Raw genomic sequence first — 268,259 nt, forward strand, 5'->3', positions numbered from 1 at the left:
TTTCCTCCAGCATCTTCACAAGGTATTTTGCTGTTGTTCTGGGATTGATTTACACTTTTCGCACCAAAGTACATTAATCTCGAGGAAACAGAACGTGTCTCCTTCCTAAGCGGTATGACGGCTGCGTGGTCCCATGGTGTTTATACTTGCGTACTATTGTTTGTACTGGTGTCTGGTGAATGGAAAGAGTGGACAGATCGAGAGCGTGGATCTGCCGAACATCAGTAGTCACTCACAGAACCGCAGAATTTATTCATTTCTAAACTTAATTAGAATACCAGGTAAGTTCACTGTTATTGGTTAATTTTGTGTGCAAATTACAACTGTTGAGAAACATTACAGCTAGCTAGCATTGTAGTGTAGGCTTACTGTTACTGCACGATTTGCATAGTCAGATGCTAATGTGAGCATCTAGCTAGAGCTAATTAGCTAGCTAGCTACAGTAACATTAAGTTATACCACTTTTAGTGGTTTATGGACAGTATGTACGCCCAGTGGATCGGTGCATCACCTGCTGTACATTTTCAACAGAGCGTTATTAGCTATTATCAGTAGCTAGCGGACTTCACTGACTACTGCCAGCGGGTTAGTCAGTGCAACATGTGTTTTACTCTGAAATGCTGTTAGCAGACAGTTAGCGGCAGTTGGTCTGTGCTACATGTGTGTTTCACTCAAGTTTAGAGCTATTAGACCGTTTTTAGCTGTTGTTTGGTCGGTAAGACAGGTGCGTTTTACTGTGAAAAGAGAGCTGTTGGTAGACAGTACTTAGCGGCAGGCAGGTCGATGCAACACGTGTTTTACTCTAAACAGAGTACTGCTCTCTTGTAATTTGTGCATAACGTTATTTGTGTTAATGCAATTTAAATTAACTTTTTCTTGTCATCAAGGATGCAGGCTGTACGCAACTGACCTTCAATTCCTTTTTGGATTGTGGTGAGTGAAAAGTTTCACATTTCACACAATATCCTATGGAACAACACACTTATACTGACACACTTTAAATATACTTACTTTATATTTACTGTCAAATTGATTGCAGATTTCCTTGCTGGTAATGAATAGAAAACGAACTTGTGCCTCCCCAGATCACAGATCAGTCAAAGATTGGTTTATGTTTTGGGAGTTGTCTGATTATGCTCATTGTCTTTGCCGGTCATGAAGGGTTTTAAAGAATAAGTGACACTAACATTTGTAAGCAGCTACAATCTCAGTGTTGATAGTTATCTGTGGTGTATTGCTATAATACTCAGACTGCTGTTATAATAATTCAGTGCGTGGCAGTAGAAGACAGGTTGTAGACTGCATATAATTGGAATTGATGTGGAAAGAAGTACTAAGTCAGTTTTGGGGATATGATGTTCACGTAAAGATGACCTCTTGATTTCTGTCATCTATTCTGGTTTTTCTCTCAAAAAAACAAAAACATATTTGATGAATAAGGTTGTGCAATCTTATTTTGTGTACACAGTTGCCAATACATTTGACATTCCAACAAGACCTTGGTGTGCTGGAGATTTGTTTACCCCAAGACCCAAATCCTGATGGTGAGTTGCTTATTAGCTTAGAGCTTCACATTCATCCATACAGTCCTGGCTAGCCTAACACATGTTCTGAAATGTAAGACAAGCAGATATATCTGCTGATTTCTTTTCTCATTTTGACATTTTTAAAATGGTCTTTGTTTCTGTGCTCACCTCTCCCACCCCTTTTATAACAGTAGTGGGTCTAATCAATTCCAAATGTTACATTTTTGCATTCCGCTTGTCATTAGCAAAAGTCCTCTAATTATAATAATGGATGTTTCCACCTAAATTGTTATAATTACAGTGTTATTCACACCAGTTAAATGTTAACATGATTGCTAGATTCGTTGAGTTCCTCTGCAAGCAGCTCCTGTTCCTTTTTTAAATTACTCTGACTTAGATGATTGAAGACATTCTGAAGAACAAACCTTGAGGAGAGAGGATCATGAATGAGTATGCTTGGACAAAAAGCCTAACAGATAGCAGAAGATGCGATATGGTCAAGATATTGGTTGCACAAATGACAAGTGAACATGGGATTATGTCATATCCTCATTACAGTGGGGCAAAAAGTATTTAGTCAGCCACCAATTGTGCAAGTTCTCCCACTTAAAAAGATGAGAGGCCTGTAATTTTCATCATAGGTACACTTCAACTATGACAGACAAACTGAGAAAAAAATCCAGAAAATCACATTGTAGGATTTTTAATGAATTTATTTGCAAATTGTGGTGGAAAATAAGTATATATTTTTTTGCCCCACTATAAATTTACTGTGTACTGAGTTCCAAACTGCCTCTGGAAGCAACAACAACGTCAGCACAATAACTGTTCGTCAGGAGCTTCATGAAAGGGGTTTCCATGGCCGAGCAGTCACACATAAGCCTAAGATCACCAGGCGCAATAGGAAACGTCGTCTGGAGTGTTGTAAAGCTCACCGCCATTGGATTCTGGAGCAGTGGAAACGCGTTCTCTGGAGTGGTCATGCTTCACCATCTGGCAGTCTGATGGATAAATCTGAGTTTGGCGGATGCCCCGAGAACGCTACCTGCCCTAATGCATAGTGCCAACTGCAACGTTTGGTGGAGGAGCAATAATGTTCTGGGGCTGTTTTTCATGGTTCGGGCTAGGCCACTTAGTTCCATTCTAGACGATTCTGTGGTTCCAACTTTGTGGCAACAGTTTGAGGAAGGCCCTTTCCTGTTTCAGCATGACAATTCCCCCGTGCACAATGCGAGGTCCATACAGACATGGTTTGTCGTTCGGTGTGGAAGAACTTGACTGGCCTGTAGCAGTATTATCATTTATTACACAACCTAACAACTTCACAAGACTTGAGCAACGCACCAGTTTTAATTGGGTATGTTGAGTGTCATATCAGCAAGGTTTGTGTTACATCATTTATTCCCAAACTTTATTCCTAAAAAATTGTGCAGACCCCCAGGGGTACGTGCAATGCCGTCGGGGTACGTCAAATAAAAATGTGATTCACATTTTCAAACAGTCCATTTATATTTTCCAACGGGGCTATACATTTGTGTGATGTTTTTTTCTTGCCTGAGTAGCCTCGTTTCAAGCCAAAAATAAAATTAAACCATCTCGTGTTCAGTGAAATAACAATACAATGTCAAATAATTAACATCCAATGACATTAACCGTTACTCTCTTGTGGGAATTCCACTAACGGTCCAAACAGTGGCAAGAAAAAGTATGTGAACCCTTTGGAATTACCTGGATTTCTGCATAAATTGGTCATCAAATTTGATTTCATCTTCATCTAAGTCACAACAATAGACAAACAGTGGTTCAACTAATAACACACAAGTTATAGTATTTGTCTTGTCTATATTGAATACATCATTTAAACATTCACAGTGTAGGTTGAAAAAAGTATATGAACCCCTAGGCTAATGATTTCTCCAAAAGCTAATTGGAGTCAGGAGATGGCCTGGAGTCCAATCAATGAGACGAGATTTGAGATGTTCATTAGAGCTGCCCTGCCCTATAAAAAAACACTCACAAAAAGGGAGTTTGCTATTCACAAGAATCATTGCCTGATGTGAACCATGCCTCGAACAAAAAGAGATCTCAAAAGAATTGTTGACTTGCGCAAAGCTGGAAAGGGTTGCAAAAGTATTTCTAAAAGCCTTGATGTTCATCAGTCCATGGTTAGACAAATTGTCTGTAAATGAAGAAATTTCAGCACTGTTGCTACTCTCCCTAGGAGTGGCCGTCCTGCAAAGATGACTGCAAGAGCACAGCGCAGAATGCTCAATGAGGTTAAGAAGAATCCTAGATTGTCAACTAAAGACTACCAGAAATCTTTGGAACATGCTAACATCTCTGTTGGTGAGTCTATGATACGTAAAACACTAAACAAGAATGGTGTTCATGGGAGGACACCACAGAAGAAGCCACTGCTGTCCAAAAAATACATTGCTGCAAGTCTGAGATTCGCAAAAGAGCACCTGGATGTTTCACAGCGCTACTGGCAAAATATTCTGGCGACAGATTAAACTAAAGCTGAGTTGTTTGGAAGGAACACACAACACTATATGTGGAGAAAAAAAGGCACATCACACCAACATCAAAACCTCATCCCAGCTGTAAAGTATGGTGGAGGGAGCATCATGGTTTGGGGCTGCTTTGCTAACTCAGGGCCTGGACAGCTTGCTATCATCTACGGAAAAATGAATTCCCAAGTTTATCAAGGCATTTTGCAGGAGAATGTAAGGCTCTCTGTCCACCAATTTAAGCTCAACAGAAGTTGGGTGATGCAACAGGACAACGACCCAAATCACAGAAGTAAATCAAGAAAAGAATGGTTTCAACAGAAGAAAATACGCCTTCTGGAGTGACCCAGTTAGTGTCCTGACCTAAACCTGATTTGAGATGCTGTGGCATGACCTTGAGAGCAGTTCACATCAGACATCCCAAGAAAAGTGCTGAACTGAAACAGTTTTGTAAAGAGGAATTGTCCAAAATTCCACCTGACCGTTGTGCAGCTCTGATCCGCAACTACAGAAGATATTTGGTTGAGGTTATTGCTGCCAAAAGGAGGGTCAACCAGTTAGAAATCCAAGGGTTCACATACTTTTCCCAGCCCGCACTGTGGATGTTTGCACAGTGAGTTCATTAAAGACATGAAAACGTGTAATTGTTTGTGCGTTTATTAGTTTAAGCACACTGTGTTTATCTATTGTTGTGAATTAGATGAAGATGAGATGAAATGTTATGACCAATTTATGCAGAAATCCAGGTAATTGCAAAAGGTTCACATACCTTTTCTTGCCACTGTATGTAGCCAAACGTAGCTGCTGCTCGTTCTGTTTGCTCGAAAATGGATAAATGGTAAAAAAAATTAAGGCCTGCGTCCTGAGAGACACATACCATCTCTAATGGACAAAAGGAGAGGATATTTTTAAGTACTGGACAGCTTTGTGACATCAAATGGACTTTGGTGGTCATGATATGTTGGTATCTGTACTGATGGCGCAAAAGCCATGACGGAGACATAGTGGAGTGGTAACGCGCTTGCAAGCAGTTGCTCCCAATGCCACTTGGGTACACTGCAGCATCCACTGAGAGGCTCTTGCAGCCAAGGGAATGCCTGACAGCTTGAAAAACCTTTTAGAAACTACAGTGAAAATGGTTAACTTTGTTAAAGCAAGGCCCATGAGCTCTTGTGTATTTTCTGCATTGTGTAATGATTTGGGCAGTTACCATGTAACGCTTTTACAACATACAGAAGTGTGCTAGTTGTCAAGGGGCAAAGTATTGACATGTTTTTTTTAAATTGAGAGACAAGCTTAAAGTTTTCTTTACTGACCATCATTTTCACTTGTCTTCCATGATGATGAGTTTCTCACATGACTGGCCTATCTGGGTGATGTTTTTTCTCGCCTGAATGATCTGAATCTAAGATTACAGGGACTCTCCGCAACTATATTCAATGTGCGGGACATCATTGAGGCTTTGATTAAGAAGTCGGTGCTCTTCTCTGTCTGCTTTAACAAGGACAACACACAGGTCTTTCCATCATTGTATGGACAATGTCAAATGTGATATAGCAAAGCACCTTAGTGAGCTGGGTGCGGAATTACACAGGCACTTTCCTGAAACGGACGACGCAAAAGAGATTCGTTATCCCTTTCATGCCCAGCCTCCAGTCCACTTACCGATAACTGAACAAGAGAGCCTCATCGAAATTGTAACAAGCTGTTCTGTGAAAATTTAATTTAATCAGAAGCCACTGCAAGATTTCTAGATAGGGCTGCGCTCAGAATATCCTGCCTTGGCAAATCGTGCTGTTAAGACACTGATGCTCTTTGCAACCACTTACCTATGTGAGAGGGGATTCTCGGCCCTCACTAGCATGAAAATTAAATACAGGCACAGACTGTGTGTGGAAAATGATTTAACACTGAGACTCTCCAATACAACCCAACATTGCAGAGTTGTGTGCTTCCTTTCAAGCACAACCTTCTCATTAACCTGTGGTGAGTTATTCAACATTTTTTTATGAAGAAATAAGGTTTTATTTGTAAGATGGCTAAATAAAGAGCAAAATGATTTATTATTATAATTTGTGCCCTGAGCAAAATGATTTATTATTATATTATAATTTGTGCTCTTTGTCACTTCCCACGAGCCGGGTTGTGACAAACTCACACTCATTCTTATGTTTAATAAATGTATTGGATAGTGTGTGTGTGACAGGCTTACAATGATGGCAAAAAAAAAAATTTGAGAGTGCGCTGAACCTGGTGCTAGAGGGGTATGCAGCTGAAGGTTGAATGTTTGAAGGGGTACGGGACTATAAAAAGCTTGGGAACCACTGTGTTGGATAAAAACAGCTGCTGCTTCATTATGAGATAATAAGACACATCTGGCAGCCTATGTACATTTCAATCCAACACTGTTTATTCAGACAGACTGTGTGTCTGTAACTAGGCCACTACAGCTTTGAGTGTACGGTGTGTGCTGAATCCTGCCTGTCCTGCCTGGCCCTTTCTCTGTAGGTGAACACAGAGCGCTTTGAGTCAGAGACCAGGGTGATAAACCATGTGGAGGGAGGCTGGCCCAAGGACGTCAACCCCCAGGAGATGGAGCAGACTGTCCGCTTCAGGAAGAAAGTGGAGAAAGACTAGCATTATTTCAGCACCATCATGCAGCTGGGCAGTGCGTGACAGACATCAGCCAGTCAAGTAGCCACGATATGACCCGGGTCATAAAGATTTTTCAATATCATTTTATTGAATTAATCACTAGTGTATGACATTATGCCATATCTAAATAATACGTCCTATAGCAGCATACCACCCTGCATCTCACTGATGTCTTTCCTCTGAAGCTACAGTAAGCAGGGTTGGTCCTGGTCGGTCCCTAGATGGGAGACCAGATGCTGCTGGATGTGGTGTTGGAGGGCCAGTAGGAGGCACTCTTTTCTCTGATAACATTTTTTGGGGGGGACATTGCCCTGTGTAAGTTGCTGTCTTTTGGATGGAACATAAAATGGGTGTCCTGACTCTCTGGTCAGTAAGAATCCCGTGGCACTTATCGTAAGAGTATGGGTGTTAACTGGGCCTGAATCTTGGTCGTCCCTGTAAATAAGAATTTGGTTTTAACTGACTTGCCTAGTTAAATAAAGGTTAAATAAAAAATATAAAAACGTAATCTACATTGCCCCAAAGCCATTTCTTAGTTGCTGCGGTAGTGTGATAGATAGAGAAAATGACCAGTTCTGAAAGGGAGAGAGCAAGAAGAGTGTTCCTCTCTATCTCTGATCACAGCCCTCCTCTGTTCCTCCCGTGTGAACACAGAACATGGAGCACAGCATCAAGCAGAACAATGCCATCAACATCTACCAGGAGTACTTTGAAGGTGAGGAGGAGGATGTGTTGGAGTCAAAACCATCAATGTTTTTAAGTGCTTCCATGACCTCTATTAACCTATCGTTCAACATAGAATCCACAAATTATGTATATTACCAGTGTATTGTGTCCGTCTGAGTGGTTTTTGATCTTACAGAGACCCGAACAAGATATAACACACTGCCACCAGTCTGTCCTGGCATCCCGATGGCAGCCGCAAGCTGGCTGTGGCCTACTCCTCATTGGAGTTCCTGAAAGTCTCTAAAGACAACTCTGATATATGGAACATTGGTAGGTGTATGACTCAAACATCTCTTTCATTTATATTTTCCTTTCTAACAGAGGGATTATCATTGCAATAGCTGTGGCAGTGAGATTTACTAATTTGCCATCTTAATTGATAGTTCAGAAAGTTAAAGTGGACTACTAGTATTAATTAATTGAATCCCCTGTGTTGCCTCTTCAGAGAATCGCAATAAGCCAGAGATGACCCTGAAACCTGTCTCTCCACTGGTCTGTCTGAAATACAAACCCCCAAAGACTCACATCCTGGTCGGAGGTAGCTACAATGGCCAGATCGGTGGGTCCTTCAACAGCTGTATCATGCTTCCTGTCAGCTCAGGAACAATGTCCTTAGGAGATTACTGTGCAGTGTAAAGAACTTTGGAGCTATAGTCAAGTCATCCAACTCCAGACTGCAGCTATTTGTAAATGTCATAAAGGTTCCAGTTATGTAATGTCTGGATTTGTCCAGATGCTCTTTTGAGCATTTAAGTACATTGCCTCTAGATATTTGTTTAGGCTCTGACAGTTAATAGTTGTGTTGTGTGTTCTTGTCATTTGTGTGTTTTGTGCATGCATGCATGTATGTGTGTTTGTGAAAGTACACAAAGTAAAATGTCTGAGCAGCTTATTGGGACACTCGCAAGGGCAGCTAGCCAGTGGAAATGTCCACACTAGAGCAGAGCCACAGAGACCCTGTCTACAAAGTCATCTGGTTGCAGTCAAAGACTGGAACCGATACCTTCTCTGCGTCTAAGGACGGCCAGGTGAACCAAGCCTCCAATAGAAGCAATAAAAGCCTTTGTCACCTTATCCCTTTCTCAAGCCAAGCAGGAACAATAGGCCAGGGTGGCACTAAACGCTCAGGACTCATGGGCAGTGAAGTCTGATACTCTTGGTTCGGGACAGGTGCACTTTCTCTGACCTTCAATTGCCATTTGGCCATAGCCAGAAGTTATGTAATAATGCATCTATTGAAGGCAAGGAGACTGTGACTGATCGGCCCTGAGTTGACCACTGGTCTCTGTCTATAAGGTGCTAGGGTGGGACATTCGTAAGATGAGCGAGCCCACAGAGAGGCTGGTACTAGACCCTAAAAAGAAGTGCAATCTGGACAATGCCCTAGGGGTGATCTCACTGGAGTTTGAGACCACTATGGTGCTGAGGCTCTCTAGACTGGACTATCCTTCTGTTGTTTCACTGTTGATGAATTAAGAGTGTGGATTCGCCTAACGTCTTTTTGTATGAACTGGTCCAAGTGGGAGATCTAGTATGTCATCTATTTGTGTTTGTACATAAGGAAGACCTCAAATTTAACCTGATGTTTTTTCTTTTTCTTATCCAGACCACAACGTTTATGGTGGGAACAGAGCAAGGGCTGTTGGTCTCATGTAACCAAAAGGCCAAGAGCCCACCTGAGAAGATAGTGTGCACGTACAGCGGTCCTCACGGCCCAATCTACGCCCTGCAAAAGAACCCGTTCTTCCTCAAGAACTTCCTGACTGTAGCCGATTGGAAAGCCCATATCTGGTCCGAAGACATCATGTGGACAAAGTAAAGGGTCCCTCTGAAACAACATAATACAGACCAATGATATAGCTACTTCACAGATGGATAAATTACACTCTTTTTTAGGTTCTAATACATATAACCAGTGATTTGGCCCCTCCTGTAATATTGACCTAATGTAAAATGACCTCTTGGTTGCCGGAGATCGCATACAGTCTATCTGTCAGAAGGCTGATGGAGTCCAGTACGACCCTCTATTCTTCGCCATCAGAATGGAACGAATACGCGACATTTGGGACTTCCTCTTCAAACAGAACGACCCCACACTCAGTCTGCAAGTATTATTCTACACCTCATCCAGCCTTTACTCAGCACCTGCCAGGCCTAAGTGACCATGTGAATCCCCTTTCTGTTGTGTTCTTATCATTGGTAGAATTCTTGCATGATGCTGCCAAAGAAAAATCCTCGGATGGACATCAGTTATATTCTATTGTTTTCTAGGTGTGTGATGAGGCTCTGTACAGCCAGAAGGTGAAGGATAATGGGTGCTTCCTGGCCTGTGGACACCAAGGACGAGGACACCAAGGAGGGCTACGGAGAGGAGAGCGCCGAGGAGCAAGTAATGCACACTTGAAAAAGAGAAGTGAAAGAAAAAAAGGTTTGAAGGGATTGAGTGAACAAAACAAACGTTTTCAAAATTCCTTGACACTAATTATTTTTTTAACAGATCCAGTCAGTTTTTCACACTGATCCAATGTCATCATAATGATTTCTGTTGTTGAAATGATGTGTAAACATGTGTAAAATGTTGATTCAACCAGTTTGTGCCCAGTGGGTTATTATTAATACTTTATACTCTGTGGTATGACTGAATTAGTTGGCTATTTCATTAGGATAACAAGCAACACCACCCTTCAATAGCATTCATCTGGCAATACATTCACATCAGGTGGCCTATATACAGTAACAGCATGAACTCCAAAATGGTGTTCTGTGCACCACAGCTGCACTGATTTTATTTCATTTAGGATCCCCATTAGTCTTACTGGGTGTCCGACACAACGACAAATACATTACAGACAAAAGACTTCATCATGTCATCATGTTGATCATGTCTAGATGAGGTATCATATTGTCCATTCATGCTGTGAATAGTAATTATACTGTATCTAAAGAGCAGGTTTTCTTTTTCTGCAGAAACACCTTTGGACAATAGATGGAGAGACACTCACAGCGCCATTACAGGAGTTAAAGTTACTGTGTAAATATAGGTTGTCAAGGGTTCATAAAATGAGGGGGGGCTGGTGAGGGGGTGTGAATTTGGTTTAAACTAACCCTGTGACACACTGACCACTTAAGTAAAATCAAAATGAATTGTTTTGGTTTTGACTGAAGTTGTTGCTGTACTCTGCCAACCTGTATGACATCACCACTGATAGTTACCTGTCAAACATAGCTGCACCTCTTTGTCCAATGGTAACACATTAACCCTTGTTTTGGTCCACTGGCCCATTAAGATTGGGGCCTGGGGTCTATATATAAACTCAGCAAAAAAAGAAACTTCCTCTCACTGTCAACTGTGTTTATTTTCAGCAAACTTAACATGTGCAAATATTTGTATGAACATACTGTAACAAAATTCAACAACTGAGACATAAACTGAACAAGTTCCACAGACATGTGACCAACAGAAATGGAATAATGTGTCCCTAAACAAAGAGGGGGTCAAAATCTAAAGTAACAGTATTTTATTGTTTTATTTCACCTTTATTTAACCAGGTAGGCCAGTTGAGAACAAGTTCTCATTTACAACTGGTACCTGGCCAAGATAAAGGAAAGCAGTGTGACTTAAACAACAACACAGAGTTACACATGGGATAAACAAATGTAGAGTCAATAACAATAGAAAAATCTATACAGTGTGTGCAAATGAAGTAAGGAGGTAAAGGCACTAAATAGGCCAATAGTAGCAAAGTAATTACAATTTAGCAATTTACACTGGAGTGATATATGTGCAGATGAGGTGCAAGTAGAAATACTGGTGTGCAAAAGAGCAGAAAAACAAAATCAAATATGGGAATGAGGTAGGTAGTTGGTTGGATGGGCTATTTACAGATGGGCTGTGTACAGCTGCAGCGATCGATAAGCTGCTCTGACAGCTGACGCTTAAAGTTAGTAAGGGAGATATAAGTCTCCAGCTTCAGTGATTTTTGCAATTCGATCCAGTCACAGCAGAGAACTGGAAGGAAAGGTGACCAGAGTAGGTGTTGGCTTTGGGGATGACCAGTGAAATATACCTACTGGAGCGGGTGCTATGGGTGGATGTTGCTATGGTGACCAGAGAGCTGAGATAAGGTGGAGCTTTACCTAGCAAAGACTTATAGATGACCTGGAGCCAGTGGGTTTGGTGACTAATATGTAGCGAGGTCCAGCCAACGGGAGCATACAGGTCACAGTGGAGTGCAGTATATGGGACTTTGGTGACAAAACGGATGGCACTGTGATAGACTGCACCCAATTTGCTGAGTAGACTGTTGGAGGCTATTTTGTAAATGACATCGCCGAAGTCGAGAATCGGTAGGATAGTCAGTATGTTTGGCAGCATGAGTGAAGGAGGCTTATTTAATTTTGGATTGGAGATGCTTAATGAGTCTGGAAGGAGAGTTTACAGTCTAGCCAGACAGCTCAGTATTTGTCATTGTCCACATATTCTAAGTCAGAACTGTCCAGAGTAGTGATGCTAGTCAGGCGGGTGGGTGTGGGCAGCGATCGGTTGAAGAGCATGCATTTCGTTTTATTAGCATTGAAGAGCAGTTGGAGGCCACGGAAGGAGTGTTAAGGTTTGGAGGTTTGTTAACAGTGTCCGAAAGAAGGATCAGATGTAAACAGAATGGTGTCTTCTGCGTAGAGGTGGATCAGAGAATCACCCGCAGCAAGAGAAAAGAGTCAGCCCGAGAATTAAACCCTGTGGCACCCCCATAGAAACTGCCAGAGTTCCGGACAATAGGCCCTCTGATTTGACACACTGAACTCTATCTGAGAAGTAGTTAGTGAACCAGACAAGGCAGTCATTAGAGAAACCAAGGCTGTTGAGTCTGCCAATAAAAATATGATGATTGACAGAGTCAAAAGCCTTAGCCATGTCGATGAAGACGGCTGCACAGTACTGTCTTTTATCGATGGCGTTTATAATATTGTTTAGTACCTTGAGCGTGGCTGAGATGCATCCGTGACCAGCTCAGAAATCAGATTGCAAGGGGAGAAGGTATGGTGCGATTCTAAATGGTTGTGATCTGTTTGTTCACTTGGCTTTCGAAGACTAGAAAGGCAGGGCAGGATGGATTTAGGTCTGTAACAGTTTGGATCTTGAGTGTCTCCCCCTTTGAAGAGGGGGATGAGCGCGGCCGCTTTCCAATCTTTAGGAATCTCAGATGTTACCAAAGAGAGGTTGAACAGACTAGTAATAGGGGTTGTAACAATGGCGGCGGATAATTTTAGGAAGAGAGGTTCCACATTGTCTAGCCCAGTTAATTTGTAGGGATCCAGATTTTGAAGCTCTTTCAGAACATCAGCTGTCTGGATTTGGGTGAAGAAGAAGCGGGGGGGGGGGCTCGGTCTAGTTGCTGCGGGGGGGTGCAGAGCTGTTGGCCGAGGTTGGGGTATCAGGGTGGAAAGCATGGCCAGCCGTAGAGAAATGCTTATTGAATTTCCCGATTATCGTGGATTTATCGGTGGTGACAGTGTTTCCTCAGTGCAGTGGGCAGCTGGGAGGAGGTGCTCTTATTCTCCATGAACTTTAGAGTGTCCCAAAACTTTTTGGAATTAGTGCTACAGGATGCAAATTTCTGTTTGAAAAAGCTAGAACTTTGCTTTTGTTTAATTTATTGCCCTGGCCACATCTGCAGTCCTCATGCCTCCTTGCAGCGTGCCTAAGGCACGTTCACGCAGATGAGCAGGGACCCTGGGCATCTTTCTTTTGGTGTTTTTCAGAGTCAGTAGAAAGGCCTCTTTAGTGTCCTCTAAGTTTTCATAACTGTGACCATACTTGCCTACCGTCTGTAAGCTGTTAGTGTCTTAACGAACATTCTACATGTGCATGTTCATTAATTGTTTATGGTTCATTCAACAATCATGGGAAACAGTGTTTAAACCCTTTACGATGAAGATCTGTGAAGTTATTTGGATTTTTAGGAATTGTCTTTGAAAGACAGGGTCCTGAAAAAGGGACGTTTCTTTTTTTGCTGAGTTTAGCTACTGTATGTAAGCTCGTCTAGAGAATACCAAATGTGTAACCTGTAAATCTGACTAAATAGAATTTTTCTCAAATATTAATCTGTGCTGTGGTGGTGCTCTTGAAATGTGTTTATCCCCATAATAACAGAAAATCTTCCATGACAAAAACATTTTATAATTAGAAAATAGGAGTGAATGGAATGAATTGTTGGTAATTTTGAATTTTCAGTGATGTCGAAAAGCAATGTTTACTTCTTATTTAGTTGTCAAATACTTACAGGTATATACAGTACATTCTGTGCTCACAAACCAATGATGTAATATGATTATGAGGAAGGTGTCTGTGAAGGGAAAGAAGTCAGAGGCGGAACACCGTAACAACATGATGTTCCACATGTCATCTGTATTGTCATCTTGAATCAATCAAATAAAGACAGCAAGGCATTTTCTATAATAGAGACATTCTTAATGAGTCATGTGGAACTCAATAATTCTATTGAGTTGTTATTCATGTTTAATTATTTGATATACAGTATATACTGTATATACAGTTCCAGTCAAACGTTTGGACACAGCTACTCATTCCAGGTGTTTTCTTTATTTTTACTATTTTCTATATTGTAGAATAATAATGAAAACATCAAAACTATGAAATAACACAAATGAAATCATGTAGTAACCCAAAATTTGTTTAACAAGTTTAAACATCTGGCCCATGTGAATACTGTACATGTGGATTTAAAAAAATGATACATTAACAATGTTGGCAAACAAAATAAGCACTTTTCGGTGTTAAGAAATCATTTGGCACAGATGCCTTTCTTAAACGTGTTTTATAATTGATTATGTTATTCTAGAAACCGCAGTCAAATATTTAAATCTGGCGGAAAAGCAAGGGCATCAACGTAATTTGGTGAGCCATTTGCGCAATTTTGTGCACCAAGGATTTGTCCACCAGATGTCGTCATTAGTCTGCGGCAAATCGAAGAAGTAACCGTGTTTTACGCGCCTCTGTGCTACTGTGCATCTGATCTCGGGTATCCAGGAAGACAACTCACGAGTCGTCAGAGGAGAAAAGAAAAGGCGAGAGTGAAGGAGAATAAAAGGACAGTTCTTGTAGACAGGTCGACACCTGCCTTTCTCCGTCCGCATTCTCGTCGGTATCCTTGTCTGTTTTCAAAGACATGGGTGAATAAACAACCTAATTATTTCTTTAAACAGAATATATTAAACAGAATGTACTCGTTTTACGCGGTTATATCAGGCTTGAAAGAGCGCACATTTGGCGAGTGGAGTGGCGTTTATTTAACCGTAAAATAATGATCCCAACTATTTTGACGCGGAAAGGTAGAGGTTTGTTTGTAGGCTACATTGACAAGTAGTACAGGTGGTTTTGAGGGGTCGTGCAAATATTGTGCAGGATGTCTGACCGATGTCCAGTTTAGTAGCCTGTATAGACGGCCACTATTTTCTAACAAGTCGAGGACACTCCAACTACAAGTGGCCATGAAGGACACTGGCGAATCAAAGGACCACCAACTAACAGTAAGTACAATACCGTAGCCTACCTATACATCATCATATCTGTTTACTATTACTGCAAGAACAGCAGTAATGTTGTATAGCCTACCGGCGTGGGATCATTTAAGTGTAATATATAACATGGAAGTCGTGACTTTAGATAATTGTGTAGACTAGATTGTAGTCTATATGCCCGTTGGTTCTGGGTTGCTGAGATGAATGCCACTCAATCTGGTATTTTATTCAGATAGCCTACATTAAAAAGTAGAATAAAATACAATAGAAGTTTATTATAGCCTAAATTACATTACTAAGCAAATGATGCATTTTATTAAAGTACCTCTTGCCTCAGTCACATATGGAGACATTTGTTTACCTTGTCATAAGTTAATAGTTGGCCATCTCCACACAGACTGTATTCTTTCCCAGTGGTTCCAGCCTGTGTAATATACCATATCTGAATTATTAACATGGCTCATTTCAGTTCCCCTGTCTCTCGTCTTCTCCACTATGTCATACACTGACTAGCTCCACAGCACTGGTGATGGAAAATATCAATATCAATCCCCATTGTCTGTGGAATGACTGAATTGTCCTGTAAAGGTTGAATTCATATGGTTCAATGTCAAGAGCTGGATGTATGGCCTGTATCATTCCATATCTACCCACTAAACATGTTGTCTTGACTCTGCCACATCTGCCTCATCCCTCTATCTAATAACCAAACATTAGTTACGTATTTCACTAACAAACAACATTACCGCCCTACTATTTCATTCTGCAATACATTCACACCAGGTGGCCGATTCAGTCCGATGGTATCAACTCAGAGACTGTTTTCTATGCACCGCTGCAGCCCTGATTATCTAATAGTTTTATAACGTGTGGATGGGTTATCAGTCTATACATTGGTCTGTCTTGGTCTAAGTATCATAATGTCCACCCCCCCCCCCCCCTCCCCTGAATAGTGTTTTGACAGAGAGAGAGAGAGCTTCAGGACACTAGATGGAGAGAGGCTCATGTCATAGTGACATTACCCAAGTTAAATTACTCTGTTAAAAACAGAGGGTAACCATGATCATTTACTTTAGCCTTTGCTCTTGTTGACTTGTGAATGACATCAAGATTCAAGACTATTGCTGTGGTGTGAATGAAGAATCTCCTTGATGCTGTTCTGTTGTTGTTTTTTTAAGCTGTGAAAGCTCTAACCTTTTCAAAGCACTGCAAGTTCTAACTGTGAAAGCTCTAACCTTGCACTGTTCTCTCTGTGAAATATCTAACCCTGTGTTGTTTTTGTGTGTTTCTCTGTGAAAGGTCTAAACCTGTGTTAGTGTAGTTGTGTGTTGCTCTAATTGTGAAAGCTCTAAGCCTGTGTTTTTCAACCTGTGTGTCTCCCAGGTGGCCCTGAGGATCAGACCCCTCAGCGATTCTGAGCGGGAAGAGGCAGCCACCATAGTGGCCCACAGAGTGGACAACCAGGTCAGATGACCCGCCGTATGTGTGTGTTTGCGTGTGTGTTCATGCGTGCTTATTCTTGCGTTTGTGTGTGTGTGTCTGTGCAAGCTCGCAAGTTGTTCCAGGCCTCTCTCGCATCCAGTCACAAGGCCTGCTTCACATATATAATGTATCTGCAGGTGCATGCACTTTTCACAACAGCGCAGCACAGTATAGCTGGTCTAAACCAAGTGAGATCGATCACTGTGTGTGTGTGTGTGTGCATCAACGCTCAAATGTCCACTGCAGTGAATCAGTCGGGGGATCAAGTAAGGTCCATTTCATGAGTGTTGAAGACGTGTGTGTGTGTGTGTGTGTGTGTGTGTGTGTGTGTGTGTGTGTGTGTGTGTGTGTGTGTGTGTGTGTGTGTGTGTGTGTGTGTGTGTGTGTGTGTGTGTGTGTGTGTGTGTGTGTGTGTGTGTGTGTGTGTGCGTGCGTGCGTGCGTGCGTGTGTGTGTGTGTGTGAGAGAGAGAGACGCGTGTGGATGGCTCTGTATTGTGATTCAGTGGATTGTTATAGTTTAGAGAGTGACCTCTCTCATAGAGGATGGAAATTGGATTAATTCTGATGAAAGAAGACATGTCTGGACTGTAGCAAAGGAGGACATGTGTGTGAAACAGCTTTGTGCCGTTATTGAATGCTCCTATCCTTGATGGAACTGCTATTTGAGACCCACCATTTATCATTCTGCCACTATTATGAACATAGAGAATATTATTATGAGCTTATTTGGCGGTCGTTCTATTTACATTCAGTCCATGTATTTAACTGAAATACCAATTCCAATTTTACTCATTGCAAAGCATGACCCCATCCACGATATACAGCACAGGGAAAGGCAGGGCTCCTATAGGGTCCTTGGGGAGCATATTTACCTGCAGCCAATTAGAAGCCTCCAGGTGTGTCCCTCATGGAGACAACTTGGATACCACGTAGTAATTCTTCTGATGTGATGATGATAAGAAGGAGGGTGAGAATGATGATGATGATAATCAGCAGTATTATGACTGCGATATGGATGAGGTGTTAATACCACTGAGAATAAACTGGTTTTGGTCTTAGTGGGTGATCTGCTGTAGGGACTAGATGTTGTTGGACTTATGTTTGGAATGACAATTCCATGAGGAGTTAGAAGGAGAGCAGAAACACTCCAGGGTAAGATAACATTGGTTTTGCTGGTGAAAGATTTGACACGGTTCACATAATAATAAGTCTGTCATCACTAATTTGTTGTTCATTTCAGTCAAAGTCTTTGACTGCATGGAAGTGGTGCCACAGTTAAACTGGAAATAATCAGCATTAATTGTGAGTGAGGGACTGGAGGGACTGAGACCTGGTGTACTCTCTGTCTGTGGCTCTCAAAAGCAATTCAATTAACCTACAACCAGACTTATTAACCCAGCCAGCAACTCTCCCTCTTCTCTGCCTTGATGACACCAGCAGGAGTAAGCTAAGTGTGATAGGCCCATTGTGATGGTGTATTGTTGCTGACACAGCCCTGCTTTTTACAGTGAACAACAGTTCTTCTGTTAGCTCCTCAATCCATGCACCTTGGTTGGAGAGCAAGGTAGCAGCAATGTTATTTTCCCTTTACAACATTATTGTCAACATTATTGGTGAAACATTTTCATTTTCACAGTAGAATTAAATAAAATGTAACCTCTACGTACACTGTTGATGTTATGCTAATGAAAAACAAAGGCAAGGTGATAGAATGGAAACATTTTGTGAATGGTTCATCTGTGTAGAGTAACAGCCTAGCAGGTTATCTTAGGTCTCTGTGTGTTTGCAGCCAAGGGCTTATAGTCACTACAATACAAACAGGTTGTGGAGACAGTGTGCAGGGTATTGTGTGTGTGTGTGTACTGCGTAGTGTTTACCTCTTACCTGATAAAGGGCTTATAAGACTATGTGTTCCTGTGGAGGGAGAGAGGGAGGGAGTTGTGTTACTAGCTCCTAACAGTGCAGTAACAAAAAAGTCAAACAAATTTATAATAAAAACTAGAAGCAACAAATCATGAATGTCAGGAGGATTCCAGTTAACATCCCAAATAGCACTGTATCAGTAATCCAAATCACAATCTCTACGTATACAGTGCCTTCGGAAAGTATTCAGATCCCTTGACTTTTTTCCATTTGTTATGTTACAGTCTTATTCTAAAATTGATTAAATTGTTTTTTTCCTCATCTATCTTCACACAATACCCCATATTGACAAAGCAAAAACAGGTTTTTATTTAATTTTGCTAATTTATTTAAAATAAAAAACTTATATTACATTTACATAACTATTCATACCCTTTACTCAGTACTTTGTTGAAGTAACTTGTCCCCGAAGCCACTCCTGCATTGTCTTGGCTGTGTGCTTAAGGTCGTTGTCCTGTTAGAAGGTGAACATTTGCCTCAGTCTGAGGTCCTGAGCGCTCTGGAGCAGGTTTTCATCAACGATCTCTCTGTAAATTGCTCCATTCATCTTTACCTCGATCCTGACTAGTCTCCCAGTCCCTGCCGCTGAAAAACATCCCCACCACTGTGCTTCACCGTAAGGACGGTGCCAGCTTTCCTCCAGATGTGACGCTTGGCATTCAGGCCAAAGTATAAGGGCACAAGGCGAGACCCAGATGCACACACGGGAGGCAGATGGTTAGAGTCCAAGATGTTTATTAACAATGCAAAAGAGGTAGGCAAGAGAATGGACAGGCAAAAGGTCAAATCCAGTTCAGAGTTCCAGAGGTTTAGAATGGCAGGCAGGCTCGGGGTCAGGGCAGGCAGAATGGTCAGGTAGGCGGGAATGGAGTCCAGAAAACAGGCAAAGGTCAAAACCGGGAGGATTAGTAGAAGAGAATAGAAAAGCAGACGCACGGGAAAAAACACGCTGGTTGACTTGAACATACAAGATGAACTGGCACAGAGAGGGGAAAATAAGCAACACCTGGAGGGGGTGGAGACAATCACAAGGGCAGGTGAAACAGATCAGCGTGTGACACTAAGAGTTCAATCTTGGTTTCATCAGACCAGAGAATCTTGTTTCTCAAGGTCTGAGAGTCCTTTAGGTGCCTTTTGGCAAATTCCAAGCGGGTGGTCGTGTGCCTTTTACTGAGGAGTGCCTTCCGTCTGGCCACTCTACCATAAAGGCCTGATTGGTGGAGTGCTGCAGAGATGGTTGTCCTAGATGTTCTCACATCTCCACAGAGGAACTCTGGAGCTCTGTCAAAGTGACCATCGGATTCTTGGTCACCAAAGCCCTTCTCCCCGATTGCTGAGTTTGAACGGGTGGCCAGCTCTAGGAAGAGTCTTATTTAGGAATAATGGAAGCCACTGTGTTCTTGGGGAACTTCAATGCTGCAGAAATATTTTAGTACCCTTGTCCAGATCTGTGCCTCGACACAATCCTGTCTCGGAGCTCTATGGTCAATTCCTTCAATCTCAATCGCTTGGTTTTTGTTCTGACATGCACTGTCAACTGTGGGACCTTATATAGACAGGTGTGTGTGCGACTTTCCAAGTCATGTCCAATCAATTGAATTTACCAGAGGTTGTCATGACTTTACTTTCATTAATCTTTCATTGACTGTTTTTTATCTAATCAACTATGTTTAATTGTTACCCGATGAAATGTATCATGTAAAAATTAAACATTAGGATTTGGGGCACCATGAGAGCGGTTGTTTAAAGAGTTACCATCTCCCCAATTAAACTCTAAAGGTCTTTACCTATCACATCCACAAAGCAGTCAACATATTAATCATAACCTCTTATCATATGATTCTGAACAGTTGTAACCTCCTTGCATCTGCAAAAACCTCAGCCTTACTTATGAGTCAGTACTACACATACTGGTTTAATTTATTTATTTACTAGCTAACTAAATGATAACACAGGATAACGTCCCTAGCGGACTGACACAATATGGTGTCCTTTTACATAAGGAGATGAGAAGAAAGGAGAGAACGAGAGAGAGAAAAACACTTATCGTTGATACATTTTAGAAACTATTCTCACAGTAATCATATACCTTGCACACGAACCGCCATCGGTTTGGAGTAAGAAATCATGAATGTATTTATGTGTCATTGCCTTGGTTTGCTGTTGGGCCTTTTCGCGTCACGCTTGTAAGACACCGATTGTCCAAAAGCGGTCGTTCACCCGTCCTACTGTTGCTCTCCTCTGCCCGTTGACTTGTCATGAACAGAACTACAGAGTTTATTCTACCTTCCATTCCCTCCTTAAGCTTATTTGCTGATAGGCTAGCCAGCCATGTAGATGGTTCTCAGTGGTGATGAGAGTAGTAGAATGGTCCCACTTAAGTTCACTTTTCTAGATACTTTTGTTAGGACAGCTAATCAACCGTACCAGTGATGGTCCGAGAGGGTAGTTTTCTTCTCCACCTCGTGTTGGTATTCAGGGTTCAAACTATGGATGCACGATATATCGGTGAAGAATTCGGAATCGGACGAATATTAGCTAAAAATGCAAACATCGACATCGGCCCGATGTCTAGTTTAACATCTGTGTAAAACCGATGTCAACGCTGATATAACGTAGGTACATGATGTAATGATGCCACATAAAATTTAGAGCTACACGTGCAACACAGCATTCCTAACCTAGCCCACAATGTCTGCTGTGTATGTGGATCGAGCTGTCAACAAGTCGAACAGTCATGTTCTTACTTTTTCAAATATCAGCGAGACAACTCAAAGGCAAAATCCAATAATGCCAAGATAATGGAATTCATTGCCCTTGACAATCAACCATTCTCTGTCGTGGGTGATGTAGGCTTTCGCCGACTGGTCGAGCACCGGTACACACTACCAAGTGCACAATTTTTAAAATATTGCCCTACCTGAGTTACACAGTAATAGCGTCACTGCTATTAGCTTCACGACTGACATTTGGACCACCTATATCAGCCCCGTGAGCATGCTGAGTCTGACAGCACAGTGGGTAGTTGAGGATTTTGTACTGGGTAAAGTCGTATTTCATGCTCATGAATGTGTCTTATCGCTGCTGTCATTTCAATGGCATTTGAGAACATGTTTGAAACTTGGAAACATGAATTCACTAGCTAGCTCCATTCGAACAACTGACTCGAGAAATAAGCTCATCAACTGCGCCTGCAGCAGATGTGATACCCTCTGTCATGGCATTGAAATGCCTGCTCAACAAAACTACCAAGGCTGTGAACAAGCGATTCGGTGGCATTCTCTCTTTACTGTTTCTCCACCATGCTCAATGCTATGCACAAGGATGACTACTTGACACAGATAAGAAACAGGGTTTACGTGAAATGAAATTACATACACAGCTGAACAAGATGGAAACGGACACAAGCACACTGTGCACCAAGGAAGAGTGGCCACAGAGAGACAGAGCTGAAACTTCACTGCTTGACATGTATGATGAAATCCTGGTTGAGAATGAATAGACTGAACAAATTAACAATAAAACAGCACAGCAATTAAGTGAAAGAAATAGGTTTTGATTATGTTTTACTGGTAATGGGGACATATGTACTGTAAATGCCAGCAAAATAACTGTCACGTTCGTCGTAGTGAGGAGACCAAAGCGCAGCGTGATGTGAATACATCTTTTTAATGAAAGATGAAAAAACATTAAGTACACTAAACAAACAAACAAACAAACAAACAAACAAACAAACAAACAAACAAACAAACAAACAAACAAACAAACAAACAAACAAACAAACAAACAAACAAACAAACAAACAGTGACCGCTATCACTGCAACATCACATAGACAATAACCCACGAAATACCCAAAGAAGATGGCTGCCTAAATATGGTTCCCAATCAGAGACAACGATAAACAGCTGCCTCTAATTGAGAACCAATCTAGGCAACCATAGACATACATAAACACCTAGATGGTAAACAACACCATAAACCTACAAAAAACCCTAGACAGTAGAAAAACACATACATCACCCATGTCACACCCTGACCTCACCAAAATATATAAGGAAAACAAAGAATACTCAGGTCAGGGTGTGACAATAACTTTTTGGTCAGTGTGGTGTATGTGTAACTTTTATTTAACCTGGCAAGTCAGTTAAGAACAAATTATTATTTACAATGACGGTCTACCCTGGCCAAACCCGGACGACGCTGGGCCAATTGTGCGCCGCCCTATGGGACTCCCAATCACGGCTGGATGTGATACAGCCTGGATTCGAACAAGGGACTGTAGTGATGTCTCTTGCACTGAGATGCAGTGTCTTAGACCGCTGCATCCATGTGTGTGTATTAACTATTTAACTGTATTTTAATTTTAAATATTGGGTATCTGTATCAAGTTTTTTTGTCAAGGAAAATATTGGATATTGGTATCGGCCAAAAATGTCATATCGATGCATCACTAGTTAAAATCAAAATAAAATCACATTTATTTATAAAGCCCTTCTTACATCAGCTGATGTCACAATGTGCTGTACAGAAACCCAGCCTAAAACCCCAAACAGCAAGCAATGCAGATGTAGAAGCTGGAAAGTGGTCATTATTAAAGTGGCTAGTGATCCATTTCTAAAAGTCGCCAGTGATTCCTAATCTATGTCTATAGGCAGCCGCCTCTGATGTGCTAGTGATGGCTCTTTAGCAGTCTGATGGCCTTAAGATAGAAGCTGTTTTTCAGTCTCTCGGTCCCAGCTTCGATGCAACTGTACTTGTCTTGCAGCGAACATAGAAGTAATGTAGCTCGTCTGGTGGGCTCGTGTCACTGGGCACTTCGCGGTTGTGCTTCCCTTTGTAGTCTTTAATAGTTTGCAAGCCCTGCCACTTTGGAGCCAGTGTAGTACGATTCAATCTTAGTGCTGTGTTGACACTTTGCCTGTTTGATGGTTCGTCGGATGGCAAAGCAGGATTTATTTTTAGCTTCTGGGTTAGAGTTCCGCTCCTTGAAAGCGGCAGCTACAATGGGTCAAAAAAGTATTTAGTCAGCCACCAATTGTGCAAGTTCTCCCACTTAAAAATATGAGAGAGGCCTGTAATTTTCATCATAGGTACACTTGAACTATGACAGACAAAATGAGGGGGAAAAATCCAGAAAATCACATTGTAGGATTTTTAATGAATTTATTTGCAAATTATGGTGGAAAATAAGTATTTGGTCAATAACAAAAGTTTTTCTACCATGTGTTGGCAATGACAGAGGTCAAACGTTTTCTGTAAGTCTTCACAAGGTTTTCACACACTGTTGCTGGTGTTTTGCGATCATTGTCATGCTGAAAGACCCAGCCACGTTTCATCTTCAATGCCCTTGCTGATGGAAGGAGTTTTTCACTCAAAATCTCACGATACATGGCCCCATTCATTCTTTCCTTTACACGGATCAGTCGTCCTGGTCCCTTTGCAGAAAAACAGCTCCAAAGCATGATGTTTCCACCCCCATGCTTCGCAGTAGGTATGGTGTTCTTTGGATGCAACTCAGCATTCTTTGTCCCTCAAACATGACGAGTTGAGTTTTTTTCAAAAAGTTATATTTTGATTTCATCTGACCATATGACATTCTCCCAATATTCTTTTGGATCATCCAAATGCTCTCTAGCAAACTTCAGACGGGCCTGGACATGTACTGGCTTAAGCAGGGGGACACGTCTGGCACTGCAGGATTTGAGTCCCTGGCGGCGTAGTGTGTTACTGATGGTAGGCTTTGTTACTTTTGTCCCAGCTCTCTGCGGGTCATTCACTAGGCTCCCCCATGTGTTTCTGGGATTTTTGCTCACCGTTCTTGTGATCATTTTGACCCCTCAGGGTGAGATCTTGCGTGGAGCCCCAGACCGAGGTAGATGATCGGTGGTCTTGTATGTCTTCCATTTCCTAATAATTGCTCCCACAGTTGATTTCTTCAAACCAAGCTGCTTACCTATTGCAGATGAAAATTACAGGCCTCTCTCATCTTTTTAAGTGGGAGAACTTGCACAATTGGTGGCTGACTAAATACCTTTTTGCCCCACTGTATACCCTTTAGCTCAGTGCGGATGTTTCCTATAATATATAGCTTCTGGTAGGGGTATGTACGTACACACTGTGGAGACGAAGTCATCGATGCACTTATTGATGAAGCCAGTGACTGATGTGGTGTACTCCTCAATGCCATCTGAAGAATCCCGGAACATATTCCAGTCTGTGATAGCAAAACAGTCCTGTAGCTTAGCACCTGCTTCATCTGACCACTTTCTTATTGATCGAGTCACTGGTGCTTCCTGCTTTAGTTTTTGCTTGTAAGCAAATATTCTGGAATGAGATATTTGACAAGAAAGCGTCCACATAGTTTTGGTCATGTAGTGAATGCTAAGAATAATATGTACCAAACATTAGGAACCCCCCCCCCCCCTCCCCCCCTTTTGCACTCAGAACACCCTGAATTCGTCGGAGCATGGACAGATGTGTCGAAAGCGCTCCACGGGGATGCTGGCCCATGTTGACTCCAACGCTTCCCACAGTTGTCAAGTTGGCTGGATGTCCTTTGGCTGGTGGACCATTCTTTATACACATGGGAAACTGTTGAGCGTGAAAAACCCAGCAGTGTTGCAGTTCTTGACACGAACCGATGTGCCTGGCACCTACTACCATACCCCCGTTTAAAGGCACTTAAATATTTTGTCTTGCCCATTCACCCTCTGAAAGGCACACATACACACACAATCCATGTCTCAATTGTCTCAAGGCTTAAAAATCCTTCTTTACCCTTTCTAGCACGGAACCCCTCGACAACATTCCGCTGAAAAGGCAGCACGCGAAATTCAAAAATATTTTTGGGAAATATGTAACTTTCACACATTAACAAGTCCAATACAGCAAATGAAAGATAAACATCTTGTTAATCTACGCATCGTGTCCAATTTCAAAAATGCTTTACAGCGATAGCACAACATAAGTCTATGTTAGGTCAAAGCCATGTCGAAAAAACACAGCCATTTTTCCAGCCAAAGATAGGAGTCACAAAAAGCAGAAATATAGATGAAATGAATCACTAACCTTTGATGATCTTCATCAGATGACACTCATAGGACATCATGTTACACATTACATGTATGTTTTGTTCGATAATGTGCATATTTATATCCAAAACTCTCAGTTTACATTGACGCCTTACGTGCAGTAATTCCAAATATTCTGGTGATTTTGCAGAAATACTCAGTAAACATTGATAAAAGATACAAGTGTTATTCACAGAATTAAAGATAGACTTCTCCTTAATGCAACCGTTGTGTCAGATTTCAAAAGAACTTTACGGAAAAAGCGTAATCTGAGAACGGCGCTCAGACCACTGACTCAAAGGTCTTATGAGTCCCTCCTTTATAGTAGAATCCTCATTCAAGTTTCTAAAGACGGTTGACATCTAGTGAAAGCCGTAGGAAGTGCAACTTTATCCATATCTCAATGTGTATTCAGTTGGTTTTGAAAAACTACAAACCTCAGATGTCCCACTTCCTGGTTGGATTTTTCTCAGGTTTTCGCCTGCCATATAAGTTCTGTTATATTCACAGACATCATTCAAACAGTTTTAGAAACTTCAGAGTGTTTTCTATCCAATGCTAATAATAATATGCATATATTAGCATCTGGGACAGAGTAGGAGGCAGTTCACGCTATTCATCCAAAGGGAAAATGCTGCCCCCTATCCCAAAAAGGTTAACCTGTCTCCCTTTCATCTACATTGATTGAAATGGATTTAGTGACATCAATAAGGGATCATAGCTTTCACCTGGATTCACCTGATCAGTCTATGTCATGGAAAGAGCAGGAGTTCTTAATGTTTTGGACACTCAAGAATCCAGTATATAAATATGCTGTGTGTATCAACAGTGTAACACACATGCAATGTAGCCTACCTCACCATGGGGTTATGAGATTACCATGCACAGGAGTTTACACACACACACACGCACACACACTGAATCGCTGACGAACAAAGAATAAAGTACCCTCCTCCTGAATGTGTTTGTGCAACAGGCACCTTATGGCACCCTCTGCTCTCTCCCTCCAGGTAAGTAAGGCTGAGACAGATTAGCTGATGGCTGGCTAGTGGAGGCTACGCTCTGTCTCTCTCTGTCCCACCCACCCTCTCTCTCTCTCTCTCTCTCTCTCTCTGTGTCCCTCTCTCTCTCTCTCTCTCTCTCTCTCTCTCTCTCTCAGACGATTCAGTGGCGAGCGTCTAAGCCTGAGGTGGATGAGATGAGCTCACTTAGGGGCATTAGAGGGAAGCTCAGCTAAGCTTGCTGGCTGCCACCTGCTCTTTGGAGCTTCTTTGGAGCTTCCCAGCCACAACCCTACCCAGTCCACCTCCAGCCACCTGTTGCGAGGATAACCAGCAGAGCCATGTCTGGAGGTGAATCAGGTTCCTCCACTCCTTGAAAGACAAGGGAAAGTCAGAGGTAGCTCAGAATTGGAGTGTATTATGAAAGACATCATTGGGAATAGTGGTTAACTTGACATTTGGGCGTTGCAAATGAGTGCTGGTGATATGTGAGCTTCTACAGTTGCTTTACTGTATGTGTGTATCCTCCAGCTTGTGTGACCCTCCTTGGCTAGCAGGCTTGCTTTTGGCACGTTGGCTAGTTTTGGTTGGGTCGTTATCCAGATAGGGTGGCAGGTAGTCCCAGGGTTAGAGCGTTTGGCCAGTAACCAAAAGCTAGCGCTGCTTTTAATACTTGAGCCGAGCCAGCAAGGTGAAAAATTGGTTGTTGTGCATGGCACTTAACCCCAATTTCTCCAGGGACACCAGCAAAATCGTGTAACCCTTGCTGTGACTCCACTCCTCGCGGGTGTCTGAGGGGGAGTTGGGATATGCAAAAAAAACAAAAAAAAACAGTTTTCAATTCACTCAAGTACACTTGTACAAAGTGTGAAATAGGATAAATTGAAGCACCTACTAAATTATATTATTATGATGTGAGAGGATAGCTAAGTGCTAGTGGTTATTATGTTAATTAAAACAGAACCCTACAGTGTGGAGGGAGGGACCATCTGGACATGGGAGACAAAGACTTACATAACCATGTTATGATCTACTGCTATGGCTCCACTATACCAAGACAGCAGTTCTGTCTTACTGTTCAGTCACTACTCACTGGTGTAGCAGATTTTATTTAGATGTATACTCACTTTTTAGTTTTTAGTTTAGTTTATTAATTTGACCATTAAAAAAAACAAAAAAACAAGCACAAATAAAACTTGAAAACGCCATACATGCACATGAATAAAATCAATGACACACAATAAAGTCTGGGACAATTTCCATTGTGGTCCTCTTGAGACAAGATGGATAGACAAGATCCAACACAGTATGGCAGTGAAATAATAAAACAAAAGCAGAGAAGAAGAACATCTATCTCATCATTCCAGTTACATCATAGGGGTTTGACACACGTAGCCTATGCAACATATGGGTTATGACTTACAGACACGCGTTTTCCCCACTTCAATACAGTTGACCTTCTCTTCCTATCTTCTCTTCCTCTGGCCACTGAGTGTGTATTCAGCCGACATGGTAGCAATGAGTAAATGGAGAGACAAACAGGCGCTACTGTCGACCCTAACCATTGATTAACGCTGTCTATATTTACACCATAGGATAAACGCATCCCCCATGATTTAGTCACCTGTAGGGACAGAACAGGAAGTCCCATATAGATGAGCTCAGTCTCACTGGATTCACTGAGCTTATATTTGTGCGAGCTTCAACGTGGGCTATAAGCAGAGCCAGTAAGTCATTCATCTACTGTAACTGTATGGCTCAGGCTATATAGGCACACACCAGCAGCCCTTTTAAATAAGACTTGAGAAAGGGTAGCCGACTTATAGAGGAGGGAACATACTAATCTGTTCCCAGCAGTTTTCAAACTTGATATGTAGGCCACTAATCTTTAAAGAATATAACTTGACACAGTATTGACAAAAGGCAATAATATGGCATACATTTCCAGACATTTTTATGATATAAGCTTCCCATGCTAAATTGCTTAATCCACAATTATGGAAATGTATGGAGTGCCAAAAGAGTGAAGTGTTAGTCCTATTATCACTGTGCCAGGTTATCTTGTGCGGGGTGGGGTGGTATTGTGTGCCATGCAGGATGTCTCCTGTAGCTTTAGGGCCAGTTAACAGGCAGGGCAGGGCTGTCACCCACACACACAGGAGAATGGTTTATAGGGAGGCCTTGCCCGTCACCATGGAGACCCCCAGACAAGGTCAGGGCTATTGTTTGTATTTTTCACTGCCATAAGAGGGAGGATCTATCCGCTCTGCGTTAGAGGAGAGAGGGAGAGAGGTAGCAGGGTCGGACGGCTCCTATTGGCTACACTAACCATGAAAAAGATTTTCTTCACATGTAATGGAGACTAAGTGAAGTGACTGTCTATTTTGCTGCTGTTTTGGAAGCTTTGAAGACTTGGAGTCTGTGTGGGATTGTGTGACAGGGAGTGGTACACCACTCAAAGTAATGACGTTAGAAAGGAAGAAAGGTTTCTCTGCGCTGTCTTTCCTTCTTTCCTAAAGTACAACAAAGAGCGGTATTCACCCTATCCCCAGAAGAATTCTAGTCATCTACCTGTTAACACATGGCCATGAATCGACAAATTCCCTTCTTTGTGGACGACAAAGCATCCTGCCTGGGCATTCTGTATTCTGTTTCTTCTGCTTTTATGCCCAGAAGTCTCACTGAAAGGCGATTCAAATTGCTCTCACCTCAGGGGCTGTAGAATAACCAAGCTGATTCCGCTAGAATAGCACATAGCACCCCCTGGGTAAGGTAGAAAGCATGTTATGAGGAAGATTGAGGAAGTAGTTGGCAGGATGATCCTGCTCATTTAAAATGGATGAAAGAAAGAAAGACACGCTCATTTCCAGGATCATATTCATCAATCATTTTCACCATTTAAATTTCATTTGTATCATTTTTATCACGATACAACTCCTGTTTTACTTTCTTACTGTTCATCTCAGTAGCCCAAGATGATCTTGACACAGTTACAGTTTGTTGGATTTTCTAAAATAGAACAGCCACAAAATAGCCTTGTTAGTGTGTCCGAGGGATAGACTCTGAGGACTTTGTCCAAACAGTGTCAGAGTCTTTTACGAGGTGTCGTGTTTGAATAAGTTCCTGGACAGGAGAGCAGGGAAAGGAAATACAAACAAACCCCAGCAGCCTCTTTCTTTAGCCGCGGCCGAAGATTTAACCTCAGTCAGTTCCTCCACAGAGGTAGAGCCAGGAATGAGAATAAAGTGGCAGTAAATGGCGACGCCACTCCTGGCTGGCACTGACTGTGGAGGGAAGTGGTGATGAACAAGTCCTAATGGGGGGAGGGAAGGAGGGAGCCACAGCAGGTTGGAGTTGCATCACAACAAAGGGGCCTATTTTCTGTGCAGCCAGGTTAACATGACAACACTAATAGACAGTCTGACCCTGAACACTGTGTTGCAGTGTGGGTGGTGACACAGGACTGCTTTAAGTGCTTTATGCAACCCTAAATGACATTCAGGGTTTTAATCACCTGCTGTAATTTTTTTCACAGTACAGATTCATAAAACGCCCTACATCTCTATACCGTATAGGCCTATTTTCTAGTAAAATAAATTTTATGAATAATACATTAGAGACTGTTGAGCAAGGCATACAAAAAATATGTATTACTGATCAAAAAAATAAACGCAACATGCAAAGGTTTAGACCCCTGTTTCATGAGCTGAAATAAAAAATCCCAGACATTTTCCATACGCACAAAAAGCTTATTTTTCTCAAATTTTGTGTGCAAATTCATTTACATCCCTGTTAGTGAGCATTTCTCTTTTGCCAAGATAATCAATCCACCTGACAGGTGTGACATATCAAGAAGCTGATTAAACAGCATAATCATTACACAGGTACACCTTCTGCTGGGGACAATTAAAGGCCTCCCTAAAATATGCAGTTTTGTCACACAGCACAATGCAACAGCGTGCAATTGGCATGCTGACTGCAGGAATGTCCACCAGAGCTGTTGCCAGAGAATTTGATGTTCATTTCTCCACCATAAACTGCCTCCAACTTCGTTTTAGAGAATTCGGCAGTATGTCCAACCGGCCTCACAACCGAAGACCACGTGTAACCATGCCAGCCCAGGACCTCCACATCCGGCTTCACTTGTAGGATCGTCTGAGACCAGCCATCCAGACAGCTGATGAAACTGTCTGTAATAAATCCCTTTTGTGGGGGAAAACTAATTCTGATTGGCTGGGCCTGGCTCCCAAATGGGTGGGCCTATGCCCTCTCAGGCCCACCCATGGCTATGTCCCTGTCCAGTCATGTGAAATTTATAGATTAGGGCCTAATTTATTTATTTATTTATTTTATTTTTGACTGATTTCCTTATATGAACCATAACTTGTAAAATTGTTGAAATTGTTGCATGTTGCATTTATATTTTTGTTCAGTATATATGAGTTTATTACAGTCACTTATGACTCTACAGAAAGTGCCATATTGTGGATGTAAGTGTAACTTTGATTGTGTCTGTGTGTGTGTTTTTTTGTAGTGTGTGTGGTCTTTTGGCCACCCGGCCCTCTGGCCAGTGCTGTTACTGTTAAACATCATCAGCGTGGAGCAGTGTGTTCCTTTGAGCTCAACTCCTGGCCACTTAATACCTGTTACACAACCAGGAGGCAGGTCAGCCACAGGGTCAGCACTGCACTCTCATCATTGGCCCACGGGTCAGCCCTGCACTCTTCTTATTTTCCAGCCCTCTGCTCTGTGCTTTCAATCCACCCCCCCCCCCCCCCCCCCACACACACACACACACACACACAGGAGCCGTGCACAGAACTTTCAGGGGGCATGTGCTCAAAACAATATATTTTTTAACTTTCATAATTCATAACATACTAAATGCCTCTATAGCATAGTGCGATTTATTTCTGCAACAACGCACTCACTCATCATCACAAATTGTAAGCAAGCTAGTTACAAGGCCTCCTAAAGACATGACTGACATCAGGAAGAGAGGGTGGGCTATCAGCTGATCATTAATGTTGATGATTGATGTGAATCTGCTCGTTAGCGCAACCGGTGGACAGGGTGGCGAACTGGATCACGACTTATGGGCAGTGGGTTCTGAACAACAATGACATAAAACAAAGGGTCATTATATCACCACCCAAAAGGGAATTTTGGAGACTGGAAAGGGAAAGGGGCCTCTGCTCTACATAGGTAGAGCCCTATCTGTGTACGTGCTTGCACACACACCCACACACGATATGATTTTGTTGTTGTTCGTCATTTGACACACAGTAGCCACCGTGACAGTGACCTTAGGGCCTCTTTGAAGAACTTAAAAACATTTTTGTTTGCGTGTTCTGTACTTTTCCTGTGTTTTCCTCCTCTCACCTCTGATGGATTTGTACTGGACAGAAAATGGACATGGCCTCACAGTGATGCCATCCCTGCCTTGTTAAAGGGTGTGTGTGTGCATGCGTGTGTGCATCATTTCTTTAAGGTAAGTGTTGACCTGAAGCCGTGCTAAATTAGTTCCTCTCTACTACAGTATAGTATTTTTGGACGATATTATAGCGATATTTGACGCCAAGTATAGATTTGTAAAAAAATAAAATCAATAATTTGTAGATAGCTTTAGTTGGCTGTACCTGCGCCAAAACTCCGGTATTGTTTTTACTTATAGCTTGTTCTCCATCTTCCTTTTAAATAGTGAGCCAACATGTTTTCGTCGCTTTTATTTCCATGACTCATCAAAACTTGTTTACTCTATAGTGAGAAATATGTTTGCAACATCATCATAAAAACACAGTATCGAATTGCAATACAAATGGAATCGTAAGAATCACAATGCATTATTATCGTATTGCCACCTACGTATCGTAATAATATCGTATCGTGAGGTCCCTGGCAATCCCCAACCCTACTACAGTACATGCAGTGATTACGGTGCATTTGGAAATTATTTAGACACCTTGACTTTTTTCACATTTTGTTACCTTACAGCCTTATTCTAAAATGGACTAAATTGTTTTTCTCCCTCATTAATCTCCACACACTACCCCATAATGATGACACAAACACAGGTTTTTAGAAATATTTGCAAATCTATTAAAAAAACATTTTCAGACCCTTTACTCAGTACTTTGTTGAAGCACCTTTGGCAGCGATTACAGCCTTCAGTCTTCTTGGGTGTGACGCTACAAGCGTGGCACTCCTGTATTTGGGGAGATTCTCCCATTCTTCTCTGCAGATCCTCTGAAGCTCTGTCAGGTTGGATGGGGAGCGTCGCTGCATAGCTATTGTCAGGTCTCTCCAGATATGTTCGATCGGGTTCAAGTCCGGGCTCTGTTTGGGCCTCTCAAGGACATTCAGAAGCTTGTCCTGAAGCCACTCCTGCGTTGTCTTGGATGTGTGCTTCGAGTCATTGTCCTATTGGAAGGTGAACCTTTGCCCCTGAGGTCCTGAGTGCTCTGGAGCAGGTTTTCATCAAGGATCTCTCTGTACTTTGCTCCGTTCATCTTTTCCTTGATCCTGACTAGTCTCGCAGTCCCTGCCACGGGAAAACATCCCCACAGCATGATGTTGCTACCACCATGCTTCACTGTAGGGATGATGGCAGGTTTCCTCCAGACGTGATGCTTGGCATTCCAGCAAAATAGTTAAATCATGGTTTCATCAGACCAGAGAATCTTGTTTCTCATGGTATGTGAGTCCTTTAGGTGCCTTTTGGCAAACCCCAAGCGGGCTGTCATGTGCCTTTTACTGAGGAGTGGCTTCCGTCTGGCCATTCTACCATAAAGGCCTGATTGGTGGAGTGCTGCATAGATGGTTGTCCTTAAAGGTTCTGCCATCTCCACAGAGGAACTCTGCAGCTCTGTCAGAGTGATGATGGGTTCTCGGTCACCTCCCTGACCAAGGCCCTGCTTCCCCAATTGCTCAGTTTGGCCGGGCGGCCAGCTATAGGAAGAGTCTTGATGGTTCCAAACTACTTCCGTTTAAGAATGATAGAGACCACTGTGTTCTTGGGGACCTTCAATGCTGTAGAAATGTTTGGTACCCTTCCCCAGGTCTGTGCCTCGACACAATCCTGTCTCGGAGCTCTACGGACAATTCCTTCGACCTCATGACTTGGTTTTTCCTCTGACATACACTGTCACCTATGGGACCTTATATAGACAGGTGTGTGCCTTTCCAAACTATGTCAAATCAATTGATTTTACCACAGGTAGAGAAACATGTCAAGGATGACCAATGGAAACAGGATGCACCTGAGCTCAATTTCAAGTCTCATAGCAAAGGGTCTGAATACTTATATAAGGTATTTCATTTCTTATTTTATTTTTTTGTAAAACATTTCAACCCAAAAAAATGTTTTTCACTTTGTCATTATGGGGTGATGTGTGTAGATTGGTGAGGAAACAATGTATTGATTTAATTTTAGAATGAGGTTGTAACGTAACAAAATGTGGAAAAAGTCAGACTTTCCGAATGCACTGTATGTGGACCTTTTCAAAGACTCTGTTGATAGAGGGCCATTACATTGAATATCCAGTTCAGCTTTCACTGCAGGTTTTAATACTGGCTAGTGAGGGGTAATCTAGTTGTGCTATATTATAATAGTCTGGTAAATTATGGTCGCATAGGTGTGCCAGGTTAGGGTGACATGGAGCTAGGGAGTGGGGTAATTTGATTGGCTCCCACTGAGTTCTGGTAATAGCATGGGAACAGCGAGTCGACGAACTGAATCAGAGGCCATCTAAAGCAGCAGAGACTGGCTAAAGATAAGGTCTTGAAACAAATTCCTTATTTTCTTATTCTAAGGCTTCTTTTGTGAGCCAAATTAAACATACAACGGTGACATTTACTCTTGAGGATTTTGCACTGTACATTTTCACTGTGTTCATTTTTTATAGTGGTCACATCATGTCTGCTTTGCAGACCTATATTTTGGTAGCTAGAGAGTATTTTCCCTGGCCTGACCAGACCTGCTGCTGACCAGAGCTCTGACTGCCTGACCAGCCCTGCTGCTGACCAGAGCTCTGACTGCCTGACCAGCCCTGCTGCTGACCAGAGCTCTGACTGTCTGACCAGCCCTGCTGCTGACCAGAGCTCTGACTGTCTGACCAAACCAGACCTGCTGCTGACCAGAGCTCTGACTGTCTGACCAGTCCTGCTGCTGACCAGAGCTCTGACTGCCTGACCAGTCCTGCTGCTGACCAGAGCTCTGACCGCCTGACCAGCCCAGACCTGCTGCTGACCAGAGATCTGACTGCCTGACCAGCCCTGCTGCTGACCAGAGCTCTGACTGTCTGACCAGCCCTGCTGCTGACCAGAGCTCTGACTGCCTGACCAGCCGTGCTACTGACCAGAGCTCTGACTGTCTGACCAGCTCTGCTGCTGACCAGAGCTCTGACTGACCAGCCGTGCTCTGACCAGAGCTCTGACTGCTGACCAGCCTGCTGACCAGAGCTCTGACTGTCTGACCAGACCTGCTGCTGACCAGAGCTCTGACTGTCTGACCAGACCTGCTGCTGACCAGAGCTCTGACTGTCTGACCAGCCCTGCTGCTGACCAGAGCTCTGACTGTCTGACCAGACCTGCTGCTGACCAGAGCTCTGACTGTCTGACCAGCCCTGCTGCTGACCAGAGCTCTGACTGTCTGGGCAGACCTGCTGCTGACCAGAGCTCTGACTGTCTGACCAGACCTGCTGCTGACCAGAGCTCTGACTGTCTGACCAGCAGTAGTAGCTTGGTGATGAGGGTGGTGGTGTGTTTAGGTTATAGCTGTTTACCCTGCTCCCAGTAACCGAGCCCAACCTCTCTGTTGTCCTGTTTGTTTGTTGCTGTCTCTGTCCCTGAAATCAGCAGCTGTCCTAATTTGTTGCGCCATGCCCTGCGCTTCTGACTTCTTGGTCATGACCTCCGGTTTACCTCTGACCTCTGACACTTGGCCAATAGGCTTCTGGCCTGTCAACTGCCACAAATATTATATCTGCTTGCCTCTATGGCCTGTCTTGAGGAGTTGTGTGCTTTGAGATATTTGTGTATGTTTGGTGGTAGCCAGGTGCTTGGTAGTTACTACTACAATCAAGTATTCTGATATTCATCAAACACAAAGTAGATTTATTGTTTACCGACAGGCTTTACAGTTGATTAAGTTGGTTAGATAAAGCTGATTGGCGTGGGTTGATACATCATCTCTGTCTTTCATGTTGATGTTTTTAATACCCCAGCCAATCTCGGGGCATGTTAGGGCCTGTTAGGTTCACCTCCTCCAGACAACATACTGATACATAACAGCAATACAGTCCACTAGCATGAAGGTGGCATAAAGAGATCACAGTTCTGTTCTAAACGGTTATCTGTAGAATAACAACTTTTATTTTATTCCACATTATCAACTGTAAAGCGACAACCCTTTTACTTTGTTGCAAAGTAACTTTGGAGGACTCCTTTGTTCAGCTTATTGGACCTCTTTTACTATCCAATAATGTATAGCTGTATGTAGTATGCAGTAGCCTATAGACACAAGGGATCAATGCACAGGTAATGAGAGCACACTGACCCACACTTCACCAGCAGCTCTTGATCTCTGTCCTGCTGTTGTGTAAGTGGTCAGTCAGTGATCCTATTGTCAGTGATCCTATTGTCAGTGATCCTATTGCAGATCTGTGATGGCTACACACACACACACTGATCCTGTTGCAGGTCTGTGATCCAGCACGACCCTCAGCCCTGAGCTATGCTATGGTGATCTCCCAGACGGCTACACACACACACACACACACACAGACACACACGCATAGAGCAGACAGGTTACATAAACACAGAGGGCAGGGGGCAACAGACTGAGCTACAGTACAGTTGAAGAGCTGCAACTAAGCACCCTGTATCAGGTGCAGACTGGTACACGCCAGCTGCCACTGATGTAGAGCCCCTGAAATGGGATACACCATTGTTGGAGGGCAGGGGGGGACGAGATGAGGACAATTGAAGGAGGGGGTTCTTGCTTGATGATTGTCCCCAAAGTCTTGATTGAGTTCTGAAAGGGCAACCTGGTAAAGGTCCTGGCTGGTCAGACTTGATTGTTTGTTTTTTTGCTTTGTCTTTTGTTCTTGATCGTCTTTAGATTGGTGGCACACAGAAGACATTGTTCAGGGTGCCTATTGTTATGCCATCGTTTCACGGGGGGCATAGTGGTTTGGTGGTGATTCATCAAGACTGCACGTGATCCCAAATAGCACCCTATTCCCTACAAAGGGCACTACTTTTGACCAGACCACTATGACATTTGGAAAGCTGGTCTAACTTCTAGAAGGAAGGAAAGGTGATATGGACAGACAGACAGACAGACACACTTTTTTCATTTCACTATGAGAGCTGTGCAATGAGACGGGTCATAATGCTGCACAGGGAACATAGATATCAACATCTTCAACAGCAGATTGTTCCAGACTCTATGTGGGGCATAGTGACGGACTCTTTGTGCCCTGCTCCCACAGGCTCTGCTGTACCAGTAAATGGTATGAGTACCGATTTTGATTGATTGATTAGATTTTTTAATATATTTTATTATTATAGTATCGTGCATCTTCAGGATACCTAGTCCGCATGGGCTTATAAGACACTGTATTTGCTGTAGCAAAATACAAGAATTATGTCTATATGCACACACTCACACATACACTACATTACCAAAATATCTCATTCCAAAATCATGGAGTTGGTCCCCCCTTTGCTGCTATAACAGCCTCCACTCTTCTGAGAAGGCTTTCCACTAGATGTTGGCACATTGCTGCTGGGACTTGCTTCAGCCACGAGCATTAGTGAGGTCGGGTACTGATGTTGGGTGATTAGGCCTCGTCCTAAAGGTGTTCGATGGGATTGAGGTCAGGGCTCTGTGCAGGCCAGTCAAGTTCTTCCACACCAATCTCGACAAACCATTTCTGTATTGACCTCGATTTGTGCATGGGGGCATTGTCTTGCTGAAACAGGAAAGGGCCTTCCCCAAGCTGTTGGCTCAAAGTTGGAATCACAGAATTGTCTAGAATATCATTGTATGCTGTAGTGTTAAGATTGCCCTTCACTGGAACTAAGGGGCGGCAGGATAGCCTAGTGGTTAGAGCGTTGGACTAGTAACCGGAAGGTTGCAAGTTCAAACCCCCGAGCTGACAAGGTACAAATCTGTTGTTCTGCCCCTGAACAGGCAGTTAACCCACTGTTCCCAGGCCGTTATTGAAAATAAGAAATTGTTCTTAACTGACTTGCCTAGTAAAATAAAAAAAATAAGAGGCCTGGCCCAAACCATGAAAAACAGCCCCAGGCAATTATTCCTACGCTTTACAGTTGGCCTCCATCAAATCAAATTTATTTTATAAAGCCCTTCTTACATCAGCTGATATCTCAAAGTGCTGTACAGAAACCCAGCCTAAAACCCCAAATAGAAAGCAATGCAGGTGTAGAAGCACGGTGGCTAGGAAAAACTCCCTAGAAAGGGCAAAACCTAGGAAGAAACCTAGAGAGGAACCAGGCTATGAGGGGTGACCAGTCCTCTTCTTGCTGTGCCGGGTGGAGATTATAACAGAACATGGCCAAGATGTTCAAATGTTCATAGATGACCAGTAGGGTGATATAATAATAATCACAGTAGTTGTTAAGGGTGCAACAGATCAACACCTCAGGAGTAAATGTTGGTTGTCTTTTCATAGCCAATCATTCAGAGTATCTCTACCGCTCCTGCTGTCTCTAGAGAGTTGAAAACAGCAGGTCTGGGACAAGTAGCACGTCCGGTGAACAGGTCAAGGTTCCATAGCCGCAGGCAGAACAGTTGAAACTGGAGCAGCAGCACGGCCAGGTGGACTGGGGACAGCAAGGAGTCATCAGGCCAGGTAGTCCTGAGGTATGGTCCTAGGGCTCAGGTCCTCCGAAAGAGAGAAAGAAAGAAAGAAAGAAAGAAAGAAAGAAAGAAAGAAAGAAAGAAAGAAAGAAAAAGAGAAAATGAGGGAGAGAATTAGAGAGAGCATACTTAAATTCACACCGGACACCGGATAAGACAGGAGAAATACTCCAGATATAACAGACCTACCCTAGCCCCCCGACACATAAACTACTGTACCATATATACTGGAGGCTAGGACAGGAGGGGTCGGGAGACACTGTGACCCCATCCGACAATACCCCTGGACAGGGCCAAACAGGCAGGATATAACCACACCCACTTTGCCAAAGCACAGCCCCCACACCACTAGAGGGATATCTTCAACCACCATCCTGAGACAAGGCCGAGTGTAGCCCACAAAGATCTCCGTCAAGGCACAACCCAAGGGTGGGGGGGGGGGCAACCCAGACAGGAAGATCACGTCAGTGACTCACCCACTCGCCATCTGGACTATGTGCTTCAGAACTCGGCGGTCCCGTTCTGTGAGCTTGTGTGGCCTACCACTTTGCGGCTGAGCTGTTGTTGCTCCTAGACTTTTCCACTTCACAATAACAGCACTTACATTTGACCGGGGCAGCTCTAGCAGGGCAGAACTTTGACGAACTGACTTGTTGGAAAGATGGCATCCTATGTCAGTGCCAAGTTGAAAGTCACTGAGCTCTTCAGTAAGGCCGTTCTACTGCCAATGTTTGTCTACGGAGATTGCATGGCTGTGTGCTCGATTTTATACACCTGTCAGCAATGGGTGTGGCTGAAATACCCAAATCCACTAATTTGAAGGGGTGTCCACATACTTTTGTATATATAGTGTATATATAAACATGCGTTTATATGGCAGGTAAAACAATTGAGAAAGCAAAACAAAAAACTTTCAAGTATACAACTTATCTTGTCGCATCTTCCAAGCTTAGGAGATACAATTTGCAACTAGGAATACTTCTTTCCTAAATAGCCATTCAAGTTTGGTGTGGATTAGGGCATAATCCAAAGTGATTCCTAATTACTTTGCAACATTTTCCAGTATAGCTCTCAAATCATCAGATGAAGTACAATCAAATAAAACGTGCAGTTCATTCTCTACCTCCCCTAAATCCCAGACTGTAGATTATTCATCTATGGCATTGAACTATCTACTTCAATTGCCAGAGGCAATATCCCGGTTCTCAACAGGGCACACACGGTTAGGTGGGAGGTGACATAAGGTTCTGGATCGTAGCTGTTTTTGATCTGGTTGTAAGTGCAGAGTTTTGGTTTTAGCCATCTGTCAGTTGCTCATTTTTCTTTGTAGCTTAGGGTCAACTTGTGTTTGATCATATTGACATTGCATCATAAGTTGTGTCTAAATAAATGTGGTAGGTCAGCTTCTTTAAATATGGTGTTAGGTTCAAAGGTTCTGGTATAAATTCCAGTCGGACTCTGAAGAATGCTCTAGCTAGAGTTATTCAACCGCACTGGGTCATACAGCTGCAAAGACGAAGTATGATTATACACGCACATATATTTATAACCTCAGTTTGTACCCTCTTCCCTGACAAGTCCTCCTCCTCCTGAGTCTAGGACGTACAGTGAATCTCTGTGGTTTGGCAGGTGGGGTTATTGTCCCAGCCTGAGTCTGGAACCTTCAGGACTCCTCCACGCAAGTCCCCGTCTTCTTATCAGTCAGGAGAAGCTTTGAGACTAGGGAGTATACAATCTTGCAGCCTGCCTCACTCCATCGTTAATTATCCGGAATGATACACAAAGAGCTATTTGAGAATAAGCGACCCATTCGTACTCAAATGAATATAATGATGCAAAACATATTGAGAGAATATAGAGATATATAACAGTGAAGCTATAACATATTGAGAGAATATAATTATATACAAATGTTGAAGCTATAAGATAGGGCAGTAGCTTACAATCTAGCTCTAACACATGCCTCCCATCTCACCGTTATGGAAACAGAGACAGGCCCCCTTTGTTATGTGATTAGAAACATACAAAAACAAGCTCAAGTCAATTAGTCAGTTTACAACAATGACATTGTGTTCCTTTGTCCGGGTGTAATTGTGTGTTTTATCCCAGTTGAAAACCTTTTGTTATTCAGTCCTCAGGCATATTGATAAGACGGTTCCATAACCTACCGGTGATGGTGGGTGTGCTTTAGCTCTGAAGAGGGTGTGTTGGGGCTTTGTGTTTCTCACAGCTTTGTACACTGCTTCAGACATCTGCTGTGCCTGAGATCTTCTGTGTGATGTGAGTTACATCTCCCCGTCCCAGACCCCTCTTTCCAGGGGGCCCCCAGGCTTGCAAGTAGTACAGATGGCCCCTAGGAGCAGGCCATCCCATCCCACCCCACTCCAGCACAGCCCACCCCACCGGCCCCTATTAGCTTAATAGCAACAGGTGTGTGTAGGGCGTGCCTATGAGGGGTAGACAGGCTCGTCGCCCTGCTGCCATGGCAACCGCACTGTCGCCAAAGGACATGGTTTAAAAGGGACGGTGTATCTAGGGAAAACATAAGCACAGGCAGGTACAGACACACTTAGACACACGCGCGCACACACACGCTTAGACACACACACTTACACGCTCAGACACACGCAGGCACACACACTAAAGCAAGTAAACAACCTTTATCTCTTCATTCATTCACAGCCCTGACCTATAGGCACACAAACAAGCACTAAACCATACATACGTACATCAGAAAACTTAAACTCACACAATTCCAGACCACATATAACATATATACAACACATGAACTGGGACAATCACTCGTGATACATGTATAGACATGGTGTTGTCACGGTATTGCATCTCTGGCTCAATCTCTATGACCAGTGACCCTTTGTCTTCTATAAATCTTCTATAAAACATTTCTACCAGTATTCTATCCCTTGCCATGTGGATGGCTTCTACCACAGATGATGCATCTGAATACATATTATCATCAATATAATATGAAGCTCTGTCTTGGCAGGTGGTAAATATATTGTCCTCTATATTAAAATATTTAACTTCTACATATCTCTCTCGTTCTCTTTCCCGCTCGCTCTCTGTCTCTCTATGTGCCTCTCTTTCGCTCTGTCGCTCTCTCTCTCTCCCTCGCTCTCTTTCCCTTTCTGTCTCTCTCGCTCTGTCTCTCTCTTTCTCTATGTCTATCTTTCTCTCTCACTCTCTCTCTCTCTCTCTCTCTCTCTGTTAATGATGGTTGTGTTTCCTGTCTAGTGGTGTTGGGCTCAGAGGACCGTACAAATAAGTCTGATTGTGTCCTTTGCTCCCTGCCTCTGTGCCTGGGGGATAATCCTCTTGATAGTGTGGAACTGGTCCGGAGGTGAGTCTGATCATGGTATACTGGTAATCGTGGCCCGTGCCTGGCTGCCTGCACAACTCCTGCACCACACACCTCTCCATCAAGCTTCTTACTACTAACTCATCTGTCCCAGGACACAATGGGTTCAGGAACATCCCCAAACTCATCTTTTAAAGCACGCTCCTCTGTCAGTTTAAGAATAGCCCTAAAGGGAAGGGATGAGATCCTAACTAATCTGTCCCAGTCACAATGTTGTCAGGAACTATTTTTGGCCAATGTCACGCTATTCTAATTTTCTGACGCCTGTAATGTTAGAGTTTTATTGACAAATCACCTTTTAATTCTATTCTATTGTAGTTGGATTAGGGCATAAAATAGTCAGCAGCTGTCTCAGTGACTCGTTGACTTTTGGTGCTGGTTACGCACATCTTGGCACGGTGTGTGCCTGGAACCCGATAGTGGAGCGAGGGAGACAGAGCGAGAGAGCAATATAGAGAGTGTAGGAGAGAGAGAGAGAAAGGGGAGAGGGAGAAATATCCACATGAAAAAATACTAAGTATACTATGGTATAAATACTACAGCATTTACTGTAGTGTTTTTGCGGACTTTACTGTAGTATCTACTGTAGTGTTTACTGTAGTATACTGTAGTATTTACAGTTAATTATAGTATAAATACTGTAGTAAAATAACTAGTATATACTATAGTAATTAATATAGTGTTTTTGCAGATTGTATTATACTGTAGTATTTACTGTAGTGTTTTGTGGACTGTAGTATAATGTAGTATTTACTGTAGCATTCCAGGCACTACTGTAGTATTTACTTTAGTGTTTATGTTTTAATATCTTTGACATAGAGGTGGAGGCGTTCTCCTTATGGAAACCTACTGGATAGATACTAAAATAGGAAATGTTCCATAACCTGTAGGACTGGGTTCTGAATGGATAGTTCAGCGCTTTTGTTATTTTCTATAACCATGAGGGAACATAATATGGTCTATACTTGGCATGTAGGTTTCTCACTTATGGGTGGCACAAATTGCGATATGGGAGAACGTAATGGCAGGGTATATGCAATTTAAATACTGTGGTATTTGTGTTTTTGCAGACTCTAGTGTTTTTGCAGACATTAGTGTAGTATTTACTAGTGATTTTTTTGAGGATAGTAATGTAGTAATTACCACACCTGATCGAGGGATAATACTGTAAAAGCTAGAAGTTAAGTATAACTATAAGAAATCTAAGATGTGTCAAATAAATGATATGTATTTGGTTTGCTAACTTGCTCGCTAAGTGTCTCGATGTCAAGATCAGGTTTCTTGGTTACAGCAGAGACATTTAATCCCCTCCTGGATCCAGATCCCTGATGCCAAATGTTTTCATTTTTTATTTTTATAGTGCCCCTTGTGTGCACTTCTGGTAATACCGTATAAACCCAACCCTATATTCTATAGTAAACTATATTAATGTTTCATGTGGGTAAGGAGAAAGAGAGAGAGAGTCGGTGGGAGAGAGAGAGAAGTAGAGAGGCAGGTGAAACCTCACCACACCCAGGCGTTAAATTATGAATCTGCATCACGGTGGCGGTTGTAGCAGAGCAGTGTGGGCAACACGGCAAGCAGCGCTCCAATCAGCTAGATGACCAACCGAACAGAAGTCTGCTGCTGCTCCCCTTAAAGACTTTAGACCAGTGAGCCCTGTTGATTAGAAACCCTATCAGGCTTAGAGGACTTGGATGAGATGCTCAAGCCAACATGGCTTTTTATAGCATTTAAATAACACCATCCAACTAATTGGTTTCATGTCGCCGCATAAGCAGGCTGTCGTTTTGACTTTGGAACGGATGATAGTTGAGGACAGGGGCATGAATATTTAAAAGATTTAGTGTAGCCGCTGGCTCTATATTTGTAGATCCCCAGTGTCTGAATTCACTCTCTGGACGTTTGTTTTGTCATCATTCGTGTTGACTCTCTAGGCTGCATCCAGTGTGAAGTGGTTTTACCATGTGATGTCCATTGAGGTGCTGGAAAAACACCATGATTAAAACAGATGATGAAGAAAATTCCGTCCGCGTCCCAAATGACACCCTATTTCCCATTTAGGGCCCATAGTACTCTGGTCAAAAGTAGTTCACTGCATAGGGAAATGGGTGCCATTTGGGATGCAGTCGCCATGTTTACCAGAACCATCGAGCAGGAAATTGCTTTTGGTTTCCCAGGCCTCTGCGGTCGGCCAGTGTTTCGATCCATCAGTCTCAGGTCTCGTGCCCAGCATGTGTCCAGGCTCAGTTCACTCATTTGGACCCATGAATTAGTCAGAAGAAGGGAAAACAACTGCCCCAAGCCACAATGTCAAATGGACGTTCTTGGTTCCATGTAAAATCAGACCCTGCCATCTTCTCTCTTTGCCCTCAACCCATACTGGACTGCAAGCACGGATGGGCAAACAGGACAAAATACAATTACAAAATAGAATGACAAAATACCATTAAGATCAATGTATCAAAATAAACTACAAAATAATTGTATTTGAAAATGTATTTAATTAAAACACATATTTGGTATTTTAAAATACAGAAATGCATTTGCAAGTAGCCAGCCCGAACAGCAACAATGTAGTCAGTAACCATTACAGGAACCTTTTACTTGCTATGACTGTGATATGTTGTTGTTTTACTACCTTAGTTCTGGATAAGCAGGTCTGCTAATTGACCAAAATGTATATGTGAAAATGAACATGCATATTGTGTTTAGATAGGTGAGAAAAATAATCTATTTAATCCATTTTGAATTCAGGCTGTAACACAACAAAATGTGGAATAAGTCAAGGGGTATGAATACTTTCTGAAGGCCCTGTACTGTCTATCCCCTGTCCCTTTGTTTTTACACGGCTCCTGCTCGCTGTTTATTATCTGTGCATAGTCACTGTACACTTTATGTACAAATTACCTTGACTAACTGGTACCCTCGTACATTGACTCGGTACCGGTACCCCCTTTATATAGCCTCGTTATTGTTATTTATTGTGTTACTTTTAAAGAATGTATCTTTTTTTACTTTAGTTTATTTAGTAAATATTTTCTTAACTCTATTGTTGGTTAAGGGCTTGTAAGTAAGCATTTCACGGTAAGGTCTACACCTGTTGTATTCGGCGCATGTGACAAATAAATTGTTCCTGGACCGAGCCTGGACTATCATTAAATGTGATGACTGTTATTTTATCACATCATAGTTGTCGGGCCTGGACTATCATTAAATGTGATGACTGTTATTTTATCACATCATAGTTGTCGGGCCTGGACTATCATTAAATGTGATGACTGTTATTTTATCACATCATAGTTGTCGGGCCTGGACTATCATTAAATGTGATGGACTATCATTAAATGTGATGACTGTTATTTTATCACATCATAGTTGTTGGACTATCATTAAATGTGATGACTGTTATTTTATCACATCCTGGACTATCATTAAATGTGATGACTGTTATTTTATCACATCATAGTTGTCGGGCCTGGACTATCATTAAATGTGATGACTGTTATTTTATCACATCATAGTTGTCGGGCCTGGACTATCATTAAATGTGATGACTGTTATTTTATCACATCATAGTTGTCGGGCCTGGACTATCATTAAATGTGATGACTGTTATTTTATCACATCATAGTTGTCGGGCCTGGACTATCATTAAATGTGATGACTGTATATTTTGATCTGTTATTTTATCACATCATAGTTGTCGGGCCTGGACTATCATTAAATGTGATGACTGTTATTTTATCACATCATAGTTATCGGGCCTGGACTATCAATTATTATTACGTGATTAAACTAATCATGTGAACTTTAATTAACTAGGAAGTCGGGGCACCATGGGAAAATGTTTATAGAGTCTCTATTTCCCGAATCGACTGTTCAGATATTTTTATATCTTATCGATTAGTCTTCTATTAATATATCATTATTACCTCATCAGTTCTCATTACTGAACGTCGCAACCCCTTGGATATCTGCACAAACCCTGTTCCCATAATGAATCAGCAAAATACATGTAACGGATTTCCTCCTCTTCATCTGAGGAGGAGTAAGGATCGGACCAAAGCGCAGCGTGGTAAGTGTTCATGATGATTTTAATTAAAGAAAGCACTGAACACAGAATCAAAACAATAAACGATGACGTGAATTTACAAATACCGAAACAGTACCGTGTGGCCCAAACACTCACACGGAAACAAACACCCACAAACCAACAGTGAAACCCAGGCTACCTAAGTATGATTCTCAATCAGAGACAACTAACGTCACCTGCCTCTTGATTGAGAACCATACTAGGCCGAACACAAAAACCAACATAGAAAAAAAACATAGACTGCCCACCCCAACTCACGCCCTGATCATACTAAAACAAAGAATAAAATAACAACTATGGTCAGAACGTGGCAATACAATTTGGCTTAATTATTTATTTACTAACTAACTAAGCAAATCACAGAAATACATAAACAAACAATATTGTTATTGGTTACTAACACAACGCATTGATAAGTCCCTAGTGGGCTAAACCGGTATGACTGCTTGGTAGATAATGGTAAGGGGTGGACACGGATAAAAAGAGGGAAAGACTAAATGGTTTCACTACACACAGTTGATAATTATATCCATTGACATGCTAATCCTTTGCACATGAAAGGCCGCTCATTCGAAAATAATTGCAATGTATATATTTACGCCCTTATGTCGTTGTTGTCTTGTCTGTTGGAATCGCCGGTCCGTCTGCTGGAGAATCAGTTCATCAGAGAGTCTGGTTAACTTCCCCAGAAGTCACAATGTCTTTTGTAGTTGTCACTTTCTCAGCGGCTCTGGATAGTGTCTGTTGTAATGGATACGTCAGGCGTACAGATGGCGATGTTGATGGCCGCGGTTGTTGTAATTCTTCGTCTATGATTTGCTCTTATTCTGTAGTGATCGATAGTCTCAGAGTTGAACCATTTCCAGCCGTGTAGCCAACACTACACACTGTCTGGTCTCCTGGGCCTATAGAGTTGTTGTTCTCAACCATTTCACCATGTAGCGTCAGCTCCATTTTTTCTGGTCTAATGTAAATTTAGTCAGGAGTGGGTTTTCTACACTTCTGAGAAAAGGGCGGTCCATGATGTCGACGTAACGTCTATGCTCACATGGCCACTGATTTGGTTAACTTTATATGAAAACACATATTTTCTCATTTAGAAGGTTAACATCACATTACGTATTTTCACAAATTGTGTCATGTTTAATCACATAAGTTTCACAATATTTAGACGTAAACCAAATAATTAAGAAGTGTACACACCCAGAGACACAGTCATAAGTGTTTCCTGTCCCTCATGAGATCACCAAATGAAACTCACTCGTCATGACTGTTCTTTAAGTGTCCACGGACCACTCCCACATTCTCAAAAATATAAATATTGTTTAATTATTCAAACTTTTGATGTCCAACTGTGTTCCACAGTTTACATTCCCCGCTCAAACACTACAGAGCATAGAGACAGAATATTTTATGACTGCTATAAACAGGCCGACTTCCCGCTCTGCCCCTCTACGAGAGAGATCACACTGTAGAGCGGACCCACTGTAACCTGATCCTTCAGATCGTCACAGGAGAGTTATGACATAGTGCTATCAGACTTCTGATTCCAACTCAGTCTTGAAAAGGGGGCCACAAACTGAACTCAGACCTGTGTTCTTTATAAGAGCCTGTTATTGTTAATATGACAGTAATGGAACATGGATCGTGAGCAGAGCAACAACACCCTCATTGTTCTTTTAAATCAACACTGCTGGTCGTTCCCAGGTAATGCAGTGAGTCACCTTGTGAACCTTGTTGGAGGTGGACTGAGGTCCATGACTCCATTTGAGGAGTTAGAGCTGCTTTTGTCTTATATTCTGGCATCCAGTTATGTGTGTCAGATTGCATTCAACATACTACTTAGAATGCACACTACTTAGAAAGCATGCCCAATGTACTGCTTAATTCTAAGTAGCGTGCAAGTACTGACGTTGGAACAAGTGCATGCCTAGTTTCACAGCCATCTGGGCCCACTGGCACCATACTGCAGGGCTCCTTATCAGCTGCCTTAACAACAGTCACCCTACAGAAGATGCCATGCCCTGCCAGCAGCTGTCATGCATTACCAGGCGAGGTGGGGTAACAGGGTACCCAGGTAACCTAAGGAACAAAGGCAACAGATGCGAGAGGTGTGCAATCATCCCGATTGGCCTTAAAGAGGGTGTTCCTTAGCATAGACACACACACATGCTACTGTACTAAACACACTCTGGTCTAAGAACATCCTTGAATGCACACCAGAACCTCTCTTGAACAAAAGACATGATACCTTATATGCTCGCTGATGCCAACTGAAACACCCACATGGACACGCACACAGCCTTGGCTGCCAGGTACAGTAGGGGGTGCTGCCAGCCCGTCTGACCAAAGTAGAGCAGAGCAGAGCTCTCAGACAGGTAGGTTGAAGTACGTCAAGGCCAGAGCCATCTCTCTTCTGTCCTATGTCATCTCCACCCCACGCACGCACGCGTGTACACACACAACGCATCAGTTCTGTCACGTTGTTGGTGAAGACACCAGACCGATGCGGTTCTTTAGGTTACTGAGTGTCTCTGACCCTGGCTAGAGAGAAGAGAAGAAGAGCTCCTGGTTTACAATACAATACTATGTTTCCTGAGAAACGTGATTCTCCCTCCCCTCCTCTCTTCCCTCCCCATCTCTTCCCTCCCCATCTCTTCCCTCCCCATCTCTTACCTCTCTCCTCTCTTCTGTTTGCTGATTACGTCTCTGTGCGTGTGTTTTGTTCCCTCTTTCTCTGTGTAATTGTACGCTTTTAAAAGTCAGATTTCTCCTCTTGAATTTCAATCAAGAGGCTTCAAAGTGAGCGGCTCCATGACTGAGGGGTCATTAAACAGGGCTATGCTGTGCTGGGGATACTAGACCAGACCCAGGCCATTCAGACAACACACACTCACACACACACAGGGAGACAGACACACAAACACTGTCCTGAAACTAAAGGCCCTCTCTCCAGCCATTCAGAGCTGGACATGAACAGAACAGACTATTTAAACCCTGTACGAACCACAACATCCAGTAGTCCTGAAGTCTACTCAAAAACATCAGTGATATCAAGAATGTTTTAATATTCACCACAGTGTCCAACTGACTCCTCAGCTTTGACCCGACTCCTCTGCTGACGAACAGAGCTCTGGGGAGATAGCTAAGTCTCCCAGACCACCACTTAGTGAAGTGATTAATGTTTGCTGTAGTATATAGGTCTTTCCCCTGAGTTGTCATTATTATTACAGTTATTACATTTTGACACTGTGCCACTGTGCGGTGCCCCTGTGGATGGACTCTGAATAGAACCCGCAGGTAGAGCCAGGCGAACTCTGAATAGAGCCGGCAGGTAGAGCCAGGCGAACTCTGAATAGAGCCGGCAGGTAGAGCCAGGCGAACTCTGAATAGAACCGGCAGGTAGAGCCAGGCGAACTCTGAATAGATCCGGCAGGTAGAGCCAGGCGAACTCTGAATAGAGCCGGCAGGTAGAGCCAGGCGAACTCTGAATAGAACCGGCAGGTAGAAGCAGGCGAACTCTGAATAGAAACGGCAGGTAGAGCCAGGCGAACTCTGAATAGAGCCGGCAGGTAGAGCCAGGCGAACTCTGAATAGAACCGGCAGGTAGAGCCAGGCAAACTCTGAATAGAGCCAGCGGGTAGAGCCAGGCGAACTCTGAATAGAGCCGGCGGGTAGAGCCAGGCGAACTCTGAATAGAGCCAGCGGGTAGAGCCAGGCGAACTCTGAATAGAGCCGGCGGGTAGAGCCAGGCGAACTCTGAATAGAGCCGGCAGGTAGAGCCAGGCGAACTCTGAATAGAGCCGGCAGGTAGAGCCAGGCGAACTCTGAATAGACCTGAGTATGGCTTGCCGGTGAGTAAAGATAGTGGACGATGGTGCCTGATGTTGATCACCTTTCAGAAATGACATGGATGGCACAATGGCTCACATCAATCACCAGACAATCTGGTTGAGTCCCAAATGCCATCCTGTACCATATACAGTGCATTCGGAAAGTATTCAGAACCCTTGACTTTTTCCACATTTTATGACGTTACAGTCTTATTCTAAAATTGATTAAATCATTTTTTTCCCTCATCAATCTACACACAATACCCCATAATGACAAAGCAAAAACAGTTGGTTAAAAAAAAAAAAAAAAAAACATTTTTGCAAATGTATTAAAACAAAAAAACAGTAATATCATGTTTACATAAGTACTCAGTACTTTGTTGAAACACCTTTGGCAGAGATTACAGCCTCAAGTATTTTGGGTGTGACGCTACAAGCTTGGCACCTGTATTTGGGGATTTTCTCCAATTCATCTCTGCAGATCCTCTGAGGCTCTGTCAAGTTGGATGGGGAGCGTCGCTGCACAGCTATTTTCAGGTCTCTCCAGAGATGTTCAATTGGGTTCAAGTCCGGGCTCTGGCTCGGCCACTCAAGGGCATTCAGAGACTTGTCCCGAAGCCACTCCTGCGTTGTCTTGGCTGTGAGCTCTGGAGCAGGTTTTCATCAAGGATCTCTCTCTGTACTTTGCTCCGTTCATCTTGCCGTCGATCCTGACTGGTCTCCCAGTCCCAGCCGCTGAAAAACATCCCCACAGCATGATGCTGCCACCACCATGCTTCACCATAGGGATGGTGCCAGGTTTCCTCCAGACGTGACGCTTGGCATTCAGGCCAAATAGTTCAATCTTGGTTTCATCAGAACAGAAAATCTTGTTTCTCATGGTCTGAGAGTCCTTTAGGTGCATTTTGGCAAAATCTTCAAGCGGGCTGTCATGTGCCTTTTACTGAGGAGTGGCTTCCATCAGGCTACGCTACCATAAAGGCCTGCTTGGTGGAGTGCTGCAGAGATGTTTGTCCTTCTGGAAGGTTGTCCCATCTTCTGAGAGGAACTCTGGAGCTCTGTGAGTGTGACTATCAGGTTCTTCGTCTCCTCCCTGACCAAGGCCCTTCTCCCTCTGTTGATTAGTTTGGCCGGTTGGCCAGCTCTAGGAAGAGTCTTCATGGTTCCAAACTTCTTACATTTAAGAATGAGGCCACTGTGTTCTTGGGGATCTTCAATGCTGCAGAAATGTTTTGGTACCCTTCCCCATATCTGTGCCTCGACACAATGCTGTCTCGGAGCTCTACAGACAATTCCTTCAACCTCATGGCATGGTTTTTCCTCTGACATGCACTGTCAACTGTGGGACCTTATATAGACATGTGTGTGTGCCTTTCCAAATCATGTCCAATAAATTTCATTTACCACAGTTAGACTCCAATCAAGTTGTAGAAACATCTCAGGGATGATCAATGGAAACAGGATGTACCTGTGCTCAATTTTGAGTCTCATAGCAAAGGGTCTGAATACTTATGTAAGTAAGGTATTTCGCTTTGTTGTTATAGGATATTCAGTGTCGATTGATGAGGATTTTTTTAAACATTTAATACATTTGACAATAAGGCTGAAATGTGTCAAGGGGTACTTTTGACCAGGGTCCTATGTGTGCACTAGGGAATAGGGGGAATTGGGATGTAGACTGCGTGGGTGTGGAGGGGCACGGTGGCACTCAGGGCTCTATCTACCCCACAGTAGGCCCTTTGTATCTCCAGCTGCAGATGGATAAAAGGCCCTGTTTAAACCATCAGAACCCGGATCTAACTGCTGCTGCGCCCGTCGGTTTCTCTTCACCACTTTAATTACCTGCACAGGAGAGGCAGCCGGTGGCACCTCAATTGGGGAGAACGGGCTCATAGTAATGCCGGGAACTGAATAAATGGAATGGAATGGAACACATCAAACACATGGTTTCCATTCCATTTACTCCATTCCAGCCATTATTATGAGCCGCCCTCCCCTCAGCAGCCTCCTGTGCTGCACTGAGCTGGGTAACTGTCAGCCATTACGGTGCTCACAGTCATACCAGGGCAGATGGCAGCAGAAGTGAGAGAGGAGTAAGCAACCCAGTGCTGTGTAAATAGTGGGCTGAACTACACTCCAATGTATTTTGTTACAAGATATTTTCGAAAGACTTTATTTGTATTTTGAAAATACAACATATTTTTCTATACCATTACTTTAAAATAGTTTGCCATTTTATGGCCCTCTTTCACCCTACATTGATATCTAAAGTATGACGGCACTATGGTGTGATACGAGCGTCTGCTGAATGAACTCAAGATCAATGACAATTCCCAGTGTGCTTTGCAGTTGTTAATTTTTACATATACATTTACATTTTGGTTATTTAGCAGACACACTTATCGCAACATAGTGCCATGAGATTTGTGATACCATTGTAGGGTGAAAGAGGGCCACAAAATTGTGAACCGCTATAAAGAAATGGTACAGAAAAGTATTTTGTATTTATAATATATAAATCACAGCTGTCGAAATGATCTTGTTACAAAATATTTTGGAGTATTGTTCAGCCCGTGGAATGCAAATGAGAAAATATTAAAATACGTATTTCAAATACATGTAACAGAAATACTGCCCTCCTCTGAACGTAGCAATAATCCAGCTTCAACAACCCAACTTGGCTTCGGCAACGGCTTGTCATGTGGCCCAACTGCAGGGTCAAAATAACCAAACGTGTTCTGTCCAATATTTACCCAAATTGAGTTTTTAGTGCATTTGCATATATTGGTGTGTTGTCACAAGCCCTGCCTCAGGGATAATTGCAGTCATTCTCTACGTACAGATTCATAAAACAAAAAGTATTATTATATGTTATGCAATGATGTTTCTGTGGTATGATGACTAATCATTCAAATATCCCTTTTCTCACTTTCCATCTCTCCTCCCTTCCTCTCTGCTGTAGATGGTGGTACTGATGGACCCCATGGAGGATCCAGATGATATCCTGCGTGCCAACCGTTCCCGGGAGAAGACCTATATGTTCGACGTTGCGTTTGACTACTCAGCCAACCAGGAGGAGGTGTACAGAGCCACGACCAAGGGCCTAATCGAAGGTCTCATATCTGGCTACAACGCCACCGTTTTCGCCTACGGACCCACAGGTTTGTCATAGCTGCCATATCCTCTATTCCAGTGGTTCCCAAACTTTTTATAGTCCCGTACCCCTTCAGACATTCAACCTTCAGCAGTGTACCCCCTCTAGCACCTGGTTCAGCGCAGTCTTAAATGTGTTCTTTTTTACCATCATTGTACGATACATTTATTAAACAGAAGAATGAGTGTGAGGTTTTGTCACAACCCGGCTCGTGGGAAGTGACTAAGAGCTCTTATAGGACCAGGGCATAAATAATAATATAATAATAATCAATCATTTTGCTCTTTATTTAAACATCTTACATATAAATCCTTATTGTTCATTGAAAATTGTGAATAACTCACCACAGGTTAATGAGAAGGGTGTGCTTGAAAGGATTCACAAAGCTCTGCAATGTTGGGTTGTATTGGAGTCTCAGTCTTAAATCATTCTCCACACAGTCTGTGCCTGTATTTAGTTGTCATGCTAGTGAGGGCTGAGAATCCACTCTCACATAGTTACGTGATTTCAAAGGGCATCAGTGTCTTAACAACGCGATTTTCCAAGGCAGGATACTCTGACCGCAACCCAATCCAGAAATCTGGCAGTGGCTTCTGATTAAATTACATTTTCACAGAACTGCTTGTTGCAATTTCGATGAGGCTCTCTTGTTCAGATATCGGTAAATGGACTGGAGGCAGGGAATGAAAGGGATAACGAATCCAGTTGTTTGTGCCATCTGTTTCGGGAAAGTACCTGTGTAATTCCGCACCCAACTCACTCAGGTGCTTCGCTATATCACATTTGACATTGTCCGTAATCTTGAGTTCATTTGCACACAAAAAAAATCATACAATGATGGAAAGACCTGTGTGTTGTCCTTGTTAATGCAGACAGAGAAGAGCGCCAACTTCTTAATCATAGCCTAAATTTTCTCCCGCACATTGAATATAGTTGCGGAGAGTCCCTGTAATCCTAGATTCAGATCAAGCGAGGAAAAACATCACCCAGATAGGCCAGTTGTGTGAGAAACCCGTCAACATGCAAACGGTCAGACGTGAAAATTATGGTCAGTAAAGAAAACTTTAAGCTCGTCTCTCAATTTTAAAAAAAACGTGTCAATACTTTGTCCCTTGATAACCGGTGGACTTCTGTATGTTGTAAAAGCGTTACATGGTCACTGCTGTCACGTCTTTGGCTATGCCGGATTAAGTGATATGACATGCTATTCTATAAAATAATTTCTCCATAATTAATATCACCTGATTGAGCTAATCATGTAAATGTAATTAACTAGAGAGTCGGGCACCACAAAATAATATTTATAGAGCTGTTATCTTCCGAATAAACTCTTAAAGACCTCGTAATATTTTACATCAATAGCAGTCAATATCAATCGTCGTCTTAATTCAGTCTCATGTGAAAGTTGTACATTCTTGGTTATCTGCACAAACCCTGGCTAACAATTTGAATTAGCAATACAAAATTGGGTTTAATTATTTATTTACTAAATAACTAACTAATCACACAGAATTACACATACACATAATTAAATCATAACTTGATTACAAGTTACGTTATAAAGGAAAACGTCCCTAGCGGGCGGAACAGATATGATAGCTTGTTACACAAAGGAAAAGGGCTGGGTTTGAATGAAAGAGAGGAAAGACTGAGGGACATAGGGAGAAGCTGTACTATTGTAAATACAGTATCTTATGCATTCTAAATTACCGCCCATTTGGAAAAGGAAAATGCAATAAATATTTACTCTGAGCTGCGCTTCGGTAGGTTGGTGGTAGATGGAAGGCCGTGTTGCCCAACCGAGTCCTTTGAAGAATGTCTGGTTGTCAATTGGATACGTTGTAGTAAAGTTGTTGGGTGATAGACGGAATACTCTGTCTGTGCCTTCCTAACCCTCGTTGCATCTGCTGTTGCTAACTGAACGGCTAGGAGGTATCACTTTTGTAGTGAATAAGAGTTCAAAGTTTACGCTCACGCTGATGTTGGCTTCGTTTTGAGTTAATCAGAGTTATCGGATTCACATGGAATTGTTGTTCAATTTAAATGTTTGAATATGAAATTATTCGTGATGGGATGAAATGGGATTTTAATGTGAGATTTGGGTCTTCATAAGTTATGGCTCTGCTCAATCAGTGGCCCGCCCCTGTGAAGGGACATGGGCAATAAAACTTTTCAAACACGCCCTCCTCTCCCTTCCTATATAAGCCCTTGACGACAATATATCTTCCTGTTCCGAGGATGTAGGACGACGGTGTAATGAACACGAGGGGAGAGAGAGAGAGCTGGTTTAAAGCGCAGGGCGCAGCAGTTGTTTATTGCAAAGGACCACGGGAAGAGGCAGGTAGCTGGGTCCAGGGGCAGGCAGATGGTCATACACAGGGGGTCCAAAAGGGCAACAGTACAGGCAGGGAAAAGTCTAGTAACGTAGTCCGGGAGATCAGGCAATAGGTAGATAACAGGAAATCCGATAGGCTAAAGTACAGGCAGGAAATAGGCAAAAAGGCATCATTAGTGAGGCAGGCCAAAACTATAATACACGGGAGGCTTAAATCACGGGAAAACCAGAGCGCTGAAAGACGTGTGTCACAAAACAAACAATACCTCAGTGATGGGGTGCAAAGAACTGAACTAAATAGTGTGTGATAATGACATACCGGTGTGTGAACAGGTGATTAGAATTCAAGTGATTGGGATCTGGAGAGTGAGCTGCGTTCGGGGGATCTACGTGTTTGAGGGTGTGAGCTGGAAGCAGACGTTACAAAGACATTGTCTGTATAGTTTTTTGGGGGCCCTTTCCCACCAGCATTGTCCCAAACATATCCGCGGCAGCAGGATGAATGAAGTCCTCCACAATAGTATGCTTGCCTATCTTAGCCACTCGGTAGCGCATCATATAAGACTCTTCTAGCCCCTTCTTATTAATGGAATCTGTTGCTTACTACTCGAAAGTCGTCTTAATTCTCGCTCAACAAACTCCCGGGGATTATTTTTCACTTTGGCATGTTTTGTTTCTAAATGTCTGCGCAAGTGTTACAAGATAGTACTTTTGCACATCTAACACACTGTGGCTGAGGAAAGGCACTACTCCCAATATAAGTGAACCCCCAATCAACGTAGTTCTCATCATATTTGTGCCTCTTCGATGGTCCAACATCCCTATCTGTCATATTTGTGCCTCTTCGATGGTCCAACATCCCTGACTTTCCCTGGTAAGGGGGCAGCAGCTCTTTCTTTGGCTGCATCAGACGTTGGATGTGCTCGTGGAAGCAGAGCAACTTTTGTCATTGACAGGTGTAGTACTGCTGGTAGTAGCAGTACTGCCAGTAGAGCTGCTATGTGTATCTTTAACCATTTATCCATTTTCGAGCAAACGGAATGAGCAGCAGCTACATTTGGCTACCTATAGACCATTAGTGGAATTTGCGCGAGAGAGTAACAGTTAATGTGATTGGTTAATGTGATTGGGTGTTAATTATTTGATTAGGCTATCTGTATTTGACATTGTGTTGTTATTTCACTGAACACTAGATGGTTTAATTAGATTTTTGGCTGTGACACAAGGCTACTCAGGCGAGAAAAAAATCCTGTGTAGCCCCATTGGAAAATATAAATATACATTTGAAAATGTGAAGGATTTTTTTTTCTTCGATTTTTAAAATATATTTTTAAAATGTGAATCACATTTATATTTGGTGTACCCCCACAGCATTGCGCGTACTTGGGGATACCTGCTCTATTTTAATTGCATGCATGTGTGTGAATGCATGTGTGCATGTGTCCTCTGTTCCTGTGTGTGTTGTCCTCACCTACCACCCACTGGGCACCAGGGGAGAACATTACATAGGAAATAATCAGCCTGGGGGTTAATGATTCTGACTGCATGTATTTTTATCCAAGTTATTTCTTATTATTTTGCTCATTGCAGCCATATAATCAATGTCATATATTGCTATCTTCCTTTTCCACTTGATTAATCTGGTGGTTCGAGATTTGAATTAGTCTGATTTGTCTCCATATGGACTGGGGAGGGGTATTGTGTGTCATCTCCGATTCTGCTTTTAATAGGAACAGGAAATTGTGTCATAGGGAGCACCTGACTGCCAAGAAGCAGGGCTCAGACAGACAGTCATTACCTAGAAAGACAAATACAACTGACCCAAAAGTAACTTCCTCTCCATCTCTTCCTCCCTCCCTCCCTCCCTCCCTCCCTCCCTCCCTCCCTCCCTCCCTCCCTCCCTCCCTCCCTCCTGCTGTCTGTCTCTCCCTGTAGACTCACCGCTCTTAATCTCTGCTCATCTCAAATTAAACTAATTAAACTCCATGTGTCACAGTCTTGTTGTCCAAAACAGAATGAAGATCTGGTGACTAGCCTGTCCTTCTCGACCTAAACAGGCATGGTTTCTAGAAATAGAGCTTGACTGGGGTTAAGCTTTCAACAAGAAGGCTTTTTAATATTGAATTTAAACATAGTGTACAGCTACTGAATGTGAGGCAAATTCCTGTAAAAGGCCAAATAAATGAACTGACTTTAAAGAAGTTTTCTTTTTTACAACCATATCTCTCTTTTTGAGGTACTGTAAATGGAATGTTATTTGAAGGGTCCAGATAATTGTTTTGTGATTTCACTTGTTTTTCAGAAACTTATCCCAAACAACAAAACATTTCCTCATCATTAGGAAGTAATTTCCTGTTTAGGGTAAGGTTCTCAAAAACAAGTGAAATCACAAATAAAATGTGTCTGGACCCTTCCATAACATCTCAGCTAGTACATAACATTCTGAGAACCAAATGTTTCTTACAGCTAGATGAGAGCCCAGGTTGTCTTATGGTTATTTTACATACAACTTTCTGGTAATGGTGCAGGATACCGAGCTAGCACATAACGTTCTGAGAAACATATGTTTCTTAGGTGGGAATTTCTCATGGTTCTGTTTAAAGTCATGTTCTCAAATTGTTCAGAGAACGTTAAGAAACAACGTTGTTCTGTGGGAATTTCAGTACTTCAGCATAACGTTTTCTGAAGGTTTCCTCATAGTTCTATTTAAAGTCATATTCTCAGAACATTAAAAAAAACTTTCCATAAAAAAACACAAGAATACATTAGTAACATTCAAAGAATGTTCTAAGATTTTTATTTAAAAACACATACGTTCCGTTCTTAGTCAACAAAACTCTCTATCAAGTGTGTGTTCAAGTGTGCCTTCTAATTGGTCACACCTGATCTTAATTAGTGCTCGTTTCCTTTGAAATAGGGTCTGTTTGAATAGACTAAAATGAACATCTTGGTATGAGTTTAGAAAAAATGGCATGCTAGCTCCATCCTGGTGGCGTGGTGGACAAATTCCATGGGTAGAGAACAGAAGATCATAGGTTTGAATCTCACTGACGCCATGCCACAATAAAAGAAATAAATGTGTTTGCATGATTAATGCCAAAGGAAATTAAATTCCAACTGTCATGCCTGTGTTCAAAACAGTTAACCTAAGCTAGCAGAAAATTATTTAATTAACTTCAAAATACCTATAATTTCCGTTCTCAGAACATTTAATAAAACTTCCCAGGAAAACCATAGTAAAATGTTCTCAGATCCTCCATGCAACCAAGACATTTACATTCCCAGATCAGGTGTGATATTCACTTCCGTTCTCAGAAAGTTTAAAAATGTTCAGTTTTACCAATCAGGAAACTTATGGCTTAGTTCCCAGAACCAATGGGAAACCAAAAATGTACGTTCCTACAACTTCCAAAGAACCAAATGTGCTTGCTGGGAACAGATATACCTTTTTTTTGGGGGGGGGGTGTAAAAAAAGAAAACTTCTCCTTTAAGTGAATGAAAAGGGGTACAAAAAATATAGTAATGACCCTGAAATAGACACTATTCAATGATCAAGTTGTTTGGTATTAACGATTTTATTCCCTTCAATTCAAACTGCAAACTGTGATTGTGAATATTTTCCTTCTTTGTGTGTCGTGTGTGTCTGTGCTCAGGTTGTGGGAAGACGTACACTATGTTGGGTACGGACAGGGAACCGGGGATCTACGTACGGACTCTAAATGACCTGTTCAAAGCCATCGAGGAGACCAGCGATGACATGCAGTACAACATCTCCATGTCATACCTGGAGGTGAGAATGCATACTATGTCTATGTCTGCTTACCAAATGGCATCCAATTCCCTATATAGTGCAATACATTTCAAAGGTAGTACACTATATGGGGAATAGGGTGCTATTTTGGGACGCATCCTGTGGGACGCAACATATTTTGGGACGCAACATTGTTTCTCTTAGGAATACCCTAACAACATGTCTAGTAACATACATCCAACACAGCCGTCAGCAGCCTACTTGTGCTATAACAAACTGCCCTATCACCTGACCCACAAGGATTTCAGTTCAGGTCAGGTCATCAACAGTGATGTAGTCAACATTTTCTTTATTTTTTAATTTTTTAACTGGACAAGTCAGTTAAGAACAAATTCTTATTTACAATGACGGCCTACCAGAAGGCAAAAGGCCTCCTGCGGGGAAAGGGGCTGGAATTAAAAATATATACAAATATAGGATAAAACACACATCACAACAAGAGAGACAACATAACACTACATAAAGAGAGACCTAAGACAACAACATGGCATGGCAGCAACACATGAAAAACAGCATGGTAGCAACACAAAATAACAACAACATGGTAGCAACACAACATGGCAGCAGCACAACATGGTAGCATCACAAAACATGGTACAAACATTATTGGGCACAGACAACAGCACAAAGGGCAAGAAGGTAGAGACAACAATACATCACGTGAAGCAGCCACAGCTGTCAGTAAGAGTGTCCATGATTGAGTCTTTGAAAGAAGAGATGAAGATAAAACTGTCCAGTTTGAGTGTTTGTTGCAGCTCGTTCCAGTCGCTAGCTGCAGCAAACTGAAAAGAGGAGCAGCCCATGGATGTGTGTGCTTTGGGGAACTTTAACAGAATGTCAAATCAAATCCAATTTCATCAGTCATATGCGCCAAATACAACAGGTATAGATAGACCTAACAGTGAAATGCTTACTTACAATCACCTAACCAACAATGCACTTTCAAAAAATATGGGTAAGAATAAGAAATAAAACGAAGAAGTAATTAAAAAGCAGCAGTAAAATAACAATAGCGAGACTATATACAGGGGGGGGGGGGGTACCGGTACAGCGCAAATGTGTGGGGGCAGGTAATATGTTGATAGTGTCATCGTTCAGCCACGTCTCTGTGAAGCATAAGATATTACAGTTTTAAATGTCCCGTTGGTAGTCTAATCTTCCGCTATTTTTTTGTCCAAAGTCTGCGCATTTGCTAGCAGAATGGAAGGAAGTGGGGGTTTATTTGATCGCCTACGAATTCTCAGAAGGCAGCCTGCCCTCCAGACCCTTTTTCTCCGGACCCTTTTTCTCCGACTCCTCTTCACGCAAATCACGGGGATCTGGGCCTGTTCCCGAGAAAGCAGTATATTGTTCGTGTTGGCCTTGTCAGACCTATTCTGTGACTGGAAGAACAGTGTTGTATGTGGAGGATGAGGGCTGCAGTAGGTATTTCAGATAGGGAGGAGTGAGGCCTAAGAGGGTTTTTATAAATAAGCATCAACCAGTGGGTCTTGGTATACAAGATGTCCAGTTTACAGAGGATAATAGAGTGCAGTGATGTTTCTACAAGGAGCATTGGTGGCAAATCTGATGGCCGAATGGTAAAGAACATCTAGCTGTTAGAGAGCACCCTTACCTGACGATCTATAAATTACGTCTCTGTAATCTAGCATGGGTAGGATAGTCATCTAAATCAGGGTTAGTTTGGAAGCTGTGGTGAAAGAGGAGCAATTACGATAGAGGAATCTAAGTCTAGATTTAACCTTAGCGTGCAGGTTTGATATGTGCTGAGAGAAGGACAGTGTACCGTCTAACCATACTCCCAAGTACTTGTATGAAGTGACTACCTCAAACTCTAAACTCTCTGAGGTAGTATTCACACCGGTGGGGAGAGGGGCATTCTTCTTATCAAACCATGTTACCTTTGTTTTGGAAGTGTTCAGAACAAGGTTAAGGGCAGAAAAACCTTGTTGGACACTAAGAAAGCTTTGTTGTAGAGCATTTAACTTCTTGCGTCGAGCAATCCCGGATCCGGGATCCTATTTATAGCCTCAAGCTCATTAGCATAACGCAACGTTAACTATTCATGAAAATCGCAAATGAAATGAAATAAATATATTTGCTCTCAAGCTTAGACTTTTGTTAACAACACTGTCATCTCAGATTTTCAAAATATGCTTTTCAACCATAGCTAAACAAGCATTTGTGTAAGAGTATTGATAGCTAGCATAGCTATAAGCCTAGAATTCAGCCAGCAATATTTTCACAAAAACAAGAAAATCATTCAAATAAAATCATTTACCTTTGAAGAACTTCAGATGTTTTCAATGAGGAGAGTCTCAGTTAGATAGCAAATGTTCAGTTTTTCAAAAAATATTATTTGTGTAGGACAAATCGCTCCGTTTTGTTCACGTTTGGCTATGAAAAAAACCTGTATCCAGTTATAGCCTCAAGCTCATTAGCATAACGTAACGTTAACTATTTATGAAAATCGCAAATGAAATGAAATGAATGTGCTAGCTCTCAAGCTTAGCCTTTTCTTAACAACACTGTCATCTCAGATTTTCAAAATATGCTTTTGAACCATAGCAAAACAAGCCTTTGTGTAAGAGTATTGATAGCTAGCGTAGCATTTAGCGTAGCATTTAGCGGGCAACATTTGCACAAAATGTTTTCAATGAGGAGGCTCTCAGTTACATAGCAAATGATTCTTTGTGTAGGAGATGAGATGAGGAAACGCTGAACGGGCAAGGAGGCATGGCAGAGTCAAATAGGAATCCTGACTTAATGAGGTGGTGACTAAAGAGCTCAGCCATGTGTTCCTTGTCAGTAACAACCACATCATCAACATTAAGAGACATGGGCAGCTGTGAGGAGGAGGATTTATCTCCAGGTCTGTTTTCCAGAACTTCTTGCGGTTATACCCACAGAAAGAGAACTGCTCCTTAAAGTAGCTAACTTTGGCCTTCCGGATACCCTGAGTGCATGTATTTCTAATTTGCCTGAACGAGATCCAGTCAGCCTGAGTATGCATGTGTTCAGCGATTTGCCAAATGGAATTCTTGACGTGAAGTAACTCTGCCAGATCACAGTCGAACCAGGGACTGAACCTGTTTTTAACTCTCATTTTCTTTACGGGCACATATTTGTTAACGATAACACTGAAAATATAAAAAAAAAAAGGTTCAAGCGTCTTCGACAGAGGGGACCGAGCTGATTATATACCAATTTACAGAGGCCAGATCATGAAGGAAGGCTTGCTCATTAAAGTTTTTTAGCAAGCGTCTATGACAAGTCAGGACAGGTTGTTTGACTGCAAACAGGTTTTTTGATTGCAAACTTTGCCCATTATTCTTTTCAAAATTCTTCATGCTCTGTTGATCCTTGCTAGACAACCATTTTCTGGTCTTACCATAGATTTTCAAGTAGATTTAAGTCAAAACTGTAACTCCTACACTCAGGAACATTCAACGTCTTCTTGGTAAGCAACTCTAGTGTATATTTCACCTTGTATTTTAGGTAATTGTCCTTCTAAAAAGTGAATTAATCTCCCAGTGTCTGGTGGTAAGCAGACTAAACCTGTGCTTAGCTTCATTCCCTTTTTTTATCATGAAAAACTCCCCAGTCCTTAACGATATGGATGGTGGTACTCAGTAATGTGTTGTATTGGATTTGCCCCAACATAACACTTTGTATTCAGGATGTTTTGTTGTTGTTACTGTATTACATTAGTGCCTTGTTGCAAACAGGATGCATGTTTTGGATTTTTTTTTATTCAGTACAGGCTTCCTTCTTTTCACTCTGTCAATTAGGTTAATATTGTGGAGTAAATACAATTTTGTTGATCCATCCTCAGTTGTCTCATATCACAGTTATTAAACTCTGTAACTGTTTTAAAGTCACCATTGGCCTCATGGTGAATCCCTGCACGATTTCCTTCCTCTCCGGCAACTGAGTTAGGAAGGATGCCTGTATCTTTGTTGTGACTGAGTATATTGATACACCATCCAAAGTGTAATTAATAAGTTCATCGTGCTCAATGGGATATTCAATCTTTACATTTTTTACCCATCTACCAATAGGTGCCCTTCTTTGCGAGTTAATGGAAACCTCCCTGGTCTTTGTGGTTGAATCTGTGTTTGAATTTCACTGCTCGACTGAGGGACCTTACAGATAATTGTACATGTGGGGTACAAATATGAGGTACAGAGGCAGGATCTTAATTTGAGCCTACAGCAGGAAAGTAATCCTGCAACAAACGGAAACGTGTTATTATGTGGATTATATCTTTTGTTAGGGCACCGAGAGAGTCCATGCAACTTATTATGTGACTTGTTAGGCACATTTTGCTCATGAACTTATTTAGGTTTGCCATAACAAAGGGGTTGAATACTTATTGACTACTTTGTCAGTATTTGAAAGTGGTTCCTTTTGTCTGCAAGCATAGTTTACCATTGTGCTTTTTTTATACAATTAATTCCCAATTTCTTTCCAGGATCAATCACCATAATGAAAAGAAGCCTTGACAAGGAGTGATGTAGCAACCTTCTCATGAATATGTCTTCCTTCTAGGCAAACAGTGACACACGCAGAGATTCAGTTGTTCATCCTGTCTTCGTCTAGGCACAAAGAGGAAGAAAGTGACAGATGATAGGCAGCTTTTTATTAAAATAACAACAATGGAAAGAATGCTTAAACAGCCAAAGACGTACACCAGAAAAATATTTCTAGAGTTGAATCCGCGACAGTCAGTGTCCTTGTGTTTGGAAGAAATGAGCCTTGGAGACATACAAAGGCCACGAAGCCATTGGTTTGAAGTTTGACACTCGCTAATTTGTACTTCTACTTCAAGCTATTCTACAAGCTATTATTTTACAAAATATTCTGCAATAAATGGGTGGGTGCAGTAGTAGAGAGTAGCAACACATGTTTAAGAAAGTTGAAGGTAACACTGGATGCCTATAGCATACGTTTCATACTGTAGTCCTGTCCAGCTCTGTGATGGCTGTACTGTGACATAGTGCGTGTTGGTCTTGTTGGCCTCTAGGGAGCAACCTGCTGATCTGCTGCTGCCCACTCTCAGCCCTCCTATCACTACACAGAAAGGTTCAGTGTTGTTTTATGGCCCTGCTAAAACCATACTCACACCTGCTTCCTCTGCTCCCTTGCTCTTTCAAATCAGCCTCCTGTTTCACCTGTTATTACACAGACATAAACTAAATGCAAGTATGCACACAACTACACATGCATACGCATACATAGTCTTTTAACACCCATGCACTTAGTTCAGCTTCTATTCTATGAGAAGTTCCTATGTTTTTACCCTCTGTTCATACGGTATGTTACGACCCTAATGAGAGGAGGTGTGTTTCTTCCCCCTTCGCCTGAAATGAAAGTGTTTAGATGGTAAGAATAACTGGATAAACACTCTCCTGTCTGTCTCAATCATTATTTCCCCCTTGAGTGAGTTTAGAGTGGTCCTGTGGTTCTGGGGTTGGTTATGAACAGGGATAGCCTACTCTGCAGGACAGTTCTTTTTAGTTTGCTTTACTGGCACACCATGTTCTACCCTCCCCAGCCACCATACATACCAGCCTATCCCCATCTGTCTGTCTCCCAGTGGTCTCTCTCTCTCTCTCTCTCTCTCTCTCTCTCTCTCTCTCTCTCTCTCTCTCTCTGTGTCTCTCTCGCCCTCTATTTCTCTCCCTATTCCTGGTTGTCACTTTGTTGATGTGGGGATAAGAGCTCTCCACGTGAAATCACAGTCAACACACAATGATCAGCCTGTATGAAAGAAACTTGATCTGCTGACGACAGACTGTCACAGAACAAGTTGGGCTAGCTAAATTAGGAATTGGTAAAACAACAAAAGAGTTTATGTACAGTACTAGTTTTAGACCTTTCAAGTGTGTCCACTTTGCAAGAGGTATTTTCCATGTACATGTCCCAAAACCATTGTGTCAACAACTCCAAAAGAAAAACTCTCCAATGGAAAGTTAACTAATGTTTCTCCCGACTGTCACTATAACAATTCCTTGGCTCTAACAATTCCTTCAATTTGGAGCTTTTGAGATGTGATTTGGAAGCTGAGGAGAAACCTCCTGACTCTCCTGACCATTCCCTGTGTTATGTTCCCAGATCTACAACGAGATGATCCGGGACCTTCTCAACCCGTCCTCTGGGTTCCTGGACCTGAGAGAGGACTCTAAAGGAGAGATCCAGGTGGCTGGCATCACAGAGGTCTCCACTATCAACGCCCGAGAGGTGAGAGGTCACACCTAGGAACACTGCTTTACAAGGTCACACACTATACAGTACATCAAATCCATACACAATCCTTACATTATCCTAAATCGGTATATTGTATATTATGAAGCCTAAACTCGAATAAAAATGCTGGGTTAAAAAACAACTCAATTTGGATAAATATTGGACAGAACAGACATTGGGTCATTTTCACCCAGCAAGTTGGGTCACTTAGTTGGGTTGTTGGGTTATTGAGCTATGACCCAGCAGGTCAGATCAGAAGACTAGGGGCATGGCTTAGTAGGGGTGTGGCTTTCAAATAGTTATTTTTGTCCACCTGTGAGAGTACACTACATGACCAAAAGTATGCGAACACCTACTCGTCGAACATCTCATTCATTAACATGGAGTTGGTCCCCTTTTGCTGCTATAACAGCCTCCATGGTTCTGGTAAGTCTTTCCACAAGATGTTGGAAGATTGCTACGTGGGACTTGCTTCCATTCAGCCACAAGAACATTAGTGAAGTCGGGCGCTGCTTAGGTATGGCTCGCAGTTGGCGTTCCAATTCCTCCCAAAGGTGTTCGATGGGGTTGAGGTCAGGGCTGTGCAGGCCAAAAATAACCATATGAGGCCTCCCGAGTGGCACAGCGATCTAAGGCACTGTGTCACAGCCGGCCGCGACCTGGAGACCCAGCGTCGTGCAGGTTAGGGGAGTGTTTGGCCGGACGGGCTTTCCTTGTCCCATTGAGCTCTAGCGACTCCTGGTGGCGGCCCTTGCGCCGGCAAGCTGCCACGGTCGCCAGCTGGACAGTGTTTTCTCCGACCCATTGGTGCTGCTGGCTGCCAGATTAAGCGGGCAGTGTGTCAAGAAGCAGTGCAGCTTGGCATGGTCGTGTTTTGGAGGATGCATGGCTCTCGACCTTCGCCTTTTCTGAGTCCGTAGGGACATTGAAGCGATGGGACAAGACTGTAACTACCAGTTGGAAATCACGAAATTGGGGAGAAAAACGGGTAAAAGTACCAAAAAATATATATATAAAAAATACTATATGAAAGCCTGAATAGGCCACGCCTCCTAAAAATGACCAGATTAACCAAACATTGGTTTATTTACTCATCATTTGGGTTTTTATTCACTTTTATGCTGGGTCGACCCAGCAGCTGGATCTTTTTTAATGTAATCCATGGGTTATTTTCAGAAGGTGTGGTCTAGTTGGGGCATGTCTTTCCAATAGTTATTTTTGGGCACCCGTGAGAGTAAATGTCAATCCTGTTCATCATGTTAAGTTTGAACAATGCCAATAAATGTTTTTGCACATTACATATTTTTGTATACATTTTGTAATGTTATTATTTAAATATTATGCCAAAGTGGAAACTATCCCAACATTGGAAGTTGAGGAACTACTCATGTAAGCCTCAATAACACAACAAAAGTGACAAAAGCTACACAAAATTCAGTGTTCAACCTTAACATGTGATGACAATACAACAGAACAGATTCAGGGGAATGACATTTGCTCTTAAGGGTGGCAAACAATAACTCTCTGAAAGCCATGCCACTACTAAGCCACGCCTCCAGGCATCAAAGAAAACAACCATATAGTTGACTCTACTGGTTCTCAAAATAGCCCAGCATGTGTTCTGTCCATTATTTACCCAGCGCTGAGTTGTTTTTAACCCAGCCTTTTTTTCAGTGTACATAACACATCTACGAGCACGTCATAAAAATGACATTAGATCTACATAGAGCTACATAAACTTTAATGACTGTGTTCCTGCCAGATCATGGAGCTGCTGATGAAGGGTAATAAGCAGCGTACTCAAGAGCCCACGGCAGCCAACCAGACATCGTCCCGGTCCCACGCCGTGTTGCAGGTGGCTGTCCGGCAGACGAGCCGCTGTCGAGACCTTCTACAGGAGGTCCGCTTCGCACGCCTCTTCATGATCGACCTTGCTGGATCCGAACGAGCCTCACAGGTACAAAAGTGTGTGTGTGTGTGTGTGTGTGTGTGTGTGTGTGTGTGTGTGTGTGTGTGTGTGTGTGTGTGTGTGTGTGTGTGTGTGTGTGTGTGTGTGTGTGTGTGCGTGCGTGCGTGCGTGCGTGCGCGCGTGCGTGCGTGCGTGTGCGTGCATTTGTCTGCAAACATGCCTGTTTCTGTGTCCTTTTTTCACCTCTTGTTATGGTCTGTTACTTGTGGGAGGGAAGGGGTCGGTTGAGTTGGTCTTCTCTTTCTGTTTGTCTCCTCTGGTCGTTTGACAGCCATGTTTTACGACAGTACATAGGAACACTGTTTTTGTCACTTTATCAACCCCCTCCCCGCTATTAATCTCTCCTAGAGCGAACTGGAGAACCTATAAACCTTCAAGTCAGCGTCCCAAATGGCTCTCTGATCCCTATATTTGCTCTAACACCCATAGGGCCCTGATCAAAAAGTAGTGCACTATGTAGGGATTAGGGGGCCATTTGTATGCTGCCCTGAAGTTTATAGGACACTTTAATAAAGGCCCTTCACAGTGTAAAGCACCATACATTTACATTCTAGACCATGATTTGCCCACCAATGAGGGAAAGAAGGGGTTAATGTCCCTATAGTTGGCACCGCTTATGTAATTCTTACTGTCTATCAATGTCTCCCTTATGTCAGGGTTATAAATGATTACAAAATGGCTGATATAGTTGATATGGTGCTGTGACTTTACCATGACTTTTATAGCACCGTTTTATGGTGCTAGTTACTTTTGTTGAACAGATTGCAATTGGAGTAAAACCAATACTGCTAACAGTGTCTGCATCCCAAATGGCACCCTAACCCTATTACCTATAGTGCACTACTTTTGACCTATGGGCCCTGGTCAAAGAGTAGTGCACTATATAGGAAATAGGATGCCATTTAGGACGTGGTCAATCTTCTGTGAACTAGTTGGGAACGTTTGACACAGTAGATGACACAGATGTATTAACTATTAACCTTTTTCACATTTACTTACTTTCATAATCCTCTTCATTCCTGGAGGAACATAGGGCATGTACTAAAGTTTTCAAATGATAGCCGGCCTTTTCACATTTGTTATGCTTGTCATTTTTCCCGTGAACACTGAAGGCTTCCTATTGGCCGTTTGCTTCTCCAGTTAGTTGCTGCAGCTTCCTGTAGACATCCTGATTAAGGCGCAGCGCTTAACCAACACAGACATTGACATGTCATTCATGATGAATGTTGTTTGATTAGCATCCATATTAAACCAGCTCCTATACACCATGCGTCCCAAATGGCACCCTATTCCCTGTATTGTGTGCATTACTTTTGACCAGGGCCCGTAGGGCTCTGATCAAAAGTAGTGTACTATAACCATGAGAAAAACATGCAATCATGCCTGAACGGAGTGAACACTTATTTACCATGGAAACCTTTAGAAAGGTTAACCAGCTAGGCTCTTCTATGGATGTATACCATAGCCTAAAGGCCACCAGTCTTTTTAGATATACTGTAGGAGAATAGAGGGGGGAACTACCTCTTTTGAAGGCATGTTTTCTCTTGAGTTAGAGAGTAAAAATGTACTGATAATGACAAAAATAAAGGAAACACCAACATAAAGTGTTTTAATAGGGCATTAGGCCACCATGAGCTACCAGATTAGATTCAATGTGATTTGGCATAATTGTTAGATTAGATTACTCGTTGGTTATTACTGCATTGTCGGAACTAGAAGAGCAAGCAATTCGCTACACTCGCATTAACATCTGCTAACCATGTGTATGTGACAAATAACATTTGATTTGATTAGATTATACAAGTGTCTGGAACTCTATTGGAGGGATGCAACACCATTCTAAGAAATTACATCATTTGGTGTTTTATTGATGGTGGTGAAAAACACGGTCTCAGGCACCACTCAAGAATCTCCCATAAGTGTTTAATTGGGTTGTGATCAGGTGACACACACACACACACTTTAAATCCCCTATGCTCTTTTGAGACACCTCTTTCAAAGTCACTGAGATCTCGTCTTCTAGCCATGGTAGCCAAAATAATGGGCAACAGGGCATTTGTATACATGACCTTAAGCATGATGGGATGTTAATTGCTTAATTAACTCAGGAAAAACAACTGTCTGGAAACACCTGCTTTCAATATACTTTGTATCTCTCATTTACTTAAGTGTTTTCTTTATTTTGGCAGTTGCCTATAAGTAGAAAGACTGGTACCACTTTCTATATAGCACATACACTACCGTTCAAAAGTTTGGGGTCACTTAGAAATGTCCTTGTTTTTGAAAGAAAAGCAATTATTTTGTCCATTAAAATAACATTAAATTGATCAGAAATACAGTGTAGACATTGTTAATGTTGTAAATGACTATAGTAGCTGGAAACGCCAGATTTTGTTATGGAATATCTACATAGGTGTACAGAGGCCCATTATCAGCAACCATCACTCCTGTGTTCCAATGGCACGTTGTGTTAGCTAATCCAAGTTTATCATTATAAAAGGCTAATTGATCTTTAGAAAACCCTTTTGCAATTTTGTTAGCACAGCTGAAAACTGTTGTTCTGATTAAAGAAGCAATAAAAGTGGCCTTCTTTTAACTAGTTGAGTATCTGGAGCATCAGCATTTGTGGGTTCGATTACAGGTTCAAAATGGCCAGAAACAAATAACTTTCTTCTGAAACTTGTCAGTCTATTCTTGTTCTGAGAAATTGAGGCTGTTCCATGCGAGAAATTGCAAAGAAACTGAAGATCTTGTACAACGCTGTGTACTACTCCCTTCACAGAACAGAGCAAACTGTCTCTAACCAGAATAGAAAGAGGAGTGGGAGGCCCTCGGTGCCAACTGAGCAAGATGACAAGTACATTAGTGTCTAGTTTGAGAAACAGACGCCTCACAAGTCCTCAACTGGCAGCTTCATTAAATAGTACCCGCAAAACACCAGTCTCAACCTCAACAGTGAAGAGGCGACTCCAGGATGCTGGCCTTCTTGACAGAGTTCCTCTGTCCAGTGTCTGTGTTAATTTGCCCATCTTAATCTTTTCTTTTTATTGGCCAGTCTGAGATGTCTTTTTCTTTGCAACTCTGCCTAGAAGGCCAGCATCCCGGAGTTGCCTCTTCACTGTTGACGTTGAGACTGGTGTTTTGCGAGTACTATTTAATGAAGCTACAGGTTGAGGACTTGTGAGGCATCTGTTTCTCAAGTTCTTTGTTTCTGGCCATTTTGAACCTGTAATCAAACCCACAAACGCCCAGATGCTCCAGATACTCAACTAGTCTAAAGAAGGCCAGTTTTATTGCTGTGCTAACATAATTTCAAAAGGGTTTTCTAATAATCAATTAGCCTTTTAAAATGATCAACTTGTATTAGCTAACACAACGTGCCATTGTAACACAGGAGTGATGGTTGCTGATAATGGGCCTCTGTATGCCTATGTAGATATTCCATAAAGAAATCTGCCGTTTCCAGCTACAATTGTCATTTACAACATTAACAATCTCTACACTGTATTTGTGATCAATTTTATGTTATTTTTAATGCATACCTTTTTTTGCTTTTCTTTCAAAAACAATGACATTTCTAAGTGACCCCAAACTTTTGGACAGTAGTGTATATAATAACATCCTTTATAATGCATTATAATACACTTATATTGTATTATGACACTGACAGTGTCCATCGGAACTCATAAGCGGTTATAAAACATAAAAACATTTTTTTATATACTGGAGACTTCCAATGTCACAGCAGGCAGAGAGAAAAATAAGGTTAGACCGCCCTCTGCTGGTTAACTGTGACAGTATACGTCTTGGCCTGCAACTCAGAGACAATGGCCGCATGTTCAAGATCGACTACATTGCTGTCAATGACTGCAGTGCAGACAGACTGACTGATTTACGTACAAATCACCTTGCACCTGAAATAAACACTCTTTTTATTATTTGTAGATCAGTCAATTTGATCAGCAAAATTGATCCTCTGTAACATGAGGCCAGATATTAAACCTGCTCCCTCTCTCCCAGACGCAGAACAGAGGTCAGGGGTTAAACCTGCTTCCTCTCTCCCAGACACAGAACAGAGGTCAGAGGTTAAACCTGCTCCCTCTCTCTCTCCCAGACACAGAACAGAGGTCAGTGATTAAACCTGCTCCATCTCTCTCTCCCAGACACAAAACAGAGGTCAGAGGTTAAAAGAAGGGGCCCACATCAACCGCTCCCTCCTGGCTCTGGGTAACTGCATCAACGCCCTGAGTGAGAAACACGGCAACAAATACATTAACTACAGGGACAGCAAGCTGACACGCCTGCTCAAGGTACAGTACGGCAACCTGTCTAAGACAAACTGACCTGACTTGCCACGTGCTTTATGAATACACTACACTACGATGCCATACCATATGAAACAATACAATACAAAACAGTACAGTACAATGCAACTTTTTGCTGTATTGTTTTCATCATTCAGATTATTCTGCATTCCACTTGCACTCATTCACTTCCTGTTCTTATGTGTTTGATTTACAGGATTCGTTGGGCGGCAACAGTCGCACGGTGATGATAGCCCACATTAGCCCCGCCTCCCTGGCCTTCGAGGAGTCTCGCAACACACTTAGCTATGCCGACCGTGCCAAAAGTATCCGCACACGGGTGACTTAATACACAACACAATGCACGTCAAACATTTTCTGCCTTCCCTCCATCACTGAGGTGTGGGACAACTGAAGTTTTTCTCCTATCTTTCAATTTTCAAATCAATCAACCAACACAGTCATCATAATATAATTAAACACAGTTATCACAAAGTGATTTAGAGTAAACCAGCATATACCCCCCCCCCCCCCCAAGAGCAAGTTAAAGATGCCGTTAGGTCTGCAGTATAACACAGTTATAACAAAGCACCAAACCAGTCAATATTAGGCTTCATAGTTAATCAATAGGTTCCTCCTTGCTGAACGTGTGCTACTAAATCATCAGTACGCCATGTTATTACACAGTTGTAACACAGTTATTACACAGTTATAACACAGTTATTACACTGTTATAACACAGTTCTCGCTCCAGGTAAAGAGGAACCTGCTGAATGTGTCCTACCACATCGCTCAGTACACCAACATCATCTCTGACCTGCGCAGCGAGATCCAGCGGCTCAAGAAGAAGATCGCTGATCAGGCTGGACGTCAGCTCAACCTTGACCGAGCTGACATCCGCCATGTCCAGGGTAATGACCTCACCTTGACCTCTCATTGTTCCCTCGCCTCCCCACTGTGTGTGTGTGTGTGTGTTGGTTGGTTCTTCTATCTTTGTGGGGACCTAAAATCCCCAAAGTCCCCACAAGGATAATAAGACAAGGAAAATTCTCCCTCATTTGGGATATTTCCCACGCCCCCATGAGGACAAAGGCTATTTTAACCTTAGCGGTTAGGTTTAGGGTTAGAGCTAGTGTAAGGGGTTAGGGTTAGGATTTAGGGTTTGGGTTAAGGTTAGGTATGGGGAAAATAGGATTTTGAATGGAAATACATTTTAAGTCCCCACTATGGAGATTAATTTTAGGTCCCCAATAAGGAGATTCATTTTAGGTCCGCACTATGAAGATACATTTTAGGTCCCCACTAAGGAGATTAATTTTAGGTCCCCACTATGGAGATTAATTTTAGGTCCCCACTATGGAGATTAATTTTAGGTCCCCACTATGGAAATTAATTTTAGGTCCCCACTAAGGAGATTAATTTTAGGTCCCCACTATGGAGATTAATTTTAAGTCCCAACTAAGGAGATTCATTTTAGGTCCCCACTAAGGAGATTCATTTTAGGTCCCCACTAAGGAGATTCATTTTAGGTCCCCACTAAGGAGATTAATTTTAGGTCCCCACTAAGGAGATTCATTTTAGGTCCCCACTAAGGAGATTCATTTTAGGTCCCCACTAAGGAGATTCATTTTAGGTCCCCACCATGGAGATTAATTTTAGGTCCCCACTATGGAAATTAGTTTTAGGTCCCCACTAAGGAGATTAATTGTAGGTCCCCACAAGGATAGAAGAACAAAATGTGTGTGTGTGCCTCCAACAGGCAATAACACTTCTCTCCTCCACTGCCACCAACACAGCGGAGGTGCAGGCCCACAGCACGCAGGCGAGCCGGGCAGAGATGGACCAGCTGAGGGAACAGCTCCTAGAGGCCTTCAGGAGCCAGATGGAGATCAGGAGAAGCCTGATGGAGCTGGACAACAGCAACATGGAGATCCAGATGGACACCTCCAAACACCTGCTCACCATCGCAGAGTATGTGTCTTAGGATGCGTCTCAAATGGCACTCTATTCCCTATATAGTGCACTACTTATGACCAGCCCTCATAGGGCTCTATATAGGGAATAGGGTACCATTTGTGACCTACAATAATCTCATACCAATGCCTCTATACCTGTAGCCTTTACCTGTATCAGTTAAATGACTGTGATATATAACATAAGAGTGTCTCAACCCCTGTTGTTTGTGCCCTCCTGTAGTTGGGAGCAGGAGCGGAGTCGTCGTCGCAGGAAGTGGCGCGCGGAGAGGAGGAAGGAGAGCTTCAGTAAGGAGGAGAGTGAGAAGGACTCTGACTGCCCTGAGTCTCCCCCAGACAGCACTGAGACCCAGGAAGTAGCCATGGCCAGAGAGAATCTGGTCACTCTCATGGCTGAACAAAAGAAGATACGCAAACAGAAGGTAGGTTACTGTAGTCCCCCGTTCTCACCTCTAGAGGGAACTACAGAATCACACACACACAGCTTCGGCCAGAGTTTTCCAAACTTGGTCCAGGGGTTCCCTGTGGGTGCAGGTTTGGGGGTTTTGCCTTAACATTACACAGCTGGTTCAAATAATCATAGTTTGATGATGAGTTGGTTATTTTAATCAGCTGTGTAGTGCTGGGGCAAAAAAACTAAAAGTGAACCCACGGGGGCCACAGGATGGAGTTTGGGAAACCCTGTCTTAGGCTACCCAGCTTCAAATCAAATCTGGTTGCGTACACATGTTTTGCAGATGTTATCGTAGGTACAGCGAAATGCTTATGTTTCTAGCTCCAACAGTGCAGTAATACCTAACAATACAAAACATTACACTCAAATCCTAAAAATAAAGGAATATAGAAATATAGAGCAAAGTTAGTCTAGAATATAAATAGATATATCATGGTGTGTATAAACATTATATGAATAGAACATTTTTTTTACCTTTATTTAACTAGGCAAGTGTCAGAATCTCCCTATGAGAGGTGGGTGTGGAGTCAGGCGCAGGAGAGCAAGAATATCCCAGAAGGGCGTTTATTTACTGTCCACAAACACAACAGGTACAGGCCCACAAACGTAGCCACAAGAACACAGGAACACAGTCTAGTAACCCAAACGGAGGAAACAATCCTCTGCTAAACTAACGTGCGGGCGAAACAGTCCCGTGAAAATACACCTGCTTAACAGTAAAAACAAAACGCAACCCAAACCAACGACAGTAATATAAACAAAAATGTATTTCTCTAAGATTAATGAAAAATAGTATTATAACACAAATATTACAGCTGCGAGTCTTCTTTGGTGAGTTTCATAAGAAGCTTTGCACTCCGGTATTGTGCAATATTGTTTTTTTCTAAATTCTTCAAGCTCTATCAAGGTTTTGGAAATCATAGCTAGACAGGAATTTTCAAGTCTCTCCACAGATTCTCAATCAGATTTAAGTCAAAACTCAGGAACAGTTACTGTCTTCTTGGTAAACAACTCCAGTGCAGATTTGGCTTTGAGTTGTAGGTTATTGTCCTGCTGAAAGGTGAATTCCCCTCCCAGTGTCTGGTGGAAAGCAGACTGAAGGTCCCCACTAAAACAACAACAACTCTAGACCACCTTTACTCCACACACAGACTCATTCAAAGCTCTCCCTCGCCCTCCATTTGGAAAATCTGACCATAAACCATAAGCAGGTTTTCCTCTAGGATTTTGCCTGTGCTTTGCTCCATCCCATTTCTTTTCATCCTGAAAAACTCCCCAGGCTTTGCTGATGTCAAGCATACCCATACCATGATGCAGCCACCAACATACCATACATGAAAATAAGGAGGCAGTTACTCAGTGATGTGTGCTGTTGGATTTGCCCCAAACATAAGGCATTGCATTTAGGCCAAAATAGTGTATTTCTTTGGTATATTTGTATTCTTCTTTTCACTCTGTCATTTAGGTCATTATTTTGGAGTCAAATCAAAAATCAAATCAAAATCAAATCAAAATCAAATCAAATTTATTTATATATCCCTTCGTACATCAGCTGATATCTCAAAGTGCTGTACAGAAACCCAGCCTAAAACCCCAAACAGCAAGCAATGCAGGTGTAGAAGCACGGTGGCTAGGAAAAACTCCCTAGAAAGGCCAAAACCTAGGAAGAAACCTAGAGAGGAACCAGGCTATGAGGGGTGGCCAGTCCTCTTCTGGCTGTGCCGGGTGGAGATTATAACAGAACATGGCCAAGATGTTCAAATGTTCATAAATGACCAGCATGGTTGAATAATAATAAAACAGAACAGTTGAAACTGGAGCAGCAGCACGGTCAGGTGGACTGGGGACAGGAAGGAGTCAAAATGTCAGGTAGTCCTGGGGCATGGTCCTAGGGCTCAGGTCCTCCGAGAGAGAGAAAGAAAGAGAGAATTAGAGAGAGCATATGTGGGGTGGCCAGTCCTCTTCTGGCTGTGCTGGGTGGAGATTATAGCAGAACATGGCCAAGATGTTCAAATGTTCATAAATGACCAGAATGGTCGAATAATAATAAGGCAGAACAGTTGAAACTGGAGCAGCAGCACGGTCAGGTGGACTGGGGACAGCAAGGAGTCATCATGTCAGGTAGTCCTGGGGCATGGTCCTAGGGCTCAGGTCCTCCGAGAGAGAGAAAGAAAGAGAGAAGGAGAGAATTAGAGAACGCACACTTAGATTCACACAGGACAGGAAAGTACTCCAGATATAACAAACTGACCCTAGCCCCCCGACACATAAACTACTGCAGCATAAATACTGGAGGCTGAGACAGGAGGGGTCAGGAGAAGTTGTTGATCCATCCACAGGAGGAGTCACTACAATGTTGTTGATCCATCCTCAGTTTTCTCACATCACAGCCATTGAACTCTGTAGCTGTTTTAAAATCACCAATGACCTCATGACATCCCTGAGCAGTTTCCTTCCTGTCCTGCAGCTCCGTTCAGAAGGACGTCTGCATCTTTGATGTGTCTGGGTAGTTTAATACATCGTCCAGAACATAATTATTAACTTGACCATGCTTAAAGATACAGAATATTCAATGTCTGATTTGTTATTGTTACTCATCTACCAATCACTGCCCTTCTTTATGAGGCTTTCGAAAAGCTCCGTGGTCTTTGTAGTTGAATCTGTTCTTGAAATTCAATACTTAACTGAGGGACCTTATAGATGTTGTATGTATGGGGGACAGAGGAAGGTGTAGTCATTAAAAAGTAATGCCAATCCCTACTATTTCACACAGAGTGAGTCCATATATCTTATGTGATTTGTTGGGCAATATTTGACTTCTGAACTCATTTAGGTTTGCCTAAACAAAGGGTGAATACTTATGCAATGACAATATTTTCATTTTAAAATGTTTATTCATTTGTAAAAGATTTGTTTAATTATCTTTTCAATTCAATATATTTCAATCCCACTTTGTAACGCAACAAAATGTGAAAAAGGTTCAAAAGGGTGTAGACTTTCTATAGGGAAAGGGGAAACCTAGACAGCTGCACAGCTCTGAATGCATTCAAGCAAAATGTGTCTACCGCATTTAACCCAATCCCTCTGAATCAGAGAGGCTGCCTTAATTGAAATCATTGGCACCCGGGAGCAATTGTTGGGGGTTAACTTGGGCAGAATGACTGATTTTTCCACCTTGCCGGCTCAGGGAATCAAACTAGTGACCTTTCGGTTACTGGCCCAATGCTCTTAACCGCTATGCTACCTGCCACCCACAGGCACTGTAGGATCAGTCAGTTAATGTGACCTTTATGAATTATGAAGCCTTTATTCGCTTTATGTGCTTGTTTTTCTTACATAAATGCTTCAATATAGCTGAACAATACAGATAAGATCTCCTATAAACCTGTGTTTATCATATACTTTATTTTTGGTGTTTATCCAAAAAATCCATACATTTCCCCATAGGCTTTGACCAACGATCCATGGCGGAGTTAGCATCCGTTAGTGCTTACTAAAAGCAGCCATTACTATTGCTCTCTATTGTACAGTGCAGAGGTGGCCGGTGGTAGGAGATATTGGAGGACGGACTCATTGTCATGGCTGGATTGTAATGAATAGAATGGTATTAAGCACATGGTTTACAATGGTTTAATCAATTTAATCTACTCCCACCAGCCTCCCCTTGTACAGTAGACCCACGTGTACCATGATGAGAACATACTATGGTGAGGATTCCATTAAGTCCTGCCTGCTGTTTGTCCTCGTGTCCTGTAGGCGTCGCTAGAGAGCCACTTTGTGGAGCTGCGTGAGCGGGCCAGGCGCCTGGAGGAGCTGCTCCCTCGCAGGGTGAGCTGCGAGGAGCAGAGGGAGGTGCTGGGCCTCCTCTGTAAGGTCCACGAGCTGGAGATCGAGAACGCTAAGATGCAGTCCCACGCCCTGCTCAAAGACAACGTGATCCGACAGAAGAACTTTGTGGTGCAGCGTTTCGAGCAGCACCGCCACCTCTGTGACGAGATCATCCAGCAGCAGAGACAGTTTATTAACGGTGTGTCCAAACAACACCGTAAACAAACACTACTTCATGTCTTACTACAATAGCTATAGACTTCAGACTTCGGTATTTCTGAAGAGGAGATCTAGAAGTCACTATCCAGGGTCTACATTTTAGTGATCTTGCAAACGCAGTGAGATTGATTGAATGTGTAACATTTAAATGTTGTGTATGTAAGTGTTGTGTAAGGAAGAGTATTAGTACTAAGTAAAGAGAAAAAATAAATAAACAGCTACGGGATGGTACTTCAAAAAATATTTTGAGAATAAAGTCTAAATACAATTTTGTGAATAAAGTGGCAATATTTATACAATAAAGTGGCAATATTTCGACAATAAACTTGAAATTAAATTTAGAGAATAAAGTCGAAGTTATATTTCCAGATTAAAGTAGGGGTTTGATTAACTGCTTGTTTCCCTGGCTCACTGTTGCTGTGCACATCACCGTGGAATGCCTGCAGTTAGATGACCTGATAAAACCATACTTTAGAATTGGCTTTGGTAAAAAGGAAATCCTTTCTCTTTTAGGACATAATAACCATATTATTATAAGTAGGCCTATTAGGACCTGGAAGAGGTGGTGCCACAGATTCTTTTCAGAAGGATGAACCACACGGGCTCTGATGAGGTATTTTATCTTTCTGTGTGATTACATAGGTAGAGACAGGTGTGTGTGGCAGGAGCATCTAAAACACTCGTTCAAACAGGCGTCACACACACACAGTGTCCCCAAAGCAATACCATTCTCACGGCCATGGAGCGTGGTCAGACCCTGATGCACGCAACGCTACAATGTTATCTTCAAACCCCTGCGTCTGCCAACATTGTGCATAGTATATTTTAGGGAGTAACAGCTAGGCCAGCAGCCTATATGTCGAAAGGTTAACTTACAAATGTGTGTGTAATCGATGGTGTTGTATGTATGCTACACTTCCAATGAAGTATCCTCATAGGCCTATGCCAGCCAGTTTATTATCTTGTGAAAGTAGGTCACGGATTGCATGAACTAGGATTGCGCGTCCCTGTCAGGCTCAAAGGCTGCCCCCAAACTCCAGTTCTCTTCGCATTCAGTGACTGTGGCAAGAACTTATTTTGTTTGTTAGTGCTTTCACCATTGCCGTTATAAGAGTGTATGCCTTTAGTCTGAAATTGTGTGTGTGTGTGTGTGAGTTATTAGATCATTAGATTGATGGCCATTTGTTTGTTTTGCCACCACTTTGTACCGCCCAAACACACACACACCTTTCTTTTTTTTTTCTTAATTTTACCTTTATTTAACCTTTATTTAACCAGGCAAGTCAGTTAAGATCAAATTCTTATTTTCAATGACGGCCTGGGAACAGTGGGTTAACTGCCTGTTCAATGGCAGAACGACAGATTTGTACCTTGTCAGCTCGGGGGTTTGAACTCGCAACCTTCCGGTTACTAGTCCAACGCTCTAACCACTAGGCTACCCTGCCGCCCCTCACCTGCATACACACACAACCCGCCCCTCTCTACCTATGTCTGTAACCACAGTTCATCCTTCTGAAAATAATCTGTGGCACAACCATATCCAGGTCCTAATACTTATAATAACATGGTTACTACATTGTATGTACTAAGTGCAAGGATTTCCTTCTTACTAAAGCCAAAGCTAAAGTATAGTTTCACCATGTCATCTAACTCAGACATTTCAACAGTGGAGTGCACATCAACAGGGAGCCAGTGAGACATGTACTTAACCAAATCTCCTACATTAATCTTGAAATATAACTGTGACTTTATTCAAAAAATGTTGGCTTTATTCTCATGATTACATTTCAAGTTTATTCTCAAAATATTGCCACTTTAAATACTATTGTGCAAAAAAATAATAATCCAACTCCCACCACCTGTCGCTGTTTATTTCTGTTTTCTTTTTACTTGGCTGTAATACTCTTCCGTAGTTGTATGTTTAGTGTTGTAGTATGACTACTCTAACATGGTTGATGTTGTGTTGTAGTGTGACTAGTATTCTAACCTGTGTTGTGTTGCTGCAGACCACAGCCTTCTGGTGCCCCCCCACCTTCAGGAGCTGTATGGGATGTACATGAGAGAGCTGGACGAGAGGAACCTGGACAGAGCCATGGCCCTGGACAAGGTCACTGGATGCACACTCAAGGTAGGCAACAGATACACACACACACCACACACATGCACACACACACATGAACAGCCCTGGACAAGATCACTGGACTCAGATAGAGAACGGGATTAAGATTGAAATCGAGATCACACACAATTATAATATGTAAACTTATCCTTCCTCCTCTACCATTTGCTGTCTCCAGGAGGCTTCCCTGCCCAAGATCAGCCTACCCAGCCGAGGTCGTGGCCTGCTGCAGGACGTGGACTCAGACCAGGAGAGCGTTCGCACCATGGGCTCAGAGACCAGGCATGGCAGGGCCAAGGCCCGCAGACACACCCTGCCACCTATCCTACCTGAGGCTGAAGGGTAAGAGGACAGAGGGATTGGGAGGGCGGGAGAGATGGTGGTGGTTGGTTTAGGAAGAAGAAACACTTTAGTCTGTATCTCCACCTTCTATAGAAGGACATTTGTCTAACTGACTTTTTCTCTCTCTGTCGTTCTTTCTCTCGCTCTCTATCTATATTTCTCCTTCCCCTTACCTCCTTCCTGCTCCCTCTCACAGAGACAACAACCGGGTGTTTAAGAGCATTCCCCATGCCAGACAGATGAAACATTCTGCTGTGATGACCCCTCCTCCCATCCACATCAACGGCCAGGGGAACAGAGAGGTGAGAACCCCGTACCATCCACACGTGGACTGGGACATGTTTCGTATTGCGTCAGATAACAACATTGACGAATACGCTGATTCGGTGTGCGAGTTCATTAGAACGTGCGTTGAAGATGTCGTTCCCATAGCAACGATTAAAACATTCCCTAACCAGAAACCGTGGATTGATGGCAGCATTGGCGTGAAACTGAAAGCGCGAACCACTGCTTTTAATCAGGGCAAGGTGTCTGGTAACATGACCGAGTACAAACAGTGCAGCTATTCCCTCCACAAGGCTATCAAACAAGCTAAGCGTCAGTACAGAGACAAAGTAGAATCTCAATTCAACGGCTCAGACACAAGAGGCATGTGGCAGGGTCTACAGTCAATCACAGACTACAGGAAGAAATCCAGCCCAGTCACGGACCAGGATGTCTTGCTCCCAGGCAGACTAAATCACTTTTTTGCCCGCTTTGAGGACAATACAGTGCCACTGACACGGCCTGCAACGGAAACATGCGGTCTCTCTTTCACTGCAGCCAAGGTGAGTAAAACATTTAAATGTGTTAACCCTCGCAAGGCTGCAGGCCCAGACGGCATCCCCAGCCGCGCCCTCAGAGCATGCGCAGACCAGCTGGCTGGTGTGTTTACGGACATATTCAATCAATCCCTATACCAGTCTGCTGTTCCCACATGCTTCAAGAGGGCCACCATTGTTCCTGTTCCCAAGAAAGCTAAGGTAACTGAGCTAAACGACTACCGCCCCGTAGCACTCACTTCCGTCATCATGAAGTGCTTTGAGAGACTAGTCAAGGACCATATCACCTCCACCCTACCTGACACCCTAGACCCACTCCAATTTGCTTACTGCCCAAATAGGTCCACAGACGATGCAATCTCAACCACACTGCACACTGCCCTAACCCATCTGGACAAGAGGAATACCTATGTGAGAATGCTGTTCATCGACTACAGCTCGGCATTCAACACCATAGTACCCTCCAAGCTCGTCATCAAGCTCGAGACCCTGGGTCTCGACCCCGCCCTGTGCAACTGGGTACTGGACTTCCTGACGGGCCGCCCCCAGGTGGTGAGGGTAGGTAACAACATCTCCTCCCCGCTGATCCTCAACACTGGGGCCCCACAAGGGTGCGTTCTGAGCCCTCTCCTGTACTCCCTGTTCACCCACGACTGCGTGGCCACGCACGCCTCCAACTCAATCATCAAGTTTGCGGACGACACAACAGTGGTAGGCTTGATTACCAACAACGACGAGACGGCCTACAGGGAGGAGGTGAGGGCCTCGGAGTGTGGTGTCAGGAAAATAACCTCACACTCAACGTCAACAAAACTAAGGAGATGATTGTGGACTTCAGGAAACAGCAGAGGGAAAACCCCCCTATCCACATCGATGGAACAGTAGTGGAGAGAGTAGCAAGTTTTAAGTTCCTCGGCATACACATCACAGACAAACTGAATTGGTCCACTCACACAGACAGCATCGTGAAGAAGGCGCAGCAGCGCCTCTTCAAACTCAGGAGGCTGAAGAAATTTGGCTTGTCACCAAAAGCACTCACAAACTTCTACAGATGCACAATCGAGAGCATCCTGGCGGGCTGTATCACCGCCTGGTACGGCAACTGCTCTGCCCTCAACCGTAAGGCTCTCCAGAGGGTAGTGAGGTCTGCACAACGCATTACCGGGGGCAAACTACCTGCCCTCCAGGACACTTACACCACCCGATGTTACAAGAAGGCTATAAAGATCATCAAGGACATCAACCACCCGAGCCACTGCCTGTTCACCCCGCTATCATCCAGAAGGCGAGGTCAGTACAGGTGCATCAAAGCTGGGACCGAGAGACTGAAAAACAGCTTCTATCTCAAGGCCATCAGACTGTTAAACAGCCACCACTAACATTGAGTGGCTGCTGCCAACACACTGACACTGACTCAACTCCAGCCACTTTAATAATGGGAATTGATGGGAAATGATGTAAATATATCACTAGCCACTTTAAACAATGCTACCTTATATAATGTTACTTACCCCACATTATTCATCTCATATGCATACGTATATACTGTACTCTATATCATCGACTGCATCCTTATGTAATACATGTATCACTAGCCACTTTAACTATGCCACTTTGTTTACATACTCATCTCATATGTATATACTGTACTCGATACCATCTACTGTATCTTGCCTATGCTGCTCTGTACCATCACTCATTCATATATCCTTATGTACATATTCATTATCCCCTTACACTGTGTATAAGACAGTAGTTTAGGAATTGTTAGTTAGATTACTTGTTGGTTATTACTGCATTGTCGGAACTAGAAGCACAAGCATTTCGCTACACTCGCATTAACATCTGCTAACCATGTGTATGTGACAAATTAAATTTGATTTGATTTGATACTAGCTGTTGCCATTACACCTGAAGTGTGGAGACTCCATAGTAATGGAGGCTACAACCATATCAGGGCAACATTTCTACCAGGTTTCATATGTACATACTCCCCTATGAGAGTGTGAGTATAATGCCACATGTCCCCTCTCCTCTGTCCTCTACAGCTGCAGCCATTGGCTCCAGAGACCACTCTGAGCTACTGCCACCTCAGCCACAGTGTCAGCAGTCACCTGGACTCCTCCCCTGAGAGCAGTGAGACGGGCCAGGATATCCCACTCACACGCAAGGGTAAGCGACCCCCAATGGCTACAGCAGACAGGAGTGTTACGGAATAGGGAGTACTTTGGGTACAGATGTAGGATCTTAATTTGAGCCAGTTTGCTACAGCGGTCAGTTTGCTACAACAGGTCATATGAATTATTATGTGACTATAATTAATGGACATTTTTGTAGAGATTGATACATTTGTCGTTAAAGGAAAATCAAGTCTGGAATTTCAAAGTGGAAATTACAAACTTTAGAAGCCTTTTTAAGTTTGACATTTTCTGCATCGCAGGAAAATACTCCTGCAACAGTGTGATCAAATTAAGATCCTACAGAACACAAACTGATCGAATACAGAATATAGCCGTTATATAATCTCAGGATGATTGGGGAAAATAACGTTTATATTTTAATATCTTCAGGATGCTGGTGTACTAGATGCGTTCGTAGTAGAACCTCTGTCTCAATTTCCTACGAATCAAATGTCTCCCTTGATTCAACAGAGAGGCAGCAGATCCTCAAAGGGATCCACAACATCGCAGTGAAGGCTGCTTGCCGCCGCTCCAAAGCCCTGGAAGTGGACGCCCTGAGGCTGCCCCCTCCTCCCTCCCCCCTGGACCCCAAGAAGCACAAGAGCAGCCTGTCTCTGAGTGAGGCGCCCGCTAGGGGCCTGGCCCTGCTTCGCGGCCGGCAGCCCAGCCCCGAGCTCCGCCACGCCACCTCAGATGAGAACCTATCCAGCAGCACAGGGGAGGGGCCTGGCTCCCAGGGCACCTGGACACGCCCACGCAACCGCCAGCCCGCCCCCAAGAACCCAAACCCCACCCTGCGTGAGCAGGACTTCGAGGCTCGCCGCCGGAAGAGACGCTCCCGCTCATTCGAGGTCACAGGTCAAGCAGTAAGTAGCGTGTTCATTATCTAGCTCCCTGAGAAGGATTTGATTATTCAGTAATGTATGTTAGTAGAGTCATCAGTAGCTGTGATTGATTGATTGATTGATTGATTGATTGATTGATTGATTGACATATAAAGTCTATATAGACATATAAATATATAAAGAGAGGAAAGTATAAAGTCTACATAGACATATAAATATAAATATATAAAGAGAGGAAAGTATAATGTCTCGTCATATAAAGGGGCTCCAACCGCAGACAATGTTACAGTACATAGCCTACATGATATCAGCCCTAACACACTTCTCAATCCCTCCCCCTGCTCAGCTGTCTCAGTCTAAGACCATGGCAGCCCAACGTGTCCGCCCACTGGACAGCACTTCAGACCCCCACCTCCACATCAACGGCCAACCCCAGGCCCCCCTGCAACGCCCACAGCACAGGGGGGTCCCTCCTCTCACCAAGGTCCGGCTGCCCCACAACAACCACCAAACAGGTCAGCCTTTCCTTTTCCTACACCTCTAGATTAAAAAATACAAAATATTGCTGCAAACATCCATGGCGGGGTTCAAGGCCTATGGCACCCACAGCACCACCATCAGGACAAATTGGATGAATTGCCCTTGGATATTGGCTTATCTCCTTACTGTGTAGCTAATGAAATATATCGACATACTGTAGTGTTCGTAAACAGGGCTCTAATGCTTTTTACAGGCCCCATCACAGAGTCCTCCCCAGTCCATCTGAACAACCTGAAGCGTGCGTCCCAGCTGCGCCAGCCCCAGCCCCTACTCTACGTCACCACCACGGGCACCGGAGGCCAGCGCACCCGCAGGCACTGAGGGCCTACTAGCCTGCCACTCTAGGGTCATGTTCATTAGGGCATGGAATGGAAAACATTTAGCAATGTTTGTTGCCTAATGGACACGACCCAGGGTTTTCTTACACAGGACCCCCCAGCACCAGCACTACCCTGACCAGCTGACCCTGAGAATGTGGACTGGACTAGACTAGACTGGACTGGACTGTACAAAACTGGACTCTCCAGTCTCCACCTTCATGCTCCTGATTGGCCCACAGCCCAGTCTAACCCTTTAGCCTTGAGCCCCCCAATGAGAGGGGGCTTACACAGGACCCCCACCTCCACACTGGCTGTATGTTGAACCCAGAGACCTAGCTTTTCCTTGTGCTGATTACAGAGAGAGACACTAATAGGATGGATGATGCCCCTAGACAAGAGGATTGAATACCTCACCATCACAGTCTCCAAAGATGACTCTTCTGTCTGTGAGTGAGTCCAAAATGGCACCCAAGTGGCCCTGGTCAAAAGTAGTGCACTATATGGGGAATAGGTTGCCATTTCAGACACACTGTGACTGTTTTTCCTTGCTCCTCTTGTTTCCCTCGTTTCCACTGCTCAAGTGTTCCTGTGAGTGACCGTCCCGTGGCCACCACTGACCGCTACTCTGGCTCTGTACACGCTCGGGTTGTACAAATGATTTGGCACAAGAATTTTACTCCGTAAAAATAATTACACAAGTGTTGTGGACTCTCACCGCACAATAGTTGTGTACACATTTTTTGTGCAGACAAACTATGTTGTATCACAAAAATATCAGTTGTATCACAACCAGTGTGTCATATGCGTCAGTTGTAGAACCTGAGTGGTAAGGGCCTATGCTGTAAAGCAGACAGTACTAATTGTTGCGCAACAATAGACTAGCAGACTACATCATACTGCTTTGATGACACTAAATGCTTATTATCATGATAATGTGCTGATGAAGCCTCAATGTTACATCAAGCTAATGAATGAATTGATTTTTAAGAAATGTTAACTAATGTAATCTAATTTATAGACAGTCAGGCAGCTGTTTTTGGGTCAATCCCAACCTTGTTGCTTTGAAGTTAAATTACAAATAAGTCCTGGACATTATTTAGAGGATGAAGAAAACAGCTAGCCTGGTCCCAGATCTATGCTCTTGCCATCTTAATCACTGTCATTGTGGTGCAAAATGTTTGGCATCACAATGAGTGACAGAGAGTTGGCATGATAACACAAACAGACTGGCACTCAGGATAGAAAACAGGACCCAGTACATCAACATTCTCTGAGTGTAGATTTGACATATGAACAACAATAATATTATTATTATCATTCACTACTACATAGATCTGTAATCCAGGTATAATCTCAATCTCAGTTATCAAAAGCACATAATGAGATTAGAGAAACGTGACCTTCTGGATGATTACTGTGCACTTTTGTATTCAGCTTGATGTACAGTCTATACATTCACATTGTGTGCTTCCCAAATGGCACCGTATTCCATATATGGTCATTTGTCAAAAATGGTGCACTAAATAGGGAATAGGGTGCTATTTTGGACAGTCATTTTCTTATCACCTACCCAGACATGATTTGATCCTGTGTTAGATATGCTTAATATCCCCCCCCCCCTCCCCCATGTGGCACTTCAAAACGCATTCCCAACTGTGGATGGTTGTTGTTTTTTATTCACATTTTACGGCTGCCTTTTCTTGTTATTATCCAAATTACAGTCCTTGTCATTGTTTTCATATTTACATTTTTTTCTATTTGTTTTGTAAAAAAAAAAATGTTTTATAACTAAATAAATTCCAGTAAAAACCTAAAGATGTTTGTGATGTGATTAATGTCACTGTATGTAAGTGTTCTGGGGAAGTCTACCCTAGGTACAGATCTAGGATCAGCTTCCCTTTCCCCAATCACAACCTGAATCATTAGTAGGGAACACTGATCCAATATCAGTGTCTAGGGCAACTTCACCCTACACCGTATGTAAGCGCTGCAGTTCACTTCCTCAACAGTAGATAGAGTAACGGAATGAAACAGGGTGATCAAAACGTCTGCAGTACTACCAAACGACCACTATATGCTCCTCCTGTCCTTTCATCTCCTATGACAACTTCAGTACACAATGTTCCAACAAAGGTCTTTGTGCTGATGTGTGACCAAAACAACTCTTTCCCCAATTGTATACTGAACAAAAATATAAATGCAACGTGCAATAATTTTATGATTATACTGAGTTACAGTTCATATGAAAATCAGTCAATTGAAATAAATTCATTAGGCCATAATCTATGGATTTCACATGACTGTGCATGGGCTCAGCCATGGGGGAGCCCACAGGGGAGCCAGGCACAGCCAATCAGAATGAGTTTTTCCCCACAAAAGGGCTTCATTACTGACAGAAATACTCCTCAGTTTCATCAGCTGTCCGAGTGGATGGTCTCAGACAGTCCCGCAGGTGAAGAAGCCAGATGTGGAGGTCCTGGGCTGGCGTGGTTATACTTAATTTGCGGTTGTGAGGTCAATAAGACAAACTGACAAATTCTCTAAAACGACGGAGGTGGCTTATGGTAGAGAAATTAACATTCAATTATCTGGCAACAGCTCTGGTGGGCGTTGCTGCGGTCAGCATGCCAATTACACGCTCCCTCAAAACGTGAGACATCTGTGGCATTGTGTTGTGTGACAAAACTGCACATTGTAGAGTGGCCTTTAAATTGTACCCAGCACAGCTTCTTGATATGCCACACTTGACAGGTGGATGGATTATCTTGGCAAAGAAGAAATGTGCACGAAAAGGGATGTAAACAAATTTGTGCACAGAATTTGAGAGAAATACGTTTTTGTCTGCCTATGGAATATTTCGTGATCACTTACTTCAGCACATAAAAAATGGGACCAACACTTTACATGTTGTGTTTATATTTTTGTTCAGTATAAGTGATACCAAATTTAGACTTTGATAATTACAGTGTCTTTGGAAAGTATTCAGACCCCTTGACTTTTTCCATGTTTTGTTAGGTTACCATCGGGTTTTTGGTCACTTCCTTGACCAAGGTCCTCCCCCGATTGCTCAGTTTGGCTGAGCAGCCAGCTCTAAGTCTTGGTGTTTCCAAACTTCTTCCATTTAAGAATGAGCTAATACTCTATAAGAGGAACAGGATCTCAAGCAGTAGAAAACGAGAGGTGCTGACCAATTCACGCATTGGTAGACAGGAAACACTCCACAAAGTGTTTTTCTGAAGTTGTGTTTTGAAAGGTTAACACGTTATTCAACAGTACCTGGTGTGATCCACAACAGGTGTCTAGACATGAGTGTGGGCCTATGTCCCAGAATCATTCAGTTGTCATAAATATAGATTACATGGCAGCCTATTGTTTTCATGAGGGGAAGTGCTGAAAGTACCTGCTATGATTGGATTAGTTTACCTCACATTGGCAGGCAAGCAGCAGGCTAAATACTTAGCCTGCTGCATTCCAACACGTGCAGCAGTGGTGTGTTTATTTGTGCATACACTCGCTAATTGTCAGGGGCTTATAGTATCGTTGTCCTGAGTCTTGGGTCAATGAGAAAACCTTTCCACATAAGACCACATCACAAACATGCATTACTCTGTAGGCTATTAGCTGTTTGTTTGATGAGGTTACTCAAAGAAAGAATGAAAAACAATTGGTTTGGCTGTGTATGCAATGAAACTATTTAGGCTACAGAAAGAAATCATTTCATTAAACGTTACATCAGATTTGGCTAAATACCTAGAAACATCTTAATACTGATTAAATCTATCATGCAATTTTCGGTTATGAAATTCTTTCTACAGCTACACACTGTCTTTTTTTCTCTCTGTTCTTTCTCTTTCCCTCCTTCTGCTCCGCGCATTGTCAAACACGTGCAGCGCACGTTACACAATCCAAACAACAACAGTGCTGCCATGTGAGTGGCCCAAACTATAGAAATTGTGCCTGAACAGCTTCAGGGATTGGTCCATATGTGACCAATCACAAAAATCACAAGCGCTCTTCAGATTAGTAGGCGTTGCCTCCAGGACTTTGACAGCTGTCATGAGTGAAAACTTGTCTGTCTGTGCCTGAGCAATACAAACATCATGTTGACAATGAATCCTATTTCCATAATTTTCAATGTATGTTTTTGACATTCTTAGAAAGTTTTGAAATACAATTGACATTTACATTGTGAGATTTATATTTTACTCAGTTGTTGTTCAGTATGCAATATACAGTTGGAAAGTATTCAAACCCCATGACTTTTCCCACAGTTTTTTTACGTTACAGCCTTATTCTAAAATTGATTAAATTGTTTTTTCCCCCTCATCAATCTACACACAATACCCCATAATGACAAAGGAAAAACAGTTTTTTAGAAATGTTTGTAAATTTGTATAAAAAAACTGAAATAACACATTTACGTAAGTATTCAGACCCTTTGCTCAGTACTTTGTGGAAGCACCTTTGGCAGTGATTACAGCATAGAGTATTCTTGGATATGCTATTAGCTTGGCACACCTGTATTTGGGAAATTTTTCCCATTCTTCTTTGCAGATCCTCTCAAGCTCTGTCAGGTTGGATGGGGAGTGTTGCTGCAACACTATTTACAGGTCTCACCAGAGATATATAGATCTTCGATCGGACTTTGGCTGGGCCACTCAAGTACATTCAGAGACTTGTACCGATGCCACTCCTGAGCTGTCTTGGAACCTCAAATCAAATACACATGGTTAGCAGATGTTATTGCGAGTGTAGCGAAATTCTTGTGCTTCTAGTTGTGCAGCAATATCTAACTAGTAATCTAACAATTCTACAACACCTAGCTAATACACACAAATCTAAATAAAGGAATGGGATTATTAAAGTGCCATTATTAAAGTGACTAGTGATCTATTTATAAAAGTGGCCAATGATTTCAAGTTTGTATGTACGCAGCAGCCTCTCTGTTAGTGATGGCTGTTCAACAGTCTGATGGCCTTGAGATGGAAGCTATTTTTCAGTCTCTCGGTCCCAGCTTTGATGCACCTGTACTGATGCTTCGCCCCAGTCTGAGGTCCTGAGTGCTCTGGAGCAGGTTTTCATCAAGAATCTCTCTATACTTTGCTCCGTTCATCTTTCCCTCAATCCTGACTACTCCCTGACATTTTGTGGTACCCTTTCCCAGATCTGTGCTTTGACACAATCTTGTCTCAGACTTCTACGGACAATTCATTCAACCTCATGGCTTGGTTTTTGCTCTGACATGCACTGTCAACTGTGGGATATATAGACCCATGTGTGCCTTTCCAAATCATGTCCAACCAATTGAATTTACCACAGATGGACTCCAATCAAGTTGTAGAAACATCTCAAGGATGATCAGTGGAAACAGGATGCACCTGAGCTCAATTCCGAGTCTCATTGCGAAGGGTCTGAATACTTACGTAAATAAGGTATTTCTCTTTTCGCTTTGTTGTTATGTAGATTGCTGAGGATTTATTTTTATTTCATCCATTTTAGAATAAGGCTGTAACGTAACAAAATATGGAAAAAGTAAAGGGACCTGAATCCTTTCTGAAGGCACTGTGTGTACTGTACAATGAAGCCTATTGAAGTTTTTAGGATGGGTTTCCTGTGCCTGAGACAAGGCAAATGTATACACACACACACACACACACACAAATGTATACACACGCACACACACACACACACACACAAATGTATACACACACACACACACACACACAAATGTATACACACACACACACACACACAAATGTATACACACGCACACACACAAATGTATACACACACGCACACACACACACACACACACAAATGTATACACACGCACACACACACACACACACACAAAAATGTATACACACGCACACACACAAATGTATACACACACGCACACACACACACAAATGTATACACACGCACACACACAAATGTATACACACACGCACACACACACACAAATGTATACACACGCACACACACAAATGTATACACACGCACACACACAAATGTATACACACACGCACACGCACACACACACACAAATGTATACACACGCACACACACAAATGTATACACACACGCACACACACACACAAATGTATACACACGCACACACACAAATGTATACACACAAGCACACACAAATGTATTCACATGCACGACACAACCATACCTCAGCATCCCACTAATTTCATTGAAATAATGTGGAAACAATGTTGATTCAACCAGTGTGTGCCCAGTGGGATGTCTTGATCTCAATGACCTGACTTGCTTAGGCATCTTGAACAAGAGTCCAGAAATCAAAATAAATGCTATTGAAGTAGGAAAATGGGAAAACATGACTAATGTGAATAAATGAACAACTAAATGTTTCTATTTTGAACAAAACACCATATGAGCCATCCCAATATGAGCAGTAGACCGAGTATGAATAGCAGCCTGTGGTCGTTTGCTTCTCCTGACCCTGCACAGAGCTGTGGGCATGGGCCAGTGATTTGTGTCTATCCTACATGCATCCCTTCAGATAGTATGTCCCAAGGAAAAGTTTGCCGCTGACCCAGTTCCCTACTTAGCAGAAATAACTGCAGTCTTCAGTGATGTTGCCGCAAGAGAGAGAGTGAGCTTATCAAACTACTTCCACCTCTCTCATGCTCCATCCACAGCAGGAAGGATATGTTTTCTTTTATGCATACAGGCTTCATCATCAGTTTTTTACTGCAGTTTGAATATTTAATTCTGAGTAGAACAAGAACGGATACTGTTCGAATTCTGAACGGCAAAGTAATGGATGTGTCCACCAACTATTACAACCTGCAAGCTCCCCCAGCACAATAGCCAACAAACAACTAGGTCATGCAAGGTTTATGGATTCATTTGGCCTTTTTCCTGCTCCCTTACTAAATAATCCTGTATATTTAGGGTATTTTGGTCTATTCAGCCCCAGACGAGTGGCTGTGTCACAGGATTACTGAGACTGAGCAAGACAGGACTTATCCCTGATATAACTTGTCTATCTCTATCTGTTTGTTTTTGTGTGTGTGTGTGTGTGTGTGTGTGTGTGTGTGTGTGTGTGTGTGTGTGTGTGTGTGTGTTTTCATGCGTACATACGTTGGTACGCATGTGCTTGCTTACCTGTGTTTGCTTTCTGTTGTTGTCCTCTCTGTTGATTTGGCCTCAAATTCAGGTCACAGTACATCCCTGCCTTAGCCACTGTGACATCACGCCAGTGGGACCCAAAAATCCTAACCTAATTAGGAGGAACCACATAACACCTTACATCAGTTTCTACATCCCAAATGGCCCCCTACTCCCCAGTTGACTACTTTTGACCATGACCCATAGGTCTCTGGTCAAGAGTAGTACACAAAATAAGGAATATTGTGCCATTTGGGACACTTAATGGCCTTAGTTGGGGCAACTTCAACATACTGTTTGACCAGACTCTCACTTTTTTCAGTTTCACCATCATTGCCCATATTGATTTTTATAATGAAAAGACTGTAGAAGTCCTGTTTATAAACATGTTAGTATGTCTTTAGTATTCTTGGGTTGATTGTTTTATTCAGTGTATCAATCTAGTCTTTCTTGATACAATGTAGGTCTAAACACTAGAATAATTTATAATTTCCAAAGACCAATGTCCCTTTTTATGTGATCTGCGCAGGGTTGCTAGGACAAGTGATGTCACAGGCGAGTAACAGCCAGTCCACAACGGAGGACAATCCTACAGTGGGGAAGAAGCTTCCATCAAAATCCGTCTCCATCCTGCTTCATTTCGGGAAAGAGTACATTTTAAAAAGCAAGAACATAGTCTACACGTTCTGAGCTTTTGGCAATAGCAATATCGTTGTGTTCTGAAAAAGACATAGGTATAAAAGGGATGGTGAACGTTGGATTGTTACAGAAGGAATTTAATCATCTTCTATTATTCAGGGGAGGGGGGCGTCTGAATAAAGGAGTTTGTATACCAGCAAAGTAAGGTGATATTTGGGGTGGTTAGGTAACCAAAGAGAGCAAAAACACCCGGGTGGATTCTTCAAAACAACACATTCTGAAGATTGCTTCGTAAGAATAGCATTGAACCATGGAATTAAGAGTGGGAAACCGATACAGGCTGGGAAGGAAAATTGGAAGTGGATCCTTTGGAGACATCTATTTAGGTGAGTAACGTTAGTTAGCTAAATTCTCAAAAATATTAGCTACACAATAACGTTACCGTATGCTAGTTAGTTAGCTAGCTAGGTACTGTCAATTGAACATTTAATCTAGCTAACGTTAGCTACTGTACTAGCTACCAAACACCGTCACTAACCTGATAAACTAGTTTACCATCGCAACATTACGTTGTACTTTAACCATGTTGCTTGGATTGTGAATAACATAAAACAAGCTGTCAATTCTCAGCACCTCTTGTCCCTTGGGCAAACCAGTAACGTTAACTAGCTATATACAGTCAGTATGAGGAAATAACGTTAGAATAGCCACTAACCAGCTAACGTTATCTAGCTAAGTTAGCTTGTCAAATTGAGATGCCTCTATCCAAGCAAAGCCCATGACAGTTTCACAAAACAACAGGACAGCTAAAGCCAAGCAGGTAGGCCTAATTGTCATTATTAATACAGAGATGACTACCTCGCTAGTCAATGTAATCTGGAAACTGCTTGATTGTTAGTCATGTCTACTAAAGGTTTGCTTTTCAAACAGCAATAGGCATGATCATGGATGGATAGAGGCATTTTTTTTAAAAGTAGAGTTCACTTGACAGACATACTGAAGAACAAGTCACCCACCCCAACTGAGTTTACCAGTATACATCCCATCTGTCAAATTTCAAGGGATGAAGGGCAGTTCGCTAGCTGCAGTAGAGCTAGCCAAATACCCTGTTCTCTGCTCTGCCCTCCAGGCAGTGGCACTTGCCCACATTTTTAGGATGAAGCATAGTGAAGTTCTGTACTAGTTACCCATTTTATAGTCACAGTACAAGTGTACTTACTCTCCTGTAGCTTCCATTTGTTTGCTGCTGTGGCTGTCTTAGAATTTAGGCAAGCTACTATCAATGACATTATTTCTGTCTAGTTTAAGGTAACATTGCTGAAATGCATTGTTGTGGCTAGTTTCAACCATTTGTCACTCAGTCTTGGCAGGGGTCAACTCCCCTTTAGCAGTTGTGTTGACTGTTGCTTGTGTGGTGCGTTTTAGTTTGTGTTTAGAGACTGGGCCCTGGGCCCTGTTTTTTGCAGTGGTCCATAATCATCAGTCAGTGGTCAACTGAAATTACATTCTGATATGTTATCATCACCTCCAGGGCTTAGCTTACATATACATTTGTCATAAAGGTCACTGAACACTTCTTGTTTTTGTATGAGTGAGTTTGAATCTTGTCATGCCATAACTGTAACTGTTGTCATAATGCTGGTATGCTTCGTGGAGTCATGTTTTCCTATGCGTAATAGGGAGGAGTATTCCTATGTTAAATGCTAAATGGGTTTTTACAGGGCCTCATAGAGTTTCTGAATTTGGTGTATGTCCTATCCTCATTGTATGCATTTTCAGTTGACTGTAGGAATTCCTCTGGTTGAGTTGAAGCAGGAGCACATCTCATCCAGCTACAGGGTTCGACACAATTGTCCAGCTTCCTGGCACTACTGTAGCACATGGCAGTTAGTGTATACAGCAGAAAGGGCTTATTGTTGATGGGGATGACATCTGGAAAGTTTCTAACAGCCATGTCGTTGTTTCACAAACCGTCTGTGTGTAACATAATATGGGAAAGTCAGATGTTTAACGCCTACTACTGCCCTACTATGTCCTGTCTGTCTGTACTAGCCTGTCACGAGTCACAGCTCCAAACCCCATCCCGCCACCTCTTCCCCTTTTCTAAACAAATAGTTCTAAACCCCATGTAAGGCCAAAAGGCTGCTTGACTTGCTTCTCAGTTGCTTGTTGTTGGATGTTTTGTTTTGAAAGGGTTGGGTCATTTGGATACTGACTGGAAACATTTTGTGGCAAATGTTATTCCCATCTTTGAGTTGTTAAATGCACTGTTTGTTCATTTTCGGTTTCAGAGACACTGACTGGGAAAAGTAGATGATTTCTATGTTCTTACATGGCTTCAGTTATGGTCGATATATGAATTATGTTGCACATGTATAAGTCATTAAACTTCTATAGTGCTTTTCATAGAATCTCAAAGCGCTTTAAGAACAACAAACAAGCAACATATGATGACGGGTCAACCAATCGAGGCCATGTCAAGTATGCAGATGAGAAACCGCATGTCCAACTCCATTGAAGTTCAATGTTCCAACTCAACAGACATGAATCGTGTAGGGCTGAGGAGATGTTTTTAGAGGAGTAAACCTCTAAAAAGGTAATCCAGCCCACCCCACACACCACTGCTCCAAACCACTAAGGATATGGTGTGGTTGTTTCCTTTTGACACCCTAGCTGGATTGTATAACCAGGCCTAGGCTGCCTGCCTCTTCATTAAGCCTCTAGAAAATATTGAAACATTAAAACAATTCTGACACCAATAGAACTATGTTGAGTTCATATAGTTTGAAGTACACATGAAGTACAATTTGTTCAAATGTGTTTAATTGCTAGAGCATACAGACTTGACTGCCAATTATGTAGATTTTCTCAATGCACATGAAGTAATCCATGTTTTGGAAGGCTAAACCGTTATGAATGATGTCAGCCCTAAGTGCCCATTGTAATAGGCTTTGTAATGGGACAGACAATATAATGTCAGCGAGGGGTGGATTTGCCCCCATCCTAGGTCACCTGTGTGTTCCTGCGTACTCCTCCGGTGTCAGGTTGGGGGGGGGCACACGCAGGTGTGTGGTGAACCGTCCTACGCACACAGAGGGGAAGCTCCAGTCAGCTGTATTTCCCTCTCTGCTCTGCTTTCCAGTGTGGACTAATGCATTCCCCTTTATGTAACCACATGTATGATTCATTCGACATGTTATTGTGTGTGCGTGCATGGAGGTGTTAAGTAAAGTGCTTTTCAGGAGATGGTCTGAGTCATACATGGACTGTAAGCCTACTTTTGAAATGAAATGTCAGATATGAAAAGCTCCCCTGTTTCCCACTACTAACATACAGTGCAGCAAATGTGCACATCTTCAATGCATTTAAAAAAAATCTCATATTGCCCTTTTTTCCCACTTTGTATGAAAAGGGCCATTTGCAAGCAGCGCAAAAAGAAGTAGGCCCAGTACTAAAGTAACAGGCTAGGTGTGTTTTACATTGTAACTCTTCAAGCTGAGTCTTATGTAACACCTTGGACCATTTTTCACATATTAAACAGAATTTCATGTTCCTGGGTAATGCTCTGCTGGCCCTCTATAGCTGGTCAAGTCACTCTGAATATATGTTTTCACTGCTGCTGGGCAGGGTCAACACAAATGACCACAGCCACAAAGTCATAATAATGGCTATTTCTACAATGTATCTTCTTAATCTGATTTTAACCTTAACCACACTGTTGACCTCATGCCTAACTTTTTAAATTAAGACCAGAAAGCTAATTTCTGTTTATATTAATTTGTATAATATTTCCCATTTGTATTTTTTGTCTCTGGTAACTAGTGACAACCACTGTGCAGGGAGGGATGGGCCCCGACTCACTCTCTACTCCCCTTCCCTGTTCTGTTGTCCCTTGTCTGTGCTCTTGTAGAATACTGGTTGAGGGGTGGAGATGATGCAGTTAATTATTCCTTGCCCACGGACATTCGACCACCCATCAGAGATGATTGCAATACAGTCTGCTTTCTCTATGATTTGCTTGAACTCGGTTGAACTTTGCATCCAGCAAGTTAGTAGATAAAGCCTGTCTGGTTGGAGGGGTGTATGCTGGGTGGAGAATATTCAGACATCTCTTCCAATCTTGCCTGTGAGCATCAGAGCTGACCCAGTTGCATACACAGTTTGAGCAAGACATTCATCAGCATTTCTCTGACTATGTTCCTCCATTGAGTCAAAAAAACTTCTGATTCCAGGAGGACCATGAGCTGTTGCTATCGATAAGGTGTCTGATTCATCATTTTCACCTCGAATAGAAGTAGAGGGACTTGTCAGAGGTTGTGAGTGCTGAGGGAACTTGGCCAGCTGATTCTGCATCTTTGTTGCATTCTTCACATAGGATTATGCACAGTATTTGCAAATGTACACAGCTTTTCCTTCTACATTAGCTGTAGTGAAATGTCTCCACACATTAGATAGTGCTCGTGGCATTTTCATGTAAAGATTGGGAAGAAAATAGCAACAAAAAAACCCAAATACAATTCCATTTACAGATAAATAGTTAAGCAGTTAGATTAAACAACTTCTTTGTAAGATTTATTTTTATTTTTAAATGAAATATGTATGGAAACAGGTGAATTAACACTCCTCAGTTAGCAGGCTCAAGCAAGCTAAAACCCACATGGTAGCAAGAACTAACTAGCAGAATTTAACAAGTTAGAAATGATTTAAACACACTTTGCTGTAGGCTACTATTTACTAGTTAACAAAAAATCATGTATGTCATATAAAATATGTTCACCCCACCCAGTATTGTAATCAAAACCTACCAGAAAGCATGTTGTCCTTGGCTCAGACACTGTAGTAGTGTGGGCTCAATAGCATTTCATTAGTGTGCAAGATCTTAAGAATCAGCTGTACATGTGTTGGAAGAATGAACTGTGCATGCAGAGGGTTGCAATTCCATTGAATTGGGGATAGTTTAACCAAACTTCTTCAATGAATTTAAGCAAAATTCCCGGGCTTAACTTCCCATGGAAAATGTCTGGAAAATCTTTGGAAATTTACTGGAAAATTTCTGACCCTTTGCAACCCTAGTCTGAATACTTTTTGAATGCACTGTGTATCCCCCGTCTATGCTGCAATGCTCAGTCAGCAGGGACATGCACATCACAAGGGACCAGAGTTTCCCCTCCCTTCGTGGTCAGGGAAAAAAACATCCAGGCCATAAACATTTCTAAGCATAAATCATGCTCTGTGAACCAAAATCAGTAATTAACTGCTCTCTATTCATCTCCATACATTTTTATCGATATTCCTTCTCTTTGTCCCACAGGCACAGACATCTCAGTGGGAGAGGAGGTGGCCATCAAGCTGGAATGTGTGAAGACCAAGCACCCACAGCTCCACATCGAGAGCAAGATCTACAAGATGATGCAGGGAGGAGGTGAGCCCTGGGTCTAAACCATTACATTTACATTTACATTTAAGTCATTTAGCAGACGCTCTTATCCAGAGCGACTTACAAATTGTACATGGGCCTTGCTGTGGGCTATCAGTGCTGGTCTATCTCTCCCCACTCCTCTTTCTCTCCTATCTACCCCCTCCATTGCTCTCGTGCTCCCCCCACCCCACCTTCCCCCATGTTAATGTGGTTTTCACATCGCTGGACAAGCAGGCAGTCATCCACATGAGTCAGTCAGTCCAGTCATGCCAGCCAGCAGCCTGAGAGAGTGGACTCAGTGGAACCTGTCATCCGATCACAGAGCCAGAGAAACACCACACAGGAAATCACATTAAACCCAATAGAGAATGTCATTTAAGTGAACTAGAGATGGGTTTAGAAACAGATTAACTAACCATGATTAAGTTGAAGTCATCAATTTGCTTTCCCACTTCTAACCTCCCATGTGTGTTTCTTCCATAACAGTGGGCATCCCTACAATAAAGTGGTGTGGAGCAGAGGGAGACTACAACGTGATGGTGATGGAGCTGCTTGGCCCCAGTCTGGAGGACCTGTTCAACTTCTGCTCCCGCAAGTTCAGCCTCAAGACTGTCCTGCTGCTGGCTGACCAGATGGTGAGACACAACTGACGGAGTGGGTGTTCACCAACAGCATTAAATATTCCGCTCTTATGCTGACTATCAGGGCCACTTGTATCTTCTGAAGTTATGACCACTATATTCTATGAAATTTGCTTGCATGTTCGCTAGCTATTATTTGTTAGCAGATTAGAAGCGCAAAGTAAACCTCTCCAGGAGGAGTAGTGTCCACTCCTGCTCTTATGTATGTGGAAAAAAAACTATTTTTCAGATCAGCCGGATTGAGTACATCCACTCTAAGAACTTCATCCACAGAGATGTGAAGCCTGACAACTTCCTGATGGGCCTGGGCAAGAAGGGCAACCTGGTGTACATCATTGACTTTGGCCTGGCCAAGAAGTACCGCGACGCCCGCACACACCAGCACATCCCCTACCGCGAGAACAAGAACCTGACCGGCACGGCACGCTACGCATCCATCAACACACACCTGGGGATAGGTAGGTTGCATACACACACCTGGACATTGATCTCACACACACACTATTCAAACAGGGCCAGTGTGTGACTTTCTCCTTCCCTCCCTCTCTCTACAGAGCAGTCTCGTCGTGATGACCTGGAGTCTCTGGGTTACGTCCTGATGTACTTCAACCTGGGCTCTCTGCCCTGGCAGGGCCTCAAGGCCGCCACCAAGAGGCAGAAGTACGAACGCATCAGTGAGAAGAAGATGTCCACCCCTATCGAGGTGCTCTGCAAGGGATACCCATGTAAGTAGTCTGATTTATCATTCCTGGTTTTAGCATAGTTGATTTGTACAAACACACTCCTACTCTGTGCTTAGGTATGGATATCTATGACAGTGCAGGATTGTCTTTGTCCATTTGATTGTCTGTAATGTTTCTGTACCTCTTCAGAGGCCATGCTGTGACCCTGTAAAATAAAAGATGAAGGAATTTCCCTACAGGATGATAATAAAGGATTCTAACACTTCTCCCTCCTCACAGCTGAGTTCTCCACCTACCTGAACTTCTGTCGCTCTCTGCGGTTCGATGACAAGCCGGACTACTCGTACCTGAGACAGCTGTTCAGAAACCTGTTCCACAGACAAGGCTTCTCCTACGACTACGTCTTTGACTGGAACATGCTCAAGTTTGTGAGTACTGCCTCTATTCATTGTTAATTAACAATCTATTAAACATATACTGTTTTTATTGCACATCTTAATAATCCCGTTAACAGTTAGCCAATGGTACCTCAGTGGCAGTTTTCTGATCTGGTCTCCATTTCTACCCCTCTGACTGCCCCTAATTCCAAGGGGGCCAACCGTGCAGCGGAGGAGGCGGAGCGGGAGCGGAGGGACAGAGAGGATAGGCTGAGACACGGCAGAAACCCTGGGGCCAGGGGACTCCCGGCCGCCTCAGGACGACCCCGAGGAACACAGGATCCGGCGCCACCTACACCCCTCACACCCACCTCACACACAGGTTAGTGTCTCTCTCTCTCTCTCTCACACTTTGATATATGGTTTACATAATAATGTTATTGTCTCTTGTCATGGTCAGGAAGTACAGTAGGGCAAAAAAGTATATAAACCACAGCCATCATGTTTCCAGCATGCTCAATGCAGGTGATTTAAAAAATATATTTTTTTTTGTGGGGGGAGGTTTTGTACATTGATTAATGTTGTGCTACTCAAATATAAATTCCATACATTTTTCTAAACTAATCCAATGTGTTACTTGGATGTATTGCACACATTACTGAAATGGTTGTCAATTTTAAATGCATTCGATACTCTCATGTTTTAGTCTTCCCAACCCTGGCAGTCATTCTGAATAAAAGTTGAGTGAATACAAATTCCTAATGTTGATGTTACCACTCTGGCTGAATTCCAATTGGAATTACACATTACTTTGCAAGCCATCATAAATGTGAATTTCAGGCCTGATGTGGCCTGTAAACCATGTGTTTCTGGCCACTGTATTGGGGTAAAACTAGTCCCTCAACATAAGGCCTTATGAAGTATGTACAGTGGGGCAAAAAATTATTTAATCAGCCACCAATTGTGCAAGTTCTCCCACTTAAAAAGATGAGAGGCCTGTAATATTCATCATAGGTACACTTCAACTACAACAGACAAAATGAGGGAAAAAAATCCAGAAAATCACATTGTAGGATTTTTAATGAATTTATTTGCAAATGATGGTGGAAAATAAGTATTTGGTCAATAACAAAAGTTTCTCAATACATTGTTATATACCATTTGTTGGCAATGACAGAGGTCAAACATTTTCTGTAAGTCTTCACAAGGTTTTCACACACTGTTGCTGGTATTTTGTCCCATTCCTCCATGCAGATCTCCTCTAGAGCAGGGCTGTTGCTTGGCAACACGGACTTTCAACTCCCTCCAAAGATTTTCTATGGGGTCGAGATCTGGAGACTGGCCAGGCCACTCCAGGACCTTGAAATGCTTCTTACGAAGCCACTCCTTCGTTGCCCGGGCGGTGTGTTTGGGATCATTGTCATGCTGAAAGACCCAGCCACGTTTCATCTTCAATGCCCTTGCTGATGGAAGGAGGTTTTCACTCAATCTCACGATACATGGCCCCATTCATTCTTTCCTTTACACGGATCAGTCGTCCTGGTCCCTTTGCATAAAAACATCCCCAAAGCATAATGTTTCCACCCCCATGCTTCACAGTAGGTATGGTGTTCTTTGGATGCAACTCAGCATTATTTGCCCTCCAAACACGACGAGTTGAGTTTTTACCAAAAAGTTATATTTTGGGTTCATCTGACCATATGACATTCTCCCAATCTTCTTCTGGATCATCCAAATGCTCTCTAGCAAACTTCAGACGGGCCTGGACATGTACTGGCTTAAGCAGGGGGACATGTCTGGCACTGCAGGATTTGAGTCCCTGGCGGCGTAGTGTGTTACTGATGGTAGGCTTTGTTACTTTGGTCCCAACTCTCTGCAGGTCATTCTCTAGGCCCCCCCATGTGGTTCTGGGATTTTTGTTCACCATTCTTGTGATAATTTTGACCCCAAGGGGTGAGATCTTGCGTGGAGCCCCAGATCGAGGGAGATTATCAGTGGTCTTGTATGTCTTCCATTTCCTAATAATTGCTCCCACAGTTGATTTCTTCAAACCAAGCTGCTTACCTATTGCAGATTCAGTCTTCCCAGCCTGGTGCAGGTCTACAATTGTGTTTCTGGTGTCCTTTGACAGCTCTTTGGTCTTGGCCATAGTGGAGTTTGGAGCGTGACTGTTTAAGGTTGTGGACAGGTGTCTTTTATACTGATAACAAGTTCAAACAGGACAGAGGAGCCTCTTATAGAAGAAGTTACAGGTCTGTGAGAGCCAGAAATCTTGCTTGTTTGTAGGTGACCAAATACTTATTTTTCACCATAATTTGCAAATAAATTCATAAAAAATCCTACAATGTGATTTTCTGGATTTTTTTTCTCATTTTGTCTGTCATTGTTGAAGTGTACCTATGATTAAAATTACAGGCCTCTCTCATCTTTTTAAGTGGGAGAACTTGCACAATTGGTGGCTGACTAAATACCTTTTTGCCCCACTGTATTTGTTTCTCCTGTCTCTTTATCTCTCCTCTAGCCAACATGTCTCCACGACCGGCGTCCGGTATGGAACGAGAGAGAAAAGTGAGCATGCGGCTTCACCGGGGAGCTCCCGTTAACGTCTCCTCGTCCGACCTGGCGGGACACCAGGACACCTCTCGCATGTCCACCTCACAGGTACAAGCTCGTCCCAACCCCAGATGCACCCCCTCGGCCCTCACCAGAACACCCCTGACCTCATACGACCACCGCCCATCATGACCCACCCCTCCAGAGGAATATGGAGAACAGAACCAACAAAGTTGTCTATAGTCAAAACCTAAACAGGAATGTCTCTTGACTTTGGATCTCAATAAGGAGTAGCTAGCTGTAAGTCTAGGAGTGCATCAGTAAGGCCTGGCTTGCATCAACATGATTCAAGACATGAATAAACATGAAGATGTTTATTGGAGAGAGGCACTTCAACTAGCTAAGTAAAGGGCCCTGGCTTTAGTCTGCCAAACAAGACTAAAGGAAAAGATGCACGGAAGGAAATTCACCCCAGGATTGAGGGTACTGAAGAGGACACTATAATGAAATATCCCCACTCTCCTTAGGCAACATCGCCCTATTCTCCTTGGCGATCTCTTTACGTTTCCACCAGGTGATCATGAGAGTTGTAGTTTTTATCTCCCACACATTGGTGTGTTATAGTAAGCATGCCATACTACAGACCCAGATCCAGTTGTCTGACTTGACCTATGGCCTTCTCTCTCCCTCCCCTAACCTCAGAATAGCATTCCCTTCGACAATCACGCCAACTAGATGCTCGCCATATCCTTGTGTGATGGCCCGATGGCCACACTGGGTGAGTCCCGCTGAGGCTGGCGCTGGGTTCTAAAGTACCAGGGATGCACGCCTCCAGTCCTAATGGGAAGTACTGTCTGTCTGCAGGCTCTCGTTCCTCTCTGATATACGCTATGAAAGGGAGCTGAGACAAGTAGCTTCAATGTTAACAGCTTATGACAAAAGGAACTTTTTGTTAGTCAGCTGGCCAGCCTATTCCCTTTCATAGCGTATTGATCATTCAATGAGCCAGACTTGCCAGGTCCTATTGGACCAGATGCCTCAGTTATTCTGATGCATCTGACACTGTCTCCCTTGAGAACTGGAGCGGTGCATTCCAACCTTGTGATAACAAACCAACGTGTGGAGCCAGTGTTTCTGCTATTTCTGGTTGTTACCCTACCTCGCTCTGTGACCTATCCTCAGCACAGTGCTTGTGACTTGTTGCAGTGGTTGGACTGTGGTGATGCCTGTCTGACATTCTCCAGCATGTGACTGCATTGGTTCCTATCCTGCTCCTAACTCCCCAGTCTTACCTATAGAGGGGTGGGTGTGTGTCCTTCAAACCCTTGTCTCCCTTGGCTTATACCACTGCTCAATGCTGCATGGTTTTTCATAGGTCTCTGGAAATTATCACCAAGCTAAAGTTTAGATTTGCTATGTCTGAAAGCATATACTGCATTTTGTTTTCTTGTTCTGATGAGTGAATGACACACCAGACTGAGGCCATGTGGCCCATCGCTGCTTGCCTTCATCTCTCACACTATGTATCACCCTCAGCATATCTTCTGCACTACATGGAAATACTGCTGTTTCTGCTGAGCAATGTGACAATATTAATCTATTGTCAGGCCTTCATGCATGATATGGTTTTGAAACTTCTGATGTTTCAAGTCTGGTATTTTTATTTCAACTAAAGTGCAGTGTTGTGTAGATGAAATTGAGTAATAATGTAAGTATAGTTCAGTCTACTTAATGATAAGATGGAGATTGCATGCAGAGAAGCGAGAGTAGAGATCCCCGCCTGCTGTAAATGTATGAGAGTATAAAAGTTGACCCCTCCCCTCTCTCTTCTCCCCTCAGTTGGTGTCTGGCATGATTCCTGGTGGCCTCCACTCTGCAGTGCCTCGATGAGACAAGACCCACAATGCCACTGGCACAGCAGAGGGCTGCACCAAGCCTGGCTCAACCAATCGGCAGCCAGCTCGCTAACTACTACAGAAAACATCGGAAGACCACCTCTCTCCTGACCTGGCAGTGTCTGGTTGTTCCTTTCTTTCACACTAGTTATCTTGTTCCTTGCCCACTCAGTCTCTCTCTCGCTCCCTCTATGCTCTCTTTCTAGCTTTCTCTGTACTCTCTCCTGAACACTTACAATTGTTTCGATAAAAAAAACTTGGAAATAAGTACCACATCTGCGACCTCTTTTCCCAGAGACATTTTCCATGCCTGTGCAGAAACTGGTCTTCGCTGTGATGGCGATCTAACCGAGTTCTTTTAAGACTGAAACGACAAACAGAACAACAACAACTGCCACCGTTATTGCCGTGGTTACTACTCCTCATCCATGGCACTTTGTCAATAAAGACATTAATTTCTACTCCCACTGTACATTACTACATAATAAATCTGATATGAAAAGAGCTGATCCAAGATTGAGGCTCTGTTTTAAATGGGTCGTTTTGGGTGTACTGCTTTTCATTTGTACTTATTTACAGATCTGTTTTCTCTGACCACCAGCTGGTTTTCTATTGTTTTCACAGCTCTGGTCTGTAACTCTAAAGCCATTTGTAATACATACTATTTGCATGTTTTAACACTCGGCCTCCCTTTGAACTGCTGATATGTAGGGTTTTAACTCTAAATCACATCTGAAATTCTCATCTGTATTTCTAGATGGGGTTTTATGGTCAAAGTTGCTCAAGTTGTATATGTATAGGAGGGCCCCGTAAAGGTTTCCTTTTCTCCCCAACCAAGACAGTCTCTCATGGACTACTGTACAGATCTACATGCTCATTTCCTGTTATTTGTAATATTTCTAAGCTGTGAAATACATGTAATATAGATGTTTACTTTTTGAGGTGAATTTGGGTTGGGTTTCTTAAATTGGGTCTGCTCAAAAGTGTGACATCACTGTCCTATAATCGGTCTGGTTCGGTCCAGTTTTGGGCTGTCATAATCATTGTCCGTGCCCAGGCTTGTTCTGCGTCTGTCCAAAAAGATGAAGTGCAGGATTGTTTTAGTTTGAGAGCACTCACACAAAGACTTACCAGTGTCAGTTTAAAATGGCAGCCATTTAACAATGATTTTGTTTTATTGATTGTGAACTGACATTTTTATATTTCCTTATTGTCTCCATGATGTGAACACTGGTGTTATTTTTACATGTTTTGAGAAATAAAATGGTGCTGCACTGATGTGGCTACAAGCAGAGGCACGTGCACTTAACTAAACATCTGTGTTTACTTTGTATCTCCTGATAAATTAACCGATTGACACTTCTCCTGGGTGGGCTATGGTCTTTGACGTTCAAGTCAATGGTCGCGTTACCCTGTTCAGACGTTGCATGCATCAACCAATGATTGCGTGCCACATCGACTGCTGTCGGGCACGAGATCGCTATAACATCTGGTTAGCTGATACGTTAAATACCTATCCATGCTTTGTAAGATCTGACATGCGTCAGCAACACCTGGACAGAGTAACGCGCCAAATCTCTACTGATCTTCAGCAAAGAGTGTGGAGCAAGAGTTTGGGATATTCAACTCAACCTCAGTCAGCAAAATTTGTATTTTTAGGGTCTGCACAGCTGAATCGTTACCATGGTTTACCCCTATAGAACAATTTTAATGCAGGCCTGATTCCTGACTAGTCATTTTATCCTATGGTTTAACCCATGGGCAGTTTGGTCAATCACTGACTCACCCTTCTATGTGTAACTAACAAAGCTACCAGCTCTGAAATAATATTACTTTATCTCTCATTTGTACTTGCCACTGTATTTGTGTACTTTAAAAACTGTAAATAAATTAAGTACTTGTACTCTGTGTGCTTTCATTTTCAAACGTGGAAAGAAAAGGTATATATAGTTAATATATTTGATGTCTTAACCTGTGTGCATACTACCACTAGACGTGCACACTGCAATTGCCCTACGCTGGACACCTGAGGGGAAGACCTAACCCGGGGAACCCTAACCAAAAAAGGCCACAGACCGGAAGCAGTGGGGCTCTCTTGTGGATGCCTCAAGACAAAAAGAGGATTTAATAAATTAGTAAATGTCACCCTATATTGGAGATTATCTCCTAGATCAGGGGTATTGCTCTGTTTTACCAGACACCTTTTGTCTTAGGTCTAAATGAGTCCTTGATTAGAGGGGAAGAATGAGAAAAAATATTTTTCATTATCATACTAAAATACAAACCATGCCTGTGTTGGCCACAAGAGTGTGAGAAAGGGTTGTGTTACGCCCAAAGACCCTTAGAGGGCGTTATTAGACAGCCTTGAACGCTCTCAAGGGGTATACTACAATGCACAATCAATGCCTTAGCCAGCTAACTTTGATAAACAACCAGAAATAAACACTTGATTTTCCTGCTTCGTTAAGAAAGTGTTCGGTTGTTGAGTCAATTAGACCGTGCCCATTTCAAGTTTATCGTTCAAAAAATTAAAAAGTTATTTCAGAATATTCAGGCAAGTTAACTGGCTAACTCCTTGGTCTTGTTTTGTAGTACACCCCTCAGATGCTGTACCTCATGGAGAGAAAAAACATGATTCAGTCAACTGAGATACACTACCAATTGTGTTAATAAATGCTTCTTAGTCCCATTTGAAGTGATTAAGGGCCGTTGTTGATTTGGCATAGCGCTGCCACCAATACACTACCCCCAGCTAGGGTTCTGTACAACACAAATCTTGCCTAAGATGATTGGAGAGATGGCCTAACATGTATGTGTGTTTTATTACATACCCATTAGAGCATTTGAAGAGTCAAATACCATTCAAGCACTTTCTCCAAAGAATATATTTATTAGGTTGGCATAGCAACACGTCAGGAAGCCAACTCCACGGTATCTCAGAAAGATAGGTATTGAATAAATCTGCAAGTTTTACAATCAACAAATACCCAGCAGAGGGTGCTCATGGACATGATTGTGTATTTGAGGTTTTGTGCCTGAAAATCGAGAATTCATAAATACAAAGATCTCAGACAGGCAGAACAAGATACAATCAAAGGATAGGACAATACTGACTACACACAGGTTTACAAGTGCAAAGCGAACCTTTGTAGAGCAGAGCAATGTGTGTTTGGCTGAGATAAGTGGTAAACTTGTCATCAAGTGACTTCATTGTAATAGAGAATTCAACAGTTGACAAAAATATCAAAATACTAAACTCCCTTTTTCAGGACCCTGTCTTTCAAAGATAATTCGTAAAAATCGAAATAACTTCACAGATCTTCATTGTAAAGGGTTTAAACACTGTTTCCCATTGCTTGTTCAATGAACCATAAACAATTAATGAACATGCACCTGTGGAACGGTCGTTAAGACACTAACATGCTGACCAGACCGGACACGTCGCGTGCGTCGCACTGCTCGTGCGCGCCAACGAGCGTCTGCGTTGCCAAAGGCTAAAATAGAAGTCATTCCTATTTCTGACGCAGAACCAGCTGAAAGTCCTGCCTCTCCCATTTCCTAATTGGTTTATAGAAGCAGGTACCCACTGCCATTTCCTCATTGGTTATACCCAAGTGGGTGATTGAAAGACGAAATGTTTTGCTGGTTGTCTGGTAAAAGTGTAGATGCCAATCACCATATAAGTTCAAAAGATGAAAAAGCCAAGACGGAGGAGAGATGACTAGAAATGATTCGGTTGGCCGTTTTATGTGTGGATTAATTGTCAGAGTAGAAGACCTTGTGCATTTAAGGTAAAATAACAACTCAATGTTTATATACCAGGACAAATTAGCTAGCAACAGCAAGCTAGCTAAATAGGACAAATTATCTAGCAAGTGCTAGCTAACTAGCTAAATTGCCATACATGTTTAATGCTTTTCAAGCTGTCCCCAAATTAATGTAATTGGTTCAGAGTTTGTTTTGATATTTTAACCTGCGTGTCGTGATCACGTTTGGTGTAGGGGGACAAAATAAATGTATGCACAATAGCGCACGCGCAGCCGGTTTGGATTCTGTGTAACAGCTTACACATGGTAGGCAATTAAGGTCATAGTTATGAAAACTTAGGACACTAAAAAGCCTCTGAAAAACACCAAAAGAAAGATGCCCAGGATCCCTGCTCATGTGTGTGAACGTGCCTTAGGCATGCTGCAAGGAGGTATGAGGACTGCAGATGTGGCCAGGGCAATAAATGGCAATGTCCGTACTGTGGGACACCTAAGACAGCGCTACAGGGAGACAGAACAGACAGCTGATCGTCCTGGCAGTGGCAGACCATGTGTAACAACACCTGCACAGGATCGGTACACCCGAACATCACACCTGGGGGACAGGTACAGGATGGCAACAACAACTGCCCAAGTTACACCAGGAACGCACAATCCCCCCATCAGTGCTCAGACTGTCTGCAATAGGCTGAGAGAGGCTGGACTGAGGGCTTGTAGGCCTGTTGTAAGGCAGGTCCTCACCAGACATCACCGGCAACAATGTCACCTATGGGCACAAACCCACTGTCGCTGGACCAGACGGGACTGGCAAAAAGTGCTCCACACTGACGAGTCACGGTTTTGTCTCACCAAGGGTGATGGTCGGATTCACATTTATTGTCAAAGGAATGAGCGTTACACTGAGGCCTGTACTCTGGAGCGGGATCGATTTGGAGGTGGAGGGTCCATCATGGTCTGGGGCGGTGTGTCACAGCATCATCGGACTGAGCTTGTTGTTATTGCAAGCAATCTCAAAGCTGTGCGTTACAGGGAAGACATCCTCCTCCCTCATGTGGTACCCTTCCTGCAGGCTCATCCTGACATGACCCTCCAGCATGACAAAACCACCAGCCATACTGCTCGTTCTGTGCGTGATTTCCTGCAAGACAGGAATATCAGTGTTCTGCCATGGCCAGCGAAGAGCCCGGATCTCAATCCCATTGAGCACGTCTGGGATCGGATCGGAGGGTGAGGGCTAGGAGCAATCCCCCCAGAAATGTCTGGGAACTTGGTGGAAGAGTGGGGTAACATTTCACAGCAAGAACTGGCAAATCTGGTGCAGTCCATGAGATGCACTGCAGTACTTAATGCAGCTGGTGACAACACCAGATACTGACTGTTACTTTTGATTTTGACCCCCCTTTCTTCCGGGACACATTATTTAATTTCTGTTGGTCACATGTCTGTGGAACTTGTTCAGTTCATGCCTCAGTTGTTGAATCTTATGTTCATACAAATATTTACACATGTTAAGTTTGCTGAAAATAAACACAGTTGACAGTGAGGACGTTTTTTTTTTTGCTGAGTTTATTCTATTATTGGGCCATCAGCTCTTTATATGGCCATATTCAATTTCACAGCATCTTCAGATGCCAATGTGTCAGGTTTAATAAAGAACTACTATACACTGAGTATACCAAACAAAGAACCTTCCAAATATTGAGTTGCACCCCCCCCCTTTTTTGCCCAAAGGAACAGCCTCAATTCATTGGGGCATGGACTCTGCATGGTGTCAAAAGCGTTCCACAGGCATATGTCAAGTTGGCTGGATGTCCTTTGACCGGTGGACTATTCCAACGCTGTAGTTCTTGACACACTCAAACCGGTGCCCCTGGCACCTACTAAAACTCTGTTCAAAGGCACTTCAATCTTTTGTCTTGCCCATTCACCCTCTGAATAGCACACATACACAATCCATGTCTCAATTGTCTCAAGGCTTAAAAATCCTGATTGAAGTGGATTTAATAGGTAACATCAATAAGGAATTATAGCATTCACCTGGATTCACCTGGTTAGTCTGTCATGGAAAGAGCAGGTGTTCTTAATATTTTGTATACTTCGTGTATAAAATAGGTTGTCCTCCATATTACAAATCTGTGGGTTGGACTGGGCTGGGGTTTAGCTATGATGCTTAGCTATAATGTCACATCCTGTCACATGTTAAGGGATCCCCTTTTCAGATTTAAAAAGATCCTGACAGTTGTGACCAAACAAAACCCTGCACGTTTAGATACGCCAACAATACAAAACAGTATCTTTGTAGACTCCCATCTGTAGACTGCCAATATTCTTACTCCACTTCTCAGCATAAACAGACAGATGCTTCAATTTTTTTTCAAAACAATTGGTCTTTGAAACAAACAGCATTCTAGCAGCCACGTGGCACGTTGATATCCTCCGTATTAGAACTGTCCATCTCAACGTGGTTTACCAGACAAACACAGCTGTAACAAAGTCCTTACAGTTGAAGACAGAGAAATACATGTAAAATGAGGCTTAATTAACTTGTATAGATCTGTGTAACTCACTCAGCATTTCATGGAGTAAAATATATTTGTATTAGAAACGAAGATGCATGTTAGGTTACTGGCTGAAGATGTGTTGTTCATTGAAAGAAACAAGTGATATTTATCTCAACATCGAGATGTTCTCATAACATTTCATCAAGCACTTAGACCTTACTGTAACACGTCAAATGTACTCGGTAATATTTTACCCATACAAGTTAAAGGCCCAGTGCAGTCAAAAATGTGATACCTGTGTTTTTATATATCCATCTCCACATTAAGAGGTTGGAGTAATACTGTGAAAATTATGATAATGCCCTTTTTAAATGTAAGAGTGGTTTGAAAAGACCACCTGAAATTGCAGCCTGTAGTTTGGGTCTGCCTTGGTGACATCACGAGGCAGTAAATTAGTTCGACCAATAAGAGTTCCAAACCTCTACAACATCTAGTTTTCCCCTCCGACAGTCCTAGCACAATTCTTGCTTGAGAATTTTTTCTTTGCTTAAAGAAGCTAATTTTTTATTTTCAATTAAGAATTTGAGCATGCTTCTCAGTCCAATGCTAAGCTTATTCTGGGTTTGGAAAACCAGCTCGATGTCTTCCTGCCTACCCTGGGCCAATCACAGCCGGTTGTGATAAAGCCTGAAATCAAACCAGGCTCTGTAGTGACGCCTCTAGCACTGAGATGCAGTGCCTTAGACTGCTGCGCCTACAGAGATGTTTCTTGTCTTTGAAGAGAAGTCACTTCAAGATTAGGCAGTGACAAGTATTGGTTAGTGTGTACGCTATTAGGTGCCTGGGGTGCATGTACTGTGGTCACAGCAGTATGTGTTTGCGGCAGTGCAATTCGAGATAACATTTAATAGTGTTCCTCCTGCTGAGCCTGCTGGTCTGTATACAGCAAATGCTCCAGTTTTAAATCAACAGTGTTAAATTGAACACAGTTTCAGTGTCTATATGGGTCCACAGTTTCAATGGTAAATTAACAGTGTAAAGCCTTATTAGCTTCCTTCGCAGGATGCCTTGCCTTTCGAGTGAATTGTAGAGTCACCACCCTGTTTTTGTTAGTGACAGACATGGTTGTTGCATTCATTCATTTTTCAGTCCTGTGGCCTTCACCAAATGAGATCCCAAGTGAATATTATCATTCAACGGTAATTCTTCATAACAATACAGTGGGGCAAAAAAGTATTTAGTCAGCCACCAAAAGTTCACCAAAAGTTCTCCCACTGTAAAAGATGAGAGGCCTGTAATTTTCATCATGGGTACACTTCACCTATGACAGACCAAATGAGGGGAAAAAAATCCAGAAAATCACATTGTAGGATTTTTAATGAATTTATTTGCAAATTATGGTGGAAAATAAGTATTTGGTCACCTACAAACAAGCAAGATTTCTGGCTCTCACAGACCTGTCACTTCTTCAATAGGCTCCTCTGTCCTCCATTTGTTACCTGCATTAATGGCACCTGTTTGAACTTGTTATCAGTATAACATACACCTGTCCACAACCTCAAACAGTCACACTCCAAACTCCACTGTGGCCAAGACCAAAGAGCTGTCAAAGGACACCAGAAACAAAATTGTAGGCCTGCACCAGGCTGGGAAGACAATCTGCAATAGGTAAGCAGCTTGGTTTGGGTTGTGCCATGGCGGAGATCTTTGTGGGCTATACTCGGCCTTGTCTCAGGATGGTAAGTTGGTGGTTGAAGATATCCCTCTACCGGTGTGGGGGCTGTGCTTTGGCAAAGTGGGTGGGGTTATATCCTTCCTGTTTGGCCCTGTCCGGGGGTGTCCTCCGATGGGGCCACAGTGTCTCCTGACCCCTGCTGTCTCAGCCTCCAGTATTTATGCTGCAGTAGTTTGTGTCGGGGGGGCTATGGTCAGTTATATCTGGAGTACTTCTCCGGTCCAACCTGGTGTCCTGTGAGAATTTAAGTATGCACTCTATAATTCCCTCTTTCGGAGGACCTGAGCCCTGGGACCATGCCTCAGGACTACCTGACATCATGACTCATTGCTGTCCCCAGTCCACCTGGGCGTGCTGCTTCTCCAGTTTCAACTGTTCTGACTGTGATTATTATTTGACCATGCTGGTCATTTATGAACATTTGAACATCTTGGCCATGTTCTGTTATAATCTCCACCCGGCACAGCCAGAAAAGGACTGGCCACCCCACATAGCCTGGTTCCTCTAGGTTTCTTCCTAGGTTTTGGCATTTCTAGGGAGTTTTACCTAGCCACCGTGCTTCTACACCTGCATTGCTTGCTGTTTGGGGTTTTAGGCTGGGTTTCTGTACAGCACTTTGAGATATCAGCTGATGTACGAAGGGCTATATAAATACATTTGATTTGGTTTGAAGAAATCAACTGTGGGAGCAATTAGGAAATGGAAGACATACAAGACCACTGATAATCTCCCTCGGTCTGGGGCTCCACGCAAGATCTCACCCTGTGGGGTCAAAATGATCACAAGAACGGTGAGCAAAAATCCCAGAACCACACGGGGGGACCTAGTGAATGATCTGCAGAGAGCTGGGACCAAAGTAACAAAGCCTACCATCAGCAAGGGCATTGAAGATGAAACGTGGCTGGGTCTTTCAGCATGACAATGATCCCAAACACACCGCCCGGGCAATGAAGGAGTGGCTTTGTAAGAAGGTCCTGGAGTGGCCTTGCCAGTCTCCAGATCTCAACCCCATAGAAAATCTTTTGGAGGGAGTTGAAAGTCCGTGTTGCCCAGTAACAGCCCTGCTCTAGAGGAGATCTGCATGGAGGAATGGGCCAAAATTCCAGCAACAGTGTGTGAAAACCTTGTCAAACGTTTTCTGTAAGCCTTCACCTCTGTCATTGCCAAAAGGGTATATAACAAAGTATTGAGATAAGTATTTGGTCAATAACAAAAGTTTATTTTCCACCATAATTTGCAAATAAATTCATTAAAAATCCCACAATGTGATTTCCTGGATTTTTTTCCCCTAATTTTGTCTGTCGTAGTTGAAGTGTACCTATGATGAAAATTACAGGCCTCTCATCTTAAGTGGGAGAACGTGCACAATTGGTTGCTGACTAAATACTTTTTTGCCCCACTGTACATACTTCATAAGGCCTTATGTTGAGGGACTAGTTTTACCCCAATACAGTGTCCAGAAACACATTGTTTACAGGCCACATCAGGCCTGAAATTCACATTTATGATGGCTTGCAAAGTAATGTGTAATTCCAATTGGAATTCAGCCAGAGTGGGAACATCAACATTAGGAATTTGTATTCACTCAACTTTTATTCAGAATGACTGCCAGGGTTGGGAAGACTAAAACATGAGAGTATCGAATGCATTTAAACTGGACAACCATTTCAGTAATGTGTGCAATACATCAAGTAACACATTGGATTAGTTTAGAAAAATGTATGGAATTTATATTTGAGTAGCACAACATTAATCAATGTACAACCCCTCCCACCCCACAAAATCTATATTTTTAAATCGCCTGCATTGAGCATGCTGGGAAACATGGTCATGGTTTTGGATCACAACATCGGTTACTAACAGACACTGGGGTTCTATTACACCACTCAGTGTCAATTTAACCCTTAGAGTTAATTTTACTCCAGAATCAAAACAAAAATGTTACCCTGAAAAGACACAAGGTAACACTGGCCAATTTGCTGTGTATATTAAAGCATACAACACAATGCAATCCATCCTTCTCTTCATCCCTCCCTCCGCCAGCGTGTGTATTCTTATGTTCATCCCAATTGGTAGTGTTTAATAAAAGCTTGTCAGTCTCTTTAAAAATCAATTAACAAATCTCCCTTCATCACAGAGCTGTCTCTGGGTTTCCCACCCCTCCATTCTTTTCCACTCCCTATTTTGCCTCTGCGGCACCACCCCTAACCCCCGCCGGCTGTGCCCTCTCATGTTCTCCTCCCTCTGCCTCCAACAGGCTGTTGAGCTTCATCTCTATGGGGGCTCCATTCTCTACATGGGCCTCAGGCTCATCTGGCTTCTTCTTGATGCACAGGAAGTTGCCCATGCAGATGACGATGGAGGCCAGAATGACCTCACAGCCAGCCAGCAGGAACACGTACATGTAGTTATGTGTGGCGTCCAGCAGACGACCTACGGGAGAGGAGAGGTATTATACATTCAAGGGATACTCAGTTTATCACCAGCTAAAACGTCTATACTGGCTTTGATTGTTTGAAGACTTCGTTCAAAACCCTAATGTCATGTCCACACCCCGGCTCAACCCTAACATTACAAAAGAATGCAGTTTCGAAACTGCAGTCGACTGCACTCTAACTGCAGTTACACTGCTAAATTAATGCAGTAAAAACAACACAAAGGGGAAGTTATTTGTAGCATACTGCAGTTATACTGCACTCTGACCAATCTTTTTTTGGAAGAGTATCCATAACTCCCAAGTCCACATGGATTTTTGGAGGCAAAAAAAAATAGAGCAAGCTAGCCTTTTTAGCTTCCCACATCTTCATGTGAAATTAAATCAGATTTATAATTTACAATTATGCCCTGACAAATATTCTTATGTTTGCTGGTCAAACCTAAAACAGTATCCCAGTTTGAAATGCTGCTTGTGTATTCCAGTCCCATAATCAGCTGAAAATAGAAAGTCATGTTTTGGTCAGGCAGACAAAAGCACATGGCTAGCTAGTTGGCTACAGCAGGTTCTACAATTTCACAATAGTGTGTAATCACTATTTATTACTTCTAAAACAAAAACACCTTTTTGGGTGGATTCTTGTTGTTTGGTTTACTGTTTGAACAGTCGCTGAGATGATTTTGTTATCAATGCAAAATAGGCAACTGATGAATAGCCAATAAATAAGATCAAGGAAGCAAGTGACAACACTGCCCCATGGCTGCAGAAGAAAGAATACGGCATGTCTCAATTTTCAGGTAGTAAAAAAAAAAAAAAGTGTCAAATGCCAGAGTGTATTACAAGGCCTTTTAGAAAAAACAACATTGACACTCCAAATCTTACGTGTGTGTAGATCTTGTAGTAAGCGTAAGCATAACCTTAACCCCAACTTCACATCCACACCCCGGCTCAACCCCAACCCTAGCGTCACATCCACATTATGGCTCAACCCCAACCCTAGCGTCACATCCACATTATGGCTCAACCCCAACCCTAGCGTCACATCCACATTATGGCTCAACCCCAACCCTAGCGTCACATCCACATTATGGCTCAACCCCAACCCTAGCGTCACATCCACATTATGGCTCAACCCCAACCCTAGCGTCACATCCACATTATGGCTCAACCCCAACGTCACATCCACATTATGGCTCAACCCCAACTTCACGTCCACAGCCTGATTGAACCCCAACTTCACGTCCACAGCCTGGTTGAACTCCAACCCTAGCCATAACCCTAATCCTAACACTAACCCAATCCTTCTCCCTGTGTACTGACCTGCTCCAGGTGGTCCCACCAGCACAGCAATAGCCTCCATGAGCAACACCAGCCCTAAAGCGCTGGAGAACTTCTTTGTGCCCACGATGGCCATGAGAACCTCGAACTGCAGCGCCCCCACCATCCCGTAAGAGAGCCCGAAGAAGATACAGAACACCACCAGACCAGGGTAGTCTGTCGCCTGCCAAAAGAGAAGAAACACCCTTGGTTATATAATTCACAACAACATAATATGACCAGAGAAATTACTGATGACAAACCATGACTGATTAATCATTCAAATTCTATGGATACAATAGCTCCGGGTCTCGAAGGCTGCAGAGTCCACAATAATACACTATTTATACACAAAATTATGTGGACACCCCTTCAAAATTAGTGGATTCGGCCATTTCAGCCACACTCGTTGCTAACAAGTGTATAAAATCGAGCACACAGCCATGCAATCTCCATAGACAAACATTGGCAGTAGAATTGCCTTACTGAAGAGCAGTGATTTTCAACATGGCACCGTCATAAGATGCCACCTTTCCAGTTTGTCTAATTTCTGCCCTGCTAGAGCTTTCCTGGTCAACTGTAAGTGCTGTTATTGTGAAGTGGAAACGTCTAAAAGCAACAAAGTCTTAGCCGCGAAGTGGTAGGCCACACAAGCTCACAGAACAGGGTCACAGAGTATTGAAGCTTGTAAAAATCATCTGTCCTCAGTTGCAACACTCACTACCGAGTTCCAAACTGCCTCTGGAAGCAACGTCAGCACAAGAACTGTTCGTTGGAAGCTTCATGAAATGGGTTTCCATGGCCGAGCAGCTGCACATAAGCCTAAGATCATATGCAATGCCAAGTGTCAGCTGGAGTGGTGTAAAACTCGCCACCACTGGACTTTGGAGCAGTGGAAACATGTTTGAATAATGAATCACACTTCACCATCTGACAGTCCGACAGTCAAATCTGGATTTGGCGGATGCCAGAAGAATGCTATCTGCCCCAATGCAATGCCAACTGCAAAGCTTGGTGGAGAAGGAATAATGGTCTGGAGCTGTTTTTCATCGTTTGGGCCAGGCCCCTTAGTTCTATTGAAGGGAAAGCTTAACCCTACAGCATACAATGACATTCTAGATGATTCTGTGCTTCCAACTTCGTGGCAACAGTTTGGGGAAGGACCTTTCCTGTTTCAGTATTACAATACCGCCGTGCACAAAGCGAGATCCATACAGAAATGGTTTTTCGAGATCGGTGTGGAAGAATTTGACTGATCTGCATAGAGCCCTGACCTTCAACCCATTGAAAACCTTTGGGATGAATTGGAACGCCGACAGCAAGCCAGGCCTAATCGCCCAACATCAGTGCACGACCTTACTAATGCTCATGGCAACAATGTTCCAAAATCTAGTGGAACGCCTTTCCAGAAGAGTGGAAGCTCTTATTGCAGCAAAGGGGGGACCAAATACATATTAATACTCATGATTGTGGAATAATATGTTCGACAAGCAGGTTTCCACATACACTATGTGTCAATACAGGAATGTAATAACGATACAACACAGATTAAATCCTGTTTATGTATCATTTACATCCCATAGAAATACATCCATCCATACAAATAATATCAATAAAAACTAGTTCCAGACTTACCTGTGAGCTGATCACATCGGTAATGCCATTAAAGAGTATGGCGAAGCTGAAGAGATACACACATCTTGGCCGGACCCACTTCATCCCCGCAATCAGCCCACATGTGGGGCGGGCGAAGATATCAATGAACCCTAGGATGGTGAGGAGGAGGGCAGACTTGGTGTCTTCATTCCCCATCTCCTTGGCATAGCTCACCACAAACACGGGCGGCACAAAAAGGCCCAGTACCATGATGGACGCAGCTATGGCATAGATGAGGAAACCTCTGTCTTTAAATACACTAAAATCCAGGAGCTTTTTCTTAGGCTTGAGCTTTCTTTCTGCGTCGCCCACAGCCTGCAACTCCTGGTCCTGGGGCTTCTTGGGGCCCACCAGGGGCCTCATCAGGGCCCCACAGGCGCAGCAGTTAAGCAGCAGGCCCCCCAGGATAAGGAAGCCACCTCTCCAGCCATAGTGGTACTGCAGCACCTTTGGGGAGAAATATGAAGAAAAACATTAATGAGCCGTAACTCTGATATGCCGCCAACACAGCATACAACTTCCACTTTGTGTCGTTAATCCTTCAGAGTAGCACACGTCGCTCATTGTGTTCATATGCTTCTCCCTAAATCATAATACTGATCTACAACTGCAGATAGGGAAACTGAAGAGGTCTAGTACCTGTCCCAGAGGAGAGAGGCAGCAGAGGGCCACAGGGCTCCCAGCAGCAGATAGTCCATTAGCTAGAGGCCTCTTCTCACTAAAGTAACGATTCAGCATGATCAGAGACGGCTGGAAGTTCAGCGCCAGGCCAAGACCTGGTAGACAGGGGGAAAACTTTTTAAAGTGTGTATATGTGTGCCCACCAGTAAAGGTAGATGTGTGTATTTATTCACTAACCTGTTATAACTCCAGTACAGATGTAGATGTGTATGATACTGGTGGCCAAGGAGGCCAGGACCATTCCCAAGGAGGCAAAGAGCCCTCCCACCATCATCACTGGCCGACACCCAAACTTGTTCACCAGCACACTGCACAGTGGACCTACACACACACAGACACACACACAGAGTATTGTACAGCTAACCTTGTGGGGATAGACAATTCAGTCCCATTCAAAATCCTATTTTCCCTAACCCTAGCCTGTTGGGGTGGCAGGGTAGCCTAGTGGTTAGAGAGTTGGACTAGTAACCGGAAGGTTGCAAGTTCAAACCCCCGCTGACAAGGTACAAATCTGTCGTTCTGCCCCTGAACAGGCAGTTAACCCACTGTTCCTAGGCCATCATTGAAAATAAGAATTTGTTCTTAACTGACTTGCCTAGTTAAATAAAGGTAAAATAAAAATAAAACCCTAGCACCCAACTAACATAATTATAACCCTAACACTAATTCTAACCTTCACCCTAAACCCCCTATAAATAGCATTTGACCTCATAGGGACTACAAATGTCCCCAGTTGGTCCAATTGTTTGTTTGTGTGCTATTTCTGTTAAACACAGTCAGAACTGTGCATAAGGCCAGAACAAGCAGGTTTAAAAAAATGTTTAAAATAGTTCTGACCCTTCCAATTGGAACGAGCTACAACAGGACATGAAATTACAGGAGCACGACTCTTTGAATGATTTTAAAGATAAAAAACTATGGTGGAAAAGGAAGTAGGGGCAGTGGCGTAGTGCAGTTTCACAGGTCCAAGCAAGGTCCACACACCAGGATTTCAGATAATTTTTTGTGCCATGGTGCAGAGAGACAAATGTGCCGTTTTATAGCTCAGGGATGCCAGAAAGACTAACTGGGTTTCTCTCAACTCATACCATAAAAAAGGCATTTCATTTTTACAATTATTGCCCAAAGTATTTAAAAAAAGGCATTGATTGTTCAATTCTACACTTAAAAAAAAACAACCCAGCGCTGAGTAAATAGTGGACAGAACACACATTGGGTTGAAGAGGTAGGGTTTCAGATGTTTTTGAAAGATGGGCAGTTCCACCACTGTGGTACCAGGACAGAGAAGAGATTTCACTGGGCTGAGTGGGAGCTGCCCTTCCATAAGGGTGGGATTGTCAAGAGCCCAGAGGTGTCAGAGTATTCGGGTTGGGGTGTAGTGTTTGAGCATAGACTGAAAGTAGGTAGGGGCAGTACCTCTTGCTGCTCCGTAGGAGGACATGGGAGAACTTGGGAAAGTTGAACACCAAGCAGCTTGCTGCATTCTGGATAAGTTGCAGGGGTATGATGGCACAACAGGGAGCCCAGCCAACAGAGAGATGCAGTAGTCCAGATTGGAGATCACAAGTGCCTGGATTAGGACGTCGCTACTTCCTGTGTCAGATAAGGTCCAAGTCTACAGATGTTGTAGAGCATGAACCTGCAGGAGAGTCACTGCGTTGATGTTTGCAGAGAACGACAAGTATGTTGTCCAGGGTCACAACAAGGTTCTTTGCACTCTGGGAGGGGGACACCGGTAGTTGTCAATCGTGATGGAGGTCATGGAGCAGGCAGGCCTTCCCTGGGAGGAAGAGCAGCTCTGTTTTGTCGAGGATGAGCTTCAGGTGGTGGGCCGACATCCAAGCTGATATGTCGGCCCAACACCTGCCAGGCACGCAGAGATGTGTGTTGCCAACTGGGTGTCAGAAGAGGGGAAGGAGAAAAGGGTGTCATGAGCATAGCAACTATAGGAGAGACCATGTGAAGCTATGAGAGACGAGTGATTTGGTGTATGGAGAGAAGTGGAGATGTCCCCCAAGGCTCGGTTTTAGACGACCACTAGTGAGAGTACGTGGAACAGAGAGAGTCAGCTTTGGCAGTGCAGAGAGCCTCCGTGACAGAGGAGAGCAGTCTTGGTTGAGTGATCCATCTTGAAGCCTGACTGGTTAGGATACATGAGACAGTTCAATACAATCATTTGAAAATCCCCAATAAAAACAATTCTCAGATCTTTCAGCACTCTGACGGAGTTGACGTTAGACACAAATGACACTTCAAGTGGTGTACACAATAGCAATTTTGTTTTTCCCTCAGTTGCTTAATGATTCTTAAACATAATTAAATGTAACATATTTGAACTTACTCTATCAGGAATATAAATTGACAGTTTATGGTTGAGACCATGGTGATTCCAATATTGTTTGTTTAAATCTTTTAAAATATAGATAACTTTACAGGTAATTGTTGCACTACATGACATGAAGGGGTCCTTACGGTATAGCTGACCCTACTCATTCCTGATTGATGCTGATAAAAAATGTTTTTTTTAAAGCAAATCTCAAAGCTCATTTCCTGTACATACATTTAAAAAAAATCAAATGGCGTATGATGTGTTCAAATTTCTAATTTTGACAATTACTTTCCCATTGTTCCTCAAATGCAGTGTATGATATAACATGTGTAGCTCTATTTCAACTTTTGCTACATAAGACCAAACCCAGATGGTGAGTCACATATGCTATCTGGGGGCTGCGGGGGTGTTTGCGAGGTCAGTTAGTGGGGGGCTATCAATGGTTTGGCCCCTAGATGCACCTAACCTCCTGCTTAATGTGATAATTGTGTGCTTTATGTTGTAAATATATAATCTTAAACTTTGTGTGCTGCTATTTTGGCCAGGTCTCCCTTGTAAAATATATTTTTAATCTCAATGAGACTTACCTGGTAAAATAAAGATACAATTATTAATAAAAAGGTCCTGCCTAAATTGTGTAGACTCCGGGGGCAGTAACACCCAGATCTGACACTTTCTCTAATCTCCTGCACTTTTTCCTTGTACTGGCTCATCGAGAAAACACTTCTGTTGGATATACTTGCAAATTCCTGTGTGATATACATGTGTGTGATATACATGTGTGTGATATATATATATATATATATACACACACATATACACACCTGTGCCGTAGAGCATGGCCAACAGTATAGAAGAAATCCATGCACAGTCGCTGTATCCCACTCCGAACTCCCTGATCAACTCCTTGAAGAACACACTGACGGCCTTGGGGAAGGCGTAGGAGAACCCAGTGATGACGAACCCCCCGGCGAGCACTGCCCAGCCCCACCCTCCATCTGGTGCCTTGACATCACTAGGCTCATCATCTACCACGGCTCCTCCCATGATCCTCTCTGCTAGGAGATTCCCTCAACCGTCTGTTCCGTCAACTTGGGTCAGAACTGAGAGAGAAAAAGAAACAAGGGAGGAATGATTTGTAAAAGAATGGCGGTGGAATTTATTGCGGCCAATTCTGCCATTTTGTGTGTTTTTTGACACCGATCTTAACATTTTTAGTACATAATGTATCCGCCATCGTTTCCTTTGACCGAAAAGAGCTTCTGGACAGTGATCACTAACCTTGATCTGGATGAAGATTTCTACTGCAATGAGTCTGCGGTATAGGACATACTGCTCACCCCGGACCAGGTCCCAATACTACACACTCAGAAAGGAAAGAGACAGAGGCCGACATCCAGGTACCCCGGTGAAACTACGGTGGCGAGTAAATAATCCGCCTCTACCCGCTCTTCTACTGATGAATGTAGAATCACTGGAGAACAAACTGTACGAGCTCTGTTGGAGACTATTCTATCAACGGGACCTGAAGACCTGTAATATCCTATGTTTCTCGTAAACTTGGCTGAACAAGGACAATATTCTAGCGTTTTTTTTCTTCTATGCATCGGCAGGACAGAACTGCACCGTCAGGTAAGCTCAAAGTGGGTAGTGTGTGTAGCTTAACAGCTGGTGCGCAATCTCTAATATTATGAAAGTCTTGAGGTTCTGCTCGCCCGAGTTAGAATACCTCATGATAAGCTGTAGACCATACAAATTTTTATATTTTTTGTAGCTGTCCATTTACCACCACAAACCGATGCTGGCAGTAAGTGGCACTAAGACTGCACTCAACAAGCTGTATTGGGCCATAAGCATAAATAAAATGATCATCAAGAGGCAGCGCTCCTGTTTTACCAGTGATTAATGCAGGAAAACTGAAATCTGTTTTAACTCATTTCTATAAGCATGTCACCTTCGCAACTAAAGTTAAAAATCTTTTTAAAATCACCACCACCTTGACTCCACACACACAGCTCTCCCTCACCCTCCATTTGGCAAATCCCTGACCCAGTCTGTAATATCTACATTTCAAGTAGACCACCAAAGTCCCAGTACCCAAGAACAATGCCAAGATATGTCTAAATGACCGTAGCACTCATCTGTAGCCATGAAATGCTTTGAAAGGCTGGTCATGGCTCACGTCAACACCCTAGACCCACTCCAATTTGTATACCGCCCCAACAGATTACACAATCTCAATCGCACTCCACACTGCTCTTTCCCATCTGGACAAAAAGGAACACCTACAGTACGTGAGAATGCTGTTCATTGACTACAGCTCAGCGTTCAACACCATAGTGCCCTCCAAGCTAAGAACTTTGGGACTGAACACCTCCCTCTACAACTGGATCCTGAACTTCCTGATGGGACGCCCCCCAGTTGTTGAGTTTACGCAACACATCCACTACGCTGAACTTCAACACAGGGGGCCCTCAGGGGTGCGTGCCTAGTCCCCTCCTGTAGTCCGAATCACCCACGACTTCGTGGCCACGCATGACTTCAAAACCATCATTAAGTTTGCAGTACCAGAATATGAGTCATAATACCCTAAACCCGAAGCGGTCAAAACAGGGGAATGGTTCCAATCATTTTTCTAGCATAATTGTGTCCCCGCCAAAGGTGATTTTAGAAACACTTAAAATAAGGGCTGCGTTTCGTGTAGGCTTACCTTGGCGTGACGTTTTGATAGATATATTTGCCTGTATTTACCCCCCAAAAATGAAATGCAATGAGCTGCTAATGTGGCTATATCATACAGAACTACAAATGCCATGTTGCTCTGGATGAGACTGCCGAATCAAGGCAAAGGTAAGAATCTCTGGATTAAACGTATGTGTTTACTAAATGTAGTTATGAATACATTGGCTACATTTAATTAAATTGACAAATCTGTGAAATGTCTTGGGTAAGTTTTTAAAAAATGTACACAAAACCTTTTAGCAATGGTGTCAGCTAAAGAGGACGTGCAGGGATTTGTAGTCCTGCATAATGTCTACTTGGATGCTGATTAGCATTTGAAATTAGAGTAAATAGAGCCGTATCTATTGATTAAAGTCACCTTGTCCGAGAGAGACTTACACGATTATCAATACGTCATGCGTCAGGGTAAGCCTACACAAAAACACAGCCCTTATTTTAAGTTGTTCTAAAATCCCCTATGGGGAAAATGCATGGTGGAAAAAAACAATTGGAAACATTTTCCTGTTTGACCGCTAGGTTTTATGGGTATTAAGACACCTCCACTGTGGGGCTCGATTCACATCGACAGGGCTGTAGTGGAGCAGGTTGAAAGTTAAGTTCCTCGGTGTCCACATCAGTAAGGATCTATCATGGTCTAACACCAACACAGTCGTGAAGAAGGCACGACAACGCCCCTTTCCCATCAGGAGGCTGATGAGATTTGGCTTGGACCCCTCAGATCTTCAAAAAGTTTACAGCTGCACCATTGAGAGCATATTGACTGGCTGCATCACCACTTGGTATGGCATCTGCTTTGCATCCAACCGCATGAAATACAGAAATCTAATTTACATAAGTATTCACACCTTTGCAGGTGATTACAGCTTTGAGCCGTCTGCATCAACTTTGCACATCTGGATTTTATTCCATTCTTCCTTGCAGATTTCCTCAAACTCTTGAGTGAGACGCAATCTTCAAATCTTTCCACGGATTTTCAATGGGATTCAAATTTGGGCTTTGGCAACTTAACCTCTCTGGTACAAGTGGGACAGTAGTGTCCCACCTCGAAAATAGCCAGTGAAATGGCAGGGCGCCAAAATCAAAAACAGAAATCCCATAATTAAAATTCCTCAAACATACAAGTATTATACACCATTTTAAAGATAAACTTCTTGTAAATCCAACCACAGTGTCCGATTTCAAAAAGGCTTTACTGCGAAAGCACACCATGCGATTTTGTTAGGTCAGCGCCTAGTCACCGAAAACCATACAGCCATTTTCCAGCCAAGGAGAGGGCTCACAAAAGTCAGAAATAGCAATTCAATTAATCACTAACCTTCGATGATCTTCATCAGATGGCACTCATAGGACTTAATGTTACACAATACATGCATGTTCTGTTCGATAAATTTCATATTTATATCCAAAAATCTGTTTACATTGGCACGTTGTTCAGAAATGCATCGTCTCAAACAAACATCCGGTGAAAGTGCAGAGAGCCACATCAAATTACAGAAATACTCATCATAAACACTTGTATATATCAATGTTTAACATTCTTTTAAAAGAAACTTCTCCTTAATGCAACCGATGTGTCAGATTTCAAAAAGACTATGGCGAAAGCACACTGCGATTATGTTAGGTTAGCGCCTAGCCACAGAAAACCATACAGCCATTTTCCTGACAGAGGTGTCTCAAAAGTCAGAAATAGCAATTCAATTAATCACTTACCTTTACTGATCTTCATCTGATGGCACTCCCAGGTCTCCATGTTAGACAACAAATGTTCGTTTTGCTCGATAAAGTCCATAATTTATGCCCAAATACCTCTTTTGTTCGTGTGTTTAGTCCAGTAAAAAAAAAAATGCACAAGCCGCGAGCAAAGTCTAGACGAAAAGTCAAAGTTCTATTACAGTTATCATAAATCTTCAATAATATTCCAACCGGACAATTCCTTTGTCTTTAGAAATGAAAAGGAACGGAGCTTGCGCTCACAGCCGCACACGTGACAAAACTAATGGCTTTCAGCCAGACCCCTGATTCAAACAGCTCATATTCGCTCCCCATTCACAGTAAAAGTCTGAAACAAAGTTCTAACGACTGAGCTTCCACTATATGTCAACAATCTGACACCATAGACACAGTATATTGGCTAGGCAATCACTTGAAAAACTACACACTTCAGATTTCCCACTTCCTGGTTGGATTCTTCCCAGGTTTTCACCTGCCATATGAGTTCTGTTATACGCACAGACATCATTCAAACAGTTTTAGAAAATTCAAACTTTACTAATAATATGCATATTTAGCCTCTGGGCATGCTTTTCATCCAAAATTCCAAATGCTGCCCCCTACCCTAGTGAAGTTAAAGACTTTCACATTCTTGTTCTGAAGCCATTCTAGCATTGCTTAAGCTGTATGCTGCTTGAGGTCATTGTCCTGTTGGAACATAAGTCTCTGCCCCAGTCTAAGATTGTTTGCACTCTGAAGCAGGATCTCATATTTGCCTCCATTCATTGTGCCATCTATCCTTACCAGACTCCCAGTCCCTGCCTCCGAAAAGCACTTCCATAGCCTGATGCTGCAACCACCATGCTTCACAGTAGGGATAGTGTTAGACAGGTGATTAGTTGTGCCTTGTTATAGCCAGCCATAGTGCTTTGCATTCAGGCCAAATAGTTACATTTTTGGCTCATCAGACCACAGAATCTTCTGCCTTATGATTGGTCTTTCTGCATACTCCAGGCGTGCGGTCATGTGCTTTTTCTCAGGAGTGGCTTCTTCTGGGCCGTCTACCGTAAAGCCCAGATTGTTGAAGCGCTGTAGAGACTTGTCCTTCTTGCAGGTTCTCCTATCTCAGCCAAGAAACTCTGTAGTTCTGTCAGAGTGGTCATATGGTTCTTGGTCACCTCCCTGACCAAGGTCCTTCTTGCCCGGTTGCTCAATTTGGTCAGACTGACAGCTCTAGGCAGAGCCTGTGTTCCATATTTTTTCAATTTCCCAATGATGGACACCACTGTTCTCGGAAACTTTCAACCCTTCAAATAGTTTTATACCCTTTCCCAGATATATGCCTCATCACAATTCCATCTGAGATATACAGACAGTTCCTTGGAATTCATGGTATAGTTTGTGCTGACATGCACTGTCAACTGTGGGACCTTATATAGACAGGTGTCTTTCTAAATCATGTCCAAACAATTGAATTGATCACAGGTGGATTCCAATCCAGTTGTAGTGACATCAAGGATGATCAACCAAAATTGGATGCACCTAAGCTCACGGGTGAGTATTGAGATCTGTATTTCATTTTCAATCAAAAAAAATTAAAACATGTTGTTTTCACTGTCATTGCATGTGCGCAGATGGGTGAGATTTTTTTTTAATACACTGCTCAAAAAAATAAAGGGAACACTAAAATAACATCCTAGATCTGAATGAATGAAATATTCTTATTAAATACTTTTTTCTTTACATAGTTGAATGTGCTGACAACAAAATCACACAAATTATCAATTGAAATCAAATATATCAACCCACAGAGGTCTGGATTTGGAGTCACACAAAATTAAAGTGGAAAACCACACTACAGGCTGATCCAACTGATGTAAAGTCCTTAAAACAAGTCAAAATGAGGCTCAGTAGTGTGTGTGTGGCCTCCAAGTGCCTGTATGACCTCCCTACCATGCCTAGGCATGCTCCTGATGAGGTGGCGGATGGTCTCCTGAGGGATCTCCTCCCAGACCTGGACTAAAGCATCCGCCAACTCTTAGACAGTCTGTGGTGCAATGTGGCGTTGGTGGATGGAGCAAGACATGATGTCCCAGATGTGCTCAATTAGATTCAGGTCTGGGGAACGGGCGGGCCAGTCCATAGCATCAATGCCTTCCTCTTGCAGGAACTGCTGACACTCCAGCCACATGAGGTCTAGCATTGTCTTACATTATGAGAAACCCAGGAGGAACCCAGGGCCAACCGCACCAGCATATGGTCTCACAAGGGGTCTGAGGAACTCATCTCGGTACCTAATGGCAGTCAGGCTACCTCTGGCAAGCACATGGAGGGCTGTACGGCCCCCCAAAGAAATGCCACCCCACACCATGACTGACCCACCGCCAAACCAGTCATGCTGGAGGATGTTGCAGGCAGCAGAACGTTCTCCACAGCGTCTCCAGACTCTGTCACATGCTCAGTGTGAACCTGCTTTTGTCTGTGAAGAGCACAGGGTGCCAGTGGCGAATTTGCCAATCTTGGTGTTCTCTGGCAAATGCCAAACGTCCTGCATGGTGTTGGGCTGTAAGCACAACCCTCACCTGTGGACGTCGGGCCCTCATACCACCCTTAGGGAGTCTGTTTCTGACCGTTTGAGCAGACACATGCACATTTGTGGCCTGCTGGAAGTCATTTTGCAGGGCTCTGGCAGTGCTCCTCCTGCTCCTCCTTGCACAAAGGCGGAGGTAGCGGTCCTGCTGCTGGGTTGTTGCCCTCCTACGGCCTCCATGTCTCCTGATGTACTGGCCTGTCTCCTGGTAGCGCCTCCATGCTCTGGACACTACGCTGACAGACACAGCAAACCTTCTTGCCACAGCTCGCATTGATGTGCCATCCTGGATGAGCTGCACTACCTGAGCCACTTGTGTGGGTTGTCAACTCCGTCTCATGCTACCACTAGAGTGAAAGCACCGCCAGCATTCAAAAGTGACCAAAACATCAGCCAGGAAGCATAGGAACTGAGAAGTGGTCTGTGGTCCCCACCTGCAGAACCACTCCTTTATTGGGTGTCTTGCTAATTGCCTATAATTTCCACCTGTTGTCTATTCAATTTACACAACAGCATGGGAAATGTATTGTCAGTGTTGCTTCCTAAGTGGACAGTTTGATTTCACTGAAGTGTGATTGACGTGGAGTTACATTGTGTTGTTTAAGTGTTCCCTTTATTTTTGAGCAGTGTATATAAAAGGCTGAATTCTAACATAATGTAGAATGAGGGGTGTGAATACTTTCTAAAGGCACTGTACCTCAATTACCTCTTACTCCTTCACAACTACCTGGTACCCCTTGTATTTAGCCAAGTTACTGTTAATAATTGAATATCTATTATTACATGTTTTACTTTTCGATTCTCTCTATTTTCATTCTCTGCATTGTTGGGAAGGGCCCGTAAGTAAGCGTTTCACTATTAGTTTGATGTGATGTGTACTTAAGTCAGCAATAATAGAGAAGAGAGGATCACATCAGGGTTAGACACTCAGGGTATGCAAATAAATTAACCTAACTTGTGCTCATCTAAGGATTACTCCTCTAGATGATGCATCATGGGTGAATAAAACCATTTACAAACTGGAACTTGAAAGTGTTTTGGTAATGAGACACGTCCACAGACTTTAAACTATAATATTTATTATTTACAATGTAAACTTCAACTAGTATACCACTTATGAACAATCTTTTAATCAAATAAATTAGGTTGGAGTGAAAAAAAAATACAATTGCGTAAAATGACCTGAATTTAATCTGGACGAATTTCAGTAATGAGAATTTGGGATGTACAAAATTTCAGGCAACAACGTAAAAAGTATTTTAATTGAACTTTCCCAAAAACTAGACATCTTAGTCCTCAGAATGATAGTTGATTTTTGCAGATGCATCATGGTTTTGTAACTCAATTTGCTAAAGACTAAAAAATAAAAAACTTTAATAAGGTTATGAGAATCACCCAATTACACAATCATTAACTTGTTAGGCTAGATATCAGAAATATTATCTGGCCCCATGTCATTTAGGTAAGATCATTTAAGATTTTCTGTAAGGTTCAATGTCTTATTGTAGCAGTCTGGTCCCATGCATTCATTTGGGGTAACAATTTTGTGTAGCAACTATGACAACCTCTGGTAAATAGTTACGTACTGTATAGGTTCCTATTTTTATAGGACACTAATAAAAAGGCCGCAGATATTGGCTAAGTGCATGGCTCCATATTTGCCCAGAGTTTAATGTCCTTGAGAAGGTCTGCCGAGTTAGTGCTTACTGAGTGCGTCTCCTCTGCTCTCTTCTCTCACACAGCATGATATAGGAGAGTTTGCTTTTGCGCGTGTATGTGGATAAGGTGATGCTCTCTGAGAGAGGGGACAGCTTGTCTGCACCAAGGAGTCAACAGTAAATCAACACAAGAAGAAATCCTGTCCAGTGCGCTCACCCTGCAGAAAAGACCCCCCCACATAAATATTAGCAGCAGCTTCCTCAACAAAAAAAGGGCACCTCACTTTATACCGAGGTGAGATGAGAATGTGATGCACAAGTCAGACTTTCACCTCAATCATTCACTGATGTCAATGGGACATTGCTGTGAAAATTCAGATCTCAAGTTAGAATAATAAAAAAAGCCATATAGTCCATCTGAGGTTAGCTACAAACAACAAGTGTCAATCCAAATAATGAAAAGGCACCCACAAGAGAATATTCAAGGACTTAGTTGCATGTCATTTGCAGCGTGCATGCTCACAAGCAAAGTCCTTGTGGCTTATCATTTCACTTCCTTTGAGAAAACCATGAGCATGGGCTGTACCGCATTTTGCCGGCAGCTGTTATCGAAAAGGTGGCACTGTGTCCATTACAAAATACCCTGAACAAAAATGCAACATGCAATGTGTTGGTTCCATGTTTCATGAGGAGAAATAAAAAGATCCCAAAAATGTTCCATACACACACAAAAAAGCTTATTTCTCTCAAATTGTGTGCACACATTTGTTTACATCCCTGTTAGTGAGCATTCCTCTTTGCCAATACAATCCATCCACCTGACAGGTGTTGCATATCAAGAAACTAATTAAAACAGCATGATCATTACTCAGGTGCACCTTGTGCTGGGGAGAATAAAAGGACACTAACATTTGCAGTTTGGTCACACAACACAATGTCATTTGCATGCTGACTACAGAAATGTCCACCAGAGTTTCCGCCAGAGAATTTAATGTTAATTTCTCTACCATAAGTCGCCTCCAACATCATTTTAGAGTCTTTGGCAGTGTTCTACTGCAGACCATGTGTAACCACACCAGCCCAGGACCTCCAAATCTGGCTTCTTCACCTGCGGGATCGTCTGAGACCAACAACACGGACAGCTGATGAAACTGGATTTGTACAACTGCACAGACTGTCAGAAACCGCCTCAGGGAAGCTCATCTACGTGCTCGTTGTCCTCAACAGGGACTTGACCTAACCACAGTTTGGCTTCGTAACCGACTTCAGTTGGCAAATGCTCACCTTCGATGGTCACTGGCACACTGGAGAAGTGTTCACTTCACAGATGAATCCTGGTTTCAACTGTACTGGGCAGATGGCAGACAGTGTGTATGGCTTCATGTGGGCGAGCGGTTTGCTGATGTTAACGTTGTGAACAGAGTACCCCATGGTGACGGTGGGGTTATGGTATGGGAAGGCATAAGCTACAGACAATGAACAACTCCATTTTAAATCGATGGTCATTTAAATGCACAGAGATGCCGTGACGAGATTCTGAGACACATTGTTGTCCCATTCATCCACGACCACCAGCAGGCAAAGTTAATCTCCCTCGGGAAGGTAATAACCTGAAATATTCAAGAGATTAGCCAGCTGGTCCTTTTGCTGGTTCTGGATTTGTCATATGCATTGATTTAGGGAAAACTTCACCACTGATGGAACCATCCTTGACTTCGCCATCTATTGTTAATCTTTTGAATATGTCATATTGTTACCTGCCGAGGGGGATAAAACTTGAGGAACTTTGTCTGAGATCTGAAGACTCCATACTTGTTGTCACCGTCTTTCAGGGAAGGGTCCTGGTCGCTAACAACTTAGCCGCTTCAATGCTCTGGCACAGGCTGATGGTGTTGGACACCCACAGTCTCGTCAAGCCACTGCAGAGGTTTCAGGCAGATGTATTTTGGTCAACACTGGACATGCGCAGCAGTGTTAGACCTCCCTTTGCATGAGGGGGGCCAAGGGCTGGCAGTCACAGAGTCCAGAGTGGAAGCTTTCTGTATACAAGCTGCACAGAGTTCTGTACCAGCAGTGGGGTGTGCTGGAGACACTGTTTGGGCTGTTCTGAGGAGAGCAGTACGACAGGCACTTGCTCTTGTTGGATGCTGAGCAGGTCGATGTCAGCCATTACTTTGTTCTATTGTGCGTGTGTGTGTGTGTGGGGGGGGGGGGGGCTGTTCAGAGATGTTTCACAGGCAGGAGCATGGATAAATGGAGAAGCCACTCCTTCACAACCAACTCACCCAGAACAGTGTGCTGACCTCTGTTGCTTGTGGGCCAGGCTTGTGAGTGGGGTTCATTAAGTAGGGTGACCTGCAAGAAGTGGCTGGGTGTAAATCTGTACGCAATGGCTGAAGGTGGCTCAGAAAGACCATCTGCATGGGCTGAGGGCAATGGGACAGATGGGACCTGGCTTTTCTCTGAGAGGATGTTGGTGCTCTGTGTATAAACCTCCCATAGAGAAGAGTATTGCTGATCTATCTATAGCGGGATTATTCACAGTAGAGTTCAACCGATTAATCGGAATGGCCGATTAATTAGGGCCGATTTCAAGTTTTCATAACAATCAGAAATCGGTAATTTTGGGCGCAGATTTCCATTTTTTTTTTTTTTAAGTGGCAGCACACGGTGAAGGCTCCATGCAGATTTCGCCACAAGTGAAGCATCTTTTTTTGTTGTTCCAGGCTGTAAGGGTTGTTTTCTGTCCTTGGTGGATGTTGTACAGGCTTAGGGTTGGGGCTGACTCTGGACCTATATGTTGGAGGCCCTAGGTAAAGCTTAGCCAACAGGTGAAGGGACTGCCTAGTAAATTGACATTTTTGCCTGCCCCAACAGGTAATGTGGAAGACCAGGAAACAGATGCAGGGGCGGAGTGTACAGGCCCCAGAGCTGTGCTGCTGGGGAGCGCTCTGCTGGTTTGTGGATTTTCTATTGGTGTGAGGGGTTGGGGACGTCTCTTGTCTGGGCCATCTCCCTCTGGCCCAGCCAATATTTCCTGGGTCAATTTCAACATGTGAGTGTGGAAAAACAAAATACAGCACACAGGTATCCTTGTACTCCCCACAATATTTTAGTGGTGTGGTGAACAGAGCTGTCAGAGACGTTGTCAGAGTGATCATAGTGCACTCATGACCAGCACTCATAAATGTGCATGTCACATCTGAATGAGTGGGTACTTCCTCACTGAAGATACAAAATACTGATAGATGCTTTTCAGAATGGACTTTATCGTGCATTTACATCAGAAAGGGTTGTCATATGAATAAATTTGCATCTATAACAGCTGAGGTCAGATTGAGATCCAGTGCAGAACAGTTGTCAGATAACTGGCAGTAAGAACTCTTTAATATCTACAACCTATGACTAGATCTGGCAAAAATCTAGACAAATTATATTTTGCCACCAACACATTCAGCAAGCCTTTTTTGTGCCAGCAACACTGCATAATTCGTAAAAAGATTAAAGACTAATCAAAAGTAGTCATCACATTTCAAAGCATTGCATCTGTAGCCAAGTGCCTGTAACTCTGAATTGGGACGGGAGGTGTGCACGCATGCATGTCTACCGTATGAACTACTCCTGTGTCACGTGTAGTCGCCTGGCTCCCAACCAACAGGCAAACACACATACTTCTCCACTTGCCTCACCCCTCTATAGCAGTGTGCCCCGACCCCACACGCACAATGCAGCATTCCACAAGCCCCGACTATCAGCTCTCCTAAAATAAGACCCGGACATTTTCCATCCCAGGACAGACACACAGCAAAAAGTGGTGATAAAGCTGCAATGGGTATATTGTTGAAAGACTCAGACAATACCTTGACACTTATCTTTTAGCATTGAATGCAATGTATTGACTTAACTTCTGACTTCAACTCTAACATTCACCTTAGCCTAATACATTTAAACTCAGTTTCACAATTCTTGACATTTAATGCTAGTAAAAATTCCCTGTCTTAGGTCAATTAAAATAAAGTGGTAATCCTAAGGATGTGACATGTCAGACTAATAGTAGTGACTTATTTCAGTGTTTATTTCGTTCATCACATTCCCAGTGAGTCAGAAGTTCACATACACAAAATTAGTATTTGGTAGCATTGCCATTGAATTGTTTAACTTGGGTCAAACATTTCAGGTAGCTTCCCACAATAAGTTGGGTGAATTTTGGGCCATTCCTCCTGACAGAGCTGGTGTAACCGAGTCAGGTTTGTAGGCCTCCTAGCTCGCACACGCTTTTTTAGTTCTGCCCACAAATTTTCTATGGGATTGAGGTCAGGACTTTGTGATGGCCACTCCTTTTGCCACAACTTTGTATGTTTGAGGTCATTGTCCATTTGGAAGACCCATTCGCCTACCATATCAGTATTGTTATACTCACAGACATTATTGTAACAGTTGGAAACTTTTGTATTTTCTATCCAAATCTACCAATTATATGCATATCTTAGCTTCTGGGCCTGAGAAACAGGAAGTTTACTTTGGGCACGCTTTTCATCCGGAGGTGAAAATAGTGCCCCCTACCCTAGTGAGGTTAACTTCCTGACTGATGTCTTGAGGTGTTGTTTCAATATATCCACATCATTCTGCTCCCTCATGATGCCATCTATTTTGTAAAGTGCACCAGTCCCTCCTGTAGCAAAGCACCCCCACAACATGACACTGCCACCGCCGTGCTTCACGGTTGGGATGGTGTTCTTTGGCTTGCAAGCCTCCCCCTTTTCCTCCAAAACATAACAATGGTCTTTATGGCCAAACAGTTCTATTTTTGTTTCATCAGACCAGAGGTCATTCCTCCAAAAAGTACAATCTTTGTTCCCATGTGCAGTTGCAACCCGTAGTCTGGCTTTTTTATGCCGGTTTTGGAGCAGTGGCTTCTTCCTTGATGAGCGGCCTTTCAGGTTATGTCGATATAGGACTTGTTTTACTGTGGATATAGATACTTTTGAACCCGTTTCCTCCAGCATCTTCACAAGGTCCTTTGCTGTTGTTCTGGGATTGATTTACACTTTTTGCACCAAAGTACGTTCATCTCTAGGAGACAGAACACGTCTCCTTCCTGAGCGGTATGACGGCTGAGTGGTCCCATGATGTTTATACTTGCGTACTTTTGTTTGTACAGATTAACATGGTACCTTCAGGCGTTTGGATATTGCTCCCAATGATGAACCAGACTTGGAGGTCTATGCTTTTTTTCTGAGGTCTTGGCTGATTTCTTTTGATATTCCCATGATGTCAAGCAAAAAGGCACTGAGTTTGATGGTAGGCCTTGAAATCATTCACAGGTACACCTCCAATTGACTCAAATTTGGTCAATTAACCCAACAGAAGCTTCTAAAGCCATGACATCATTTTCTAGAATTTTCCAAGCTGTCTGAAGGCGGTCAACTTAACGCATGTAAAGTTCTGACCCACTGGAGTGATTAGTGAATTATAAGTGAAATAATCTGTCTGTAAACAAATTGTTGGAAAAATTGCTTCCGTCATGCACAAAGTAGATGTCCTAACAGACTTGCCAAAACTAGTTTGTTAGAAAGAAAACCAGCCCCGTCGCGGACCACAATGTCCTGCTCCCAGACAAACTAAACTCTGCTCGCTTTGTGGACAATACAGCGCCAACGACACAATCCACTACCAAAATCTGCAGGCTCTCCCTTCACCGCAGCCAACGTGAGTAAAGCATTTAAACGTGTTAACCCTCGCAAGGCTGCCTCCAGAGGCCGCGTCCTCAGAGCATGAGCAGACCAGCTGGCTGCTAGTCTGCCGTTCCCACATGCTTCAAGAGGGCCACCATTGTTCCTGTTCTCAAGAAAGCGAAGGTAACTGAGCTAAATGACTACCGCCCCATAGCACTCACCTCCGTCATCATGAAGTGTGTTGAGAGACTAGTCAAGGATCATATCACCTCCACCCTACCTGACAACCCAGACCCACTCCAATTTGCTTACCGCCCCAATAGGTCCACAGACAACGCAATCACACTGCCCTAACCCATCTGGACAAGAGGAATACCCGTGTAAGAATGCTGTTCAACTACAGCTCAGCATTTAACCATAGTACCCTCCAAACTCGTCATCAAGCCCGAGACCCTGGGTCTCAACCCCGCCCTGTGCAACTGTCCTAGACTTCCTGGCGGGCCTTCCTTAGGTGATGAGGGTAGGAAACAACATCTCCACCCCACTGATCCTCAACACTGGGGCCCCAAAGGGGTGCATTCTCAGCCCTCTCCTGTACTCCCTGTTCACCCATGCAAGCCTCCAACTCAATCATCAAGTTTGCAGACAACACTAGTGGTAGGCCTGATTACCAACAGCGACCAGATGGCCTACAGGGAGGTGAGGAGGGCCCTCAGAGTGAGGTGTCAGGAAAATAACCGAACACTCAACGTCAACAAAACAAAACGAGGTGATTGTGGACTTCAGGAAACAGCAGAGGGAGCACCCCACTATCCACATCGACGGGACAGCAGTGGAGAAGGTGGAAAGTTTTACATTTATCGGTGTAAACGTCACGGACAAACTGAAATGGTCCACCCACACAGACAGCGTGGTGAAGGCTCAACAGCAGATGTTAATGCGAGTAACGAAATGCTTGTGCTTCTAGTTCCGACCCTGCAGTAATATCTAACAATTTCACAACAACTACCTTATACACACACACACACACACACGTGTAAAGGAATAAATAAGAATATGTACATAATATATATGGATGAGTGATGGCCGAACGGCATAGGCAAGATGCAGTAGATTGTATAGAGTACAGTATATACAGATGAGTAGTGTAGGGTATGTAAACATTATATAAAGTGGCATAGTTTAAAATGACTTGTGATACATTTATTACATCCAATTTTTTATTATTAAACTGGCTAGAGATCGAGCCAGTGTGTATTTTGGCAGCAGCCACTCAATATTAGTGATGGCTATTTAACAGTCTGATGGCCTTGAGAGAGAAGCTGTTTTTCAGTCTCCTGGTCCCAGCTTTGATGCACCGCTACTGACCTCGCCTTCTGGATGATAGCAGGATGAACAGGCAGTGGCTCAGGTGGTTGATGCCCTTGAATATCTTTTTGGCCTTCCTGTGACATTGGGTGCTGTAGGTATCCTGGAGGGCGGGAAGTTTGCCCCCGGTAATGCGTTGGGCAGACTACACTCCCCTCTGGAGAACCTTGCGGTTGCAGGCAGTACAGACCGACAGGATGCTTTCAATTGTGCATCTGTAAAAATTTGTGAGGGTTTTAGGTGACAAGCCAAATTTCTTTAGCCTTCTGAGTTTGAAGAGGCTCTGATGCGCATACTTCACCATACTGTATGGGTGGTCCATTTCAGTTTGTCAGTGATGTGTACACCAAGGAACTTGAAGCTTACCACCTACTCCACTGCAGTCCCATCAATGAAGATAAGGGGGATGCACCCTCTGCTATTTCCTGAAGTCCACAATCATCTCCTTTAATGACATTGAGTGAGAGGTTGTTTCCAAGCACCACACTCACAGAGCCCCTCACCTCCTCCCTGTAGGCTGTCTCGTCATCATTGGTAATTAAGCCTACTACTGTTGTATCGTCTGCAAACTTGATGATTGAGTTGGAGGCGTGCTTGGCCACGCAGTCATGGGTGAACAGAGTACAGGATGGGTCTGAGCAAGCACCCTTGTGGTGTCCAAGTGTTGAGGATCAGCAGAGTGGAAGTGATGTTTCCTATCTTCACCACCTGGGGGTGGCCCATCAGGAAGTCCAGGAACCAGTTGCACAGGGCGGGGTTCAGACCCAGGACCTTGAGCTTAATAATGAGCTTGGAGGGTACTATGGTGTTGAATACTGAGCTATAGTCAATAAACAGCATTCTTACATAGGTATTCATCTTCCTCTTATTCCTTATGCTTCCAAACCCTTACTGTAAGCAGGGTTCAGATTTTAGCATCAGGGCTCTTAACAAACCCCCCTTTTACAGAAGACACCTTCTTCCAATAACTTGTGTAGTGTAATGAAACCACGAGTATTGAAGCAAGGGGTATGCTGTTCCCAGCTATTTTGCCACCCTACTCAAAATCCAAATACACAAAAATGGCCTAAGAAATAGGTTAAAATACCAGAGATTCTCACGTGACACATTATATTAAGCAGTATTATTGAGCTATATCAGCCAATAGGGTTGACTAAGTTTGAAAGCACAGTTAGGGGATAATGTAATTTTAGGAGCAGGCCAATTTGTAAGCAGAGGAAAAATACATGTGTTATCAATATTCCTTTACATAGCCTATCATATAGGAAGTTAAAGACAACTGCGCCATGCTTCTCCGCCATATAATCTATGCTATTTAATTGAGACCACACGTAAGCACACTTGATCTCGCATTCCCAACAAAATAGAAGGTAGGCTACAGAACATACATCAGCAAGTATTAGGCTATTAGCGTTTGTGAATATTGCGACAATAGTCTACAAAACAGTCTCGAAATAGTCTTTCATAACTTTGAAAGGGGACAATTTGCAGGCAGACACAAATACATGTTATTAATATTTATTTCCAGTCAGTGTCGTAACCTAAACTATAGCCTATCATATTTAGGAAGCTAATTTCCATGGAAACACAACTCGGTGTGCTTCTCTGCCCTTGAGTATAGCCGACAGGCTATTTAATTGAAACCACGCAAAGGCACATTTGATCTCAGGCTAGTGTACAAGCAGCATTATCCCATGGGAGTTTGTGAATAATAAAGCAACAAAGAGGTGCTTAAATTACAGCTGTCTAACAAAATTATCAACGGGTATGACACTTTAATCATGCCAATGTTTATTTTTTTTTTACCTGTTGTTCTTACCTGACGAAGCTTTGTCTGTAACGTCTTCTGGTCTGGACCATGCGTTCACGCCTCCTCATGTGAGTATTTATTTCTGCACGGCTGCGATTTTCTGGAAACCCATTTGCGGTGACTAATTGCCACGTTCAAAACAACTGGGAACACGGACATATATACAAGGTCAAATAATGACGCCATGAGCTCTAGAAAGAGGCCCGAATTCCGAGTTGGATGACCGTTAAAACACATTTTTCCCAGTCGGAACTAGTTTTTTCCGAGTTCCCTGTTTTTTTGAACGCACTGAGGTCGGAAATGTCTAATTCCGAGTCCCCAGTTGTTTTGAACGCTGCATATTGCAGCGTTCAAGTGCTAGTCGGAAAAAGATTTCTGCGCATGCAATTAAAAAAAGAAACTATTATTATTATATTTGTTTTATGTAGCTACTGCCCACTTTGCTGCCTACGTAGCTGCTGCTCATGCCTCGATCAGTCCGACAGCATCATTGCATCACAACGGCACAATAAATTCTGCAGTCAAACTAAATTATGTAATCCACCATTTTAAATAAAATCAAAGTTTATTGGCTGTGTACACAGATTTGCCGATGTTCTCGCAGGTGCAACAAAAATGCTTGTTTCGAGCTCTTCCACAAAATCCCACAAAAAATGTTTATGAAGAAATAGCAGAATGAGCAATGAAAAAAAACGGAATATATATGTATATTCATATATACTGAACAAAAATATAAATACAGCATAAACTGAAATAAAATATCCCAGAAATGTACCATAGGCACAAAAAGCTTAATTCACTGAAATATTGTGCACAAATTTGTTTACATCCCTGTTAGTGAGCATTTATCATTTTCCAAGATAATCCATCCACCTGACAGGTGTTGCATATCAAGAACCTGATTATTACACATGTGCAACTTTTGCTGTGGATAATACAAGGCAACTCTAAAATGTGCAGTTTTGTCACACAACACAATGCCACAGATGTCTCAAGTTGACGGAGTGTGCTATTGGCATGCTGACTGTAGGAATGTCGACCAGAGTTGCCAGAGCATTGAATGTTAATTTCTCTACCATAAGCCGCCTCCAACATCGTTTTTTGAGAATCTGGCAGTACGTCTAACCGACCACGTGTAACCACACCAGCCCAGGACCTCCACATCGGGCTTCTTCACCTGTGGAATAGTCTGAGACCAGCCATGAAACAATGTATGGGGTATTGCAGTTTGGCATCATATCTGACTACAGTGGGCAAATGCTCACCTTCGATGGCCACTGGCACACTGGAGAAGTGTGCTCTTCAAGGATGAATCCCGGTTTCAACTGTATTGGGCAGATGGCAGACAAGCGTGTATGGTGTTGTGAAGGCGAGCGGTTTGCTAAAGTCAACGTTGTGAGTACCCCATGTTGGTGGGGTGTTATGGTATGGGCAGGCATAAGCCAAGGACAATGAACACAATTGCATTTTATCAATGGCAATTTGAATGCACAGAGAAACTGTGACGAGGCCCATTCTCGTGGCATTCATCCACCACCATCGCCTCATGTTTCAGTATGATAATGCACCGCCCCATGTCGCAAGGATCTGTACACAGTTCTTCCATGGCCTGCATACTCACCAGACATGTCACTAATTGAGCATGTTTGGGATGCTCTGGATCAACGTGTACGACACCATGTTCCTGTTCCCGCCAATATCCAGCAACTTTGCACAGCATTTGAAGAGGAGTGGGACAACATCCCACAGGCCACAGTCAACAGCCTGATCTACTCTATGTGAAGATGATGTGTCATACTGCAGGAGGCAAATGTTGGTCACAACAGATACTGACTGGTTTTCTGATCCACGTCCCTACCTTTTTTTAAGGTATCTGTGACCAACAGATGCTTACTGCTAACCTACAAAGTATTACATGGACTTGCTCCTACCCATTTCTCGAATTTGGTCCTGCGGTACACAACTACACGTATGCTACGGTCACAAGACGCAGCCCTCCTTACTGTCCCTAGAATTTCTAAGCAAACAGCTGGAGGCAGGGATTTCTCCTATAGAGCTACATTTTTATGGAATGGTCTGCCTATCCATGTGAGAGACGCAAACTCGGTCTCGACCTTTAAGTCTTTACTGAAGACTCATCTCTTCAGTAGGTCCTATAATTGAGTGTAGTCTGGCCCATGGGTGCAAAGGTGAACGGCAAGGCACTGGAATGATGAACCTCCCTTCCTGTCTCTGCGTGGCCGGCTCCCTTCTCTCCACTGGGATTCTCTGCCTCTGACCCTTTTATGGGGGCTGAGTCACTGGCTTACTAGTGCTCTTCCATGCCGTCCCTAGGAATGGTGCGTTACTTGAGTGGACTGAATCACTGACGTGATCTTCCTGTCCGTTTTGCGCCCCCTCGTGTAGTGGAGATTTCCGTTGGCTATACTCAGCTTTATCTCAGGGTAGTAAGTTGGTGGTCTGTTGATATCCCTCTAGCGGTGTATGGGCTGTGCTTTGGCAAAGTGGGTGAGGTTATATCCTGCCTGGTTGGCCCTGTCCAGGGTTATTGTCTGACAGGGTGTTACGGATCCCTTTTGGCCTGACAGTCTAGGGGGGATGGTAATGAGACCCGTAACATAACTCATGCAAATTATAATTGTGACAAAGTAAAAGTGAGAACGAAATAACCAGGACAACTGAAATCTACCGTCAAACTCAAGGTTTATTTGAAAACACACAGTAATGGGGGGAGCAGGAAAAGGGGCTGAGCTGGACCCAAAGAAAGAAACAATAAGTATTAAAAAAAACCTAAGCTAGACTAGCCTACTTTAACAACAGCTAACTAATTAACCAAAAATACAGTGGGTGGTCCGCCCAGTTCTAACTAGTGTATTTAACAAAGTCTACCTACGGGTAGTGTATGCCCATGGGCTACTTGTCTTGGTTTCCCCTTTTCCCACCAGCAATCAAACACAAACACCATAACCAAAACAATACTCACAGGTGATGACAAAGTGCTACGGAGGTGCTCAAACAAAAGGGAGGTTAATACACTGTGGCAAAGAAGGGGGTCGAGTGATAAATGGCAGATATGTGAGAGCAGAACTAATAAACGGGCTCTGCCCGATCACTAAAATGGCCACCCCTGTCAGAACTACAGATCAAAATGGCCAACCACCAAAAAGTCCCAGAAGCAAGGGGAACCCTCAGAAGGTGGAGCCAACCCACAGATAAAGGGTCAAGAAAAACCAGGAAGAGAAGAGAGTGCTGGAAGGATCTATGAACAATAGAGAAAGAGACAATAGAGATTGGCTGGATTTACCGTGTATGAGCTGGACTGTTTTGGACTTAACTGTTGGCGTTTGGACCTGGACCTACCGAGAACCTGATTCGTGTACCGAACCCTGCTATCCTTGACCTCGCCTACGGCCTGGGTGGACCAGGACGGAGAAACAAATACACATTTACATTACATTTAAGTCATTTGGCAGACGCTCTTATCCAGAGCGACTTACAAATTGATGAATTCACCTTATGACATCCAGTGGAACAGCCACTTTACAATAGTGCATCTAAATCATTTAAGGGGGGGTGAGAAGGATTACTTTATCCTATCCTAGGTATTCCTTAAAGAGGTGGGGTTTCAGGTGTCTCCGGAAGGTGGTGATTGACTCCGCTGTCCTGGCGTCGTGAGGGAGTTTGTTCCACCATTGGGGGGCCAGAGCAGCGAACAGTTTTGACTGGGCTGAGCGGGAACTGTACTTCCTCAGAGGTAGGGAGGCGAGCAGGCCAGAGGTGGATGAACGCAGTGCCCTTGTTTGGGTGTAGGGCCTGATCAGAGCCTGGAGGTACTGCGGTGCCGTTCCCCTCACAGCTCCGTAGGCAAGCACCATGGTCTTGTAGCGGATGCGAGCTTCAACTGGAAGCCAGTGGAGAGAGCGGAGGAGCGGGGTGACGTGAGAGAACTTGGGAAGGTTGAACACCAGACGGGCTGCGGCGTTCTGGATGAGTTGTAGGGGTTTAATGGCACAGGCAGGGAGCCCAGCCAACAGCGAGTTGCAGTAATCCAGACGGGAGATGACAAGTGCCTGGATTAGGACCTGCGCCGCTTCCTGTGTGAGGCAGGGTCGTACTCTGCGGATGTTGTAGAGCATGAACCTACAGGAACGGGCCACCGCCTTGATGCTAGTTGAGAACGACAGGGTGTTGTCCAGGATCACGCCAAGGTTCTTAGCGCTCTGGGAGGAGGACACAATGGAGTTGTCAACCGTGATGGCGAGATCATGGAACGGGCAGTCCTTCCCCGGGAGGAAGAGCAGCTCCGTCTTGCCGAGGTTCAGCTTGAGGTGGTGATCCGTCATCCACACTGATATGTCTGCCAGACATGCAGAGATGCGATTCGCCACCTGGTCATCAGAAGGGGGAAAGGAGAAGATTAATTGTGTCGTCTGCATAGCAATGATAGGAGAGACCATGTGAGGTTATGACAGAGCCAAGTGACTTGGTGTATAGCGAGAATAGGAGAGGGCCTAGAACAGGGCCCTGGGGGACACCAGTGGTGAGAGCGCGTGGTGAGGAGACAGATTCTCACCACGCCACCTGGTAGGAGCGACCTGTCAGGTAGGACGCAATCCAAGCGTGGGCCGCGCCGGAGATGCCCAACTCGGAGATGGTGGAGAGGAGGATCTGATGGTTCACAGTATCAAAGGCAGCCGATAGGTCTAGAAGGATGAGAGCAGAGGAGAGAGAGTTAGCTTTAGCAGTGCGGAGCGCCTCCGTGATACAGAGAAGAGCAGTCTCAGTTGAATGACTAGTCTTGAAACCTGACTGATTTGGATCAAGAAGGTCATTCTGAGAGAGATAGCGGGAGAGCTGGCCAAGGACGGCACGTTCAAGAGTTTTGGAGAGAAAAGAAAGAAGGGATACTGGTCTGTAGTTGTTGACATCGGAGGGATCGAGTGTAGGTTTTTTCAGAAGGGGTGCAACTCTCGCTCTCTTGAAGACGGAAGGGACGTAGCCAGCGGTCAGGGATGAGATTGATGAGCGAGGTGAGGTAAGGGAGAAGGTCTCCGGAAATGGTCTGGAGAAGAGAGGAGGGGATAGGGTCAAGCGGGCAGGTTGTAGGGCGGCCGGCCGTCACAAGAAGCGAGATTTCATCTGGAGAGAGAGGGGAGAAAGAGGTCAGAGCACAGGGTAGCAGAACCAGCGGTGTCGTTTGACTTAGCAAACGAGGATCGGATGTCGTCGACCTTCTTTTCAAAATGGTTGACGAAGTCATCTACAGAGAGAGGGAGGGGGGGGGAGGGGGAGGAGGATTCAGGAGGGAGGAGAAGGTGGCAAAGAGCTTCCTAGGGTTAGAGGCAGATGCTTGGAATTTAGAGTGGTAGAAAGTGGCTTTAGCAGCAGAGGCAGAGGAGGAAAATGTAGAGAGGAGGGAGTGAAAGGATGCCAGGTCCGCAGGGAGGCGAGTTTTCCTCCATTTCCGCTCGGCTGCCCGGAGCCCTGTTCTGTGAGCTCGCAATGAGTCGTCGAGCCACGGAGCGGGAGGGAGGACCGAGCCGGCCTGGAGGATAGGGGACATAGAGAGTCAAAGGATGCAGAAAGGGAAGAGAGGAGGGTTGAGGAGGCAGAATCAGGAGATAGGTTGGAGAAGGTTTGAGCAGAGGGAAGAGATGATAGGATGGAAGAGGAGAGAGTATGGGGGGAGAGAGCGAAGGTTGGGACGGCGCGATACCATCCGAGTAGGGGCAGTGTGGAAAGTGTTGGATGAGAGGGAAAGGGATACAAGGTAGTGGTCGGAGACTTGGAGGGGAGTTGCAATGAGGTTAGTGGAAGAACAGCATCTAGTAAAGATGAGGTCGAGCGTATTGCCTGCCTTGTGAGTAGGGGGGAAGGTGAGAGGGTGAGGTCAAAAGAGGAGAGGAGTGGAAAGAAGGAGGCAGAGAGGAATGAGTCAAAGGTAGACGTGGGGAGGTTAAAGTCGCCCAGGACTGTGAGAGGTGAGCCGTCCTCAGGAAAGGAGCTTATCAAGGCATCAAGCTCATTGATGAACTCTCCGAGGAACCTGGAGGGCGATAAATGATAAGGATGTTAAGCTTGAAAGGGCTGGTAACTGTGACAGCATGGAATTCAAAGGAGGCGATAGACAGATGGGTAAGGGGAGAAAGAGAGAATGACCACTTGGGAGAGATGAGGATCCCGGTGCCACCACCCCGCTGACCAGAAGCTCTCGGGGTGTGCGAGAACACGTGGGCGGACGAAGAGAGAGCAGTAGGAGTAGCAGTGTTATCTGTGGTGATCCATGTTTCCGTCAGTGCCAAGAAGTCGAGGGACTGGAGGGAGGCATAGGCTGAGATGAACTCTGCCTTGTTGGCCGCAGATCGGCAGTTCCAGAGGCTACCGGAGACCTGGAACTCCACGTGGGTTGTGCGCTGGGACCACCAGATTAGGGTGGCCGCGGCCACGCGGTGTGGAGCGTTTGTATGGTCTGTGCAGAGAGGAGAGAACAGGGATAGATAGACACATAGTTGACAGGCTACAGAAGAGGCTACGCTAATGCAAAGGAGATTGGAATGACAAGTGGACTACACGTCTCGAATGTTCAGAAAGTTAAGCTTACGTAGCAAGACTCTTATTGACTAAAATGATTGAAATGATACAGTACTGCTGGAGTAGGCTAGCTGGCAGTGGCTGCGTTGTTGACTTTGTAGGCTAGCTGGCAGTGGCTGCGTTGTTGACACTACACTAATCAAGTCGTTCCGTTGAGTGTAATAGTTTCTACAGTGCTGCTATTCGGGGCTAGCTGGCTAGCTAGCAGTGTTGATTACGTTACGTTACGTTAAAAGAACGACAATAGCTGGCTAGCTAACCTAGAAAATCGCTCTAGACTACACAATTGTCTTAGATACAAAGACGGCTATGTAGCTAGCTAGCTACGATCAAACAAATCAAACCGTTGTACTGTAATGAAGTGAAATGAAAATGTGATACTACCTGTGGAGTGAAGCGGAATGTTGACCGGGTTGTTGAAGTTCTATTCGGTAGACGTTGGCTAGCTGTTGGCTAGCTAGCTAGCAGTATCTCCTGCGGACCGAAGTGTAGATGCGACCGCTCGCTCCAACCCGGAAGTAACCGGGTACACAGGTACTGTCCTGTTCGAAAGAACTCTCATTCTTGGGTGATTTGGTGACAGTTTACCACTTAGTTTGTGACAAACGCTCCTAACCTTGAAGAGGTTTGCCACACGTGGTGGAGGATGCGGGCATGGACTAACCATACCACTGGTTAGGTAGAAGAAAAATACATATGTTCAGTTAGCACTCCAAAGGGGAGTCAGGTTTTTTTTTGTGGCTTTGTTTGGTTAGGACAGTTTCAGGAAAATGAGTATGGAGGGAGCCATACAGGCCCTGTTACAAGCGGCGGCCACCCAACAAGGGGCAACTAGAGCTCAACAAATAGCTCATCAGGATGCAATGCGAATGTATCAGGATACGTTACACGTCCAGCACCACACCAATCAGCTGCTCAGAGAAGAGCAAGAGAGAAACACCCGGGAGTTAAGAGAAGGCCTAAAGGGGCTAGCGGACCAAATTGGGTCTCAATTACCAGCTGCAAATACCCAGAGGAGGGCCAATCATTTTCTTCAAAAAATGACAGCGCAGGATGATGTGGAAGCATATCTTACCACCTTCGAAAGGATGGCAGAGAGGGAGAAGTGGCCGAAAGAAGAATGGGCAGGGCTTCTAGCACCATACCTGGCAGGGGACGCTCAAAAAGCATATTTCGACCTGGAGTTGAAAGATGCACAGGATTACCATTAACTAAAGGGAGAGATCCTGATTAGACTGGGAGTGACCAATACCGTGAGGGCACACCGCCTCCACCAGTGGTCCTACCGACCGGGACAACCCCCACGAACACAGATGTTCGACTTGATTCACCTGGCACGGAAATGGTTGCGACCAGAGACCCGGTCATCCGCCGAGATTGTCGAGACCATCGTACTCAACCAGTTTCAGCGAGGTCTACCCCAAGAAGTGAGACGATGGGGTGGCCAGAACGAGGTTCTTTCCGCCGACCATCTCGTGGGCCTGGTTGAACGGTATTGTATGGCAGGAACAGCTGAGCAGGCACAGGAGGAAAGATTCCCGTTCCCCAGGCATGGGCAAACCAGTGGACAGGGTAAGGCTGTCCCAGCATATAGAGGGGGAAGAGAGCAGCGTGGGGCCATGAGGAAAGAATCAGAATCAGGCCGAGACACTAAGGGAAAAAACGGAAACCGGGACTGGGTGTCGAGGGGTTCTCCCCCCCCGAACCCCTATTATCTGTTACAATTGTAATCAACCAGGACATATTGCAGCCTACTGCCCTATTAAAGAAGAGCCAATGCAATGTAACCTCTGTGAAAATGAAGATGATATACGGTATGCATGTCCTATTGTAACCACTGTACTTGAAAAATCAAGAAACAAACATATGTGCAGGGTGAAGGTTGAAGGGAAAGAGGTTGAAGCACTGCTGGATTCCGGCAGTATGCTAACCCTGGTCGTTGCAAGCCTAGTGCCGAATCATAAACTATATACAAGACAGGATATCAGTGTTACATGCATTCATGGGGATACCAGTCTGTACCCCACGGCCTTAGTGAGCATACAAACAGAGGACGGTCTGCTGGATTATGAGGTCGGCGTGGTCCCAAAGATGCCATATGATGTAATATTGGGTAGAGACCTTCCTAACTTTGCGAAGTTAGGCCACAAGAATGGCATATTTGAGAAGCCAACAACCCTTACCAAGCAGGAAGAAGCATGGGGCCTTCAACCAAAGCCAGGAAAAGAGGTCTCCCAGGGGACAACATCACAGGTGCTAGTAGGGGAGGAGGAGGATGAAGTGGCAAACCTCGCTGATAACGAACAGCCCGGTACTAGTGGGGCTGGGGTCGATCTGAATCCAGAGGACGACGATCTAGAACCCGCAGACCTGACAGGGTCCTTGACTAATTTTGGGACGGCCCAAAACCAGGATCCAACCCTGCAGCAAGCCAGAGCAGATGTGCAGGTCGTAGATGGTACTCCCATAAATGTTGGTATGATGCCTAATAGTTTTCCCCACTTCATCATGAAAAAGGGTTTGGTGTACAGAGTCTCGAAAATAGGGGTTGATGTGGTGGAACAGTTGTTGGTTCCCACTCGGTACCGGAGGACAGTACTGGATCTAGCTCATGGGCACATTCTGGGTGGACACCTTGGTATCGATAAAACCCGAGACCGGATTGTAAGGAGGTTTTACTGGCCAGGAATTCAAGCTGAAGTGGCCCGGCATTGTGGAGAGTGCCCGGAGTGCCAGTTAACAGCTCCCCGACCAGCTGTTAGAAGCCCGTTAGTGCCACTCCCCATAATCGAAACACCATTTGAGAGGATAGCGATGGATTTAGTGGGCCCACGACCCAAATCCGCCATTGGGCACCAATACATTCTGGTCATTTTAGATTATGCCACTCGCTACCCAGAAGCCATTCCCCTTCGGACGATGGCTTCCAAGAATATCGCAAAGGAATTAATGCTCTTGTTCACCAGGGTAGGGGTTCCAAAGGAGATCCTTACCGACCAGGGGACCCCCTTTATGTCCCGACTTATGGCGGACCTTTGTAAACTGTGGCAGGTGAAACAGTTGAGGACATCGGTTTACCATCCTCAGACGGACGGGCTGGTCGAGAGATTCAACCGGACCCTGAAGTCAATGCTCAGGAAGGTAATCAATAAGGATGGGAAGAACTGGGATTGCATGTTGCCATATCTGATGTTTGCCATTAGAGAGGTTCCTCAAGCCTCGCTGGGGTTTTCTCCCTTTGAGCTGGTATATGGGAGGCATCCCCGGGGAATCTTAGACATCGCCCGGGAAACCTGGGAGCCCCAATTCAACACGTATACTAGTGTCATAGAGCACGTCACGGCAATGCAAGACAGGATAGCTACAGTCATGCCCATCGTCAGAGAGCACATGAGCACAGGAGCACCAGCGGCACACTTATAACCGGCAGGCTACCCTGATGGAATTTCAACCGGGAGATAAGGTGTTAGTGCTGATCCCCACGGTAGAGTGTAAACTACTGGCCACATGGAAAGGACCATATGAAGTACTGGAGAGAATAGGAGAAGTCAATTATCGGATCCGACAGCCAGGTCGACGGCCCCAGGAACAAATTTATCACATAAACCTGTTAAAATCATGGAGAGAGAGAGAAACACTAATGGTCACATACCCCACACACACTCAGGAGACAGCCGAAGTAAATATTTCACCCACTCTGACCCCAGCACAAATACAGGAAATAAAGACCCTGATCCAGAAAAACAGAGATGTGTTTTCAGAGGTACGTGGCCGAACTGAGGTTACGGCTCATGATATCGTTTCCCTACCAGGGAGAAAAGTGAGTATGAGGCCATATCGGGTACCCGAGGCTCGACGGGCCGCGATTAGAGCAGAGGTCGGAGAAAATGTTGACAGCTGGAGTGATCGAAGAGTCACATAGTGAGTGGTCTAGTGATGGTGATGGTCTCCAAGCCCGATGGGTCTTTGCGGTTCTGTAACGACTTTCGGAAGGTAAATGAAATCTCCAAGTTTGATGCCTACCCCATGCCCCGAGTAGATGAACTACTGGAGAAAATTGGTAATGCTCGGTACATTACGACTCTTGATCTGACAAAAGGGTACTGGCAAATTCCTCTGACCCCCAGGGCCAAAGAAAAGACAGCCTTTGCAACACCTGACGGTTTGTTTCAATACACCGTCATGCCATTCGGCTTACACGGGGCCCCAGCAACCTTTCAACGGCTCATGGACAAAGTCCTAAAACCGCACAAAGCATACGCCGCTCCTTATTTAGATGTAGTGGGGATCTACAGCCCAGATTGGGAATCCCACTTACCCCGGGTACAGGCAGTGTTAGACGCCCTTAGAAAGGCAGGGCTCACGGCAAACCCTGCCAAGTGTTATGTGGGGTTAGAGGAAACAGAGTATCTGGGATACACTGTGGGAAGAGGGTTAATCAAACCCCAACATAAGAAGGTGAAGGCAATTAGAGAATGGCCGAAACCAGTAACTAAGAAGCAGGTTCGAGCCTTCCTAGGGCTGACCGGTTACTACCGGAAGTTCATCCCAAGTTATGCCACAGTGGCCGCCCCACTTACCGACATGACTAGAGCCAGAGGGCCAAACATGGTCAAATGGGATGAAAGGGCCACCAAAGCATTTAGGACATTACAGGAGGCTCTCTGCTGTAATCCAGTGCTGGTGGTACCAGACTTTGAGAGAGAGTTTATGGTTCAGAAGGATGCCTCAGAGGTCGGCTTGGGAGCAGTGCTATCCCAAGAGGTAGAAGGGGTGGAACACCCCATCCTGTTTTTAAGCAGGAAGCTGGAACCACGGGAAACCAACTACTCAGTCGTTGAGAAAGAGGCGCTGGCAGTAAAGTGGGCTCTAGAAAGCCTGAAATACTACCTGCTGGGGCGCCACTTCACACTCATCAGTGACCATGCCCCACTCACCTGGATGCATAGGGCTAAAGAGAAGAACGCTCGGGTGATGCGGTGGTTTTTGAGTCTCCAACCGTTTCATTTTGACTTGAAACACAGAGCAGGGAAGGAAATGGGAAACGTGGATGGGTTATCCCGCATGCACGCATATTTTGCTGCGGTAGCCCGACCTAGGGGGTCGGATCTAGGGGGAGAGATGTGTGGCAAAGAAGGGGGTCGAGTGATAAATGGCAGATATGTGAGAGCAGAACTAATAAACGGGCTCTGCCTGATCACTAAAATGGCCACCCCTGTCAGAAATACAGATCACAAAATGGCCGACCACCAAAACTACAAGTCCCAGAAGCAAGGGGAACCCTCAGAAGGTGGAGCCAACCCACAGATAAAGGGTCAAGAAAAACCAGGAAGAGAAGAGAGTGCTGGAAGGATCTATGAACAATAGAGAAAGAGACAATAGAGATTGGCTGGATTTACCGTGTATGAGCTGGACTGTTTTGGACTTACCTGTTGGCATTTGAACCTGGACCTACCGAGAACCTGATTCGTGTACCGAACCCTGCTATCCTTGACCTCGCCTACGGCCTGGGTGGACCAGGACGGAGAAACAAACACACAGGTACTGTCCTGTTCGAAAGAACTCTCATTCTTGGGTGATTTGGTGACAGTTTACCACTTAGTTTGTGACAAACGCTCCTAACCTTGAAGAGGTTTGCCACAACACAAAGAGAGAGTGAAACACAGAGACCTACAGACATGGCATTTACAGAGAGAGATTGAGCTCAAGAGCAAACAACTGACAGGGTTTTTAAACCAAGGGAAAGGAACTGTGATAGGGTAGGAAAACAGGAGGTGTGTCTTCTGATTGATGATTGATTGGTGACTGATTGGGGAGTGATGATTTTCACCTGTGAGGGGAGAAGGAGAGCAAACACAGGATACATACACACACACACACACACACACACACACACACACACACACACACACACACACACACACACACACACACACACACACACACACACACACAGGATACCTGTATCTGTAACACTCCCACCCTTAAAAGAGCAACCCTAGGGATTGTGACCACAGTATTACAATGAATACTCACAACAATAACAAAGCAACAACCTTGTAAAACATACAACAATCATTACACACGAGACAAAGCATCCGCAAACACATTATCAGAACCCTTTTTGTGGCGGATCTCCAAATTATAATTCTGTACAATCAGCGCCCAACGCATAAGGCGCTGGTTCTGGTTGTACATTCGGTGGAGAAAAACTAAGGGGTTATGGTCAGTATATACAATCACTGGTAGGGCACTGGAACCAATATATACTTCAAAGTATTGCAGAGCCAACAACAAAGCAAGAGCTTCTTGTTCTATTGTCGCATAGTTGGTTTGACATTTATTAAATTTACGGGAAAAATAACAAACGGGATGATCTACTCCAATCTTGTCCTGCTGCAGTAGAACAGCACCAGCACCTCTGGCACTACCATCTACCTCAAGTTTGAACGGTTGTTCAAAATCCGGAGCAGCAAGTACAGGGGTACTACATAAGAGTGCTTTCGCAGATTCAAAAGCTCTCTTACAATCAGGGGACCACACAAATGATCTAGCCGGACTAAGCAAATCGGTCAATGGAGCAACTACCGCAGAGAAATTTTTACAGAAGCTACGGTAGTAGCCAACCATCCCTAAAAAGCGGCGTAGCTCTCGACTGGTGGTAGGTGCAGGGAATGCAGTTATAGCCAAGACCTTGGCATCAACAGGGCGCACCTGTCCATGGCCAACCGCTTTACCGAGATAGGTAACAGTAGCCTTCCCAAACTCGCACTTTGCCAAGTTCAGGGTTAGAGAAGCAGCTGCCAACCGTTCACATGCTACCCTTAGAGAGTAAGCATGATCTGACCACTCAGACGTATAAATCACTAGGTCATCAAGGTATGCACTACAATTAGGAACGCCAGCTAATACGGAGTTAACCAGTCGTTGGAAAGTGGCTGGTGCATTTCGCATCCCAAAAGCCATGACTGAGTACTGTAGGAAGTTATCTGGGATCACAAAGGCAGAAATCTCAGAAGCACATGAAGTTAACGGAACCTGCCAGTAACCTTTTAAGAGGTCCAATTTAGTTACATACTTAGCAGCACCAATAGTGTCGATACAGTCGTCCAGTCTGGGTAACGGGTACGAATCTGGCATTGTGACAGAATTTACCTTGCGATAATCCGTAAATAATCTGGAAGTACCATCAGGTTTAGGAATCAGAATGCAAGGAGAACTCCAAGGGCTGGAACTTGGCTTAGCCAGGTCATTCTCCAACAAATATTTCACCTCATCCCTCATTATCTTCCTCTTGGAAGCATTGATACGATATGGGTGTTGCTTGATAGGTGTAGCATTTCCAACATTAATGTCATGTTCCAACACGTTTGTTCGAGTAGGAACGTCATTAAAGAGACATGGAAAACTGTGTAGTAGCCTCACAATATCATTGGCCTGTCCATCCGTTAAATGAACCAGACCTAACTGGATAGACAGCAGCATTTCTGAGTTGGGCAATCTAACACACTGCTGCTGAGTATTGCGCAACTCCAATCCATCAACATCATCACTATGACAGTCCACTATCATCGCAGTAGTAGCAGAGGAGACAGCAGTACCTTCCTCTGTTTTTGAACTCTCTAACTGTGTGATGGGTCGGGTGTGGTAAGCTTTCAACATGTTAATGTGACACACACGAGATTGGCGTTGTCTATCAGGAGTTTGAAGCACATAGTCAGTTTCACTTATTTTCGTTTCAATTAAATAAGGACCAGAGAAACGAGCTGACAGTGAAGATCCTGGAACAGGTAATAACACCAGTACTTGGTCACCTGGCTGTAGTGGACGAGAAACAGCCTCTTTATCATAGTGTCTTTTCATGCTCCTCTGTGAGAAAGACAGAGCTTCCTTTGCGAGAGCACAAGCTTGGTGTAGGCGCTCACGAAAGCGACTAACGTAGTCCAACACATTCTCGTCTCCTGTACACAACTCTTGGGACAAGAACTGTTCTTTAAGGACTTTCATTGGTCCTCTCACTGTGTGACCAAACACTAGTTCAGCCGGGCTGAAACCTAGGGACTCCTGCGCAGTTTCACGAGCAGCAAACAAAACTAGAGGAACTCCCTCATCCCAATCTTTCTCAGATTCCAAACAATATTTACGTAGCATAGACTTCAGTGTCTGATGCCATCTTTCAAGCGCACCCTGAGACTCTGGGTGATAGGCGCTTGACACACGGCGCGTAATTGACAAGGATTTTAACACCTGCTTGAAGAGCTTGGATAGGAAATTGGTACCTTGATCGCTTTGTACCACCTTAGGTAACCCGAATGTCGTGAAGAATTTTATTAAGGCTTTACTCACTACCGGGGCTGTAATCCTTCGCAGAGGAATGGCCTCGGGGTATCTTGTAGCCATACACATTATCGTTAACAAAAACTGGTTACCCGATTTTGTCTTCGGTAACGGTCCGACACAATCAACCTATGACAGGTATGGGACAAAGAGGAGCGGGAGGAATAACCTGATTTGGTTTTCCTGTTATCTGACAGAACTGAGCCACATCTTGTTTTAAACCCGGCCAAAAGAAATGTCGAAGGATCCGATCATAAGTCTTTGTAATTCCTAAATGACCAGACCACTGGTGATCATGAGCAAGGGATAATACAGTTTGTCGAAAGGCTGTAGGAATCACTATTTGGTAAACAGCATTCCAATCTCCACACGCGTCAACATGGGATTTCCATTTACGCATGAGGAGATTAACATCAATGAAGTAAGCCACGTTCTTCTTCTTCACATCTTCCAAAGAGACAACACTAGAAAAACATTTAGCAAGCTTGTTGTCAACCTTTTGGTTAGCAATCAGCTGCTCACGAGTGACTGGTAACTGTATTGCATCAGCAATAAGTTCAACGTTCTTTGATTCTTTCCTGGGCTGTTTGTCAGAGGTGATCAGCTTCTCAGAGGTATCACACAATCCATCCTCTTGATCAACCTCTTTGAACAGAACAGTGTTCAACAAATCTATCACGTCACCCTCTTGTAGTGCCTGAGCACGAGTGACAGCACAAGCGGGGAACACATGTGGATAACTCTGTGCCAGCTCATTCGAGAGAGAGTGGTCACTTTTATCCAATACTTCCAATACGGTAACTACCTTTCCTCCGACAATATCGTTACCCATTATAATGGTCACACCTTTCACTGGCAACATAGGACGTACCCCCACTCTGAATATTCCACTGATTAACTCAGAGTGTACTTTCACAAAGTGCAATGGCACTGGGACAAAACCCATTTCAATACCCTGCACTAACACACTGGAACCACAGTATGTATCGTCAGATAAGGGCAACACATCAGACAATATAAACGACTGCGCCGTGCCAGTATCTCTAAGGATTTTAACCGGACGCTGAGACGCTTCGTCATTCGTTTGGGACACAAACCCCTCGGAAATGAATGTACAGTTACCCTGAGGCACCTGTTTTGTTGCAGACCTCACAACCGTACGAATTAGAGCAACGCCTGTTGGTGGCTTGGCACGAAGAGGCATCCCTTGTTTGCGTTTTAGCAGGAAACAATCATTAATCATATGTCCCACTTTATGACAATAGAAACAGGGACGCTCATTCTTCTGGCATGCTTGATATACTACTGCTGGCCGACTGGGGCTAAAAGTAGGCAACTCTGTGGATCTACTCTCAGTATGAGCCGAAAACACACTCTTGTGCGTCAACACAATCTTGTCTGCCAACACAGACGCTTCTGCCAGGGAGGATACTTTCTGTTCGTTTAGGTAAACTACAATGCGTTCGGGTAAGCAATTTTTAAACTCTTCCAACAAGATTAACTCCCGGAGAGAGTTGAAATCAGTTACCTTACTAGCAGCATGCCATTTATCAAACAGATTTCCCTTGTCTCTAGCAAATTCCACATAAGTCTTACTAGAAGACTTTCTATGAGACCTAAATCTCTGTCAGTATGCCTCAGGCACAAGCTCATAGGCACGAAGAACAGTAGCTTTGACCACTTCATAATTCAAACTGTCCTCCAGAGGTAGCGCTGACAAAACCTCTTGGGCTTTACCAGTTAATGTACACTGAAGTAATAGACACCATACCTCTTCAGGCCATTTCAATGCTACGGCTATACGCTCAAATACACAAAAATAGGAGTCAACCTCAGACTCTCTGAACAAAGGTACTAAGGCAATCTGCCTACTAATGTCAAACGTGTTTGAGGACACAGCTGGTGAGGATGGCTCACAAACAGGCACAGTAGGAACAAAGGCTAGCCTTTGTTAGAATATATATATTCTAATCAATCTACACACAATACCCCATAATGACAAAGGAAAAACAGTTTTTTTTAGATATTTTGCAAATTTATTTAAAAAAACTGAAATGTGACATTTCCTTAAGTATTCAGACCCTTATCTCAGTGTTTTGTTGAAGCACCTTTAGCAGCGATTACAGCCTTGAGTCTTCTAGAGTATGACGCTACAAGCTTGGCACACCTGTATTTGGGGAGTTTCTCCCATTCTTCTCTGCAGATCCTCTCAAGCTCTGTCAGATTGGATGGGGAGCGTTGCTGTACAGCTATTTTCAGGTCTGTCCAGAGATGTTCGATCAGGTTCAAGTCCGGGCTCTAGCTGGGCTACTCAACGATATTCAGAGACTTGTCCCAAAGCCACTCCTGTGTTGTCTTGGGTGTGTGCTTAGGGTTGTGACAAGAGATAAAAAGAATCTGCCCACTCCATCAAACAATGGGTACAACAACACAGGGCATTCACGGGACCTCATGGAACCACGGACCACACCTGCAGAAACTGGACAACAGGGAGAAGCAGAGGAGATACCTATCATAGACTTCTCCCAGCTGACGCTTGACATACCACCTACGCCACCTCCAGTGGTAGAAACAACCAGCTGGTATGATTGAGTGGAATCAGCCAACAGTAACACGGAAGCAGCAATGTGAGAGTCAGTAGTGCATGACCTTGAACGGTAATAATAGGAAGCTTCCGTTTAACACACAGGCCTAAGGTTACGTAGGTCTACAGCCCCAGTGGGAACTTCCCCTTTAAAAAGGTATATAAAGAGAACAGAGATCATAAGACAGCATGATCCTCACTAACATATGAAACAGACTTCATATGGAGGATCATCATAGGTAAATTTACTATTGCACTATACGCTTTTGATAGAGTAAAACAATATTTTGGGAACCGGATAATTGTGCTTAAGTACTTATTGGGTCATACTCTGAAGAAGCTGGTTGAATCTTGTGAACCTGACTGAGTCTCCGAAAAACAGAGGTCTAAACCACCTCTTGATCACATAGACAAAGCGGGCGTTCGCATTTTTGACACCAGAAACCAGAGGTGATTAGCAATTCAAGGAAAAACAGCCAAGTACCAGTTACAATATATTGAGTCCATACACAGAGTTGGAAGTGTATAGAGATACTGGAATTTGGAATCTAGCGTCATAGCTGCGAGAATACCGATTACGGGAAAGTGACCAAGGGGCTGAGCATTTAAGGTAATTGAACTATTTTTGCTATTTAGTCAATATTGTTAGAAGTGTTAACGCATTTAAAGTTTTGCAATATTATCTGGCATAGCTTAAAGCATTAAGGATTGATTGAGCATTATTGTTGTATTGAGAAACTGTATAACCATTGAATTGTAATGATGTGTATAAGACAAAAAACAGAGTGACTTAATAAAAGCTTGAAACTTTGACAACTAGGCCAGAGTAACGATCTGGAGAGCAAACGCCTTTGACACTCTCACTGAACAGAAAGTGACCCTGGTTATAGGTTAAAGTGATTGCACTAAAGAATATTTCATTGTGTGGACAATAATATATTTTTAAGAAAGTCAAAACATATACCAATACTAGTTTCCGAGTGACTACTAGCTGACGAGCATAATAACTACTAGGAGTTGTTATTAGGTATTGATATATACATAGGTAAAGATAACTTGAGGGTAAGGAAATATAGGAGGAATCCATAACGCTTAAGAATATTTAAATAGGAGTATATCTATCCAAGGCCTCATACTAGACCGGAAAATAAGGGAAAACTAGGTGGTTTTGGCAGATATTTGGAATTTTCTATTTATCTATTAATGAATTTACCGCCTAGTGATGCCACCAGGCAGGGCAAAACTCAATCAAGCTAATCCAGGCTTAACTTCTAGGAGGCCTTTTCAAACAGCTCTTACACTAAACGGGAATTATCATAATTTTTTAAATGTCACAGTATTATTCCAACCTACATACAGTACCAGTGAAAAGTTTGGACATCTACTCATTCAAGGGTTTTTATTTATTTCTACTATTTTCCACGTTGTAAAATAATAGTGAAGACATCAACACTATGAAATAACACATATGGAATCATGTGGTAACCAGAAAAGTGTTAAACAAATCAAAATATATTTTAGATTCTTCAAAGTAGCCACCCTTTTCCTTGACAGCGTTGCACACTCTTGGCGTTCTCTCATGCAGGTTCATGAGGTAGTCACGTGGAATGCATTTCAAATAACAGGTGTGCCATGTTAAATGTTCATTTGTGGAATTTCTTTCCTTAATGCGTTGGAGCCAATCTGTTGTGTTACAAGTTATGGGTGGTATACAGATGATAGCCCTATTTGGTAAAATACCAAGTCCATAAAAAAAGCTAAAATAAGCAAAGAGAAGCGACAGTCCATCATTACTTTAATTATGACATGAACGTCAGTCAATCTGGAAAATGTCAAGAACTTTGATGGTTTCTTCAAGTGCAGTCGCAAAATCCATCAAGCGCTATGAAAGAACTGCCTCTCATGAGGACCGCCACAGGAAAGTAAGACCCAGAGTCACCTCTGCTGCAGAGGATACGTTCATTAGAGTTAACTGCAACTCAGATTGCAGCCCAAATAAATGCTTCACAGTAACAGACACATCTCAACATCAACTGTTCAGAGGAGACTGCGTGAATTAGGCCTTCATGGTCAAATTGCTGCAAAGAAACCACTACTAAAGGACACCAATAAGAAGAATAGACTTGCTTTGGCCAAGAATCACGACCCTTGGACATTAGACCGGTGGAAGGCTGTCCTTTGGTCTGATGAGTCCAAATGTGATATTTTTGGTTCCAACAGCCGTGTCTTTGTGAGATGCAGAGTAGGTGAATGGACGATCTCCGCATTTGTGATTCCCACCGTGAAGCATGGACGAGGAGGTGTGGGGTGCTTTGCTGTTGACACTGTCAGTGATTTATTTAGAATTCAAGGCACACTTAACCAGCATGGCTACCACAGCATTCTGCAGCGATACGCCATCCCATCTGGTTTGGGCTTAGTGGGACTATAATTTATTTCTCAACAGGACAATGACCCAACCCACACCTCCAGGCTGTGTAAGGGCTATTTGACCAAGGAGAGTGGAGTGCTGCATCAGATGACCTGGCCTCCACAATCACCTGACCTCAACCCAATTGAGAAGGTTTGGGATGAGTTGGACTGGAGAGTGAAGGAAAAGCAGCCAACAAGTGCTCAGCATATGTGGGAACTGCTTCAAGACTGTTGTTAAAGCATTCCTTGTGAAGCTGTATGAGAGAATGACAAGTGTGCAAAGCTGTCATCAAGGAAAAGGGTGGCTACTTTGAAAAATCTAAAATATATTTTTATTTGTTGAACACCTTTTTGGTTACTACATGATTCCATGTGTCATTTCATAGTTTTGATGTCTTCACTACTATTATGGGGCGGCAGGGTAGCCTAGTGACCGGAAGGTTGCGAGTTCAAACCCCCGAACTGACAAGGTACAAATCTGTCGTTCTGCCCCTGAACAGGCAGTTAACCCACTGTTCCCAGGCCGTCATTGAAAATAAGAATTTGTTCTTAACTGACTTGCCTGGTTAAATAAAGGTAAAATAAAAAAAAATAAAAAATCTACAATGTAGAAAATAGTAAAAATAAAGGAAAACCCTGAAATGAGCAGATATGTCCAAACCTTTGACTGGTACTGTATATTTTGTTTGGGAATATATAAACCACATAAATACTACACTTTATGATATAATAATACAATACTTACTATATAATTTTGTATTAAACTGTAGAATATTATAGTACTGCAGTATCCCTTGATCATGTGTAGTACTTAGTATAGCATTTGGTAGTATACTGTAGAATACTATTGTAAATACTACAGCATTATACAAAAAAAAACACTGTAGTAAATACTACAGAAATGTTCGCAAAACACTACAGTCTACAAAAACACAATTTTATGGAACTATAGTAAATACTACAGTATTTAATTTGTCTACACCCTGCCATTCTCTTCCCCTATATACAAATTTGTGCCACCTGTAAGTGAGAAACCTACATAATATGTTCCCTATACTTACAGAAAAGAGCAGAAGCTCTGAACTCTCCATTCAGAACCCAGTCCTACCTACTTACAGGTTATGAAAATGTGCTCTATCAGTATTTCTCCAGTAGGTTTCCTCAAGGAGAAAGCCCCCCACTTCTATATCAAAGATAACAACAAAAAACACTTCAGTAAATACTACAGTATACTATACTACAGTCCTCAAAATCACTACACTAATTACTAAAGTATACTACAGACCGCAAAAACACTACAGTAAATACTACAGTATACTACAATCAGCAAAAACACTACAGTAATTACTATAGTATTTACACTGAGTGTAGAAAACATTATGAAGACCTTCCTAATATTGAGTTGGACACTCTTTTTCCCTCAGAACAGCCTCAATTCCTCAGGGCATGGACTGTACAAGATGTCAAATGCATTCACAGGGACGCTGGCCCATGTTGACTCCAATGCTTCCCACAGTTGTGTAAAGTTGTCTGGATGTCCTTTGGTTAGTGGACCATTCGTGACACACAAAGAAAACTGTTGAGCGTGAAAAAATGGTTGCAGCTCTTGACACACTCAAACCGGTGCGCCTGGCACCTACTACTGTACCCCGTTCAAAACTTTTGTTTCTCTCATTCACCCTCTGAGTGGCATATCCATGTCTCAATTGTCTCAAGGCTTGAAAATTCTTCTTTAACCTGTCTCCTCCCCTTCATCTACACTGATTGAAGTGGATCTAACAACTGACATAAATAAGGGATCATAGCTTTCACCTGGATTCCCCTGGTCAGTCTATGTCATGGAAAGAGCAGGTGTTCCTAATGTTTTGTGCACTCAGTGTACTACTCTTTTTTTAACTACAATATGTATACTATAGTAAACAGTAAATACTACAATGAATACTTCAGTAAAGTCCGCAAAAACACTACAGTCACATTTTTGATTGCACTGGGACTTTACATACTCATCACATTTGGGAGAAGACCATTTCCTTGCCCCAAGTACTTTAAACAATCTATTAACAAAGTTTTGCAGTATGAAGGACTTGTTTTATCACTGATATACTATATAATCATGGATCATGAAAACATAGGTGTAGACATAATCTTTGGCTCCCTAGCTGAAAATGTTCAGGGCCCCAAACTGTACAAGTGTACCAAGTTTCATGCTTTTATGAAAAGTTAAAAAGTGCACCTAAATTGTGCAGATATCTCCTGGACCACATTTAATCTTGCTTGGTAGTATGCCAGAAGAGATGAGCAGTGAGTGATGTTTTTGTACTTTTTGAAGAAAACATATTGTTTAGTATGATTGCATGCATGTGATTTCAGCTTTAGTACATGTAACCAGTTTTATAAAATTAAAACGTTTCCAGTGATATGTTTCTCTTGAATTCTGATTTCTGTCAGAAGACATGTTTCCACAGGTGAGGCACACCCACCAAAAGACTGAGCAGATGGGTAAGTGTGTGTGTGAGAGAGCCCACTGTTTCTTACTTTAAGTCAGCACTTTCTAGTATTATGTGTGAGTGAGTGAGGGAGAGAGAAAAGAGATAGCTGATGAGAGTGACCTCTGTTTGGAGGTAGAGGTGTAGTCCTGATGACGCATGTGACCACAGGCAGGTAGAGTAGGTCAGGTGAGTCCGGTGAGTTCCAGGCAGGTGTATTGGTTTCCTCTGTCATCAGCTTCCTTTGTCTCTCTGCATGGCAGCAGCACATAACTTCTCTGGCTGGCTGTCAATGAGGAACCTCGTTTAATCAGTCTCAATCTCTATCCAAGTATGGTGAATGCTTTGCGTACATTTGCTATAACAATACATTACATTACACAGCAATGAACATAATGTTTTCTCACGTGCCTGCATAGAAGAGAGCCATAGCAGCTATTTGATAAAGTCATCTGAACCCATTAAGGACCTAAACAAGTTTGTACATAAACATTTTTATTATAACATTTTGTCGTAGCGGTAGTTTTCGTTCTTGACAAACACATTTTCTACACGGACGAATTACACAGACGGACAACGCTGGGGTTTCCATAGAAACAGCGGGAGAACTCAAATTAGCATTTTAGCAAAGTGTTGACTGCAAACGATAATACATCTATAGCTAAACAACTCGTTATAAGAGCGACATTAGTTAGTTGCATGCTGTCGAGGTACGTTAGCGTTAGAAAACCAGCTGCTAGCTTAGCCCTCCTAACGGCAATGTAACGTTAGATAACGCGTTACTTAGCGAGCAACGTCTGCTTTCATTTCGGAAATTGTGTGTGTGTAATGTGTTTTCACGATGCAGTGTGTCCATTGACCCTCTAGACTTTGATGTGTGTGTGTCTTCTCTAGCCATGCAGGCTAATGATGGAGCTGACCTGGACACCCAGTTGGCATGTAAGGAGAAAGAGTGGAAGGAGCTCCAGACCCTACGGGTCCAGCAGCAGGATATGTCCCTCCGTGATGCCCAGGAACAGCTCTCTCTCCTCAGGCAACGCTTCCAGCAGCTCAAGGAGGACTTCTGCTTTAACCTGGCCGTGCTGGAGGAGAGAGACAGAGAGCTGGAGAGATATGACGCCATGGCTGCCCGCGCACAGGCCACAGAGACTGCCAGGTCAATAATTCAATCAAATGTATTTTATAAACCCCTTTTAACATTGTGTGTGTGAGAGAGAGAGAGAGAGTAATGTTGTATTATTTGTTATGTATCCCATGACCCCCAGGAATACATTGACTATTGTCACTGAGAGGACTATTCCAGCTTTAACATGAGACTTTCCTTATTGAAGGCAGGAGGAGTTGAGTCAGTTACGTATCCAGATAGCCAAGCTGCAGGAGGAGAGGGAGAGCGAGGCAAGAGAGGTGAGACACAGCCAGCAGAGAGCTGCCGAACACAGGCTGCAGCTCGAGAGGCTCCAGAGGTGAGTGGGATGGGGTTAAGGGCAGGGGAGTGGGGTACAGGTGGGATGGTTGCCCCAATTTTATTCCAATTCAAAAGACACAAACAAAGCTCTTTTGGGGCCTTCTTTTCCCTCACTGTTTCCCAGTAATTGTCACTGACTGACTGTAGTTAGAGGACAGCCTAACGATCATGCTGAGAGAAGAATGCCGGCCTCTGGCCTCAAACAAAGATGTCTATTAAAGCTGATGACTACCCTAGATTGTTGTACACATTACATGATGCCCCACATTTATGCCCACGGTGACTCACCAGGCCCATCTGTATGGGTTATATTTAGACAGGTAGGACCCAGTAAGTGTCCATTTACAGTGCCTTCAGAAAGTATTCATACCCCTTGATTTATTCCACATTCAAATTTTGTTGTTACAGCCTGAATTCAATTTGGATTAAAGTGTTTTTTTTCCTACCCATCTACACACAATACCCCATAATGACAAAGCAAAACATGCTTTTAGAAAATTTGGCAAATTTATTGACATTTAAATACAGAAATATCACATTTACATAAGTATTCACAACCCTGAGACAATACATGTTAGAATCACATTTGGCAGTGATTACAGCTGTGAGTCTTGCTGGGTAAGTCTCCAAGTGCTTTGCACACCTTTAAGCTCTGTTATGTTGTGAGTTGATCATTGCTAGACAGCCATTTTCAAGTCTTGCCATAGATGTTCAAGCAGATTTAAGTCAAAACTGTAACTTGGCCACTAAGGAACATTCAATGTCGTCTTGGTATATTTGGCCTTGTGTTTTAGATTATTATTTTGCTGAAAGGTGAATTTGTCTCCCAGTGTCTGTTGGAAAGCCGAGTCGACCAGATTTTCCTCTGTGATTTTGCAGAGGAATGGCTCTATTCCATTTATTTTTATTATAAAAAACTCCCTATTCCTTGCCAATGACAAGCATACCAATAACATGATGCATCCACCACCATTCTTGAAAATATGAAGAGTGGAACCCTAACCCTAATCCCAAACATAACACTTTGTATTCAGGAAAGTATTACTTTTGTGCCTTATTGCAAACAGGGTGCATGTTTTGGAATATTTATACTTTTTACCCCTTTTTGATGATATCCAATTGGTAGTTACAGTCTTGACCCATCGCTGCAACTCCCATACGGACTCGGGAGAGGTAAAGGTCGAGAGCCATGCGTCCTCTGAAACACGACCCCGCCAAGCCGCACTGCTTCTTGACACACTGCTCACTTACCCCTGAAGCCATCCACACCAATGTATCGGGGGAAACACACAGTACAACTGGCAACCGAAGTCAGCATGCATAGACCTCATAGACGTCATCCTGACCAACTGGCCCTCCAAATACACCTCCGCTGTCTTCAATCAGGATCTCAGCGACCACTGCCTCATTGCCTGTATCCGCTACGGTGCCGCAGTCAAACGACCACCCCTCATCACTGTCAAACGCTCCCTAAAACACTTCTGTGAGCAGGCCTTTCTAATCGACCTGGCCCGGGTACCCTGGAAGGACATTGACCTCATCCCGTCAGTCGAGGATGCCTGGTCATTCTTTAAGAGTAACTTCCTCACCATTTTAGATAAGCATGCTCCGTTCAAAAAATGCAGAACTAAGAACAGATACAGCCCTTGGTTCACTCCAGACCTGACTGCCCTCGACCAGCACAAAAACATCCTGTGGCGGACTGCAATAGCATCGAACAGTCCCGCGATATGCAACTGTTCAGGGAAGTCAGGAACCAATACACGCAGTCAGTCAGGAAAGCTAAGGCCAGCTTCTTCAGGCAGAAGTTTGCATCCTGTAGCTCCAACTCCAAAAAGTTCTGGGACACTGTGAAGTCCATGGAGAACAAGAGCACCTCCTCCCAGCTGCCCACTGCACTGAGGCTAGGGAACACGGTCACCACCGACAAATCCATGATTATTGAAAACTTCAACAAGCATTTCTCAACGGCTGGCCATGCCTTCCGCCTGGCTACTACAACCTTGACCAACAGCTCCGGCCCCCCCGCAGCTCCTCGCCCAAGCCTCTCCAGGTTCTCCTTTACCCAAATCCAGTTAGCAGATGTTCTGAAAGAGCTGCAAAACCTGGACCCGTATAAATCAGCTGGGCTTGACAATCTGGACCCTCTATTTCTGAAACTATCCGCCGCCATTGTCGCAACCCCTATTACCAGCCTGTTCAACTTCTCTTTCATATCGTCTGAGATCCCCAAGGATTGGAAAGCTGCTGCAGTCATCCCCCTCTTCAAAGGGGGAGACACCCTGGACCCAAACTGTTACAGACCTATATCCATTCTGCCTTGCCTATCTAAGGTCTTCGAAAGCCAAGTCAACAAACAGGTCACTGACCATCTCGAATCCCACCGTACCTTCTCCGCTATGCAATCTGGTTTCCGAGCCGGTCACGGGTGCACCTCAGCCACACTCAAGGTACTAAACGACATCATAACCGCCATCGATAAAAGACAGTACTGTGCAGCCGTCTTCATCGACCTTGCCAAGGCTTTCGACTCTGTCAATCACCATATTCTTATCGGCAGACTCAGTAGCCTCGGTTTTTCGGATGACTGCCTTGCCTGGTTCACCAATTACTTTGCAGACAGAGTTCAGTGTGTCAAATCGGAGGGCATGCTGTCCGGTCCTCTGGCAGTCTCTATGGGGGTGCCACAGGGTTCAATTCTCGGGCCGACTCTTTTCTCTGTATATATCAATGATGTTGCTCTTGCTGCGGGCGATTCCCTGATCCACCTCTACGCAGACGACACCATTCTATATACTTTCGGCCCGTCATTGGACACTGTGCTATCTAACCTCCAAACGAGCTTCAATGCCATACAACACTCCTTCCGTGGCCTCCAACTGCTCTTAAACGCTAGTAAAACCAAATGCATGCTTTTCAACCGATCGCTGCCTGCACCCGCATGCCCGACTAGCATCACCACACTGGATGGTTCCGACCTTGAATATGTGGACACCTATAAGTACCTAGGTGTCTGGCTAGACTGCAAACTCTCCTTCCAGACCCATATCAAACATCTCCAATCGAAAGTCAAATCAAGAGTCGGCTTTCTATTCCGTAACAAAGCCTCCTTCACTCACGCTGCCAAGCTTACCCTAGTAAAACTGACTATCCTACCGATCCTCGACTTCGGCGATGTCATCTACAAAATTGCTTCCAACACTCTTCTCAGCAAACTGGATGCAGTTTATCACAGTGCCATCCGTTTTGTCACTAAAGCACCTTATACTACCCACCACTGCGACTTGTATGCTCTAGTCGGCTGGCCCTCGCTACATATTCGTCGCAAGACCCACTGGCTCCAGGTCGTCTACAAGGCCATGCTAGGTAAAGCTCCGCCTTATCTCAGTTCACTGGTCACGATGGCAACACCCATCCGTAGCACGCGCTCCAGCAGGTGTATCTCACTGATCATCCCTAAAGCCAACACCTCATTCGGCCGCCTTTCGTTCCAGTACTCTGCTGCCTGTGACTGGAACGAATTGCAAAAATCGCTGAAGTTGGAGACCTTTATCTCCCTCACCAACTTCAAACATCAGCTATCTGAGCAGCTAACCGATCGCTGCAGCTGTACATAATCTATTGGTAAATAGCCCACCCATTTTCACCTACCCTCATCCCCACAGTTTTTATTTATTTACTTTTCTGCTCTTTTGCACACCAATATCTCTACCTGTACATGATCATTTATCAATCCAGTGTTAATCTGCAATATTGTAATTATTCGCCTACCTCCTCATGCCTTTTGCACACATTGTATATAGACTCCCCTTTTTTTCTACTGTGTTATTGACTTGTTAATTGTTTACTCCATGTGTAACTCTGTGTTGTCTGTTCACACTGCTATGCTTTATCTTGGCCAGGTCGCAGTTGTAAATGAGAACTTGTTCTCAACTAGCCTACCTGGTTAAATAAAGGTGAAATAAAAATTAAAAATTAAAAATGCATGCGCCAGGCCCGCCACACGGAGTCGCTAGAGCGCAATGGGACAAGGACATCCTGGCCGGCCAAACCCTCCCCTAACCTGGGCGACGCTGGGCCAATTGCGCACCACCTCATGGGTCTCCCGGTCATGACACAGGCTGGGATTGAACCCGGGTCTGTAGTGACACCATAGACCGCTGCGCCACTCGGGAGGCTGGAATATATATATTTTCTGTACAGGTTTCCTTCTTTTCACTCTGTCAATTAAGTTAGTATTATGAAGTGTCTACAATGCCTTTGTAGATCCATCCTCAGTTTTCTCATATTACAACCATTAAACTCAGTAACTGTTTTAAAGTCACCATTGACCTCATGGTAAAATCCATGAAGGGTTTCCTTCCTCTCCGGCAACCGAGTTAGGAAGGACGCCTGTATCTTTGTAGTGAATGGTTGTATTGATACACCATCCAAAGTGTAATTAATAGCTTCACCATGCTCAAAGGGATATTCAATGTCGGGTTTATTTTTTGACATTTATTTTCTTCATGTACCAATAGGTGCCCTTCTTTGCGAGGCATTGGAAAATCGCCTTGGTCTTTGTGGTTGAATCTGGGTTTGAAATTCACTGCTCAACTGAGGGACCTTACATTTATCTGTATGTGTGGGGTACAGAGTAGAGGTCGACCGATTAATCTGAATGGCCAATTTAATTAGGGCCGATTTCAAGTTTTCAGAACAATCGGAAATCGGTATTTTTGGGCGCCGATTTGCCGATTTGAAATATATTTTTTTTATACCTTTATTTAACTAGGCAAGTCAGTGAAGAACCAATTCTTATTTTCAGTGACTCCATTGATCCAAACTTGCAACCTTACAGTTAACTAGTCCAACGCAATAACGACCTGCCCCTCTCTCGTTGCACTCCACAAGGAGACTGCCTGTTACGCGAATGCTGTAAGCCAAGGTAAGTTGCTAGCTAGCATTAAACTTCTTTTATAAAAAAAAAAAAAAAAAAAACACATGGTTGATGATATTACTAGATATTATCTAGTGTGTCCTGCGTTGCATATAATCTGACGAAGCATACAAGTATCTAAGTATCTGACTGAGCGATGTTAGGCAGAAGCAGGTGCGTAAACATTAATTCAAACAGCACTTTCGTGCGTTTTGCCAGCAGCTCTTCGTTGTGCGTCAAGCATTGCGCTGTTTATGACTTCAAGCCTATCAACTCCCGAGATGAGGCAGGTGTAACCGAAGTGAAATGGCTAGCTAGTTAGTGCGCGCTAATAGCGTTTCAAACGTCACTCGCTCTGAGCCTTCTAGTAGTTCTTCCCTTGCTCTGCATGGGTAATGCTGCTTCGAGGGTGGCTGTTGTCGTTGTGTTGCTGGTTTGAGCCCAGGGAGGAGCGAGGAGAGGGACAGAAACTATACTGTTACACTGGCAATACTAAAGTGCCTATAAGAACATCTAATAGTCAAAGGTTAATGAAATATAAATGGTATAGAGGGAAATAGTCCTATAATTACTATAATAGCTATAACCTAAAACTAGGAATATTGGGAATATTGAAGACTCATGTTAAAAGGAACCATCAGCTTTCATATGTTCTCATGTTCTGAGCAAGGAACTGAAACGTCAGCTTTCTTACATAGCACATATTGCACTTTTACTTCTCCAGCACTTTGTTTTTGCATTATTTAAACCAAATTGAACATGTTTCATTATTTGCTTGAGGCTAAATATATTTTATTGATGTATTATATTAAGTTAAAATAAGTGTTCATTCATTATTGTTGTAATTGTCATTATTACAGCAACAAAAAAATAACAAAAAAATTGGTTGATTAATCGGTATCGGCTTTTTTGGTCCTCCAATAATCGGTATCGGTGTTGAAAAATCATAATCTGTCGACCTCTAGTACAGAGATGAGGTAGTCATTAAAAAATAATGTTAAACACTATTATTGCACACAGAGTGATTCCATGCAACTTATTATGTGACTTGTTAAGCACATTTTTACTCCTGAACTTATTTAGGCTTGCCATAACAAAGGTGTTGATGCTTATGGACTCAAGACATTTCAGCTTTTCATTTGTAAAAAATAAATAAATGAAAATACATAATTCCACTTTGACATTTGTGGTTATTGTGTGTAGGCCAGAGACCAAAAATCTCAATTTAATAAATTTTAAATCCAGGCTGTAACACACTAAAATGAGGAAAAAGTAAATGGGTGTGAATACTTTCTGAAGTCACTGTATATGGCATTTAGTGCATGGTTTATATTGTAGGCTGTAATTAAATTTTAAATTATTATTAAGCTTTCACTATTATTTCACTACAGTATGGGGCTCTGTTGTATACTCGGTTCCAGTGTAACTCAGTTGGTAGAGCGTGGCGCTTGCAACATTTTGTGGGTTCGATTCCCACAGAGGACCAGTAAGAAATAAGTATTAAAATGTATGCAATCACTGCTCTGGATAAGAGTATCTGCTGAATGACTAAAATGTAAGTGATTTGAACTGTGTAACTCTTTTAGCCTCATAGCAGGCAAAACACTTAGCCTGAAATATGTGCAAGCCCTCTCCATGGTTCCTCCGCGTTCTCAACTTTGAGAGGTAATCTAGTGTCGTGGTGGTTTCAGTGTCTGGTGTCTGTGTATTTCCTGATGCCATGATGGCTTTTGCATCCGGTGTGTGTATTTGCCAATGTCATGATGGCTTCAGGGTATGGTGTGTGTGTGTGTGTCATCTTTCTGTCACTCAGCGGTCAGGCTGGGGACCTTCAGAAGCAGAGAGCGGAGTACGACGGGATGAAACGAGAACTCCAACGCAGAGTCCAGGAGGTGGAGGGACAGCTGGCTCTACAGAAGCAGGTACACACACACTTGGCAAGGGGCTTTTTTATGGTGCTCCTGAGTGGCGCAGCGGTCTAAGGCACTGCATCTCAGTGCTAGAGACGTCACTACGGCCTGGAATCTAACCAGGGTCTGTATCACAACTGGCTGTGATTGTGAGTCCCATAGGGCGGGGCACAGTTGGCCCAGCGTCGTTAGGGTTTGGCCGGGGTAGGCTGTCATTGTAAATAAGAATTTGTTCTTAACTGACTTGCCTAGTTAAATAAAGGTTAAATAAAGGTTAAATACAATAAAAAATATAAGGGAAGTGGGAGGGTGCAGTGGTAGGCCGCTCTTCTCAAATTTTAACAGAAGAGTCGCCTTTCCCTATGGAAACCACATGCAGACAAGACATTTAAACCAGATCAGCCAGATGGGCGATATCTTTACAATTACAGTCTGGACGAAAAAGCAGTTAATCTACCCGGATTAAAATAGTAAATCAGATTGTGGGAGCTGTATTGCTAGACTTGATATTATCGATCATAATCTGTTGCTGAAAAAATGTATCTGTTATGGCTTTACATCCTCTGCCATATTGTGGATTGAGAGCTACCTATCTAATAGAACACAGTCAGTGTTTTCTTTAATGAAAGCCTCTAACATAAACCAGATATTGTGGTGTTCCTCAAGGCAGCCGTCTCGGCCCTCAACTGTTCTACATTTTTTTACTATTGACCTATTAGCGTTGAATAAGCCTGTGTGTATCTATGTACGCAGATGACTAAACATTATACACGTCAGCTAGCTGTAGTCAGTTTTATAATGTGGCGATTTACAATGTTGACAAAACTAAACTGCTTGGTGTAACCCTAGATTGTAAGCTGACATTGTCAAATGCTGCAATGAAGTATATAGGCAAATTGCAGTTGGCTCAGAACAGAGCAACGTCAGAGCAATGTACAAGGATGGCTAATTTATACAGCATGCATATCAATCTCTCCTGGCTCAAAGTAGAGGAGAAATTGACTGCATCGCTACTGGTCTCTTTGATAGGTATTGACGTGTTAAAAATACCTAACCGTCTGTTCAATCGGTTAACACACAGCTCAGTCACTCATACATACCCCACGAGACATGCCACCAGAGGTCTCTTCACAGTCCCTAAGTACAAAACAGAGGCTAGGAAATGCACAGGACTATATAGAGCATGACTACATGGAACTCTTTAACCTCAAGCTAGCAGTAAAAATGTTTTAGATCAAACGACACCTCACGGCACAACGCGGACTGTGAAGAGACACGCACACTCCACACTCACTCACACATGATTATTATGTAATAATGGAGCAATGTAAATTTGTATAATGCACAATGTTTTGTTTGATGTGCTGTTTAATCTCTGTTTGGACCCCAGGAAGAGTATCTGCTGCCTTGGGGATCCTAATAATATACTAATACTATACCAACTGCCTGCTACACCTCTGTGTGTGTTTTTATGTATATGTGTTTGTGTTTGAGCATACTTGTGTCAGTGTGGTATTTCAGTCTAAACTCCATGGCATGCAGCGTGTCCTGCTGCTGTCTGTTGTCCTGGCTCTTTGCTGTGTCACTCGATCTCTAGAGAGAATACCCCCCTTTGAGCAGCACTGTATGTGTGTGTTAGTCTGACTGTGTGTGTGTGCGAATGTGTGTGTTTACCCCCACAGCCCCACCCAAATCTGTAACGTAAGGAGAGAAGGTGCTAACACCTGCTGTGATGAATGAGGCTGGCTTGTCTGCTAGTTTTGGCTCTGTGTATGGCGTCTGGAATAGGTCAGCTGGAAATATACCTTTCAGGGATGTCTGTCTGGGATATTTGGAAGCTTCATCAGGAATTCATCATCCTCTCTATCCCTCACATGTTCAGGAGATGATGACAGACTTTGATAATGAGATGAGGCAGAGAGAGCATGAGTTCAACCTGAGGATGGATGAGATGAGAACCGTGGTCCTGTCTCACGAACTCAGGGTAAGGAGCAGGTGTGTGTGTGTGTGTGTGTGTGTTTACCTACCTCCAGGTAAAACTGCTGAGTAAGATGGGAAGATATGTGCTGATACTTTATGTGCATGTGTGCGTGCCTCTCCCCAGGTGAAGCTGCTCTCTAAGGAAACAGAGGTCCACTCCCAGGCCCAGGCTCAGGCTGTGGAGGCCCTGAAGGCCTCAGAGGATCTCTGTCAGCACACACACACACAGCTACAGCACAGACACTGGGAGATAAAGGACATCACTGCCGTCAAGGACGCACGGTGTGTGTGTGTGTCCTACCACGTTGACTTAGTGTTATTCATGCCAACGTTATTTCCCATCGTTTCCCATGTCTTAGATAAAATGTGATTGTCATTTCTCAGGATAAAGGAGCTAGTGGACAAACTAAAAGCTCTACAGACCAAGAGGAAGAGAGAGGAGGAAGTCTACAACAAGAAGTGCGTCCTGCTATACAAATTCAACATAAGACCGCAAAAATGGATAAGAGCGTCTGCCAAATGACTTAAATGTAAAAATACAAACTACCAGCATATCAGCAGTAGTCCTAGACTAATGGTAGTCTAATGGTGAGTCTTTTGATGTTCCTATCTATAGGCATGAGCAATTGGACCGGGGAGTGCGTGAGAGAGAGGCTCAGCTGGATGCGTTAAAGGATGCTCACAGAGAACAGCTACGACAGGCGGAGACACATACCGGTCAGCTACAGTCAAAACTGGAAGCCATGGCAACACACACACATAGGACCCAGAGAGACCACGAGGACACACTGCGAGAGAGAGATCAACAGATAGACAGGTGAAACACAGTGTGTGTGTGTGTTTGCACGTTCTGCATAAGCTGTCTGTTTTTTCTGGGTGAGTGTGTATGTGCTTTATTTAAGCGTGTGTCTCTGGTCCAAAGCCCTGGATGATCACAGTGTTTGCACATGCTCAGTGAGTGAGAGGGAGTGTGTGAGACAGTGTGTGGGCATACATTACTCTGAAGCTGTCTGTCAGGAAGCAGTGATTATGTAACAATGTGTGAAAGGAAAAGAGCCTCCAAGGCCCGCTCTTAAGGGGATGAAACACGCAGAACATTTAGCAATCATCACACTTTGATCATAAATGACTCTTTACAATATACAGTGAAAATATACAGGTGTAGGATCTTAATTAGATCACCCTGTTGCAGGAGAACTTTCCTGTTGCAGGAAATTCTAAACTTGTAGTGTATTTGAGGTTTAAAAAAGCTTCTGAAGTCTGTAATTTCCACTTTGAAATCAACCCTTACAAAATGTACATTCATTATAATCCACGTAATAATTCACCTTTCCTTTTGCTGCAAAACACAGCTACCATTTTGTAACACAACACTGAACAGATTCATGGCTCTCCTCCAGGATGTTCAAGGTATTCTTAATAAAAGGAGGTGAACACTACTGTTTCGGTACGACAACTTCAACCTGTGTGTTATTGTGTTGTGAAGGCTTCGTATGGAGCTGGAGACGACTCGTAGTGGCTGGGACACGTACATCACTCAGATCTCTAAGGAGACGGTTTTTAAGGACACAGAACTGCTAGCCCTGCAGGAGATAGAAAGCAAATTACGGACCGAACTTGATCGGAGCAGGGGGGAGACGGAAAGGTTGGTTTGTGTGTCTTTTTTGCAGGTAAAAGCGTTATTTGTATATGTGTGTATGTCTCAGATGTTAACTGTGTGTGTGTGTGTGTGTGTGTGTGTGCGCGTGTGAGAGCGTGCTTGCTTGCTTGCTTGCATATATGTGTATCCCAGGTACAAGCAGCAGCTGTTTGTGGGTGTGGAGCGAGAGAAGGCTCTAGAGCAGAGAAGAATCCAGGTGGAGCTGGAGTGGCAGAGACGCTGCGAAGACAACAAGACTGAACACTACTTGCACAGTGAAGAGTTAATACAGGGCCTGACGCAGGCCAGAGACCAGGTGAGACTTTCCATTCCTCATACAGGTGTACTCACATACAGGTACAGTTGAAGTCGGAAGTTTACATACACCTTAGCCAAATACATTTCAACTCAGTTTTCACAATTCTGACATTTAATCCTAGTAAAAATGCCCTGTCTTAGGTCAGTTAGGATCACCACTTTATTTTAAGAATGTGAAATGTCAGAATAAAAGTAGAGAGAATGATTTATTTCAGCTTTAATTTATTTCATCACATTCCCAGTGGGTCAGAAGTTTACATATTTGGTAGCATTGCCTTTAAATTGTTTAACTTGGGTCAAATATTTAAGGTAGCCTTCCACAACCTTCCCACAATAAGTTGGGTGAATTCTGGCCCATTGCCTCCTGACAGAGCTGGTGTAACTGAGTCAGGTTTGTAAGGCCTCCTTGCTTGCACATGCTTTTTCAGTTCTGCCCACAAATTTTCTATAGGATTGTGGTCAGCGCTTTGTGATGGCCAGTCTAATACCTTGACTTTGTTGTCCTTGAGCCATTTTCCCACAACTTTTGAAGTATGCTTGGGGTCATTGTCCATTTGGAAGACACATTTGCGACCAAGCTTTAACTTCCTGACTGATGTCTTGAGATGTTGCTTATATATATCCACGTAATTTTCCTCTCTCATGATCCCATCTATTTTGTGAAGTGCACCAGTCCCTCCTGCAGCAAAGCACCCCCACAACAGGATGCTGCCACCCCCGTGCTTCACGGTTGGGATGGTGTTCTTCGGCTTGCAAGCCTCCCCCTTTTTCCTTCAAACATAATGATGGTCATTATGGCCAAACAGTTCTATTTTTGTTTCATCAGACCAGAGGACACTTCTCCAAAAGTACGATATTTGTCCCCATGTGCAGCTGCAACCCGTAGTCTGACTTTTGTATGGCGGTTTTGGAGCAGTGGCTTCTTCCTTGCTGAGCGGCCTTTTAGGTTATGTCGATATAGAACTTGTTTTTACTGTGAATATAGATACTTTTGTATCTTTTTCCTCCAGCATCTTCACAAGGTCCTTTGCTGTTGTTCGGGGAATGATTTGCACTTTTCACACCAACGTACGTTCATCTCTAGGAGACAGAACGCGTCTCCTTCCTGAGCTGTATGACGGCTGCGTGGTCCCATGGTGTTTATACTTGCATACTATTGTTTGTACAGATGAACGTGCTACCTTCAGGCGTTTGGAAATTGCTCCCAAGGATGAACCAGACTTGTGGAGGTCTACAAATAAAAGAAATCTGAGGTCTTGGCTGATTTCTTTTGATTTTCCAATGTTGTCAAGCAAAGAGGCACTGAGTTTGAAGGTAGGCCTCAGAAGCTTCTAAAGCCATGACATCATTTTCTGGAATTTTCCAAGCTGTTTAAAGGCACAGTCAACTTAATGTATGTACACTTCTGACCCACTGGAATTGTGATACAGTGAATTATAAGTGAAATAATCTGTCCATAAACAATTGTTGGAAAATTACTTGTGTCATGCACAAAGTAGATGTTCTAGCCAACTTGCCAAAACTATAGTTTGTTAACAAGACATTTATGGAGTGGTTGAAAAACAAGTTTTAATGACTCCAACCTGAGTGTATGTAAACTTCTGATTTCACCTGTATATAGTACCAATGGTGGAAAAAGTACCCAAATGTCATACTTGAGTAAAAGTCTATAAGGTATTTGCTTTTAAATATAGTTAAGTATTAAAAGTAAATGTAATTGCTAATATATAAGTATTAAAAGTATAAATAATTTAAAATTCCTTATATTTAGCAAACCAGACGGCACAATGTTCTTGTTTTTTATATATTTACGGTTAGCCAGGGGCACACTCCAACACTCAGACATAATTTGCAAATGAAGCATTTGTGTTTAGTGAGTCCGTCAGATCAGAGGCAATAGGGATGACCAGGGATGTTCTCTTAAGTGCTTGAATTTGAGCATTATTCTGTCCTGCTAGCCATTCAAAATGTAACGAGTACTCCGACACATTGGTATGTCTGGCTTCTGGGTTAGATGCGCGCTGTGTTAAGAAGCAGTGTGGCTTGGTTGGGTTGTGTTTCGGAGGACGCATGACTTTCAACCTTCGTCTCTCCCGAGCCCGTACGGGAGTTGTAGCAATGAGACAAGATAGTAGCTACTAAAAACATTTGGATACCACGAAATTGGGGAGAAAAAAAAGGAATGTAGTAAAGTAAAAGTTGTCAAAAATATAAATAGTAAAGTACAGATACTCAAAAAAACTACTTAAGTAGTACTTTAATGTATTTTTACTTAAGTACTTTTCACCATTGTATAATACTAGTGAGCCCATATACCAGTGCAAGTCGAGGTAGAAAGATATGGTCAAGATCGGTAGAGGCCTCTCATCATCAGTTCATTTTGATTCTGTATTTCCTGTTGACCTCAGGCTAGTGCGGAGCTGAGAGAGAAAGAGAGAGAACTACAGGACATGGCGGTACTACTGCACACTGTTACCAAGGAGAGAGACCAGGCCCTGGGTCTGCCAATCAGAGAACAGGTGAGACCAACTAAAACACAGGGGAGGGATGTCATCCAATCATGTTGGAGCTGTAACTACTTGCCACAGAGTTAAAGGTGAGATTGATGGGTTACAGTAACAGGACTGGCCTGTTACGAGAGAGAGACAGAGAGAGACAGAAAGAGATAATAATACCTAGATGTCCTACTGCAGATCTATTTCTGTGTGCAAAAGAGAAATGTTCTGTATTACTAACCCCTTCACCCCACAAACAGTGTTGTTACAACAGCTATTCTAAAAACAGCACTTGAGTCCCACTTGAGCTGGAGTCGGGTGTTAGACTACAGTACAGTGGGGGGTAAGAAGGGGAGGGAACTGACTTTACCCAAGAAACCCTAGCCCTTGAGTGATGTTACCACAGCTATTCTGAAGAACAGCAGGAGCCCCACATGTGTCCTGGATAGTGAGAGAAAGGGAGTAGGGCGATAGGCGGAAGCATGGGGAGGAGTGGAGTTTGGGTGTGAGAGATGGATTTTGGGGGGGGGGCATGACTGATACGGCATTCCCTCACCCCTGTCTTCAGGCTGGTGGTTAATCTTTGGCATGTAAAGGTCTTTAAATAGTGCAGCCTTCTGACAGAATGGCTGCACCCTCTCTCTCACATTCTGACAGCCCTTATACCACTCCAACAGACTACAGCCAGCCTTACGCTTTCACATTCTGACCAAGCTAACAGACAACAGCCAAACCACTGATCATAAGGGCAGACTGCTGGGAGTGGGGGGAGAGTGATAGAATATGGGAGACAGACACAGAGAAATAGAGACCGAGAAAATAAGCTGTTACCAGGCCAGAAGTGGTAGCCTTTCAACAGCACTCGGCTCCTGTCAACACCACCTCTATTACCATTTGATTAATTGCCAGTTATACGGCTTATCTGGTTTATACCCTCCTCTTCCTCCTCCTGGCCTGGTGCTACTGAGCTTCCTGGTCTGAACTTAATCGCATACTGGACCTTCTTTTCCTTTATTTGTCCTACTCTTCCTCTTCTTCAGATGGGCCCTTTTTCAGGGTGTACTCCAGAAATAGTACCCTAACTTTGACCTCAGAAAACATTGATTTCTTTCATTCATTATTTTCTGTATTCTATCAGTCAATACTTTCTCTGTTCTCCATTCAATAGTTTATTGTTCCTTCATTCAAAGGTTCTACTGTTCTGTTTTCCATTCTTCAGTGGAGTTACTTGGCTTTCTTCAATGCCCAGATTCCTCTCTTATCTAAAGCAACTTCTTCCATTCTATCATATGGACTCTTGCTCACAACAACACACACACAAACACACACACACACTTGAGTGTTATCTCTACCCTTATGATGACCCTCTATTCCTAGAGGGGGGCTCTGGTCCTGTCCACAGCCTTTTTTAGGAGGTGCCCTTTCCTTGAGCAGCCCAAGTGGTCTGATGCCAAGAAACTGAAGATCTTGTACAGCTCTGTGTACTACTCCCTTCACAGAACAGTGCAGAATGTCTCTAACCAGAATAGAAAGAGGAGTGGGAGGCCCCGGTGCACAACTGAGCAAGAGGACAAGTACATAAGAGTGTCAAGTTTGAAAAACAGATGCCTCACACGTCCTCAACTGGCAGCTTCATTAAATAGTACCTGCATAACACCAGTCTCAACGTCAACAGTGAAGAGGCGACTCCGGGATGCTGGCCTTCTAGGCAGAGTTGCAAAGAAAAAGCAATATCTCAGACTGGCCAATAAAAATAAAAGACTAAGATGGGTAAAAGAACACAGACACTCGACCGCGGAATTCTGCCTAGAAGGCCAGCATCCCGGAGTCGCCTCTTCACTGTTGACGTTGAGCTTGGTGTTTTACGGATACTATTTTATGACGCTGCCAGTTGAGGACTTGTGAAGCATCTGTTGGTATGGTCACAGGTTTTGAGTTAATAGTGCGTGCGTTAAAGTATGTTTTGAAGATAAAAAACTATGATTGATATATATGATGGTTTAAATGTTTGCCCGCCATCAACCAACTACAATCAGAACCTTACCTCCATCTAGTGGTCATTGGTTGAAACTGCTCACAGCCAGATATTATTGTGTATGCATCTGTGTTTATTTATGTGAGTGAGTGTGTGTGTGTATGTGCATATATGAGTGTTTGTGTGCGCGCATGCGTGCGTTCATGTCTCTGTGTGTGTGCGCGTGTATTTATTTCTCTGTCTGTCTAGCTATCTGCACTGCAGGGCCACAGACCTGGTGGTGGTGTCTCTGTTGGAGAGCTGCCGTCCGACGAGATCCATCGGCTGCAGCAGCAGAACAGCAGTCTGAGGGCTGTCATAGCCCAGATGAGGAGGGACATGGAGGATCTCAGCCAGCCTTCTCATCCTCCAGGACCCCCTGACACCTCCACCCAGATCCCTAAAGGACCTCTACCCCAGCTTCCAACACAGAACTCAGCCAAGCCAACTGACAGCGCTGCACAGCCCAGCCTGGCAGGTATAAACACACAACCCTAGACGGCCCAGACAGTCCTGGATCCACCCACACCTCAACCCCAACCTGTTGACAACTCGCTAAAGCACCAGGCCAACAACTGTCAGCACCAGCATGTCCCACTGCTTACTCTGTGTTGGCTCACACCGACACCCCTTCCCACCTGCACCACAAACAAATCTACTATGCGTGCATCCCTAACCCCATACATCCCTAGCCCCCCATCCATTCACCTCCCACCACAAAAAACACCCGCACCCTACCAGAGCCTTAAAAAGCACCCTATCACCATCACTACCCCCATCATCCTGCTGGCCCCTAACTAGCTCAAAACCCAGACCAACAGCTGTCAACACTAATCCATCACACAGCCGAGTGCAGACCTGTAAGGAGTATATTAATGTCTACATAAAGTTAAAGTGTAATATGAGTTTTTATGGTTACAGCTAGTTAGTAATGGACTGGCTGTGGAGGCATAACCCTCGACCTTTAGGAAATAGAGAAGGGTAGTAATATAATCATAACTCAGTCACACACTGAGAAATCTGTGAGTGTGTGTGTGTGTTGTTTGTTTGTTTATCAGTGGTAGGTACCCCAGAGTATACCCAGGTTCTAGAAGAGGAGGTAGCAGAACTGAAGGCCAGGTGTAGGCGCTTAGAGGACCAGCTAGAGGGCTCCACCAGACCCCAGAACACCGCCACGGTTACCCCGGCAACCACACTCGTCCCCATCGCCCCCGACAACGCATACCTCCAGAACCACATCCGCTCCCTCAACGAGACCATTGGTAGGACGACATTTCAATAATATACAATATAATGGTACTAGGACAGAGATAATGGTATCACTTGTCGCACCTTATAAAGTTCTGACCAGAGATCTGAGAGTGGTGGTTACTTGTGTTTCAGTCTACTGCTATGCTGAGAATTAAAATGAGCAAAATAAGTTTTATTTTCCATTCAACAATGATTATAGGAATTTGACTTGGTGTTGAAATATAAAAAGCGAGAACAACATAAAACTCATAGCCATTGTCTATGTAATGTTTACTGCAGGTGGCCAGCGAGTAGAGAAGGTGGCCAACACAGCAGCTCTGAGGAAACAGGAGGTCAGGGTAGCTCACCTGGAGGCTGCCCTGGCCTCGCTCACCAAACAGGTAATGACTCTCTTCATCCCAAATCAGCCCTTCTGTCATTTAAACTGCAGGCACTGTTGTATTCAGGCAACGGTTGGTGGATTTCAAAACAGTATTAGTAGTTATTGTCCACCCGCAAGCCCCCTCTTTCTCACTCTCTCTCACGCTCTCTCCCCACAGTGTCACACCAAACAGATGGAGGGGGAGGAGCTGCGTCTGGAGCTAGCCAATCAGAAGAGGAGCTGGTCGTCTGAGGAGAGAGGACTACGTCAGCGTTTGGTTGTCGTGGAGATGGAGCTGGAGGAAGTGAGGCGGGAGAAAGAGGAGTACCAGAAAGGAAGCATCCTCAACAACCTGGAAACTGTTGCCCTGGGCAACCAGGTAATGCCGAGTGACAGCTTGCCTCAAACCTAAGACTTTTAATCAACCCTAAACAAACAAAGACAGGAGACAATGAATGTAAATGGCAAAAAAATGTTTTTGGTGTTTTAGTTCAACTTTACTGGAATCCTCTTGTCAGATAGCCCACAAAACACTTTCGTAACAATGACATTTGAGGTCAGGGTATTTGTCAGCTTATTATAACAGATTTTACACTGCCATTACACAAACTTTTGTTGTGACCAGGTGTCTGCACTGAAGATTGACATCGCCAGCAGAAGGGATCCCATCGTCTGTGAAGAGGTAAACCGTCTCAGAATGAATGACAAGACATAGAGCAGTGGTTCCCAAACTAGGGGTTATGACCCCATGTGGCGTTGCCTGATGTGAAAATGTCGTCGCGGGATAATTTTTTAAAATCCTGAAGAAAAATATGTGTATAATTTTGTATAGAACAAAATGTATAATCGTATCGTTTTTGTGTCTCGAAATCATCAATTTGTAAGTCGCTCTGGATAAGAGCGTCTGCCAAATGACTTAAATGTAAAAGTAATTATGTAATTAACCTTAAAAATCTAAATGAAACTTATTCAAATGTAAAAGATACAATTCAACCAGAGAGCACCCTTTGCTCATGGGAAAGGGATGCACTTGTATTTTTTATTTTATTTAACTTGACCATTGCAGTGAGTCTATGTTCCATGGTTTTGATGTGTCTGTTGTGTCCACTTGTCCATATTAATGTTGGAAACAAGCAGCCCTATGTTTTCACCCAGAATCACATTTGTTTATTTTTCAAACTATAGCACACAATATTTCACATAAAGCAGGTTTTTAAAGGACTAAAGAGTTTAGTGTGCTTCATGTTTTTCTTTTTGCCTTGGAAAATCTGGTGCTGTATATTATCGTGATAATGGTATCATGCCAACCCTGGTCCATATACACCTCCCTCCCTCCAGAGTGAAATGGTGAGGCAGCTCCAGGAGGAAAACCTGTGTTTGAGGCAACAGCAGCTGTCCCTGGGCCTGAGGTCCGGTGGGGCAGGCGGGTACGGGCCAGGGCGTGGGGGGGTACAGGCGGGTAAGCTCAGTGCCCCTCTCAGTGCCCATCTCCTTCAGTCCAAACTGAAGCAAGCAGTGCAGTGTATCGCCCGTCTGACCAGGGACAAACAGCAACTGATTGAGATGGGCAACAGGCTCCGGGCACAACTGACCGACGCTGGACTGGAGGGTAGGACTGACGCACAGGAGGCTGCTGAGGGGAGGACGACTCATAGTAATAGCCGGAACAGAGCTAATGGATTGGAATCAAACACATGGAAACCATGTGTTTGATGTATTTGATACTATTCCACTAATTCCACTCCAGCCATTACCACACACCCGTCCTCTCCAATTAAAGTGCCACCAACCTACTCTGGACTGATGCTACTGTAGAAACACATACTAACAGCATTGCCATTCACAATACCATACCAGAGAATTAAAAGATACGACACTTTAGTTTACTCCAATTAGGGTAAGTATAGTAGGGTAGGATGGTTAGAGTAGGGAGAGAGGGAGGGTAGGGATGGTTAGGGTAGGGGTGGTTAGAGTAGGGAGAGAGGGAGGGTAGGGATGGTTAGGTTAGGGAGGGTATCGATGGTTAGAGTAGGGATGGTTATGGTAGGTAGGGTAGGGATGGTTAGGGTAGGTAGGGTAGGGATGTTAGGGTTGGGATGGTTATGGTAGGGGTAGGGATGGTTAGGGTAGGGATGGTAGGGTAGGGATGGTTATGGTAGGTAGGGTAGGGATGGTTATGGTAGGGATGGTTAGGGTAGGTAGGGTAGGGATGGTTAGGGTAGGGATTACTTAGGGTAGGGATTACTTAGGGTAGGGATGGTTAGGGTAGGGATGGTTATGGTAGGTAAGGTAGGGATGGTTAGGGTAGGGAGGGGAGGGATGGTTAGGGTAGGGTGATAGGGATGGGTAGGGAGGGGATGGTAGGGATGGTTGGGTAGAATAGGGATGTTAGGGTAGGGATGGTTATGGATGGTTATGGTAGGTAGGGTAGGGATGGTTAGGGTAGGTAGGGATGGTTAGGGTAGGGATGGTTATGGTAGGTAGGGTAGGGATGGTTATGGTAGGGATGGTTGGGTAGGGATGGTTAGGGTAGGGATGGTTGGGTAGGGATGGTAGGGTAGGGATGGTTGGGTAGGGATGGTTATGGTAGGGATGGTTGGGTAGGGATGGTTATGGTAGGGATGGTTGGGTAGGGATGGTTATGGTAGGGATGGTTGGGTAGGGATGGTTGGGTAGGGATGGTTAGGGTAGGGATGGTTGGGTAGGGATGGTTGGGTAGGGATGGTTATGGTAGGGATGGTTGGGTAGGGATGGTTAGGGTAGGGATGGTTGGGTAGGGATGGTTGGGTAGGGATGGTTGGGTAGGGATGGTTAGGTTCGGGAGGGTTGGGTAGGGGGGATAGTATATAGGGAAAAAAGTATAATAAGGGGGATTAGAAATTATGCGAACAATTAAATTGATAGACTAGGTTCTGTCTGCAATATTAAAGCCAATCATATTGCAAATGGCTGCTAGGCTATATAGACCAGATATCACATAACCAATACTGCATGATGACAGCTTAATCCCCCAGACTATGAATCTATTTTTAATTAGTCCGTGATAACAGTCTAATGTACACTCATTTGATTGGCCATGTTATGATAACAGTATAATGTAAACTCATTCGAATTGGCTTTGCAGGGAGTGTAAACAGGAAGTCCAGCTGTGTTGTGATTGGTCCGGCTGTGTTGTGATTGGTCCGGTGGTGTGGTAGTGTTGACAGGGACAGGAAGTATTCTCTGCCGTGTTGCTCTTCCACCCCGCCGGTCACCCTGATCCCTGCTGCCCCGCGGGATTATGGGTGATTCAGCAGAGATCACACGCAGCCCCAGGGGCCGGAGGAATAACACAAACACCCTGGACACCTCTGCTCTCCCTCACACACACACACACCAATGGAGGCTGCTGATGGGAGGACGGCTCATAATAATGGCTGGAATGGAGTGAATGGAATGGTAGCAAACACATTCACACCATTTCAGCCATTACACTCATTATTATGATCCATTCTCCCCCCTGCAGCCTCCACTGACACACACATACGTATACAGATTTCTCTCCTTGCTATTTTCTCACACTTATAACTCTGTTATTTCTCTCTCTTTCAGTTCTCCAGTCTGCTCCCAAAACCTCTCTAGACCCAGTGTCTATGGAGGCAGAGAGAGACCCATCTAGAGACACCCAGCACCAGCAGGGTCGGCTTTCTGCCCTAGAACAACTGCAGTACCAGCTCACCACACAGGTCTGATCACTCCTTGGTGTCAATGAGACAGTAGTGTGAAAGCTACATTGTCATATCTCAGGTTAGGACTGCAATGTAGATCCTCCAACTGCTCTTAAATTCAAGCAAAACTAAATGCATGCTCTTCAAGCGATCGCTGCTCGTACCCGCCCGCCTGTCTAGAATCACTACTCAGGATGGTTTTGACTTAGAGGATGTGGACAACTACAAATACCTAGGTGTCTAGAAACTATTACACTCGACGGAACGACTTGATTAGTGTAGTGTCAACATCGCAGCCACTGCCAGCTAGCCTACAAAGTCAACAACGCAGCCACTGCCAGCTAGCCTACTCCAGCAGTACTGTATCATTTCAATCATTTTAGTCAATAAGTTTCTTGCTACGTAAGCTTAACTTTCTGAACATTCGAGACGTGTAGTCCACTTGTCATTCCAATCTCCTTTGCATTAGCGTAGCCTCTTCTGTAGCCTGTCAACTATGTGTCTATCTATCCCTGTTCTCTCCTCTCTGCACAGACCATACAAACACTCCACACCGCGTGGCCGCGGCCACCCTAATCTGGTGGTCCCAGCGCGCACGACCCACGTGGAGTTCCAGGTCTCCGGTAGCCTCTGGAACTGCCGATCTGCGGCCAACAAGGCAGAGTTCACCTCAGCCTATGCCTCCCTCCAGTCCCTCGACTTCTTGGCACTGACGGAAACATGGATCACCACAGATAACACTGCTACTCCTACTGCTCTCTCTTCGTCCGCCCACGTGTTCTCGCACACCCGAGAGCTTCTGGTCAGCGGGGTGGTGGCACCGGGATCCTCATCTCTCCCAAGTGGTCATTCTCTCTTTCTCCCCTTACCCATCTGTCTATCGCCTCCTTTGAATTCCATGCTGTAACAGTTACCAGCCCTTTCAAGCTTAACATCCTTATCATTTATCGCCCTCCAGGTTCCCTCGGAGAGTTCATCAATGAGCTTGATGCCTTGATAAGCTCCTTTCCTGAGGACGGCTCACCTCTCACAGTCCTGGGCGACTTTAACCTCCCCACGTCTACCTTTGACTCATTCCTCTCTGCCTCCTTCTTTCCACTCCTCTCCTCTTTTGACCTCACCCTCTCACCTTCCCCCCTACTCACAAGGCAGGCAATACGCTCGACCTCATCTTTACTAGATGCTGTTCTTCCACTAACCTCATTGCAACTCCCCTCCAAGTCTCCGACCACTACCTTGTATCCTTTTCCCTCTCGCTCTCATCCAACACTTCCCACACTGCCCCTACTCGGATGGTATCGCGCCGTCCCAACCTTCGCTCTCTCTCCCCCGCTACTCTCTCCTCTTCCATCCTATCATCTCTTCCCTCTGCTCATACCTTCTCCAACCTATCTCCTGATTCTGCCTCCTCAACCCTCCTCTCTTCCCTTTCTGCATCCTTTGACTCTCTATGTCCCCTATCCTCCAGGCCGGCTCGGTCCTCCCCTCCCGCTCCGTGGCTCGACGACTCATTGCGAGCTCACAGAACAGAGCTCCGGGCAGCCGAGCGGAAATGGAGGAAAACTCGCCTCCCTGCGGACCTGGCATCCTTTCACTCCCTCCTCTCTACATTTTCCTCCTCTGTCTCTGCTGCTAAAGCCACTTTCTACCACTCTAAATTCCAAGCATCTGCCTCTAACCCTAGGAAGCTCTTTGCCACCTTCTCCTCCCTCCTGAATCCTCCTCCCCCTCCCCCCTCCCTCTCTGCAGATGACTTCGTCAACCATTTTGAAAAGAAGGTCGACGACATCCGATCCTCGTTTGCTAAGTCAAACGACACCGCTGGTTCTGCTCACACTGCCCTACCCTGTGCTCTGACCTCTTTCTCCCCTCTCTCTCCAGATGAAATCTCGCTTCTTGTGACGGCCGGCCGCCCAACAACCTGCCCGCTTGACCCTATCCCCTCCTCTCTTCTCCAGACCATTTCCGGAGACCTTCTCCCTTACCTCGCTCATCAACTCATCCCTGACCGCTGGCTACGTCCCTTCCGTCTTCAAGAGAGCGAGAGTTGCACCCCTTCTGAAAAAACCTACACTCGATCCCTCCGATGTCAACAACTACAGACCAGTATCCCTTCTTTCTTTTCTCTCCAAAACTCTTGAACGTGCCATCCTTGGCCAGCTCTCCCGCTATCTCTCTCAGAATGACCTTCTTGATCCAAATCAGTCAGGTTTCAAGACTAGTCATTCAACTGAGACTGCTCTTCTCTGTATCACGGAGGCGCTCCGCACTGCTAAAGCTAACTCTCTCTCCTCTGCTCTCATCCTTCTCGACCTATCGGCTGCCTTCGATACTGTGAACCATCAGATCCTCCTCTCCACCCTCTCCGAGTTGGGCATCTCCGGCGCGGCCCACGCTTGGATTGCGTCCTACCTGACAGGTCGCTCCTACCAGGTGGCGTGGCGAGAATCTGTCTCCTCGCCACGCGCTCTCACCCCTGGTGTCCCCAGGGCTCTGTTCTAGGCCCTCTCCTATTCTCGCTATACACCAAGTCACTTGGCTCTGTCATAACCTCACATGGTCTCTCCTATCATTGCTATGCAGACGACACACAATTAATCTTCTCCTTTCCCCTTCTGATGACCAGGTGGCGAATCGCATCTCTGCATGTCTGGCAGACATATCAGTGTGGATGACGGATCACCACCTCAAGCTGAACCTCGGCAAGACGGAGCTGCTCTTCCTCCCGGGGAAGGACTGCCCGTTCCATGATCTTGCCATCACGGTTGACAACTCCATTGTGTCCTCCTCCCAGAGCGCTAAGAACCTTGGCGTGATCCTGGACAACACCCTGTCGTTCTCAACCAACATCATGGCGGTGGCCCGTTCCTGTAGGTTCATGCTCTACAACATCCGCAGAGTACGACCCTGCCTCACACAGTAAGCGGCGCAGGTCCTAATCCAGGCACTTGTCATCTCCCGTCTGGATTACTGCAACTCGCTGTTGGCTGGGCTCCCTGCCTGTGCCATTAAACCCCTACAACTCATCCAGAACGCCGCAGCCCGTCTGGTGTTCAACCTTCCCAAGTTCTCTCATGTCACCCCGCTCCTCCGCTCTCTCCACTGGCTTCCAGTTGAAGCTCGCATCCGCTACAAGACCATGGTGCTTGCCTACGGAGCTGTGAGGGGAACGGCACCGCAGTACCTCCAGGCTCTGATCAGGCCCTACACCCAAACAAGGGCACTGCATTCATCCACCTCTGGCCTGCTCGCCTCCCTACCACTGAGGAAGTACAGTTCCCGCTCAGCCCAGTCAAAACTGTTCGCTGCTCTGGCCCCCCAATGGTGGAACAAACTCCCTCACGACGCCAGGACAGCAGAGTCAATCACCACCTTCCGGAGACACCTGAAACCCCACCTCTTCAAGGAATACCTAGGATAGGATAAGTAATCCTTCTCACCCCCCTTAAATGATTTAGATGCACTATTGTAAAGTGGCTGTTCCACTGGATGTCAGAAGGTGAATTCACCAATTTGTAAGTCGCTCTGGATAAGAGCGTCTGCTAAATGACTTAAATGTAAATGTTAAATGTCTAGTTAGACTGTAAACTCTCCTTCCAGACTCACATTAAGCACCCACCAGTCATATATCTAAGTATTTCCTTGGTAAAGCCCCTCATTATCTCAGCTCACTGGTCACCATAGCAGCATACACCCGTAGCACGTGCTCCAGCAGGTATACAGTGGGGCAAAAAAGTATTTAGTCAGCCACCAATTGTGCTAGTTCTCCCACTTAAAAAGATGAGGCCTGTAATTTTCATCATAGGTACACTTTAACTATGACAGACAAAATGAGAAAAAAAATCCAGAAAATCACATTGTAGGATTTTTAATTAATTTATTTGCAAATTATGATGGAAAATCAGTATTTGGTCAATAACAAAAGTTTATCTCAATACTTGTTATATACCCTTTGTTGGCAATGACAGAGGTCAAACGTTTTCTGTCAGTCTTCACAAGGTTTTCACATACTGTTGCTGGTATTTTGGCCCATTCCTCCATGCAGATCTCCTCTAGAGCAGTGATGTTTTGGGGCTGTTGCTGGGCAACACGGACTTTCAACTCCCTCCAAAGATGTTCTAAGGGGTTGAGCTCTGGAGACTGGCTAGGCCACTCCAGGACCTTGAAATGCTTCTTACGAAGCCACTCCTACGTTGCCCGGGCGGTGTGTTTGGGATCATTGTCATGCTGAAAAACCCAGCCACATTTCATCTTTAATGCCCTTGCTGATGGAAGGAGGTTTTCACTCAAAATCTCACGATACATGGCCCCATTCATTCTTTCCCTTACACGGATCAGTCGTCCTGGTCCCTTTGCAGAAAACCAGCCCCAAAGCATGATGTTTCCACCCCCATGCTTCACAGTAGGTATGGTGTTCTTTGGATGCAACTCAGCATTCTTTGCCCTCCAAACACGACGAGTTCTAGTTGTTTCATCTGACCATATGACATTGTCCCAATCTTCTTCTGGATCATCCAAATGCTCTCTAGCAAACTTCAGACGGGCCTGGACATGTCCTGGCTTAAGCAGGGGGACACGTCTGGCACTGCAGGATTTGAGTCCCTTACGGGGTAGTGTGTTACTGATGGTAGGCTTTGTTACTTTGGTCCCAGCTCTCTGCAGGTCATTCACTAGGTCCCCCGTGTGGTTCTGGGATTTTTGCTCACCGTTCTTGTGATCATTTTGACCCCACAGGGTGAGATCTTGCGTGGAGCCCCAGATCGAGGGAGATTATCAGTGGTCTTGTATGTCTTCCATTTCCTAATAATTGCTCCCACAGTTGATTTCTTCAAACCAAGCTGCTTACCTATTGCAGATTCAGTCTTCCCAGCCTGGTGCAGGTCTACAATTTTGTTTCTGGTGTCCTTTGACAGCTCTTTGGTCTTGGCCATAGTGGAGTTTGAAGTGTGACTGTTTAAGGTTGTGGACAGGTGTCTTTTATACTAATAACAAGTTCAAACAGGTGCCATTAATATAGGTAACGAGTGGAGGACAGAGGAGCCTCTTATAGAAGAAGTTACAGGTCTGTGAGAGCCAGAAATCTTGCTTGTTTGTAGGTGACCAAATACTTATTTTCCACCATAATTTGCAAATAAAAAAATTAAAAATCCTACAATGTGATTTTCTGGTTTTTCTTTTCTAATTTTGTCTGTCATAGTTGAAGTGTACTTATGATGAAAATTACAGGCCTCTCATCTTTTTAAGTGGGAGAACTTGCACAATTGGTGGCTGACTAAATACTTTTTTGCTCCACTGTATTTCACTGGTCACCCCCAAAGCCAATTGCTCCTTTGGCCGCCTTTCCTTCCAGTTCTTTGCTGCCAATGACTGGAATGAATTACAAAAGTCACTGAAGCTGGAGAACCATATCTCCCTCACGAGCTTTAAGCATCAGCTGTCAGAGCAGCTTTCCGATCATTGCACCTGTACATAGTCCATCTGTACATATCCCACCCAACTACCTCATCCCCATATTATTATTATTTTTGCTCCTTTGCACCTCAGTATCTCTACTTGCACATTCATCTTCTGCACATCTATCACTCTCATGTTTAATTGCTAAATTGTCATTATTTTGCCACTATGGCCTATTTATTGCTTTACCTCCCTAATCTTACTACAAATGCAAACACTGTATATAGATTTTTTTCTATTGTGTTATTGACTGTACGTTTGTTTATCCCATGTGTAATTCTGTGTTGTTTGTGTCGCATTGCTTTGCTTTATCTTGGCCAGGTCGCAGTTGTAAATGAGAACTTGTTCTCAACTGGCCTACCTGGTTAAATAAAGGTGAAAAATAAAATAGAAAAGGATCAGTACTCTGTGTGACCATCAGAGGGAGCACCAGAGTAAACCATGATTCTCTTCAGGAGCTGCAGTATGCCCAGAGGGAGCAGAGGAAGGGGGCTCCTATCATGGTGAGGCCTCTCCTCTCAGAGAGCAAGAGTGGAGACAGAGACAGGGTCATCAACCCCTGGGGCCAGGGGCACAAGGACACAGACAGACATGAGGTAATAACAGTAATGTCTGTCTACAGTGTCAGATACCACCTGACCTGAGGACCAATACTGCAAGAGCTTGGCTTCTCAACTCACTTCAATAGACAGAGTTGATGTCTTGCCATTTATCCCTCTGCCATTTTCTGGTTGCTAAAATTCTAATAGTTCACCTAATTTCAGTTTATGTGACTAAAAAGCAAGTATAGTGTAGAGAATCATTGTACTATCTAAACTGCTGTGAAATATATTTTCAATAACCAACAATGTTGTATTTTCAGCTGCTTGATAATAAAAGATGCAAAAATAAAACTTAAGAACGGGACGCATAGAAATAATCACATAGAACATATCTGCTGCTTCTTAGACTTGCTTTCAATGAGAGTGACAGATCTATAACATATGTCTATGTGAATTTGGTCCGTCCCCAAAAAGTTACATATTGCATTATTAACTATAGCAACAGAGAAAACATAGCACTGGTATCATACTCAGTTTAACATTATGTGCAAAATGTAATATTACTTATTTACACCTGAGTAAGAAGTTGTTAAGTAAAACAAAGACAGTGTCTTCACTTCATCTTCTCTCCTCTTCCTCAGCGTCCTAGGACTAAAGAGAACACCCCACCTATCAGCCAATCCCAGAGCTCCCTGCAGCTGGACCTCGGGTCAGGAACCGCTTCCAGCCCGTCAGGTCCTCTACTGCTGTCGTCGGTGGCGACGGAGGGTTCACTGAGGGAGGTGTGGCAGATACTAGACAGAGGTCTCAGCCCCTCCATACTCACACCCCGGGAGAGCTGTTCTGAGAGAGGTGAGAGTTTACCTGGAGACATTGAGGTACCATTGAAGGTATTTGTCTAATTACTTGTCAGCGCTCTCCTTTCTCTCTTTCTTTCTCCCCCCCTGTGAGTCACACCATTATAAACCCACTGGTGTGTCTGCATTCCTATGGCCATTTAGCACTTAGCGGAGTATCTGGTACAGGAAGTCCAGTATCACTCTTTCATGACACACACACACTAATAACTAGGCCTCAGACCGAAAGGCTATTTGTATGAGATGATGATAATAGTGTTTATCATTTCACCTAGCTGAGGTTAAAGTAAAGACAGAGTTGCAGTCTGGCCACAGAGGAGGAGGGAGGTTGCCCAACTGGTGGCCTTGTATATGTCCCAAATAGCACCCTTTTCCCTAGTGCACTACTTTTGACCAGAGCCCTATGGGCCCTGGACAAAATGAGTGCACTACATGGGGAATATGGTGCCATTTGGGACGCACCCTTGAGTCTGGGGCCAGATCACAGCGGTGACAGGGTGAAGGCTCTGACCAGGGACTCTGTTCTGCACTGGGAACAGTTTCTCAATCAGTGGACAGGGGAGCCACTCATGGGTTAGGTCTGGCTCTGTTGACACTGGTGTTGTTTGCAGAGCCCACGGCACTGGCCAGGCCTGGCTGACACCAACACAGCCACCGCCTGCTAGAAGAAATGCTGACTGATAGCCTGGATCTATTGCTGCGTGTTCGTATGTGTCTTGCCTCAGCAGCAGCCGCTGCAACAGGTCACAGACAGTAGTGAAGGTCATCCAACACAGTGTCCATCTTTCAGATTGGATTTAGAACAGAGGCATTGCATCACAGTTGGCCCAGCAGTAGACTGCCAAGGGTTTCCACATTATGCTGAGTAAACGTAGAGAAGAACACACAGGGCTCTCACGTGTGAGGAGAATGGGGCTGGGGGGGGCATGCAACAAGTGTATTCCATCAGAGACTTCAACAAAGAGGATTGTGGTATATACCAATATCATAATTGCTGGGTAAATGAGAGGAAAGCAATCTTTAGACGCGTTGGTATAGATAGGCAATCTTTAGACGCGTTGGTATAGTTAGGCAATCTTTAGACGCGTTGGTATAGTTAGGCAATCTTTAGACGCGTTGGTATAGTTAGGCAATCTTTAGACGCGTTGGTATAGATAGGCAATCTTTAGACGCGTTGGTATAGATAGGCAATCTTTAGACGCGTTGGTATCGTTAGGCAATCTTTAGACGCGTTGGTATCGTTAGGCAATCTTTAGACACGTTGGTATCGTTAGGCAATCTTTAGACGCGTTGGTATCGTTAGGCAATCTTTAGACGCGTTGGTATAGATAGTCAATCTTTAGACGCGTTGGTATAGTTAGGCAATCTTTAGACGCGTTGGTATAGATAGGCAATCTTTAGACGCGTTGGTGAGGATAAGGAACGTCCATAAAGGTGTCCATGTTGAATTGTGTTGTTACGAACACATACTTACTTAGTATTCAGTACTCTGTCAGGAGAGGGGATAATGGTAACCATGGTGTTGTACAGTAGTAAAGATAATGGAGATGTTGGTGCAATAAGCCTCTGCCTCTCTGTGTCTCTGTGCGGTGGAGAGAGATTCAGATAAGCACAATGTGAGCTCTGTCTCTAGGCAGCCATGCAGGCGCTCTGCACCGCAGTCACTTTCGGTGGCAGTCCCTTAGGCCTCATCCTCGCAGATGCTTTCAGTGCTGCCCGTTACATTGTATTCAACCTCAAATACCTTGCAGGGGGTTGGATTTCACAGCCAGCAGACTTTTCATTGCTAACATTTTGAAAGGCGTCTCAGGTTGGAAATAATGTCCTTGATCAGGCAGCACTGAGTGAGTGTGTCTGTGTTTCTCTGTGGGAATAAGCCCTCATTCACTGTCTGTTTGGAACTGAGGGAGACAGGCACTGTACTGAAACACACAGTCTCACTCAATGTCTCATTCTGCCCATGAAACATCCTTTTTCAAGGCTGGAATTGAATTTCTACACATCTGCACCCAGGTGATGGTGAGCTGAATGAACCTAGCCCTGGGGACCAGGCAGTGGGGGTGAAGGGGTGCAGAGCACCTGTCCTGGAGAGGATGACACCAGCCAGGCCATCTGCCACCGCCAGGAAGACCAAGACTAGTGTGAGGGGGGGCAAGATCAGGAACTACAATATCAAATACTGATGGAGACTTTCTGGTAGGCTAACAGAATTCAACACAATTGGTAACTGTTGGTACCTGGTACCAAATGTTGCCTTGTGGTGCTTGATTTAACGAATACCAACATACCTAGTAGGTAGAAATTACAAGTAAATACCTTGTCATTTCTGTACTGTAAACTAGAGTGTTACTATAATATCAGAGGCTAATGCAGAAGGTAATAGATATTGCGTGGGTGGTGCCAAGCTGGTTCTGCTCTAGCCAGGCTAGTTTGTCTTGGCATGGCCACCAGGGGAGTGGTGCTGACAGCAGATCCAGTCTGGCACCCAGATTAGGTAGATAGTTACTATCTGCTCAGGCCAGGGGGAACCACTTGGCCTTACACCTCAGGAAAGAGAGAATTCATTGAAGTTCTTACTGGGCTTCCTTTCACTGATGCTCATACTGAAAAGCACAATTTTGTACCTTCTCATGTTTTTCTCTCACCATGACAAATCAACTGTTAGGTGCTCTTGTTGTATGGGTCCTGAACAGGCCTTGATATCTGTGTTGATTTTATACCAAATCATGAAGTTGTGATTGTTCCAATAAAACATTAATTCAAATTTAAATTTTTTAGAAATGTTCCTTTATTGAAAAGGTGTTACAGCAAACCAGAATTGTTACAATTTGACCTTGAAAAGGGATCTTATGAAATATGAATTAACACATTATGTACATATTTCCACATGTTTTCTACAGATTATCTTGGTTAGTAAATAAGTACAGTCCAAGATATTGACAGAACAGTACAAAGTAAGTTGAGGTTATTCTCTACATCATGCCATCATCCACATGCCATTTTCACCATTGAACTCTAGTAACCCCAACAGTCAGGCAGCATTTCTGATTACATCACCATCCTTGCTGCCCTGGCAACAAGCTCCTCCCCTCACTGTCATCACATCACCCTATCTCCTAGCAACACCCTCACATCCACGCTGATTGGAGGTGCCCACACACCCCTGCTCTGTGATTGGTTCATTTTCACGTTTGTAAAATATCACAACTATGATCACAGCTGGCACGATTTGGGTGTGTGCTACCTGGTTTGTCAGCCTGACTGTACATTCGCCATAATAATCTATTTCAGGTGGGTTGATATGGTTGCTCCTCAAGTACAACCTACAGAAGAAATGCCTACTGACTAAGTTTGGGTAAAATACCCATTAATAATATATAAAAACATACATGACTAAGCACAAACTATTTTATAAACTATAAAATACGTATTTAGTTATTTATGAACATTTATACTCATAAGCATTAAAATTCATGAACATTTACATGTTTATGTATAAAGCATTTATAAGTAATTATAAACATTTTATAATGACGTATTGGTGGAAGTTATTATAAAGTATTACCAAACCTCTTGTTAAACAATATAAAAGACTGAATACTTGGGTGCAATAAAATAAATGATTATCTTTCTATACATGCAAAACAATGGATATACAATATTTCAATGATTTAAAAAAACAAGAAGTTATAGATGACTCCTTCAATTCGTACAGGTGATTGAACACATGCATTGATAGATATATCATTATATTCAACATAGTGTTGGCCTAATCTGCACTAGTAGACTTCCAAATGCTTTACACATGCTGTAAAGAATACATTAATTCATTATTAATAGGATAGGGGGAAATATTTACCTTGTGTAGGCTAAATCCACCATTATTTAATGGTATATCCATCTCCAATAAATTGCATTGTCAAAAATCATACATTTGTGAATAAAAAGGGGAAAAATCTAATTGATCAAGATTGTCAAATGTGTTTCCCAAAGTCCATGGACTATTGCATGTGTCCTCCTTTCTGCAAGATTTCGAAATTAGTTATTGTTCAATCAGTGTGAAATCTGAACACAGCTCAGACCTGTAAGTGATGGTTCTGCGCTTTGAACTTGAGTGATGAACTTGGACTTGGCTTTGAGCTTTATCAATATAATGGGGCGGGGGAAACCGAGCTAGGCTCCCGGTGCACTCGCACATAGGATACATCCAATGCTATCCGAATGTACTACAGTAACCTTTCCATCGCTTTCTTCCGTTTTTTTCCGAAACTACAGCGTTCAGCGAATCACCCCATCACTGGCTGAGACTGTGAGCCCTGCCTCTTTTCTCATTGGACTGGACAGCCTATCCAAGCTGTCAGCCCATGTGGCGTGGCCGGGGAGAGCATGTCAGACATTTAAATTAAATAGAGAAAGGGAATCAAAGAAGCGAGAGAAATTGGAAGGGCTAGGCAGGGAACGGGAAGAGCTCGCGATTCCTCCCGAACAACTGTAGCACGGACACATCACAGGCAAGCGCGCTCTCACCGACGGAAGATAAGGGATTATCGAGGGAATTTTTGATAACGTTAAACGTTTCTTTACTAATATTTCTCTCATTTTGGTGGTTTCTACAGATATTAAAACACCTAAATACAGGTAAGTTGTTCTGATATTGCTAGACTAGCAATGTTATAGCTTCTTCATCAAGTTAGCCGGTGAGATGTTCCCTTATGATGACCGGCGTCGTAGCAATAAACATAGATTTCCTCGATATCAGCTGGCTTGTTTTTTAAAATCAATTACTACACTTTCTCGTTACAATGTTCATGCATTGTAAGAGTTACATCAACTACCTTGACTTATTCTCAAAAATAGTGACATTTTATGTAGGCTAGGTAAAGATTTTGGTCGCCATCCCCTGCTGAGATGTTGCTTCCTCTAACCAATGGTTGCGTGGAACGTCATCGGCCGGGTAATCGACTGAAAGACTGCTGTAACATGTGGTGGTTAGCTGCTACGTGAAATACCTAGCCTAGCGTCTAACCTGGCAGGCGCCAGCCTGGGCAAAGGAACGCTCTCATAGGTTCAGGCGCAATTTCAATAGTGATGCCTGCCACTGCGAAGGCTAGCAGTTGAGTTGCTATATGTTCATCACTACCTGGATGCCAACACGTTTTAATCAATTAAATGGTCTCAATTTGGGAGTAGCAGGAGATAATCGAGCGAAGTATTGACCTATAGGGCCCAGTAACAATGGTTTGATTAGCTATGACAACAGCAAAGCGTCATTAATAATTCAATTAATTTAGTTTTTTGGGGGGTGTTGATGCCTGGGATAGTATTGAATTGGATGCCTCTCCTTTTGAGAGCTTTTTTTCTGGTGCTGCTCTTTCTGATATATTTTGGTTACATTTTCTGCATGGCTAGTAGGAGGTGAGCATGATGTATTTTACGCACCCTCTTAGTCTAATTGCAAGACAGTTATTTGATGAGTCATATTGTAAAACTCATGCCTGTATCCGTGTCTCTGAAGACAATCACTTTCACTCAGCCACAGTCACCTTCTGAACTTCACTTAAAGGGAACTTTGTGTGGAAGTATCTTTTGGTATTTGTTTAATTAGTCCATATCTTAAACTTGATTGCTGAATTGCAAAACATTTTAGGACCGTATCAACAGTGGACTAATGAAACCACAAATACCAAAATATAGTTTGAGTGGTATTTTCCTTGAATATTTCAAATAGGCCTTATATTTGAAATAGGCCTTGGCTAGTCCAAAAGGTTTAGCATGAATCTGAGGTTTTGTGCCTAAGACTTGGAAAAGAGAGCACCTAATCTAACCACTAGTCTCTGGACCTTGTGGGCTCAGGGTAAGAGTTGAATACCCCTTGCTTACCCAGATGAGTATCGCATTAGAAATGGACATCAATGTTTGGTGAGCCTACCCATCCCAGCACCAGCCAGGACCCTAGCTCTCTTTATATCAGGACTCTCCAACCTTGTTCCTGAAGAGCTACCATCCTGTAGATTTTCACTAAAACCCTAATCTAGCATACTTGATTCTAATAATTAGCTGGTTGATAAGCTGAATCAGGTTAGTTACAACTGGAGTCAGATTGAAAAGCTACAGGAGGTTAGCTCTACAGGAACAAGGTATAGTCTCCCTGAGTGAACAGGCTGGTGCTTTTTTTGCCTACTTGACAGGTATGTCATCGAGGCCCAGGATGAAATGTCCTGGCTTCTAGAGATGTATGTAGTCTTTAACTTCAGCAGAATTTGTCATACATCATGTTATTGCTATGTATAACAAATCCAGATACTTTTCATGTGTTTTAGTATCTATGTGACAAGTTGAGCCAAGTCAATTACTAGTATGTTCTATTTGAGGCAGGTGATACTATGCTACCCTGGTTGGTGTATGGCTTAGATTTGAACAGATTATTATTTATATTTTTTATAGATTGTCAATCAATACAGTTTCATTGTAATCTGTACAAGAATACCATTATTCTCTTCCTGTACAGATGTTGGTCTGTGTCACTCCCTCATAGGTTGAGTTATTATATTACACAAAATGGCTGTGGAGGACAGCGGGAGACGGGAGGACAGACAGAAAAAATGACAGACAGACTGAGTGAGCGGGGGAGAGACAGATGCACCAAGAGACGGAGAGAGAAACACACACAGGAAGGCTGTGTGCTTTGTCATCCATGGCATGGTGTCACTGTACAGTAGTTGTCATTGTGTTGCATAAGTAGATATCCAACACATGTAATCAATCAAGGCCCTGCTTTACAGTGATGAGATTCAGGTCAGGTAGATGATAATCCACCTTAATCCCTGTAGGTTTACTAGGCTACTTTACGAACCTGCTCCTACCCAGCCCTCTATGGCCAGGCAGGGTGATACTCTATAGGCGGAGGAGTGAAGGGTGATTCTCATGAAACTGGCGCTTGACCCAAATAATTCCTCTTGGATCACCAAGATTAGATCTGTATTTTTCTATTTCAGAAATGTTTATTTTTCATCTTCCAAACCTGCTTATTCTTACCATAATCCACCAATATTTCGGAAATATTAAGAAATGTAATTTATACTTTAGCAATTTTGGCTTAATCTGATAGTGCCTTTTTTTCTTTATGCTTTAAGTACATTGAATGTGGTTTATACACCCATATTTCTTGACCACTCCTACTTAATCACATAACTGACGTTAGTTACCAGCACACCCATTGACTATACATTAGAATTCATTTATTATCATTACCGAAATGAAGGTTCTCGTTACCTAAACTGACCTAAAATTGATGTCGTAAGGACAAATGTGTGTTTTGATAATGAGCCCCTTAGAGCAATTTGCAAGTAATAGGAGATGGCAAGTTGGTACGGTAATGTTTTTTTCCAATTTGAGCTTTTTTGTAATTTTGGTAATGAAACGGTCAAGTGTCATAAAGAGGGGGTTTGAGAATAAGATCCTCATTCTTAAGGCATATAAGTGAAGAAATTCAACAAACTTGTGCTCGTCTAAGGACGATGATGTTCTAGATGATGCATAATGTGAATTAAACTTTACAAAAAAAAATTTGCAGCAACTTGAAAAAGTTTTAGGGTAATGAAAAAACATGTTCACAGATGGTGTTTTTGCGTAATCAATATTATTGTTTCATGTAAACTTCAACTAGTATACAATTTGTATGATTTATGGACAGTACAGCAACGTATGCGTTTATATATAATTTGTATTTTTTTTATTCAAATAAGTTTGGCTTTTCTAATGTAGAATTGTATAAATTGACCTGAGAATTTAATCTGGACACATTTTGGTAATGAGAATTTAGTGTGAAAATGTTCAAAATTAAGGTGAAAATTTAATCAAATAAGACACTGTGCCATAAACAAGGCATCTTAGCTTTCAGATTGATAATTGATTGTTGCAGATGCATCATGGTTATCTAACTCAATTTGCTACTGCCATGGTTTAAAAAAAAACTGCTATGACATCCTGATACTCTTACAGATGCATGGCCACTGCTCACAGGAAGCTGACTTCTCAGCCAATAACAATACCAGATGTGCAGGCGTTTGTTCCAAGGCAGCACTAACAAACATGATCTCGGCCTGAAATGACATAACCTCTCTTTCCATGTGTACTACACACTTTCGAGTTAGACAGGTTTGTATTTATCCTTGGCTAGGCATTCAGACTTTAGTCTTCTCCTAGCAAGGTATTTACCTGACAATGTGCCCTAGGCTTGTAGAATGTAGGTAAATAATGCAAGCGACTTCAATGGCTAATTCCTCTGAACAGAGAACCCCCCCCCCCCCCCCAGATTCATAATGAATACATTACAAAGGATGAAGAAGCAATGGGTGTACTCCAAGCAGCAGCTCCATACTAGTCAGACATAGAGAACTGATGCTGTATACTGGTTGTTGCGGTGGGATTGGCATGGGGGGGGGGGTGGCTTTTGATCATTTTATTGGATTCCTCATGTCTTACTCATTGTTATGAAGATTTATGGCCCAAATCTGATGTTGTGTTATATGAATCGTATAAAATAAAGGGCCAATTTGGGAGCATCAAATTATATTCCAGCAAAGTAATGTTTCAGGAATGCTAATTTTATGTTTCTAACTACAAAAACAATTTCGGAACAATCTGAGATGGTGGGGGTTATGAAATGACCCTATTGTATGTTACAGTCGGGGGGGGGTATTTAGTCAGCCACCAATTGTGCAAGTTCTCCCACTTAAAAAGATGAGAGGCCTGTAATTTTCATCATATGTACACTTCAACTATGACAGACAAAATGAGAAAAGAATTCCAGAAAATTACATTGTAGGATTTTTAATGAATTTATATGCAAATTATGGTGGAAAATAAGTATTTGGTCACCTACAAACACGCAAGATTTCTGGCTCTCACAGACCTGTAACTTCTTCTTTAAGAGGCTCCTCTGTCCTCCACTCGTTACCTGTATTAATGGCACCTGTTTGAACTTGTTATCAGTATAAAAGACACCTGTCCACAACCTCAAACAGTCACACTCCAAACTCCACTGTGGCCAAGACCAAAGAGCTGTCAAAGGACACCAGAAACAAAGTTGTAGACCTGCACCAGGCTGGGAAGACTGAATCTGCAATAGGTAAGCAGCTCGGTTTGAAGAAATCAACTGTGGGAGCAATTATTAGGAAATGGAAGACATACAAGACCACTGGTAATCTCCCTCGATCTTGGGGCTCCACGCAAGATCTCACCCCTTGGTGAGAAAATGATCACAAGAACGGTGAGCAAATATCCCAGAACCACACGGGGGGACCTAGTGAATGACCTGCAGAGAGCTGGGACCAAAGTAACAAAGCCTACCATCAGCAAGGGCATTGAATATGAAACGTGGCTGGGTCTTTCAGCATGACAATGATCCCAAACTCACCGCCCGGGCAACGAAGGATTGGCTTCGTAAGAAGCATTTCAAGGTCCTGGAGTGGCCTCGCCAGTCTCCAGATCTCAACCCCATAGAAAATCTTTGGAGGGAGTTGAAAGTCCGTGTTGCCCAGCAACAGCCCCAAAACATCACTGCTCTAGAGGATATCTGCATGGAGGAATGGGCCAAAATACCAGCAACAGTGTGTGAAAACCTTGTGAAGACTTACAGAAAACGTTTGACCTCTGTCATTGCCAACAAAGGGTATATAACAAAGTATTGAGAAACTTTTGTTATTGTCCAAATACTTATTTTCCAGCATAATTTGCAAATAAATTAATTAAAAATCCTACAATGTGACTTTCTGGAATTCTTTTTCTCATTTTGTCTGTTATAGTTGTAGTGTACCTATGATGAAAATTACAGGATCTCATCTTTTTAAGTGGGAGAACTTGCACAATTGGTGGCTGACTAAATACATTTTCCCCCCACTGTATATAGTACGCTGTGTTATTGGGAAGGTGGGGGACTCTCAGTTCCATTCAAATATATTTTGTTGAGTTATCAGGGAATGTAGCTATGCTTCAGTGGATGGACACACTGGCTAAAGAACTCACTGGACTCTGTATTCAGATGCTACACACAGACACACACTGCTGCCAGTCATCTGGAGTTATGAAAATGTGCTGCAATCACAGTAACCAATCGCATGATGTTATTACAGAGGAACGGAGCGTGCAGTCCTTAGTTTTTCTTATTGTCTCTGTACAGATTTAGTTAGCCCATCGGACAGTGAGAGTTAACGTAGTTAGCCAATTAAGAGTGGTGATGATGTAGGCCCACACTGGCTCACTGTCCAATGGGCTTACTTTAAATCTGTAAGGTGTTCTTCAATGTTGGTCCTATGCACCCACAGGGTGTGCACTGTGCAGGCTTTTGTTCTATCCCAGTTAACAAACCTATAGCCTTTTAGCCTATGAAGTGCGTGGTAATTTGAATTCATGCGGACCAGAACAAAAGCCCTGTAGCTTTCCATGTTTGAAGAGTGAGGAGTGCTGTAACACTCCTATTATGGGGTCATCAGTACTGTAGGGGCTCGGTTCCACCAGCTGTATTGTGTTGGTGCCCCTGCCCTGTGTGAGGGCTCTAACAGTAGGCTGCTGTGTGTTCAACTAGGGATCCGTTAGCTACAACTTGGAGTAGAGAGCTTCACTGCATCAATCAGTGAACTGGGATAAACTGATTGGCCCCTCCCCTGCCGTGTCATTGGTTGGCTGGCCTGCACGGAATTGCCTGGCCCAGGAACAAAGGTTCTGGGCTGGATGATGAGTTCACTCTCACACTACTGTTCATGCACTGCGACTACACACAAACATGAACACACACTGAGTATCTCCTCTGCTTCTCTTCTTAATCAGATGCAGATCTCTGTTTCCCAGCCCAGTCTGCTGTCGCCTGAGGTGAACTGGCTGATTGACCTAGAAAGCACCTTTTTATAATGCTGTGCTGAGCATGACTTTGTGCTAAAGAAGCTTTCGGGGCTCGTTTCCACAGACCCATTCAGTGCTGCCTGGTCAAGCAGTCGAAATCTTTTGTATTGTTGTCAGTGTAAGACCCCTTGCAAGGGGTGAGGGAGTTGACAGTCGCAAGCTACTGTCTGTCAAAGCGTGGGTGCAAGCAATTAAATGCTTCTGTGGGGAATGGGAATTCTCCCATAGGGTCATTTTGTCTAGACTTATGTCGCCCCCCCCCCCCCACTCTCTCTCTCTCTCTGTCTCTCTCTGTCTCCTTTTCTCTCCCCTACTTAGTTCACAATTTTCTCAGGCTGTAGTTTTCTAATTTGTGATACTGCTGCCATCGTGCACCAGTTATTGTTTAAGAAACTACAGTAATGTGCATAAATAAAGGGTAAACGAAATGAACCTCTAACTAGGATTGTGACAATACGAGTAGCCTATATCCTCTTTTTTTTTTTTTCATGGCAACAAAAACAATACGAAGCAGACCCAAATCTTTTTCAAATATTGTGTGCTATAGCTTGGAAAGTAAACAAATGTGACTGGGTGACATTGTTTTTGGTTGCCCGAAAATGCTAATTCACTATTTACACACAGTGTTATATATTGCCTGCACATAGGCAAGGAATCAGAAAGATCCGCACTGAACATCTTTGTATTTTTGTTGCTATCAGTCAAATAAATTCTCAAAGAAGGCTGATCTACCCTGACTGCCATAGTCTTCACATTAAACAATGGGGAGGAACCAGAAATATCAGTTACAGACTACTGGAAATCGTTGAAGTTTCACTTAAATAAATAAAATTCACCTGCCCAATTGGGGAAACCTCAGAGCATGCTCAACTTGCATGACTGCTTAGTTCACTTGCCCCAGGCGATAGGACAACCCCTTTATGTCAATCCCTGCTTTTAAGTATCGTGATACTGGTATCTTCTCAACCCTACATCTAACCCAATCTCTCACTCTTCTCCTCTCTCCTCCCACAGTAGCCCTTTTATTCCCAGGATGGAGGAGATTGTTGTAGCCGGGATATCGGGCCGGCTTCCTGAGTCAAACAACCTTGAGGAATTCTGGGAGAACCTCTTCAATGGGGTTGACATGGTAACAGAAGATGACCGAAGGTGGAAGCCAGGTGAGCCCCCGTGACCTTTCCATGACCTGGATGTGATTATGACCCATAAACATCAGACATGTTGCTGTTTTTATTTGTTTCTTTGAACTCTGAAAGGACTCACAACAAGCTTTGAAAATCTGACTGACACACAAGCTACCTTGCATCACAGTGTAAAGCTGATGAGTAGCTTGTATCATAAATTGGGTTGCAGTTTTGAACCAAAACATACATTGTAGAACAATATTTCATTCGAACATCTGTCGTAAATGATGTGGGTGTACTGCCTAATCATGGAATGTTACATCAACCACATGCTAGGAAATGCCTCCCTTCCCCTGACCGAAGAACTGGTTAGCTATACTTTTCTTTTGCATCACCATCAATGTGGGCAGGTTAATGAGTAGAATGCTGAATGCTTCCTCCAGTCTTTACTGGCCCATTTGTCAGTCAGTCATTTATATATATATATATATATATATATATATATATATATATATATATACTGCCTAGTCATATATATAATTTATATATATTACTCAGCAAAAAAAGAAACGTCCCTTTTTCAGGACCCTGTCCTTCAAAGATAATTCGTAAAAATCCAAATAACTTCACAGATCTTCATTGTAAAGGGTTTAAACACTGTTTTCCATGCTTGTTCAATAAACAATTAATGAACATGCACCTGAGGAACGGACATTAAGACACCAACAGCTTACAGACGGTAGGCAATTAAGGTCATAGTTATGAAAACTTAGGACACCAAAGAGGCCTTTCTACTGACTCTGAAAAACACCAAAAGAAAGATGCCCAGGGTCCCTGCTCATCTGCGTGAATGTGCCTTATGCATGCTGCAAGGAGGCATGAGGAATGCAGATGTGGCCAGGGCAATAAATTGCAATGTCCGTACTGTGAGACTCCTAAGGCAGCGCTACAGGGAGACAGGACGGACAGCGGGTCGTCCTCGCAGTGGCCGACCACGTGTAACAACACCTGCACAGGATCAGTACATCCGAACATCAGAACCGCGGGACAGGTACAGGATGGCAACAACTGCCCGAGTTACACCAGGAACGCACAATCCCTCCATCAGTGCTCAGACTGTCCGCAATTGGCTGAGAGAGGCTGGACTGAGGGCTTGTAGGCATGTTGTAAGGCAGGTCCTCACCAGACATCACCGGCAACAATGTTGCCTATGGGCACACACCCACCGTCGCTGGACCAGACAGGACTGGCAAAAAGTGCTCTTTGAGAAGTTGCGATTTTGTCTCACCAGGGGTGATGGTCGGATTGTTAAGTTTGCTGAAAATAAATGCAGTTGACAGTGAGTGTTTATTTTTTTGCTGAGTTATATACACCTCGATGGTTGATGGGGGGGCGCTGTGTTGAAGCCACCATGTCGTCATCTTGGCATTCATCAAAACAATAGGAACACGTTCCTAATATTGAGTTGCCCCTTTGCCCTCAGAACAGCCTCAATTCATCGGGTCATGTACTCTACAGGGTGTCAAAAGGGTTCCACAGTGATGCTATGTTGAGTCTAATGCTTCCCACAGTTGTCAAGTTGGCTGGATGTCCTTTTGGTTGGTGGACCTCTCTTGATACACACAGGAAACTGTTGAGCATAAAAATCCTTCTTAAACTCGTCTCCCTCCCTTCATCTACACTGATATTGAAGTGGATTTAACAAGTGACATCAATAGGGGATCATAGCTTTCACATGGATTCATCTTGTCATGGAAAGAGCAGGTGTTCTTCATGTTTTCTATACTCGGTGTATAATTTTTGATTTATGTGAGCTAAATCAAAAATATCTAACTTTTTTTTGATAACTAATGTTCTTGTCCCCACTACAACAAAAACATACTTAAATACATTTAATATTGTCAATTTATTTGAAATATTGTAGAATTCCATTCATTACTATGGAGGACTGCTCCTACTATGGAGGACTGCTCCTACTATGGAGGACTGCTCCTACTATGGAGGACTGCTCCTACTATGGAGGACTGCTCCTACTATGGAGTGCCAATGTGGCTTCGAAGCCTCTCAATGGCCGATATATAGCATCATTAATCCAGATGCTATACACATCATTGATCACAACCCACATGAACCCAAACGAGCGCTGGTAGCCGTTAGCTGTACGATGAGCCTCTGATGTGTAAGAGGTGCTCTGTAGTCGGTGAAGGTGTCTTGTCAGTGCTCTGCCCTGCTCTGCTTGCCGTTGCTTTTCACCACCTGGCTGAGGTGCTGGGCTGTTGGCACTGCTACTCCTTGGCATGTCTTGTTTAGCTTCTCTCTCTCTCTCCTTCCTCTTTATTTCTCGTACTCTTTCTGGCTCTGCCTAATTCACTCAGTTTTTCTTTCTTGCTCGGTCTCTCTCTCTTTCTTCCTTTCTCCCCATATTTTTCTTAGCACAGTCTCACCTTCCTAGCTGTCTCGCTCTCTTATTCCCTCGTTTGCTTGGTTTCTCTCTCTCTCTCTCTCTCTCTCTCCTCTGCTCTCTCTCCTCTGTTTCCTCTCTCTGTGAATAGCACCTCTCATCAGTCAGTGCCTGGCAACCAGCTAAAGCTCGCATTCATGTACTAAAAGGCTCCGGGCGAACGGCGCCCCTAAGACCACACACCACAGGAGAGATGGGAAAAGCAGGGATGGAGGAGAGAAAAGGAATGGAGAAAATAAGGGAGGAGAGGAAAGGCCCTTGTTTGCTGTCTGCATAGAATTACTGAGAGGAAGGAGTAGTCCTGCTTTAGATTGTGTGTAAAATGATTACTTGAATTAATATGTTCACTATTACATTCATGGGGGAATTATCCAGTCAGTCAGTGACTACAGGTAGAACACATGCTGTCTGGGGAAACCCAGTTATCCGGTTATTTATCCCTCAATGCTCCACGTGTCATTCCCAGGTCTGTACGGTCTTCCAAAGAGGAACGGCAAGCTGAAGGACATCAGTCGGTTCGATGCTGCCTTCTTCGGGGTCCACCCCAAACAGGCCCACACCATGGACCCCCAGCTACGCCTCATGCTGGAGATCGCCTACGAAGCCATTGTAGACGGAGGTGAGGAGAGGGGTAATGAGGGGTGGATGGATGAGTAGATTTTATTTGGGAAAACTGTGTAAAGATACCAAGTCAAATATATGTTTTTTTTATTTGGATCCCAATTATTTGGATCCCAATTAGCTGTTACTATCACAACAGCTACTCTTCCTGTCATCCACGCATTTAGATTAGATTACCCAAACTTGGGGCGGCAGGGTAGCCTAGTGGTTAGAGCGTTGGACAAATCTGTCGTTCTGCCCCTGAACAGGCAGTTAACCCACTGTTCCTAGGCCGTCATTGAAAATAAGAATTTGTTCTTAACTGACTTGCCTGGTTAAATTAAAAAATTAAAAAATGTCACAATTTCATTTTTGAAGTTTTTATAGACCTGTGTGTGAGATTCATTGGTGTAATGTGTGTGTGTGTACAGGTCTGAATCCGACGGAGCTGCGTGGCAGCAGGACAGGCGTCTACATCGGAGTGAGCGGCTCGGAGGCGGGCGAGGCCTTCAGCAGAGACCCCGAGGAGTTGCTAGGATACAGCATGACGGGCTGCCAGCGTGCCATGTTCGCCAACCGACTCTCCTATTTCTTTGACTTCAACGGTATGATCTCATCTAACACGGCAGTGGTTTCTCAAGCAGTTTTGTCACATGGTATCAATTGTCTTAATCTATCCCTAACGCTACAGTCTCCTGAGTTTTGTCTCCTCTCTCTGTCCCTCCAGGCCCCAGCACAGCCATCGACACCGCCTGCTCCTCCAGCCTACTGGCTCTAGAGAATGCCTTCAACGCCATTCGCCACGGACACTGTGACGCCGCCCTGGTGGGCGGGGTCAACCTGCTGCTCAAGCCAAACACCTCTGTGCAGTTCATGAAATTGGGCATGCTCAGTCCGGAAGGAACCTGCAAGTCCTTTGACTCCTCAGGTAAGAGAGGGAGAGACCTGGATCGTGTTCAAAAAAATCGCAAAGTAAAGAACTAAATGTTGAAGATAAAATGCTTCTCATGCTGAAAGCACACCCACATACAGCAGCACTATTTCCTGATCTGACCCTGAAACCGCATTAACGTTACTTCCTGGTGCGCTCCTCTCTGTGTTCCCCCAGGAAACGGTTACTGCCGTTCGGAGGCTGCGGTGGCGGTACTGTTGACCAGACGTTCCATGGCTAAGAGAGTGTACGCCACGATACTCAACGCTGGTAACAACACTGACGGATACAAGGAGCAGGGTGAGCCGACACCCCATTATATAACACACCACGTAGGGTAACTGCCCTGTCTGGAATGAAACCCTAGACTTAGCCCCTATCCGCAAGGCACTGAGGCAGACCTCAAATACCTAGGATTGTATCCTGGTCTGATATATATCTCCAGCCCCTACCCCTTAACTTTCCCCAGATCTATAAGGATTTGATGACTGTAAGCAACATGGTTATATTTCTGCATAACCGTCTGGTAGGTTACATATAGTTTCCACTATATTTCTCACACCAACGTGTTGCCTGGCTTACGTAAGTGTCCTGTACTGTAAATGCCAAGCAGTAGCTCAGTAGAAACCATTAATTTTGTGGAGAAAAAATTCAGTTGCGTTTCCCATAATGTCTTTTGGCCTATTGCCCAATAGGTTGTGCGGCCTCACTGACTCACTACGCACCCCTTGGAGAAATAGCACCACTTTTTAAGTCTCTATTCAGTGTAACAGGCCCGCTACACTAGATGCGTAACTTTTATCTAACATGAGACACTCCTATTAATTTAAACGAAACCTGGGCATACGCAGCATGGCTCCATGAGAGGCTTGTGTTACTCAGCGTAAAATTACACTCTGGTTCTATTTTCAAGAATTTGATGAGTGACTCGCGCCCGAGAACAGTTGATAAATTAGTGGCTTTGCTCACGCTGGCAAAAAGTTCCTCGTCCAGGGTGGCAGCTAAAAACCCTGTGTTTTCCTGACGCCCCAGTGGAGCTCCCCTGTAATCTAGTTAATACCCGGCCAGATCCAACTCTTTTTGAAATGTAGACCCATTAATGTGGTGTAATCGACACACACACACACACTAACCTTTCCCCCAATCACTCCTCACACACTTAGCACTGCAGGCATGTGTCCATATACGACTTAGCTGAAGAGGAGACACATTCTCTGGAGAGTAACACTGGAACACACACACACACACTCAACGTTTTAGGATGTTCAATACCACACTTCACTCCCATGCCCCCTCCCTCTGGTCTGCCCAGACTGTCTGTCTTTCTGTCACACACAACAATAAACACACTCCCAGACTGGTGATCCAGTCACAGCATACCAGCCTGCAGTATTTACCAGTCAATTTGAAGTGGATGACTAAGGTACAAGGGCACCATGAGCTAATGACCCTGTAAACAGTGACATAGCTCTTGGCCACTTAGGGGAGACGTTTCCCAAGGTACGGATCTTAGGATCAGCTTTCCCTCCATCACCCCTAGCCTTTACCATTAGTGTGGAAAATGCTAAACTGACTCAAATTCAGCGTCCAGGGGCAACCTTACCCTTCACCGCTCTTAGCCACTCGTGGTAGTGCACGTCGGTGACATTTGTTATACCAAATTACCTAAAAGTAATCTGAATGGCCACAAAATAATTGTTTAAATGAAGTGATGTATTGATTGGTGTGTTCTTCCCAGGTGTGACGTTCCCCTCAGGTGAGATGCAGCAGCGGCTGGTACGTTCTCTCTACCAGGAGGTCAACATCACACCTGACCAGGTGGAGTACATTGAGGCCCACGGCACCGGGACCAAGGTGAACACACACACACACACACACAACACTTGATTCATTGTTGTTGGATCATATCACCACCACACCCAATAACGTAATGTTCTGTGGAAGGTGTTCTGTCACATTCCTCCCCCTGATACATCTGGTTCCCTCAGTATTTGTTTCACCTGGTGACTTCCGTCCTTTCTCCTCCCAGGTCGGCGACCCGCAGGAAGTGAATGGCATTGTCAGTGTGTTCTGTCATTCAAAGCGTGACCCACTGCTCATTGGCTCCACCAAGTCCAACATGGGCCATCCAGAGCCTGCCTCTGGCCTGGCTGCGCTTGCCAAGGTAAGAACTGGAATGGTCTGGGCTAACCTCCGTACAGGACAAAAAAAGAGTTCTAATGTCCCAATATGTGCAGGCAAGCTCAGCACTAACACACTTTTTTCTTTCCGTCTCTCTCCTCCCCCTCCATATTTTTCTACCTTTCTCTCTCTCCCTCCATATTTTTCTCCCTTTCTCTCTCTCCCTCCATATTTTTCTCCCTGTCTCGCTCTCGCTCTCCCCCTCTTCCAGGTTGTGTTGTCTCTGGAGCGAGGTGTGTGGGCTCCCAACATCCACTACAACAGCCCCAACACTGACATCCCTGCCCTTAGTGACGGCCGCCTCCGCGTCGTCAACGAGCCCATACCAGTCCGCGGCGGCATCGTTGGCATCAACTCTTTCGGATTTGGCGGCTCTAACGTTCATGTGATCCTCCGCCCCCCAGGTTTCAACACACCAAAAAGCTTTAAAGTTCCCCCCAAGACCCCCTCTGTGTCCTCTCAAGTACCCAGGCTCCTCCAGGCCTGCGGCCGCACAGAGGAGGCTGTCTCCGCCCTCCTCAGCAAGGGGAAGGAACACTCGGGCGACGACAACTTCCTGTGTCTGCTGAACGAGGTGTCTGGGGTACCCACGGCGGGGATGCCCTACAGGGGCTACACTTTGATTGGCTCCAAGGATGATGTCACAGAGGTGCAGAAGACTGAGGCCACGCCCAGACCGTTGTGGTACATCTGCTCAGGTAAGAGAGAAGACAGGGGTTAGGAGAGAAGAGTTTATTCAAGCCTCAGCCTAATGGTTAGTGTTAGGATTGGGGGTTAATATGATCCAGGATTTGTGGTTAAGGGTAACTTCTACCTCGAATGATGAAAGCAGTGGTTTAGGAGAAAGGTGTGTGTTAACACTTGTGTGTATCTCAGGTATGGGCACCCAATGGGGTGGGATGGGCCGCAGTCTGATGCAGCTGCCAGAGTTCAGGGAGTCCATCTTGCGTTCGGACATAGCATTGAAGGACACAGGGATGTGTGTGTCCAGTCTGCTCATGGAGGCAGATGAGAGCACCTTCGAGGACACCGTCCAAGCCTTCGTAGGCCTTGCCGCCATACAGGTACAGCAGAGCAGCCATCTTAACTAAGGTTGCGGGGGGGGAGGGGGGGCACTGAAACCAAAAAGCTATGGAAATGGGACTATTGTCTGTTATTTGCACAGACAAAAAGCACACAATGTCTCTGACATATCAAAGGCAATCATGAAGATGAGCATTTAAGATGGTCCTGTGTGGCTGTTGGTAGAGCATGTGTAAAAATGTATGCACGCATGACAATAAGTCGCTTGGGATAAAAGTGTCTGCTGAAAGGCATATCATATTTATATTATTGTAGTATGCTCATAAAAGTAACGTCTGTCTGTCCCCCTCTCAGATCGCCCAGATTGACCTGCTCCAGAAGCTGGGTCTGCAGCCGGACGGCATTGTGGGCCACAGTGTGGGAGAGCTGGCCTGTGGCTACGCAGACGGATCCCTCAGTCACAGTGAGGCTATCCTTGCAGCCTACTGGAGAGGGAGGTCCATCAAGGAGGCTAACCTGCCCCCCGGGGGCATGGCTGCAGTCGGTAAGGACCAAAAAGAGAGGGTGTTTGTTTTGCCAGATACCCCCCGGTACTCTACCCTGCACCTTAGACTGTTTCCCTATGTACATACAGCCATTGAACACTGGTTACTTTAATCACGTTTACGTTTCACCCACTTTATATGTATACACTGTATTCTAGTCATGGCTCAGTGTATATAACTTTTTGTATTTGTAACTGTTTCATTTTTATTGCTAGGTATTACTGCACTGTTGGAGCACCTGAGAACATCTGTGTGTCCACCAATAAACTTTGATTTGGTTCATTTGTGCTTTGCTCGCTGAGCCACTTTTTTTTTTCTCTCCCCACCTTTCTCTCTCTCTCCCCACCTTTCTCTCTCTCTCCCCACCTTTCTCTCTCTCTCCCCACCTTTCTCTCTCTCTCCCCACCTTTCTCTCTCTCTCCCCACCTTTCTCTCTCTCTCCCCACCTTTCTCTCTCTCTCCCCACCTTTCTCTCTCTCTCCCCACCTTTCTCTCTCTCTCCCCACCTTTCTCGCACTCTCTCCCCACCTTTCTCGCACTCTCTCCCCACCTTTCTCGCACTCTCTCCCCACCTTTCTCGCACTCTCTCCCCACCTTTCTCGCACTCTCTCCCCACCTTTCTCGCACTCTCTCCCCACCTTTCTCGCTCTCTCTCTCTCTCTCCCCACCTTTCTCTCTAACACCCTTTTTTAATACTATACTATTGAGACTAATCCCCACTCTCTCTTCTTCTCTCTCTCCCCACCTTTCTCTCTCTCTCTCCTCTCACCTTTTTCTCTCTCTCTCTCTCTCCCCACCTTTCTCTCTCTCTTTCTCTCTCTCTCTCTCTCTCTCTCTCTCCCCACCTTTCTCCTCTCTCTCTCTCTCTTCTCTCTCTCTTTTTCTCTTTCTCTCTCTCCCCACCTTTTTCTCTCTCCCCACCTTTCTCTCTCTCTCCCCACCCTTTCTCTCTCTCTCTCTCTCTCTCCTTTCTCTCTCTCTCTCTCTCACCTCTTCTCTCTCTCTCTCTCTCCCCACCTTTCTCTCTTCTCTCTCTCTCTCTGTCTCTCTCTCTCAGGGCTGACTTGGGCTGTCTCAGTGTCCCCAGGGTGTTTCCAGCCTGTCACAATGCTGAAAACCGTCACCATCTCTGGCCTGACACATTTTGGTTCAAATCCTTCCATCTATCAGCTTAATGCACTTTTTTTCTATTGAGTAATGTCTGTAAGCTACATTTTGTCCTGTAAAAGCCTGACACTGACACAGTGCACTTGTTTTCTGTATGCAGGAGGCAGTGAGTAAGTTTGTATCAGAGCTGAAGGAGAGTGGTGTGTTTGCCAAGGAGGTTCGTAGTGCTGGTGTAGCCTTCCATTCTTACTACATGGCCTCCATCGCTCCTGCCCTGCTGGCTGCTCTCAAGAGGGTAAGACGACGTTTATGACTGTGTGGCTCAGTCCACTTTTTTAAAAAAACTTTTCAATTCAGGAAGGGAATTGAAACTAAATGCATGGATTGAAAAATCAGACTGCTTTCCACCTGCCTGGGAATAGAATTTCAAGTCATCTGCCAAATATACTGAATCCCCATCTCCACTCTCTTTGTAGGTGATCAAGGAGCCTAAGCAGAGGTCTGCCAGGTGGATCAGTACATCTATCCCCCAGAAGGACTGGGACAGCCCTCTGGCTCTGTACTCCTCAGCAGATTACCATTGTAATAACCTGGTCAGCCCTGTCCTCTTCCAGGAGGGCCTGAGCCTGGTGCCTGATAACGCTGTGGTGGTAGAGATAGCACCACATGCACTGCTGCAGGTTAGTATACACAGAATGTAGAAACACACACAAACATAGGATGGCCTGATAAGACTGTGGGGTTCAAGACCACTGCTGCTCACACAGGCTATAGAATTGTTTTTACCTTTATTGAACTAGGCAAGTCGGTTAAGAACAAATTCTTATTTAAGAGACCGCTGCGCCACTCGGGAGCCCCAAGAAACACACACACACACCAACCTCTGACAAAAATGCAGCATACTTATCATCATTACTGTGTGAAACCTTGCGCTGTCTCCCCCTGCAGGCGATCCTGAAGCGCAGCCTGAAGCCCACGTGTTCCATCCTGCCCCTGATGAAGAGAGGCCATGCCAACAACCTGGAGTTCTTCCTCTCTCACATCGGCAAGGTCTACATGAACGGGTCAGTACCTGCTGCTGACACGCCACGCCTCTGATGATGTCATCATTATGCAACTGATTCTATTCTCAACCTACTGTAGCTTAAACACATAGCTTTAACTGGTGTTGTGCATATTATTTTCCCAATACTGCAAGATGGCCTTCACACCTTACTTTGCCATTCTTTTACTCTTATAAACTCTGTTAGCCCCTAGTACAAACTAAAACATGCATGTCAAAAAGCTGTATTTGGGTCAGATGTCTCAATACCAAGCATCTCTCCTATGTGTCCAGGATCAACGTGGACAATAAGCAGCTGTACCCATGTGTGGAGTACCCGGTGCCCGTGGGCACCCCTCTGATCTCCCCCCTGGTGCAGTGGGACCACACCCAGACCTGGGACGTCCCCAAGGCTGAGGACTTCCCTGCTGGTTCTGGAGGGTCCACCTCAGCTACCATCTATAACATTGGTGAGAGACATACAGCACCAGTCAAAAGTTTGGACACACCTACTCATTCAAGGGTTTTTCTTTATTATTCTACAATGTGGAAAATAGTAAAAATAGTGAAGACATCAACACTATGAAATAACGCATATGGAATCATGTAGTAAACAAAATTCTTCAATGTAGCCACACTTTGCCTTGGTGACAGCTTTGCACACCGATACAGTATAGACACAGAATACACAGACAATAACATAGTTGATCTCCTCTCCCCGCAGACATGAACCCAGAGTCTCCAGACTACTATATGATTGGCCACTGCATCGACGGGCGTGTCCTGTACCCAGCGACGGGTTATCTGGTACTGGCCTGGAGGACCCTGATGAGGAGCCTCGGCGTTGTCATGGAAACCACCCCTGTCACCTTCGAGGACGTCACCATCCATAGGGCCACCATCTTACCCAAGACCGGTGAGGGGGGGACGGACGGTGAAGGGAGGGGAGGAGTTTGATCATTGGTTGTCTGTCACATCAAGGGTGTCTATTTGGGTTGTCAATCTTTTACTGTGGTTCATTTATGACCTTTTTTCAATGTGCTTTGTCTCGCTCCCTTTTCTCTCTTACTCCTTCCCCTCTTCTCGCTGTCAGGTTCAGTCCAGTTGGAGGTGCGTCTCATGCCCGCCACCAATCGATTTGAGGTCTCTGAGAATGGCAACCTGGCTGTCAGTGGTACGCATACTTTATACTCTCCTATAAGCATCCAAGATAAATGTTTGGTATGTAAAAGATGGCTTCTATGTGCTCTGTTACATGGTAATAGCTAGTGTATATAGACTCATTCAATCTGTTACATATTATAAACTGGGTGGTTAGAGCCCTGAATGCTGATTGGCTGACAGCCGGGGTATATCAGACTGTACCATGGGTATGATTATTTATTTTTTTTACTGCTCTAATAACGTTGGTAACCAGTTCATAATAGCAATAAGGCACCTCAGGAGTTTGGTATATTGCCAATATATCACGGCTAAGGGCTGTGTCCAGGCACTCCGCGCTGCGTCGTACTTCAGAACAGCCCTTAGCTGTGGTATATTGGCAATGTGCCACAAACCCCTGAGGTGCCTTATTGCTTAAATAGCAACTAGTGTTTACAACCATTCAAGGTTTATGACATAGTAATAGAGAGTATAAACTCTACATGCTTTCTTCTTGGTCCTCCTCAGTCAGTCACCTATCCCATACTTCTCTCTGTCTGTGCAGGCAAGGTGAGCATTCTGGAGGACGCTGCTCTGGACTCATTCCACTCTGAGATTGGTAAGCCTGTCACCGGGGACGATGGTGACCCTAAACTGCGCCTGACAGCCCAGGACATCTACAAGGAGCTCCGTCTCCGTGGTTATGACTACGGCAAGACTTTCCAGGGCATCCTGGAGTCCAACAATGCAGGTGTGTGTGTGTGTGTGTGTGAGAAAAAGTTAAACCATTGTGAACCTCTTTATGAAATAGTTGCTTCCCATTATTAAGTAGGCTAAGGTGGCTAGTTGTAGATTGTACTATGTTATTGGTTGACTGGTTTCCCTCTGCTCTATCCTTGACTCTGGCTGTAGGTGACAGGGGGAAGCTGCAGTGGACCGGTAACTGGGTGACCTTCCTGGACACCATGCTGCAGATGATCGTGGTTGGCCTGTCAGGACGCAGCCTTCGCCTGCCAACGCGGATCCGCTCTGTGTGTGTCGACCCCACCGTCCACCAGGAGAGGGTCACTGAATACGGAGAGGCTAAGAAAGGTATTGAAATAAAACATGTACACAGGCCCACCACAAACACACACTTGACTCACTTAAGGATGCTGTTGAATTTTTTTTAATACTGTTTTTCTATCTTCTCTCCATCACCTAGCCGTGGTCGTCCACGTCAACCGTTGCCTTGACAACATTGTTGCGGGCGGAGTGCAAATCTGTGGTCTCCACGCCACGGTGGCACCGCGTCGCCAACAGCAACAGAGCCCGCCCACCCTGGAGGAGTTTTTGTTTGTGCCCTACCTAGAGACAGAATGCCTGTCAGCCAATGAGAAGTTGGGAAACCAGCTCAAGAACTGCAAAGGTTAGAGTTCATGTTTGTTGGCTACCTTTATCATCCAAACAGTGGGAAGTCATTTTGCTTTCAGATTCAATGTTTAAAATCACAGTTAACATTTTTTAATAATAGGTAGCAATCTATTTGTATGCTCTCTTTCTACAACGCATACACACAAAAAAAGGAATGACTGTCCTTACATCGTGAGACTATGTAAACAGAAAAATTGCAAATCTGATGTCAAAGAAGGCAGATATTACATTTTGTTAGTCTAAAAAGGCCATAGTACTAAATTGATTACCCTCTGTCTGACCCTTGATTCATGCATCTCTCCAGGTCTGATCCACAAGCTGCAGAAGAAGCTGGCTCCTCAGGGCGTTAAGCTCTCCATCCCTGGTCTAGGGGGGGTGTCTGGCCCTGCTGTCCCCAGCCCTGAGTCCGCTGAACCTGGCTTGCTGCGGCTGCTGTCCCTGCTTTGTGGTCTAGAGCTGAACGGTAACCTGCGGTCAGAGCTGGAGCAGACTGTTGAGAAGGAGAGGGCTTGTCTCCTCCAGGACCCCCTGCTACATGGTCTACTGGATGGCCCAGCCCTCAGACACTGTTTGGACACAGCCCTGGAGAACACTACCCCTGGGAAGATCAAAGTCCTGGAGGTGAGAACAAAGATGTGATACAGCAGAGGTCATGAGCTCTCGCTCTCACGCCCTCCCCTCTAACCCCTGCTCTGTCTCGCCCCACCTCAGGCCCTCTCCAACGACGGCCATCTCTTCTCCCGTGCCGTGCCCCTCCTTAACATCCAGCCCATGCTCCGCCTCGACTACGTCGCCACTGCCGCTACCCTCGACCTCCTGACCCCCCACCAGACCACACTGGATGCCATGGGGGTCACCTCAGCCCAGTGGGACCCCCAGCAGGGCCCTGCGCCCGGGGGTGCGGTCGGTGGGGCCGACCTGGTGGTGTGTAACCACGCCTGGGGTCCCCTGGGGGCCGGGGCTGAGGTGGTGGTGGGGAACTTGGCCTCGGGGGCCAAGGAGGGGGGCTTTGTGATGCTCCACACCCTGCTGAAGGGAGAGACGCTGGGGGAGATGGTGGCATTCCTCACCTCCAAGGACAGTCAGAACAACCAGCAGAGACTGCTCTCCCAGGTCAGTTACACTGCAGTAGAAAACTGATACCCAGATGAATCCTTAGCCCCCCAGCCTCCCTTCAGATATAAAGCAGGGCCACACATTACACTATTAGCTTCAGTCAGTGTTTAGTGAGTGATACATAAACTGGCCATACATATAGACTCATTTGTGACAACATTTTATTACCTATGATGTCTAATACTGTCATTGTTCTCTTCTCTAGACTGAGTGGGAGAAAGCCTTCTCTGATGCGTCTCTCAACTTGGTGGCTGTCAGGAAGTCATTTTATGGCTCTGCCTTATTCCTGTGTCGCCGTCGGTTACCCAGCAAACTGCCCATCTTCCTGCCTGTGGACAGCTTGGACTACCAGTGGGTGGAAACACTCAAGGTGAGGGAAATGTCTATGTCTCTGTGTTAATAACTCCTTAATAAGTGCTTATAAGCCCTTACAGCGTTCTCTTCCCCCCCCCTAGACAACGTTGGCTGAGCCCTCAGACTCTCCGGTCTGGCTGACTGCTACCCAGGGTCACTCTGGGGTGGTGGGCATGGTCAACTGTCTACGCCAGGAGCCCGGGGGCAGCCGCATACGGTGAGACTAAAGCCTGGTCTGAAAAAAAACCTTGGCTCTTCCCCTTGACACTTGATCTGAAAGGATTGGATTGGTATTGGCAGTTTTAAAAGCACAGATGTATATATTATAAAGGTAATCGCTCCATCTTGCTCTCGGATAGGCTGTGAATCATACAGTGAGTCAGACTAATGCTGTACTTCTCTCTCCTCATCTCTATTCTCTCTCTCCAGGTGTGCATTTGTATCCAATCTGTGTGAGTCTTCTGCGGTGCCCACCCTGCAGCCTGCCCATAATTCCATGCGATCTGTGCTGGAGGGAGACCTGTGTATGAACGTGTTCAGGGATGGACACTGGGGAGTGTTCAGACACCAGCTCATCTCTCAGGGTACGACAACCACACCACCATCTCCCCTCTCTCTTGTTCTTGCTCTAGCAAGATCTGAAAAGTTACACCCAATGAGATATCTTGAGAGAACTTTCACACATTCAGTCATTGCATAGGAGCTTGATGATAAAATTGCAGTGAAAAGAAAGTGCTTCCCTAATGATAAACACTACATTTTCTGATAGTCACAGACTAGACCTAGGCTCAAGAATATGCTGATTTAAGACGTTCATCTTGGACAATAATGGATTCTAAATCTTCTGTTGATCATGCTGCAAAGCTTAATACCTCTTTCTCATTCTCTCCTCAGATCTGAGTGAGGAGTTGACAGAGCAGGCTTACGTTAACGTGTTGACCCGTGGTGACCTCTCCTCGCTGCGTTGGGTAGCCTCGCCCCTCCGCCATTTTGTGGCGAGCAGCCCCCATGTGCAGCTGTGTCGCGTCTACTACAGCTCCCTCAACTTCAGAGACATCATGCTGGCCACCGGGAAACTGCCACCGGACGCCATCCCAGGTAAGGAACACACACACACACACACACTGACATGTCCTCTAGGAAACTGCCTCTGAAGCTATACCAGTAATGAACACTGTCTTTTACACACACATCTGATTTCCCTCTGTAGGTGACCTGGCCCTACAGCAGTGCATGTTGGGTATGGAGTTCTCGGGTCGTGACCCCAGCGGTCGGCGTGTGATGGGGCTGCTGCCTGCCAAAGGCCTGGCCACCTGCGTTGACGCTGACACACGCTTCCTCTGGGACATCCCAGATGGCTGGTAAAACAATGCGCCTACCCCAAATCACACCCTATTCCCTACATTATGTAGTGCATTTGAGTAAAAGTGCTTGCCTACGATCAGTTTTGTCTTTCAAAATAATAATGAATAAAAGGTGGGAACTGATCCTAGATCAGCATTCCAATACTTTGTGAATACAGGCCCAGAGCCAAAAACGACCTCGTAGGGAGACACTGTTTTGGGATCTTGACTAACAGACTGAGGGGCGTACTTCAAACCAGGATCAATGAGTTATCCGGCTAACTTTTATAAACAACCAGAAATAACTATTAAAGCTAAACTTATTTATGTGTGTTTGGTTGTTGTCGATTAGACCATGCCCATTTCAAGTGTATACTTCGGAGAGAGAAAAAGTGAAGTTATTTCTGTAAATTAGATCCCGCTTTGTAGTATTCCCCTTTTTGTTGATGTTTAGCTTTATGACTAAGTTATTGTTGTAAGTAACTTATGTTCTCTCTCTAGGACCCTGGAGCAGGCAGCGTCGGTGCCGGTGGTCTACGCCACAGCCTACTATTCCCTGGTGGTCCGAGGCAGGCTTCGCCCAGGGGAGAGTGTTCTCATCCACTCAGGGTCAGGGGGCGTCGGCCAGGCTGCCATCTCCATTGCACTCAGCCAGCGCTGTAGGGTCTTCACTACTGTTGGTGAGTACCAGAGACCTGTAGGTACACACACTCGGCCTGTTAATGTCAGAATTGTCAGTGCATTTAGCCGTAGATGTCTTTCTGTAACCCGTGTTCTTTGTCTCAGGTTCGGCAGAGAAGCGTGCCTACCTACAGGAGCGTTTCCCCCAGCTCACCTCGGAGTCCTTTGCCAACTCTAGAGACGCCACCTTCGAACAGCACGTCCTGCTACACACACAGGGAAAAGGTCAGACACACAGACACGCTTTAAACATCAGCTCCTATTCAAACTTGCCTCACTCAAACACACGAAACATGCCAACTATACAACATGATACGCCACTCACTCACTCACATGTTCTTGTGTATCCTGTCTGTAGGAGTGGATATGGTGTTGAACTCCCTGGCTGAAGAGAAGCTGCAGGCCAGTCTTCGCTGTCTGGCTCGACACGGACGCTTCCTGGAGATCGGCAAATATGACCTGTCCAACAACTCCCCTCTGGGTCAGTACACCGCACTGCAACTGCTCTCCATGGCAGCCATTTTGTGTCTGACTCAGTGTGCCACTGCAGCTGTTCTAATGTCTGACATGAGTCCCTGTTTCCCAAAGGTATGGCTCTCTTCCTGAAGAACGTGGCGTTCCATGGGATCCTATTGGACGCCCTGTTTGAGGAGGGGAACAGGGAGTGGGAGGAGGTATCCCAGCTGCTGAAGGGGGGCATTGTGGGAGGTGTCGTCAAGCCACTGAGGACTACAGTGTTTGAAAGAGATCAGGTGGAGGAGGCCTTCAGATACATGGCCCAGGGAAAACACATCGGCAAAGTCCTGCTGCAGGTCACATACTCAACAACTCCCCCTCTTCCATATTCATTCACGCTTTCTTTTACTATCTTCTCAACTCTCTTTTAGACCGGTCCATCATTTATTATAACACTGTTATTACCACTTATTATACTCTTGATACATGACGGTTTATTACAATCCACTTGGTGTGTGTTGGGTCTGACGTGGTGGCAGATACCCTAGAGGGTAAGAGCGTTGGGCAAGTAACCGAAAGCTTGCTGGTTGAAAAATCTAGGCAAGGCACTTAACCTCTAATTGTCTGCTAAATTACTCAAATGTAAATGTGTGTCTCTAGGTGCGTTCAGAGGAGAACGGTGGTGGTACTCAGGCGGTGGGCTCGCCCCTCTCCCTCCCCGCCATCTGCCGTACCTTCTGCCCTGCTTCCCACTCTTACATTATCACCGGGGGACTGGGGGGCTTCGGCTTGGAGCTCGCTCATTGGCTGACGGAGCGAGGCGCCCGGAAACTGGTGCTCACCTCCAGATCAGGCATCCGCAACGGTAAGAACTCAGAACTTTATTGTAGCACACCAGCAAAGCCATTGTGGTGTTACATTAGCTGCACACTTGTTGTTTGTGATAGTCCAGTCACTTTTAATGTCGGTTCACATTGCTAGGTTACCAGGCGAAGCGCGTGCGTGAGTGGCAGGGGATGGGTGTGCAGGTGCTGGTATCCACCAGTGATGTTAGCACCCTGGAGGGGGCGGAGCGACTCATCAACGAGGCCTGCAGGCTGGGGCCTGTGGGAGGAGTCTTCCACCTCGCCATGGTAACGCCCCCCCCCCCCCACCTGTACACTGTTGCTTTTTGTTTTCACCTGTCCCTCTCCCAGCTCCCATACCTCTCTCTCACCTACCTACCTCACTCACCTGCTCGCTCACCTACCTACCACTCTCTCTCACCTACCTACCTCTCTCTCACCTGTGCCTCCCACCTCTCTTGCTCTCTCTCCTGTCTATGTATACCAGGTGTTGAAGGATGGCATGTTGGAGAATCTGACTCCTCAGCTGTTCCTGGATGTCAACAAACCCAAATACAACGGAACCCTCCACCTGGACAGGTAAGACGATACACACATGCATAGCAGTTAGCTTAGAGATCACTCCTCCTGGTGCTTCTGTACTTCTGCTGAGATTTACCAGTCTTTCCATTATAAGGATCTGTCAATATCCAATGTTTTGGAGGAACAGAAAATCCAAAAGCAGTCAAAGGTTTTCCTTCCTCTCTCCCTCTTTCTCAGGGTGACCAGAAAGCTGTGTCCAGACCTCAGCTACTTTGTAGCCTTCTCCTCTGTGAGCTGCGGCCGCGGCAATGCCGGCCAGAGTAACTACGGTTACGCCAATTCCGCCATGGAGCGCGTGTGCGAGCAGCGATGCTATGACGGCCTGCCCGGATTGGCCGTCCAGTGGGGTGCCATCGGCGACGTGGGCGTTGTCCTGGAGACCATGGGCGGCAACGACGTGGTGGTGGGCGGGACTCTCCCGCAGCGCATCACTTCCTGTCTGGAGGTGCTGGACCGCTTCCTGTGCGAGCGGCGTCCGGTGATGTCGAGCTTCGTGCTGGCAGAGAGGAGTGTGGTGAAGAGTGAAGGAACAGGACAGAGAGACCTGGTGGAGGCTGTTGCTCATATACTGGGTAGATCCCTCATCACCTATACACCTCCATACAACTAACCCTATAACAAACCCCAGACAGAGACCTGAGGGGCGTACTAGAAAGCAGGATCAAGGAGTACGCCAGCTAACCTAGATGAGCTTAAAATGAGCATGATCTAATTGACTGAACAACAACAACACATTTGTATGTCAGTTTAGCTTTCTTGATGAACCAGAAAAGAAGTAGATTTTTTTTCTGCTTGTTTATCCAAGGTAGCTGGCTCACTCATAGATCCTGCTTTGTAGTATATCCCCCTAGTGGAGGCTGTGGCTCACATACTGGATAGGACTAGAGGAAGAGATGTCACTCATCACCTGTACACCTCTACCACCATGTAACCAGCTCTAGATTCTTCCTGAAGTTGCCCCATCACAGCTGATGGGTGGGCTGCTGTTGTGTTTATATCAATAGATTTGAAGCTGGTTTGGGTGTTTTCATTCCATGTGTAACTCCCTGGTTATTTCTCCCTCTCCCCTGTCCCCTTTTCAGGTGTGCGTGATGTCAGCAGCCTAAATGCTGACGCCTCATTGGCTGATCTGGGTCTGGACTCTCTGATGGGCGTGGAGGTGCGTCAGACACTGGAGCGTGATTATGACATCGTCATGGCAATGAGGGAGATCCGACAGCTCACCATCAACAAGCTCCGAGAGCTGTCCAGCCAACCGGCGGGAACAGCAGGTGTGTGTGTGTGTGTGTGTGTACACAAACACTGTAAGCAATAATGACTTTGTATAGTTAGGAAGCGTATGTGTGTCATGGACTTACGTGTACTTTTTCTCTCTTTCCCTCCGTCTCTCCAGAGTCCTGTCAGTCTCCAGTGAAGAAGGGAGGTGTGCGTTCTCTGTTGGAGTCGGACCTCAGTTTGATGCTGGTCAACCCAGACGGTCCCACTGTCTCACGTCTCAACGAGGTGCAGAGTGCTGAGCGCCCGCTGTTCCTGGTCCACCCTATAGAGGGCTCCATCGCTGCCTTCCACACACTCACCGCCAAGCTCAGTGTGCCCTGCTACGGCCTGCAGTGCACTAAAGGTACACACACAGGAACAAACTCCCTCCTCTCTCTCTCTCGCAATCATACTGATACAGTCCCTCTCTTTCTCTCTCTCTCGCAATCACACTGATTCTCTCTCTCTCGCAATCACACTGATTCTCTCTCTCTAAAGTTGTAAACTTGACCTTAATGACAAACTATCGCCCCCCCCCTCTCTCTAGCTGCTCCTTTGGACAGTATACAGTCTCTGGCTACATACTATGTGGAGTGTATACGTCAGGTAAAAAAGATACAACTTAATTAGTATTTATATATTTACACACATGATAGATAATTAGTGATTTTATAAATTTTATAACGGTCTGTGCTTATGTTTTATTTGTGTAGGTGCAATCGGAGGGTCCGTACCGGATTGCCGGCTACTCCTTTGGGGCCTGCGTGGCGTTTGAGATGTGTTCTCAGCTACAGGCCCAGGGTAGAACCGTAGACTACCTCTTCCTCTTCGACGGATCACACTCCTACGTCGCCGCTTACACACAGGTGAGACCTTATGCAAGCATATTGATACTCACACACACACACACCGGTGATACGCGTGTGTCTGTACATACTGACACACACACACACAGATGAGAGGTTACGCTGGGTACTCTGACACATACACACATCCTCGTACTCAGTTCCTTCACAGTGAACTCTACTTGAAAAGAGTCCGTCAACTTATAAACTCAGAACTAACCATAGGGTCATGTGTAGCGTTAACCTGATGTTTGTATTCTATTTGCCTTTCAGAGCTACAAATCCAAGCTGACCCCTGGTAAAGAGTCTGAGGCAGAGACTGAAGCGCTGTGTGCTTTCATCCAGCAGTTCACTGGCATCGAGTACAACAAGGTACAACACTTTACAACCGCAGATAATGGCCTCTACTCATACTGTACTCACTGGCTATGGCATAATATTAAACTAACATTATACTTGAGTCTGGTTCAATGTATAATTCTCACGTCTTGTTCTGCCTCTTTTACCTCTCCTCGCGCTCTCTGTCTAGTTGTTGGAGACCCTACTCCCTCTGTCTGATCTGAAGGCCCGTGTCAACATGGCGGTGGACCTCATCACCTCCAGCCATAAGAACGTCAGTAAAGAGTCCCTGCGATTCGCTGCAGCCACCTTCTACTACAAACTCAAGGCTGCCGACGGTTACGTCCCGGCAACCAAATACCACGGCAACGTCACCCTGCTCCGCGCCAAGGCCAGCAGCGACTACGGAGACAACCTGGGGGCTGACTACAAACTGAGCGAGGTGGGTATACACTCACACGCATGAACAGGCACACGCACACACTGCTATAATAACAGGCTTTGTTCCTCTTCAGGTGTGTGATGGTAAGGTGTCGGTCCACGTCATCGAGGGAGACCACCGCAGCTTCCTAGAAGGCGAGGGGGTGGAGTCAATTAGTAGCATCATCCATAGCTCATTGGCCGAGCCACGCGTCAGTGCCCGGGAGGGTTAGACCAGTCCCGCCCCTCCCAGCCCTCTCCCCCGATAGCACCAAGTTCTCCTATCCCCAAACCTAAACCCAATTGGGCAATACATATAATGGACGCAACCCCCAACCTATCAAAGCTTTTAGCTCGCTGCCACAGGGTATGTTCCCATGGGAACAAACAACGTGCTGTATGTTTGTGCTCTACCAATAAGGTCCTCGCTCTCTTTTATTTGTAATTTTTTTAAATCTTGTCTCTATCATGTTTGGAATGTTAGAATAAAGTTAGATGCTCAACTCTGTACTGGTAATCAATCCTGCTACAACTGGAAATGTGCTGGCTCAACCCTATAGCTAGCCGAGCATGTGAGCCTGGCTGTGTTGCCAACTGATTGTAGCCTAGCCCTAGATAACCTACCGAGCTGTTGTGTTATGATACTGCTCAACCCACCAGTCTGCTAAAGGGTGTTTTGTGTACTTGGTAATAAAGGTGTGTTGTGTGGACTCGGACCCTCTACCTATGCACATGCGTGCATGTTTGATCTCATGCCAAACCCTAGCAGTGCCCTAATGATGCAGACTATTCCACGTGTACATAGCCTCCTGTCTCACCTGTCTAACACCTGTTCAAGCTCTGTACCTGTTACCAAGTGACATTGGCTTAGGAGGAAAACATTGTTACATGCTTGTCTTTGTTTGGGGTTGTTTTGTATAAAAGGGTTTGTTTACCAGCATTGGTCATAAGTTATGATCCCTATTTTTGTTGATTTCAAAGTTGTTTGCAGTGACTGTTGTAGTGTTACACTGCTCTTAAGGTAGGTTCACACAGAGAAATGCATTAACTTCCCAACATGAGAACTAAAGGGGTTACTGTAGCAACACGCAGGAAAATGGCTAGAAGTATCTGACTGACACCATAGTTGATCAAGTTAACTTTTTAACTATTCAGCTGTTTACTGGAAATAAGACTCCCTGTATCTGTCTTTCCATTTAAGAACTGAAATACCTTTTGAAAACAACAGTATTCTTCTGGGTTTAGATCTGGGTGTGTTGCCTTTCCTGTGTGAGTACACCTTTTTAAGAGGACCGCTTGGATATCTACAGGTCACATTTCTATGATCTTGGCTTCTTTGACAAAGTAATTTAAATTGCTGCTGTTTTAAATGTATGCTGTTCTATGTAACTGGCTACAATGGAATGCTAATCATACAATTAACCTTTTTGTTTTTCTGTTCCTTCAATGTTCCTTCAATGTTCTAACGTTCCTGAAATATTGTTACATAAGACTAATGTTTTAAATATTTTGAATATTACTGCTGTCCACATGCAATGCTTCAAAACACTTTGGCACTTGTTTGAAAGGAAATCGAGCAATGAAACATCACTTGTATGGCACTACCCAAATACTGTTATGTGAAATCTATGGTGTTCAGGAGGGCACAATGGAGTAAAAGGCTTTGCAAACTAAAATGAGGGTTCCTTATTGGATAAATTCAGCTCGTACCTTCCTGTTCCGAAACATTTTCTCCCATTTCGTGCCCACTGAATACGATCCGATTCACTGTCTCGCTGAAAACGTAGTTTGTCAAAGCTTCCATTTTGTTTGTGATGTCATGTCAGAATGCAAGTGCCGTTGGGTGTGGAATCATTGACCTGAAGAATGGCCTTGTTGAAGAGTAGGTAGAATTTACCTCGAACCACTGGTCCAGGAACATATATTTTACTGTCTGCCTAATGGTTCAAGATCAGGGGTCCAATTGCAGAATGCAACAGACTGACCTCTGAGACTACTAATGAGGTCTATGAAGAGTCGGGTGGCTTTAATTTGAGCATGGTGATTGGCTGCAGTAAAAAGGAGGGAATTGACAGTGCTCCTATTTTTTTTTTTTTTAGTTTGTTTTTCCCAGTATTTATTGTATTAGTCCAAATAAAGAGCGATCACTAACATCCTGCCTCAGTGTCTGCCTGGTTTCTATGTAAACTTATTGAGGCAACTACAACAGGTCCTGATAGTTCTGCAAGTGGTCTCCTTAGCTTATTCAACTCACCATAATCTTCAGGCAATCATAAAATACTCCTGGCCTTTCACACCTTAATGTTAATTCCTGTGTATAACTGACCATACATTCCTTGTTTATTTTTCATTTAACCTTTATTTAACCAGGTAGGCTAGTTGAGAACAAGTTCTCATTTACAACTGTGACCTGGCCAAGATAAAGCACAGCAGTTTGACACACAACAGAGTTACACATGGAATAAACAAATACAGTAAACATACAGTGGAAAAAATAAATATATGTGCAAATGAGGTAAGATAAGGGAGGTAAGGCAATAAATAGGCCACGGTGGCGAAGTAATTACAATATAGCAATTACACACTGGAATGGTAGATGTGCAGAAGATGGATGTGCAAGTAGAGATACTGGGGTGCAAAGGAGCAAGATAAATAAATACAGTATGGGGATGAGGTAGTTGGATGGGCTGTTTACAGATGAGCTATGTACATGTGCAGTGATCTGTGAGCTGCTCTGACAGCTGGTGCTTAAAGCTAGTGAGGGAGATATGGGTCTCCAGCTTCAGTGATTTTTGTAGTTCGTTCCAGTCATTGGCAGCAGAGAACTGGAAGGAAATGCAGCCAAATGAGGAATTGGCTTTGGGGGTGACCAGTGAGCTATACCTGCTGGAGCGGGTGCTACAGGTGGGTGCTGCTATGGTGACCAGTGAGCTGAGATGAGGCGGGGCTTTACTTAGCAGAGACTTGTAGATGACCTGGAGCCAGTGGGTTTGGCGACAAGTATGAAACGATGGCCAGCCAACGAGAGTGTACAGGTTGCAGTGGTGGGTGCTCTTTGGGGCTTTAGTGACAAAACGGATGGTACTGTGATAGACAGCCTCCAACACTCTACTCAACAAATTGGATGCAATTTTATAGATAGTGCTGAAGTCGAGGAACGGTAGGATGGTCAGTTTTACGAGGGTATGTTTGGCAGCATGAGTGAAGGATGCTTTGTTGTGAAATAGGAAGCCAATTCTAGATTTAATTTTGGATTGGAGATGCTTAATGTGAGTCTGGAAGGAGAGTTTACAGTCTAGCCAGACACCCAGGTATTTGTAGTTGTCCACATATTCTAAGTCAGAACCGTTCAGAGTAGTGATGCGGGCAGTGATCGGTTGAAGAGCATGCATTTCATTTTACTTGAATTTTAGAGCAGTTGGAGTCCACGGAAGGAGTGTTGTATGGCATTGAAGCTTATCTGGAGGTTAGTTAACACAGTGTCCAAAGAAGGGCCAGAAGTATACAGAATGGTGTCGTCTGCATAGAGGTGGATCAGAGAATAACCAGCAGCGAGAGCGACGTCAGTGATGTATACAGAGAAGAGAGTCAGCCCGAGAATTGAACCCAGTGGCACCCCCATAGAGACTGCCAGAGGTCCGGACAACAGGCCCTCCAATTTGACACACTGAACTCTATCAGAGAAGTAGTTGGTGAACCAGGATAGGCAATCATTTGAGAAACCAAGGCTGTTGAGTCTGCCAATAAAAATGTGGTGATTGACAGAGTCGAAAGCCTTGGCCAGGTCGATGAATACGGCTGCACAGTAATGTCTCTTATTGATGGCGGTTATGATATCGTTTAGGACCTTGAGTGTGGCTGAGGTGCACCCATGACCAGCTCTGAAACCAGATTGCGTAGCGGAGAAGGTACGGTGGGATTCGAAATGGTTGGTAATCTGTTTGTTGACTTGGCTTTCGAAGACCTTAGAAAGGCAGGGTAGGATAGATATAGGTCTGTAGCAATTTGGGTCTAGAGTGTCTCCCCCTTTGAAGGGGGTGATGACCGTGGCAGCTTTCCAATCTTTGGGAATCTCAGGCGATACGAAAGAGAGGTTGAACAGGCAAGTAATTGGGGTTGCAACAATTTTGGCAGTTAATTTTAAAAAGAGAGGGTCCAGATTGTCTAGCCCGGCTGATTTGTAGGGGTCCAGGTTTTGCAGTTCTTTAAGAACATCAGCTATCTGGATTTGGGTGAAGGAGAAATTGGGGAGTTGCTATGGGGAGTGCAGTGCTGTTGACTGGGGTAGGGGTAGCCAGGTGGAAAGGATGGCCAGCCGTAGAAAAATGCTTATTGAAATTCTCAATTATAGTGGATTTATCGGTGGTGACAGTGTTTCCTAGCCTCAGTGCAGTGGGCAGCTGGGAGGAGGTGCTCTTATTTTCCATGGACTTTACAGTGTCCCACAACTTTTTTGAGTTTGTGATACAGGATGCAAATTTCTGCTTGAAAAAGTTAGCCTTAGCTTTCCTAACTGCTTGTGTATATTTGTTCCAAACTTCCCTGAAAAGTTGCATATCACGGGGGCTATTCGATGCTAATGCAGAACGCCACAGGATTATGCAATCAGACATACTGTACCTCTAAATGGTCATGTGTTTTGTGTCAGATAGAAGGTACCAGTAGAAAGTCCCACAGCAGCCAGCTATAAGGACCATCTGTCACACTAAATTCAGTAGGTCATAGGTCTTTCTCTGCTTCTGAAGTTAGTATGGACGCTTCGGCAGAGGGTGTGTGTGTTCCTTTGAGGTTTAGTACAGATGCTGTGAATGAGAGTGATAAGATGTATGCACAAGACCAGGGCCTGGTCAAATGTAATGCACTATGTAGAGAATATGGTGCAATTTGGGACGCACACCTACGGCTGGGACACTCATAGTGGAGCAGCACGTTGTTCCTCAGATAATGACCACAGCCTTGGATGTTTAAAGACTGTTACGATCCAGAGTGAGTGAGAATTCTGCATATGCCCTCACTGGCCTCTGTTGGTGTTCATAATTTAAATAAAGTCAATGAGCTGTCCTATCCTGTGACAGGTGGAATTTAACATGAAGCGTGTGCATTAATAATCCCTTATTTCAGTACCTGGTCCAGACATCCTCATAGGCGACAGAATAAGACAAAAATGTATAATTTATCAGCTTCAGAAGAAAGGTCTTGAAGAGGAGCAAGGTAATTCTTCTATCCACGGCCACAGAGTTGAAGTAAGGACGAGTTTACAACAGACCTGCACATTAGGATTGGTCTTCCTCAACGATGATGAATGATATATATTGGTTTTATGATGCTATCTGTGTTGGGTGGATGCGTGGTGGCCTAGGACAAGGTAATGATGTTATACTGAATGATTATGAGACGACCGCTTCAGAGCTCGTCTCATAGAGGATCAGTCACAGATCCATGTCTTTTTAGTCCCAATCTACTGTAACACACTATATCTAGACTCCATCTCTCACTCTTTCTCTTTCACTCTTTCTCTCTCTGCCACTTTTGCTCTCTGCACCTCTCTCACTCTTGTATATCTAGTCTATCTCTCTCTCTCACTTTTCCTCTTTCTCGATCTTCTTTCCTTCTCTCTGTCATTCTTTCTTCCTCTATTATTTCCTTCTCGGTCTCTCTTCCTTTCTCTCTCGCGTCAATTCCTCTCACTTATTCCATTAGAGATCTTCAGCACAGGTCAATGAGCTGATGTGTGTCTGGGATGGGACCAGAGCAGGCTGCTGGATGGTAGACTTGCTCAATTCTCTCATGAACACCACCCCTATACATCAACATTCCTTTGTTTTGAAAGTGCATAGATTGGAGATGAATTACCAAAGGTGATCTTCAACTAAGACCCTGGCCTATCCCAGCGGGCAAAAGTGGTTGTGGTGATGAAGTTATTTCAACCTGCTTTAACCGTTAGGATCTGATTGCTTTAGGGCGTTCTATTGTTACTGGGTGTGGAAGCATGGTTTCGGGCCTTGGGGGGGTGGGGGCTCATTTTCAGTGGATGGAAACTGGTTTCCTGGGTGACTCTCTGAATTCCACCCCCATCTCTGTCCAGAGCCACTCACCTCATGTACACTGTCAAATTTGCAACCAACACCACACCCACACAAACAGGAAATGTTCCAACTTAAAGGCAAACCAAGTTTAAGAAACCATCTGATCTCTGATCGTCTGCTGCTCAAACTGGCATCAGCCAAGTCAGTTGGAAAACTAGTGTCAAGGAATGATGTCAGAAGACAAGGCCTGAACCCAAGACCAGAGAGGAGAATTTATTAATTGAATTCAACCTGTGAACTGAACATTGCATTTGAATAGGACACACCCCACAGGAAAGAGAATTTGAATTGAATTTAAATGACAGGAAGTAGAATTTAATTAAAAACCAATTCAAAGACATTCAAATGAAACATAAAACATGAACATTGCATTCTTTTAAGACATATTTTAACATAACCACCTGCCACTTATCACTGCAAACATGTAATGAGATGGTAAGTTGTTCCAAAGCATTTATAGTTTGTTTCCTTCCATTTTGAAATGCTTGATGTAATGCATTCTGGTTAAATTTATTTTTCTAATACTTAAAAGGGTAGCAGGGCTGCCAACTTTTGAAGAAAACTTGGTATGAGATTTGCTATGTGATTTCATTACCCCCTGGCACAGCCCCTAGATGGGGGACTGGGGGTCCTCCCCATGAACATTTTACTTTTTTAAAGCTAATTTCCTGCAATTCTGTTTATTTCTTAGGCCTATGACCAGGGTGGAAAATAGGATTTTTTAAACAACAGGTCAGGATGCTTTGAACATTAAATGAACACTCAAAATGTGACGACTTAAATACTTTTATATTTTGGGGGGATGAAATGTAAACTATACCAATATTTTTTTCAACATATTTTTAGGTTGTTTGACATTTTATTCAGACAGTAATTAAATAAGAAAGGGAAACAGGGAAATGCTAGAAACAGTGGGAAGGTTGGAAGCAGGGATTGATCTATGTTCTCAGGTAGAAAGTTGTATGCGACACATGCCGGAGAGTGTTACCACTAAAAAATGACACAAAATGCACATCACATTCATATTATTATTATCTCATGTCGCTCTTGCTGCTAGTGACTCTCTGATCCACCTCTACGCAGACGATACCATTCTGTCTACATCTGACCCTTCTTTGGACACTGTGTTAACAAACCTCCAAACGAGCTTCAATGCCATACAACACTCTTTCCGTGTCCCCCAACTGCTCTTAAATGCTAGTAAAACTAAATGCATGCTCTTCAACCGATCGCTGCCCGCACCTGCCCGCCTGACTAGCATCACTACTCTGGACGGTTCTGACTTAGAATACGTGCACAACTACAAATACCTAGATGTCTGGTAAGACTGTAAACTCTCCTTCCAGACTCACATTAAGCATCTCCAATCCAAAATTAAATCTAGAATCGGCATCCTATTTTGCAAACAAAGCCTCCTTCACTCACGCTGCCAAACATACCCTCGTAAAACTGACCATCCTACCAATCCTTGACTTCGGCGATGTCATTTACAAAATAGCCTCTAACACTCTAGAAAATTGGATGTAGTCTATCACAGTGCCATCTGTTTTGTAAACACTAAACACTTCAGTAAAGCCCCATATTCTACCCACCACTGCGACCTGTATGCGCTCGTTGGCTGGCCCTTGCTACATATCCGTCGCCAAACCCACTGGCACCAGGTCATCTATAAGTCTTTTCTAGGTACAGCCCCGTCTTATCTCAGCTCACTGGTCACCATAACAGCACCCACCCGTAGCACGCGCTCCAGCAGGTATATTTCACTGGTCGTCCCCAAATCCAACATTTCCTTTGGATGCCTTTTCTTCCAGTTCTCTGCTGCCAATGACTGGAACGAATTGCAAAAGTCACTGAAGCTGGAGACATACAGTGCCTTGAGAAAGTATTCGGCCCCCTTGAACTTTGCGACCTTTTGCCACATTTCAGGCTTCAAACATAAAGATATAAAATTTTATTTTTTGTGAAGAATCAACAACTAGTGGGACACAATCATGAAGTGGAACGACATTTATTGGATATTTCAAACTTTTTTAACAAATCAAAAACTGAAAAATTGGGCGTGCAAAATTATTCAGCCCCCTAAAGTTAATACTTTGTAGTGCCACCTTTTGCTGCGATTACAGCAGTAAGTCGCTTGGGGTATGTCTCTATCAGTTTTGCACATCGAGAGACTGAAATCTTTTCCCATTCCTCCTTGCAAAACAGCTCGAGCTCAGTGAGGTTGGATGGAGAGCATTTGTGAACAGCAGTTTTCAGTTCTTTCCACAGATTCCCGATTGGATTCAGGTCTGGACTTTGACTTGGCCATTCTAACACCTGGATATGTTTATTTTTGAACCATTCCATTGTAGATTTTGCTTTATGTTTTGGATCATTGTCTTGTTGGAAGACAAATCTCCGTCCCAGTCTCAGGTCTTTTGCAGACTCCATCAGGTTTTCTTCCAGAATGGTCCTGTATTTGGCTCCATCCATCTTCCCATCAATTTTAACCATCTTCCCTGTCCCTGCTGAAGAAAAGCAGGCCCAAACCATGATGCTGCCACCACCATGTTTGACAGTGGAGATGGTGTGTTCAGGGTGATGAGCTGTGTTGCTTTTACGCCAACCATAACGTTTTGCATTGTTGCCAAAAAGTTCAATTTTGGTTTCGTCTGACCAGAGCACCTTCTTCCACATGTTTGGTGTGTCTCCCAGGTGGCTTGTGGCAAACTTTAAACAACATTTTTTATGGATATCTTTAAGAAATGGCTTTCTTCTTGCCACTCTTCCATAAAGGCCAGATTTGTGCAATATATGACTGATTATTGTCCTATGGACAGAGTCTCCCACCTCAGCTGTAGATCTCTGCAGTTCATCCAGAGTGATCATGGGCCTCTTGGCTGCATCTCTGATCAGTCTTCTCCTTGTATGAGCTGAAAGTTTAGAGGGACGGCCAGGCCTTGGTAGATTTGCAGTGGTCTGATACTCCTTCCATTTCAATATTATCGCTTGCACAGTGCTCCTTGGGATTTTTAAAGCTTGGGAAATTTTTTTGTATCCAAATCCGGCTTTAAACTTCTTCACAACAGTATCTCGGACCTGCCTGGTGTGTTCCTTGTTCTTCATGATGCTCTCTGCGCTTTTAACGGGCCTCTGAGACTCACAGTGCAGGTGCATTTATACGGAGACTTGATTACACACAGGTGGATTGTATTCATCATCATTAGTCATTTAGGTCAACATTGGATCATTCAGAGATCCTCACTGAACTTCTGGAGAGAGTTTGATGCACTGAAAGTAAAGGGGCTGAATAATTTTGCACGCCCAATTTGTTAAAAAAGTTTGAAATATCCAATAAATGTCGTTCCACTTCATGATTGTGTCCCACTTGTTGTTGATTCTTCACAAAAAAATACAGTTTTATATCTTTATGTTTGAAGCCTGAAATGTGGCAAAAGGTCGCAAAGTTCAAGGGGGCCGAATACTTTTGCAAGGCACTGTAAGTAATGTCCCCACGCACTCTGGCAGCTTTCATGGCCGGGATAAGTTCTTTCCTATTCTGGCACACAGCTTCAGGATAGTCCTCGTTGAGGAAGATGTACATTCGTTCCTCTCAAGTTCTTGGTTCTTTCCAGAACAGCTACCTTATCCTTGAACCTTGACCACTATTGGCCTGGGCCTGTCATCTGGGCCAGTGGTGGGTTTTCCAGTCCTGTGGGTGCCCTCCACCTCAATCTTCCTGTGGTTCATCTTCAGTTTCTCTGAGATTATTTCCCTCACTTTGTCCTAAGACTCTGTCCAGGTTTCGTGGAGTTTCTGCAATTCTTCCCAGAACCATGTTGTTCCGCCTTGATTGTCCCTCGAGATTATCAGATTTTTCTGTCATTATTATCATAAATCCACATACAGAACGGATGTCCTCTCTCAATGTCCTCTCTCAATGTCCTCTCTCAATGACTTACAGATTGCTGTGAACTTGCAGTTCTCCTGTTTAACTCATCAAGCTGACCCTGGGAGAACTGCAAACTGTTCTTCAGGTCCTGGACCTCTCTGGTCAGGTCGTCCATTCTTTTATTAATTGACTCCACCCGTATTTGGACACAACACATGAAGCAATTTTCTTGTTGCTGTAACAACTGCTTTTGGAACTATTTGTTTGTTTAAAAGATCCTTCACCTATGATAGAGAGATACCACTGTCCTCAACGGTACTCCTGCCAGCTTTGGTCTTTGTCACGGTAGCAACGAACATTAGGTTACGCTGTTACTCCTCGCAGTACCGGACATGGTAGGTTGCAGGGAAGATAGGAAATCACAAACAGCAGGGATCTACACAGCCACAAGCCCGGAATAATCTGCATTCCCAGCAACAATTGCTAACAGTTTCGGGGCTGTGTTCAAGCCCTCAAGAAAACTCTGCTAGCTTGATAGGCAACTAGCTAGCAGTTGGGCTAGCTACTACGCCAAGCAGTTCCTCAGACACGGCCTTGGTCGGCAGGATCACTGGACAGATAATAGTGGTCCCAGCAACTGATGCCAACCGTGTTGCAGGATCCAAACTCAGAAGGTAGCCAGCTTGTAAACAAACTTTTTCAAGACTTTGAAAACTTTCCAAAACAGCAATACTTTCCAAAACAACAAACCGAGCTCGACCTCATTTCGCAAAAGTTTTGAGAATGACACAAATATTAGTTTTCACAAAGTCTGTTGCCTCCAATTTGTATGATGGCAATTTGCATATACTCCAGAATGTTATGAAGAGTGATCAGATGAATTGCAATTAATTGCAAAGTCCCTCTTTGCCATGCAAATGAACTGAATCCCCCAAAAAACATTTCCACTGCATTTCAACCCTGCCACAAAAGGACCAGCTGACATCTGTCAGTAGTTCTTTCGTTAACACAGGTGTGAGTGTTGACGAGGACAAGGCTGGAGACCACTCTGTCATGCTGATTGAGTTCGAATAACAGACTGGAAGCTTCAAAAGGAGGGTGGTGCTTGGAATCATTGTTCTTCCTCTGTCAACCATGGTTACCTGAAAGGAAACACAAGCCGTCATCATTGCTTTGCACAAAAAGGCAAGGATATTGCTGCCAGTAAGATTGCACCTAAATCAAACATTTATCTGATCATCAAGAACTTCAAGGAGAGCGGTTCAATTGTTGTGAAGAAGGCTTCAGGGCGCTCATAAAAGTCCAGCAAGCACCAGGACCGTCTCCTAAAGTTGATTCAGCTGCGGGATCGGGACACCACCAGTACAGAGCTTGCTCATGAATGGCAGAAGGCAGGTGTGAGTGCATCTGCACGCATAGTGAGGTGAAGACTTTTCAAGGATGGCCTGGTGTCAAGAAGGGAAGCAAAGAAGCCACTTCTCTCCAGGAAAAACATCAGGAACCGACTGATATTCTGCAAAAGATACAGGGATTGGTTACTGAGGACTGGGGTAAAGTCATGTTAAATTTCAGTGATGTTAAATTTCAGGCGCAGATGCTCCGATTTCAAAACGATTTGGAGCAGAGTTGAACAGTTAACAATGGACAAATTTGAAAAATTAAACCTGTTCTTTTCAGTATTTAAAGCTCTAAATTGCAGAGCATTTAATAACCCAAACATATTTTCCTGTGGTGTTGAGGCCTCAATTCGAACCCTTCCATAGGCTAGTAGACTGCGGAAATAATTGTGGAGTTAATCATTGTTATGGCCTGATCGCTTTATATCATCTGGACCGTTGCTTTTCCTATGGCTAAGCAAGCAAGTGGTAGCATTTGCTTTTTGTCCATCTCTATAACAAGAGTTCGGTCTATATCCTCACATACCCCCTCAATTTGAACCCTGCTTTTAACCATAAGACATGTCCACAGACATGTATAGCCTAAGGATTGTGTGGTGACAGTGATTGTGTGTGTTAATCCGGTAAACTGGGAAGTGGGGGGAAAATTAGGTCAAATCATGACATCAGTGATTTTCAGGTCACAGAAAGACGCTGAATTGGAATTCCGATTTGGATGACCATTCAAAAAAAAGAAAATCCAGTCAGCTGTTTTTTTTCTGAGTTCCCAGTTGTCTTGAACACACTGAAGTCGGAAGTCAGAGATTGCCGACTTTCGTGTTGTTTTGAATGCGCCACTAGAGACCTAGGCTACCTCCTGTTTCTGAATAGGGCTACCGCCAACAAAGAAGCCCTGGTGTCTGTATTGATGTGAGAAATAGGCATATCTACACAGTAATGGTGACTGGCTGTGATATCAACTAGCCTAATAAGTTTGTATTGAGGTGATAGCCCTATTTGAGCTAAATCGACAAATTAAATGAATTAGATTACTCTGGCAATGAAAAATAGTTTTTGAAAATCACGAACATGTAGACGTTTGTCAGCCGTTCATGGTGAGATCTTTAATAATAAACTAAACAGACACTTAAACTTACACGTGACGTGTAACACATGTAGACATTTTTAAGGCGTTCATGGTAAGATCATTCATAATAAACGTACACACAAACTGACACGCGACGTGAACACTACAGCTACATGATGTGTGCGTGTCATGTGACGTGAACGTGTCATGTGACGTGAATGCGTCAGCAGTTTGACGCCTTAGAGGCAAACTTGTCTCCATTGACAGTCCATATTATTCATAGTGGTATTTTATGGCGCTAGGAAGACATTAGGTGACTTTGTGAGAGGTATCAGTAGTTCACAAGGCTTAATTCTGGCATGAATCACCCCCCATACGTTCTTGATCCACACAGGAAAATGTTTAGCATGACAAGAGAAAACAGCAGGGTCACAGTTCTTCGTCACAGTTCTTGACACACTCATACCGGTGCGCCTGGCACTTACTACCATACCCCGTTCAAAGGCCTCCCCATATACAGTCTTCCCCATTCACCCTCTGAATGCCACGCATATGCAATCCATGACTCAAATGTCACAAGGCTTTCAAATACTTATTTAACCTGTCTCCTGCCCTTCATCTACAATGAGTTTTAACAAGTAACCATCAACTATCAATAATTATCAATAAGGGATCATAGCTTTCACCTGGATTCTCCTGGTCAGTCTATGTCATGTCTATACAATGGAAACATTTCGCTACACCCGCAATAACATCTGCTAAACATGTGTTTGTGACCAATTAAAAATGTGATTTGAAAGAGCAGGTGTTCCTAATGTTTTGTACACTCAGTGTATATACAGTATATATACAGGGATCGGAACTTAAGGATTTTGGGCACTGTCTTATATAAAGGGATCAGCAGGAAATGAGCAGGTCATAAGTATTGGTTTGGAGACCGTGATCGGACCTGGAGTCCAATCACACTTGGTGGTCTTTTTCTGGCACAATAATAAACTGACTGTCACATGTGTCCCCTGCTCCTCCAGAGTAGGAGAGTACCTGAACTATAGGGCAGGAACTCTGTCGTTCTACAGCGTCTCTGACAGAAGTCCAGTCCACATTCAGTCAGCCCCTCTATGCTGGGTTCTGGGTTAATGATGGATCTTCTGTGAAGATACTGACACAAACACAGTGATGAACTTAGATAAGAATACAAGCATGCTGTTCAAGGATTTCAAGTTTAATTTAAAATCCTTGAATCAATTCATTTGAATATGAAGAGTTTCATTCCAAAACGCTACATATCCATTTTCTGAAATGTTGGTAAATTAGCTTTTATTGTTAAAAGAACTTATGAAAGATATTTGTGTGTTTTTTCACAAACTAATCATTGTATGAGGCTGGTTTAATTTCAGAGAGACAAATAATAACTTGTTGTTGCAAAATGTTATAATACGTAGTAAGACATAGTACTTCTAGGTTTTACACAGTCAAATGTGACAAAATGTCACGACATCCGCCGAAGTCGGTCCCTCTCCTTGTTCAGGCGACGTTCGGCGGTCGACGTCACCGGTCTTCTAGCCATCGCCGCTCCACCTTTCATTTTCCATTTGTTTTGTCTTGTTTTCCCGCACACCTGGTTCACATTCCCTCATCAGACTAAATGTATATTACCCTCTGTTTCCCTGATGTCTGTGTGTGGAATTGTTCTTTGTGTAGGGTGTTACGCTACAGGCTGGCTTGCGCTCGGTTTGTTTCAAACCTAGGTTTGTTTGTTTTGTTTAATCCAGTTCATGTTACCGTGGTTGTGCTTTGTGCTGCCTGGCCTGTGCCTTTGGGCCAGGGTGTATATTAAAGTTCTCCTGTTATCACCCATCTCTGCTCTCCTGCGCCTTACTTCCCGGCAACCAGTCACTCACCCCGTTACACAATTATTCTTTTTTTATTAACTACTGTGCAAATTGTACATTTGTGACATCACTTTTTTTAATACAAAAAATGAATAAACACAGTAATATGGGATCTGTATGTAGAACCTTTACATTTGACATTTTTGTCATTTAGCAGATGTTCTTGTCCAGAACGACTTATAGTTAGTCCATTCATCTTAAGATTGCTTGGCGAGACAACCACATATCACAGTCAATTATACAGGATACTAATATTCTATTCCAGCTAAGCAATGGATATATAGCATTTTGCAACACAACCTACTTTAATACACATCTAAAATCTATGAGTTTACAATTTGAGAACAGTAATATTTTACACACACAATAAGAAATTATTTCTAATGGAAAAAAACACGTGAAAAATTGCTGGACATAGCGTTTTGGAAATTAACTCTTCATATGTTACCAACTTAAACTTAAATGTGAATATGAATAACCAAGAGTGTCTTGTCCCTGTGAATTCTTATAAAAGGGTTTTTATATAAAACTCTTAAGAGTTCATCAAGTCTTCCACAGTCAGCATTAGCCCTCCATCATATGCAGTTAATGGTTATATTGGAGCAGCGATTGGATTGTACAGGGTAGATATAGTTTATTTGTTGACTGTGAACACCATCACAGTCTAATAATTATTGTATCAATCACTGTGTGTAGTGTAGTAGGAGTAGGAGTTGGAGTAGGAAGAGGAGGGTATTTCCACTGAGAGGTCATTGCACTCCTCTGGATATTACTGTAGTCATGGGCGCTTTCTCCTTTCTGTTGTCGTGAGATGAACCTGCAAGTAAGCTTTTTATTATACTGTGTACATCACGTGTATCCTGTGCATATGACAAATACACTTTGATTGGATTTATTTTGATTGGATTTATTTTGATTGGATTTATTTTGATTGGATTTCCTCATCCTCCCGTCTTCTCCTACCGTCTTCTCCTCCCGTCCTCTCCTCCCGTCTTCTCCTCCCGTCCTCTCCTCCCATCTTCTCCTCCCATCCTCTCCTCCCATCTTCTCCTCCCGTCCTCTCCTCCCATCTTCTCCTCCCATCTTCTCCTCCCATCTTCTCCTCCCGTCCTCTCCTCCCATCTTCTCCTCCCGTCCTCTCCTCCCATCTTCTCCTTCCGTCCTCTCCTCCCATCTTCTTCTCCCATCCACTCCTTCCGTCCACTCCTAGCCTTCTTTTGAAAACATCAGAGGGAAGCAAGGAGAGGAGGTGAGGAGAAGAGACGTGGAAACAATGCACTAGTAAGAAATTTGCATTTAGAAATTAGCAATAATGAAGGCTATTTGTCGCCCACTGGCAGGTGATCCCTATACACACCACGCCGACAGTAAATGAACGAATGGCAAATGAACGCCCCCCTACTGTACAGGCCGACAATCGGTCTGGTGAGTTTTCTCCTTTAAACTAGCTCTACCACAGACAGCGATGGATTCTCACTGAGCTCAAGCCACAGCTGTTACAGCCCTCGAACAAAGGTACGTCCACTAAGACCAAGGAGACGGATAGGCCTAACACTTGAGCTTTGGCAGTGGAAGTTTTTTCATTATTCACCTTATGAATGGGTTGTCATTGCAAGTGAGAACTTGCTCTCTTAAAATAAATGCATCCCGCTCTCTCATTCACATGTATAGAAGTGTGTCATTTACTTTCTTTAGCCCTTATTTTCCTTTGAATGGCAAAGAATAGAGTCATGTATCTTTCATTCTGTCTTCCAAGCAGTTTGGAGACATTAGCGTCTGTAGCCTTACCCCCAGGCTTCATGCAATAGATGCATGGATCACCATCATACCGCTAAATAATGCAGCAATAATGATTATTACCCTCAGCTTGTCCTCAGTTACAGTTTTCTCAATTGCTAAAACACAATTTCTGAAACCTTGCTCCATTTCCTGAAAACATTCAACACAAAACCTCATCTTCAAGCACTATTTACATAATCTCTGACTCCTCTTGCAAAATGAAACATTCGCCTCAAAACACTTTTACCTGTGTTCAAAATCAAACACTGCTCTCAAATCATAAACAACGTGATCAAAATGATATACACTCTCAAGCAGTCAGTAAACAATACACCGAAAAATAGAAAACACATTGTTCAAAACATACAATTCTCAGGGAGAAGTACATTTTTAAATCTAAAGAAATATTCATATTTTTCCGTCATTGTCTTTTGATGAGCGAAAACATGTTCTATCATAGTAGCTCAAAATTGATCAGAAATTACTACTCTGCTGTGCTCTTTTTAATTTTGTTTTCTGTTCTTCCTCCTCCTTTTACCCCTATTTTTACAGTACTGTACCCTGCATCTCACAAACTTTGTCTCTGCAATCCTTTGTCTCTGCAATACTGTAATTCTTGTTCTTTGTTGATATGAACCTGCAACCAGTCAAAATCTATTGAGCAGTCAGTACTGTTAATAAATGGAAAGCACAATGTTCAGAGCCATACAATTTGTCCATTGTACAGTATACAGCCTACAATGCATTGTACTACAGTATCCATTCTCAGACTTTCTCCTTCCCACCTTCAACAACCTGTTTGCTCTCTGAACTGGCTTATATTGGTTGTGTCGCATCATTTGAAACAGGTTAAATCAATTTTGAGTGGTTGTGTTCAATCAATGACATATGTTCTCTATTTGTATTTGATTGTTGCCACTTGTGTTTACCAGTATGGATGACATGTGCATTAGAGTGCAGAATGTGTTTTGAGAATGTGTTTAGAGTTTTGCTGAAAAGTCTAAGTGAGATCTGCAAATTGTGTTTTACCAAGTGAAATGGTTGAAGGTATTGACAACATTCTGTGTTTTACCAAGTGAAATGGTTTAAGGTATTGACAACAGACTGTGTTTTACCATGTGAAATGGTTTAAGGTAGTAACAACAGACTGTGTTTTACCATGTGAAATGGTTCAAGGTATTGACAACAGACTGTGTTTTACCATGTGAAATGGTTTTAGGTATTGACAACAGACTGCATAATTAGCTAAATGAGTCCAGGCAACTGAGAACTTTGTTCAGCCAAATGGGTTTTAGTGTTTTAGCATTTGAGTAACTGTAATAAAGACCTTGTGATAATCCACACTTTGACTCCATTATGGTTATGGATATAGAGGTGTGTGTGTGGCTGTACATGGTGAGCATGTGTGTAGAGATGTGTGTCTATGAAGCAGAAGTGAGTGGTGATAAGGTCGCCTTTCCTGCGACTTCAAAATCAGTCACCCTCAGAATTTCCACTTGGCCTATTGGTTAGGACTTTGGTTCCTCCCATTGGAGGCTGGGGTTCAGATCACAACTGTGACATATACTTAGGTTCTACAGTATAGAAGCATGTTTGCCCGTCTGTGTGTCCTGGACTCTCTCTCTTTCTTTCCATCTCGCTCGCCAGTGAGCTATATGATTTTGGTTTCATCATTATTATTCTCTCAGTAGTGTGGATGAATGTAAATCACAGTTTGATCAGACCAGCTTTCAGAATCGTACATTTTGTATATTTTATCTTTGGACGAGAATTGAGTCACTATTGTCCTCCCTGGTAAATAAAGGAGAAAAAAATTGAATCAGGTGAGAGCACTACCGGTAGGATAAACTAATTACAGATGGTGGTTTGATTGGTTGAAGAACCTCCTTCAGGCCCCTCTGACAGCAGCGGTAGCCGCTGCGCTAATGTCCAAGTCGTCAGATATTGTTGGGTAATCATGATTACCAGATCTGTTGGGTAAACTGTACACACCCAGCTATTACCATTCAGCTCAGCAAAGATCAATCTGAAAATGGAATCTGATCCCAATATGTTGACGTTTCCTTTCCTTTTTTCTATTGTTATTTCCCTGGCACGGCGACGGTGTGTGATTAGGATTACTGAGTCAGTACCTGGCCTTGCTCCTGACACTAACCTTTTGGCACATACTTTCCAATGTGACAAGTAATTATCTATTTGTTTTCTCATGATTTGGCTAGGTCTAATTGTGTTGCTTTTGGCATTTGGTGTCCTTGGGATCTGTGGGGTCTGTTAGTGTTTGTGAACAGAACCCCAGACCAGCTTGCTTAGGGGACTCTTCTCTATGCTCTCTCTCTCTCTCTCTCTCTCTCTCTCTCTCTCTCTCTCTCTCTCTGCACAGCAAATTATCCAGTGTTAAATTAACACTGAAAGTGTGAACCTGTATAGACACTAGAAAGTGATAAATTAACACCCTTGGTGTAAAGCCTTATTTCCCAGAGTTCCTTGCATTTCAAATTGTAGAGTTACCACCCATGACTGTTAGTGACAGAGACATGGTTGTTGCATTCATCTGCTTTCTCTCCTGTTGTCTTCATCAAGTGAAATCCTAAGCAAATATGTTATCATTAGAATACAATTATATAACACAATATGTATTTCATAAGGTCTTATTTTGAGAGCCTACACTCTAAACATAACAATTAACTCTGTTAATTGTTTGGCATGGGTCATTAGATCCTCAAAAGGTTTTACAGCTGCACCATCGAGAGCATCCTAACGGGTTGCATCTCTGACTAGTATGGCAACTGCTCAGAATCTGACTACAAGGCACTACAGAGGGTTGTGCGTACGGCCCAGTACATCACCAGGGCCAAGCTTCCTGCCATCCAGGACCTCTATACTAGGCGGTGTCAGAGGAAGGCCCTAAACATTGTCAAAGACTCCAGCCACCCTAGTCATAGACTGTTCTCTCTGCTACCGCACGGCAAGCGGTACTGGAGTGCCAAGTCTAGCTCCAAGAGGCTTCTAAACAGCTTCTACCCCCAACCCATAAGACTCCTGAACAGCTAATCAAATGGCTACCCAGACTATTTGCATTGTCCCTCCCCCACCCCCCTTCTATGCTGCTGCTACTCTCTGTTATTATCTATGCATAGTCACTTTAATAACTCTACCTACATGTACATATTACCACCGGTGCCCCTGCACATTGACTCTGTAATGGTACCCCCTGTATACAGCCCCGCTATTGTTTTTTTACTGCTGCTCTTTAATTATTTGTTATTCTTATCTCCTACTTTTACAACAACAAAAAATATATAGGTATTTTCTTAAAACTGCATTGTTGGTTAAGGGCTTGTAAGTAAGCATTTCACTGTAAGGTCTACTACACCTGTTGTATTTGGCGCATGTGACAAATACAATTTGATTCAAAGTAACACTCATTGGCATGAAATAACCACAGTGTTGGTATTAATAACCAGAGTTGAACCAAAACCACGCCCATCATAAACATATTTCCCAGCATGCTCTAATGCAAGTTGATTTTAAAAATGTTGGTCTCAATATCTATATTTTTACATGTACATTGATTGATTAATTAATGTTATGCTTCTCAAATATAATTGACATTAATTTTCTAAACTTATCCAATATTTAACTTGCATTTATTGCACCTGTTACTGAAATAGTTGTTCCAGTTAGATGTTTATGTAGTCTCATATTGCATTCTTCCCAACCCTGGCAGTCAATCTGAATGCAGGTTGCAGATGATACATTTTTTTAAGAAAGTTGGATATCCCCACTCGGACTGGATTTACACGTTGTGTGAATAACCCAACATGTTGGGTTGTTTGGAAAACCCTGCATGTTTTTTTAAAATTCACTTTCCTTCTGGGTTGACCAAGCAGCTGGGTCTTTTTTAATGTAATCCCCCAAATCAAATAAATCAAATACAATTTTATTTGTCACATACACATGGTTAGCAGATGTTAATGCGAGTGTAGCGAAATGCTTGTGCTTCTAGTTCCGACAATGCAGTAATAACCAACAAGTAATCTAACCTAACAATTCCACAACTACTACCTTATACACACACGTGTAAAGGGATAAAGAATATGTACATAAAGATATATGAATGAGTGATGGTACAGAATGGCATAGGCAAGAGGCAGTAGATGGTATCGAGTACAGTATATACATGTGAGATGAGTAATGTAGGGTATGTAAACATAAAAGTGGCATAGTTTAAAGTGGCTAGTGATACATGTATTACATAAAGATGGCAAGATGCAGTAGATGATAGAGTACTGTATATACATATACATATGAGATGAGTAATGTAGGGTATGTAACCATTATATTAAGTGGCATTGTTTAAAGTGGCAAGTGATACATTTTTACATCAATTTCCATCAATTCCCATTATTAAAGTGAGCTGGAGTTGAGTCAGTATGTTGGCAGCAGCCACTCAATGTTAGTGGTGGCTGTTTAACAGTCTGATGGCCTTGAGATAGAAGCTGCTTTTCAGTCTCTCGGCCCCTGCTTTGATGCACCGTGCTGACCTCGCTTTCTGGATGATAGCGGGGTGAACAGGCAGTGGCTCGGGTGGTTGTTGTCATTGATGATCTTTATGGCCTTCCTGTGACATCGGGTGGTGTAGGTGTCCTGGAGGGCAGGTAGTTTGCCCCCGGTGATGCGTTGTGCAGACCTCACTACCCTCTGGAGAGCCTTACGGTTGAGGGATGGAGCAGTTGCCGTACCAGGTGGTGATGCAGCCCGATAGGATGCTCTCGATTGTGCATCTGTAGAAGTTTGTGAGTGCTTTTGGTGACAAGCCAAAATTCTTCAGCCTCCTGAGGTTGAAGAGGCGCTGCTGCTCCTTCTTCACAACGCTGTCTGTGTGGGTGGACCAATTCAGTTTGTCCGTGATGTGTACGCCGAGGAACTTAAAACCTACTACCCCATAAGTTATTTTCCCCATAGGTTATTTTCCCCATAGGTTATTTTCCCCATAGGTTATTTTCCCCATAGGTTATTTTCCCCATATGTTATTTTCCCCATAGGTTATTTTCCCCATAGGTTATTTTCCCCATAGGTTATTTTCCCCATAGGTTATTTTCAGGAGGTGTGGCTTTTAGATCATTATTTTTGGCTGTCTGTGAGAGTAAATGTCATTCCTGTTGATCATGTTAAGTTTGAACGCTGCAATTAAACATTTTCCTTTTATATTATTTCACGTTACGTAATTAAAAAATATAATTTACATATTGCAACAAAGTGGTTACTATCCCATTGGGGATATCACATTCATACACTTCTGTAAGCTTCATTAAAGTGTCGGTGTTCAACCATAACATGTGATAACAATTCAACAGCACAGATTAATTGGGATGACATTTACTCTCAAGACTGGCCAAAAATAACTTCCTGAAAGCCACGTCCCTACTAAGCCCAGCCTCCAGTTTTCTGATCTGACCCGCTGGGTCATATCTCAATAACCCAGCATCAACAAACCAACTGTTTATTTACTTATTTTTCTGCAACCCAGCAGTTGGGTCACCCAAACAACCCAGTATTTTTTAGATTGAAAGCTCTCAAAATAAGGCCGTATGAAATACATATTGTAATGTGTTAGATAATCACATTTGAACAATAACATATTCATTTAGGATTGCACTTGGTGAAGTCCATAGGACTGAAAATGGATGTATGCAACTAACAAATTCAGTCATGGGAGCTAATGTTACAATTCACTCGTAAGGCAAAGTATTCTTGGAAATGTGCAAATTCAACACTGTCTATATAGGTCCACACTTTCAGTTTTATTTTAACACTGGGGAATTTACTGTGTGTCTTTCATCCTCTCCATTTTTCTTCCAGAATCCTCTGTGTCTTCATCAACTTCTCTCGTTCCTTCCATTTGTCCTTGCTGTAAAAGGCACGGCTTAAGGGCTCTCTGAAAATATCTTCCTCCATGCCAAGACACAGGTTGTCCTCTATAGCCACAAAGCCTAAAGGGGAATTTGACAAGAGACACATCTCCAAGAGCTAGAGAGAAATGACTTTTCCCCTTTAAGTGAAAAAAAGCACCACTCGACTCCATAGAGCCTTGTCCTTTGTTCTAAAAATGACCTCTCTCTCTCAATTCAGGGCTTTATTGGCATGGCAAACATGTATTTACATTACCAAAGCAAGTGAAGTAGATAATAAACAAAAGTGAAATTAACACAATAAAAATGAACAGTAAACATTACACTCACAAACGTTCTAAAAGAATAAAGACATTTCAAATGTCGTATTATGTGCAAATAGTTCAACTACAAAAGGGAAGATAAAAAACATACCTTTGGTTTGTATTTACAATGGTGTTTGTTCTTCACTGGTTGCCCTTTTCTTGTGGCAACAGGTCACAAATCTTGCTGCTCTGATGACACACAGGTTTTTTTCACCCAACAGATGTGGGAGTTTATCCAAACTGGGTTTGTTTTCAAATTCTTGTGGGTCTGTGTAATCTGAGGGAAATATGTGAGTGGGTCAGTCACACTGGTCAGGTATTCTGCCACTGTGTACTCTCTGTTCTTTCCAATGTGACAGGTAATTATCTTTTTGTTTTCTCATGATTTGGTTGGGTCTAATTGTGTTGCTGTCTTAGGGCTTTGTGGGGTGTGTTTGTGTTTGTGAACAGAGCCCCAGGACCAGCTTGCTTAAGGGGCAAGAGCCTCCAGGTACATGTTTCTGTAGGTGTTGGCTTTGTTATGGAAGGTTTGGGAATAACTTCCTGACCTCACAACCATAAAGGACAATAGGTTATTTAACTAATTCAAGTATTTTTAGCCAGATCCTAATTGGTATGTCGAATTTTATGTTCCTTTTGATGGCATTGAAGGCCCTTCTTGCCTTGTCTCTCAGATCGTTCACAGCTTTGTGAAAGTTACCTGTGGCGCTGATGTTTAGGCCGAGGTATGTATAGTTTTTTTGTGTGTTCTAGGGCAACGGTGTCTAGATGGAATTTGTATTTGTGGTCCTGGCAACTGGACCTTTTTTGGAACACCATTATTTTTGTCTCTCTCTCTCTCTTTCTCATCCTCCTTCCTTCCCCTCTTCCTCCTTTCCCTCCCTCTCTTCCCTGAGGACAGGTTTCCATCTGTGAGTGGTAAATTAACCCTCCAAGTGGCTGTTTAGAGCAAGTGGAAAATGAATTAAGGTCGGTTTACATCCATGAGCGTAATTCTAACTCATCCACTTCTGTCAGAAGGAGAGACTCCTATGGTAGGTACACCTATAGCTCATCTCTTGGCAGTAGTACTGTAGACTACTTTACCACTGACCTCAACCCAGAGTCTCTCAGAGCGTTCACAGTCAGCCCACTGACACCCCTATCAGACCACAGCAAAATCACAGTCTACCTAAACAGAGCAATACTCAATCATGAGGCATCAAAGCCAAAGGAACTGAGTAACATTAAGAAATGCTATAGATGGAAGGAATGCAGTTTGGAAACCTACCAAAAAACAATTAGGCAGCAACAAATTCAATCCCTTTTAGACAATTTCCTGGGTAAAACGTTCCACTGTAATAGTGAAGATGTAAACTTGGCAGTAGAAAATCTTAACAGTATATTTGACCTCTCAGCTTCCCTATCAAATCTAAAAATCTCAAATAGAAAACCGAAGAAAATTAACAACAATGACAAATGGTTTGATGAAGAATGCAAAAATCTAAGAAAGAAATTGAGAAACCTGTCCAACCAAAAACATAGAGACCCGGAAAACCTGAGTCTACGCCTTCACTATGGTGAATCACTAAAACAATACAGAAATACACTACGGAAAAAGAAGGAACAGCATGTCAGAAATCAGCTCAATGTAATTGAAGAATCCATAGACTCTAACCACTTCTAAGAAAATTGGAAAACACTAAACAAACAACAACATGAAGAATTATCTATCCAAAATGGAGATGTATGGGTAAACCACTTCTCCAATCTTTTTGGCTCTATAACAAAGAATAAAGAGCAGAAACATATACATGATCAAATACAGATCTTAGAATCAACTATTAAAGACTACCAGAACCCACTGGATTCTCCAATTATATTGAATGAGTTACAGGACAAAATAAAAACCCTCCAACCCAAAAAGGCCTGTGGTGTTGATGGTATCCTCAATGAAATGATCAAATATACAGACAACAAATTCCAATTGGCTATACTAAAACTCTTTAACATCATCCTTAGCTCTGGCATCTTCCCCAATATTTGGAACCAAGGACTGATCACGCCAATCCACAAAAATGGAGACAAATTTGACCCCAATAACTACCGTGGAATATGCGTCAACAGTAACCTTGGGAAAATCCTCTGCATTATCATTAACAGCAGACTCGTACACTTCCTCAATGAAAATTGGCTTTTTACCAAATTACCGTACAACAGACCATGTATTCACCCTGCACACCCTAATTGACAACCAAACAAACCAAAACAAAGGCAAAGTCTTCTCATGCTTTGTTGATTTCAAAAATGCCTTTGACTCAATTTGGCATAAGGGTCTGCTATACAAACTGATTGAAAGTGGTGTTGGGGGTAAAACATACGACATCATAAAATCCATGTACACAAACAACAAGTGTGCGGTTAAAATGGGCAAAAAACACACAAATATCTTCACACAGAGTCGTGGGGTTAGACAGGGATGCAGCTTAAGCCCCACCCTCTTCAACATATATATCAACGAACTGGCGCGGGCACTAGAAAAGTCTGCAGCACCCGGCCTCACACTTCTAGATTCTGAAGTCAAATGTCTGCTGTTTGCTGATGATCTGGTGCTTCTGTCACCAACCAAGGAGGGCCTACAGCAGCACCTAGATCTTATGCACAGATTCTGTCAGACCTGGGCCCTGACAGTAAATCTCAGTAAGACCAAAATAATGGTGTTCCAAAAAAGGTCCAGTCACCAGGACCACAAATACAAATTCCATCTAGACACTGTTGCCCTAGAGCGCACAAAAAACTATACATACCTTGGCCTAAACATCAGCGCCACAGGTAACTTCCACAAAGCTGTGAACGATCTGAGAGACAAGGCAAGAAGGGCATTCTATGCCATCAAAAGGAACATAAATTTCAACATACCAATTAGGATTTGGCTAAAAATACTTGAATCAGTCATAGAGCCCATTGCCCTTTATGGTTGTGAGGTCTGGGGTCCGCTCACCAACCAAGACTTCACAAAATGGGACAAACACCAAATTGAGACTCTGCACGCAGAATTCTGCAAAAATATCCTCCGTGTACAACGTAGAACACCAAATAATGCATGCAGAGCAGAATTAGGCCGATACCCACTAATTATCAAAATCCAGAAAAGAGCTGCTAAATTCTATAACCACCTAAAAGGAAGCGATTCCCAAACCTTGCACAACAAAGCCATCACCTACAGAGAGATGAACCTGGAGAAGAGTCCCCTAAGCAAGCTGGTCCTGGGGCTCTGTTCACAAACACACCCTACAGAGAGCCCCATGACAGCAGCACAATTAGACCCAACCAAATCATGAGAAAACAAAAAGATAATTACTTGACACATTGGAAAGAATTAACAAAAAAACAGAGCAAACTAGAATGCTATTTGGCCCTACACAGAGTACACAGCGGCAGAATACCTGACCACTGTGACTGACCCAAAATTAAGGAAAGCTTTGACTATGTACAGACTCAGCGAGCATAGCCTTGCTATTGAGAAAGGCCGCCGTAGGCAGACATGGCTCTCAAGAGAAGACAGGCTATGTGCTCACTGCCCACAAAATGAGGTGGAAACTGAGCTGCACTTCCTAACCTCCTGCCCAATGTATGACCATATTAGAGAGACATATTTCCCTCAGATTACACAGATCTACAAAGAATTCGAAAACAAATCCAATTTTGAAAAACTCCCATATCTACTGGGTGAAATTCCACAGTGTGCCATCAGAACAGCAAGATTTGTGACCTGTTGCCACGAGAAAAGGGCAACCCAGTGAAGAACACGCACCATTGTAAATACAACCCATATCTATGCTTATTTATTTTATAATGTGTCCTTTACCATTTGTACATTGCAAAAACACTGTATATATATATATATATAATATGACATTTGTAATGTCTTTATTGTTTTGAAACTTCTGTATGTGTGATGTCTACTCTTAATTTTTATTGTTTATTTCACTTTATATATTATCTACCTTACTTGCTTTGGCAATGTTAACACGTTACCCATGTCAATAAAGCCCCTTGAATTGAATTGAATTGAATTGAGAGAGAGGGAGAGAGAGGGAGAGAGGGCGAGAGAGAGAGAAAGAGAGAGAGAGAGAGAGAGAGAGAGAGAGAGGGGAAAAAAATAACTTTTGTTTTTGTCTGTGTATCTTTGGGAAGTAGAGGTACAAGTAAAGATTTATGAAGTAGGAAATGAAGATACCACACTTCCTGGAATATGTCTGATTCCCAGTAAACTCTAGCCTGTCCCTGGTCTACCTTCTGACAGTTAATAATGTGTGCTGAAGCTGCCTCTGTATACACACTCGCCTAGACGCCTGTATCGTTTAAGTTCTATGAAATTGAGCTGGTAAATCCTGCAGGCGACACAACAAACTCAGAAGCATTTATTAACGTTCTTGTGGAAGCTGATTTTTTAGTTCCACTGAGAGAAACTCAAGGAAAACCTGTATTTTCTCTATTAGTTGTGGAAGATTACATATAATTATTTCTGCTGGCCTGATCATGATGCAGGGTTCCCATTTCATATGATGAGCCTCACATTATAACACAAGGACCTTTTATAAGAAATGTGCAATAAAAATGTTATGAATTACAGAGTTTTTTTCATCAGATGTTTCCAGGGAGGAGCTGGGCAGATTGACACTCATGCACACATTCATCACATGACAAATTGAATCCTTTCACTTCATTGTTATCCATATGTTTAGTCATATATTTCATGAATTCGTAAATTCCTTTGTGTGTATGTAGGCGAGGAGGAGGCTCTTGGAAAGCTCTCCTAAGAGTCATTCTGCCTCTGACTCTCTTCACTTCTCTGAAGGGGAGGAGATCTTCTGTCCTTCTGTCTGTCTGTATGTCCATCCATGTACCGACTCCAGGAAATCCTGAATCCTCCAACCAGGATTTCTGGAAAACCAGGTAATTTATTGAAAGTTCCCGGAATGTTGCTACCCTAATTGTGTCATTTTTTTATTGTGGTCTTTTTGTCAAAATGTCCTCCGCTATTGTTAGAAATTGCTTAGATATACTAAAGAATAAAAGTATGTGGGTTGAATATCTGTCCTTCAGTTTCCTTTCATTCAAAAACATACAATGACGACAATGTCCTCTCTCTCTCTCTCTCTCTCTCTCTCTCTCTCTCTCTCTCTCTCTCTCTCTCTCTCTCTCTCTCTCTCTTTCTTTCTCTCCTCCTCACTTCATCCCTATCACATTATGTTAACCATTAGCACCTAGCAGTAAGTACAGTACATGGGATATTCCTAATTCCTCTTTTCACACTCTCTCTCAAACCTCCCCCTCTCCAGCGTAAACCAATATCACCTGGGCTGGATATACTGTATACATCTGTCCCCTCACGTGGAAAGGAAAGGAGAGTACAGGAGAAGCAGAGGAATGGAGCGGATAGGGACATTCTTTGAAAGTATTTTTTGTAACAAGATATTTGAGATTTGTCATTTATATTATCAAAACTCAAAATACTTTTCTATACCATTTTTTTTTTTTACAGTTCACAATTTTGTGGCCTCCTTTCACCCTGCATTGGTATCAGAAGTCTGATGGCATTATGGTGTGATACGAGCGTCAGCTAAATGACCAAAATGTAAACGTAAATATGAACAATTACAAGGCACGCTGGGCATTATTCTATATCTGCCCCAAAACAAGGCCACTTGTTATTTTTAACATGTACATTTACAATTTGGTCATATAGTAGAGGCTCTTCTCCAGAGTGACTCACAGTTAGGTCATTCAACTAAGGTTGATTTAAAAAATAAAAAATAAACATCACCGTCTTAGCAATTAAAGTTTTTTTTGTTACCATTACTGAGAATGTTGTTGTAGTTAAGGCCTCTACTTGCAAATGTATTTTGAAAATACAAAATACTTAAAATACCTGTATTTTATCTAAATGCAATACTTAGTAAAAATATCTATTATTTTATTTGAATCATTTGGTCTGTCAGGTATTTTGTATTTGTAACAAGATACTTTTAGATGTAGCTTTGCCCATCTCTGGTCATAACTAGGGACTGGAGTTTTTTTTCTTCTGACCATGTCACCAAACCAGTAAAAACTCCAGGTCCTGAATAAAGCTAAATCAATGAGGACAGAGAGTTTTTCCTGGTCTGACATTTTAGGTGCTTATAACTCAGAAATCCTTCCATATTGTTTGCTCTGATGAAATGTTTAGTATAAGGCTACAGACTAAACCTTTTACTATTCAACAGACCAAATCATGTGGAATGTTTTCAGAGTTTTTCAAAGAAGCAAAGCAATGAAAGGACATGGTTGGAGTTGTTGATCAGACATTCAACACAGCCCTCGAAGGTTCACATGCGCTCTCCCTCTTTCTCTCTCTCCCACTCTCATTTGAAATATCTTCCTCTCTCTCTCTCTCATGCTTTATTTTTAGCTATCTCTGTCTGAAACTGAAGACATCTTGTGGCTTCTAATCTCTATCACAGGCAGACAGTATTTGTTGTTGCTATTATTGTGAAAGTTGAAAGTTATATTGTGTCCAGAATGTCTTTTAAGATTATACTGACTCAAAGAAAGTGATATTCAAAGTCTGAGTGGCATTTCACTTAACAGCAAGTGTTTGGCTATATTGAGCCCCTTGGCATTTGAAATGGAGATTTGTAATTCAGGTTGTGTCTAGAGACAGTTTTAACCCATACTTTGACATAATTCTCAGTCTAGGGCTGTTAGAAACAATATTTGATTTGATTGAATAGATTCCCATGTGTTTGTAAAATCTGCAAGCCAATCCTTTAAAGTGCCAATCCTTAACTGAAAGAAAAACAAAGCCATGTCCCTGCCTCTGTTGAAATAAAAAGCTGAGGGATGGACCTGGAAAAATGTAACCAGTCAAATGCATAGACAGAGCTATGGATGCAAGTCATGACCATCCAATATATCACAATTATAGCTCTAAGCATTTTTTGAGGGTATACAATGTTTGTTTACATTTACAAAACAAGCTTATATTTTGGGTTCTGAAGGGATATGACAGTTGTAGGATCTTAATTTGAGCTAGTTTGCTACAGTAGGAAATATAATCCTGCAGCAACAGGAAATGTAAATTATGTGGATTATAATTAATAGACATTTTTGTACGGGTTGATACATTTTTCAACCCGTACAAAAAAGGGAAAATCAAGTCTTACATTTCAGAGTGGAAGCCTTTTTAAACCTCAAATAGACTGCAAAGTTGCATTTCCATTTTTGTATCAACAAAAGACTGATCAAATTTAGATCCTCCATCTGTATAAATTATATTTTTCAAGAATCATATACACATACACACAGTTGATATATAAACTCAGCAAAAAAGAAACGTCCTCTCACTGTCAACTGCGTTTATTTTCAGAAAACTTAACATGTACATATTTGTATGAACGTAACGGGATTGAACAACTGAGACATGAACTGAACAAGTTCCACAGACATGTGACTAACAGAAATGGAATAATGTGTCCCTGAACAAAGGGGGGGGGGGGGGATCAAAATCAACAGTCAGTATCTTGTGTGGCCACCAGCCTCATCGAGTACTGCAGTGCATCTCCTCCTCATGGACTTCACCAGATTTGCCGGTTCTTGCTGTGAGATGCTACCTCCACTCTCCGGGCTCTTCGCTGGCCATGGCAGAACACTGACATTCTTGTCTTGCAGGAAATCACACACTGAACGAACAGTATGTCTGGTGGCATTGTCATGCTGGAGGGTCAGGATTAGCCTGCAGGAAGGGTACCACATGAGGGAGGATGTCTTCCCTGTAACGCACAGCATTGATTGCCTGCAATGACAACAAGCTCAGTCAGATGATGCTATGACACATGACGGAGCCTCCACCTCCAAATCGATCACGCTCCAGAGTACAGGCCTCGGTGTAACGCTCATTCCTTCGACAAAAAACGCGAATACGACCATCACCAGTCCTGTCTGGTCCTGTCAGTCCTGTCTGGTCCAGCAACGGTGGGTTTGAGGCCATAGGTGACGTTGTTGCCGGTGATGTCTGGTGAGGACCTGCCTTACAACAGGCCTACAAGCCCTCAGTCCAGCCTCTCTCATCCTATTGCGTACAGTCTGAGTACTGATGGAGGGATTGTGTGTTCCTGGTGTAACTCGGGCAGTTGTTGCCATCCTGTACCTGTCCCGCAGGTGTTATGTTCAGATGTACCGATCCTGTGCAGATGTTGTTACACGTGGTCTGCCACTGCGAGGACGAACAGCTGTCCATCCGGTCTCCCTGTAGCGCTGTCTTAGGTGTTTCACAGTACGGACGTTGCAATTATTGCCCTGGCCACATCTGCAGTCCTCATGCCTCCTTGCAGCATGCCTAAGGCATGTTCACGCAGATGAGCAGGGACCCTGGGCATCTTTCTTTTAGTGTTTTTCAGAGTCAGTAGAAAGGCCTCTTTAGTGTCCTAAGTTTTCATAACTGTGACCTTAATTGCCTACCGCCTGTAAGCTGTTAGTGTCTTAATAACCGTTCCACAGAGGCATGTTCATTAATTGTTTATGGTTCATTGAACAAGCATGGGAAACAGTGTTCAAACCCTTCACAATGAAGATATGTGAAGTTATTTGGATTTTTACTAATTATCTTTGAAAGACAGTGTCCTGAAAAAGAACGTTTATTTTTTGGCTCAGTTTATATACTACATATATATATATATTTAAATACAGTTGAAGTCGGAAGTTTACATACACCTTAACCAAATACATTTTAACTCACCAGACATCACCTCCAAATACACCTCCGCCGTCTTCAACAAGGATCTCAGCGATCACTGCCTCATTGCCTGTATCCGCTACGGAGCCGCAGTCAAACGACTACCCCTCATCACTGTCAAACGCTCCCTGAAACACTTCTGTGAGCAGGCCTTTCTAAACGACCTGGCCCGGGTATCCTGGAAGGACATTGACCTCATCCCGTCAGTTGAGGATGCCTGGTCATTCTTTAAAAGTAACTTCCTCACCATTTTAGATAAGCATGCTCCGTTCAAAAAAATGCAGAACTAAGACCAGATATAGCCCTTGGTTCACTCCAGACCTGACTGCCCTTGACCAGCACAAAAACATCCTGTGGTGGACTGCAATAGCATCGAATAGTCTCCGCGATATGCAACTGTTCAGGGAAGTCAGGAACCAATACACGCAGTCAGTCAGGAAAGCTAAGCCCAGCTTCTTCAGGCAGAAATGTGCATCCTGTAGCTCCAACTCCAAAAAGTTCTGGGACACTGTGAAGTCCATGGAGAACAAGAGCACCTCCTCCCAGCTGCCCACTGCACTGAGGCTAGGTAACACGGTCACCACCGATAAATCCATGATTATCGAAAACTTCAACAAGCATTTCTCAATGGCTGGCCATGCCTTCCGCCTGGCTACTCCAACCTCGGCCAACAGCTCCGCCCCCCCCGCAGCTACTCGCCCTAGCCTCTCCAGGTTCTCCTTTACCCAAATCCAGATGGCAGATGTTCTGAAAGAGCTGCAAAACCTGGACCCGTACAAATCAGCTGGGCTTGACAATCTGGACCCTCTATTTCTTGAAACTATCCGCCGCCATTGTCGCAACCCCTATTACTAGCCTGTTCAACCTCTCTTTCATATCGTCTGAGATCCCCAAGTATTGGAAAGCTGCCGCAGTCATCCCCCTCTTCAAAGGGGGAGACACCCTGGACCCAAACTGTTACAGACCTATATCCATCCTGCCCTGCCTATCTAAGGTCTTCGAAAGCCAAGTCAACAAACAGGTCACTGACCATCTCGAATCACACCGTACCTTCTCCGCTGTGCAATCTGGTTTCCGAGCCGGTCACGGGTGCACCTCAGCCACGCTCAAGGTACTAAACGATATCATAACGGCCATCGATAAAAGACAGTACTGTGCAGCCATCTTCATCGACCTTGCCAAGGCTTTCAACTCTGTCAATCACCATATTCTTATCGGCAGACTCAGTAGCCCTGGTTTTTCTGATGACTGCCTTGCCTGGTTCACCAACTACTTTGCAGACAGAGTGCAGTGTGTCAAATCGGAGGGCATGCTGTCCGGTCCTCTGGACATCTATAAGTACCTTGGTGTCTGGCTAGACTGTAAACTCTCCTTCCAGACTCATATCAAACATCTCCAATCGAAAATCAAATCTAGAGTCGGCTTTCTATTCCGCAACAAAGCCTCCTTCACTCACGCCGTCAAACTTACCCTAGTAAAACTGACTATCCTACCGATCCTCGACTTCGACGACGTCATCTACAAAATAGCTTCCAACACTCTACTCAGCAAACTGGATGCAGTTTATCACAGTGCCATCCGTTTTGTCACTAAAGCACCTTATACCACCCACCACTGCGACTTGTATGCTCTAGTCGGCTGGCCCTCGCTACATATTCGTCGCCAGACCCACTGGTTCCAGGTCATCTACAAGTCCATGCTAGGTAAAGCTCCGCCTTATCTCAGTTCACTGGTCACGATGGCAACACCCACCCGTAGCACGCGCTCCAGCAGGTGTATCTCACTGATCATCCCTAAAGCCAACACCTCATTTGGCCGCCTTTCGTTCCAGTTCTCTGCTGCCTGTGACTGGAACGAATTGCAAAAATCGCTGAAGACTTTTTTCTCCCTCACCAACTTCAAACATCTGCTATCTGAGTAGCTAACCGATCGCTGCAGCTGTACATAGTCTTATCAGTAAATAGCCCACCCAATTTTACCTACCTCATCCCCATACTGTTTTTATTTATTTACTTTTCTGCTCTTTTGCACACCAATATCTCTACCTGTACATGACCATCTGATCAGTTATCACTCCAGTGTTAATCTGCAAAATTGTAATTATTCGCCTACCTCCTCATGCCTTTTGCACACAATGTATATAGACTCCCCTTTTTTTTGTACTGTGTTATTGACTTGTTAATTGTTTACTCCATGTGTAACTCTGTGTTGTCTGTTCACACTGCTATGCTTTATCTTGGCCAGGTCGCAGTTGCAAATGAGAACTTGTTCTCAACTAGCCTACCTGGTTAAATAAAGGTGAAATAAAATTAAAAATTAAAAAAAACTAAGTTTTTCACAATTCCTGACATTTAATCCTAGTAAGAATTCTCTGTCTTAGGTCAGTTAGGATCCTCACTTTATTTTAAGAACATAAAAATGTCAGAATAATAGTAAAGAGAATAATTTATTTCAGCTTTATTTATTTTGTCACATTCCCAGTGGGTCAGAAGTTTTTGGGTAGCCTTCCACACGCTTCCCACAATAAGTTAGGTGAATTTTGGCCTATTCCTCCTGACAGAGCTGGTATAATTGAGTCAGGTTTGTAGGCCTCCTTGCTCGCACACACCTTTTCAGTTCTGCCCACAGATTTTCCAAAGGATTGAGGTCAGGGCTTTGTGATGGCCACTACAATACATTGACTTTGTTGTCCTTAAGCCATTTTGCCACAACTTTGTAAGTGTGCTTGGGGTCGATGTCCATTTGGAAGACCCATTTGCGACCAAGCTTTAACTTCCTGACTGATATCTTGAGATGTTGCTTCAATATATCCACATAGGTTTCCTGCCTCATGATGCCATTGGCTGCGTGGTCCCATGGTGTTTATACTTGTGTACTATTGTTTGTGCAGATGAACGTGATACCGTCAGGCGTTTTGAAATTGCTCCCAAGGATGAACCAGACTTGAGGAGGTCTACAATGTTTTTGCTGAGGTCTTGGCTGATTTATTTGAATTTTCCAATGATGTTAAGCAGAGGCACTGAGTTTGAAGGTCGGCCTTGAAATACATCCACAGGTCACCTCCAATTGACCCAAATTATGTCAATTAGCCTATCAGAATCTTCTAAAGCCATGACATCATTTTCTGGAATTTTCCAAGCTGTTTAAAGGCACAGTCAACTTAGTGTATGTAAACTTCAGACCCACTGGAATTGTGATACAGTGAATTATAAGTGAAATAATCTGTCTGTAAACAATTGTTGGAAAAATGACTTGTGTCATGCACAAAGTAGATGTCCTAACCAACTTGCTAAAACTATAGTTTGTTAACAAGAAATTTGTGGAGTGATTGAAAAATGAGTTTTAATGACTCCAACCTGAGTGTATGTAAACTTCCGACTTCAACTGTATATACAGTGCCTTGCGAAAGTATTCGGCCCCCTTGAACTTTGCGACCTTTTGCCACATTTCAGGCTTCAAACATAAAGATATAAAACTGTATTTTTTTGTGAAGAATCAACAACAAGTGGAACACAATGTCAGTCTCACGATGTGCAAAACTGATAGAGACATACCCCAAGCGACTTACAGCTGTAATCGCAGCAAAAGGTGACGCTACAAAGTATTAACTTAAGGGGGCTGAATAATTTTGCACACCCAATTTTTCAGTTTTTGATTTGTTAAAAAAGTTTGAAATATCCAATAAATGTCGTTCCACTTCATGATTGTGTCCCACTTGTTGTTGATTCTTCACAAAAAATACAGTTTTATATCTTTATGTTTGAAGCCTGAAATGTGGCAAAAGGTCGCAAAGTTCAAGGGGGCCGAATACTTTTGAAAGGCACTGTATATATATATATACAGTACCAGTCAAAAGTTTGGACACACCTACTCATTACACATTTTTTCTTTATTTCTACTATTTTCTACATTGTAGTATAATAGTGAAGACATCAACATGATGAAATAACACATATGGAATCAAGTAGTAACCAATAAAGTGGTAAATAAATCTAAATGTGTTTTATATTTTTTATTCTTCAAAGTAGGCACCCTTTGCCTTGATGGCAGCTTTGCACACGCTTGGCATTCTCTCAACCGGCTTCACCTGGAATGTTTTTCCAACAGTCTTGAAGGAGTTGTTGGCTGCTTTCCCTTCACTCTGTGGTCCAAGTCATCAAAAACGATCTCAATTGGGTTGAGTCTGGGTGATTGTGGAGGCCAGATCATCTGATGGATCACTCCATAACTCTCCTTCTTGGTCAAATAGCCCTTACACAGCCTGGAGGTGTGTTGGGTCATTGTCCTGTTGAAAAACAAATGATAGCCCCACTAAGCGCAAACCGGATGGGATGATGTATCGCTACAGAATGCTGTGGTAGCCATGCGGAATGCTGTGGTAGCCATGCAATTCAACCATGAAGGCCTGATTCACGCAGTCTCCTCTGAACAGTTGATGTTGAGATGTGTCTGTTACTTGAACTCACTGAAGCATTTATTTGAGCTGCATTTTCTGAGGCTGGGAACTCTAATGAACTTAACCTCTGCAGCAGAGATAATTATGGGTCTTCCTTTCCTGTGGTGGTCCTCATGAGAGCCAGTTTTATCATAGAACGTGATGGTTTTTGCGACAGCACTTGAAGAAACTTTAAAAGTTCTTGAAATTTTCCGGATTAACATAACTTCATGTCTTAAAGTAATAATGGACTGTTATTTCACTTTGCTTATTTGAGCTGTTCTTGCCATAAAATGGACTTGGTCTTTTACCAAATGGGGCTATCTTCTGTACACCTCCCCTATCTTGTCATAACACAACTGATGGGCTCAAACGCATTAAGAAGGAAAGAAATTCCACAAATGACCTTTTAACAAGGCACACCTGTTGATTGAAATGCATTCCAGGTGACTAACTTATGGTTGAGAGAATGCCAAGGCAAAGGGTGGCTACTTTGAAGAATCTCAAATATAAAATATTAATTAGGACCGATTTCAAGTTTTCATAACAATTGGTAATCTGCCTTTTTGGACGCCGATTACGGCAGATTACATTGCAACTCACGAGGAAACTGCCTGGCAGGCTGACCACCTGTTACGCGAGTGCAGCGTCTTAAGGACCTTGTGGCTGCAAGGAGCCAAGGTAAGTTGCTAGCTTGCATTAAGCTTATCTTATAAAAAACAATCAATTTTCACATTGCCCTGTGCATACAAATTGCCATTGATAAAATGCAATTGTGTTCGTTGTCCCTAGCTTATGCCTGCCCATACCATAACCCCACCTCCACCATGGGGCACTCTGTTCACAATATTGACATGAGCAAACCTCTCACCCACATGACGCCATACACATGTCTGCGGTTGTGAGGCCGGTTGGACAACTGACAAATTCTCTAAAACGAAGCTGGAAGCGGCTTGTGGTAGAGGAATGAACATTAAATTCTCTGGCAACAGCTCTGGTGGACATTCCTGCAGTCAGCATGCCAATTGCACGCTCCCTCAAAACTTGAGACAGCTGTGGCATTGTGTTGTTTGACAAAACTGCACATTTTAGAGTGGCCTTTTATTGTCCCCAGCACATGGTGCACCTGTGCAATGATCACGCTTAATCAGCTTCTTGATATGTGACACCTGTCAGGTGGATGTCTTATCTTGGCAAAGGAGAAATGCTCACTAACAGGGATGTAAACAAATTTGTGCACAAAATTTGAGAGGAATAAGCTTTTTGTGCATTTGGAAAATTTGTCTGATCTTTTATTTCAGCTCATGAAACATGGGACCAACCACATGTTGCGTTTATATTTTTGTTCTGTGTAGTAACACCTCACCAGCACAGGCTAATGATGTCACAATGAGTGGGTTGACATACAGTACACACAGGGATTAAGGCTAGGTCACGAATGGGGAGTTCTATTGTGTTATTCTAACCCTCTCACAACGGCTGTCTCGTGTCAGGTCCTTGGTCATGCTAGAGTGGCATTTTTATTAACCATTCACCCACTGAAGTTGTTTTTCATTGAACAGGAATAGCCATTACAAATGCTCAAGTACAGTTCAAGCACAGGTAATTGGCCACTTGATATTCCGCTGTGTTGTGCATTTTTTTAATTATTATTGCTTTTTTTGTGTTCCGAATGTAATGGTTGCTCAGAGAGATCATGCTATCATAATTTAAATAAACATTTCTAGGACCATTTTGAATCTGTAGATGCCTATATGATCCAAAACAGATAAGCCTATAGCTAACTACAGTATATACAGTGTGGCAAAAAAGTATTTAGTCAGCCACCAATTGTGCAAGTTCTCCCACTTAAAAATATGAGAGAGGCCTGTAATTTTCATCATAGGTACACTTCAACTATGACAGACAAAATGAGAAAAGAAAATCCAGAAAATCACATTGTAGGATTTTTTATGAATTTATTTGCAAATTATGGTGGAAAATAAGTATTTGGTCAATAACAATGGTTTCTCAATACTTTGTTATATACCCTTTGTTGGCAATGACAGAGGTCAAACGTTTTCTGTAAGTCTTCACAAGGTTTTCACACACTGTTGCTGGTATTTTGGCCCATTCCTCCATGCAGATCTCCTCTAGAGCAGTGATGTTTTGGGGCTGTTGCTGGGCAACACGGACTTTCAACTCCCTCCAAAATGTTTTTATGGGATTGAGATCTGGAGACTGGCTAGGCCACTCCAGGACCTTGAAATGCTTCTTACGAAGCCACTCCTTCATTGCCCGGGCGGTGTGTTTGGGATCATTGTCATGCTGAAAGACCCAGCCACATTTCATCTTCAATGCCCTTGCTGATGGAAGGAGGTTTTCACTCAAAATCTCACGATACATGGCCTCATTCATTCTTTCCTTTACACGGATCAGTCGTCCTGGTTCTTTTGCAGAAAAACAGCCACAAAGCATTATGTTTCCACCCCCATGTTTCACAGTAGGTATGGTGTTCTTTGGATGCAACTCAGCATTCTTTGTCCTCCAAACACAACGAGATGAGTTTTTGACCATCTGACATCTGACCATATGACATTCTCCCAATCTTCTTCTGGATCATCCAAATGCTCTCTAGCAAACTTCAGACGGGCCTGGACATGAACTGGCTTAAGCAAGGGGACACATCTTGCACTGCAGGATTTGAGTCCCTGGAGGCGTAGTGTGTTACTGATGGTAGGCTTTGCTACTTTGGTCCCAGATCTCTGCAGGTCATTCACTAGGTCCCCCCGTGTGGTTCTGGGATTTTTGCTCACCGTTCTTGAGATCATTTTGACCCCACGGGGTGAGATCTTGCGTGGAGCCCCAGATCGAGGGAGATTATCAGTGGTCTTGTATGTCTTCCATTTCCTAATAATTGCTCCCACAGTTTATTTCTTCAAACCAAGCTGCTTACCTATTGCAGATTCAGTCTTCCCAGCCTGGTGCAGGTCTACAATTTTGTTTCTGGTGTCCTTTGACAGCTCTTTGGTCTTGGCCATAGTGGAGTTTGGAGTGTGACTGTTTGAGGTTGTGGACAGGTGTCTTTTATACTGATAACAAGTTCAAACAGGTGCCATTAATACAGGTAACGAGTGGAGGACAGAGGAGCCTCTTAAAGAAGAAGTTACAGGTCTGTGAGAGCCAGAAATCTTGCTTGTTTGTAGGTGACCAAATACTTGTTTTCCACCATAATTTGCAAATAAATTCATTAAAAATCCTACAATGTGATTTTCTGGATTTTTTTCTCTCATTTTGTCTGTCCTAGTTAGAGTGTACCTATGATGAAAATTACAGGCCTCTCTCATCTTTTTAGGTGGGAGAACTTGCACAATTGGTGGCTGACTAAATACTTTTTTTGCCCCACTGTATACGCTGGGTTGTTTAGCAACAAAACCAATGTGTGCGCAACATTGGGACAAAACTGTCAACGCCAAAGTATTATTGACAACGTGAACTATATTTAGTCTCCAAATGTTTATTGAAAACAGAAATACATTTACATTCACACTTGTGTCTCAAATACAACCTTACAGGTGTTGGTTAGCTAGCTAGTGATTTTTTTTGCCACATTAGCATAGAAATGACTTAAGTAAAAACATCTTATAACAAAACATGGTTTCAAGAACAAGATACAACTAGCTGAAACATGGCAGCTTCTTGTCATTGTTGCTCGCTATCTGACCATTCTGCCCCATCAAATACATGTGCATGTAAGTAAATGGCCCAGTGCACATCATTTTTGTGACGTTGTCAGGCAACCCGTCTATGGGACAAGGCCCAGGTAAAATGGATACTCAATATAATCTGTGGTAACAATTGTGTGTCTATCACATGGTGCCCGAAGATCTGATTTCAGGGCCTTGGAGAGACTCCACCACTGGTGAAAAGCATCACACAGAGTGGACACTTGTGGATTCTAAATGAGTAGACTGACAAGTCTTTCCGTGGCCCCACTTGCATTTGCATATAATACAATTATTTGTCTATGCTTACAGTCATGAAAGTTTAAATTGCATTGAATTGCATTAATCAGAACCTTTAGGGCAGGGTGCTGCTAGTGACATTTAAATGTCAAGAAGAAAGGAGACTAGAGGAGGATTGGCGTTCTTTAACAAGTTTTAATGTCAAGTGCACAAGTACAATGAAATGCCTTTCATGCAAGCTCTAAAGCCAATAATGCAGTAATCAATATCAATGTAGTACTGAAAATAACAGGGTAGAACAAAAAAAACAGAAGAGGAATTAAAATAAAAATTAAGAAAAACACGAGAAAGTAAGAAGCTATATACAGGGTCAGTTCCAGAGTCAGTTCCAATACCATATTTAGAATGCAGGGATATAGGTAGATAGGTATAGGGGTAAGGTGACTAGGCATCAGGATGTATGATAAACAGAGTAGCAGCAGCGTAAATGAAGATTGTATGTGAGTGTGTGTGCATGTTATGTGTGTGTTGGAGTGTCAGTGTGTGTGAGTGTTTAGAGTCACGTGAGTGTGCATGATTGAATCTGTTGGGGCTGTATGCAATTTGGAGTGGGTCTAGGGTGACTGGGAAGATGGAGTTGAGGTGTGCAATAACCAGCTTTTCAAAACACTTCATGATTACAGATGTGAGTGCTACAGGGCGGTAATCATTGTGGCATGACGCCTTAGAGTTCTTCTGAACAGGACTAATGGTTATCATTTTAAAACACGTGGAGATGACAGACTAGGACAAGGTTGACAATGACTGTGAAAATACCTGCCAGCTGATCTGTGCATGCTATGAAAATGTGACCTGGCACTTTGAGCGTAGCACTGATTGTCAGAGCAAGGTTTGGGCATGAGGAGAACAGTCTCCCGCAGACATAATCTCTATACACTTAATTAAGTAGGCCTACAGACAGGTGTTGCAGATGGCTATATATTTTTTGCCACAGCAACCCTACTTCACACAGCACGAGAGAGAGAGAGAGAGAGAGAGAGAGAGAGAGAGAGAGAGAGAGAGAGAGAGAGAGATTAATTGATTAATTAATTAATTTCTGGCTACGTTCCATTCCAAAAACCTTCCACCTCTCATCTGCCCTTTTACACTCACTTTCCGTTCACTGATCAGATTCAGTAGCTTAAGTAAGATCAATTGATCCTATCAAAAGAGTTAGCTGTCATCTATCCATTCCTGTCAAATGTAGGAGAGGGAACGAGGACAAAGAGGAGGCCAGGTATGAGTACGAGCGCGGGACAGTGCAGCTCCTGCTTCCTCTAGTCACACAGATAAATATGGCATTGGGCAGGGTCCGAGTGAACATTCTGCGCGCGCTCCAGTCGAGTAATATCGAGGAGGACCGCACTTCGGTGGCGAAATGTGTATACTGTTTTTCTGTTAAATGCCTGGGTATTGGACTATTATGATCTCTTTCGGCAAGGCGACAACTAACTCTAGATGTATGGGTGTAATCCCAATCTCACAACTAGAACAGGGGCGGAGCGCAGAGCATCTCTCTGGATCTCACCTGTGTGCGTATCTGAATTGGACACTCCACACAGCGCAAACGATGTGAGAACAAGCGGGAGATGAATCTAACGAATTTTTACTCCAATTTTGGACATTCATTTTCAACAAATCTTTCACTTTTGGGACCTCAACATGAGCACAACAACGGGAGTTTACAGGAGGATAACAACCCCTACTCGGACTTGTTCTTATTTTCGGGACACGAACCGAGCACCATCGTGTTGGTGGTTATGTACTCCCTGTCCTTCCTCACGGGGCTTGGAGGGAACATTATGGCTCTCCTGGTCCTCACCCGAAAGAGGACGGGTCTGGCGGAAGTGTCGGCGACCCGCAGACTGCTGGTAAACTTGGCGGTGTGTGACATGATGGTGGTGTGTGTGTGCATGCCAGTTAACCTGGGACTCCAGGTCTACAACGCTTGGGTGTTCGGTGAGTTTCTGTGCCGCACCGTGCCGTTCGTTCAAGCGGTATCGGTGTCTGCAAGCGTCCTGAGCCTGGCTGTGATCAGTCTGAACCGCTACTACAGCGTCCACAATCCTCTCCACGCCCGTTCTTTTTTTACCGGGCGGCGGATACTGTGTATGATCTGTGTGGTGTGGAGCGCGTCGTCGGTGTTGTGCATACCGCTCCTCTTCATGAACACCACCCAGACTCTGTCGCTGCTGGACATCACCGTCACTGTGTGCGTGGAGAGCTGGAACGAAGTCAAACTGAAACAGAGATATAGCTTCCTGCTCTTTTGCTCTCTCTACGGCTTTCCGGTGTTGTTTAACCTGGTTATAAGCGTGCTGACCGGCTGGAAGCTGTGGGGCACCGACGACAAACGGGCGCAAGATTCAAATACATTTGGCGTTAAGCTATCACTGTCCCGCCTCAAAGTGCGTAAAAGGATAGCCAAAATGGTGCTGTCACTAGTTGTGCTTTTCACACTGTCCTGGCTACCTCTGTATGTAGTGGATATATGGTTAGACTTGAACATGACTGCATCTTTAAAGAATGAGGATGATGTGAACCAGGTCAACCACGAGTGGATTCTTCACGGGAGACCATTTGCGCTATGGTTGGGTCTGACCAACTCCGCTCTCAACCCGCTCTGTTATTGTTTCGTGGGGAACTTGCACAGGTCTGCGAAACGGTTCAGGAAGAGCTACCGACTGAAACTGTCGTCAGTGTGCAGTCTGTTGCCACAGCAGTCCTCCATGCCTATGGGCAGCATCTCAGTGCCCAAAGTCGTGCCATATAGCAGGGCGCAATCAGTGAATCGCAGCGCAGAGATGGGCGCATCGAGAAAGTACGCCAATTTAGGCAATAAACTAACAAAGAGCAAGAGCCTGTCCTCTGTGACAGCGTGTGAGACTGTTTTCGACTGATTGACAGAGACAACTACCTGGTTACAGGGTGAAGGTCACAGTTATTTCTCTGGAAAGCGTTCATCATACAGTTCAAAATGAGATGTTCTGTGAAAATCTGTCCCTTTTTCAACGCAACCTCCAATGCAAATGGAGATATTTGCCATAAATGCAAGGAACAGATTAGAGTTTTGCCCTTTTAAATATGAAGTGTAGTGTTGTCTGTATTATGGAGTGTGTTGCCGCTTTAAAAACGGCCCATGATTCTAGGATTGTTGAAGAATCAAACGGTCAATGTAAAAGATGAGCATACCTATACCTAATGATTTTTTGGGACTTGGCTTCACTGAATCCAATTTCAAACAGGCTATTTGATGTTGTTTTCATCTGTACAAAATAATGTGCATCTCATTCGATTGTGCATAATAGGCTAGTTGTCTTTATATTGTGATCCAAAATTATTAATGTATACAATGTATAGACCCTGTTTAAAAACTCGAATATATTTCATTTACCCTCAAGTCGTAGTAGAACTCATCCATCAACATTCAATTCCATGTCAACGAAATGAGCTGTATCCAAAACTTAAATCGTGCCAATTATAAAACCATTATGTAGTAGTTCAATTACAAGGCTACATTGTATGACTATAATTCTGTAGTTATTTGTCCAAGTCCATTCAATTTGCTTCCATAATTGTTAAATTAGAGAATTGTAGGACCATCATATTTTATATTCCTAGTTATTATAAGTCCGTTTAATTTGCCTCCATAGATGGTATAGATTGATATCTCCATTCATCCTTTCTCAAGCAAGGCTGTGACACATGTCTTTTGGCAGACGGATCGCTCCCTGCTGACTGGCACCATTATGAGTCGAGTTGGCTCCTTGGCAGGGTGGGATGGGGCCCCGCTGGTGGCCGGGACATGGAGCCTGATTTCCAGATTAAAAATGGTACTGCTGAGACGGCCCGAACCCTGAACTGTGGTCACCTACCGCTGCTGACGCATGATTGGTGGTGGGTGGCCACAGAGCCCTGGCACCAAAATCAATCTCCTACCATCTGCAGTTACTGAGGCCTGATGTGTCTCCATACAACATGAAAGATCCCTGGATAAATTGTAAAAGTTTTACTTAAAAGCCATTTTGGTTCTTTGAAGGTTGACGGATACACTTATAGCCCGCCCGCCGCATTAAGGTGCCCCCAACCTCCTGTGAATTACTGATTGTCTGTAATGGTTTTGACAGAGACATGAGAGAGAGAAAAGATCCTAGAATACATTAACGAAGCCTTCATTCATGGGCTCTCACAACCCTTCAAGCTTCTCTACCTGGGTGTTTCTGTAAGGCTTTGATCACTGCAAGATAATTTAGCCAAGTGGGTATTTTAGTGCATGTGAGATATACCAGCATTCCGTTGAGAATTGGATTCATATATACATGTAAAAAATCGGTAACCATTCCACATGTTGACAAAATAAAATACGCTAGACAAGGTGGGATCTTTTTGTGTCGGGAAAATGAATGACGCGAGAAATGTCGGTGGAAACGCTTTTATGTGCAAATATTGATATTATAACCACACTATCCAAGTAAACTTGGAGTCATGTGATGACATGTTGTGTGGTCCTCCCACTACGACTCAGGAAACCATGCAGTTTATTAGGCTACAGATGCAATAATTTATGATGAACTTCACAGGGTGGTGAAAGTGCAAGGTTGATGTTCCTTTCCAATAAATATTGAGGGGCTTATTCTGGGGACATGATAATCGATGCTTGGCTGCCATTTAACAAATAATAATATAATAATCTTATCATTTAGGACAGGATTTCTCAAACTCGGTCCTTGGGAACACAAGGTGTGCACACTTTAGTTTTTACCCTAGAACTACACAGCGGATTCAAATAATCAACTAATCATCAAGTTTTGATTATTTGAATGTGCTGTGTAGTGTTAGGGAAAAACCCAAAAGGTGCACCCCTTGGGGTCCCGAGTTTGGGAAACACTGATGTAGGCTATAGAGTACCACAGTATGAGTCATAATACCCATAAAACCTAACAGTCACACAACGAAATGGTTCCATTCATTTCTCCCATAGGGGATTTCAGAAACACTTCAAATAAGGGTTGTGTTTCATGTAGGCTTACCCTGGCATGCTGTTTTAATAACAGTATAAATATATAGGACAAGGTTACTTCAATCAATATATTTGCCTGTATTTACCCCCCCCCCCCCCCTAATTAGCTGCTAATGTGGCTATCATAAAGAACTACAAATTCCATGATGATGTGGACAAGACTGCCGAAGGTAAAGGTAAGACTCTCTGGATTAACTATCTAATAGCTACATTTATTAATGAATAAATTGGCAAAATGTATTTCCTGCTGAAGTTGATGTTATCTCCCAGTGTCTGTTAGAAAGCAGACTGAACTAGGTTTCCGCTAGGATTTTGCCTGTGCTTATAGCTGTATTCGGTTTATTTTTACCCTATAAACTCCCAAGTCCTTGCAGATGACAAGCATATCCATAATGATGCAGCCACCACCATGCTTGCAAATATGAAGAGTAGTGGTCAAAGTATGTGTTGTGTTGGATTTGAGCGGTTTCTCTGAGCGGTTTCCTTACTCTCCCCCAACTGAGTTAGGAAGGACGCTTGTATCTTTGTAGTGACTGTGTGTATTGATACAAAGTGTAATTAATAACTTCACCAAAGTGTAATTAATAACTTCACCATGCTCAAAGAGATATTCAATGGCAGCTTTTTTTCCCATCCATCTACCAGTTCTTTGTGAAGCATTGGAAAACCTCCCTGGTCTTTGTGGTTGAATCTGTGTTTGAAATTCACTGCTCAACTGAGGGACTGTATGTGTGGGGCACAGAGATGAGGTAGTCATTAAAAAATCATGTTGCACAGAGTGAGTTGAATACTTATTGACTCAACTTCTCAACTTTTCATTTTTTAATAATATGTAAAATATTCAAAAAAAATAATACCACTTTGACATTATGGGGTATTGTGTGTTGGCCAGTGACACAATCTCAATTTAATACATTTTAATTTCAGGCTGTAACAAAACAAAATGTGGAAAAAGTAAAGGGGTGTGAATACTTTCTGAAGGCACTGTAAGTGATGACTAATCAATCCCTAGAGGTACCGCTATTAAAATGTCTTCTGACCTTAATGGGACTTCCTGGATTAATAAATGTTACATACATTTTCTTTTAAATAAAGGCTTCCGACAACCACATGAATATTTAGACCTTTCCCCTGCAGAAGGACTTACATTTAACCATGATTATGATACATTTCTGAAGATAGAACCTGACCCTGCAAAAGGTTCTGTGGTTTGGAAAGAAAATGACATATCCCAAACAAATCAATACAATAACGTCCTGGGAGGAAATAAGCATAGAATAACGTTTCTAAACATTTTATGGGTCAGTGGTCGTTCTAGGT

At 43.6% G+C, this 268,259-nt stretch overlaps 6 protein-coding genes, 1 long non-coding RNA gene, 1 other non-coding gene and 1 pseudogene across 13 annotated transcripts; 7 read left to right on the forward strand and 2 right to left on the reverse strand.

The window, feature by feature from the left end:
• Positions 1-6,319: 6,319 nt before the first annotated feature.
• Positions 6,320-9,937, forward strand: LOC135524918 (dynein axonemal intermediate chain 2-like; annotated as a pseudogene).
• A 4,566-nt stretch (positions 9,938-14,503) lies between these two features.
• On the forward strand, positions 14,504-86,902 carry LOC135523608 (kinesin-like protein KIF19). Its single transcript, XM_064950390.1, has 19 exons — positions 14,504-14,965; positions 16,340-16,420; positions 52,593-52,791; positions 58,773-58,909; positions 65,048-65,173; positions 66,942-67,136; positions 71,312-71,458; positions 71,670-71,792; positions 72,207-72,363; positions 73,249-73,423; positions 73,649-73,847; positions 77,636-77,906; positions 79,933-80,054; positions 80,224-80,387; positions 80,584-80,689; positions 83,257-83,380; positions 83,860-84,254; positions 84,580-84,748; positions 84,967-86,902. The coding sequence occupies exons 1-19, from the start codon at positions 14,927-14,929 to the stop codon at positions 85,092-85,094; spliced, it is 3,057 nt and encodes a 1,018-aa protein (XP_064806462.1). The 5' UTR covers positions 14,504-14,926; the 3' UTR covers positions 85,095-86,902.
• Positions 79,512-94,209, reverse strand: LOC135523611 (uncharacterized). Its single transcript, XR_010452838.1, has 3 exons — positions 94,092-94,209; positions 92,231-92,345; positions 79,512-80,380 (listed from the first exon to the last, which is right to left on the reverse strand). It is a non-coding gene; the product is annotated as an uncharacterized LOC135523611 (long non-coding RNA).
• Positions 92,799-106,343, forward strand: LOC135523609 (casein kinase I-like). Of its 4 annotated transcripts, none has more exons than XM_064950393.1 (10): positions 92,799-93,258; positions 98,184-98,294; positions 98,778-98,926; positions 99,162-99,390; positions 99,487-99,657; positions 99,895-100,043; positions 100,188-100,374; positions 102,514-102,653; positions 103,248-103,323; positions 104,385-106,343. In XM_064950393.1, exons 1-9 carry the CDS (start codon positions 93,183-93,185, stop codon positions 103,278-103,280), a joined length of 1,245 nt encoding a protein of 414 aa, XP_064806465.1. In that variant the 5' UTR covers positions 92,799-93,182; the 3' UTR covers positions 103,281-103,323; positions 104,385-106,343. The 4 variants fall into 4 exon arrangements, with proteins under 4 accessions (XP_064806465.1, XP_064806466.1, XP_064806463.1 ...); XM_064950394.1 differs by having other exon boundaries at positions 100,206-100,374; XM_064950391.1 differs by lacking the exon at positions 103,248-103,323.
• Positions 106,344-114,117: 7,774 nt separating this feature from the next.
• On the reverse strand, positions 114,118-138,495 carry LOC135525130 (monocarboxylate transporter 4-like). Its single transcript, XM_064952870.1, has 7 exons — positions 138,423-138,495; positions 121,685-121,963; positions 118,709-118,852; positions 118,490-118,626; positions 117,830-118,297; positions 116,198-116,378; positions 114,118-114,876 (listed from the first exon to the last, which is right to left on the reverse strand). The coding sequence occupies exons 2-7, from the start codon at positions 121,905-121,907 to the stop codon at positions 114,623-114,625; spliced, it is 1,407 nt and encodes a 468-aa protein (XP_064808942.1). The 5' UTR covers positions 121,908-121,963; positions 138,423-138,495; the 3' UTR covers positions 114,118-114,622.
• Positions 138,496-156,141: 17,646 nt separating this feature from the next.
• Positions 156,142-192,504, forward strand: ccdc57 (coiled-coil domain containing 57). Of its 3 annotated transcripts, XM_064950395.1 has the most exons (22): positions 156,142-156,535; positions 160,786-160,836; positions 161,718-161,979; positions 162,155-162,286; positions 169,020-169,128; positions 170,999-171,100; positions 171,221-171,378; positions 171,481-171,555; positions 171,713-171,913; positions 172,583-172,741; positions 172,889-173,051; positions 175,462-175,572; positions 177,773-178,040; positions 178,621-178,824; positions 179,093-179,193; positions 179,353-179,553; positions 179,800-179,856; positions 180,513-180,783; positions 182,766-182,899; positions 188,791-188,931; positions 189,519-189,729; positions 191,748-192,504. In XM_064950395.1, exons 2-22 carry the CDS (start codon positions 160,791-160,793, stop codon positions 191,915-191,917), a joined length of 3,276 nt encoding a protein of 1,091 aa, XP_064806467.1. In that variant the 5' UTR covers positions 156,142-156,535; positions 160,786-160,790; the 3' UTR covers positions 191,918-192,504. The 3 variants fall into 3 exon arrangements, 2 of the variants coding, with proteins under 2 accessions (XP_064806467.1, XP_064806468.1); XM_064950396.1 differs by lacking the exons at positions 156,142-156,535; positions 160,786-160,836 and adding an exon at positions 161,418-161,533; XR_010452839.1 differs by lacking the exons at positions 189,519-189,729; positions 191,748-192,504 and having other exon boundaries at positions 182,766-182,960; positions 188,791-188,827.
• LOC135525377 (U7 small nuclear RNA) lies at positions 159,463-159,515 on the forward strand. The gene has a single exon (XR_010453147.1). It is a non-coding gene; the product is annotated as a U7 small nuclear RNA (small nuclear RNA).
• Positions 192,505-193,828: 1,324 nt separating the features above from the next.
• On the forward strand, positions 193,829-224,596 carry fasn (fatty acid synthase). The gene is given in 45 exon segments (XM_064950398.1): positions 193,829-194,372; positions 201,648-201,793; positions 204,685-204,837; positions 205,250-205,423; positions 205,546-205,746; positions 205,927-206,049; positions 207,488-207,603; positions 207,779-207,913; positions 208,142-208,628; positions 208,807-208,994; positions 209,308-209,497; positions 210,556-210,565; positions 210,567-210,590; positions 210,592-210,617; positions 210,728-210,900; positions 211,082-211,285; positions 211,554-211,669; positions 211,942-212,117; positions 212,372-212,563; positions 212,741-212,821; positions 213,353-213,538; positions 213,700-213,879; positions 213,992-214,195; positions 214,505-214,821; positions 214,912-215,313; positions 215,522-215,686; positions 215,772-215,887; positions 216,100-216,254; positions 216,565-216,768; positions 216,881-217,031; positions 217,515-217,693; positions 217,800-217,919; positions 218,053-218,175; positions 218,283-218,506; positions 218,811-219,015; positions 219,132-219,283; positions 219,483-219,574; positions 219,755-220,149; positions 220,660-220,848; positions 220,971-221,198; positions 221,382-221,440; positions 221,548-221,700; positions 221,953-222,051; positions 222,209-222,460; positions 222,534-224,596. Coding segments are annotated over 44 exon segments (7,584 nt in total). The 5' UTR covers positions 193,829-194,372; positions 201,648-201,666; the 3' UTR covers positions 222,672-224,596.
• A 38,912-nt stretch (positions 224,597-263,508) lies between these two features.
• Positions 263,509-266,280, forward strand: LOC135524919 (gastrin/cholecystokinin type B receptor-like). Its single transcript, XM_064952760.1, has one exon. It carries the CDS (start codon positions 263,509-263,511, stop codon positions 264,817-264,819), a length of 1,311 nt encoding a protein of 436 aa, XP_064808832.1. The 3' UTR covers positions 264,820-266,280.
• The last annotated feature ends 1,979 nt before the right edge of the window (positions 266,281-268,259 follow it).

The sequence above is a fragment of the Oncorhynchus masou genome, chromosome 31 (assembly GCF_036934945.1).
Source record: "Oncorhynchus masou masou isolate Uvic2021 chromosome 31, UVic_Omas_1.1, whole genome shotgun sequence".
NCBI lineage: Eukaryota > Metazoa > Chordata > Actinopteri > Salmoniformes > Salmonidae > Oncorhynchus > Oncorhynchus masou.

Bases quoted from the DNA above. Each gene is read 5' to 3' on its own strand.
- LOC135523608 (XM_064950390.1), top strand. From the start codon at position 14,927: ATGAAGGACACTGGCGAATCAAAGGACCACCAACTAACA. The intron at 16,421-52,592 runs GTCAGATGACCC...TCTCTGCTGTAG, and splicing joins CCCACAGAGTGGACAACCAG to ATGGTGGTACTGATGGACCC. The intron at 73,424-73,648 runs GTATGTGTCTTA...GCCCTCCTGTAG, and splicing joins CACCTGCTCACCATCGCAGA to TTGGGAGCAGGAGCGGAGTC.
- LOC135525130 (XM_064952870.1), bottom strand. From the start codon at position 121,907: ATGGGAGGAGCCGTGGTAGATGATGAGCCTAGTGATGTCAAGGCACCA. The intron at 116,379-117,829 runs GTAAGTCTGGAA...CTCTTTTGGCAG, and splicing joins CCGATGTGATCAGCTCACAG to GCGACAGACTACCCTGGTCT. The intron at 114,877-116,197 runs GTCAGTACACAG...CCTCTCCCGTAG, and splicing joins GGTGGGACCACCTGGAGCAG to GTCGTCTGCTGGACGCCACA.
- LOC135524919 (XM_064952760.1), top strand. From the start codon at position 263,509: ATGAATCTAACGAATTTTTACTCCAATTTTGGACATTCATTTTCAACA.
- LOC135523609 (XM_064950391.1), top strand. From the start codon at position 93,183: ATGGAATTAAGAGTGGGAAACCGATACAGGCTGGGAAGGAAAATTGGA. The intron at 98,927-99,161 runs GTGAGACACAAC...ACTATTTTTCAG, and splicing joins TGCTGCTGGCTGACCAGATG to ATCAGCCGGATTGAGTACAT. The intron at 100,044-100,187 runs GTGAGTACTGCC...TCTACCCCTCTG, and splicing joins ACTGGAACATGCTCAAGTTT to ACTGCCCCTAATTCCAAGGG.
- ccdc57 (XM_064950395.1), top strand. From the start codon at position 160,791: ATGTTTCCACAGGTGAGGCACACCCACCAAAAGACTGAGCAGATGG. The intron at 160,837-161,717 runs GTAAGTGTGTGT...TGTCTTCTCTAG, and splicing joins CCAAAAGACTGAGCAGATGG to CCATGCAGGCTAATGATGGA. The intron at 189,730-191,747 runs GTGAGAGTTTAC...ATCTGCACCCAG, and splicing joins GGAGAGCTGTTCTGAGAGAG to GTGATGGTGAGCTGAATGAA.